Source organism: Rhinolophus sinicus, chromosome 5 (assembly GCF_057876585.1).
Source record: "Rhinolophus sinicus isolate RSI-liver-muscle chromosome 5, RSI-T2T, whole genome shotgun sequence".
Taxonomy (NCBI): domain Eukaryota; kingdom Metazoa; phylum Chordata; class Mammalia; order Chiroptera; family Rhinolophidae; genus Rhinolophus; species Rhinolophus sinicus.
The window spans coordinates 10,907,895-11,189,583 of NC_142505.1; the positions used below are offsets into that span (position 1 = coordinate 10,907,895).

General features: G+C 48.5%; 9 protein-coding genes, 2 long non-coding RNA genes, 1 other non-coding gene and 1 pseudogene across 37 annotated transcripts in view; 5 read left to right on the forward strand and 8 right to left on the reverse strand.

The window, feature by feature from the left end:
* Positions 1-5,761: 5,761 nt before the first annotated feature.
* Positions 5,762-55,702, forward strand: CCDC13 (coiled-coil domain containing 13). 3 transcript variants are annotated; one of them, XM_074312554.2, is made up of 16 exons: positions 5,762-6,107; positions 13,498-13,724; positions 15,658-15,806; positions 19,350-19,492; positions 21,103-21,192; positions 25,146-25,265; positions 26,493-26,597; positions 28,929-29,090; positions 31,705-31,881; positions 33,446-33,652; positions 34,927-35,066; positions 35,566-35,649; positions 37,831-37,953; positions 46,107-46,261; positions 50,361-50,499; positions 51,050-55,702. In XM_074312554.2, exons 2-16 carry the CDS (start codon positions 13,504-13,506, stop codon positions 51,207-51,209), a joined length of 2,175 nt encoding a protein of 724 aa, XP_074168655.2. In that variant the 5' UTR covers positions 5,762-6,107; positions 13,498-13,503; the 3' UTR covers positions 51,210-55,702. The 3 variants fall into 3 exon arrangements, with proteins under 3 accessions (XP_074168655.2, XP_074168656.2, XP_019583071.3); XM_019727512.3 differs by having other exon boundaries at positions 5,767-6,107; positions 50,385-50,499; XM_074312555.2 differs by lacking the exon at positions 50,361-50,499 and having other exon boundaries at positions 5,764-6,107.
* Positions 23,034-25,534, reverse strand: LOC141567172 (uncharacterized). Its single transcript, XR_012489608.2, has 3 exons — positions 25,200-25,534; positions 24,946-25,066; positions 23,034-24,034 (listed from the first exon to the last, which is right to left on the reverse strand). It is a non-coding gene; the product is annotated as an uncharacterized LOC141567172 (long non-coding RNA).
* Positions 55,703-56,956: 1,254 nt separating the features above from the next.
* On the forward strand, positions 56,957-67,287 carry HHATL (hedgehog acyltransferase like). Of its 9 annotated transcripts, none has more exons than XM_074312557.2 (13): positions 56,961-57,227; positions 58,954-59,072; positions 59,406-59,473; positions 60,001-60,114; positions 60,247-60,441; positions 60,800-61,009; positions 61,552-61,723; positions 62,174-62,318; positions 62,443-62,478; positions 64,248-64,361; positions 66,129-66,330; positions 66,730-66,871; positions 67,058-67,287. In XM_074312557.2, exons 2-13 carry the CDS (start codon positions 58,967-58,969, stop codon positions 67,180-67,182), a joined length of 1,629 nt encoding a protein of 542 aa, XP_074168658.2. In that variant the 5' UTR covers positions 56,961-57,227; positions 58,954-58,966; the 3' UTR covers positions 67,183-67,287. The 9 variants fall into 9 exon arrangements, 8 of the variants coding, with proteins under 8 accessions (XP_074168658.2, XP_074168661.1, XP_019583073.3 ...); XM_074312558.2 differs by lacking the exon at positions 56,961-57,227 and adding an exon at positions 58,178-58,290; XM_074312559.2 differs by lacking the exon at positions 56,961-57,227 and adding an exon at positions 58,357-58,375.
* Positions 67,288-67,531: 244 nt separating this feature from the next.
* On the reverse strand, positions 67,532-74,393 carry KLHL40 (kelch like family member 40). Its single transcript, XM_019727513.3, has 6 exons — positions 73,160-74,393; positions 71,698-71,858; positions 71,283-71,390; positions 70,924-71,109; positions 68,945-69,091; positions 67,532-68,068 (listed from the first exon to the last, which is right to left on the reverse strand). The coding sequence occupies exons 1-6, from the start codon at positions 74,312-74,314 to the stop codon at positions 67,957-67,959; spliced, it is 1,869 nt and encodes a 622-aa protein (XP_019583072.3). The 5' UTR covers positions 74,315-74,393; the 3' UTR covers positions 67,532-67,956.
* An 8,279-nt stretch (positions 74,394-82,672) lies between these two features.
* Positions 82,673-96,159, reverse strand: ZBTB47 (zinc finger and BTB domain containing 47). Of its 2 annotated transcripts, none has more exons than XM_074312553.2 (6): positions 95,955-96,159; positions 90,079-91,638; positions 88,251-88,398; positions 86,996-87,111; positions 86,302-86,446; positions 82,673-86,043 (listed from the first exon to the last, which is right to left on the reverse strand). In XM_074312553.2, the coding sequence occupies exons 2-6, from the start codon at positions 91,555-91,557 to the stop codon at positions 85,682-85,684; spliced, it is 2,250 nt and encodes a 749-aa protein (XP_074168654.1). In that variant the 5' UTR covers positions 91,558-91,638; positions 95,955-96,159; the 3' UTR covers positions 82,673-85,681. The 2 variants fall into 2 exon arrangements, with proteins under 2 accessions (XP_074168654.1, XP_074168653.1); XM_074312552.2 differs by lacking the exon at positions 95,955-96,159 and adding an exon at positions 95,166-95,425.
* On the forward strand, positions 95,441-100,821 carry LOC141567171 (uncharacterized). Of its 3 annotated transcripts, none has more exons than XR_012489606.2 (2): positions 95,441-95,844; positions 99,458-100,821. It is a non-coding gene; the product is annotated as an uncharacterized LOC141567171 (long non-coding RNA). The 3 variants fall into 3 exon arrangements; XR_016021268.1 differs by having other exon boundaries at positions 95,715-96,040; XR_012489607.2 differs by having other exon boundaries at positions 95,715-95,844; positions 99,144-100,821.
* A 7-nt stretch (positions 100,822-100,828) lies between these two features.
* On the reverse strand, positions 100,829-148,416 carry NKTR (natural killer cell triggering receptor). Of its 10 annotated transcripts, XM_088798233.1 has the most exons (18): positions 147,514-147,660; positions 147,249-147,329; positions 133,089-133,163; positions 132,220-132,327; positions 131,654-131,698; positions 131,318-131,345; positions 129,838-129,925; positions 121,169-121,198; positions 120,502-120,647; positions 119,347-119,569; positions 118,727-118,882; positions 113,930-114,017; positions 113,301-113,446; positions 109,202-112,075; positions 106,466-106,561; positions 105,668-105,724; positions 105,050-105,154; positions 100,829-103,545 (listed from the first exon to the last, which is right to left on the reverse strand). In XM_088798233.1, the coding sequence occupies exons 7-18, from the start codon at positions 129,879-129,881 to the stop codon at positions 103,458-103,460; spliced, it is 4,053 nt and encodes a 1,350-aa protein (XP_088654359.1). In that variant the 5' UTR covers positions 129,882-129,925; positions 131,318-131,345; positions 131,654-131,698; positions 132,220-132,327; positions 133,089-133,163; positions 147,249-147,329; positions 147,514-147,660; the 3' UTR covers positions 100,829-103,457. The 10 variants fall into 10 exon arrangements, 9 of the variants coding, with proteins under 9 accessions (XP_088654359.1, XP_019583089.3, XP_019583090.3 ...); XM_019727530.3 differs by lacking the exons at positions 131,318-131,345; positions 147,514-147,660 and adding an exon at positions 147,806-148,416; XM_019727531.3 differs by lacking the exons at positions 131,318-131,345; positions 147,514-147,660 and adding an exon at positions 147,667-147,766.
* Positions 141,816-144,113, reverse strand: LOC148758218 (large ribosomal subunit protein eL21 pseudogene; annotated as a pseudogene).
* A 1,257-nt stretch (positions 148,417-149,673) lies between the features above and the next one.
* Positions 149,674-160,560, reverse strand: SS18L2 (SS18 like 2). Its single transcript, XM_019727541.3, has 4 exons — positions 160,422-160,560; positions 156,983-157,476; positions 156,651-156,727; positions 149,674-154,669 (listed from the first exon to the last, which is right to left on the reverse strand). The coding sequence occupies exons 2-4, from the start codon at positions 157,049-157,051 to the stop codon at positions 154,582-154,584; spliced, it is 234 nt and encodes a 77-aa protein (XP_019583100.1). The 5' UTR covers positions 157,052-157,476; positions 160,422-160,560; the 3' UTR covers positions 149,674-154,581.
* On the reverse strand, positions 154,805-154,933 carry LOC141567365 (small nucleolar RNA SNORA8). The gene has a single exon (XR_012489961.1). It is a non-coding gene; the product is annotated as a small nucleolar RNA SNORA8 (small nucleolar RNA).
* On the forward strand, positions 160,403-184,766 carry SEC22C (SEC22 homolog C, vesicle trafficking protein). Of its 2 annotated transcripts, XM_074312564.2 has the most exons (8): positions 160,410-160,539; positions 161,860-161,993; positions 171,354-171,562; positions 173,509-173,672; positions 175,664-175,843; positions 176,857-176,975; positions 178,176-178,241; positions 179,916-184,766. In XM_074312564.2, exons 3-8 carry the CDS (start codon positions 171,381-171,383, stop codon positions 180,114-180,116), a joined length of 912 nt encoding a protein of 303 aa, XP_074168665.2. In that variant the 5' UTR covers positions 160,410-160,539; positions 161,860-161,993; positions 171,354-171,380; the 3' UTR covers positions 180,117-184,766. The 2 variants fall into 2 exon arrangements, with proteins under 2 accessions (XP_019583098.3, XP_074168665.2); XM_019727539.3 differs by lacking the exon at positions 161,860-161,993 and having other exon boundaries at positions 160,403-160,539.
* A 12,664-nt stretch (positions 184,767-197,430) lies between these two features.
* Positions 197,431-230,396, reverse strand: VIPR1 (vasoactive intestinal peptide receptor 1). 2 transcript variants are annotated; one of them, XM_019727542.3, is made up of 13 exons: positions 229,759-230,396; positions 219,014-219,122; positions 214,101-214,199; positions 209,791-209,897; positions 208,479-208,585; positions 207,883-208,015; positions 205,370-205,523; positions 204,774-204,834; positions 204,500-204,569; positions 204,029-204,120; positions 201,475-201,604; positions 201,193-201,234; positions 197,431-200,400 (listed from the first exon to the last, which is right to left on the reverse strand). In XM_019727542.3, exons 1-13 carry the CDS (start codon positions 229,834-229,836, stop codon positions 200,209-200,211), a joined length of 1,374 nt encoding a protein of 457 aa, XP_019583101.3. In that variant the 5' UTR covers positions 229,837-230,396; the 3' UTR covers positions 197,431-200,208. The 2 variants fall into 2 exon arrangements, with proteins under 2 accessions (XP_019583101.3, XP_019583103.3); XM_019727544.3 differs by having other exon boundaries at positions 198,641-200,400; positions 208,479-208,582; positions 229,759-230,388.
* Positions 230,397-265,366: 34,970 nt separating this feature from the next.
* Positions 265,367-281,689, forward strand: part of LYZL4 (lysozyme like 4) — a 22,574-nt gene continuing 6,251 nt past the window's right edge. Inside the window, exons 1-4 of one of the 2 annotated variants that reach the window (XM_088798234.1) lie at positions 265,367-267,152; positions 273,731-273,864; positions 279,903-280,136; positions 280,249-280,398. In XM_088798234.1, coding sequence (XP_088654360.1) covers positions 279,998-280,136; positions 280,249-280,398 — 289 coding nt within the window. In that variant the 5' untranslated portion in view covers positions 265,367-267,152; positions 273,731-273,864; positions 279,903-279,997. Of the gene's footprint in view, positions 267,153-273,730; positions 273,865-275,398; positions 276,986-279,902; positions 280,137-280,248; positions 280,399-281,689 lie in introns of those variants that run through there. The other variant, XM_074312565.2, reaches the window with a different exon arrangement.

Consider the following 281,689-nt stretch of genomic DNA (forward strand, 5'->3'; position numbering starts at 1 on the left):
GTGCATGCTCCGCAATGATAATAATTATGTACAGTGCTTTGCTGTATATAAAAGGCCATAATACTCTTTTCTATTAGTTCCTCAAAAATTCTGAAGCACCTATTATCCTGACTTTTTCCATGAGGAAAGCTGTAATTGGTTCAAGGCCATGCAGTTGAAAAGTGACAGAGCTGGGGCACAAATGCAGAACTTGAGACCCTTGGTCACGTGGAGAGACTGCATCATGGAAGGGAAGGCAGGTACATAAAGTCATGCCTGTTTAAGAAATACCTGTCCTTCCCTTCCCTTCATGCCCGCCGCCCATACACCTGCATGCTCATCCAGGTCCCAAGTCCAGTATCATTCCCAATACACCGGCGCTACTTTATCCTCAGATTGTTTCTTATGTGAAAATCCTCAGGATTTGTTTCGGCCTTTATAAGAAAGGAGATTCCCATATGTACTAATAAATGGCCTTGACTGTTGAGGAGGTGGAAAATTAAAAACTAGAAAGTACACGAGGCATTGGGGAACATAATCAAACTGATTTTCACTGAGACCAGGTAACTTTCATCCAAGAGTTTTGAAAGGTCATGTTATGAACCAAGAGTGGGAATGAGAAATTTGGGAGGAAAATATAAAATATATTGCCAATCCATTGTGCGGAGGGCTTGGCGGAGAGCCAGAGTAGATCTCATCCATCACAGAGGTCCCTAAGAACTCAGGACTAACGAATCTTGGCAGAACATTGCGTTTTCTAATACAGTCAACATGATGAATGAGATCACCATACATACAAACACATCTTAGACAAAATAGCTCCATGGATAAAATAAGACTTCACCGTGGCCAAAATGGTGTTAAACTAAAACACAAAATGTACTGAGGGTAATCCACAAGAGGCTGGTGGCCAATAAAGAAAGCCCAAATCCATGGCGAATCAGAGAGGCAGAACTGGCAGTGTGTATCCAGTACCTTCCAGAGAGAAGGAACTTGAGCCTGGAGAAAAGGAAAAATTTTTATGTGGGGGCTCCTGACTGTGAAGAGGAATACCTAGTAAGGCTTAATTAACCCTTGGTCAAAAATATCTCTGTTTGCTCTGAATCCATGCACAATAGCTTTCTGATGACTCTTGGCTTTGAGGGTGTCTGGAAAGGGAGAGGCTCTGGCTATCAGTCACAATCCTGTAAAGTAAATGGGTGACTTAGTATTCCGGGTTCCATGTCAATCACAATACTTCAACTGGTGTAGGTCTGTAACGGGGTGCAATGCTTCTTTCCCTTGATTCTCCCCTAATTCTAGCCTGTATTTCTATAGATAACACTAATTGACCCGAGCGGTTCTGCCTGAGGCTCGAGTAACTTCTGGTCTGACCAGCTGGGAACAAGGATTTAGAGATTTTCCCACTCTTCCTTGGATCCCATCTCTTGCCGTGCCTCTTCTCCCTTCCCTGGATATATAGGATGCTGAAATTTGGGGTGCTGTTAAGATGGATTTGAGAAAACTAGAAATCTCTCTCCTGCCGCCATTCCGATAAAACCTTTCCTTATTCCAAACTCTGATCTATCAAATAATAAATATTCGATGCGCCAAACACACGGGCCTTGTGACGACAACAGGTCTAGCCCCAAGAGACACTCCTGGTACAATGACCCAATGAGATTTCGGACCTGCAAAGCTGAGGTCCATAGTGGGGAGAACCAAAAGGAGCCTGGGTGTTAAGCTGCAGCAAAGCTTACTTCCATTTTGAGGCAAAACAGCTAAATCTGTAATAATAATGACAACTGAAAAGCATTTCAGTTTACAAAGCACTTTCATGACCTGTTTGATTGTCATGGTAATAAGGGTACTATTGCTATTTTAAGAAGGTTGAGGTTTATGTCTTACATCGCAGAGGTAATACCCCAGGACTCTTACCTCTGACAGTTTATTTAATTCAATTTTGCTTCTCAGTAAGAGTAGGACCACTAACTGTTTATATTTACTTACTTGCGGGAGAGAGTATAATTTCAGTGAAGGGAAATCTATTTGGTGACCTTATCTTTTAAAAGATAAATAAGCATGAATGAAGGCCCCACTTTAAAGCTGGAGCTACGTTGAACTCCGAGAAGGACCTAATTTGGGAATCAGAAAAAAGAGCAGTTAGACCCACACAAATATGCTCAACTAATTTTTTCAACATTTCATTGTAAAATATACGTAACAAAGTTTACCATTTAACCAATTTCAGTGTACAATTCAGTGACACTAAGTACACTTACAATGCAATGCAACCATTACCTCCATCTGCCTCCAGAACCATTTCATCCTCCCAAACAGAAACTTCAGACCCTTTAAACAATCGCTCTCCATTTCCCTTCCCTACCCACGCCCCTGTCAACCTTTATTCTACTTTTTGTCTCTATGAATTTGCCTACTCTGGGTAATTAACATAAATGAAATCATACAATATGTGTCCTTCTGTGTCTGGCTTATTTCACTTAGCATAATGTACTCAAGGTTCATCCATGTTGTACAGTGTATCAGAATTTCGTCCTTTTTATGGCCCAATAATACTCCATTATATGGCTATACCACCTTTGTTTATCCATTCATCTGTTGAGGGACACGAGTTGTTTCCACCTTTTGGCTATTATGAATAATGCTGCTATGAACATTGGTGTACAAGTATTTGAGGCCCTGCTTTAATATTATATTTTGGGCATATACCCAGAAGTGAAATTGCTGGATCATATGATAATTCTATGTTTAACTTTTCGAGGAAGTGCCAAACTTTTCTACAGTGGCTGCACCATTTTACATTTCCACCAGCAATGCCTAGGGTTTTAATTTTTCCACATCCTGGCTAACACTTGTTATTATCCAGTTTTTAAATACTAGCATCCTGATGGGTATGGAGAATTATCACACTGTTGTTTTGACTTGTATTTCCTTAGTGGCTAGTGATATTCAATATCTTTTTATGTGCTTATTGACCATTTGTATATCTTCTTTGGAGAAATGTCTGTTCAAGTCCTTTGCCCATTTTTTAATTGTTTTGTTGTTGTTGTTGTTGAGTATGTTCAACTGATTTTTGACAAAGGTTCAAAAGCAATTCAATGGAGGAAGCATACCTTTCAACCAATGGTGCTGGAGTAATTGGACATCCCATAGGAAAAAACAAAAAAAACTTTGACCTAAACGTCATACAAAAATTATATCAAAGTAAATCATGAACATTAAACTCTAACACTTAAGAAAATCATAGGGGAAAATCTTTAACATCCAGGAATAGGCAAGGAATTCCTACACTTGACACCAAAAGCATGATCCATAAACAAAAGAAATTGATAAACTGGACCTAATCAAAATTTGAAAATTTCATTCTGTGAATGCCCAGGTGAAGAGAACTGAAACACAAGCTAAAGACTCGGAGAAAATATTTGAAAACCACATACCCAGCAAACGACTAGTATCTAGAATATATGAAGAATTCTCAAAACTCAACAGTTAGACATTGGGTAAAAGACATGAACAGACACTTCACCAAAAAGGATATACAGTTGGCAAATAAGCACCTGAAAAACATGTTCAATATCATTACCCATCATGCACATTAGAACCACAATGAGATGTCACTACACACCTATGAGTGGCTAAATAAAAAATAGCGAGTCACTCGTACATCACTGGTAAGAATGTAAAATGGTACAGCCACTCTACAGAACAAGTTGACAGTTTGTTAAAAAACTAAATAGATTACCATACAGCTGTACTCTTAGGTATTTATTCCAGAAAAATGAAAACTTAGGTTCACACAAAAACCTGTACATGAATGTTTACATCGGCTTGATTCGTAATAACCCCAAACTGGAAACAGCTCAGAAGTCCTTCAATGGGTGAATGGTTAAACAAACGCTGGTACGTCCATACCATGAAAAACCCCTCAGCAATAAAAAAGGAGCAAATTATTGAAACACACAACTTGGATCAATCTCCAGAGAATTATTCTGAGTAAAAAAGTCAATCCCCAAAGGTTACACATTATATTATTCCATTTACATAAAATTTTTGAAATGACAAAATTTTAGAAATGGAGAACAGATGAGCAGTTAGGGACTTGGGGGAGGGGAGGGCAAGAGAAAAGTGGGTGTGGTTATAAAAGCCCAACAAGGGGAGCAGTCGTGACAGGCATGTGCAGCTCCATGGAAAGGCCTGCCATGTCTGTTGCTGAGCCCTGACTTGGGGACAGGGGTGCTATTCAGGAAGGCTGCGCCAGCAGTTGGTTCCGTGTGAGGAGCTGATGGGCAGCTAAGGCCGGTGGATAAACAGACTCATGGTTCAGAGGAGAAACCAGGTTTGGGGTTGTCCATTGAGAATAATCAAGACCTGAGGGGCACAGGGAGGGAAGCTGAGATCCCAGCAGGTGGGGGGGGGGGGAGAAAAGGAGGCGTGAAGGGGTGGAGACACGTCTCAGCAGGCCAGAGGAGCAGGAGGAGGGCTGGGGCACCAGGGAGGGAAAAGCTAAGCGGTGCTGGTGTCAGATGCTCTGGGAAGCAAGCAAGAAGGTGGGGGGGGTGGGGGAATGAAGGAGGAGGGCCTATTGGATGGAAGTCAGGGTGTCACGGGGGACTTGGCTGAGGCAGAGCCAGTGGCAGGGCTGGGAGTAAAGCCAGGTGTGAGCAGACTGTGCAGGGAACCAAGTGAGGTGAGAAAGGTGGTTTCCTCACCTTGCCTGATTTTTGGTTCATCAGAATGGAACAAACAAAGCCACCATTTAGAGAAAAACGCCCAGTTATGTGGAGAAAACCTGAAATAGTGAGGGATGGGGTCAGGGCTCACAAAACGGAGAATTTGTTTGAAAGCTTCTTCACAATAGAGGGAGGTGGCAGGGTGGTGGCAACTCGCCACCCCAAGGAGAAGAGGGCTTGCCTGGCCCCACAGCTCTCAGCTGGCACACCACGCCCGCCTGCTTCCCCCCCAACCGGTGTGTGTCATAGTCCCAGGCCTGGGAAGTGATCCCTTAATGAGATAAAGTCTACAAGCATTATAAACATGAAAAAAAAAAAAAAAAAGCCCAACAAGGGGGATCCTTGCGATTTAAGTGTTCAGTGTCTTGACTGTGGTGGTCAAATTAAACATGTGATAAAATTGTATAGAACTAAATACACATACAAAAGTGAATACAAGCAAAACGGGGGAAATGTGAATATGATCCGTGAATTGTGTCAACATCAGTATTCTGGTGGTGATATTGTACTAGAGTTCTACAAAGTGTGTGGTGCCACATCTTCGTGCCTGTCTGTGGGCGAATGCCTCGTGAGGAAAAAGAGAAAGAAAAACAACTATGGGATATGTGAAGCTTTTCAGATTATAAAGGCCTGGATAAATACAGGAAACACTTCCTTGGATCTCGTTTCCTAGAAATTTGTCTCCCACCTGCATATAACCCTGAATACAGTAGTGACTAAAACTGGGGAGTGCCTTAAAAAAAAAAATACAGGTGTTTTCCACTATGAAAATAAACCACGTTCATTATATTTAAAATCCTCTAAAACGCAAAAATACAAACATAGCACTGCAATTCCAGCACCCCAATATAATAACTTTTAATATTTCTATGTATCCCTCCCAGTCTTGTTTCTGTGCCTAGTTTTAAAACACACAACTTTATTTATTTAGCAATTACTATTTTGTCTCCTGCTTTTTTCACTCACCATCACATGACCTTCTCCCACAATGTTTTTTACATTTTTCATAAATATTCTGAACGGCTACGTTAATTTTCGTGGTGGGATCATTGGCTTTTAAACGCCCCTGCAGGCCTGCGGAATGTGCCTCTCTGGGCAGAACGTTTGGTCCACAGAACTTTTAAAACATATGTTCCAGAAGCGGACCGCTGGACCAGCTTTAAATTCTCAGGCACAGGGGACCCCTTACCAGCCCACCGCGCCTATTTCCACACCGCCGCCCTCTGGACCACCTGAGCCTCTGTCACTTTCAGAACTCTCGGCCTCCGTAGACTCGTGATGAGTCGCGGGTGGCCTTGCTGGTTTCCTTGGTGACAGTTGCCGGGGCAGCGCGAGAAGGCGTCCGAAAGCAGTGACAGAGCTGCCGCGGCCCCAGAAAGCAGGAGCCCAGTGACCGCTGTAAGTGCGGGGAAGTGCGGAAGGGCGCGGGCTGGAGCCGGGGTGCCCGCAGCCGCCGGGGGGAAGCTGGGGCCCTGGACCGGAGCCGGAGCCGAGGCCACACGCTCGCCGGAGCGCGCTGCCACCGGCTGGATGCTCACTGCGCGCTGGGCGCAGAGCGCGGACTCGCCTGCTTTCGTTCTGTGAATCTTCACGCACAGCCTCCTCCCCTCTCCAGGCAGACACATATTGTCCGCGGGGTTAGTGAGGGGCAAAGGGTGGGTCACCTGCCCAAAGTGCTGTAGTTGGTAGGTGGCAGTCAGAAGTCCAGCTCAGGTTCGCCCTCTTCTGGTCTCTGCTACCGAGCCCTCTCGCACCACACTGAAGGGTGCAGTGGGAACTACGCCACCTGGTGCCATCTACTCCCCCCATCCTCCCGCCCCAGGGCCAGCTCCAAAGGACCAGGGACACGGACGAGAAAGTTCCCCTTAGAGCGGGACTCCTGCCCGGCGAACCAGTCATGTTCATCCCATCCCCAGCCCAAACCCAACCCTACATTGATGCTGGCCAGGCAGACAGTCGGTGAGCCTTCTCCTGCAGTGCACAGGGCACCCAGCTAGGCTTCTCTGGGCCGTGTCCTCTCCACCTCCAGGACCCCAGGTGGCTGCTGGGAATCCCAAGGGAAGCTCAGGCCTGGATGGGGCCTCAGCCCTTTCTCACTGGTCCCTGTGCACTGCCTCTGGAATCTTCCTTTCACCACAGGAAGTGGTGGCATGGTGAGTGGGTGCCACTCTCCCCATACCATGGCTCTAAGTCCTTCCTGAGCGAGAGTACCTTCCATGCAGCCTTAGCCTTAGTCTTCACTTAAAGAAAAAAAACAAAAGGTTTTATTTCTTAGAGCAGTTTTAGATTTACAGAAACACTAAAGAGAAAGTACAGTCCCCATATATTCCTCCCCCAGTCCCCCTACATTAACATCTTGCATTGGTACATTTATTGCCACTGATAATCCTATATGTTGTTATTAACTTTATAAGTCTATAGTTTACATTAGGGTCCACTTTTTGTATTGTACAATCCTATGGGTTTTGCCAAATGCATAATTTCATGTATCCACCATTAAAGTAGTATACAGAATAGTTTCACTGCCCTAAAATCCCCCCGTGCCCCACTGTTCATCCCCTCTTCTGTCTCCCCAACCCCTGCAACCACTGATTTTTAAAAAATATCTCTGTAGTTTTGCCTTTTCTAGAATGTCATATAGTTGGAATCATACAGCATATAGCAACCGTTTCAGACTGGCTTCTTCACTTAACAATATGTATTTAAGTTTCCTTTATGTTTTGTGGTGGCTTGGAGCTCATTTCTTTTCATCAATGATTAATATTCCCTTGTATGTTTGTTTAGTCACCTGCTGAGGGACATTGTGATTGCTTCTGATTTGGGGTAATTATGAATAAAGCTGCTATAAACATTTGCTCACAGATTTTTGTGTAGGCATAAGTTTTCAACTCATTTGGGTAAATATGATTGCTGAATCATGTGCTAAGACTATGTTTAGCTTTGAAAGAAATATCCAAACTCTTCCAAAATGGCTGTACCATTTTGTATTCCCACCATCAATGAATGAGAGTTCCTGTGGCTTCACATCATTGCCAGCATTTGGTGTTGTCAGTGTTTTGGATTTTAGCCAGTCTGATAGGTATGTAGGGGCATTTCATGGTTGTTTTTATTTGCAATTTCTAATGACATATGATTTTGAACTTTTCATACGCTTATCTGCCATCTGTATATCTTCTTTGGTGAGGTGTGTGTTCAGATCTCTTGCTCACTTTTTAATTGGGTTGTTTTCATATTGTCAAGTTTTAAGAGTTTTTTTGTGTAATTTGAATACAATCCTTTATCAGATACATGTTTTACAGATTTTCCTCCAGTCTGTGGCTTGTCTTTTCATTCTCTTAACAGTGTCTTTTGCAGAGCAGCACTTTTTAATTGTAATGAAATCCAACTTGTCAATTTTTTTCTTTCATGGATCATGCTTTTCCTACTATATCTAAAAACTCATTGCCAAACCCAAGATTATCTAAATTTTCTCCTATATTATTTTCCAGAAGTTTTATAGTTTTGCATTTTAGACTTAGGCTCATGATCCATTTTGAGTTATTTCTTGTGAAGGAAGTAAGGTCTGTGTCTAGATTCACTTTTTTGTATATAGATGTCCAGTTTTCCCAGCACCATTTGTTGAAAGGACTGTTCTTTCTTCATTGGATTGCCTTTGATTCTTTGTGAAAGATCAGTCAACTCTCTTTGTGTGGGTCTATTTATGGGCCCTTTATTCTGTTCTCTTAATCTATTTGTCTGTTCTTTCACAAATACCACACTGTCTTGATTACTATAGCATTATAGTAAGTCTTGAAATTCAATAGCATCAATCTTGCAACTTTGTTCTCCTTCAATATTGCATTGGCCACTCTGGGTCTTTTGCCTCTTGATATAAACTTTAGAATCAAGTTGTCGATATCCACAAAGTAACTTGGTGGGTTTTTTATTGCTATTGCACTGAATCTGTAGATCAAGTTGGGAAGAAATGACATGTTAACAATATTCAGTCTTCCTATCCATGAACTTGAATATCTATTAATTATTCTTTGACTTCTTTTGTCATAGTTTTATAGTTTTCCACATATAGATCTTGTACATATGTTGTTAGATATATAGCTAAGTAGTTCCATTTTTCGTGTGGGTGAATATAAATGGCATTGCATTTTAAATTTCAATTTCCAATTGCTCATTGCTGGCCAGTTTCTTCTGTGCTCAGCTTCAGGCTGACTGAGGTGCCTGCCTCTCTTGCAGGTATCCCCAGCCAGTCTTTCAGAGCACTTACCACCTGTCATTCTCAGTTCTGGCTCAATATGAGACTCACTTGGAAAGCTTTCATAATAGACAGATGCCCAGGCCGCAGCCCAGACCAATGAAATCCAAATCTCCACTGACTGCATGAGCCCTAGGGGCTGGGGTGGAACTGGCAGGTGTCCCGTCAGTGCACGCATGCTGTCTGTCTCCTAGAGGTTATTTCGGCCAAGGACACCCATTTCCTATGATGAGAAAGATAATAGCAAAACTGTCAGGAGTACTTATATGCCAGGCACTGTATTAGACACTTTCCATTCTTTGTCTCATTTAATCCTCACAACCACCCCGTGAAGTATATAATGATTATCATCTCATTTTACAGACGAGGAAGCTGGAGCACAGACAGTAATTTGCCCAGGAAACAGTATTTTTCCAAGAGATACCTGTTTCCCAGTGACTCCAAGAGCATGCTGGGAATAGAAAAGGAAAAAGAAGTTACTGTGTTTATTCATTTACTTTTTCATTTATTCTTTTTCTCATCTTTGAGCACCTGCTACATTCATTCAATGACAATTCTGCAAATATTAATTGAAGGCCTATTCTGGGCAAGATGCTGAGAATTAAAAAGTGACTAAGACGTAAGACCCTTGCCCTTAAGAGGCCTCTTAGTAAAAGGAATACGGATAAAGTTGTAGATAATTATAATACATTGAGGTAAGTTTAGTGATCAAGGGATGCCTGAGGGATTCTAGGCATTCACAGAGTACCTCCAGGGGAATCCTAAAGGCTAAATGGGGGTTCGTAGGAAGGAGAAGGGTGGCAGCGGGAAGCCAGGGGAGGAAGGCACCCCAGGCCGGTAGAGTGGCTGAAGCAAACCTCTGAGATGCCTCTAGGCTTGAGCCCTAACAGGGGTCACAAAACCTCACATCTGCAGGAGCTAGTGGGAAATAAAAGGCGGTGAATCCAGCAGGTGTAAGAGAGAACAGCATTTACTGCAGTGAAACAGGCAGCTGATGTGCCAGCTGCACCATCTGAGAGTGATAGGGCTGCTAGCTGAGTGGAAAGAACACCTCCTGCCCAGAGGGATGTCCCTCTGCCCAGCAGCTGCTGTCCATGTGGGACGATAGGCCCGGCATTGCCAAATCTGTGAACTTTTATGAAAGAAGATGGAAATCTGGATTTCATTGACATCTGCAGATCTTTGAGTGCTGCCAACAAATCCAAACCCTAACATAGCATCTGTGAGAGTCGAACTAAAATGTCTGTGGGATGGATGCAGCCCTGAGCCAGCCTCTGTGAGTCCCAGCAAGGTCTTGCAGAGGCAGGGCCCACTTAGATCTGGTTTTAGAAAGATACCAAGTGGCCTCAGTGTCTTTAAGCTCCTGAGATGGTTCCAGGGTGCAGAGGGGTGGGAACTGCTGCTTTGCATGCTGGTCACAGCCTTCAAGTTAATCTCCTGACTCAGAGGGATTATTAATAGCTCCCGTTTCCCTCACCAAGGTGACCCAATTTGGAAAATGAAGTATATGATCGTCCCTTCTTATAATCTGCAAAAATAGGGAATCACGGGATACATTTAGTTTTTTAAACTCTGTTAGTTACCTTTTCAAATAATAGGCTCAATAGGGTTTTCTTCAATCTCTAGATGGCTTTTCCGGTGAAATTCCTCTATATCGTGTTGGCCAACTGAGGCCCACAGTCGAAATCCAGCTCATTTCCTGTTTTTGTAATAAAGTTTTATTGGAACACAGCCACACCCACTCATTTTACCTTGTCTGTGGCTTCTTTCTGCTGCTATGGCAGAGTACAATAGTTGCAACAGAAACCCTGTGTTCCACAAAGCCTAAAGTGTTTACAGAAAAAGTACATTGGACTCAATGTTTTAAAATTGGCAAATGAGACTTTCCCTGTGAGGTGTAGGAGCAGGGTGACACCAGAACATGGCATTGTGAGGGGGAAGATAGGCTGGAAAGAGGAACTGAGGTGAAATCCCCCAAAGCCTTGATGCCTTTGGGCTTAGCTTGGCGGATAATGGGCATCTCCTGAAGCTTTTGGCGCAGGGACATGTCAGGCTCAGAGCTGTGCTCCAGAGAAAGTTGTCCGTCAGTGAATGCAGGCTAGACTGCAAGGGAAGTGGGAAGAGGGAAGAGGGAGAGAGGCAGCGAGAGGCAGTAGGCAGTAGGACGGACGAGCAGCCCTGGGGACAGAACCATCTGTCATGCCTTCACCAAATACTCATTTCGTGCCCACTACACACCAGGCCCTGGTCTAGGCACTGAAGATGCAGCAGGAACATCACACGGTGCCTGCCATTATGGGGCTGCCAGGGAGGGAGAGAAACAATCCACAAGCAAATAAATATATAACGTGTCAGGTGAAGCTAAACGCAATGGAGAAAGATAAAACAAGGTAAGGGGCATGGGGTGTGAGGGTAGGGATGCTTCCTCCAATGGAAGTCCTCTCTGATAAGGTGACACTTGAGAGACGTGAGCAAGGTGGAAGAAAAGTACATTGGACTCAATGTTTCTGGGGGAAGAGCATTGCAAGGAGAGGGAACAGCTAGGGCAAATGCCCTGCGGTGGCCATGAGCGTGATAATAAGAGTAGTATCAGTGGGAATGGAAATATGGTCACAGATTTGAAGACATTTATGGAGAATCAACAAGATTTATGACTAATTGGGTGGTGAGTGGATGGCGTGACTTGAGTTTGGTTTAAGTCATGGATGCTTAACACTGGCTACACTTTAAAAGCACGTGGGGAGGGTTTAAAAACTCCCATGTTCGTACTATTATTCCATTTATGTGGAGTTCAAAACTTGACAAATATCCAGAATGTATAAGGAGCTCAATAAGAAGACGACACAATTCTTTAAATGGGCAAAAAACACGTGACTAGACGTGTCACAAAAGAAGATACGCAAAGGTCCGGTAAGCACATGAAAAGATGCTCAATATCATTTGTCATCAGGAAAATGCAAATTAAAGCCACATTGAGCTACCACTACATACCCATGTGAAAGCCTGACGTTCAGACTGACCATACTAAGTGTTGGATGTGGAGCAACGGGACCGCTGATGCACTGTGGTGGGAATGTAAGTGGTACAGCCACTCTGGTAAACAATGAAACAGTTTCTTACAAAGCTAACATAAATTTACCACGTAATCCAGCATTTTTACTTCTAGGTATTTACCCAAGAGAAAGAAAAACATATGTTCACAAAAAGACTTTGCTATATATTCATAACAGCTTTATTCATAATAGCCAAAAATGGAAACAGCTCAGAGGTCCAATAACAGGTGAATGTATGAACAAACTCTGGTATAGCTAACCAGCAATAAAAAAGTAATGAAATACTAACCAGCAATAAAAAAGAATGAACTAGTGATGCATGTAACAACATGGATGAAGCTCTAAAAGGTAGAGCTAAGCAAAAAAAAAAAAAAAAAAAAAAAGCCTACATACTGTATGTTTCCAGTTATATGAAATTCTAGAAAAGGCAAAACTGCAGAGACCACAAGAAGATCAGAATTTGCCTGGGACTGGGGCTGGCAGGGAGATGGATTGCAAAAAGATGCAAAGCAGCTTTTGGTGTGATAGAAATGTTCTATCATGATGGTGGTGGTAGTTTCCACAGGTGTATACAGAGAGGGTGCCAAAAAAATGTATACACATTTTAAGAAAGGAAAACTATTAAAATTATAATACTCAGTATATACCGATAGCAAAAGATGAATACAAGTCAGGTTTGACTTCTGCAATTACAAGAGATGCTCAGAGTGGTTACCATCAGCGTCCAGACACTTCTGATAACGGTGAACTACTGCTTGAGCAAAGTGTCCACTTGTATACATTTTTTGGCACCCCTTGTATGTGTGTCAAAAGTCATTTGGATACAAAGATCAGTGTATTTTATTGTGTGCAAATCATACTTCAATGGAGCTGATTAAAAAGGAAATAGACAAAACTCATCTTCAATGGCAGAAGTCAGAATCGTGGTTACCTTGGGGAAGTGGCTTACGGGGAGAGAGCACGAGATAGCCTACTCAGGGACAGGAAGTACCCTACACCTTGATCTGGGGGTCACCACAGATTCTTGAGCTGTACACTCAGGATTTTTGCACTTTACTGTATGTAAATTATACCTCGGTTTAAAAGGTAATGACATCTAAGCCCCATACCTAGAAGTTGGGATTTAATTGGTCTAGGGATGTATCCAAGCACTGTTGTGTTTTAGGAGCTCAGCCAGAGTTGAGAGCCACTGTTTCAGGGACAGGAAGGGGTGAAGTCTTGAGTCCGAGTGATGGGGGAGTATTCTGATGCCATTTGCAGTCTGGTGGCACAGTCAGGACTGGGGAGGATGCTCAGCTCAGCTCTGGCTTTCAGTGGTTTTGAGGTGACGGTGGGTCTTCCAAGCTTCCACATGGACACGGGCAAAGCTAAGCAGGAAACCCCAGGGTTGGGGACTACAGACAGGGCTGACTGTGTGCTGAGCACTCTTGGGAAATGTGTGCTTTGTGGAATTTGCTTCAGCTCAGGTTTCTTTTCCCACTGCTAGGGCAAGATGGCAGCGAAGGAAGGCTCACAGGACACCTTGCGGCTCCAGTTCAAGGCCATGCAGGAGATGCAGCACAAAAGGTTACAGAAGCAGATGGAGAAACGGAAGGAGAAGGAACTGAGCCTCAAAAGCAGAGTCGAGGACCACAAAGAGCCCTTGGAGAGCTACGATGGCCTCAGCCTTCTCCAAGCCGGGGAGCAACACTTGAAAAACAGCTTTGAGCAAAGGTAATACCAAGTCTAAACTACCCCGGGAGCACTGCAGAGAGGTAGGGAGGTAGGGGAGGAATGACTGCAGACAGACGATCAAAAGGTGAGATGCAGAGGTGTTGACACAGGTTGTCATTGAAGACTCGCATCTGATGGAACGTCTGTATTCCTGGGGACGTCATTTTATATGAAATGTATTTAAAGGCCATTTAAAGTTCAATTGAAATTTTCATACTCATCAGAGTGTAGTTTATTCACTTGAATTTTCTTTTCTTAATTTTTTCTTTTTTTCTTTTTCAGTTACCATTGACATACAATATTATATCAGTTTCAGGTGTACAACATTCACTTGAATTTTCTTACGCAGTCTCTCGTGGAAAATGTGTTTGGGTTTCTGAGGAGCTGGTTGACAGACTCCGATGGTTCATAGATGATCATTGCTCCAAATCGCATCCGGGATTATTCTCCGGTGCCAGTGTCCTGACACATAATAACACGTAAACTGCCTGTCCTAAAAAAGCATTTGGGGGGTTCCTTGCTATTGTACAGCTGGTGAAAAAGTTGAACAGGGTCCAGAATCTTCTCATTTTGCTCTAAATTTGACAACATCACGCAGGTGCATGTTGCTCTATACGGCTTTTAGAAGCAGGAATCTGCATAGATACAAAATGCTCTGCTAGTCAAGTTACTAAAAAAAAAAAAAAATCACAATTTACTAAAAAAGAAAATCACAAAATCACATTGACTCTGCTAGTCAATTTACTAAAAAAAAAAAAGAAATCGCAAAGAGCTATCTCTTTGCTTCTGGTTTCATCCAGAATCTATTTTTTCCATTCTCAAATTCTACTTTGTATGGTTTCTCAATTTTCAAAATGTTCTACTAAAAAATTCTAATTGGGAAAAAAACATAAAGATTTCTCAATAATTGATAAAATTCATATGGCTCTTAAATATTACTTCAAAATTAAACCCAAACCTACTTCCAAATGACCTTTCCCCAAATCAGAGAAACTCATTGGTGGAGACTTGAGCCATTGGTGTAATAAGGACAACAACAGTAATACCTGTTACCTGATAATTACTGTTACCTGTAACCTCTATAACTTATTTATTTACTTCCTGAGCAGCTGTCTCTAGGGAGCCTGTTCTATGCAGTAACAATAGAAGTGATTGCAGGCCCATCAGTCACATGTTTCCTGTGTTCTGAAAAAAGCCTGCCAAACAACTTATACAAAGTCAACCACCTGTTCTGTCAGGCTTACCTGAATCCCAGAGACTCAACTTAAGGCTTAGACAATTCCTATGTGGTCTTCTAATATGTATATGTAATAAAGACTATACATTTCCTTCAAGTATCACTTTAGCTGCATTTCAATCTGTTCTAAATGCTTCATAATACATATTATGATTTCTTCTTAACCCATAAATAATTTATGAGTATGTTTTTTGGTTTTTTGTTGTTGTTGTTGTTCTTGTTTTAGTTCCAAACCTATGATGGGTTTGGGGTTTTGTTTTTCATTTATTTTTGCTATATTTTTAGTATTGATTTCTGATTTTAGTCAATTGGAATTTGCTAAGGTTGCCTTTGTAGCTTATGTTAATACATTTTTTATGCATGTTCCATGGATACTTAAAAGGAATATGAATTCTTTGAGTGTAGGTTTTATCTCTCTCTGTTGAATCCATAGCAAACCATGTTATGGAAAACGTCTTTTACCTTTTCCGTGTGTGTGTATGTGTGTGTGCGTGTGTGTGTGCTGAAGCACTGTTTTTGAGAACATTGTGTTAAAATCTGCTCATGTAGCTTCCCTTAATTTCTATTTCCTATTTTGTCCAGACCCGTTCTTATCCCCACTTAGTGCGCAAGTCGGTACAACAAAACCTGGGCCCTGGAGGGCAGACCCCTGCCCACTGATCCCTGTGAAGAGTCATGACTGCCTTTGCCTTGCAGGTTGCTTGAAGATGAGATTGAACAGCTTCGCGACCAGCTCAGGGAAACAGTGGACGAGAACGGGCGATTGTATAAGCTGCTGAAGGAAAGGGACTTTGAAATCAAGCACCTCAAAAAGGAAATAGAAGAGAACAGATTTGCCTTCACAGGTAGCTCCCCCATTGTTGTGGCCATCCCTGCCCTGAACTCCAGGTGCCCTGAGGTCCAGGGCCAGCTGCCAGGGAGCCTCCCTGGCAGGGCAAACAGCAAGTTCCACAGGGCAGGTACCCAGGAGAGGGTGCCAAAGGTCAGATGTGGTCAAGCAGTCCAGAGTCCTGGAAATGAGAGAGAGGACAGAGGAAGAGAGCAGGCCAAGGAGACCCGCACACCAGGAAGTGGGAGCCCACGAGCAGCAGGCAGGCATTCAGTCAGTGCTGGTGACTCAGCGGGGACACTCATGACAGGGGTTCTCTGTGATGCTCACTGCACGTTCAGTGGGCCAGCAAGGTCCGTTTCATCTTGGTGCTCTGGCTCTGATGTTGCAGCGTGGATGTGAAAAGCCCCAGTAGACTCAGGCATTTACTCTATGGCACTTGCTATTGCTGCTCCAGAAAGGTGGGTGAGACAGGGAAGTGAGCTGTTCCCAGGGAGTTTCCTAGGACGCGTGGTGTCTAGAGTGGACTGTGGCTCTGTTTGTGGAGACCTTGGCCCCATGGGTCTGATGGGGACCTTGGCTTTGTGAATTTAAGGATGACCTTTGCCCTGTAGGTGTGGGCTGGGTGTGGGCTCTGCGGTTATGACTAGACCTTGGCCCTGCAGACCTTAGCTTCTGCTCCATGGACACCTGTTGAGCAATTCCTAAGTGGCTGACTAATAAAAGGTCACCAACCACAGAGAGCAACAGGCCTCACCCGACATCTGCCAGAATATCCCTCCCCGTCTTTGATCTTAAATGCCTTGAAGGGTGGGTACACCCAGAGGACCAGTGTGGAATTTATAAGCAAGGGAATTTGGCATCCTGAAGGCCTTTGGTCGCCTATTGTGTGTCCCTCCGTTTGTTTTTAGGCTTTTCTGTCTAAAACAAAAACACCCTGAAAAGAAGACTGTGTTGTGAGGAACAGAAACACGCTTAACCTGGCTCAGGGTTCAGATGTGAAGGGGCAACTCGCCCTTTTGCAAGGCTGTAGAGAAGCTGATTTTGCTTCATGGTGAGGGCAGGAGGTCCTCCCCTCACCAGGAGACCTGGGGCTAGTCCCTCTTGCCCAGCCTGCTCCGAGCCCCTCCCTCCCTCCCTCCCTCCCTCCCTCCCTCCCTCCATCCCTCCATCCCTCCCTCCCTCTCTCCCCACTTGTTCCATCTCGTCTGATTGCCAGCCCCAGCTCTCCCTTAAATCCCCCTCCTCTTAAATCCAGTCCTCACTCTGAAGTCACCATTTCTGATTTCCAACTTCAAGTTCTAAAGAGAAAAGCCTGACTGGCCCAGTTCGTGTTTTTAAACCAGGCCACAGTGACAGGCTGCTGGTGGCTGACAGGCTGGTTCTCCTTTGGCAGGATTTTTAGTAATTGCTATCGTTGAGTGGTTTTTTTAAAACTATATTTCTTTGTACTATTTTTTAGTGATTACTTGAATGATTATGAAATACACACTTAACTGTTCACAGTCTTCTTAGAATTAGTATTTTATCCCTTCAAGTGAAACGAAGAAACTTTATCACCATGTAGTTAGTTCTGTTTACCACCCTCCAATTGCAGCTTTTATATGTATTATTTCCTGTATATTGAAAAATCCCATCAAACAACGTTAGCATATTTGCTTTCAAGCGTTATATATATTTTAAAGACCTGAAGGAGACAAAAATAGTCTGTATTTACTCAAATACTTAGCATTTCTGTGCTTGTCCATTCACTGTTGCCCCCATTATCATGGGGTGACAGCTCAGGAGTGGGGCCTGCCTGTAAGCAGGGCTGGGAGAGGATAGGAAAAAAAACACAGATTTTCCTCATTCTCCCTGAGCTGTCCTTCCTGCCTTTTGGACTAGAGAGGGCTTCTCTTAGGCGTCTTTCGATGTCTAGCTCTAGGGTTTTCACTGTCTTGGAGTTCTGGGAGGAAGAAATAACCCAGAGACCTCACCGCTGGACCATTCGTACTTGGTTTCCTTCCCATGTCCTGAGCCCTTTCTCCTCACGTGTCCTCATCCCCCCCGGCTGACAGGGTTTGGTTACCAAGGGCAGCTACTCCCAGTTGCCCTGCTCAGTGCCTGGCTCAGGCCAGCAGCACAAGCCTGGAAACCATCAAGCAGCTTCGCTCACCTTCCACCAATTGTCGCCCACAGTCTGAGGTGCGTCCCCGTCTAAAATGTAGTCCTGAGAAGGTGTGTCTGCCACTTACCCACTGCTGGACTGTCAGAAGCATCCAGGGAGCTTCCAGACCATCTGACCAAAACTGCTGTTGCACACAGACAGGGAAACTGCCCTCCAGAGAGGGAAAGGGACCGGGGAGGCTACCCAGCCAGTTCCCAGAGCCGGCCTTCTGCACGGCCCCACAGCACGCATTCTCCCTCATTTACGCCCCTCCAGCCACCCCTTCTTTCTTTGGCCTCCTGCCCTTGCTCACTGCCTTCCACCTTCTCCTCAGACACTCCAAGCACTTCCCTGCGTCTGGGCCTTTGTACTGGCTGTTCCCTCCGCTCTTCCTAGTTGAGAACACTCTTCTTCATGGCTGACGCCGTTCGTTCAGGTCTGTCCACACATGACCTCCTCAGAGAGGCTTTCCTGACCACTCCATCTAAAATAGCATCAGCCCACCCCTCTCATCTCCTCGCCCAGCTTCGGTTTATTTCCTAGCACTTATTCCTCCCAGGTGTTAGAATACATATTTATGTGTTTGGTTTTCATTATCTGTCTCCCCTGCTAGAATGTAAACTCCATAAGTCTTTGTTATTCACCATTGAATCCCTAACACTCAGAGTGTTCATCACAATACATATTTACTAAATAGACACATGCATTTGTATGATTAGGTGTTATCAGAAAATTCTGTGTAAGAAACAACAGTTTGATCTCAGCAGCATTCAGCAATAAGCGTTGATGTCACTCAAACGTCTGGGGGTTCGTTGGCGATCGGCTGATCTAGGCCAGGCTTAGCCGGGGTGGTTCAGCTTTGTCCCATGTGTGTCTCTTCCTCTTCCTGGGACCAGCCAGCTAGCCTGGGTGTGTTCTTCTTGTGGAGACAGCGTAAGCGAAAAGTGCTTGTCAAGCCCCTACCTGCACCTTATCAAACATCCCATTGACCAGCACCAGTCATTGGCTGAGCCCAGAGTCAGGCAGGCCGCAAGGGGTCCAGGGGGTACGCCCTTCTCACTGGAGGGCACAGCAAAGTTACAGAGCACAGGGTGTGGAAGTGTGACCCTGTGACCGAGGAGGGCGTGAAGAATTGCACAGTACGCTTACCTCCCATAGAATTAAAACTCTGCTTCCTGATTTTATTTATCATTTTCTGAGAACACACTGACTCTCTTGTGGCTGCATTTCCACTCGCCGGAGCTGGGTTTGGGGGCGCCTAGGTGTGTGGTGACTCCGGAGCCTCTGCCCCTCCACGAGTGTTCATGCCAAGCAGCTTGGGCTTCTCAAAGCCCGGTGTCGTTGGTCCTGGGGCGTGGGTTCAGTGTGTGGGCCTGTGTTTTTCACTGACCACGCCATTTTCCTTCATTTTAGGGACAGCTGGTGTGGCCGGGGATGCGATTGCCACCAAAATCGTCGAGCTGTCCAAAAAGAACCGGGTGCTGATGGCAGAGTCAGAGGGTGCGAAAACCAGAGTGAAGCAGCAGAGCAAACACATCCAGGAGCTGGAGCGGGAAGTGAGGGGCCTTGGTCATTCCTGCCTCTGGAGGGGACTCCCCACTCCCTGGGCCACTCCTCCAGGGAGGGAGCCACACTTAGATGCTTTGGGTCCTTCTGAAGGGCTTGTGGGTCAGTGTCTGCAATGAGTTCCTGAGTCTTTGTCACATCCTGAGAGGGGAATGTGTGTCAGGAAGCCAGGGGGGCACAGGTGATGGAAAGGCAGGCTGGCGTAGTGGTTAGGGCACAGACCTGGAGCCTGCCTGCCTGCCTGCGAATCTCAGCTCCATCCCTGACTGACGTTGTGACTTTGAGAAAATTATAAATGCCCTGTGCCTCAGTTTCCTCCATCTGTCACGTGGCAGTAATGAGAGGACTCACTGACCGTCAGGTTTTCTGAGGATTAAATGACTTAACGTTGTGGATACTTTGTACTGGGCTGAGCATGTAATAGGCACTGGATCAATGTTTGTTAAATACATTAAGAGGGATCCTTGCTCGTGTGGAGCTAGAGCCAGGAGCATTCCACCAGTCGGTCTCACGTTTGGCCGTCTTCCTCTTCCTGCTGCTCCCTGCCCTCCCACAGCTAGTCACAAATCCCTCCAGTGAGCGAGGGCACAGCCCAAGCAGTTCACGCTCCCTTAGGAGCTCGAATGGAATCCATGAACCAGAGAGAAGCCACGCAGCTTCTCCTTATGTGCCTGAAGGAGCCGGGGCCCAAAGAGGTTAAGGGGCTTCTCAAGTCCCACAGTACGAGGTGGTACGGGGTCTCCGGTCTCATTCTGTGCTCTCCCAAATCCTCCTCAGTCATTGTACCTGGCGTGGAATTAGAGTTCCTTTATTCTATGACAACCATCTCGGGCTCTCTGTGCCAAGCCCTGGGGAGACTGTGGGGAGCAAAATCGGCCTGGTCCCTGCCCTCCTGGAAGACAGACCAGTACCCAGGGCATCTTAGAGGAGGGAGCACACACACTGGGTCCCTGGAGGATGAGAAGGGCCAGACTCAGAGAGGTGGGGGAGGGGCCTCTGTGCAGAGGGCCCAGCAGGGACGAAGGCCCCAAGGGGAAGAAAGCCTGAAAGGAGACCAGTGTGGCCAACAGTAGAACAAGACGAGGTCAGAGAGGTGGGAGGGTGGTTCATGCCCGGCCTCGTCAGACAGGATGTGGTGTTTGTGGGAAGAACAATGGAGAAACCAATAAAGGGTCGGCTAGCTGGCTGTCTGTATCTGTGGTGATCTTCGCCACCAGGCCATGAGCCCAGGTAGCAGGTTTCTCGTGTCTCCTCATCTGTAACATGAAGTCCATAATTCCTTGACCCTCCCCTCCCAGCCTGTCTCTAGAACTCCAGGATGCAGACCATGGCTACAGTGTTATTATTTACGCTGTTAGTGAATCCTAGGGCTGCCCTACTATGCGACCGGGGAGTGGGGCCGACCATCCATTAAACCCTCTCCTGTCGCAGAGCAATTTGTAAAGGAGCGTGCGTGCTTTGACTGGTGATCCTACCCTGAGCTGAGAGAAAGGCAGCCACCGAGAGCGGTAACCACACACCCAGCGGCACCAGAGAGCTTCACTCAGGCACCACAACTGCTGAGCAGATTAAATATTAAGTGTGAGGTTTGCTTTTTCAGCTGCAGACGGTCCTAGCCAGGCTGCCAGCCAAGGGGGCCACTGACGCAGGAGCCAAGCCGCCGAGGGCCCAGACGGGAGACAGAGCCTTGGTATGAATGCTCTTCTGTGCTGGAGAGTCACTGAGGCGGCCGCAGCCTGGCCTCCCCTCTTCCATGGGAGTGTAGGTGCCTGTGTTGGGGGTCCACCTCCACCCCGCTGCGGACCCAGGGTCACCATCACAGCATCCGCAGAGCAGCCATCAGGGAGCCGTAACCACGCCAGGAATACCCCCAGTGGAGGCCAGTGAGAGTCTAACTCTGAGGACCAGTCCTCAGGGAGGGAGGTCAGGGAGTCCTGGGAACCCTGGAACCCTAGAATTTCAGGACCAGCAGGGAAGGCCTGGTCCAAGTGGCCGCCCACTCCGAGCCCAGCTATAAAGGATCTCCTTTACCGCGTCCTCACTGGGGAGACACCGGCCTCTACCTTACCCCTGGGACAGGGAGCTCACTGCCACGCAACGGAGCCCTGCCATTTGGTGGGGGGGCAACTCATGTTGTGAGAGGTCTTCCCTTTGTGGAGCTCCAAGTCTACAGACTGAAAATGACTACTGGGAATGGGGGCTGGTTTCCAAGATTCCGTTTTACTAAGCTGGTGAGCAATCGCTGAAACCCAGGATGCAGGAATTGCAGCTCCGTGAAAGGAGGCCGCCTGGCCCAGTGGGCTACCAGGGAGGGGCATGGGGCCCAAGCTAGACAACAACTAGCATCAGAGCCTCAAGAACATCCCAGGAGGCCTCCCCAGGGCTTGCCTTGGGAAGCCAGACCAGTGGGTGACCCAGGGGTCCCAGTCTCAGGACTCCTAGTTCAGTGCTCCTTTTGCTGCCCCACCTCCCCTGTTGCCTGCAGCTCAGGTTCAAGCTGGGTCATGCCTGTCCTAAGGAGAGAGAATTCAGCCCTCAGTGTGCAGTGATGCGTCCCTCGGGTTCCAGGGGTGGATATGTCTCCTGAACGCTAGTCTTGTGTAAACCTGTCTCACTGCTGGGGAGGCAATAGAGGGACTCCCCCCTCAGCAGGAGCTGGACTGAGTGTTCAGGGCCTTTCCTGGGTCCGAGGGACACTGCTCAGCTGCCCCTGGTTTATCCAGAGCATGGAGCACCTCTAGTCCCTGACTGGAGCGGTCCTGGATGGGAAACTGCTTGTCCAGTCACTTGTTGAGCCCGACGGGATTTTCTGAGCCCTGTGACACAGAGAAGCAGACAAGGCCTCTGTCTACAGGGGAGTCCAAGAGAGGAGATGAGTGGCCGTACCGAAGGAAGGAGGGGGACAGAGCCTTCAGAGAGAGGCCCGGGCTCTGAGGTCACCGAGGGAGCACACCCTCACAGAGGCAGCTAGGAGGTGGGATGGGGAGGGGTTCCGAGGTGGGCCTTGATGGAGAAGGGGGGGAGGGGCTGGGGGAGAGGGCCTTCCAGCAGGAACAGCGCAAGCCAAGGCTCAGAGGCCAGGAAGCAGTCACTACTCCTATTTCGTTTGCTAGCTGGGTGTCAGCTGGATAATGTTTGCCTACAGCCCAGGGCCCCTGAGGTGGAAAAGGGGAACGTAAGCCAAAAACAGCTGGCGTGGGGTCACCCATGGAGGGAGGCCTGGAATGGCACCTGGAGTGGGAGCTCCAACTTCCTGCTGTGGCTGCAGGGAGGCTGGCAGTTTTCTGATGGAAGAGTGGGTGATGGGCTCCCAGTCCCCGTTCATCAGCGCCACATGCCTTCCCAGGCATCTTCTGATGAGCGAGAACAAAGGCGACGTTTGCCCTGTCAGGCTGTTCAGGTGGCCCCAGCCACACTCCAAAGGCCTGCAGGCTTAGACCACATGCTGGCCCCAGAGCCCCAGAGCTCACTCCACAGTGGCGCTGCCCTCCCTCCACAAGGGGCCGCAGGAGGCAGTGGTGTGAGTGACGCTGGCATTGTCTGCTCCCCCATGGGCTGTGTTTTGCTTATTCCCTCAAAGAAAACAGCCCATACCCAAGCCCCCCACGAAGCCTATGGAATTTCACTCTGGGCAGAAACAGCTCTGAAATGGCAGGGAGGTAGAGTTGGCCCAGCTGCCTGAGGGGAGGAGCAGAGGGGGTGATGGCTGCTCCTGCACGTGGGCCCAGCCCTGACCAGAACACCATCTGGCCCTCAGCCCCCTTTGCCAGCTGCCCATCCAAGCCAGGCTAGCCCCTCCCTCACCCCCACAATGCCCTCTGTCAGAATCAGCCCCAGACAGCTTCCTTTGCCTGTGTTATCCAATCAATACTCACGGGAACCGGAGGCTGGTGTTATATACCCCCATTTTACAGATGAGGAAATGAGGCTTGGAGAGGGGTGTCAAAGCCTGAGTTCTAGATCCAGGTCCCATCTGTGTGCTCTTCCCAGTGTCTGAGCAGGGTCACAGCAGGCATGCGGGAGGCCAGCGTGCTCACAGCTCCCGCCCCACCACCGGCAGGGCCAGTGGGGCTCATGGCACCAGAGAGCTGACAGGCAGGGGTGTTGCTTCCCACCCCAGGGCAGATTCAGAGCGGCACAGTCGCAGGGGAGAGGACACTACCCAACAGCAATGAGAGGAATGGCAGGCAGCCAGGCGGGGGAAGGACACACAAAATCATGGGTTAAAACAAAAGATGCATTTGGGTTTTATGTAAGTTCCCGTTTTGCAAATTCTGTTCACCTTAGTTATTTTATTTAGCCTCACGGTGCTGTTGAGAGGAAGCAGGACAGGGAAATGTTATACCCACTCCATAGACGAAGAAACCAGACGAGGCCAGGCTTTCTGGACCATGTGTCCAGGTGCAGTTTCCTTGACCTGCGGTTTTTGGTGGCGCTTCCCAGAGCCTTTGGGGTCCATGGGACTTCCCAGACCCAGTTTACTTGGATCTGTCTTTCACGCTGGCATTCGCAGTAGATTTAGTTTGCGCCTGCTAAGGAAAGATCAGAAAGCCACCGTCGTCCCCACCCTGCTTGCAGAAGTCCAGCACACCTGGCCAGTTGGGGCAGGAGCAGACAGTCTCGGCATCACTGCTGATGGACGCTCAGCCCACCAGCCAACGTTTCTGCTGCCCATGCCACCGCTCAGCAACAGCTCAAACTGGGAGAACCAGCCAGGGCAGGGGAAGGAGCAGGCTTCTACTCCCACTGCTGTCACCCCAACCAACTGTGTGCCTGGGGACCCGTTACTTCCCCTCTCTGGGCCTCATTTTCATCACTTATGGAAGGGGTTTCAAGTGGGCTGAGCTTTGAGTCCTTTTCATGCCAAACTTCTGAGTCTCAGGAACTTCTATTGAAGACAGAGAAATGGGCAGCACATTTGAGAAAAATTTACATCCAAGTAGTTTAAAACAAACATAACTAAAGAAAATAAAAAGACATTGCTACGTGTTACAGCAGGCAGAGTATCCTGGTTGCTGCAGTTCTTCTAGCCACAGAAATGGAGCATTTGAGGATTAAGCAGGGTCCCTATTTCTGTTGAGTGAGCTCATTGTCAGGAAAGGGAGCCCAAGGCCCAGGCTGATGATTCCAGGAGAGGGAGGGCCCGAGTTAGGCTGCTCATGACCTTCCTGCCGAGCTGGAGGTAACCTTCTATGACAGAACTAGTTCCTTCTTTATTCTGAGTGAAGATGGATCAGTCGTGACCTCAGCCTCTGAGCACAGCAGAGAATGTCCAACCCCAGGGAGTGTCTGGAAGGTGTGGAGGCCTCCCCTCTGTGGTCACCACCTGACTCCATGTGTGTCTGTGTCGGAGCAAAGGGCTCAGCCCCCAGAGTCAGGCTGCCCGCATTCACATCCACGCTCCCCCTTTCCCAACCAGGTACCCCGAGCCAAGGGGTCTTACCCTCCACCAGCCTCTGCTTTGCATCTTTAAGGGGCTGACAATAGCACGTCCCTTCACAGGGTCTGGGAGGATTAAGTGTACTGCTCCTTCCTAAGCGAGCACTTAGCACAGCACCTTGCACCTGCTGGGAGAAATGGGGGCTGTGGTTGTCATTACTATTCAGGCAACAAGTAACTGCTCTCCCTCCTGTCTCCCCCAAGCCACTGGAGACCCCAGAGGTGAAGGTCTTGCAGGACAGGCTGGCGGCCACGAACCTCAAGATGAGTGACCTCCGCAACCAGATCCAGTCTGTGAAGCAGGAGCTCCGCGTGGCCCAGAAGGTATTTCAGAGCCAGGCTTCGAGTCATCTTGTCTGGCTGGGGCTGACCTTGGGAGGGGGCAGGACAGGGACAATGGGTTCCATTCAGGACCCGTGAGCATCACACTACTTGCTCGGGGTCAGGCTGCAGATCCAATAACTTCCTTCCACTGCCCTTGAGACAGACCCATTTGGTGAGCGGGGTTGCTGGTGGCCCAGGGACCCTGCATACATGCCCTTTCGTGCCCGCCCCACCATGGACCAAGGAGGACAGTGCCGTCCACCCAGGGAGAGTCCTTTAAACCTTCCTTGTGCTATGTGCACCATGGTAGATCCGGGGTCCTTCCTTCATAAGCCACCTTGGGCTTGGAGGCCTGCCAAGACCTGCCTCCTGCCCTCTGCTGCCCATAATATTAGAAAATGAATCGGTTGTTTGTGTATTAAAGGCCCCTTTCAAAGAAAAATACTCAGACTTGGGATGCAGGCCCAGCTAGTTCATTAGTTACTTTTATTTGCACAGTGAATTCTCTGGCGTTTGTCTTCCCTGCTGGAACGACTCTGGCCAGCCAAGATTTCCAAAACAGTGTTCTATTGTGGAAACAAGCTCCAGCGACTTGGTACGCTAGATCAGGTTTCCGTGACAGGCTTCACAGAGACCCAGGGCACAAGCTGAGCATGTTGTTTCCATCTCAAAGCCTTGAGGTGGGGCCTGCACACCTCCCTTCAACAGCCACAAACTCGGGCCCTTCTGGAACCGAACATCCCCAGCTGAAATTCAGAAGCCCTCCTCCTGCTGCACTCAGACACGGCCCCTTGTCAGTGGCTTTTCACAGAGGGCGAGGCCCTGTGGCAGAGTACTTCCTGTGGCCATCCAGGATGATGAGCTCAGTTCTAGATGACCGGTGAACAAATTCAGAAAATAGGTTTTGGTCAACTTTGTGGTTCACTCATCCCTGGATATAGCAAGAGCAGGGGGCCCCTCTGGGCATTGTTGGCAGCTCCTTGTCTACTATAGGCCTTGCCAAGATGTGCTGGGGACGAGGGGTTTACTGCTTTCCCAGGGAGAGCGTCTCTTGGAGCATGGTCAACTCACTGGCCTCTGAGGCAGCAGGAAAGTTGTGCACGCAGAGCCTGGGCCTTCTTGGAGCCCCACGCACCCAGCCCAGCTTCTGAACCAACAGCAGCTCTGGGGTTCTGGTGGGGGGGGGGGCCTCTCTCCCGGCCACACTAACGGTCCCACTCTTGTCAGGCGTTGGCCAGCGAGGTTGGAGAAGAGGTGAATGTTCAACAGCTCTTGTCCTCACCAGGGACCTGGAGGGGTCGGGCTCAACAAATTCTCGTTTTGCAGAGCAAGGTGAGTGAGTCATCAGATCCCTCCTGGCGCTGAACACAGGACTTGAAATGCCCCAGAAAGACCCATACTGACCCACATCAGAGACACAGACCCCTTGCAGGGTTGTTGTTTTGCATTCTTCCCCACCAGCCTGATTTTAATTTATTTAATGAACAAGCATTTATATAACACTTACCACAGGCCAGGCTCTGGCGCTTAACAAATGCCAAAGCCTTTGATTTATTTTATTCAGGCATATTTTTTCCTTAGTTCATGTAAATTTGCGTGACTATTGTACTCGTAGGCTTTTTCCAGTTTCGTCCAGATGCTTGCAGGCTTTTCATTACCCAAGAAAAACGTAGCCCTGTCTCCCTCTTTATGTTTTAAATATTTGGAGCCTCCCCGGAGGCTAAGAGCAGGGGCTCTAGAGCCCAACTGCTTAGATTCAAATTCCAGCTCTCTACTCACCGACTGTGTGACCTCGGTTTCCTCATCTGTATACTGTGGGTGATTTAGTACCTCCCCGACAGGGGTGTGGGGAAGACGGAGCAAGTCAATGCAGAGGGGGCCAAAAAAATGTGTACACATTTTAAGAAAGGAAAACTGTATTAAAATTGTAACTAACACTCAATATATACTGATAACAAAAGATGAACACATTTGAATTCTGCAATGACAAGAGGTGCTCAAAGTGGTTCCCATCAGCATCCAGACACTTGTGATTACAGCAAACTACTGCTTGAGCAACGTTGACCAAAGTGCCCACTTGTATCCATTTTTTTGGCACCCCCAGTATGTGTAAAATGCTCAACACCCTGCTTTGCATGGAGGAAATACTGTACCAAGGTCATCTGTGGTCACTGCCCTCCTTTTTGCCTTCCAACCAAGAATCACACGAGTAGGTGTGTAACTTCCACTGTTTGCCAAGCACTTTGCCTTCACCCCAGGGATTTCAGGATCACCGCTCCTAGGTGGGTTTTATCCTCAGGGTCTCCTGTGGGATCCTTGAAGCCAACATGGAGGAAAGGTCCCCCCAAGACTGTAATCAATGACCAGTGTGTGGCCTTAGGGTTCAAGAGACCTGACTTTGAGTCTGGCCTGAGTCGCTGATGGACAAGGTTTGTGAACCTGGGCAAATCACCTTTCTGTGCCTCATTGTCTCCGCGCCTGTAAAATGGACATAGTACTCTTCTCGTGGGTTAAATGAAATGACATTTGTAAAGCACCCAGCACAGTGCCTGGACAGAATAAACACTGAATACATTGGTTAATGCTGTTGTTAAGTTGTGTAAATAAATGATGAAAAGTCATTCTGCGTTCTTTAATGCTTAAAGGAATTACCACACAGTGCCACACGAGGGCGCTGATATGTGCTTGAGCAGCCATAACTGCTGCCCTTTACCAGTGATCCTGGGGAATTTTGCCCCACCTCAGGTTTCCCCAACTCTGTTCCATCATTTCTGTTGTGCCGACGTGGAAACCAGGGTTAGGAGGACCCTAGGAGCTGTCCACTTCAACCCCAGTGTGGTAAGGCCATCGTTCTGTGCGATGACATCTACCTGCTTCTTGCTGAGCCTGAGTGCTGGACTCTGCTGGGCCATCTTGGGGTTTCTCAAAGTTGCCTAATATACTAAAAATCACCCATAGCCCTGGTTTAAAATGCAGATTCCCAGGTCCTCCCCCTGGAGCTCGGACTTGTTGGTCTGGAGTGGGCCCCAAGATTTGTCACTCCAAGAAGCCTCATGGGGATTCCCAGGTTCAGACTAGTTCAGGCCACTGAATGCTCATAGCAACATTATCAGGGTGTACCCTTAGGCCCAGGGTGTACCCCACAGATGAGGGACCTGAGATTCAGAGATGTTAAGTAATCTGTGCACAGTCCCACAGCCAGCGAGATTTTGAGCTGGTCTCTCAGCCTCCAATCCGCCCTCCCTTTGTAGCATCTCCTGCAAAGCGGCCAGGAACCCGGGGCGTCCTGAGGAGACCACCCACGATGGTCTGTCTGTCCCTCCATCCTGTACTGAGACCCTCCATCCTTACCCTCCTAGGTCTTTGGGGCACACATCAGCTTCTCGGCCTCAAGATCCTCAGAGATGTGGTGATTTTTCCCATGTACTTGGCAGTTTCTCTTTTCCACGCTAACCCTCTCCCATGTCTTCCCTTGTTTTTCTCAAGGTGCCACCGCAGATCCCTTCCCCACCCCCCAGTCCCTCTCCTATGGGGAGTCCACGTCCATCTGGAACTGTGGTGTCCTCTGTCTAGTGGGGTCTCCCATCGCCCCTCAGGGCGGCTCCGCCGAGTGGTCGAGTCTGACTGCAGACCGGTGGTAGAATGAGTTTTTACCATCCTCAGGTTCGAGAGCTTGAGAAACAGTTGGGACAGACCCAGAACCGGTCTGTGGGAACAGCCCGTGACGAGCTGTCTGTCTGTCCAGACCCAAGGAAGCTGTCGGCCCAGGAGAAAAACCTGCTGAGGCTCCGCAACCTGGAAAGGGAAAAGCAGGAAGGCTGGGAGGTAATGCCTGCCCGGGGGGAGGCAGGTGAGCACGAGGGACCCAGAGATCATGAACCCCCTGAAAGGACTTGGAGGCACCTGGGGGTTTGCGTCAGCTCTGTGCGTGTTCCGCACGTCCTGTCGATCCAGCTTGAACCACCTGACTGAGTCCTCACCCCGAGCCCATTTCGTGAACTTTGGGTGGCCCCATCCTGGCTGATTTGGAGATGTTGGGTCTGAAACTTTCATTGTAAAAGGAAAAGGCGAGCGTGACAGCTCCAGAGGTGTGCTGGGGTCACATGGCCTTAAGGAAGGGGCACTCCTGGCTGACGAAAGGTGGACAGGCTGGTACCAGCTCCAGAGCAGCATCTCACTGGCCCAACTGAGAGTGTCAAAAGCCAGACTCAACCAGGCGACGCAACGAAGGGAACGTATTGGCCCTTGTAGCTGGACAACCCAGACGTGGCCTAGCTCTAGGACAGGCGGGCCCAGGATTTGGGAACTGGGTCTCAGGGCCACTTTCTCCTGGCTAGGCTCCACTCTCTCCCATGGGGACTCCTGGTGGGCCCAGCTTCTGTCCTCCAACCCAGCCCCCACGAAGGGCTTCTCTTTCCCAGCAGCTCTGACGAAGCCCCAGGATTTGGGACTAGCTTAGACCCTGTACCCATCCCTGAGCCAGTCGCTGTGGCAGAGGGTACAGGATGCTTTATTTGGCCAAGCTTCAGATACTCACTCCTCGGTCTGAGGAATGAGTCAGCCTCCCCAAACTTGGCCTGACAGTGGGGAGTAGGGGCTTCCTCAAGGAGAGTAGAGGAAGAAGCAGGAGGAGGTGCCGGCAGCCCGAGCGGGCCCACGTCAGTGTCCCCGGCGATGGGCCTTACCTTTCATTGTCAGGTTTCTGTCTGTGAGTGTCCTGTGCTCGGAACGCTGTAACCAGCGCTGTGTAGTACCTCCCAGCGTCCTGGGCCATCAGGTGTAAGGAGGGAACAGTGAGACGGTGGAGCTAGGCAACTCCTGCTGGACCTTATATGCCCCCCAGGGGTTTGAGCTTTTATCTTAAAGGCAGTAGAGAACCAGCAAAGGGTTTTAAGTTGTGGAGGGACATGGCCAGCATGCATTCTGGTCAGGTTGCATGGTCAGGCGTGGGGGATGGATCAAAGGCGCCGTGGGAGGCCGAAGCAGGAATCCACCTGCGACATGACCAAGAACTTGCGCCAAGACGGTAGGACTCGAGCGGAAGGGCCAGATGCCTGGAACATGGAGGGTCGGTTACGTAGGACTCAGTGACTGGATGTGGAAGGGAGAGGAGTAGGAAGAATTGCGGAGGACTTCCAGTGAGTGCAGCGGGTGGGTGGGGGACAGGGGCGTGGGTTCCAGGAAGAGGTGAGTTGAGACTTGAAAATGTGGGGTTTGAGGTGCACCTAGCTCAGACTTACACATTCGCAAAGAACAGAATATGATGGAATCATTGGACCATCCGTCAGCCACAATGTGGGCCATAGGAAATTATTTCCTGTGTGCACTGCCTCTGCCAGGTGCCACCAGAGCCTGGAGTGTGCAGACAGCAGAGCAACAGGGCAACAATGGCTGATGTCCTGCAACGATCTGTGGTTTTATAGCTTCGTCACGTTTTACTACTTTTCATTTCTATAATGCACCTCATCAGGGATCTGAAAACACGTTTCCAGTGATAATTAACCCTCAAGACCAAACCAGATTCTGTCACCTGCTGCGGAAAACCGCTCTTGGTGTCTCAATCTTGGCTCTGAGGGTTTGCCTAATCTGCCCTGTGCCCCTCTGACCTTGCCCCTAACCTGCCCTCTGGCTCACTGAGCTCCAGCCACACGTGTTCCACCCCAGGGCCTTTGCACATACCCTTTGCCTTCGCCTTTAGTCTCTGCTCAGATGTTACAATGAGTGTTTGTCACGATTTGGCATCATCTGTCCCGCCCCCTAGGATGTCAGCTCCTTGAGGACAAGGGCTCTGTTTTTTCCTCAGCTGTATCCCCAGCACCTATAAAAGGCCAAGCATATAGTAGGCCCGCAGGAAACATTTGTGAATGAATGAATGAATGAATGAATGAATGAATGAATGAAAGACCCCAGAGGCACATGCAGTATGTGAGTTTCAGTTTGTAGCTGACCAAAGTGAGGTGCAGTCTAGGGTGATGTGAGAGGATGAGGTGGCAGGGGGCCCCTCCCTTCTCACTCTTCTTCTTGATGGATTGAGGCACTTCAGTTTGAACCCTAGACGTAGCGCTATTTGCTAAAGCATGGTTTTCCTCTTTCTCCCCAGCTCAGGCAGGGATTGAGGGATGGGGACAGCCCCTGGAGGACACACCCAGAGGTGGCCAATGGGTTTCCTGTCATGTCTGACTGGCAGAGCAGGGGCAGCTGCCCAGACAGCTGCATTCTTGGGCTGAGTGAAGGAGTGCTGTCATCCGTTAGTGACATCTGTCGTAGGCTCGGGCAGGGGCTGGAAGCGAGGACCCCAGTTCTACTCACTTGCTCTGTGGCCTCCGACGAATCCCCTTCCCTTCCATTTCGGGGCTCACCAGTGAGTGGGAGTGAGGGACTGGACGTGGCTGAGGGCCCGCTCAGCCCTGCTACCCAGGACTGCACTTTCTGATTCCAGAAACTTGCGGGTGAGCGGGATGCCCTCCAGACAGAGCTCCAAGAGCTGAAAAAGAAGTTTGAGGGCGTGAGGTCTCGGAACAAGGTGCTGTCAAGCGAAGTGAAGACCCTCAGGAGTCAAATGGGGACCCTGACGGACAAGGGCAGACATGATGACGAGCTCATCGACGCCCTCATGGTACGGCCGGCCGCTCCGGCAATGCGCCAGCCAGGCTCTGGGCCCCCAAAGAATGCCCCCCCCCCACCGGAAATGTGTGACTCAGCCTCAGCCACCAAAGGTCTCACTCGCCCCAAATGCCACCTGCATACCCCAAAGCCCATTGCCTCCAGATGGGCCCCCGCCCCAAAGCTCCCCTCACCCACCCACCCCGCCCAGAACAGGGGCGGCTCAGAGGCTTCCTTCCCAGGGACACAAGCCTCTGGGCCTGTGGACTCCAAAGGAGAAAGAAACAGGTGAGGGGGAGGGAGATGGGATTGCACCCTGTGTTATTTCTCATCAAAGAACAGAAGGGAAAACTGAGTGGCCAGTACAAACTCTTGTCTGTGTGATCGCACACACCTCCTCCACTTCTGGGCCCTTGGGGTATGGTTTATAATAGTCAGTCGACAAGACAACTCCTAGGGTCAAATATTATAATTCTATTTCATAGATGGGGAAACTAAGATTCTAATTAGTTAATAAGTCATCCAAAACCTTACAACTGAATTCAAACCAGGTTTATATGACTGTAAAGCCTTCCTTCATTAGCAATGCCACACTACTATCCCGACCCTAGCCTGGCCTTTTCTCTCGGGGGCCCGAGGCACCCCAGCTTTATCCCTGAATTCCAAGTTGTACCCACAGGCTCCTGGGGTAGTCATTCATGGCCTGACTGGGTGCATGGGGAACTGATGCTGGCTTAGGCACCCCCTTAGTCTCTAATAGTTTCACCAGGTAGGGTGGTGGGCAGGGCCCAGGAGACCTGAAATCTGGGCCTGCCTCTGTTGATACCTCACTATGTGACGCCAGTTGCATCCCCTCTCTGAGCCTCAGGTCCCAGTTTTTAAAGAAGGTGCAGGGCTGGATGTCCTCTGAGGTCCCTGGGTACCACCATTCTTTGTCACTGACGATGGCATGAGAGCTGCAAACCAGCCCCAGCCCTGCCATTCGCCAGCAGGGTCCCCTCTTTAAGCCTCAGTTTCCTCCACTATGGGGTGAAGACAACAGCCCACACCTGTTCCAACTCACTGATATGGTCCTTCCTGGCCCCCAGGCAGGAAGCCTCCACTCCAGCAATGCCCTGGGAGAGGGGAGGGGTATCTTCAGGCGAGGAGGCGTCAGGTCAGGTGCTGAAGGATCCCTGGCGAGGGGTCCAGGTACTGCCTTCAAGGGCGGTCTCCCAGCAGAGTGGGATAGGGTTTCTTTTTACCCAAATGTCTCCCCCTCTGGCTGAGGGGTCACCATCAGAGCTGCTTCCTGTTGTCCTGAGAGCCCCTTGGATGTCCTCCTTGGCCCTGGTCTCAGGGAGAAGGAAGGTGAGGACAAGAAGAGGGCAGAGCCCCCACCTGCCTGGCGAACCCCCTGAGAACAGATGAGAAGGCGTCCCTCTGGTTCTCCAGGGAGCGTTCGTGTCTCACTGTCAGGTCCCTGCAGGAGCAGGGACTGGGTGGGTTGCTAGAGGCTGGGGGTGGGGGCTTTCCTTGTCCTTCCTTACCCAGGGGCCTTGGCTGACCCTCGCCTGCCCTCCTACTTGACCTCGCAGGACCAGCTAAAGCAGCTACAGGAGATTCTGGGCAGCATGCATCTGCAGGAGGAAAAGACACGAGCATCCCAGCACCGCCTGGGCCAGCAGCTCAACCATGAGGCTCAGCAGAGCAGCAGCCTCGTCACCCAGCTGCGGGCCATGGTAGCTGAGCGGGAGGCCAGAGTTCAGCAGCTGGAGATGGAGACGGGGCAGCTCAGTGTACAGGTGAGCAGGGCACTGGTGAGCGCAGCATCCATTTCCAGGTCCCAGCAAGTCCATCCAACATCCAGAGAAATCTCAGCCACTTCTGTGTCTTTCCACCTGCCTTTATTCAGGCTGCACCATGTCCTACCTCGTCCCACTTTGGCTCCCTGCTTCCATCTGGCTCCCCAGCCCATTCTGCACACACCTTTCCTCTCTAAGGTACAAAACTGATTGTGTCCCTGCTCTGCCTAAAAGCTGTCTGTGGTTCCCCATCACCGTCGGCCTCACCCCGTCCTCAAGGGTCTGGGCTCCTTCCATCTCACCCTCTCCCTCACCAGCTGTGGCCCTCATCCTCATGACCCAAGATGGTAGCTACACTACCAGCCTTTACATCCACATTCCAGGCAACAGGATGGCAGTGGGGAAACCACATTTCCTCATCCAGCTTGCAGGGCACATTGTGACCAATTCTTGCTGCCACCCCTCCTGCACCCCCCCTTTCCTCCACACTCTGGCCACAGGAATGCCATTTAGCTCCTTACATGGTCCTGCTCTTGCCCCACTCCAGGCCTGTGCACGTGCCGGAAACACACGCCCTTACTTTCCTTCCCCACCGCCTCTGCCTGGCCGGCTGCCCCTCAGACGTTAGGTCTTACCTAGTACGAGCACTTCAGGAAGCTCCAGGCACCACCACCCCCAATTCTGTGTTACAGGCCCCTCCTGGGCACTCCCTAAGCTCCCTGTGCGTCCCCAAGCCAAACTTTTGTCACACTGTGTGACCATTTTCCCATTTTCTCCCCCGAACTCCCCTTGAGGGGACACGAATCACGGCTCCTTGGTGCCAGGCCCTCGCTGAGGCCCTGCTAGCCTCTCTGTCTCCCGGTGTCTGGAAGATCCAAGTGTCTCCAAGTGACAAAGGCAGCTGGCCTCAAGTCACCTGGCATTCATCCACGTGTGGGTGGGGCTGCCCACAGAGGTGGGTCCACTCAAAGACGTCAGTCTCTGATCTGCCGACACCGTAGGCCATGCCCTTCCCTTTGGGACCCGAATGTGGAGCAGCTTCCTTGCCCAGTCACCGTGCTCACACCATGTCGCTCCCTTTCTGAAGAGAGGCATTATTAGAGGTCATTATCATGCAAGGACTGCCTTCACCAAACAGGCCTCGCTTTTCACTCCTGAAAAGAAGCCTCTTTCATATCCCCTGCAAGCCCCGCAATCAAGCCAAGGCCCCCTCCTGCCTTGTCTAGGCCTCTGAGTCAAAGCCCTGAGAATCGAACCCATGTCTGTTCCTGCAGTATCATCAGAATAAAGGAGTGGGCGAGGGGTCCAGTCGGCCTGAAGTCAACCCAGCCCACACCAAGCCCCTGGAGGACCCAGGCCTGACCAAGCCTCCGGCCTCAGCAGGGGATCACGTTGGCAGGCTTGGATCTTCTCGGTAAGAAGAAAATGGGCTGGAGGGGTTGGCATGTGAATAGTAATTATTCAAAAGAAAGGCTGTTTCCTGCTGCCTCCGATGGGAAGCCACGGGTGCGATTTTAAGATGACTGTGTCCTTGCCATCCCACTATGTGGCCCTCTCCTATTTCATTAGCCCTGCATCTGTGTGAAGGAGCGTTGGGCCCAGATATTATTCCTTCCAGAGCACGTGGTTGCAGCTTCCTGTAAAATCGTCTCAGAACTCCCCTGCTTCTCAGATTCACAAACAGACCTGTGTTGAATTGGTGGAGGCTCTGATGTCTCCTGGTTCTGTCTTGTTTTGAGCAAGAGTTCTGGAAGGAAGGGCAGCAAATCCACAGGGCTGCTGCGAGGGCCAGCACTGGCCACCTCCTCAGGCTGCCCGGATCCCTGCTGGCCTCTGCCTCCCTCCCAGCTGGGGAGGCCCAGCAGGGCCCAGCCTGCCTTCCCATGGTGATGAACCCCTCTGCCCTCACACAGCTCTGTGACCAGCCTGGGCCACACACTCGTGGAATCTGCTCTCACGTGGCCTTCCCTGCCCAGTCCTCATGGGGCATCACCCAGGTAAGAACCCAGGACCCCCCACCCTCACCGTCTTTCCCATCCTTGATCACTCCGCTGATATTGCCATGCCATTAAAGGAGGAAAAACCAAGGCCAGGCCAAGTCCAGGGACTCCTCCAAGGCTACAGAAGGACGTGGAGGGTCAGGGACATCAGCGCCTTGTCCAAGGTGGTAGAGCAAATGGCTTCGGAACCAGAGTCGTGGCCTCTGAGTCGCAGGCTAGTATTCCTGCTGCCACAGTTACCACAAGGAATCTTCCACCCCTTGTCTTCACTTGCCACTGAGAATCAGTCTCTAGGAGGAGAATTTCATGTCATATGGGTTCCCAATTTAAGGCACTGATATCCCCTCAGCTCTCCGGTCCCATCTTTGTTGATAGAATCAAGCGTAGGGCTAAAATGGGCCCTTTATTCTTGCTGCCAGCTCACAGACAAAGGGCGGCTTTGTCCTGCCTCTGAGCCCTGTTCTGAGCCCTGCCCACTGTCCACTGGAGCCACGCTCCCACTGTCAGCTCCCCACCCCCTCCCCTCAGGCAGGTCAGCTCAGGTTCCGGTGGGGGCCTCTGAGTGGGACTAGTCCCACCTTTGAGTTGCTGTGTGGCTCTGGGCAAATTGGTCCCCCCTGGGCTTCTATTTCCCAAGAAGTACCTGAGACACTTCTGGCCTGACATTTGGCAGCCCAGGGACCATGGGCCAAGGCCAGCCCTGCAGCTGCCCCACACGTCAGCCTGGAGACATAGGGCACCTGGAGGAGAGTGGGCCGACGCCGAGCTCATGCCACACTTCTCCTCACACCACAGGGGGAATGCACAGGCTCTGTTTCGCTGAGGTTTTAGAAGTAGGAGCAGGGAGATGGACAAGACAACCCCTCACAGTCCCTTCCAGGCCCATGTGGCTATGACCTTTGCGCTCCATGGGGAGTCAGTGTGCTCCTGGGCTGCCCAGAGCGCTGGTTCTCAAGCTTGCTTCTCCCACCACACACACATAGTTACTGAACCCAACCATGTGCGTGCCCTGCCTCATGCAGCTTACAGTCCCCTCCCCTCAGTGACAGGGCAGGCATGCATGGGGTGGGAGTGACCCCAGAGAGTGTGTCTGTCAGGGCTGGCATGGGGACTCTGATGGGGTGCCTGGGAGTAGGGTGGGGGGCAGGGGGATCCCCTCTTGCCTCCTATGGCTCCTCCTCCACAGTGAGATCATGGAGGTGAGTAGAGTAGGGTTTCCCGAACTGCAGGGCATACACAGATTAGCTGGCATCTGCCAGGTTAGATACGGGTTCTGATTCAGCCGATCTGGGCCACAGACTGGGACCCTGCATTTCCAGCGAGCTGGTAGGTGATGCCCCAGCCGCTGACTCACAGACCACACTGAGCAGCAAGGCCTTAGAGTGTATTAGGAGCCAGAACACTAAGGAGGCTGCAGCCCTCAGAGCCCATCCCAACCAGCCCCCATCCTGTGCAGAGAGATGACTGGGGCCCAGAGAGGGGAAGGGACCTGCCCACGACCACAGAGCCAGTCAGCCTCTGGGTGCCTGTGTCCTGTGATGCCAACAGGACCAGGGTCACCAGGGTGTCACTGGGAAAGGTGAGGGCAAAGCAGAGAGAAGCTTGGGACTCACATGTGGGCTTCGGGGGTTGGGAGTGGGTCAGAGCTCAGCTTCTGTCCTGACCCCAGCCAGCAAGTGAGGGGCTGGTAGGCAGGCCCAGTGAGAAGGAGGGAAGCAGTGATGGGCCGGGATCAGGCTAGAGAAAACGGACCCAGTCTCAAAGCCAAGTGTCCAGGCTCCTGGAAAGTGGGCTGGGCTTGGGGCAAAGCCAGGAGGTGTGGGAAGGCTGGGACAGGCTGGTATTGGGCAGGGTAGCCAGGTCCCAGGCCACACAGGTACCCAGGGCACCCCCAGGCCCCCAAAAGCCAACTTTATAGCAGCCAGACTAGTCCCAGGCCCTTACATTGGATGAATAGAGGTGCTGGTGCAACCCCAGCCCTGGTGGGGTCTGGCTTTGGAGCCAGCTACGTGAAGTCTAGAGACTATAGCAGGGCCGGGAGTGGTGAGCTGAGGAGAAGCCAGAGCAGGAGGGCCAGGAGGGCCAGGAGGGACTAGGGGTCTTCAATGTCCTTGCAGTCTCTCCCACCATCTTCAGGGAACCCCTTAAATGACCTCTGCCCCCCACCCTCACCCCCAGGTTCTCGGACTCCCCAGAACAAAAAGGCTGGCATGCCCAGGTAGCAGAATTCAAGGCTCTCTGGCAGGCCACTGAGGTGGAACGCGACCGGCTCACCGAGTTTGTCACTGTCCTGCAGAAACGGTAACACATGGCACCCAAGGACGCACTTTCATGGGCCTACGTGGGCTGCAGGGTGGAAGCCTGGCACAGGGCATCTCTCTTGGACAGGGCCAGGCCTCGTCCATGACTGGGTCCACCTTGCTGGGGCATTTGGCTCCCGGGCATTCCCAGCCATAGCTCATGTCCCCACCCAAATGCCCCACTACCTTGGGGTCCTATTGTCACACTTGTGGTTTGCCCTGTCCTACACGCTCCCAATGGGACTGTGGCCTGCGTGTGGACCTGAGGTAGGAGTCTCAGGGGAGAGACCCTCTGGAGTGGTTAAATCAGTCATATCAACCTACCAATAATGAAAATCTATGATGAGTATGGCACTGTACTCGGCGCCATTGGAAGCTTTGGTGGGAAGAAGACACAGGCCAGACTGATGTCTGGAATTGCAAAGATGAGGAGAACAGCTGATACCTAGTGAGCTGAGACTTCTCTAGGGAGAGGGAGGGACGCGTGAGGCCCAAGGCAGCAGACCAGGAGCTATGGTTTTCTCCAAGGAGTTGTTGACAGATGTCCATTCAGATAAATCAGTGCTCTTCACTCAAGTGACCCTTTTGGCAAGAAATGCAGGTGCCCAGGCCAACACATGGCCTACCCATGTGACCTGCTCAGTGAAAATATAAAGGACACCACTGAGTGTCTGCCCTAACAGGCCATATCACATGTCAGTCAGGGCTCTTTGGTGACAGACAACAGAAACCAATTCTGGCTAAGTGAAGAGAAAGGCAGATTTGTGGAAGGTTCTGGCAGGCGCCAAGGCACAGAGCAGGAGAAAAGCTCAAGAAGGTCCAGGCATCTTGGTAGCAGGAACCCTTGGGTGGTCTCCCCAGTGCCCCTGGAATGGAGCAGGCCCAGTGGGTTCTGGGAGAGAAGGTCTAGCTGGCCTAGGTTGCTCGCAGGTCCCTCCCTGGACACAGGCCAGGCCCCTGCACTGGAAGTGCCTCCAGGTACTCACAGATGGAGGGAGGACAGTTTGCCAAAAAGGAGAAAAGTGTCCTGTTACCAAAGAAGGCATTTGAGGCACTGGAAGTGGTCAACAGATGGCCACTAACTTAGCAGTAAGAGTGACCGGCTTTAATTTTTTCCTGTAGTACACAGAGAAGACCTGAATTTCAGACATACTCAAGTATATGAGAAAAGTAACCATAATTCTTTTTCTGTCGTTGAAATGCAATGGGTAGTACAAGCCTCTAGTCTGGTCTATCAGATGGAAGAAACATATTCCATTCAGGCGTTCTCTCCCATTTCCTTTGAGGTGCACCTGCGTGTTGGGGTGGTCTTATGAACCAAGGTGACCCTCTCATCTATTGCAGCAAAAGAAACCACTCCCAACGCAGTGGACTCAAACACAATGGTTTCTTCTTTCTTATGATTCTGTGGGTTGCTTGTGTGATTCTGCTTCACATGACGCCAGCTGGGATCCCTCGCAGGGCCCCATCCAGCTGGAAGCTCAGCAGGGGTGCTCAGTTCTCCTTCAGGGGGCGTCTCTTTCCAGGTGGTGACGCATCTTCCAGGGCCTCTCCACACAGAGCTGGGGTTAAGGTGAGGCAAGCAAGGCACCTAGGGCTCAGAGTTGAAGGAGGCACTCCGTGTCATGCATGTGTGATTCTCAGCTGACAGCCTTGACCTCTGGGTGTTCATTCTGCCGCTCTGGGTCATTTTTGGATGTGGGGGAGCTCTGTCCCAGGCCCACTGGCCTTTTCTACTCTGGGCCATTGCAGTGTTGCTGAGCTCCAACAAGGAAAGAGGGCCCAGGACCCCCTCTAGATTCCGATCCCCCAAACCTATTTGTACTTCTCACCCCAACGGACAGGACCTTCCTTTCTCAGAGATCCTCAATATCTGTTATTTTCTCTATTTGGAGGGTCTGTCCCGGTCTTGCACAGGGAGAGAGCTTTCTCTGTGCAGCTTCCCCCTGTCTCGGGCTCTGCCTACAAATTCCAGTTGCCTCACACCCTCACCCGTATATCCCCAGTCTCGTGCCCACATCCCAGTGAGACTACTGTGCTCTGCCTGGGATCCACCCCCGTCATCTCCCACAATGCAGACAGGGGCCTCAGGCTGAAAGCCGTGGTAGAGCTCCGGTCATTTGTTCCCCTTCCCTCAAGTCCTGTGTCCAATGTCCCATGTTTGAAGACATCATAATTCTTCTATTTGATCCATCTTTCTACCGTGTTTTCCCGAAAATAAGACCTAACCGGAAAATAAGCCCTAGCATGATTTTTCAGGATGACATCCCCTGAACATAAGCCCTAATGCGTCTTTTGGATCAAAAATTAATATAAGACCCGGTCTTGTTTTCAGGGAAACACGGTAGTTGTTTACAACAGGAGGGGCTAGCCTGGTCAGTCTGCCATGACAGAAAGCCTCTAAATAGGTCTCTTGTAAAAAAGCATATAGTTGGCTGTGTTTTAAAATTCCATCTGAGAATTTGTGTTTGAACAGTGAAGTTTAATCCCTTTTCATTTTTGTAACATTTGGAAATATTTTGATCATCTCAATATTTTCTATTTGCCATGATTTTTCTTAGCTCTTTTCCCCTTTGTTCTTCTCCCTTATAGTATAGGATGGGTCAAGTCTTAGTTCCCTCTCTTCTACACAATTTCAGAAGATATACATTCTATCTCTATTCTTTTAGTGCTTACCCTAAACTTTTAGCATAAAACTCAGCAAGTCTAAAGTCAGTGGGTTTCTTTATTATCATTTTGAGCAATAGAAGAAATTTATGTTATCTCTGATTGCCCTGCTTGTGTCTTTCATGTTACTGTTTTCTAATATTTCTCTTCCACATTCTTAAAAAACAAAACAAAACAAAAAAACTGCCTCTGAAATTAACTCTCCAAATTTGTTCTCTTGGAAAATATTCATTTACTTTTGCGAACATGCTTGAAAAACGTCTTCTCTCACTGTCGGTTCTTGCCTGTCAGTCTTTTTCCTTCTTACTGAAGTGCATCCTTTAGTTCAGTGAGGCCACGTGAATGGCGCAAACTCTGAGTCTTTGTTTATTTATAAGTGTCTTCGTTTTACCTTTCTCTTGAGTGAGAATTTAATTGGGCATAGAATTCCAGAGATGGGTATTTTCTCTCAGCAACTGTAGGCTATGATAGTCCGTTTTCTTTGAGCATCCACTGTTGCTAAAAAAGAAATGTGCTATCAGTTTGATAGTGTTACTTTGTAGGTGTGTGCCTTCTCTCTGACTGCTTTTTCAGATATTCTCTTCACCTTTGAGGTTGTGTCTAGGTACTTTATTTTATCTTCCTTATTTAGGAATTAGTGTGTTTTTCAATCTGAGGACTTTCATCCATATATTGCCTCTCCCCATTATCCCGATTGTTTTCATCTAAAATTTCTAGCAAACATACGTTAGACCTTTTTATTCTTTCCGCCACTCTTAAACTTTCTTAATATTTTGGGCTGATTACTGGGTGATTTCTTTAAATCTATCTTCCGGCTCACTCAATCTCTCTTCAGTTGCACTTCATTCGCCCATGAAGCCCATTTTAATAACAGTATTTTTCATTTCTAGCCATTCTTTTTTGTGTAAACCCTCCTGTTCTCTTTCTTTTCTTTCTTTTTTTTTAAATTTAAGTTTATTGGGGTGACAATTGTTAGTAAAGTTACACAGATTTCAGGTGTACAATTCTGTAATACATCATCTATATATCACATTGTGTGCTCACCATGCAGAGTCAGTTCTCTTTCCATCACCTGTATTTTCCTGATCTCTTTCTTGTAGCATTTGTTCTTTCATTAAGATTTCTTGCCTTTCTCTTTTTACTAATTTTAAACTGACTTAGTCCCTTTCAAGTTGCTCTATCGTCTTCATTACTCGGGGTCCTAAGTAACATCTGGTGACTCCTCCTCATGGTGAATTATCTCCCCATGTGGTTTGTAGTTTTGTGTTGTTTTTGTGAGCTTATCTTGAGTGTATTTTTTTCTTGCGGGTGTTCTTAGGTTATGCAAGTGCTCCTACAGAATGGTTCTGCTTTTGTTTCCATTGGGCTTTGGGGGTTTCAGTGGTTACTGATCGGTATTTTATGCTAATTTATTGGTTTAGGATTTCCTGAACACGTGAGTGCTGGTCTTCTGTTCAGTTTCCTCAGGATTGGTGCTTCCCCCCCCCCCGCCCCCCCTGCTGAGGCCCTGTTAGACTGCAAGCTTCTTTACCACTTCTCTGGCTTATAGATGGATACTGTCTGAGTCCTCTTATCAGAAACAAAGCCCTCTCCTGAGGCTTCCAGAATTGTGCAGAGAGCTCACTTGCAGCTTGTTACCTTATATGACCCCAAGTGTATGTCTTCTGCTCTCATGCTGGCGTTAAAACCCCTGCCTCATGCTTCTGGAAGTTTTATTCGTTTTACTATTACAAACGCATACTTACTTATTACGAAAAGCTTCCTTTTACAACCTCCAGTTCCCCATTCTTCATCAAAAAGAACTGTTAGAACTTCCAAAATGTTTTCTTTGCACATCCAAAAATATGTGTATATATGTGTATGTACATACATATATTATTAAAAGGTGTACTCACACTAAATGCATCTTTACATTTCTGTGGGATTACATCGGTATCATAAATTTCTAATCGTGGAATCACCGAATCCAAGAACATGCACATTTAAAAGGTTCACAAATAATGGCAAATTTCCCCTTTAAAATGAGTCAGTTTACATTCCCACCAATGAGGTGAATGATCAAGCATTTCCCCACACCCTCCCTATGCTAAGTTTTACCAATCTTTAACATTTTTACCAAACTAATAAAGGAACACTAATATCTCAGTGTTATTTTTATCTGCTTTGCGATAACCAAAAGTGGCATGAGTGTATTTTTCACATGTTTATGGCCTTTTACATGTTCTTTTTTGTTAAATACTTATTTATATTATTGCACATTTTTCAGTGAGTTATTTCTACATTTTTCTTTACATGTGTAAGGAGCTATTTACAAAGTATGTATATAGTATTATGTACATAATGTAAAATATTGAGTATGTTTGCCTTCATAAAGATCTTGTATCATTTGTATTAAATTAATTCCTGGGCAGGGGTCCTCCTTATCTGAATGTTCTTTATCAGCATCCCAACAGTCCTCATGAAAGCAAAATTTTAACGTCAAAACATTCCGTAATAACTTCACTGTTTAATATTTGTCACTTCACACTGCCATTGGGTCCATTTGGTCAAATTCTCAAAATAGAATGAAAATCAATTACAAAGTAGGCAAATCTTTAAAAAACATTTGGAATTTCATGCAGTTGATGCACATGGTGTTGGAAAGCTGTTAGAATCACACTGAAAGCCATTGACAAACGAAGATCTAGCTGCATTCATTAGCCCAGTTAATGATTGAAAAAGAAAAAAAAAAAAATGGTGAGAGTGAGGAGTGTCAAAAGAGAATCAGAGTATCAATGTATCTGTGAGGTCTTGAGTAGAAATGGAAATCTGCAGCCGCAGGCAGGGCAGCTCCAGACCGGGCCGCCAGTGATGGAGTGAGAAGGAGCCGGTTTTGCGTGTTTGGAGGAAAAGCTGTAGGGCCTGCTTGATGCACTGGAAGCCGAAAGCAGCGAGGAAGAAAGAAAAGGCAAGAGTGACTCCCAGGTTTTGGGGCCAAGCTACCGCATGAGTGAGGGTGACATTTATCAAGATGAGGAAGGCACATTTTGGGGAGAAGGGGAGACATCCAGTTTGATCATTCTTGAATTTTGTGGGAATTCATAAAGTGTTTTAGCATTTTATCTGCTGTGTGCTGTTAGTTTCTTTTATGATTTCCCCATCACAAATGGAATACACATTTAAACAAAACACACGCATTGCTGAAATACATAGCAGAAAAATGAAAGCCTGTCTCCCACAGTTAACTAGTCAGGATCGGCGGCACATTCCCCTCTTTTAGGTCATCGGCTAGATTACATTAGCTTTAGTATTTATTTGTTTTAAAAATTTTTAACTTGTTAGAAATTTTTAAATTAGATCATATATTATGCCTAATCTCCTGCTACTTGTTTCACTTAGTAATATATCACAGACATCCTCTTCATGTCAGTACATATTCCTTTTATGGATACAGAGTCTTTTATTGTGTTCCTCCACTATGATTTATTTACCAAAGATTTCCATAAGGGTGTTGTATTATGTGTATTCTTGTGGCACTTGCTTTTTTTCACCAGTCCCGTGATGCGGAGAGCCATCCGTGTTTGTATGTATAGATAGCTCTGCCTCACTCTTTTTCGTTGCTAGCACAGTGCTGTCCAGTAGAATTTTCTGTGATGATGAGACGATCTGTGTCCATGCTGGGCGAGGCCGTACCCAGTAGCCACATGTGGCTTTTGAGCCCTTCAGATGTGGCTAGAGCGACTAAGGACCTGAATTTTTTTATTTTATTTCCTTTCCATTCATTTTAATTTAAAAAGCCACTCAGTGGACACGAGGATGGCAGCCACTGTGCTGGACAGCACAACTCGGTCATAGTCTATCATATTCCCGGGTAGGACTACGTTACCACTTATTTCGTCTTTTCCCGGTTGCTGGACCTTTAGGTTGAGTCTGTTTGCTTCTGCAAATAAAGTTTCAAGGAACATACTTGAAAGAGTTGTGTTAGTGGCTGTTGGCTGTGTTAGTGTACAGTTTTGTGTTAGTAGTTGTTAGTGTTCAGAAATGTCACCATTCAGTGCCTTCTTAACTCTTCGCCAATACAGGAAGACCACTTCCGCCAACACTGAATTTCCAGGCGGCCCCTCTGATTTTCATGTGTGTATGTAACCTTTGCCTGGGTTAAATCGTGGGGAGTCTTGGTCTTCTAGCAGAGTCTTTAGTATCTCGGAAGTCTCCAATGCCACACCTGACCACAGGAATGAGCTTAGCCCCAGGCCCCAGCGAGATTCAACAAGTCCTTCATGTGAAATAACTAAATAACAGGGTCTTCAAAGTCCATGAATTCATGACAGGCATGTAGAAAATAATGATAATAAATAATACAACAGAGGGCAGTAACTAACTTCGAAAAAAGCAAACAAGAAAGAAAGGAAATGTAACCCTTACATTTCAATGTCAGCCCTGTGGTAGCCAGGATTGTCGCCCATGCCTGTTTTAGCTGTTGTGCCTGTGAATGTTTTATGTTCTATGGCTAAAGAGACGTGGCAGATGTCATTCTCCTTATGGACCCTAAAGTAGGAAGATGATCCTGGGTTACCAGGTGGGCCCAATCTAATCACTTGAGCCCCTCAAAGCAGAGAAATTTCTCCAGCTGGGGTCAGTCAGGGAGAGGCTGCAGAAGTCACAGAGATTCAAGCATGATAAGGATATCTGGCTGGCTTTGAAGATGGAAGGGGCCAAGTGGCCTCTAATAGATGATAATGACCCAGCCAGCAACTAGTGAGAAATAGGGACCTCAGTCTTTCCTTTGGAACTGAATTCTTCCAACAACCTGGATAAGGTTGGAAATGGATTCTCCCCCCAGAACCTCCAGGTAAGAGCCCAGGTCAGCCAGCACCTTGATTCTGGCATTTGGAACCTGGAGCAGAGAGACCAACAGAACATGCTGAACCTCTGACTTACAGAACTATGAGATAATAAATGTCTGTCGTCTTAAGCTGTTTACGTTTGTGGTAATTTGTTGCAGCAGCAGTAGATAACTAATACACCACCTAATGTTAATTCAGCCAAAAAATGATAACATAACCACATTGGGACGTGGAGAGGCGATTCTATTTGGTAAGGGGAAAGTACTGAAATAAAACTAAATTCTCATATTGCATGGCAGGAAGTCAAAAGATTATATTTAAACCTTTTTTTTAAAAAAAAAAAATAGCAGCATACGCATCTGTGGAAATAAGGCAGTAAATAGTCACAGAAGCAGCTAACAGCGTTAGAAGTGGTTGCTTCTGGCAAGCAGGAATTGGGCGTGAGGAAGAGTGGGGAGAATGCAGATTTTTTTCATTTTAAGCCTTGGAGAGAACGATAGGGTTTTTAAACGCATGTTCCTATGCTATTGCAATAAAAATAGAGAACAAGTCCCACCACCCCAGGATACTACGAGCACACCTCTTTGACAGCCTGAGCAGGTGGGGTGGGGGCTGCCCCGCCTGCCAGGGAAGATGGCAGCCCCTCCTCTCTGATCACCAGGATGGAGGAGAGCAACAGCAAGCTTCTGGAATCAGAGAGAAAGCTGCAGGAGGAGCGGCAACGCACCGTGGTGCTGGAGCAACATCTGCAGAAGATGCGCCTGGAGCCGGGCAGGACGTCAGCCTCTCAGACAGCAGCTTCCAGGAGCAAAACAGGTAGGGGCTGCTCCAGGGGCCCCAGTGGCTGATGGGACGCTGAAGCCTTGTGGCTAATGGAGGAGCTAGTCTGCAGTGCCGTTCAGCCCCATGGGGGAAACGTGGGAAGCAGAGGCTCTGCCTGCCCCCTGCTGCTAAGTGTCGTGCAGGGAGGCCTGCGGGGTCTCTGCTCCCGCTCCCCATACAGGAACGCAGGATATGGTGAGGCCAAAAAGGAACACCCACGGAGCCATAGGTAGGGGAGTCATACCACTACGGTCTCACTGGAGGCTGGGTTCACTGGACGTGCGACCTGCTGTCCGTTTTGTCTGCAACCCACCGATGACTCTCTTTCACTCTCCTCCACTCTCCTCGGCTCTCCTTCGTAGCCGCAGCAGTTATATTAGTGGCTAATGGCTCAATGGCTACAGCTGACGGCCAACCAGCCCCAGCTGATGGCCATCTACTACCCGAGCCAGCACCCCTCCACGTGAGGCCGAGAGCCTGTAAACTACTTTCTGGGGCTCTTCCCCCACATAAGTGTCCCCTTCCCCTGGCCTCCTAGCCAGAACCAGGAGCCCCAGAGCACCATCGGCCCCGGTGGCCCTGGCCCACCTCACCTGGGCGTCCTTAGCATAAGGTGGTAGGGCCCTCACTTAGCCACCACCCCCACCCCAGCCCTCAACCCTCTGTCCTGAGCTGACTTTGTTCAAAGTCGGTCTTCTGGGGCAGCCAGTGCAGCCATGGCTGACCAGGAAAGGAGTCCCTTCCTGCTGCCTGCAGCAGTCGTAAGCAGGGATGCTTGGGGACTCGGGCTCCTAAGTCTTGTGCTCCACCATCCTCCACACCCCCAGCCTCCATCTCCTGGTCTAAGGTGGCTGCTCCAGCCTCCCCACCAGCCGCAGGAAGGCGAGAGGGAAGAGGACAATGTGCTGCTTGCCTTTTAAGGGAAGGACCCTGAGGTTGCTTCTGTCACTTCTGCTTTCATCCCCTTGGCCAGATCCCATCATCTGCCCACACCCAGCTGTAGAGAGAGGTTTCATTGCCCTAAACTATAAAGTCTATTGCTCTAACGCAGTGGTTCTCAAGGCACAGTCCCCAGATCAGCACAGTTAGCGTCCTGTGGGACTGGGCAAGCTGGCGGTACAGGATGCCAGAACCAGGAGCCATTTCTGGGGTGACCACTCCCAGGGAGGAAGCATCTCCAGTGTGGAGGGGCTAGGCCTGCCTCCCTGACACCCCCCTGCCAACCCCCTCAGACTCTGGAGTCCAGGTGCTGCCTCACTGCCCTGCCTCTCAGCACCCCTCCCTCTGTGAGCCAAGGACACTCAGACTTTTGTTTTCAGCCCAGATGAGATCAGAACATTTCAGGAGGATGTTCCAGAAAAGAGACAAAGGGAAAGCTGTGCCCATCTGCCTTCTCTCAGCAGCAGGGCCCAGGGCTCCAGGGGCCTCCAGGCATTGCTGAGAGGCCAGGCTGAGGAAGGTCCTCGGGCACCGGTCCCCTAGGGAGGTGGTGTCTCCAGGCCTTGGGTTCCCCTCCTGCTGAGCAGCCAGGCTCCCAGCCAGGGAGGGCGAAGCCACGGCAGGAAAAACCACTTCGATCCTGCCTGACAGTGAGGGACAACGGCCTGAAAGTGTCCAGGTGGCCTCTGCCACCTGCTCTGGGGAGCATAGCTGTCATGTGGGAGACCCTGCTCGCTGCACCATTTGTCGTGCAGGGAGGCCTGTGGGTTCTCTGCTCCTGCTCCCCATATAAGAATGCAGGATATGGTGAGGCCAAAAAGGAACACCCACGGAGCCATAAGTAGGGGAATCATATCACTATATTCTTGCTGGCGGCATCCTCCTTTCTACAATCCGCTCTTGCTAGCCCAGCCACCATCTTCTTGCTAGCCCCCATTATCTGCTAGCGTAGCCACAGCAGTTATATTAGTGGCCAATGGCTCACTGGTTACAGCTGACGGCCAACTAGCCACAGCTGACGGCCATCCAATCACAGTTGATGGCCATTTACTACCTGAGCCAGCAGCTTTCTATGTGAGGCCGAGAGCCCGGAAACTGCTTTTTGGGGTTCTGTCCCCACAATAGCACATTGCCAATCTGTAAAACCAGGAGACCCGATTCTGGAATTTGGTCCCTCGTGGCAGCTCCACTCCAGTGGGGAAGACAGACAATAAACAAATAAACCAGAAAAAGACGTGCTAGGGTCGCTGGAGGGAGGAGCTAAGGCTAAAGCAGAGGAAGAGGATAGGAGGTCTGAGAGAGCGGCTGTTTCCCATGGGGTGACCACTGCAGACCTCACTGACAAGTTGACATCTGAGCAGAGATGGTAGAAGTGGGGGATGAGGCACCCACACACACAGATACACCTGCGGGAAGAGCAAGTGCAAAGGCACTGCGCTGGGAGCTGACTGGAGGCCGGAAGGCGTAGCAAGGAGGCAGTGAGGCTGGAGCACAGTGAGGGGAGGGGAATATGAGGTGAGGTCAGAGAAGTCGTGAGGTGCTGAGGAGGTGGTCCAGTCACAGGGTCTTGAGGGCCAAGTGTGAATTCACTCAGGCCTCAGAAAGTTCTAGAGGCAAGAACTATTATCCTCATTTTACAGATGAGGAAACCAGCTCAGAGAGGTTGATGGTTTACCTGAGGCCACACAGCAGGGGTGAAAGCGGCGTCTGCTGATGCCAGGTGATTTCCCTTGGGCCATACCACCTCTAAGAGTCCTTTTTAGCACAGAGGTTTTCTGATGCTCTGATCGTGCCCAAGCTGCCCACAAGTTGGGCTTTGATTTCTTTTCCTGAGCACCCTGTGGTCCTCACCCCAGCCACCCTGGATCCCCTGTATGTATGTGACATGCAGGGCGTCAGGCGGGGTCTCTGCTCCCGCTCCCCACATAAGAACGCAGGACATGGTGAGGCCAAAAGGAACACCCACGGAGCCATAGGTAGGGGAGTCATATCACTATAGTCTCGCTGGCGGCTGGGTTGGAGACACAGGAAGCAGGAGCCACACTGTCTGCAACCTGCTGTCCACTTCTCTGCAATCTGCAACCCACACTCCACTGTGCTAACTGCAATCCACGCTTGCTAGCTCAGCCACCATCTTCTCGCTAGCCCCCATTTTCTGCTAGCGTAGCCATGGCAGTTATATTAGTGGCCAATGGCTCACTGGTTACAGCTGACAGCCAACTAGCCACAGCTGATGGCCATCCAATCAGTTGATGGCCATTTACTACCTGAGCCAGCACCTTTCTACGTGAGGCCGAGAGCCTGGAAACCGTACTCCTGGCTCTGTCCCCACAGTATGTCTGGGATAGAGACTAAAGGGAGGGGTGCCCAGTGGTACAAGGCCATCAGATGAAGTGACAGCCAAGACTCAGGCTCAACCTGCAGGCCAGACCTCACTGAGGCCCAGCTACCTTCCAGAAACTTGTAAAGTACAAAGATGGAGAAAGTAACGAGAGGAACCACCTTGGTACAAAGTCAGGGTGTCGTGCGGGGAGACCCTGCTCGCTGCGTCATTTGTCGTGCAGGGAGGCCTGCGGGGTCTCTGCTCCCGCTCCCCTCAAAAGAACGCAGGACATGGTGAGGCCAAAAAGGAACACCCGCGGAGCCATAGGTAGGGGAGTCATACTAGTATATTCTCGCTGGCGGCACTATACTCTCACTGGAGGCTGGATCCACACTGTCCGCAACCAGCCATCCTAACTGCAATCTGCGCTTGCCAGCCCAGCCACCATCTTCTTGCTAGCCCCCATTTTTCTCTTTCTCTGCTAGCATAGCCACAGCAGTTATATTAGTGGCCAATGGCTCACTGGTTACAGCTGACGGCCAACCAGCCACAGCTGATGGCCATTTACTACCTGAGCCAGCACCTTTCTATGTGAGGCTGAGAGCCTGGAAACTACTTTCTGGGGCTCTGCCCCCACACAGGGCTATATCAGAGGCCAAAGCCAGGGTTCCGGGGAATGCAGAGCAGGCATCAGGGAGGGCTTCCAAAGGGAGGCAGCCCTTGCTCTGCACCTGGAAGGAGGTGTAATATTTCAACAAGTGGAAAAGCAGGAAGTGGGCAGTTGGGGGAGGAAAAGGAGAGTGTTAACACAAGGCCATGGTCTCATCACAGAAAGTGGCTGCTACTGCCCCACAGGTCTGCCCGCCTCTAACACCAGGCACAACCCGAATGGGAGCAAGAGGAAGGACCCGTCTTTCACCCAGCTCTCCAACGTGCCCATGGAATCCCAGATGGAGGAGCTGGCCACCAGGTGCTCCCTGCCCCATCTTCCTGCCTGTGGCAGTGTCTGGGAGGAGGTGCTTTGATAGGCAGCAGGATCATGCTCCTCCCCTTTGCCGTCTGTTTGCCCGAAAGGCTGGTCCTGCTGGGTCCTGGGTTGTGGGCCTGCAATGTCACGACTGACCATCAGGGGACAGAGGGACCCAGCCGTGACCCTGATGAGCCCAAAGGTCCAAGAGAAGTTTGATTAACCATGGGTGGCTGAACCCACTTTTCTCACTAAGTGAAGCTTTTCAAGGTCAAAGGCAATGATGGGAAAGGAAGGAGGGGGAATCTTTACAAATTAGTGCCATCCCTGAGGCAGCCAACATTTTGAGGAGCTACCAGGTGCCAGGCCCAGGGCTGTGGGCGGGCCTAGAGAGGAATGTCACAGTATTCCCCCAAGGGTCTGTGGGAGGAGGGGACAGATGAGAGCGAACCCTGAGCCTGGAGAGCGCGCGCACACACACACACACACACACACACACACGTGTGCGAATGCCCACGCAGGCTGCACTGAGCCCTCTCTCCATGTGGTCCAGGCTGGCCATCCAGGTGGAGGAGAATGAGATGCTGAAGGCGGCCCTGGGCAGCGCCTTGCGGGGAAAGGAGGAGGACTTCAGTATGTACCACGAGACCCTGGGCCAGGTGAAAGGGGTCTTCCTGAAAGCCCTGCGGCAGCAGAAGGCACACAAGCACTAGGATGGCGGTCCTGTGTCACCCTAGCCAGACGGGGCAGCCTCCGGCCCTGAAAAGGCAAGGCTCTGTCTGAGGACTGCACCTGCTCCCGGAAGCCAGCTCCGCATGCTTCTCCTGGAAGAGGCAACCCAAGGGGGACAGAGTCAACATGTCAGGCCAGGAGGGCACAGGAGAAGCCCAGCGGGAGCCCTGGAGGAGCCCCGGGCAGGCGTGGCTGCGACAGGGAGGAGGCTCAGCAGCCTGCAGTGCGTCAGCGAGGGCTGTGGGACAACCACTGTGGGCCGATGCTGTGCCCGGGGACATTATCCTTGTCCTAGGGCCCAGCTGGGGGTCCCACACGGCTTCATTTGTACAGGAGGGCAGAGCCTTCGAGCCCCAGCTGGGAGCATCCCCCAGGCCACCCAGCCCCACCCTGCCCCCTCACCAGGGCGTCCCCCTGCCCCTCCACAGCTGCACCTGTGGCCATCCCCACCCTCCCAGACTTGGGGGCACCACACTCCCTCCTCAGGGCCCTTCCTTAGACGCAGACCCTCGGACTTGTAATAATAATGATTATTTTCATAATCGCCGCAGCTCCCAGTGAGTGAGTGGGAACCAGACCCCCATCCAGTCCTCTAGTCACCCAGCAGATTGTCACCTTGTTTTACAGATGAGGAGACTGAGGCTGACAGAAAGAAGCTATGCTAACATTTAACCCTGACCCGCCTGACTCCAAAAGCCAGGTCCTCCAATTGAGCAGAGTCAACGGGGCAGGTGTGCCCACCCCACTGCTGGGCAGCTCCGCCCCCAGCCAGCTGCTCTGAGAGGCACCTCCATTTGCTTCCAAAGGCTGCAGCTGGTGGCAGAGGGCAGAGGTGGGGCTGGGCTGGAGCTCTGGGCAGGAGGATGCTGAGCCAGCAAGCCCAGGAGCAGTCACCATGCACTTCCCTCACCCCAGCACAGGGGTGAGCTGGCAGGGCTGTCCCCAGTCCCCACCGCAGACACCCTGGCCACACCTGTGCACACCGAGGCCCACACACACATGCCGATGCACACATACCCAGACTCGGGAGCACACAACCCTCCGTGTGCACACGCTTACCCACAGACAGTGCCCACTCCACACTCAGCCCCCCTACCCGCCTGTGCACACACGGGCATGTGTGTGTGCACATACCGTCCACACATGAAGACCAGTCCTCGTGTCACTGGTGCAGTGACTTGACTCACAAGTGTGGGTGCACATGTTGTGAGAACACCCCTCCCCAGGGAAGCCAGCTGGGGCTCCTAAGACTCCGTGTGCTCAGGCCCTGACTGTGCACTGGACCCCCAGGCAGGGAACCCCCAGCCTGCATGCGATGACACTGGCCTAGTGTAGTGCAGGCCGTAGGGACAAAGCATGGTTCTGATGGGGTCCGAAGGGTCCCTGGGAAGGAAGAGCTTCTCTCCGATTTCTTGTGCAGGGAAATGTCCGGGCAGAGCGAGACAGTGAGAGGGCCTGTGCTGGGAGGGGATGGTGTGACAGAGAGGAGAGCGCCCGATGCAAAGTTCGAACACCAGGCAGAGTAGTTGGCACCCTCACCTGCAGGCTCTGGGGAGCCCTGAGGGTGATCTGAGTGTGTGGGGGTGCAGGCGCTGGCCCTCAGTGGAGTCCCTAGGAGGGCGACGCAGGCATAGGACTAGCCATCCTTCCTGAGGGATGGACAGAGCCACAGGGGTCAGTCACCTCAGGGAAGGGCAAGATGGCATGACTCACATCCTGACCACTCAAGGGTAGTTTTGCTGCCTTTCCTGGCCCAGGGCTGGGTCTGAGAGAGGAAGGGGCATCCAGTCACTGGGTCTGAACAGGTGGGGATGCTTGGGGCAGATCTCTTTCCCCACTTACCAACTGTGTGGCCCTGGGCAAGTTACTTAACCCCCCTGAGCCTCCATGTCTTCATCTGTAAAATGGGGACAATAATAGAACCCTCCCTCCAGGGCTGCTATCGGTGTCAAAGAATAACTCAAAGGCATTTAGCTGATTAGTAACTTGTTGTTTACTTCTATACAAGGGACATGTACCAATAGATTGATTTCAGTGCACAGAGATAAAGACAGAATTTATGTAAAAGAGAAAGGGGGGAAGTGCAGTCAGGCATAGTAAATCTAGTTTGTACATTTTTGGGGTAAACTGATTAGCTGGCATCTTGCAGAGAGCAGTCTGGGCATTCAGTCTTTGCTTAGGTCCGAGGTGGGTATAAAGACAGTGGTTACAATTTACAGATTATACGGGCAACCTTGAGAGCTTTGCTGTGGAGCTGTGGGCCGGGGTCCCTGTTGCATCTGCTGGCACCTGCCATCAGCACCCCAGCTTAGTTAAGCCAGGTCTGCTCCATTCGCCCATCAGAATCCCTCTTCAGGAGCCACTGACTTAAAAAGTGTCAAGTGCTGGAGCAGGAGCTGGCACACAGTAGGCGCTCAATAAATGTTAGCCCCAGTATCACCTCTATTAGTTCAACAAGTACTGATGGAACAGCTCTTCTGCCTCAGGCATGGGGTGCTGAGTGAGGCAGACACGTCCCTGAGCTCCAGGAAGTCCCAGGCCAGCATCCACTCAGCTGGCTGGCCATCAGGGTCAGTGAGTGCTGACCATACGCCAGCCAAGCTCTTCGGGCTTGTGGGGGTTCCAGCTAAATCCAACTTGCTGCTGCTCTTGGGGAGTTCCTGGTCCAGTCAGGGAGGCCTGGGAAACGGGGTCACAATGGAGCAAGAGGGTACAGTGGAGCGGGGGATCAGGGGGAGACAGAATGTGGCACTTCAGGGCCTCCCACCTTCCCTGCTTCGGCTCCCAGGCTCATTGCCCAGATCTAGGAGGGGAGGGGCTGTCCTATGTCCCTGAGGTGTGAGTGGGGGAGCGTGGAAGGGGAAGGCCCTGGAGAGCCTGGGAGCAGGATTTTTAAGGGAAGGAGGGGTTGTCAAAGGGTCCAAGGACAGGGTCCTGACGGCTCTAACTCAGGTGGGCCAGGTGGGGAGTGGAGCAGCCTGGTCTGTCCAGGTTAGTGCCCACAGCCCCTCCCGAGCAGCACCGTCTGTCCCTGAGACCCTAAGGATGACCTCCCCAGCCTTCAGGCAACTGGGCAGCAGGTGGGCTGGACTTGCTTTTCACAGATGAGAACACCCCGCCCACAGCCACAAGAGGCGGGGGAGGGGCCAGGACAATCAAAGAGGCCTCACGTGAGGACTCACTCTCCCTGGCTGTACCCCAGGCAGGTGCCTGGGGCCTGGGAGCTCAGGTTCCCACACTGACAGGTGAGACCTGGTTGAGCCGTGGGTGTGGCTTGGCCACTGCACCCGTTGGGGCCTCTGGGGCACCACAGCTGAGCTGGATATGGCTGCAGCCTGGCTCAGGCTGATTCAAGCCCCAAACACATTCTACTGCCCCTCCTCTGCGTCCCCACATCCAGTGTCTAGAGCAAGACTCTCCTTTCCCAGCCACCCACTGCCACCCCACAAGGAAGCCTCTGCCTGCCCAGCAGCTCTCCACACGCCACCTCTCCTGTAGTCCCTGCCCGTTACATAGATACACAGTACACACATGACACACATATACACACACACATCACGTGCCATAGGCAACGTACAACACAACCCCCCCACACACACAGCCAACACAAAACACAATTATATGCACACAAACATAGGATACTTTCCCCACATTTTTATTTTGAACAACAAAAATAAAAATTAAACTAAGAGATGAAAAGGATATCTGCCCACCATATCTTTCCCGGTAGCTCTTGCGGCATTTGGGTAGAGATCCCAGGTTCTTGTGCTGGTCTTACCGCAGTCAGCTTCCTGCCCCTCGTTTTGTGGGCTGGCCACAACAGGCACTCCACCCACCACCCGTCACACAGGGTGGAGTTGCCCTCTGTCATCCAGCCCCAGGGCGAAGGGACCTCCCTAGCCCTCCACCCCTCCTGCCATCCAGGGTCCCTACAGACACCACGGTGAAGGGGTCACCCAGTGAACATGTCCTGCTGTGTGAGTCCTGCCTCTCTGGGTCTCTGGAATGAGGGGGTTCCTGCCTCTTTAGCAGCCTCTCTTTAGGAGCAAATCAGTGAGCTGAGCCCTTGTTATGGAGTGAGTTGCCAAGCCCCGCAAGAACCCAATACTGGGCCGCAGTCTGCCCATTGAGAGGTGAGGGGCTGAGGCGCAGAGAAGCGGTCACACGAGCAAGGTGCAGCTCAGGTTCAAGTGAGCTGGCTTGACCTATGCTCTGCACTATGGAGCCAGACCACACTGTGGGGTTCCCTGAGCCATTCTTTGTGAGCCTCGTGAGGGCACCAGCTGGATGGCCGGCCCAGGCTGGTCGCAGCCAGCACCCGGTGTGGGTGAGCTGGGTTCTCAGCCCTGCAGGGCCATCAGCTGACCCCACTACTTAACCTCCTGGGCCATCAGTTTCCTTTTCTATCAACTGGGGATAATGGTAACACCTTCCCTCCAGGTTGTGGTGAAATTAAAGAGTTCATTCATGTCCAGCTTGAGAGCCATGCCTGGCTACTGGGATTAACTTACTCCTCTTCAAACAACCCTTGACTACCTCAGCACTCTGCTCAGGTGTCCCCCCCACCCCAGTCTAGGAAGCCCCCCTTAACTCCCACGGGCACTGCTCCCTGATGCTGGCCTCCTCCAGTGCCCACGATCCCGACTGCAACCCTCACCCAGCCCCTGCACTGGGCAATAATCACTGTTCATGCTTCTCAGGGTCAGGAACCAGCGACGCAGGCCTCCGCCATTCTGTGGGGCGTGTGTGCTGGGGTCTCCTTGCTTCGTCCTCTGGGCCAGCGTGTCTGCATGCTTGGGAGGGAGCTCATCATCCGAAGGCATTGTGGGAGGGTAGGGGTCTCTCTCCCATCCCCAGGCCTTGCTCAGGCCCTGGAGGTGCCCCTGCTGGGGGTCGGGGAGCAGCCCCTTCTTCCCCCAGTTATACCTGAGCCTATGACTCAGGCTGGGATCAACTGTTAGTCACACAGCTCCTTGTAACCCCAGACCCCAGGCCCTGGCTCCCCCCACAGAGTGAACAGTCCCCCCCAATCCCAAAGGGGACTCTCAGAGGTTCCTCTCCTCTCAGAGGTGGCTTCAGGATACCCGTCCCATCAGATAGGCTGGGCTAAGGCCTTGGCTGCCCCTTCCCCGAGTGAGGGCCCTGGTCCCCACCCTCCCCCCTCCCCCAGAGGAGTCCCAGTTGGTTAGGGACACTGCTCTCTGCTTCCACCCGGCCGTTGAGAGGATGCCATTCCAAGTACCTACTCAAACCTGGCCACGTAATGCTGCTAGCACCACTTCACCTGGGCAGCACCCCAGGGGAGAAGGCTGGAATATGTGAGCCCCCTCAGCCACATGTCTCATGCCAGTTCCAAGCCCACTAGGCAAGCCAGCCCTTCTCTAGGCACTGATGAAATGGCAGGGGGCTAGATGGTCTGCCCTGGGATAGCCCTCGGGAGTTCACACGTAAAGCTGCAGGATGGAGTCGATGGAGCTGAGTGTGTGTGTGTGTGAGTGTGTGTGTGTGTGTGTGTGTGGCAGGGGCAGGACTCACAAGCCTAGGGAGACCAGCAGGGACCACCTGGAAGGCTTCCTGGAAGAGGGGAGTCCTGGCTAGCAGTGAAAGGGAGACACAGGCTCTATGGACCAGGGGAGGCAGGTTGGAGTGAGGCCCAGGTGTCCCTGTCCGGCCACTGGCCACCCCTTCCTGCACCCTACCCCACCCCTTCTCCAGGATCCTCCCTGCAGCTCCCTGTGGCCAGCAGCTCTGCAGCACTCAGCTCCGCTCCACTCTGCTCAGCTCCACTCCAGGAAGGCCACCTCCTCCCTGCCCTCCTCCTCCCCCTTCTCCTGCTGTCACCACTCACCGCTCTAGCCTCGAGGGGGTGGGGACCCCAGGGCTGGACACACCCCACCGTGGCCCCAGAACCCAGCTGGTCGGACGGACACACGGTCGGACGCAGGACCCAGGAGCCCCGAGGTGGGCAGTGTGCCAGGGTCCCTCACAGCCTCCTCAAGGTCAGTGCCAGCTGGGGATGCAGCCACTCTGGGGTCCTTGAGACCTTCAGAGCCTGTCCCAGGCCCCTTGTCCCAGACCTCAGGCCCCAAAGCAGACTTTTACCCCAGGTGTATCTGAGGCAGGCAGGACCAGGGGGTAGGGGGAACCCCTGTGTCCGCAAGCTGGCCCAGGTCCGGGGGTCTGTTGAGAGAGGTCCCAGGCTGGGGGCCGGCCCTAGCCCTGCTCACAGAGGCCTCACTGGGGACACCCCGCACCGGCCATGGGGAGCTAAAATTGGAAAGTGGCGAGTGGGAGGCAGCTGACAAAGCTATTTCGCGGGCTCTTCACCGTGCTCCGGTTTCAAGCTCCTGCTCCATTAACCTGATCCTCGGGGCCTCCCTACCCCCACCTCACCAATGAGGAGGTGCCTCAGCCCTCAGGCTGGCCGTGCAAATGTCAGGCCCGGCAGCCCCCTGGTGTTGTCGGGGCAGTGGACGATCTTCTCGTATCTGCGACTCCAGCAAGGCTCACTGAGAACACTCGATCCTGTCCCGGTTTCACTGTGTGACCTTGACAGGTCCCTGCCCCTCTCTGGTCCATGACCCCTCCATCTATGTAATAAGGAGAATGCTGACTGGGGGGGCCCAGGATAGCTGTTTTCAGAGTTGGTGAGGGAGATTTGGGAGAAGATCTAGGGTGGGAGACAGAACCATGCCAACTACCTACCTCTTGGCTCAGCCCAGCCTGAGAGGGAGTCGAGACGTGTCCCTCCCTTTAATTTGGGTCCTGGGTCTGTTACCCATGGGACCCTTGGGAAAGTCCAAGGCCAGGCTAGAGCTAGATGGGAAGGGAATAGGTGCTAGCTGAGGTCGCAGGGATAGCCCAGCAGAACTCCTGGGGCTGAGCTAGGCCCGGTAGGAGGGAGTGGCTAGGCTCGCCCTGAGCCTGATACCGGTCAGCACCTTGGACAGCAGCCAGCACCCTCCCTGGTGCCCTCCTGGCCCCACTCCCGCTACCCCAAGGCACCTCTTCAAATAGCACAGCCTCCAGCCAGCATCCAGGGCTGAATATACAGAGCGCTGAGTGAGTGGGGCGGTGTGGCCGCGGACACAGGCAGGGACCAGGAACGTGGCAGGCTGGGGTACTGGGGCCGGTTGGGGCGATGGGGGTCAGTGTAAGGCTGGAGGCTGAGTGAGAGGGATGGAAGCTTGGTGCTGTGGGCCGGACCTGGGGAGGTCATGGAAAGTAAAGTGGCTCAGAAGGGTGTGGGAATTAGAGAAAGGGGTCAGGGAGGGGTGGGGCTTTGTCAGGAGCTGAGGGAGGCTTACTGAGGGGGATGGGGACCCTGAAGGCCAGAAATGTGATTGAGGTGATACAGATGGGGTTTCTCCACATGAAGGGCATCTGAGGTCCTGGCAGGAGCAATTTAAGCAGGGGGTGGGGACCAGTCTACCCGCAGGGTATGAGGAGTAAATGAAGGTGAGGAAAGCTGGGCTAAGAGTAGAGATTAAGCTTTCAAGAGCTTCAGTGGGAAAGGTGGGAGCTAGAGCAGCAGTTAGGATGGGGCCAGATGTTGGGGGGCCTGGGAGGAGTTGGGGATGAAGGGAGAATGATGACATGAGACCCCAAAGGGGCAACAGGGGCAGTCTCAAGAATGGGGTCCTCACTACCTCAGTGGGAGACCATGAGGTGGGACTAGGCAGAACTGGGAGTCAGCAGTGCCCTCACCCAATGTGTTTTCCCCAGCCCCATCCAGGCTATGGGCATCAAGACAGCGTTGCCCACGGCGGAGCTGGGCCTATACTCCTTGGTGCTGAGTGGGGCCCTGGCCTATGCTGGCCGGGGCCTCCTTGAGGCTTCACAAGGTAACAGCTGGGCCCCTGGGCAGGGGGGTGGGACCCTTCTTCTCCTAGGGGCCTCAGGGTTAACCAACAAGCAAGGCCAGAAACTTAGAGGCTGCAGACCCAGCTCAGGCCCAGGGCCTGGGCTGAGCCAGGTGTCAAAGGGAGGCACAGATGCAGAGCCACAGAGAGAAGAGAGAAACACTCAGACACTTAGGGAGGACTGGCCCCAGACACACAGTGAGACCCAGAGAGTGGCAGAGGGAGAGAGAGACCCAGGGTGGGGGTCAGCCTCATCTAGGGGCAGCATGGGGGTGTGAAGGGGCCCCTCCCCCTGAGGCCACACTCTGTCCTCAGATGGGGTCCACAGGAAGGCCTTCCGGGAGTCTGTGCAACCCGGCTGGGAATACATTGGTCGGAAGATGGTAGGTCCTCCAGGGGTCCCTGACTAGGGTACACGACCCCTGGCATATCTCTCCAAACCAAAGCCCTTCCCGACTCTCCCCTATTCCAGATGTTCCTGTAACAGAGGGCTCACGATAGGGAGGGTCTCAGGCTTGAGCTTTAGCACCTTCAGTTTCTTTACTGGCCCATCCTGTGTGTCCTCCTGGACCTTGTCCCAGACCCTGCTCGTTTAGTAAATAAATCGAGACGTGTCTTAGCAGGGGCCACCAACACCATGCTTTCCTGGGAATAGTGCAGTAATGGTGGAATGTCAGGCAATGTGCTGAGTAGAGGGGGAGCTTGGAGGGGCAGGGCAGCCCACACGGAGCCCCTCATTCCTATCTCCCTCCCTGCTACTTCCCTCAGAGGGGGAGGCAGGGCCCCCCAGCCATGGCTCGCCTCTAATGCATAAGAAGACTATGGGGGCTGGAATGGTGCCGGCACTCTGAGCAGCCCAAGTGCCGGCCCACCTGCCCCCGCCCACCTTAACCTCCTGGGCCTGCCCCAGGATGTGGCTGACTTCGAGTGGGTGATGTGGTTCACCTCCTTCCGCAATGTCATCATCTTCGCCCTCTCCGGACACGTGCTGTTTGCTAAACTCTGCACGATGGTGGCCCCCCAGGTGAGCATGACCTGAGACACCCCAGCCTTCCTGGCCAGTTCTTCCTCGGCTACAGGGGTTGCGGGGAATCCATGCCGGGGTCCCACCTCTGTGTGGGTGGATAGCTAACCGAGGCTTTCTCCTTGTCCACAGCTCCGCTCCTGGATGTATGCTGTGTACGGGGCCCTGGCCGTCATGGGCACGATGGGCCCGTGGTACCTGCTGCTGCTGCTCGGCCACTGTGTCAGCCTCTACGTGGCCTCACTCTTGGGTCAGCCCTGGCTCTGTCTCGGCCTCGGCATGGCCAGCCTTGCCTCCTTCAAGCTGGACCCTCTAATCTCCTGGCAGGTGTGCACTGGGGAGGGGTAAGGGTGGAGGGTGGAGGGTGCAGGGAGAGGACTCCAAACCTCTCATCCCATCCAAAGCCCTTACCTCCCAAGTCTCTCCAAGCATTTCCTTCACTTCCCTAGCTATCTCCAAGCCTTTGACCATGGACTAGGCCTTGCCCACAAGGTGGCCACCTGCATCACAGCAGGGTCACGTCCAGCTCATTCTCTGCTCTATCCCAGCACTTAACACGCATTTGCCCTGAATGGCCAATGTTGACTGGCTCTGGAAGAGATGAAGGGCCCCTGTGGGAGGCTGGGGGATTTCCCAGACACAAGGTTGCACCTGATGAGCCGGTGGCCTGTTCTCTCCCATCCAGAACGGGTTTGTAACAGGCACTTTTGATCTTCAAGAGGTGCTGTTTCAAGGGGGCAGCGGTTTCACGGTGCTGCGTTGCACCAGCTTTGCACTGGAAAACTGTGCCCACCCCGACCGCCGCTACTCCCTAGTTGACCTGCTCAAGTACAACTTCTACCTGCCTTTCTTCTTCTTCGGGCCCATCATGACCTTTGATCGCTTCCACGCCCAGGTGAGGAGACAACCTGTGGGCTCCCAGAGCAAGGCTGGCTTTCCCTCTTCAGACAGGGGCTGCTGTCTCTGATAGGACTCCCAGGGCAGGCCGTGTCCCCATCCTCAGGCACGACCCCTGGATGAAGTCATGATTCCCTTCCTCAGACCCCAGGACATTTCCCCCCTCAGACAGGGATCACAGGACGGAGATGCGTCTCCTCCCTCAGACAGGACTCTCCTCCTGCTCGAATGGGGCCGCAAGATAGGCACCTGTGGGAGGCTGGTGGATTTCCCAGAGACAAGGGGCATCTGGTGAGCTGGCGGCCTGTTCTCTCCCATCCAGAACAGGTTTGTAACAGGCACTTTTGTAGCAGTCTCACCTGGCAGGCTGTGAACCCTCCTCAGACACCAGAGTGGCTTGTGTTTCCCCCCTCAGGCAGGGCTGCCACATGCAACCAGTCTCCCCTCACCCTCAGATCCCCAGGCAGTGGGTGAGTCGCCATTCAGATAGAGCCCCTCTGGCAGAGCTCGCCTCACCCTCAGACACTTGGTACCCACCAGGTGAGCCAGGTGGAGCCGGTGCGACGAGAGGGTGAGCTGTGGAACATCCGGGCGCAGGCGGGCCTCAGCGTGGTGAGCATCGTGGCCGTGGACGTCTTCTTTCACTTCTTCTATATCCTCACCATTCCCAATGACCTCAAGTTCGCCAGCCGCCTCCCAGACAGCGCCCTCGGTGAGCGTGTGGGGCCTAAAGAAGGGACAGGGACTGGGCCACCCCACCCCCCAGAAAGACAGACTTTCTATGTCCCCAAGTCTTCATGGCTGGGGGCGCTGACAGCCCGAGGTGACACAGAACCTATCCAAGGGGGCGGGAGTTGGACTTAGTCTTTGAAAGGCGTGGAACTTGTCCTGTGAGGCCTGAGCCATGTTGGATAGAGCCCTCCCCACTTCACTGGGGCCATGGGCTGCTCTCCACAACCGGCTGGGTCTTCCAGGAGTGGCCAGGGCCTAGGAAATGGGGGCGGGATCTCTGTGGGGGCGGTCCAGGCTCAAGGACCTCCCCCAGGACCTGGGCAGATTGTGAGAAGGGGAGGGCCAGGCTCAGCGCCTCCCCCAGATTGGAGGTCTGGGGAGGGGAGGCCAGCGCAACACCCCCCAGGCAATGACAACAAGCTGTCCCCAGCTGGCCTAGCCTACTCCAACCTGGTGTATGACTGGGTGAAAGCAGCGGTTCTCTTTGGCGTCGTCAACACCGTGGCACGCCTCGACCACTTGGACCCACCCCAGCCTCCCAAGTGCATCACAGCGCTCTACGTCTTTGCGGAAACGTGAGTGGGGGTGGGGAGGCGGAGGACACGACCCTGGGATCCCCGCCTCCCCTCAGCCTCTTCCCCACCATGCGCGGGAGCCCTGTTCCCGCCTGATTCACACCCATCTGCCCTCCTCCCACAGGCACTTTGACCGGGGCATCAATGACTGGCTTTGCAAGTGAGTTGGGGTGAGGTGGGGAGATGGTCACAGCCATATTGCCAGGTGTCTGAGCTGGGCAGTGCAGAGATTGGCCCGCGTTTTAAAAGATCGTTACTGGGGCAGAGGAAGCAAGGAGTGCAGTGAGGAGGTCGTTGCAGAGGTCTAGGTGAAAGACATGTAGGTTTGGACTTGGATGGGGGCCTGGAAGTGAGAGAAATTTTAGTCAGAGTAGAGACACAGAGCAGGCAGCCTGGACAGGACTTGGCCATGGATTGGGGGTATCAGGAAGGAAAGGGAGGTGACTCCCAGATTCCTAGCTACAGCCTGGGAGGATGGAGGGAAGGTGTCCAGAAAGGGGTTTCATTTGAAAAAATGTCTGGTTGGAATCTGGGAGACACCCTTGTGGAGGTTCAGGGAGGTCGTTGGGTCCGAGGGTCTGGGGTTCAGAGAAGCCTGGAGCACTGTGGGTGTGGGTGGTCTTTAGGCCGTGGGAATAGCTGAGTCCCAGGGAGACAGATAGAGTAAGGAGAGAAGAGAAAGGATAGCGAAGATTGGGCCTGGAGGAGCTATGGTTGCGGGGAGGAGTAAGAGCCGGCAGAAAGGACTGAAACGAGTGGTCACAGGAGCAGGAGAAAAGTCAAGGCTCTGTGACATCCTGGAGCTAAGAGAAGACCATCCAGGCAACGGGGTCAGATGCTGCTGGGATCCAGGAAGCTAGAAACTGAGCGTAGGGTTGGTGGAGTGGAGGTGTTCAGCCTTTCACTGCGAGGCAGGGGCAGGTGAGGAGTGGGAGAAAACTGAGGAACAGTGAGGGAATTCCTGTGTGGAAACTGGAGGAAGCCTGGTACTGAAGGGGAAGGCAGAGGCGTGGCTGAAGAAATCGTGGGGCGTTTTACAGACAGGGAATAGTGGAACATGCTTGGGTTCTGAGGGCAATTATTCTCTAGAGAGGAAGAAGTTGGTGGTGCAGGATAGAGGGTTGATTGACGGAGTGCGGTCCCCAAGGAGGGAGGAGGAGAGGGGGACAGGGAGGCCTGGCTTCGGGATGGGGAGGGGGATGAGAAGCCAGTGTGAGGATGGCAGGTTAGGGTGGAGGGTGAGGGATTTCACCTGAAGGCCTCGGTGTTCTCCGCAAAAGAGGAGGCTGAGAGATGCAGGGTTGGGGGCATGGAGGGAGGTGGCATCTATGTAGCCTCCCCCCTCCTGCCTGGATCCCCCTCACACCCACTCATACTTGGCAAGGGGAGATAAGGGTAGAGTAGCCACTACAGAGCATGGGAGAAGCTGACCAGAGGAAACTTGGCATTGAGAGCCCAAGTGGGATTGGAGGTAATGGATTTATGGACTCTAGTAGGTGAAGGTGTGAGATTTTACCCATCAGCGCTTAGCTCCTTGGGTGCAGGTGAGGAGAAAGTGGTTGGTTGGGCTCTCCCAGGTGGGTAAGAAGGAAAAAGGAAGGAATAAAGGGTGTTAGATTATTTATAATGACTCACTGAATATAAACCTGTTAAGGGGGGTGGCAAGGAGAGGAGGGGTCATAAGATGAAGAAGGGTGGGTGTGGGTGTCAAGGAAATTGGAGAACTGGAGCTGGGGGACCAGGTCAGGAGGGGCTGGGTGAAGAATAGAAACTAGGAATGAATGAAATTTCAAGTGGTGACAAAGTTGGGGTGTGGCCAAGGGAGTGTGTGGCGAAGGTGGAGTGGAGAAGAAACCACTGGAAAGGAGGACGTCAAGGACGTGACTCAATGGATCTTCTACTGAATTTATTTAACAAATATTTATTAAGCACCTACTATGTGCCAGGCACTGTTCTAGGCACTGGGGAAACAGCAGTGAACATGGCAAAGACCCTGAACTCATGGAGCTTACAGTCTAGTGGGGAGAAACAGACCATAAACAGGTAAACAAACACATAAATAAGATAATTTTAGAGAGTGGTAAGCGTTATGAAAAAAAATAAAAGAGTACAATAGGATAGGGGCTGGCCACAGGATTGAAGCTTCTTTAGTTGGCATCTGGGCAGCCCTGTGAGATGAGGTTTGGGCTGGAGACTTGAGTGATAAGGGGATGTGGGGAAGAGAATGCGAGCTAGAGGGAACAAGTACAAAGGCTTTGAGGCAGGAACCAGTTCTGTGTGTCTCAGGGACTGAACGGCCAATCAGGCCAGAGCACAGTGAATGAGGGTAAGAATGGTGGGGGACGAGGTCAGGGAGACAGGCAGAAACCAGACAAGAGGGGATCTTCCGGCCATAGTGAGGAAGTTGTGTTTATTCTAATCGTAACAGGGAGATATTGGGGGAGGGTTTGACTGTGGAAATGATGTGATCCAAGTTACACTCTTAAAAGATGCCACTACCATGTTTCCCCGAAAATAAGACCTAGCCGGACAATCAGCTCTAATGCGCCTTTTGGAGCAAAAATTAATATAAGACCTGGTCTTATTTTACTGTAATAAGACCAGGTCTTATATAATATCATATAATGTATATGATATTATTATATATATTTATATATATATATATTTATATTTATATATAATTATATATATATATTTGTTATATATATAATTATATCATATAAAATATATCATCTCATATAGTATCATATAATATATAATATCATATAAGACTTGGTCTTATATTAATATTTTTTTCAGATTTTATTGGGGAAGGGGAACAGGACTTTATTGGGGAACAGTGTGTACTTCCAGGACTTTTTTCCAAGTCAAGTTATTGTCCTTTCAGTCTTAGTTGTGGAGGGCGCAGCTCAGCTCCAGGTCCAGTGGCCACTGTTAGTTGCAGGGGGCACAGCCCACCATCCCTTGCGGGAGTCGAGGAGTTGAACCGGCAACCTTGTGGTTGAGAGCCCACTGGCCCATGTGGGAATCGAACCGGCAGCCCTGTTGCCCAGAGCTCGTGCTCTAACCAAGTGAGCCACCCAACCGCCCCTTATATTCATTTTTGTCCCAAAAGATGCATTAGAGCTGATTGTCCGGCTAGGTCTTATTTTCGGGGAAACACTGTAGCTGCTGTGGAGAACAGAAGGTAGGGGGCAAAGGCAGAGGCAGGGAGATGGCTTAAGGGACTTGTAATAATCTCGGTGCGAGGAGAGGATTGCCTGGGCTAGGATGGTGGTAGTGGAGGTAATGAGCAGTGGTCAGCACCGAGTGGAGCCCACGGGATTTGCTAGATTGGATGTGGGTGGACAGGGGAATTGAGAATCCAAGATGGCGCTAAGGCTTCTGGCCTACAACTGAATGGATGGTAGTATCCATTAACTGAGATGGGGATGAAGTGGGTTTGGGCAGGGATGGGGGAATCAGTCATTCACGTGAGACATCTGGTAACAGTTGGATATATGAGTCGGGAGAGGGGCTGGACTAAAGACACAGATTTGGGGCTTATCAGCACAGAGAGTTTTCAAAGTCTGGGTCTGGATCAGATCACCTGGGAATTGAATGAACACAGCTAGAGAAGATACAGAGCTCCAGGCTGAGCCTCCACAGTTTGCAGTTGGGTAGAGGAAGAGCAGCCTCCTGAGGTCAGGAACGTTGAACAAGCCCGGATGACAGAGTTGAGGGGGGCTGCCCCTGTTGTGTATCTTTTGCCCATTTCCTACCTGCCCTTTCCCACACTGCCACCGGTCCCTTCTCCTGCCTTTCCCACAGGTACGTGTATGACCACATTGGTGGGGAGCACTCCGCGGTGATCCCAGAGCTGGTGGCCACAGTGGCCACATTTGCCGTCACCACTCTGTGGCTTGGGCCTTGTGATATTGTCTACCTGTGGTCAATCCTTAACTGCTTTGGCCTCAACTTTGAGCTCTGGGTACAGAAGCTGGCAGAGTGGGGGCCCCTAGCACGAATTGAGGTGAGCAGGGAAGATCTAGGGCTAGGGGTGGCTGGGTCACTGGAGGGGGTGGCACTGCTGCTCTCTGGAGGCTTCCAGCCACACTTGGCCCCCAGTCCTGAACTTTCTCACCACCACCCTCCTGGGTGTCAGAACAATGGCTCACCCTGTGGATATCTGGCCATCCCGACCTTCTGTGGGGTGTGGGACACCCAGGCTTAGCTGTGTTGGTCAGGCCCTGCCCTCTCTCCAGACCTCAGTTTCCCCATCTTTAACAATGAGAGAGAGCTGACCTGGGACTCTCAGAGACAGGCATAACCCCAGGACCTGCGTGGCCATGTGGGCAAGGCCTGTGACCGACCACGTCCTCTTTCCCCGGGGCCTCTTGCTGCACTGCTAATACTTTCCTGAACTGGGCAGGCCTCTCTGTCGGAGCAGATGTCCCGGAGGGTCCGGGCCGTCTTTGGGGCCATGAACTTCTGGGCTATCATTATGTACAACCTTGTGAGCCTGAACAGCCTTGAGTTCACAGAGCTGGTCGCCCGACGCCTGCTACTCACAGGTAAGGGACAGGAGGGTGGGGACACAGAATATACCAGGCATCCATCTTGAGGACTGTGACCTTCCGAAATGCCCCACCCCACCCCAATTCCCCAGAGACTCAGCCGGGAGGGCCAGTCAAGTGGGAAGAGAAGAGTCACTGAGGGGGGTGTCACTCCCAGCCATCAATGACCTCTTCCCTGTACAGGGTTTCCCCAGACCACATTGGCCGTTCTATTTGTCACCTACTGTGGTGTCCAGCTGGTGAAGGAGCGAGAGCGAACCCTGGCGCTAGAGGAGGAACAGAAGCCGGACAAAGAGAAGCCGGAATAGGTGGGAGGGGGGAGCGGGAGGGGCGCTGCTCAGCTATTTTTGGGCCCCGGCCCAGGCCAGGCCACATGAGGCCCAGCCAATAGAATAAAAGACTTTTCTACCACAGTTTCGCTGTTCCCTGCCCTTTCCCCCAGCAGGTTCCTGGCTCCTTGTCTGTGCTGGGTGAGGAGCTGGAGGTTCTGGGCCTCAGAGAGAGGGGTCAGGCTCTTGGCACACAGAGCGTGCAGGAGACACCCCTGTGGAGGGCAGAGATCACCCTGGGTGACCCAACAGCTGAACATTGAAGCCCCGAATCTTCAAACTAGCTGGTCACTGACTCTCTTGGAGCACCTGATTCCACACCCTGAGCTGCTTGCGTGGAAGGCACTTTATTCTTCTTACAGAAAGAGACTCATCTGTGCTGCAAGGAGCACTTGATGGAGACACTTCCCATCTGACAGGCGAGGACTGAGTCCTGTGGGAAATTTACTGGCACATACAGCCAGGCTGGGGCTGGGCCAGGATGCAGCCAGGAACACCTCCCTGCGGTTCTGCTCACCGACCAAAGAACTTGGGAGATATGGCGACACCGGAGAAGCCCAAAGCTCCTCGTCCCTACCCCAAGGCTAAAACTGGGCCACTGTCACCTTCCCTGACTGGAGCGGCCACGCGGGCATCACAGCAGATCAAGATGGACTCTGGCCTCTCCCAGTCTCCTGCCTGGAGCTCCCAGAAGGCACAGCCTGCGTTGGCCGCAGAATGGGAGGGGTGCTTAGTTCAGGCCCGCTGGTCTGGTCACATCTTGGTCAGGCGCAGCACGTTGAGCCGCACAGGTAGGAAGGTGGCACCTGTGGCGTAGGCAATCTCCCGCAGGACGCCCTCCCACTTCTTCTCATCCTCATTGTATCTGGGGATGGGAGCAGGTGGGACAGCGGCAAGGACCTTGGTCAGCAGAGTTCAGAGTGGGACCCAGCAGGGAGGGTCGGCTGGGTGCACTAAGCCCACCCTTGAGGAGTGCCTCCAACCAGCCCTAGACCCATCTCCAGGAAGGTCTGCTCCTGGAGAATTCCCGTGCTCTGGGAAAGGGGGCCGCTACAAGGCCCACCTCTAGAGAACACCCACCGCCGCACTCCAGAAGGGCCATCTCCCACTAGGAAGGTCCCCCCAACCCCCTTCTCTTGAGAATTTCCCTGCCCAGCACTCCAGGAAGCCCCCCCCCCCCCAGTCCCCACTTTCCCAGCAGCACTGCTCCCTGCAGGCTGCCTGCAGCAGCGGGATAACGGAAGTTTCAGGAGATGTCCTAGGTGGCCCAAACCTCTTCCGTCCATCCCCAGGACAGACCAGCCATGGAGAAAGCAAGAACTCTGCAAAGCTGGGGTCCAGCCACTTCTCAATCCTGGCTCCAGGTCTCCTCCACCCAGAACAAGCATCCAGGAGGGAGGGGAAAGGAAATGCCTGGCTGCCTCTTCAGGGCCCCTCTACTCCTGGGGCCTGTTTCCATGGGTCTGTGCCCTAAACTTGGGGTCAGTTCCTGACTGTGACACTGTTAAGATTCCACAGTGGGGCGTGGTGCCAGGTGTGCAAACCCAGACTTTCCCAACCAAACTGGAGAGAACCAGGGCTGAGCAGGCTTTGTCTGCTGTCCCCTCCCCACAGGACTCCCCGGGACAGGGGCCAGCTCTGCCCTCAGATGAGCCGGCCAGGTGCCTCGGTGCTGGGCCGCAGTGCTGTAGGCCATCAGCCTTTCTCATGATTCCCCTCACCACCCTGGGGCCGGGCTTACCTCCAGATATCGTTGAGCTCTGTGGGGACCAGCTCCCCGGACTCGGTCTCCAGTGTGGCAAAGCCGCCGAGGGCATAGAGGGTGCCTGCCAGGCTGACCAGGCTGAGTGAGCTGCGCTCCTGTGGGAAGGCCTCAAAGGGCGCCCACCTGGGGGGGTTGGGGGTGAGGAGGTGCATCACTAGGGGGCCTCAGCCAGCCCAGTGACGGTCCCACCCCAGTGCCCACAGCTTCAGCTGCACCCGTTTGAAATCCGAATCCCAGGCTCCCAGCACACCTTCGGTTTCCTGACCCTCTCGGGCAGGAATGCCTGCCTGGTGCCCCAGCCTGGATTTGAGTGTCCCAACCCTGTTCCTCTCCCCCTTCCCTCTGGTCTTCAGTTCTTTTCCCATTCTTTTGCACCTCCCACTTCCCTTCATTGTCTGTTTGTCAGTCCATGCAACCTGCCCCTGAAATCCACTGTGGATCTCCCTAGTGTCCCTCCTTCACTCCTGACCTAACTCCTCGCTTGCTCCCTCAGGGACCATTAACCCTGACCTCTTACACTCCTGCCCTGTCCCTCTTTTCCCTTTGTAGTCTAACTACTCTCAAAGTGTCTTCACTCCCCTCCCCTGGCTCCTGAAGTTGGGCCTTCATCCCCACCCTCCAAAACTGCTCTCGGGACCCCAACCACCACAGGGCTTTGAAGTCCAGGCCCGTCGCACACACCTCTGCTGATGTGACTTCCTTCACCCCCCATGCCCCCAGTCTCAGCTCCTCCGACTCCTTCCTGTAAAATGCGCCTGTCCCCACCATCCCTCAGGGCTTGGGCCTCAGCTTCTTCCATTGCACCCTCTCTCCTGAGGGAGCTTGTCCATCTCCTTCCAGCTCAGCCCTCTCTCTCTGCCCTGGTGGCATCCTCCCGGACACCCCCAAGCACCTCAAATCCACGTGTCCTAACGGGATCCTCACTTTTCCTACCTAACCCTAATGGTTCGCCAATAAGTGACTTCACACTCAAGAGCATCCACTTGTCCCCCAGGACAGCCAACAGATTGCTAACTCCTGTTTCTTCTACCTCCTAAACTCTTGCTACTAAAAACGCGTGGACCAACAGTATCAGTAGCACCTCAGGTTGTTAGAAATACACTGAGGCCCCTCCCCAGACCTGCAAACCACAATCTGCATTTTAACATGATCTCCAGGAGATTGGTGTGCACGTTACACTGTGAGAAGCCCTGGCCTAAATCTTTTTCCAGTGCATCCCCTCTGCCTCTCCCTCCCTGTACCCCCATCTCCAGGCCACCGTCACCTCTTGCTATAAAGCTGCACCCCTGCCTCCTGGGAAATTCCTAATGTCTTCTCTATATCAGCTGTCACGAGGGGTCTTAGTAAATCACAGATGTGAGCTTAAAACCCATCAGAGACATTTCAGTGCCCTTGGGATAAAGTCCCTCAGCCCTGCTTCCGGCCTCTCCAGCCCCAATATGCCCCCTCCCCTCCTCCCTTCACCCACCACACTCCATTCAACCTGAGCAATGGCCTTTCCTCCCATGGGCCTGCCTTTTCCTCCTAACTGCCTTGGCACCAACTTTCCTTTGCTGGGGGCCTCATTCCCCACCCCCTCTTTTGCAGGCTGAGTGCAACTGGCCCTCAGTTTGGTCTCTGCTGCGTCCCTAGTACCAGGCCAGGGCCTGGTATGAGTCTCTGAGTGAGGAACCTGGCATCTCCTACCCCACTCCTGGGCACTGTCTCCTGCAGACCACGCTGACCATAAACCTTGTCCCACCTCACTACTGATCAGGGAAGAGGGGCTATTTCTGTGCTGAACAAGCTCAACGATGAAAACCCAAGACAGGGGCTAGGGTTTCTGCAGGGTCAACACAGAGAGGGCTGGCACAGGCCCAAAGCTACACAGCCAGGCAGTGACAGTCACAGTGACGCCCTTGGTCCTGACTGTCCTGCCTGGGGAGGGAGGGGCAAAGGGAGGCAAGCGGCCGTACTTGTTGTCTGTGATGCTGTACACCTCAGCTGAACTGGTCAGCCCTGTGTCTGTGACCCCAGCGGCCACAAAAATGCGACCATCATGGACGGCGGCCCCGAAGAGTGATCGGGCAGTCTGCATGGGGGCCAGCTCCTTCCACTCGAACTTCTTAGGGTCATAGACACACATCTTATTCAGGCACTTCCTGTGGGGTGGGGGGCAGTGAGTGAGAGGGAGGAAAGAGGAACAGAGCCACCCCTCCCTTGGCGCAGCCCCTCCCAAGGCAGCCAAGACAAACCCCTGATAGCCTCCGGGAGATTCTGCTCCAGTTTTAACCAGCAACCCTGCTGTTGCACTTACTCCAGGCCTGAGCCTCACCTGTCGCTGCCTTTGCCGCCAATGACGTAGACAAGGTCCATATGGGAGAGCACCGTGTGGCCGTACACGGCATAAGGCAGTGGGTCCGATTCGCCCCATTTAAACGACCTGGAGGAGAGGGGAGTAGGGCGAACGCCCGGCTCAAGCGCGCGCTCAGTCCAGGTCTCTGATTCCCTCACCCACCCGACACCTATTCGGGGTGGTGCACACGATACATTACCGGAGCACCCCAGCCCTCTCATTTCCTTGCTCCCATCCCACCTGCCCACCCCCCTGCCCCGCCGCTACCCAACCCCGCCTCCGCCCCAATCCCCGGGCTCTAGTTCCCCCGCCGCAGGGGTCAAGGACTAGTCCCCTGCCTCCAGGCCTCCAGGCTCCCGCCCATATCCTCAACCCCGCCCACTCCCAGGCTCACAGCCTGTCGTAGCACATGACTGAGTCCAGGCTGTGCTCGCCTTCCTTCAGCTCCCGGCCGCCGACCACGTAGATGGAGTTGAGAGCCTCTCCCAGGCCGAAGAGGCAGCGCGGCGAGGGCAGCGGCGGCATCCCGAGCCATTCTGAGTCCAGGTGGTCAAACTGTGGGCCGGGCGTCCAGCCAGTCAGCTACTGCCCTCCCACGCCCCCAGCCCTAGCCCCTGCTCAGCCTCGTTTGGTCACCCTAGGTCATAGAGGAGACCGGGCCTCCAGGTAGGGCCAGCGCAGCCTGGAGGCGGTTTCTGAAGACAGTGCCCCTCCTCTCATCAGGCTGGGAACAGCAGAGCGAACCCCCCTTTCCACCCTCCCCCACCCCACACAGGTAGGTGCCCAGAGATCACCATTATAGCCCTTCCCCTGTGCAAGTCCTTGAGGCCCACCTTCCCCTGTCCACCACCCCACCCCACCCCACCCTACCGCACAGGAAACCCAAATACAGCTTTGCTATTCACCCCTTAAAATCTCAGTTTACCTCTGCGGCCCAGTCCACCTGGACAGTCTAATAATAACGATACAAGTGCTCATCTTTTTGGAAAGTTTCTGAGGGTCGAGCACTTTATAACCACCATTTATCCTTCAAAAAAACCTTATCAAGAAGGAAGAATAATATCCCCATTTACAAATGGAGGCCCAGAGAGAATAAACAATGTGCCCACGATGTGCCTGGGCTGGTAATCAGTGACTGCACCCCCACCACCCCCCCAGCTTAACGCTGGCACCAAGCTGCCCCTCACGGCTCTCACTGTGGGTCAGGCCTCACTGAGCACACCACTCACTAGGGTCATTCCCATCTCCGTCCCTTGCTCACCATTTCCCAACCAGATATACCACCACCCTCCCCTTCAAGTCTCCAAATTCCACTCAAGTGGGAAGGCTCCAAGAACCCATCTGTGCCCTTTGAGATCGCACAGTCATGTTACAACTTGGACTGGGCACCCCATTTTACTGGTCCTTCCTGGGCCTCAGTTTCTTCATCTGTACAATGGAAGGACTAGGTAGGACGGTCCTTTTGTCTGGGATACTCTGTTCCACACTCCAGTTCTGGCCTCGTGCAAAGGCCCTGGCTAGGATTCCCTACACTGATCTTGCTCGTTCTTCTCGCCTGACCCCAACCCTAGTGCAGAGCTAGGGCCCCCCAAGGTATCAGACCATCCTGGGGCTAACATCCTTCTGAAACGGAGACAACAAAGTTATGCAGCTCACTGTCCTACGACTGTCCACTGTGGCCTAGGACTGTCTTCAACCTTCAGGCAGTGGCTGTCAAGGCCCCTCCCTGGTCTACATCTCACCCTCGACCTATGACATTCCCCAGCAAGTACACACAGGCCTCTCCTGGGCCCCAAGGCTGACCCCAGTTGCCAGCACCCAGCACTGGCTGCCCCCTCCCAGGGCGAGCCAGGCACCTGCAAGAAGTAAGCGCTCATGGGGTCCTCTTTGTTGTCCTCGTTGAAGAAGAGGCCCCCAGCCACGAAGATCTGGTTCTCCTTGGTCACCAGGCTGACGTGGTTCTTGGGGATCTGGGTGGAGAGGGAGGCACAGTAGCACTCATTGGCGGCGGGATCATAGGCCACCGCGCCCTCCTCACTGATCATGAAGATGAGGTCCTGCAGGAACATGCCAAAGCGCAGAGTGTCGTTGAGGATGCCCGGTAGGACACGCTCGGCCTCCTCGTCCTCCTCTGCCTTGGCTTCGCCTGCGCCCTTGCCCGCCGCCTTGCCGCCGGCTCCCTCCTTCCCCTCTTTCTTCTTCTTGCGCAGCACCGTGAGGCGGCCCTCGTGCGCATCCTTCACCATCTGCACCTTGCGCAGCAACTCGGGCTGGCCCCGCACGAGAGGGTGGCGCTCCACGCGGCTCTCCAGGAAGGCGCGAGGCAGCAGGCGGCAGCGCACGCTCTCGAAGACAGTGGGCAGCGCGCGCTGGCGCTCGGCTTGTGCCTCGGTGTCGCCGCTGCCCGCCCACCGCATCACCGCCTCGAACACCGCCTCCTCCTTCTCCACGTTGAGGCCGTCGCTGGAGATGATGGCGATGAGCTCGTCGGCCGACAGCCCGAGGAAGTCGTCGTCACGCGACACGAGCGAGAAGCGCGCGCAGATGAAGTCGCGGGCGGCCACTGCCAGGCGCGCGCAGTCGAGCAGGAGCCCGAGGCGGAAGATAGCGAGGCAGTTGGAGAGACACAGGCGCTTCTGCAGGAAGGACACGCAGATGGTGAAGATGGATGGGATCTGGAAGCGGTGAGCGGTGGCGAACAAATCCTGCACGGTCGCTTCGTCCAGTGAGATCTCCGATGTATACAGGTAGTGAAGCACCTGGGCCACAACGTCCGGGTTCACCTCCTCCAGGCGCAGCTCGCCCGCGCGCTCTGGCTCAGCCAGGAAGCGGGCCCGGAAGTAGGGGCTGCAGGCGGCCAGCACCAGGCGGTGGCACGGGAACTCGCGCTCGCCCACCCGAACCACACAGTCCAGGAACTTGCCGTGGTCCAGCATGTCCTTGAGCCCCTCCTGCAGGAGCGTCTGCTGGTACAACCGCTGCTCCTCTGCTTGTTCCAAGCCCAGCGCCATGGTGGGGGGCCTAGGGTGCAGCCACAGTGACCGGGGCCTCCTATCCGTACTCCCTGCGCGCTCAGTCTACGCAGCTGTCTTCGTGGGGCTATATATAGAGGTGGACCTGGCCCTGTAAGGCGAGCCGCCTGGCTTCCTGCACATGACGCAGAGGGGACAGCTGGGCAGAGGCCCCTTCCTAGAGCAGCTTTGACTCAGCTCTGGGGTCTCGTGGGACGGGATTGGGGTGTCTGGGCCCCCCCGGAAAGATGAGGGCTTCGCTGCTTCATTTCTAAATGGAGAACGGCATGGCAGTGCCCCTCCGGGAGGGGGTGACCCAAGTTCTGCCCCTTAGTTCAGGGAGGGGCAAGTATTGGAGTCCCACTTCCTGGTCTCCCTTACTTCATACCTTCTGGGCCTTTCTGTCCAGTTGCCTCTATCTTCCTTCCTGGAGTATGTCTTACTCCAGCCACCCTTGGATACAGTGCTTGGGTTTTGTGCTCAGTAAACTTGAGCGTGCCATTCTCTCACTGGGGACCTTGTTGTCCCACCTTTAAAATGGGAAGACCGGCTCCCCGTTCTGCCCCAGCTCTGAGACCCTCCTTGGACTGTGTAAGAAAGCAAGAAGGTGCCTTAGATAAACAAGATCACCAGTCTCTTGTGGAGCCTGGGGCAGTTCAGATCACTCTGCTGAGCCTCAGTTTACCTTCCTACCCAACGAGGTGGTGAAGTTAGACTGAGGGCCTCAGCTCAGTTCGGCTGAGGTTCAGAAGCACTGAGGTTCTATATTCCTGGGAGCACACAGTCACAGGGTTTTAACTTTGCGAGGTGTCAGACATGCTAGAAAATTAATTTCCTAGAATTCGACTCTTCTAGGCTTTTAAACCCCCAGGGTTTTAACATTATGGGGGAGTGACAGTCTGAATTCTAGTGTTCACAAAGTGACACGCTAAGAGCTTAATATTCCAGGACTTAGCTGTCTATATTCATTGGTCTTGGTCTATACTAGGCTTGGTCTGAGCCTGGCTGGTCTTGGGGCCCCTGCACCCCGTCTACCATCTAAGGGGTCAGGGTAGAGGCCCAGGACAGCCAGTCTCGATGCCCACTCTCTTCTGGACTCCTGACCACCCCGACTGCCCTTCACACACAAACATCAGCCTCAGCCATCAAGATGAACTTGTTCCCAAAGTGCAGCTGTGGGTTAAATTTAGCCCCCGGACACTGGTGTGAACTATTATGGGGCATTCTCCCATCATTCCTCTGAGTCACTTGTTTATAACCTCAGGCTCGGGGGGTGGGGGGATTGGAGAGGCAACTTCAGGCTGGGCCAGAACTGAGTCACCTCCCCTTTTGTGATCTCGGCGATGTCACTGCCTGTCCCTCCTGAGCCATGAAGGTATTTGACCATCACTTGCTCACCCCACCAGCAGGTCCCAGAGGGCACAGCATGTGGGAATATTCTGGAGGTGGTCCTGTCGGTCTTTTGTAAAGGATGAGGGCAAGTGGTGGGTTTCCAACCCAGCCCTGGACTGCAGGGCACTTCCAACAGGTACAGTCAGTGAGGAGACCTGAGAGGCTAGCAACTCGGCCAAGTCACACAGCTGGCAAGTGACCAAGCCAGGATGCAGAGCCTATCTGCCCACCTCCAAAGACTGGGAATCCCTTCTTACCTTGCTGTTCCCACAGATTAACCAAAAAAAATGTCCATTAAACGTAGTCTCATTTTCCGAAGACCAGGACAGAGCGTATTGAAGGAACAATTCACTTATATTTATCAAGTGACTCCATGATGTATTTTTAGTTTATGATGGATCCCATAGGGCTCACTCCCTACCAGGCATTCCACTAGAATATTTATACGTGACTCATTCATTCATCGAGATTCTACTGTGCACTGTTGTAAATGCTGAGGATTCAGCAGTGAACATATCAGCCAAGAATTCCTGTCTTAATGGAGCTTACATTCAGCCGGGGTTCAGGAAAGACAGCAACCAATAAATAGTTATATGGCATGTCAGATGATGATAAGTGCTATAGTGACAAATAGCAGGAAAGAGGGTATGGGGAGTGGCAGGTGGAGGCGGTACAAATTTTAAATGAGTGGTCAGGATAGACTCACTGAAAGAACTACATTTGAGCAGGTTCAAGCCTGCTCAAGGGAGAGGAAGATTTCAGGCTTTTGCAACTTGAGCAAAAGCCCTGAGGCAGGAGAGCACCGACCGTGTTCCAAGAACAGCACGGAGGCCAGTGGGACCGCAGCCATGAAAGAGGAGGTGAGTCGTCGGAGATGAAGGCAGAGAGGTAAGGGTGGGGGAACATGCAGGACCATGTTCAAAGTGTACAACATTGGTTTTTCCCCCAGTGAAATGGGGAGCCACTGTTTATTTTTAAATTATAATTATAAAAAATGCAAACATATACAAAAGTAGAGAGAATAGTATACTGACATCCCACGTACCCATCACCTCACTTTAACAACTATGAAGTCACAGCCAGGACTGTGTCATCTCTGCCACACCCACTCTGTTAATCACCCAGGGAGATGCCCAAGTGATGGAGGTGAGTATAGAAGAGAGTGGGAGAAAGCGTGACTCCACCACTTTTCGTTGAATCCAAGGAAAATGTCATCTCACTTCATCCCTTTACGTTTTACTCATTTCATCTTCACACTAAAATTATGAGGTCGCGGTAATTTTCTCCAGTTTACAAAAACTGAAATGTAGATGGCCAGCACATAGGGATCAGTCTCACGTTGTTTTTTATACAACTTTGTTGAGGCATAAGTGACATCCAATAAATGGCATATATGTAAAGTGTACAATTTCATAACTTTCGTCGTTTGTATATACACCTGTGAAACCGTCACCACAGTCAAGACAGAGGACATACCCATCAACACACGTCTCCTCTTCCCCTTTTATAATCCCTCCCTCATCCCCAACCTAGACAATCACTCATCTTTTTGTCACTATAATTCATTTGCATTTTCTAAAGTTTTATGTAAATGGAATCATACAGGATATTTTCATTTTCTCTCTCTTTCTCTTTCTCTCTCTCTCTTTCTCTCTCTGTCTGACTTTTCACTCAGATAATTATTTTGAGCTTTAACCAGGTTGTCTATTCATGTTCTGCCTTCTTTAGGAATCTTAGCACATCACAAAGGTTATTTAAGAGAAATACCAAGTGAAAATTTTCAGAAAAGTTCTGCTCATTTTGCTAAGGTCAGAGAACCCCTTGCAAGTGTGCCAAGAAACCTAACAAAGTCTGCAACCCTGCTTGTGTAAGCAGGCCCCTCCCAGATGTAGGTTCTGGGCTGTGATTTGGCTGTTGAGGATTTGCTTGAGTAGCTACCCTCTATGTCCATATGTGGCAGACATTGTCACACTGGGTGGTCTCCCATCTCCTAAATAGTCTTCCTGTGTTTGGGACAGGTCCCACATTGGTAGTCTTTCCCTCAGATAGAAACCAGAACTTGCTTTCCCAGCTTCCCTAGCATCTGACAGCCCAAGAGGGGGGAAAAAAAAGACATCAATACCAAAGGGACCTCCAAGAAACAACCCAGCCACATCACTGTACAGTGAAGCCCTCCACTTAACACATCCCTTCACACGTGCTGAGTTTCCAACAGGCTTTTTGGTGCTCCACTTTTAAACATGACTAAAAGACAACTTCTGGCCTAGACAACACGGGACTCATTTCTCCCTGTTCCTCCCTGTTAAGTAAAACTATACCTCATGGAAATAAACAAGAGACCATCAAAAGATAAATCTGAAAGGTAGGAAAAGAATGACAAATTTGTGGGAGACCCTAAGAATGAAGGAACAACTCAGCATGGGGGTGTCTGACACCCTCACACCCGACAGAAGATGATCCAGGCCCGGAATTTCCTGACCTCAACTTAGCAACAGAATATATCTCAGGTAGGCTCATCCATCTGGGAGGCTGAACAGTCGTCCCTCCAACACCATCAGGCAAATACAGCCTCACCAACAAGGTGGGTTCATCACGACAGGCCAGAGGAAGCACTCTCCTTCCACATCTGGCCTGAGACTCACCTGCCCTGCAAGAGCCACTGGGCAGCTGGCCTAGGGCAACCCCTTCTGTTCTCTCAGGCAGCAGAAGCAGGAACAAGTGAGAAATTAAATTGTCATTGGAACCTCTGCCCACGAAAGTAGAACTGGACCTGTGTGCTAAAACTAAACAGGACAACTGCTTGTTACAGACAAAGAACCAGTTAGAACGCAGAGTCTTCTAACAGAATAGCCAGAATGTCCAGGATACAGTAAAAAAAAAAAATCACCCGTCATAATAATAACCAGAAAAACCACAACTTGAATGTGGAAAGAATCAACTGATGGCAGCACTGAGACAAATCCGATGTTGGGATGACCTGGCAAGAGTTTTACAGCAGCTATCATAAAAATGCTTCCACAATAAATTACAAAGTCTCCTGAAATGAATTTAAAAATTGGAACATTGCAGCAAAGAAACAAGTTATACAGAAGAACCAAGTGGAAATTATAGAACTGAAAAATAGAATAACAGAAACAAAAAGTTGCTGGATGGCCTCAGTAGGAGAGGGGAGATGACAGAGGATAAAATCAGTGCACTTGAGGACAGATTAATAGAATATGCCCAATCTGAAGAACAGAGAGAGTGGGAAAAAAAAAAAAGAATGGCATCTTAGGTCCATGAGATAAGAACAAAAAATCCAACATTTGTATCAATATAGTCCTAGAAGGAGAACAGAGAGTTGTTGAAAACTTCCAAAATTTGGTGAAAGACACAAGTTCAAAGAGCTGAGCAAACCCCAAACAGGATAAACCCAAAGAAATCCATGCCAAGACACATCATAACTAAACTTCAGAAAACTAAAGACAAAGAAAAATATCTTGAAAGCAGCCAGAGAGAAATAACACATTACCTATAGGGAAACAGCAATTCAAATTGTGGTGGATTTCTCATCAGAAACCATGGAGGCCAAAAGGATGTGGCACATTTTTCAGCAGCTGAAAACTGAAAATGGTAAATCTTATATCTGACGAAACTATCTTTTAGGAATGACGAGGAAATCATCCCAGAGAATCAATCAATCAAATAAATAAAACCCAACCCTCCAGGAACTAATAAATGAATTCAGCAAGGTCAGAGATATAAGAAAAATACAGGTGATGAAAATGTTTGGAACTAGATAGAGGTGATGGTTATAAAATATTGTGAATGCACTAAAGGTCACTAAAGTTTATTTTGATGTCATTAACATTCATTTTAATATGGTTAATTTGATGTAATGTGGATTTCACCTCAAAAGAAAATTGAAAGAAAAGTAAGTGGGTGACTAGAGCAACTTCAGGACCACCAGGGGGTCCTATCCTTCAAGACTGCAGATAAGGAGCACGTGGCAGGTGAGTTCCTGTGATCTTCCTGGGTGCTGGTTGAGGGCAGGGGAACATCAAAGGGAAGCAGGAAGCCAGCACCACCTCGGCCCTTCCGCCGGTGGCTGAATAGCGATGGGAACCCCTGCCTGTCTTCTCCCTTGCTGGGTGAGATATATGCACACATTCTCACTAGTTTTGTTTCCCCCTCCCCTTCCCCTTCTGTTTTGGAAAGGGTCTAGTTGGTGATGGTTACACTTACGGTGCAGTCCGTGTATGTCAGAATACAAAAAGGGATTATAGCTGAACTGGAAGAGAGTATCACTGCAGATCCTGGATTGGGGGCTGTATTCAGTCTGTGATGAGAAATGATACTGTCCCCTTTGGGAAGTGGGTGAACACATTTTTAGCTGTATGAGGCAGGTTGTCAAGAGGATTTTTGTTGTGCTTGTTGTATGGAAGAGGGTACATGTTGCTATTGGGCAGTGAAGGGCTAGACTGGCATGTGTATTGGTTAGTTAACACTTTGCAGCCACCCAGCACATTTGGATAGCCTTTTTCTGCTTGAGAATCCCACCTGCCCAAAGTAGACAATATAACTCACTTTCCCAGCTTCCTTTGCACCTAAGGTATAAATATGTGACCTGGATCTGACAATCAGACACACCCATGCAAGACTGATTCAGAGGAGAGAAAGCAAGAAAGCAGGTGCCATTGTAGACTCCAGCATTTTGTGAGGGTGGTAGAGAGAGTGATTAGCTTTTATGGGGGGTGGGGGTGGAGAGACAGCCCTCAGTATGATTAGTTCCCAGCTGGGGTGGTAGTCACACCTCCCCTGGGGCAAGTCTCGCAGGGTGGTTTGGGTTTGTTCCCTGAGTCACTCCAGAGACTGAGTCTCTGGTTCTCCAGGAGATTTAATTAACACCTTTTCATTAAATTGTTTTCTGCTTAAATTAGCTAGAGGGGCCTCTGCTGTTTGCAACCAATAGCCATGGTTCAGCATTCATGGCCATGCTCTCCTGAACACCGCTGTGTGCCCAGCTCTGCTGGTGGAGGGGACACAGAGGAGTTGAATGTGGGGAAGTGGCTTTGGAATCAGACTGACTTGAATTCGAATCCTGCCTCCAACACTCTCTGGCTATGTACGAATTACATTACCTCTCTGAACTGCCATTTCCTTAGGTCCTCAGCCCCTCACAAGGTTGTCGAGTGAGGAGTGACTGTCAAGCATTCCCAGCCCGAGAGCTGTGGTAAGAATCTTTGTCAATATAGAGATGCCAGAAGACCAAAGCAGCCTGGACTTCTGAACTACCACATGCGGAATGGCTGCCCTGGAGCTTCACTCAGAGCCACTGAGGTTGGGAGGTGGTCTGTTACTGCAGCAGAACACATCTTATCCTGACGTATTCACCAGTCATGGCTCTAGAAAGCCACATAATCAGGGGGCAGGTCCAAGGGCACTGCCAAGCCGAGGGTGCATCACTTCCTCATGTCACTGACCCCTACTGTGTGTTAGAAGGAAGGAAAGTCCAGCTTTCTCCAGCAGGCCAGCCGTGCTCCAGGTTGCGAGGTGTTAGTGAGCGGTTTGATCCCAAAGAGCAAAACTGGGGAGAGTGAGTGCTCCAGAGATGCCAACCATGGTGCCCGCCATCCATGGCCCACAGCCACCCAGCGGCCTCTGCCTCCTAGCCTACCGTGGCACATGCCCAAGACTCTCTGGAAGGTGAACTTGGAAACACAGGTGACCCCTGAATAACGCAGGTTGAACTGTGCAGGTCCACTTCTATGCAGATTTTTTTCAGTAAATACATACAGTACTATACATGTATTTTCTCTTCTTTATAATTTTCTTAATTTTTTTCCCTTTTGTAGCTTATTTTATTGTAAGAACACTGTATATAATGCATATAAAAATATGGCAATTGACTACATTAGCCGTAAGAGCTTCCTGTCAACAGAAGGCTACTGGAAGTTAAGTTTGGGGGGATTTTCAACTGCTTGGGGTTCAGCATCCCTAACCCCCACGTTGTTCAAGGGTCAACGATACCTTGAGAATGAGGGAGGTCGGGTGAAGGGAAAGGAGGTGTAGAAAGGTGTCACGCAAGCACAGGGGTAGCGGGAGGGAAGAGAGCAGAAACAGAGAAGCAGAATCCTCACAAGGAGGGAGCAGGCAGGCCCTTGGGTCTGTCAGCCAGCCTTTTTCTTAGGGTGACCTGAGTGAGTCCCCGTTCCTTTCAGTCAAGGAAGTGGGCTGTGTGGAAAGGCAATGGCCACATCCTGGGAACCTGCACTTCCTCTCTGGCTGGTTAATGAATCCACCACCAGCCTCCTGGCCCCCTCCCCTCAGCAGACCCTTCCCCCTATGTCCAGAACTAAGTGCCACAAACACAGGAACCTCGTTAACCACGTATCCCCCAGGCCTAGAGTTCCACTTGGCACAGAGCTAGTGCTCCATATGTTACCTGTGAGCGCTACCTGCGTCTTCCTCAGAGGCCACTACCTGTCTTCCATCTGAGCTTTTGTCCTCCCAGGCCCCCGGTCAGCATCTCTGATATCTGGCTCCTTCACCTTCCCTGCCTGCCAAGGGATGAGTCCACACTGCATCGCCGCACCCGTGCTGAGCGTATGCACGGGGGACGCTCCTGTGGCAATACACCTGGTGCTCACAGAAAACCATACCTGCAAGGGACCTGGCCACCTGTGACGCTGCCTTTGGGGGTTCAGCCTCAGTCGCCCCAGGACCTCTCCTCTTGAAAGCCCCTCTGCACTCCGCCCAGGACCCAGCACCAGTTTGAGGGTGTATCTGTTTTTGCCTTGACTCATGACCCTGGGTGTTCCCTGAAGCCCGGCACATCCTTAAGAGAGGGAGGTGGGGGTCCACCGATGCCCCAGGACACACTGTCCACGTGGTCTGCGGCCAAGCTGTCGGGTTCCTTGCTCTGGTCCAAGTCTTACCAGCCACTAGTCAGGGCAGGCACCGTGGAAAGAAGAGGCTGGGCCAAGGAACAGTTGTACTGACTTTATTCCCCTCACTCTTCTCTCTCACCCGCCTGCTGTCCCCCACACACTCTGCAGCTGTGGGGTGGGCACGTAGGACCAGACATCAGGGGTCCACAGGCCTGGGCATAGCCACTCTGCCATCGCTGTGAGGGGCACTGTGGCAGCACACTCCAGCGTCGGAAGCTCAGGCTCAGCCCAGCCCAGGCTCCCAAAGCTGTGGCCATGGGGCTTCAGCCCCACCTCATCTCTCTGGCCACTTATCCCCAGCTGGTCCAAGACCAGGGAGCCCAAGGAGAGCTGGCTCAGGTTCCGGACCTGAGGTCTGGCCAAATGGGTGAAGTCCAGCGAGACAGGGACCCCCCTGTAGCCGGACTCTGGCAGGAGGTGACGATCCTGAGCCCCCTACCCACCAATACCGCCAGCCCTGGGAAGTGGGTGCGATGCCCCAGCCCCCTCACTCCAATATCCAGGTGCTTGTTAATAATTTGTTTTTAAAATAAAAAGGAAATGGAAAAGCTGGTAAAACAAGAACCCCATCTATACTGGCACTGCTGAGGTTCCATTATTGCTTCAGACCCTCGTGGTCTGGCTGGAAAGGAGCTCCCACCCACAGTGGCCCAAGGGGAGGAGAGCACTTAGCACCAGGGACACGGGGCTCCTGTCCCCACTGGGATGGGGTCTCCCAGGAAAGGGCTTGGCTGTGGCCACCTAAAGCTACCAGACCATTTTGACCAGCACCCAGCCTACTGTCAGGACCCTTCTCCTGCTGTCAGAGGAGAGGTGTAAAAGAACAGGAAACCCAGGTCCTGGGACAGGGTTTTATCACCAGCTCCCTCACACTCCTCTCCAGCCTCTGCTTGTTGAAGTCTGGCCTGACAGACCAAGGGCCCAACCTGGCCAGGGCTCCCAGGCTTACTAAGGCGGCAGCGGGGCTAGCAGGTGACAAGGCTACCAGCCCCTATGGGAGACCCTGGTATCAATAACGGGGTTGGGGAACCCATGGGGGTCCCGACCCACAGACCATTGGGGGAGATCAACTTTTTTGGGGGAAAGGTGAGCCAGCTGTGAAGAGCTGCCAGGCACTGGGACCAGAGGTTAGAAATAGCAAGGGGAGGGGGGACCCTGAGGACATCATGGAAGCCCAGAAATAAGGGGTGCAGGAAAGGGAAAGAGCTATAGTAAAGCAGGGGCCTGGGAGGACCAGCCTTGGGATGGGGAGCCACAGAGCCGGGAGCCAGACAGGAAGCCTTCCTCTCTCCGGGAGGGGCCCACCTTCTCTGCCCAGAGAACAGCAAGGGCACCTGAGGCTGCGTCTGTAGGCTCTGGCTCGTACTGCTCCTGCTGCAGCCCCCCACTCAGCTGGGCCGGGGAACTGCCCCCTATGCCCAGAGAGTGATCAAGCTGTGTGGCTTGGATTATACACCCTCAAATCACTCGGGCTCCTTGGGCCTGCCCACATCTGTACAGAATAAAGTGCTTCGTTTATTGATGATTAAAATGTGCCCAGCCCCCTGTCCCAGTGCCATGGGCCTACAAGGAGATCAGAGGAGTTCTGACCCCCTCAGCCCTTGGGCTGATGGGGCCCAGTCCCCTCATTGGCCCCCTTGGGCTCAGGCCTCTACCCATTCCAGCCATGCTGGGAAGGTGACGGTGTGGGGGTGGTCGCAGGGGTTTAAGGTGCAACGAGTATAACAAACAAAACCATATAAACACAACAGGAAAGAGCTTAACTAGGAAACATGTAGCTTATGGAACCTTCCTCCCCTTTTTAAAGGTAGGAATCAAGATGTTAAATGACAACAGAAAAGGGTGTCCTATTAGTGCTGTGCTGGCCTCATGGGGGCAAGCATTGGGCACAGGCTGGGGCTCCCCCAGGATCCCGCCCTGGCCCCCAGGGCCTGAACATGCAGGCTTCTCTCACTGACAACGCTACGGGCACCCCACTGCCAGTGCAGAGGCCCAGGAGACAAGGATGCTGGACACCAGCCAGGGGCAGGCTGTGGCGCGGCCTAGGGAGAGAATGAGGCCTGGCACTGCCTTCGGGGAGCAGACAGACATACACATCTCCTCTAGCGTGGGAGAGGCGGCCAGGGCAGCTGGTGAGGGGCAGCCCTGCCCCCTGCCCCCTGATAGCACCTTGAAACCTTAAAACATTGGCCCAAGCCTCCTCTTTCGGGCCCTGCTCCTGGGGTCCACCCACTTACAAGGGCCCCTGGGAGCTGGTGGTGCGGGAGCCCTTCAGTCTGCCCACCCAGGGCCTGCCCACAGCACCGAGGCCCAGGGACCTCAGTGTAGCCTGGGGCAGGTTGGGAATCCCTGTAAATGCTGGCAGGGCTATGGGTGGGGAAAGCAAATGCCTGGGGTCCAGCCCCTGCCTGCCCCACTCCACATGGTGCAGAGCTGGGTCTGCAGTCTTCACACCTTGCCACTCCCCATCAACACGCTCATGGGCATCTGGTCTCAAGCCCCTGCCTCAGTGACCACAGCCCTCAGGCTGGGTCCACAACTCCTCCAAAGGGGACTGGCATCTCAACTTCTCCCCAGACCCTGCAGGATGAGGGGGCAAGTTAGGGAGCCCAGGGGCGATGGGGATGAGCCGCTGAGGGTGACCCAGGCTCGGCCTGGACAGCCCCTCCGGCTCAAGCCTCAGCAGAGTGACCAGTCACACCTGCTATGCAGGCTCCTCTTCCACTGTACTCGCTGCCTCCAGCACCCCCCTCACCTGGAGGGGGGTGCTGCAAATAGTTTCCTCTTTTCTTTTTCCTTCACTTCCAAAAAAAAAAAAAAAAGTAAAGGCTTCAAGGAGTCACTGAAAGGGGGGCACTTGGGAGTGAGGTGTCCTCCACCAGCTCCGGGGAGCTGCCAGCCCGCATCCCCATCAGGGGCAGGGGTCTGAAGCAGAGCGTGTCCAGCGGCCTCTGGATGTGGGGGCGGCGATGCCAGGCCGGTGTTGTCAGCGGGGTCGCCCCCAGAGTGGGCCCGGGGCTCCAGGTCCTGCGTGTGCACTTGGGGGTCAGTTGTTGGCGGTCATCCTCCCGCCGCTGTTGGCAGTGGTAGGGAAGAGCGGGGGCGGGGGCGGCAGGTGGGGCGGGGGCGGCATGGTCTGGGGCAGCCCTGGGAGCAGTGGCAGTGCGGGAGCCTGAGGCTGGGCAGGGGGCAGGCCTGGGGCAGAGGGGGCGCCGTCGCTAGCCAGAGGGTGGCTGACACGGAAGCATTTCTCCTTGTGGGCCTTGAGCATGTTGGAGAAGCGGAAGCGCTGGCCGCAGACGTCGCAAGGGTAAGGCTTCTCGCCGGTGTGCGTGCGCCGGTGCCGCTTCATGTTGGGCCGGCTGGTGAAGCTCTTCCCGCAGATCTCACAGATGTACGGCTTCTCCCCTGGGGGTTGGCGGTGGGCAGCAGTGTCACTGGGGCACTGCCACACTCCCGCCCAGGGCCAGCCTCCCTGCGCCCATGGAACCAGTGGGGCTCAGCCCTGGCATTCTCCGGTCCTCCTCACCCTGGGCCACTTTGGGACCCTGGGAGGCAGGGAGGAGGGCCCCGAGCCTCAGAGAAGGGGAGCAGCCATCCCAGGCATCCTGAGCAGGGGGGAGGGGTCCCGGACCTGGCGTGGAGCTCCTCCCGGGGCCGCCGTACCTGTGTGGGTCTTCATGTGCTCATCGAAGTACTGCTTCATATTGAAGTCCTTGCCACACCACTGGCACATGAACTGCTTATGGCCAATGTGGATGCTCATGTGTGACCGCAGCTGGTACTTGTACTGGAAGCGCTCATTGCAGTTCTGGGGGTGGGGGGGGAGGGAGGAAGCAGCCTTCAGGGAGGGAAGAGCTTACCCATGACCGTGACTGCAGGGGCTCCTGGGGTGGGGCACAGGTGAGGAGCCATGGGCATGCAGGGCCCAGGCAGGAATGGGATCCAGGAAGTGGGGAGAGGTGACAGAGGGGAGGAAGGCCTCAGGCTTAAAGCCAAGGCCCTCCCCATCCTTCTCTATAGGAAGGCCCCGTTATCTCCACCTAAAGCTCCATCTCTCATCTCTGCCTGAGATGCAACTCTCTCCACCTCTCCAGAAAGCCTGCACCATGGTTCCAGCCCAGGCAGCCTTCCCACCCTGAATGTGTGTGGATTGGGTTAGGGGTGGGGTGGCAGAGCAGGGTGGTGGGGGACAGGCCGGTGGGCAAGCAGGTGAGGATAGAGCGGGAGGCAAGGGCCACAGATATCAGAGGTTGGGCCCCTCTCCGAGCCCTGTATTCCACTGGTTTTTAAGCAGCTGCTGCCCCTGATCCTGCCCCATCCTGGGTGGCCCCTGGGGCAGGGGGACATGGGAACTCACCTCACATCGGAAGGGCTTCTCCCCGGAGTGCTGCAGCGAGTGCACCTTGAGAGACATGCTGCGTTTGAAGGACTTCCCACAGGTCTCGCAGGTGAAGGGCATGTCCTTGGTGTGGGCTACGAGGTGGGCACCATGGCCGTCACAGCTCTGGGGGACCCCACCTGCCCTGGGGCCTGCCTCACAGCCTCTGTCCCAGGACTTGGGGCTGCCGCCCAGGAATACCCCCTTCCCTGTGGGCTAGATAGGTTTCTGTCTGCTCTGAAGTCTGGTCAGACAAGTGTGGAGGCCCTTCTTTAGCCTCTGGCCAAGGGAAATAGCCAAGGCCACCTCACCCCCAAAGCTTTGGGGGAAAATGGAAGTATCCCAATGGGACTGGCATCAGCTCAAATCCTGGTCCAGCTACCGGCTCCCTGCACAGCCTCTGTGGGCGTCAGCATCCTCTTCTATAAAAGGAGGCTAGGAGTAGTACTGCACCCCAGTAGTGCTGCTGGGGCTTTACAGGGGATGACACTGTAACAGTTAGCTATAGCCCCCCCACAGAACCCACGGACAGGTGAGGTGGAAGACCTGGGAAGAAGCAATTGGAGACGGGGAGGGCCCCACGGAGCTCAGGGCTGGGGAAACTGAGCCCAGAAGGCCCACCAATCCTGGGTTACCCAGCATCTCCTCTCCCAGTCAGTTCCTGCTGGAGGACCCTAGCACTGTCTGGTGGAGAAAGGGGTTAAAGGCCCACCTTAGCCACCTGTCCCTTGAGTCCCAGTCACTGAGCAGGCAAGGAAGGGAGGGCTGCAGAGATATCAAACTCGCACTGCTGCCCACCCCCCCCCCAGCCCACCTAGAGGGGAGAGACAGCCACGCCCAAGGCAGAGGTGTAGTCGAACACACTCTGGTGGGACCACTTTACTGTGTTGAGGTGTGACCCTGGGAGGGAGGGGTTGTATTCAGAGAAGCCTGAAGCCCTCTGAGGGTGGTCAAAGAATCAGAGACACAGCTGACCTCAAACTGAGACACAACCTGTGTCAGCTGGATTCTAGCTCCTACCTGACATCTTGTCCAGGAGCCCTTGTGCCGTGTGCAACCTGCCCAACTGAATATAGCAGCCCTGGCCCCAGAGCCTGTGCAGGCCAAACCTGCCACTGCAACCAGCCTCCCCAGGCCTCCCCACTGAGAGGGGCCTTCTCACGCCTTCACATTGCCCTTAGATGTGAGGCCCAGTTCTGTGCTCAGGCTCCATCCCTCACTGGCCGAGACTTACCAACCATGTGCTTGCGCACATGGGCCATGGTGTAGAACTTCTTCTCGCAGATCTCACACGAGAACTTCTTCTCTGCATAGCCATGCACAATCTTGTTATGCTCGTGCAGGGACCAGAGCTTCTTAAAAGCTTTGCCGCATGTCACACACTGTGGGGTGAGAGGACTTCAGGCTCTGGGTACTGAGTCAGGACTATGTGACAAAGGACAAGTCACTTCCCGTCTCTGGGCCTCAGTTTCCTCACCTGAATTATGCTGGAGAGAGAGCCGGTGGTGACCAAGGACCAGCCAGATCTGATGTTCTGGGAGTTGGGGATGGTACCTCCCCTAACATATCCACCCACCGCCCAGGGCTATAGCCTGGGCCCTCCTTCATCCTTGAGCTTAACTAGGGCCAGGGGTCACCTCTTCAAGGAAGCCCCTCCTCTGTACTGATTTGAACAAGGCATCTGCCTATAGAGAGGAGACTCTTCACTGGCTGAAGGGCCACAGCGCACAGTGGGCATGAATAAGCCCCTCTCAGATAACAGGTCAGGACAGAGCTGGAGCATTATCTCTGCTGCCTCCCCCTGCTGGGTCTCATGCCCTGACACCATGGAGATCCCCAAAGAGATAGGTCCCAAAGGGCAGTCGGGAGGTACCCGGTCCCATTAGGTAGTGCAGGGTGGTGAGAGCCCTGGGGCCACACTCCCCTCCTCCTTTTCCTCTGGCCCTTGTCCTGCCCATCCCTGCAGGACACCCTCAGAGGTCTGGAGGCAAGGCCAGAACTCAGGCAGAAATTGGGTCAGGTTGCTCAGGTCAGAAGGGACACAAGTGTCTTCCCCTTCAGGAGGGAGGCTCCGGTGTGTGGCAGGTGGAGAGTCAAAGGGCAGCCCAGCAGGCAGGCAAGTGGGAACAAGTACACAAGGGTGGAGCAGACCAGGTAACCAACCCCCAGGTAACACTTTCTCCACAGGGCACTGCAATTAGCAATTAGCTCAGACAATTAGCATCCGCCTACTGCTGCCCACCCCCTCCATCCCTGCCAGAACATTAAAACCAGCCTGGCTGGCTGTGTGCTGCCCATGCCCTGAGAGGCCACGCTGGCACAGAATCAAGCTGGCCCGAGGCCTGGCAGCCAGCCCAGCTTCCCCGCTTGGCCCCAGCAGCCCCGGCTCTTCCCAGATTTCTCATCCAGCCCCTCTACCCCAAACCCAGGCCAGCTGGCATCTCCAAAAAGCTGAATGCAAGGGCTTCTTCCTGCCCAGCTGCCCCTTGCTCTCCTCAGTCTTTGTGGCAAGCAGAAAATGGCGCCCCCGTCTGGGCGAACCCCTCCTCCCTTCATCTGTGCTTCTGTGCACTGCGTCATCTGTGAAGCTATACGTGGGGGCCCTGCTGGCCTTCCCACAGCCCTAAGGATTTGCTAAAACACTGACCCATCTCTCCTCAGAGCCGGTTGTCCCCCACTGTCATAAGCTCCTATGCTCAGTCAACTCTGTCATCTCTTCCCTCCAGGTCTTACTCCCTCGCCCCACTGGCCAAGGTTACGGTTTGTCCCAATCCTATCTGCACATCCACGTGTCAAAAGCCAGTGCTATCTGCCTCCTCCACGAAGTTCTCCGTGACGTCCTCACCAACCTGCGCCCTACCTTCTTGGCTCACCCTGGGCCTGGGCTGGTCCCACTGTTCAGGGGGCTAAGTCTGGTCTTCCCAGACTGTCTGGACAACACAGGCAGCAGGACCCTGGGAGCCCAGGGCCCACTTCTGGCCTGTCCCAGCTCGGCTGTGTGGCCTCAGCTGGCCTTCTGCCTTGTCCCGCCCGCCCACGTCATGAAGCCACGTGAGGCCCACCTGGATGTTGCGCTCACAGTCCGTCTGCCGGTGCAACAGCAGCTCACTCTCCAGCAGGAAGCGCTTGCCACACTGGTCGCAGATCTGCATGCGGCTGTGGGTCACATTCATGTGTTTCTCCAGGTACCAGCGGTTGTTGAAAACACGCGGGCACTTCTGGCACGGGTGGTGCTGCTTCTCCTCCAGCTTCACCTTGGCCCCCAACCCATCAGTGGCCTGTGGCCCTCGGGCCGGTGCCGATGCCGGGGCCACTCCTGGGGATGGCTTTGACCGCTTCCCACCACGCTGCCCGGCCTCCTCAGGCTCAGGGGGGGCCCGGCGCCGGGACCGCGTGGCCATGCGGCTGTGGGGAGGGGGGTCTGCCCGGCTGCCCTGCCGCCCCGCCGGGCCCTGCCTCCCCGCCACCTCCCCCTCCCCCTCCTCCTCTTCCTCCTCCTCCTCCTCTTCCTCCTCGGAGCTCTCCTGCTCCGGCTCGCTGTGTCCTTCCTCCTCCTCCTCTTCCTCCTCCTCCTCCTGCTCGCTGTGCCCTTCCTCCTCCTCGTCCTCTTCCTCTGCCTGACTGCCGCCCTCCTCCTCCTCCTCCTCCCCCCCACTGCCCCCACCCTCCTCCTCTTCTTCGTCCTCCTCCTCCTCCTCGTCCTCCGTGTGCCTTTGTAGCCCGTCCTCCCGGCCCAGCACCATGGTGGCCGGGCCTGTGGGCGCGCCCGGCTTCCCCTCAGGCCCCGTGGACACGTGCAGCGTCTGGTTGTTGAGGTTCACCTCCACGATGATCTGGGACTGCTCCCGGCGGCTGTAGGTGCCAGAACCCCCAAGCTCTTCCTCCAGCTCCTCCCCACCCTCCAGCTTGCACAGGCCGGCCGGGGGCCCGCCCGCCTCCTCGACACCACCCTCCTTCTCCTCCTTGAAGAAGGGCTGAGCTGGCCCAAGGGCGGCAGGCACCGGACCACCTGCAGTCCCTGCCCCATCCTCCACGCGCACGGAGTAGGGGTCGGGGCCCTCGCGGGCGTAGATCTTGGGCAGGCCCGGGGCGTCGGCCTCCTGCTTGATGTCGCAGTAGTACGGTGGCGCGGCCGGTGGTGTGCAGCTGGCGGCCGGCTGGGCCAGGGCCACCGCGCTGCCGGTGGGGCCCGAGGGGCCGAGGGAGCGGGCGTCCAGCAGCTCCTGGCAGGACGCGGCGATGTCAGCCATCTGTAGCAGCAGGGCAGCACTCAGCACCTCGTGGACGTTGGCCGCGTTGACCAGCAGCTTGGACGTGTAGATGAAGTTAAGGATCTGCTGCAGGCCGCCGGGCGCCAGCGCCTCCAGGGACAGCTCCACGCGCTGCAGCTGCTTGTTCTGGGTGAAGAGCGAGTGGAAGAACTGGCTGTAGGCGGCCAGCACGCCCTTGTGAGCCGGGAAGACGCTGCGCTGGGGCACCAGCACCAGGTCCACGTCGCAGAGGTCAGGCTGGAAGAGGCGCTGCTCGTTCAGACGGCCCATCAAGCAGGCGAAGTGCAGCGCCACGTCCTCCACCAGCGAGAACTCGGCCGCCGGTGAGTCGGTGGTCTTTTCAACCAGCAACTGCGGAGCACAGGACACAGGTCAGGTGAAGGCCAGCGTGGTCCCAGCAGCACCCACCATCCTGGAGGCAGTCTACCCATCACTCTCGGTTCCACGTCACAGACAAGGAGCCGAAGCTCAAGCCAAGACGAGGAGGAACTGGGATTCAAGCCCAAGTCAGCTTGCCCCTCAGAATTCAGACTCTGATCATGACCTCCTGAGGCCAAAGATCAGTTAAACTTTCTGGGCCTCCAGTTCTTCTGCTGTGAAACAGGAAGTTATTTGGGGAACGAAAAGGGAAGAGGGGAAAAGGGACTAAGATGACCAACTGTCTAGGTGTGTTAGGGACCTAGGGGTTTCCTGGGATGCAGAATTTTCAGCGCTAAAACTAGAGCCACCGTGGGCAAACCGTGTCGAGGTGGTCACCCCAGCAGGGACACAGCCATTCCTTCAGTATTTCCCACAGATTCTCTCCCCACACTCACTCACACAAATAAAACCAAGCCTGCCTAACCCCAGAAACTTCAAGAACAGAAGTCAGACTCACTCACGGCCTGGCCTCTGGCTTCTGCAGCCCTGGGGGCAGCACTTGAGGGAAGCCCTCACCTCACCAGCAGTGGACCTTAAGGCCTGGGCCTGCGGGCTGCAGAGGTAGAAACTTCTCTGAAGAAGTCCAGGGCCTGGGACTTCTCCTCACCTGGTCCTGCCTCCCTGCTAGAGGAAGCTGGTGAGATCCAGCTAGCCCCTCATTATTCAGCTAGAGCTTGGACCAGGCCACTGCACATGGCCTCCAGACTGGCCACCAGCAACTTCCTTTCACACAGGGGTTCTGTGTGTGGTGGGGGAGGACACAGGAGGCCCCCAAGTCCCTTTACCCTCTAAGCCCCCAGACCCCAGGTCAAGTATGGTCCAGGCCCCGGGGCTCTGAGATGGCTGCATCTTGGAGGCCACACCATCTGGGGACTCTGCAGCCTGAGGAAGGCCCTTGAAGTCTGATGGGTCAAATTATCAGGCCCTTAGGCCACATCCAGTACCTTAAATTGCCCACAGTAGGGACCAGCTTAATTTTTCCTGGCTCCAGCATAGCGGTCTCCCCAAAAGGTGGGCAGCACAGACAGACAGGCTGCCCAGTCCCTTGTATGGGTTCAGCGCACAGCAGATGCTCAATTAATATCTGCCGACTACCTGCCTGACTGCACCAAGCCCACAGGTTCCAGGTTCTGGTCCCCCTCAGACCCTGTCCAGCTGAATCAGAGCAGCCTACATTTGAAGACCTTGCCCCACTGCCACAAAGCCATCAGCTTCCCTGCCCCAAGCAACTCCCTGGAGGCCCTGGGATGAAACCCCGGTCCTGTCTATCCACAGCCCACCCCGGTATCCCGCATGCCAGCCCTTCCACTGGTGGAGCAGCTGTGGGTGGGTGTGGGGAGGTGTCTATTCTCGACTTCTCAAGTTACCTGAATTAGAAATCTGCCCTGGGCCTCAAGGAGCCACCAGGGACAACCTGCTCTGGGCCCCACCCTCCACACCTAGCAGCCCAGGGCAGCACCCACCCAACGCTCTCTCAGATTCCAGTCTAGCCAGGCTCTTGGCCATGGACACCATCTTCCTAGAGTTCTCCCACCACAACTCCTATCCCCCCACCCCTCCACCCGCCAAAAAGCCACCCATCTCCTGTCTCAGGGCTGCTGGCCTGTCAAGGCCTAGCCAATCTAACCAGGATATGGTGCTAAGCCCCTCCCATCTCCCTCCCCTGACTCAGTCTGATTCATCTTCTGGGACCAACCCCTATTGCATAGATGAGGAAACTGAGGCTCAGAATGGGAAGGTCCCATAGTGAGCAGCAGTAATAGGGCCCTGGCCTCCCAGCTCTGCTAAGGCCACCCTTCCCTGCTGGGCTGGACACATAGATAGATTTCTTGGCCTTTCATGACTTATAAAGCAAGAAGAGGCATCTGGGGAACCCTCCCGCCCCCAGGGGACAAACTGCTTCCTCAGACTCTCTCCCCCAACCACCTCCCAAGAGCTGCTGCCACCTGCAGGTCAGTGAGGGGTCAAGATGCAACTTGGGTAGTAACCGGGCTCCTTAGGGCCTCCAGGGGCCAGCTAGTGGCAGTGGAAGTGGCTTGCATAAGGACTTGTCAAAGCCGGGCCTGTTGAGGGGCGCCCACTCCAGGCCTCGGTCCACCCTGCTCCCCCTTCCCAGAATACCCTCCAGTGCCTGTCTGTCATGGGGAAAGGGAAGTGCCCAACCTTCCCATGGGCAGGTCCAGACCCAGAGCCCAGACAAGGCCTGGCCAGGGCCTTCTGGCTTCAGCAGGGGAAGAGGGGGTTAGCCTGGGGGTTAGTGCTGCCCCAAAGACTCCATTCACTAGGCAATACCCTGAGCTAAGCCAGCACCATCCGTGGCTCTTGAGGGGCTGAGAACCTCACGACCTAGCACCATGACTGGACTTCTTTGAGAAGGCACACAGATGCTGCCTGAGTCCATAACTGGCAGCCCATCAGCAGGGCACAGCTGCCCCCTAGCCCGGCACCTTCCATGCAGGGCCCACCAGCTGTGCCCGCTTCCCCAGCCAGATGTGCCAGTTCCCTGAAGCTGCAGATGCCCCTCCCCATCTGTCTGTGCCAGCTGCAACCACATACCCTACCCCCAAGTCCAGGCCAGGCCATTCTGGATAAGATGCAAGACCAGGGGAGTGGTCAGGCACTCCTGTTGCCAGGGGGTTTCATGCCCTCAAACCCTCCCTCCAAGCCAGGCTGGGGGGAGATCAGGTGCCAGGGACACCTGCCCAGGCAGCTCACCTGAGTCAGAGCTTCCACACCATGGCCACCAAGTCATTGGCTCCGTACCCTGCCTCAGGGCCTCACTGGAAGTCCCAGAACCAAACCTGGGCATCCATCTGCACCCTCCACCCCCACGCCAATACTTCCATCTCCAGGCAGCAGTGGGTGGGCCCAGTCTGAGCAAGGGGCACAGGCTCATGACTTTCAGGCTCCTCTTTTTGGGGAGAGGGTGTCTATGCCAGTCTTCTCTGTGCTGATGTCCCCCTCCTTCCCCGGGAAACAGGACCAGAGAGGGCGGGGGACCGGCCCAAGGTCACACAGGAGTTTGGACCCGAGCTGCGGGCGTCCCCCCACACACCCTGCTTGGCCCAAGCGCCCCCGCATCCCCAGGCAGGGCGGCTCCAGCGCCCACGTGGCCCAAGGCCCAGGCGGGAATCCGACCTCCCCCCTCCCCCCCATCACCCAGTCCGAGGGCGGCGCCGTCAGGACTCAGGGAAGCGCCCCCCTCCACCAGTGCCCAGCAAGACCTCAGCCTCTCGTGCTCAGGCACCCACCCCAGGAATTTAACCCACTACCCGCCGAAGGCCGCGCCAGAGATCCGCATTCCAGGCCTGCGGGGACCCGGAGAAGGAGGTCGGGAAGACGCGGCGAGGGGCAAGATCCCTCCAGCCCCTCCATCCCGAGCCAGCGGGCGGTGCGCTCGGAAGGGCAGAGCGGGCAGGTGGGCGGATAAGCGGGGGGACAGGCAGGGCCTTGCGTACCATGGTGCCGTGGCGCTGGGGGCTCACAGGGCCCCGCGGGATCGCGCTGCCCCCGGCGGCCGGGCCGGGGCCGCTCCATGAAGCGCCGCGCTGGGGGCCGCCCCCGCGCAGGGCCCAGCGACCATGGCCCCCGGGGGCGCGGCCGGGCGGGCGGAGGCGCTGGGCCGCGGCGAGTCCAGCCGCTGAGCAGCTGCGGCCCCAGAGCCTCGGGCGCGACGGGCGGGGGGCGCGGGGCGCCGATTGGAGCCCGCGCGTCAGCTGGGGCCGCCGTCTGGACGCTTAAAGGGCCAGGCCGCCCAACGTGCCGGCGGGGGGCGCGGACACGTGTGGTGTGCGCCGTCCCGGAGCCGCCCGCTCTGCCTCCGGCCGCCGGGGCCAGGCCCCGCTGCTCCCAACCAAGCGGATGGACCCTGGCCTCACTCTGCTGCACCGAGCCCCCCGTCTGCCGCCGGGAAGTTCGTCCCAGGGTCTAACCTCGGTGCCCTCCAGCTGCGCGACAGAGGCGGGGTCGGAGTAGGAGGCAGCCCTGAGATCGAGAAGCTGGGTGCATTCGCGCTCCAACCAGCTTCAGAAAAGGCTTCCACCTGCTCCCCTGAGTGACCCCACATTGAAGAACCGAACGGCACCCTAGCCGCACTCACCACCCCCACACTCTGGCTTGGGCTTCTCTGACCTGAGGGTGAGTGTTGGATCTCCAACTAGCCGGGCCCCGCACTCCTACCCCAGGGCAGCCCAAGGCTCATTTTGCTCTATGCTTGCAGGACTTGGTTCTGGTAGACCCATACCCACCTGGTGGCTTCTCTGGCTGCACAGGTCCACCCAGGGCAGAAGGTACAAGAACCCAGACCACAGCTGCAGTGATCCCAACCTTTAAGGTGATTGGTCCAGTCCCAGAGGCAAGACAAGGAATGGGGGCCAGAGGCCCAGGCCCCACTGTGCCCCCAGCCGCGTGACCTGACGGCTCCTGACGGCTGCTCAGTAGCCTCCCCACTCAGTCTCTGCTGGGAAGATGCAGCCAGGCCTGCGGAATGCTGCTCTGGCATGGACACCAGTGGGGGCAGGGGGCTGGCTGTGCTGGCAGGAGGCTACAAAGGAACACTGCCAGGCTAAGCAGGCAGCAGAGTGGGGGCCCACTGTGTGCTGGGCCTGGCAGGACCCAGGTGGTGGATGGACCACCTCTGTGGAGAGGGGGCCTCTGTGGGTCTCTCATACGGTCATGTCATCATTCACCCCACCCCAACCCCACCCCCCAAACTGACCGCTGCCCTGTATTGGGTCACTGTCCCATTGCCCTCGTCCTAGCAGTACCACAGAGTACACCTCATCCCTCCCCACACACGTATTCGTTCATGCTTACACACCAGCCATGCCTAGCTGTAGCAGTATCCCCTGGGTATGCCACCTTACTTGTGAGTGGGCAGGAACTCTGGGGCCTGTTCAGAGCGACTTGGTCTGGGTGCCAGGGGGAGAATGGAGCAGAGGCCAAGATCCCAGGCAGGTACCATCCTATAGTCTGATGGTCTGACCTGTAAGATTGTAAAGGCCTCCCCTGAGGCCAGGATGGGGAGGCCCTCATGCCAAGGCCATCCTAAGCCAGGGGGAAAACACCTCAGGGGCAAAGAAGGGGGTGACTAAAGAGTGCTAGAGGAAGGGGGGGAATGCACACAGCCAGATGGAGGGTGAGGAGAGACCCTGGTGGAAAAAGATGGGAAGAGAGGAAGGGGCACAGATGGGGCAAGCTCCCAGAGATCCTGCACTTCTGTGGCCATGGTGGGTTTGTGGACAGCTGGCTCAGCTCCCGGAAGTCTCAGGCTGAGGCCAGGCCGGAGTGGCCTACTTGCCTCACTAGCCAATCACTTCAAGACTGCCTTCTGTATCTTCCTCCCAACCCACTTCCTCATCTGACTCAGTGGATCCCTGCACCAGCCTGGGAGGTGGCAAGGGAGGGATTGTGTACCCTTTGGTTGGATAAGGTCCCGAGCAGGACAAATCACACATCCAGGCACCAGCGTTAGGAGCCAGAGAAAGGGGAGGCTGGGAGCGAGTGGCCTCCCCCATAGGCTGGGAGGAGCCTGGCAGACAGGACTTCAGGGACACTTCTGGGCCCACTTCCCAGCCAAGGCTTGGTGGGGGGCTGTGGCTAGCGTGACTAAGGTAGGGCTGCTGGCCCCTTTGGGACTGGCCTTGACTGCAGTAATCAAGCCAAAGGAGGTGCTGAAGGGTGGGTGAGAAGGGGGGAATGGGGGGCTCAGTCTCCATGAAGAGCCCAGCTGTTCCCCTCTTACTTATCTGGCCTAGAGCCCATCTGCTGGGGGAGCCCCAGGCAGAGCCTGAGCTCTGTGAGGCTGTTGGCACTTGGGTCCCACTAGAACTGGCAGGAAGGGGCTGTTTGAAGAGCTCAGGCTGGTGGGCTCAAATGGGGCTGCTCAGAGCTGAAGCCCATCAGCTAGGGCAGAAGGGCACTCTAGGCAGAGAGAATAGCACGTGCCAGGGCCAGGAGGCAGGAGGCAGTTTAACATCTGTAGGGAACTAGAGGCATTTGACATAGTGGAGTCCAGATTCTTGGGTGGGAGTGCCCAGCCGGATGGAGATTGGTAGAATTGCTCTCTCTGGGCCTTGGCGAGAGCCATGCCATGGGACTTTCACCTCAAGCTTGATCATGGCAGGCTTCTGGGGGTGGGGGGTGGGGGGAGAGGGAAGGGTGGGACTGGGTTACTGGAGAGGGGGAATCCTAGACCAGAATGGCACGTCCCAGTGGGGAGCCAGGAGTTGGTGGAGACCAGCGCAGAGCTTGAAGATCCTTCAGACACTAGGGGCTGAGTGCTGGAAAGTCAGCAGCCATGCGCCTGCCTCTAGAGGCCAGCTCACAGGTTTTTTCACAACTTCCCTAAGCATCTGGCCCCAAGTTTCTCTCTCATGTCAGGGAGGAGGAACAGACCCAAACAAGCAGTCCACAGGCTTGGGTGGGGAACCCAGACTCGTCCCTACTGAACCTGGAAAGACCAGCCCAGGCCAGGGGTGAGGGAGTGGGGGACAGTGCAAGGCTCAGCCTCTGCGGGGCATGGAGCTATGCAAATACTGTAGCTGAGATGGAGGAAGGAGGGAGACCGCAGGGCCAGTGCCAGAAAATAGGTGACAACACAGCATGGGGCCGTTGGGGTGGCAGGGAAATTCACCCCCCCCCCACTAGGTGCTGACCCAGGGCCCTGCAGCATAGATCTCTGGGTGTGGGGTTGGGTGGGCGGGGGGGGGAGGGGGGGCTGTTGCTTCTGTTCTCCTTCCACTGAGCTCAGCATTAATAGGCTACAGCTGCTGAGGGGTGGCGGCCTAATTCAAACCAGCAGGTTGCCTGGTTCCCTCCCGAAGCCCAAACGTCATGGCCTTGGCATTCGAGGCCTCCCTGTCCAGGATCCTCTCCCACCCTGTTGGTTCAAGGGACCCCAGGCCTCTCATTTGTGATTGAGCCCAGCCCTCCACGTGAAACTCCGGGGGGGGGGGGGGGGGGCAATGGCCCTTAACTACTTTGATACGTGCGTGCTTGGTTCAAAGCATTTACTCCTCACCAGTTTTTGGAAGGAGGAGGCCTCAGTATCCCAGTTCTTCAGATGAAGAGAATTACAAAGGCCAAGAAATTTATCCAGAGTTACCCAACTTTCGGAAGTGGCAGAGCAGAACTTGAACCCAGGCATTCTGGCTCTGGCCCCAAACCCTTAAGGACACAGAATAGTTGCTCATAGAGGTCCTTTATTCAAAATAAAATCAAATTAGGCCAGAGGCATGAAGGCCAGTGAGATCCTTTCTCTTTCTTCGGGAATCTGGCATGGTGGTACATGTCAGTGGCAGGAGGGCCCGGGTGACCAGCCGCCTGTCTCCTGTGGGCCGCCTGGGTGGCTGACTCATCCCTGGGCTGGTCTGAGAAGGGATGAGCACCCCTGGTTCTCATGCCCGGTTGCACCAGGTGTATGCACCCTCTTTCAGGGCTTCTGAACTGAGATGACCATTCCAAGGACCGTTAGCCTCGGATTACAGATGAGCAGTCAGAGGCCCAAGGTCAGGCGTCCAGATGCAGAATGCGAGTGTCTGTCCTAAGGCCTCAGGTCACTCCTTTTTCACCCCGAGGTCCTCAGCACTCGAGGCTGGCGGGAGACACAACCCTCCCCAGGCTGGCCTGGGTCCTGCCAGCAGTGCAACTTGGCTCAGTCTGTGGAGCTGGAGCTTGATGGCTACACATTGAGTGGTGGGTCTGAGGTCTCCAAGAGGCAGAGCCCTACACAAGGCTTTCTGATTCGCAGGGAGAGGCAGGGACAAGGGCGCACTGCCTCTGTCTACTGAAACCTTTAAAGAACCGACGGGTAAAGCCACCTGCCCCTTCATGAACACCTCGCCTGGCCTCGCCCTCAGCAGGCACTGACTGCAGCTGCTCAGGCCACCTGTCCTTCAGAGCACCGGTCCTCTCCTGACACCTCTGCAGTCCTGAGGCTGCCACCTGTAAGCACCCAAGTTCTCCCTGCCGAGCGCGTCCTGCGGCACTGCCCAGCCCCTTCCATCAAGTTCCTCGTGGGACTTCAGGCTCTCCCCTCACTATGGGCAACAGCAGGGTTATGTCCTCTTCTAAAAACCTGCCCCTTGAGCCCAGGCCGTTCCAGCTTGTGAGGCCTGGCGTCCAGGTCTTTCACTTGTCACTCAGACTAACGTGCAGGCCTTCTCACTACACCCAGTGGAGTTTCCTGTCCCTGCCGGTGATGTCCGGCCAGTGTTCCCAATCGCTTGAGAGAGGGGCATTTCCCTTGAATTCTTACCTCCTAATCAATGCCCAGCTAATTCAGAACAAGTCAAGACTGTAGGAAAGCCCTTGACACGAGTCCCCCAGTACCGCCCAGCCGACAAAGCTTATGTCAGAGGGGAATAAAGACCCTGGAGCTCATGAAAACAAGACCCAGAAGAAAGTCCAATTAGGGATTTCCCCACAGCAAATAGACCTGAGTTTTCCTTCACTTTTAAAGGAACGCATTGATTGGACTACTTCTAGGAACTGCCTGACTGTGGGGGTCTACTGATTACTAAATTTTGAAAACTGAATCTCTGCAAGCCTTACTGTGGGAGGTTATGTTGTATTCACTGAGCAAATACAAACCCCTTTGAGTTCTAAGGAGAAAAAAGTTAATTGTACTTGCCTGGCAAATTCTCCTGAGGATGCTAAAAATATCACCATGACTGTTTCCTTCAGGAGTGAGTGCCATGTGCCTGCCTGGTGAGCCACTGGTAGGAGGGACCAGACCTGTGGAGGCTGTTGGTGGGTTAGCAGGTAAATGTGCTGTCCCCTCGGCAGCAACTCACGGACAGACTGAGACCCAGTCCTTCCTCAGCCAAGACATAGTATGCGGTCACAGCGGATGACCACGGCAAAGCCTGGAGGAGGGCGGAGTAGGCAGGGGCCACTCCATCAGTGCTTCTGTGGGTAGGAGCCCAGCTCTGCCTGAAGCTCTCTCGAGCGCCACCTCGGGCCCACCACTAATCCTCAGCTAGGAGATGAAAATGAGCCCCAGCGAGATGAAGTCTCTTTACTGGCTGGGTCAGCAGAGACTCAGTTTCCTCTTCCACTTCAGAAAGACGGCTTGAAGTCTGGATGAATAAAGAAAGCTGAAATATACACAGACTCCGACTTAGACTAAGTATATATTTTAATTTCTACAAGGTCCCCTGTTCAACTTTTAGGGGAATTTAAATGAAGTATACAAATTAGACGCTTGCCGATATGTACAAAAGTATTTTCTAGTTTTTAATCAACACCAGCTATGTCATGTTTCATTTGCAGTAAACAGGACGTTACAAAACCAGTCTAATAATGCATTTTCTATTAAGAAGCACAATACACAACATAATTCAATTTTATTAAAAAATAACTTAAAATACAGAACAATCCCCTTAGGAAGAAAAGCTATCTCTGCAGTTCATTCAGAAAACACATTAGTTGAACGCTGCAGCCCAAGGCTGTTCTTTTCCAATGGGAAAACAAACCAGGCTTCCAGGGCCCACCTTTTCAGGAAAAATTCCACCCACCAGGGCAGTGGGCAGTGACAGGCAGAATTCTAAAATGCCCCGACCCGGGAACCTGGGCATATGGTATCCCTCCTGTGATGATGTTATGTTCTATGGCACAGCTGACCTGAAAACAGGGAGACGATCTCAGTGGCCTTGATCTAATCACTTGAGCCTTAAACAGAGGAGGCAGAGAGATCTGAAGCACGAGAAGGACTCACGGGTCAGGGCTGGTTTGAGGACGGGGACAGCACAAAGAAGGGACTCGAGCAGCCTAAGGAGCTGAGAGTAAGGCCCCCGGCGGGAACGGAATACTGCCAACCACCTGAAAGAACTTGGAAGCAGGCTCTTCCCCAGAGCCTCCATAAAAGAACGCTGCCCTGCTGACGGGGTTTCAGCCTTCTAAGACCCTGAGCAGAGAATCCAGCCAGACCGTGCCGGATTCACAAGCTACAGAACTGTGAGCTAAGAAATGGGTGTTGTTTTAAGCTGCTAGGTATGGGGTAATTATTTACAAAGCAACAGAAAACTAACACACTGCCCAAGGGTAACTTTTCTTAACCTAATTAGATTTGGCAGTTTTTGTTTGGGTTCTGAATGCAGTTTTTTTCCACTGAGTATTATTAAAGCAATATTCTCCACTGCAGGCAACTTTTGAAAACCCTTCATATGAATCACACATTGTTTTGTATTCACTAGCGAGTACATTTGTTTGACTTAGGCCCTGTTTTTAATGTACTCTCGTCTATCAAATTGGCAAACAACTGACCACTTAACCCTGTTTATGAACCTTTTATGGGTAATGGTTTGAATATATCCAAGGTCATCCCTCCATCCATCCAGGGTTGTCAGATCCTCCAAGAGGGCTCTTTCCCACTTCCCAAGTACACCAGGCAAGGCCTGGGCTAGGTTGGCACAGAGTTCTACATCAACATCCAATATGAATTTCTTCTGCGTAACTGGATTAAACTGGCACTAAGGTGATTAAGTACACTTGGGGAAAAAGCTCCAACTAGATTTAAAAAAAAAAAAATCACACCAGTTTTTTACAGGTCAAATCATTTTTGGGGGAACCACCCAAAACTGAAAATGCGTAATGTATGCAGTGCCATACACTTTTCTTTCCCTGTCTGCTGTCCTGGGTTCACTCCTGTCAAGGCTTCACTGAGTCACTGTTTGGTCACAGCAGAAACAGGAAAAACATGCTGGTGCTCAGAACTGCTCAACTACTTTTGTGGTCTGTCTCTTACTTGAAAGACTTAAAAACCCGGCAAAGTGTCCAGGATGGTGGCAGTTAGATTTTGGTGTCACTTTTGAAGCCTGTCCTTCAACCCACTCTCCCAGAGGCACACATGTCAGTTATGTGCAGCCACACAACTCCCTGTGCCAATCCTGCCTGGTCCAGGAGACCCCCAGCCCACACCTGTGGCTTGAGAAAAAAATCTCCAAATATTCAAAGTGAATACAGCTATGTCTCGTGACATTGGAACATACAGAAGAACAATGCTTAAAGAGGCACCAGCAGGTACCAAGCACCAAAGCATGAACTGGAATAGAATTGTTTGTTATAGTAAACGTTAGGGCCTTAGAGACAGTGCAGGTATTTGTAGTTAAGGCTGATTTCTTCTTCTTAACCTCACCTGCCAGCCTGAAGTAATACAGACAGTGGCTGTACGATGACCACTTTCCTGATCCTCTGAGACAACAAAGAAGTAAAGAATGAATTAAGAACCGCCCCCAAAGCCACTACCTTATACTCCTGGCCACCATCAGTATCAATTCTGGGTGGTGTGTTTTTAAGAGCACATATGTATAAGACTCTGTAATTGGTATATAAATATTTGGTCACCTTTAACAGTTCTCCCTCACAGACCTATGCTTGGCAGCATATATGCTAAAACCTGAAAAACGGGGAAAAAGAACCTGTATTCAAAAGAATACACGAGATGGAGAGGGATAGTCTATCTAAAATGATATTGCAAATTATATTAAAATATCATGGTTTCTTGTTTTAAGAAAATGAAATTCACTTCCATAGTTGTAAAATGTGGCATAAAAATATTTTTAGGAGACATATCTGTATTTTAAATCCTGCGCACGCGTAAATAAACAAGTAACAATTAAGAAGTGCCTGTTTTTGACATTCATCTCTAATATTGAAATAGAACAAACGGCCATTAAGTTTTTTAAACTTTTAAGTTACCAGATATTTACAAATATGATATAATTCATATCAAAAAAAGGGGGACATTTTCAACTGTATCTGCTGCTTTCGCTGGGACTCCGGTGATGAGAGTAACTTCGGTCACTTTCACTGTCAGAGCCGTAAGACCTACAACTCCTGCACAACAAAACAAAACAAACACACAAACACCTTTTAGCTGTCAACCCTCTGAATCCCTCTGGTAGCTTCTTTCTTGGTCTGAATGGCTTCAAAGCAATACAGATGTGGCCCGGCACAGCGGGTGGACCACTGGGGCACTGACTATGGCAACTGTGTGGACTTGTCAGAGTGGTTTTAAATGACAGATAGTAATATCGAGGCTGAGACAAAAATGAAGAAACACATCTTGGGAAATTACTTGAAATCCACTCAAGCAAATGAGCAGAATAATTTTCCATGTTACCCACAATGAACATCAATATTTAATTAGACTGGGGAAATAAGGGGAAAAGGTACATGAAGAGAGTTTCATTAAAGATGTGGAAATCAACACTGCAGCCCAACGAGGGTGAGGGTGGGGCGGGGCATGGACAGGACCACGACTGGGATGGTGAGTCAGGAGGACATGGTTATGGTCACCATTCAGTTACCCTGAAAAACACTCCCTGATAGCCAGTCACTTTGCTAGATACTAGGCACACACACGCGGACCTAGTTCCTGGGGCGCAAGGATAGTACAGAACAGTGGGCAAGAGTAATAAGGCACACTGAGGTGGGTTGGGGTGGGGATGGCACATCTCAGGGCTGGCAGGCAGAGAGGGCTTCCCAGGGGCAGGGGATGGCAGTGAGGACCTGCAGGGTTACGTGGGAACTGGCCATTTCAAGAGGCAGGAGGGGAGACGGCGATGTAGGTATCCCCAGGCAAAAGCAAAGGTTCTAGCACATTAAAGAAGGGAAGACAGAAGAGTCCAAGCTGGAGCTGGTAGGTAGAGGGGGCTTCTGTGCAATGCGAAGGAGTCCGCACCTGCCCGCGGCCAGTGAGGAGCCTGGAAGAGTTTCAACAAGGGAGTGTCCAGATCACACTGATACTCTACCAGGCTCATTGGCTGCAGCAGTGGGCGGGGGAATGAGGGTAAGACCGGAAGCTACCAGGAAGGGATTTGACAAAGTCACCATAAAACTTTTTCAGTACTAGCCAAAATATGTTGCATAAAACATATTACAAATATATATATATATATATATATAATATACAAAAACACATTTTTTTTTACTAAATAACTGACCAGATATAAACCTCAATCCTGTGGAAGCAAATAACTATGACATTTTATTATTTAAAAAATTGACAAATTGGCACTGCTATTTCTAGCAAGAAGCCCTATTTAAAGAAGTGGGCCATGGTTTGGGTGGCCTTCTTTCTTTACTCCTTCCAAGAGAAATGTTTGTCCAAGGATATGTGAATATTTAAAAATCCGTTTTAGATTCAAACACTAACAATAACCAACGAAAATGACCCAGCAGCTCTTAGTAGCTGCCTGTGGGTTGCTGAGATTCAAGAAGAGAAAGCGGTATTCTGTCCTGAGAAGATTATGCTTTCTGCTCTCCCACAAAGAAGTCTGTCACCTCACACACCAGGTGCCCACAGGAGGGTGCAGCGCTTTAAGAGACAGAGACCCACCTGGACCGCCTCGTGTAACTTCTGCCTCGGTGGTAACTGTCACTCCTCTGGCTTCGACTCCGACTCCTGCTCCTGCTGTAGTAGCTATCGTAAGTGTAGGATCTGCTTTAACAGCAAAAACAAACACTAAATTGACCTCTCATGTATTCCTGTTTGTTTTTAGGTGCTTAAGTGTTCTCCTAGAACACAGGCACTATAGGACGTGTGGCAGTGTGAGGACACATTTGCATAACACCTACCGGAAACGTTTAACAGTTGCCCCAAGCGAGACTTACTGTATTAAACCAAAAAATGTTAATTTTTTTCGACATTGAAAAATATCACAAAGTCAACACTCAGTGACTTTTGATCAAATCTGGCGGATATTAGGCAATTGTATTCAACAGATACCTGCCACTACAATTTGACATCAATTGCTACTTCTGCACTGGAGTACAATGGGCCAACAGAAAAAACTGTCAAAAAGACCTAAATTAGAAAGGGTGTGATTTCAAGAGACAAATACATGTGTTTTAGATTCTCAATAAAATACCACACTTTTTAAAGGGAATTTAGAGTTTTACGAAACCAAGCCGTTCAGGGCGGTGCCCGCAGGGGTCGCCCACCTCCTGGCCATACCTGGACCGGCTGTGGGGGTCGTACGAGCTGCTCCGGGATCTGCTCCTGCTGGACGTCCTAGTAGTAAGCACATGAGGAACCGTCATCTTGTGGGTCGGGACGGGCTACCTCAAAACTCTACACATTTATTTGCCCACCAAGGAGAAAACACAATGAAATCCAGCAGCTGTATGGATTTTGTATCAAACGTATATTGGATTTCTTTTAAAAAGCATGTTGGATTTCAGAAGAAAGGTTACGTTTTATGCTTTCTTCTATGAAGTGCGCCTAAAGGAAGTCACTGGGGAGGCCTCTGTCTGGGTGGGGAGGAGGGAAGGTCTGCCCAGGTAGGACGTAGGACGCATGTATGTAAAATGAATCTGCAGCAGTGGAAAATACCCGAGAGCCAGAGGGTTTGAAGAAGCTGGGAGAACTAGAAACCAGGGTCACTCCCCGCCCGCTTCTTCCTTCGGGCCCCTTTTAACAACCCTCCCATCCCAAGTTCTAACCCAAGTCAAGGGGTGACTGCAGATGTGAACTTAAGGTTAAGGAAGCTGTGCTGGGGGTGGGGAGGAGGCGGAGGCGGTGGTCAGGGCCACTTAAATATTTCTACTGTTTCTTTCCTCACTCTGGGAAGACCGCAGCCTGAGAATAGCCGCTAAGAATCTGACAGCTCTTTGAAAGAGCTAGATGAGATAGGACGCCTGACTGGTACTTATCCACGACAGGCTTCTTCTCAAGAGCTCCCCACTCTGCCTGTGCAGGCCTCGGAAAGCAGACAGGAGGGCGCCCCCACGGCAGGGGGACTCCCAGGCTCACCTGTGACTTTTGTAACTGCGGTAGGAACTGCTCCGGCTTCTCGTGCGGCCTCTGCTGTACCATCCTCTGCTCCGACTTCTAGAGTAGCTTCGCGATCTACAAGTAAGAGTGGGAAACTATAATTAACTCACCATGCTGTTAAAATTAATTACTTGTAGGGCAGGAAGGGGAAAACACAGTAAGAGGAAAGGTCTCTCACGAACTCCTCACAGTGGGTATGACAGTGATAGCTAATGAGGGCTTAGATGGAACAGAAGGAAATAAAGACACTCCAGGAAAGGCTGGTACCGGTATGTTTACAGGAGCCCTACGTGTACTATAAGAAGAGGAAATAATCCCATCTCCATTAACGGCAGAATGGGCTGAAATCATTAATGCACAGAAATATACTGAAACACTCTAAAGTAGGAAAGGGAATGAACGACAGCTACTTGTAGCAACACAGGTATCTCTAGTGTTGAGTGAAAAGGCAAATGTAGAATCTACACATAGAAAAGGATTTCATTTGAAAACATGCAAAAGCAACACTGTATGAGGACAGAAACATTTGTGGTAAAACTAAGAAGGAAAACTATAAAATTATGACAAAAGTTTCGAATGATGTTTAGGAGAGAAGAGTGAAAGCAGGGATGCAGTGGGCAGGGCTAGATCAGGTATGTCGAAGCTCTGTTTTCTTAAAGCTAGGTGACATTTTAAATTTTTTTTATGTCTTAATCATTTATTTTATTTTAATATCTATTTAACATTGAATAAAATAAACAAAAAACTTCAGTAATACAAGTCTGCCCCTATGCACTCACTTGGCTTCCCTGCCCTTCCCCCCCTACTTTGCATCTGTCATTCAGGTACACGACAGTAACCCTATGTGTAGTGAGTATCTTCACAGGTTTTATTAGTTTTGAACACATTATGTTCTAATAAGATTCTAGTCATTTACTCAGCAAACAATTAAAAGCAGACCCTGTGAGGTGACTGAAAGATGAGCAGGCAAATCTCTGGATTAGCAGACATCTGGTCCTACCAAAAACGTCCATGGAGACATTTAGTCTATGCCAAAAGGTCCTTGAAATTTGATCCTATCAAAAACACCCAGAAGCACATTGGTCCCACGCCAAATGGTCCTTGATATTTGGTCCTGTCAAAAACATCCACACTTAGAAAACATGTCTGGGTGAGATCGATCATAATATTTATTTATACTTTTGGTTACATACGTAAAAAATTCTATCATGTTTTATTGGTCCAATAATTGTGGTATGGTTGTGCTGCCAATAATAACCCCTCTCGCCTCGGTCGCCTAGCACGTGGGGTTAGGCAGATGGGCGGCCTGGCCCACACGCTTCCGCGCACGTGTTGGACAGGACAAAGAGGTTCTGCAGGACAGTCCCCGACTTCACCAAGTCCACAGCCTAGTATGGGAGTCAGGCCCAGGGAGGTAACCAAACAGGGAAGCAGAGGTTAGCTCCCTCAGTCTACGACCCTGAGCTGCATCGCTTAGAGCAAATTCCTTAGCCTTTCTATGCCTCACTGTCTTCAATTATAAAACGAAACACCACCCACCCCACAAGGCAGTGGTAGGAAGGTACGAAATGACAGTGGCCAGCATCAAAAACAGCTCAGCGCTATTAAATGCTGAGTGGCCAGGAGGCTGAAGCTGCTCACCAGGTAACTGCACCTAGGACCATGACCCTGGAGAGAAACGGCCAGGATCCACCAGCTCTCTGGGCTGGGCCTGCTGGGAGTCCGGGCAGGAGGAAGCAGGGGAGTCCACAACACAAGAATGAGATGGTCTGAGAGGGAAGAGAGTTGGCAGAGGGCTTCCAGAAGGTAAGGACTGAAGACGTGCCCTGCACTGGTCATGTGGAGGTGTCTGAAACCTCAGTCAGTCTAGTGAGACAGGGGAGGGAAGGCAAGCAGTGGAGGGGTAAACGGGAGACAGTTATTACAGGGGAAAAGTGTTGGCTCCTGTCTTTAACAGAAACCCGGGAAGGGCAGAAAAAGGCTGACAAGTAACTAGAAAGGAAAAAAACGGTCAAACACTATTATTGTATCTGAAGTTCAGGTGCTGCAGTCAAGCGCAGTAGAGATGAGTATTAAGAGACAGTGAGGTAAGAACAAAAACATTTACAACAACAACAAAATGCAAGGTACTTATTAACTTCCTATCACCATCACCAACTTTTTTCAGTTTTAAAAAAATTTCATCCCATCTATGCCGATGACAAAAGTCAGATGCAACTTGAAGCAAAAAAATAAAGATGATCATTTTTACCATCCCCCCACCTCTCTCAGATAAAGGTCAACTAGATGCTTGTTTTCAGCAGGAAACTCTGCCTCTCTGGCCCTCACCTCCCACTGGTGTAAAATGGAGTCACATTAACCATCTCCAAATCCCATACCGTCTGTAAAATCAGGATTCCCGCCTGACAGGCCAGCGTGCAGCCTCACTCACACCTTTTAAGATGGAGAACTTGCCACCTATCACGGCCACTCATTCATTTCTACTGCTAGACAGCTTTAACTGACAGCGCCAGTGTTCTACATTGAGCCCAGTTTCTTCCCTGAAATCTACTCCCTGTGTCCTCAATTTGCTCTCTGAGTCACACAGCACAAGAATTCAATTCTCCTTATTACTGTCCAGATATTTGGAAATAGTGATCCTGTCCCCAATTCTGATGTTCTTCCAAGTGAAACAATACCACTCTCTTTGGGAGAAAGAAAGAGAATATTGCTCACCGATAAGACGATGTGGAACTTCGCGACGGACTCCTTGAGTGACTGTAGGAGACAGACCTCGTTCTGTGTCTTGATTTGGTTTCAGATTTACTTCGCGATCGGCTGGGACTCCTGGACTGGCTGTCACCATCCCGGCTCGGTGTCTGCTCATCACTTGAACTCTCCTGGTTTCTTGGCCTCCGGTTTAAGCGTGCTGTCTTTCTTACCTCATCAAAGAGAGACCCAGGCCGAACTTTATTTTTGCTTTTAATTTCTATTCTCAAGCCTTGTGGTTTGGGTTCAGGCACAGCAGTCAATGCCTTAACTTCCACGGCACTGGATGTGGTCGCAGCCGGTGCTGCCAGGTTCCCCACGCCTTGCAGGGGCTTCCATTTATTATCCAGGAGGCTGAGCTGACTCTGTCCAGCCACCTCCCTCCTCACAGCGCTTTCTGCAGCACTGGCCGAGCTGGCTGAGCTGCTGTCCGGTTTCCCCACCTCATCCACCACTGGGCTTTCAGATACGCTGCTTTCCTGTTTTACCACCTCTGCCTCAGCATGCTCTGTCTGCATTTCCTGCTTCACAACAATGCCTATATCCGGGGTGTCAAGCCTTGAATTTCCTAGAGGGGATGCCCCCTCCACCTTTGCTGGGGAACTCCTATCAGGAGTGCAAATCTCCATGTTGTCATCTGCTTGAAACACGTCCTCCACTCTGCTTGGGACACTTTCTTCAATATGCTGAACGTTTGGGGGAGAACTAGCTACATTTTCCTCAGTATTTAAAGCTGTGGGAGAAATGCTGAGTTTATTATCATCTTTAGCAGGCTGCTCAGTGTCTGACGAAATCATTATTGTATTCTGTTTACCTGAAAGGTTGCCCTCTTCACAGGGCTTCTCAGTTTCGGGGATATTTTCTTTTGCGGTTTCACTGTTTTCAGAAACTTGTTTTTTCTCTTTTGATTCCTGAGTCACTTGCTTTTCATTAATCTCCTCCTCCTCTTCTTCACCAAATTCTAGTGGAGGCTGCCAGTGAAATGCTTGTTTTCGTTTTGGAGCCTTGTGTTTTTTGTCTTTTTTCCCTTTCAATTTCTCTTTCACCTTTTTGGTGTGTTCCCGTTTAAGATTTTCCTTTGACCCATGTTTGTGCTTCCGTGGCTTTCCTCTAGGGTTTTCTGAATTGCAATAGGACCCCTCAGAATCGGAGGTCGATGACCGCTGCTTACTGGACTTCCGAGTACCACTACCGTCAGGCTTTGCTGTGGGTTTGGCTTTGATGTGGATTTCATCAAACTCTGATTCAGAATCTGATGTGGCCTCACCTTCCTCCTTATCAGAAGACAGCCGGGATTTATTTTTACTGTTTTTAGTTACATCTCGTTCAGAATTTGACTCAGAGTCCCATTTACTCCCAGCATAACTCTTCCTTTTGGGCTTACTGCCATTTCTAAAGTGATCAGAAAGGTTCTCTTTTAAAGTTCTTCTTTTTGAACGAGGGCATTCCCGTTCGGGCTTGGATTTCTCTTCATCTTGGTTTCTCTCTTGTTTGTTATTCATTTCCACGTGGATTTGCTTCTCTTTCTCCTGGGCTGACTGTGTAACCTGAACACTTGACTGTTCACTGTCTGAAGAATAATCTAAAGATGACCTGCTTTCGCTATACTTTCTCTGACATGAAGACTTGTCTCTGCCTTTGGCATATTTACTGCAAAGTGTCTTTTCAGAGCTGCTGCTGTGCCTTTTATTTGAAGTGTTATTTTTTTTCCCACTGGATCTACATTTTCTCTTGGCTCGTCTTCCATCATCACTGCTAACAGAAGAATATGAAGATGATCTACTTCGCTGTGAGCGATCACTGTATTTATTTCGTGAATGAGATCTAGATGAGGGAGACCTCGACCTTGAACGTGAACTAGCTAGACTTCGCGACCTTGTGTAAGATCTGGAATAAGATCTACTCCTAGAAGATCTGCTCCTTGACCTTGGTGAAGTTTCTGAACTTCGATCACTGTATTTTGAATAAGCACTCCGATCACTTTCTGAACTTTTTTCTCTTTTATGATAGGATGATGAACTACCAGTCTCTTTAATATTTGCTAAACTATAAGTGCTTTGGATGGGCAGCAAATGGGTTGTTTTCGCTTTCATTTCCTGAATTCGCTCATAAGAGGGCTTCCAGGGCTTCTGTCCAGGCTTCCACCTTGAAGGAGGGGGGCTGTCGCTCAGTGGTATTACAGGAATATTTTCCGCCACCACTGGCTGCTGGACTATGACGTTTTCATTTTGTGGCACTGGTGCTCTTAAAGGTTCTGTTTTAGCTGGTTTACTTTCACTTAACTGGGAGGCTGTTCTTCTTGGTGATTTTGATGCGGTCCTTTGGTGTCCTGACTTGGAACTAGATCTGGACTTGGATCTACTTTGAGAATGTGATGAGGATTTTGATGGAGTCCTTGATCTTGAGCTTCCTCTAGAATAAGACTGTGAGTGAGACTTTGATCTGTAGGAGTCTCTGCTGGAGTGGGTTGAAGAGCTCTGGTCATCCTTATCGGATTTAGACCAGTCCCTCTTTGATGAGTGATGGGATGATAACGAGGAGGAATGAGATCTCCTTTCTCTATCACAAGAGGATTTGGTTCGTCGGGTAAAAGATTTTGAAGATTCTATATTAGATGGTACAATAACCCTTCTCTTCTTAGTCTGTTTGTGTCTTCTGCAATGTTTTTGCTTTTTGGCTTTCTTTTTATGCTTAACCTTTTTCTCTTTTCTGCGTTTTTTATGGTGACCATCAGAGTGTCTTGCTGTACTAAGGTCTGAGTAATATCCATTATAAGACCACGATCTGGATCTCTGGGACAAGCTTCTTTCATCCCATCGGCTTGAACAGGGGTCACTTAACCTATAGAAAAAGACATAACATGCATGATTTGCAAGCATATTTTGTACTATCTAAAATTAACACGTTGTCAATACAAATGCATTGACCAAGCCTAGTTAACAAAGTACCGATTCCATCAACACTTTAAACATGTTAAAAACGATAAGTAAAAGAGTGACTGGCCTTGTCTTGATCTTACAATTTCAGAGACACACAGACAACAGCTAACAGATCCACTTACAAAAGAATTTTTTTCATAGCTACGGAAAGACTTTAAAATTTGACAGGAAAATGGTTTTTAAAACCAAATCCACTAATTCCAAGAGCACTGCTGACATACTGGGTTCCTGGCTGTGACTGGCCCATAACCCGCCTCCAGGAACAACATCAGGCCAAGTTCCCAAACAATTTTGTTGATTCTCTGCAGATACAGCATAGCTGCCTGAACTAGAAGAAAAACAAATTTTGCTTAAGAAGCTATCAAGAATATTATTTTATCTCAGCCTCATAAAGGTAATCGAGACTTTCCCCTAAGGTTTAAACTACTAACTATGGAAACTGAGGAAAAAGTACATAAAAATAGATGCAGGCTTTACAATTTCAGTGGTAATGTCAGGGCGCAAAGTAGAGATTCTCAGTACCACTTCCACACAGCAGATACACACTTTTTCTTCCCTTTTCCAATTTCAAACATGATACAGGACACCCACAGCGAAAGAGAATTTTACCATAGACAATTATAGAGGGTCCCATTGGTATATTATCACTAGCTATTCAAGGCCAGCCCCATGTCTAAAATAGATGTTCCACTGTGGGGTGTCACTGAGGGTAAGAGATGGGTAAACTTCAGTAGAAGCAACAGTCACTGGAGTCAGAAGTTAACACACACACGAGTACAGATTTTCTTAACTACCAATTCATGCATCAGTGACTGAGACCTGGCTATGAAAGTACCTGCTATGTCATTTTAAGTCCTGATGATTTCTATAATTGAACAAGGAATCTTTAAGAGATTCAGTAGGTTTATAGTCTTGTGAGAGAAAACAGAATTTTGATTTAAAAGCACCCCAAAGCCAATCAGCCCTCCTCGTTAACAGCACTATTTTGGCCAAGAGTTCCCAAATGTATTCTCTGGTCACAGTCTAATTTTAAATTGAAATCTTTAATGAAAAGTCCAGAAGTCTCTATCCCCTTAACACGTGAAATACATCAGACACTGAATTGGGGGTATACGCAAAGCTCTTACTTATCTCCTTTGCTCCATTTTTCTCCACTAGGTGGTCTGTACGTTCTTAATCTCTGCATTTCCTCTTTCCAGTGAGGAGGAGTTTCACTGCTATCATCATCATCTGATTCGGAACAGGACCTTGATCTTGGAGGTGTGTGATAGCGCTTTCAAAACAAAGATAGGAGTAACTATTTTTAAAATACCTCTCAATTAGTCTTCCCCAAGCTCAAACCCCATTCCAAGGTAATAATGACTGAAGAACCAAAAGGATCATATGAAGTTATGTCAAACATAAGTATAATACTAAAAGAAATGGGAAAGGCTGAGATTTACCTGTAAACACACAGGAAAATTTTCTCTTCAAAGTCCTAATGGTTTACATTCATCAGCCTAGATTAGTCAACATACTAAGATTTCTCAATGTACTGACTGTTCCACATGTTCACTTCATAGGTGAACCCATTCAAACACAGCAGTAAACTTTGATCTAACAGCAGTACCTTCCCTCAGTTACGAAGAACACTACTAGCTCCTTCAACAGATTTTGGATTACACCTAAAATTAAAGCTAGGATTTGGCCTATAAGTAAGAACATTTTACTGCTTAGGTAAGTAATTTGTCTTAACAAAAAGTCTTAACAAACATACAATTGTGCCCCTTCCTTTAATCTTCCGTCCAGACTTTGATACAGATGGTTTTTGATCACTCACAATGGGTGTAACATCAGGAATCTTCCTGGAAAAGATTGAAAAGCAAATGTAGATGGTTTTCTCAATGTTTAAATACAGAATTGATGCTCCTATAATACAAGAACACTTCATTTAGATCCAAAACTTTGGTAGAATGAGGCATTTCACATAACTTCATTTTCTAAGCAAACCTTTAAATGCCAAAACTTAAAAAAAAAAAAAAAAAAAGTAACACAATTGGGTAGAAATACACAATACTAGTATCTATCTTTTTAAGCACAGTACTATTTTTAAACAAAATCCTTTTTTAGATGTCTTTTGTCAAACAGTGATGTTCTAAGGGAATCCTGAGTTATTCCTGACTCTGATGCTTAATTGTGCTTTTTTAAGTAGTTTTTCATTTTACTTTCTATTTTTTATAGTTCATTTGTCTCCACTTCTCTACTATAAACTGCCCCTCCTTTCAAAGCTCTGGATCTGCTGCCTCATCTTATGTAAAGCAATTCTAGAAGGGTGATTTTTATGATGGTTACAGTTCTCCACATATGAGAAGTATTTTTTACACTTCAGTTTGTTTTGTATCTGTTATTACTAATATAATGGCTAGCTTTTATTGAGTACTTCCTATGTATCAGGCATTATTATGTTAGTGAGCAGTTTAAAAATATTTTTTAAGGGTAAAATATATATAACATAAAATTGACCATTTTAAACATTTTTAAGTGCACAATTCAGTGGTATTAATCACATTCACAATGTTGTGCAACCGTCACTACTATCTTTCCAAAACTTTTTCTTCACCCCAAACCAAAACTCTACCCATTAAGCATTAACTCTCTCTCCATTATCCCCATTCCCTCAGCCTCTAGTAACCTATGATTTATGGCCACATAACATTCCATTTTATGTATATACCACATTTGGTTTATCCATTTATCTACTGGTGGACACCTGGGTTGTTTCTATATTTTTCCTATAGTAAATAACGTTGCAATGAACATTGGCGTAAAAATTTGTTTGAGTCTCTATTTTCAATTCTTTTGGATATACTCGTATACCTAGCAGTGAAATTGCTGGGTTACATGGTAAATCTGTTTAATTTTTTGAGGAAGCACTAAGCTGTTTCTTCATAGCAACTGTATCATTTTATACTCCTACCAGCGATGAAAGAGGATTCCAATTTCTCCATATCTTTGCAGACACTAGTTTTGTTTGTTTGTTTTTTTAATTCTAGCCATTCTAGTAGGTGAGATGTGGTTATCTCATTTTGGGTTTGATTTGTATTCCCCTAATGACTAATCACATTAGGCATCTTTCCACAGGCTCATTGGCCATTTGTGTATCTTTGAAGAAATGTGTATTAAAGTCCTTTGCCCATTCTTAAGTTGAGTTGTCTTGGTGTTGCTGCTTATGCTTTTGGTGTCAAATGTAAGAATCATTGCCAAATCCAACGTCATGAAGATTTACCCCTACGTTTTCCTCTAAGAGTTTTACGGGTTTAGCTCTTATATTTGGATTGTTGACCCACTTTGGGTTAATTTTTGTGTATGATGTGAGGTAGGGATTCAACCTCATTCTTTTGCATTTGGAAATCCAGTTGTCCCAGTACCGTTTATTAAACAGGCTATTCTTTCTCCACGTAATGGGGTGGCACCCTTGTCTAACATCAATTGGCCACAGATGTATGGCTTTATTTCTGGACTCTCAATTGCATTCCACTGGTCTCTCTGGCGAGCCTTACACCAGTGCTACATTATTTTGATGACTGTAAGCTTTGTAGTAAGTTTTGAAAGCAGGACGTATGAGTCTTCCAACTTTGTCCTTCTTTTTCAAGATTGTTTGGCTATTCAGGGCCCTTGCAATTCATATGAATTGGGGTATTGACTATTCCAGTTCTACAAGAACGTTGTTGGAATTTGATAGAAATTGCACTGAATTCATAGTTCACTTTCAGTAGTACTGATCTCTTAACAACATGAAGTCTTCCAGTCCATAAACACGAAATGTGTCTCCATTTACTTAGGGTCTTCTTCAATTTCTTTCAGCAATATTCTATAGTTTTCATTGTACTCGTTTTTCTCCTCCTTGATTAAATTTATTACTAAGTATTTTATTCTTTTAGATGTTATTTTAAATGGAAGTGCTTTCTTAATTTTCTTTTCAAATTGTTCATTGCTGGTTGTTAATAAGCATTTTAAAGGCATTAGTTCATTTAATACTTGGAACAACACTATGGGGTAGGTACTATTCTCAAATCTCCATTTTGAAGAATTTTATTAAGAAGTTAAAAGTCTTGTCCAAGGTCACAGAAAGAAATGAAACGTAACTCTTATAACCATTATACAGAGTTTTTGAAGGTTCCAGGAATATGGCTCCACATAAACATAACGTTACTGTATTTTTTAAAATGTTAACTATAAAGTGTATTAAGTTTTTCCAGTCATTTCCCATCGTGACATCACTTGAGTCTCAGAAGGAGATAACTAGGTAGTCTTGGTAGGCACCTGGTAGCCCCATTTTCCTCATTTAGAAAAAAAGCACTGAACGCCAAATGACTTACGAACAGGTGTCCAGCAAGAATTAATGTTCACCTGGGAAAATTTCAGATACTGCTCCAACACTGACACCCTCGTCCCTCCTCCCCATAACTTTCTGATTTGAATTGCTGTATGGCTCAGAAATTGGTATTTTTAAAAGCTTGCTAAAAGTACAGCTGCGGCTGAGAACAAATGAACTCAAGCAAGTGCGGAACCCAGCTTCTGCTAAGCAAATTATATGTGATCATGAGCTTAACTGCTAGTAAACCAGTAAGGTAGGAACCTCACTATGGCTGGCAGTCCATTTCTTATCCTTGCATATGTTGAGTTCTTGAAGCACACTGAATTTCAGCTGCCAAACAACTCATCAAAATCTCAAAGATCCTAATAAAATAGATCAATCTGTTATCTTTGTATAACACAACTATCAGTCAATTACGATTTACAACAATTCTGCACAAAATACTTTCCAGAGATGTTATGTGACCAAAGATTGACAACCAAATAAATTTATCAGCAGTATTCAACCACAAAATCAAGAGAGTGGTATAAACTACTTTAACAATACCAGATAACAGAGGTTGGCAGACTTTGTCTGTAAAGAGTCCATGAGTAGTTTAGGACTTGTAAGCCAAGAAAATAATGAAGGCTATTATGTAAGTACTTATATAACAAGAAAGAAAATACATTTTCACAAATATTTTATTAATGAAATTCAAAATATATTATCTGAGTATCATTTTTTTGTAATACAGATCTAATAATGAGAGGAGTGAAATTCTTTTTTGAGGGGATAACGTTTCACTTAATTATTAGGGTTCATAATTAGTGTTCTTGATGAAAACAGACGATGTTAATGCTGTTCACTGGTAATGCTGATCTGTAACGAGATGTTACGTATATTTCATCTTTGAAAAGATCTGCGCCTATATGGGTTATCTGTGCAGCCTTGAAATACTGCAGACTTGTAACTGCATCACTGTGGCGTGTAGTGCGTCGAGCAGCAACGTACAGCAAAGAGAGCACCACATACAAACTCAAATACAACTACTTGTTCACAAGAACATTGTGACCAAGTGGATGTGGCTGTGTTCCAGTAAAATTTTACTTATGAACTCCGAAATTTGAATTTCACATAATTTGTACATATCACAAAACATTATTCTTCTTTTGATTTTTTTCCACAAACATTTAAAAGCATAAAAACCGTTTTCAACTCATGGCCTATACAAAAAAACCCCCCAAACGAAAAAACAAACAGGCAGGAGGCCAAATTTGGTCCATAGACCAGTTTGCTGACCCCTGCCCGACGACTCTGAAACTGACCTTTCAAGTTTCCTACCTTCTGAAAGCCAAATAAATTTGATCAATGAACTTGATGTGTTGTATTTTAAGAAGGGTCCCACTAAAATTGATTCACAAGCCAGAATTTTTAAAAATGAAAATATCAGACCATGTTAAGCTATTAATTCAAAGACACATCTCATTTTGTAATAGCTTTTTAAAATGAGACAATATCAGGTTTTAAAATTATTGAATGAATCACGTGACAGAGACCTGACTGTCAACAGGGACATTTGCTTCACTTCTCAGTCTTTAATGTAACTCTTCACAGGAAACTTATCAATTTCACCAGCAATATTATTATATTTCAGTTCACTGTACATACATTTCTTTGAATAATTCTAAACTTGAGTCCAATATACAAACTATCAAATACTATTTTTGGAGAACAAATCAAAAGGTACACATTAGGTTTTCCAATGTAAAGAAGTAATCACTGAGGAAGTTAATGACATTAACATATCTACGAGTATGATACTGAATTACATCGCCAACTGCCATGCAATTGATTTTGTACTATTCAAATTGGAACACACGTTTTATCACTCGATTGGATCCAAAGAGTTCAACTGACCCTGTTCTGACAACCAAAATCTCACTTCTAATGAAAAGCCAAGGAAATAAGACCAATAATGAAATCTTTCCAAACCTCCAATAAGAACTTGTCCCCTGACCAACTTGCCCAGCCCACTCTCCTACTAGTAGAATGTGAATTCTGTAAGGTGGGGTGCATGCCATTCATTTATCTGGTGTCTTCCACAGTATCTTTTAAGTGCTTTAACTATGAGTCATGCTCAATAAATGTGGAACTGCAATGAGCTTATGGAACCATCAATCAAAAATGAAAACATAACAGGTTAACCATCCTACTTACGGTTCAGGTTCCACCGTGATAAGAGGCATATCTCTTCTCAGTAAAAATCGGTTCTCAGGCACTGGAGGAATCTCTTCGGGGCGGACCACAGGCTTTTCCCTTTTAGCATTTGAATCGACTGACCTTTTTTCACTGGTATCACTCCTCTCAGAGTGACTTAGAGAGAACAAACCAAGTCACCAATTAAGATGTGTAATGTTTATTACTTATTTCATAGTAATAAGAGCACATAAAATTAGACAGTAAACTGCAAAACTACTGATACCTTACAAGGCTCACTCAAGAGGTTTATACAATTTTCTCAAAGAGAACATATAAAACATCAACAAGCCAAATGAAAACCCACAGTACTAAAATTCTGAAATGAAAATTGTCAAATGAATCCTAACTTTTTTTCTTTTAAGAGTTTCAGGGATTATTTTCACTTGCAAACACATAAATCTTTGCTATGAAATGTGTGTGCTACCCCTAGATTAGCCAGATTTAAACTTAAAGTAAAAAAAAACGCTATCCTTTTTTCATAATAGGTGGTAAAGCTAAGTTTACAGAATTACACACACTTTCCCATTCCAGGGAGTTTGGTTTTTTTAGGTGAGAGTACTCTAGGGTTTCACACTTACCCTTTGGGGCTTGCTGTATGTTTACTTCTTGGCTCTTCTGAACTGCTTGCTTCCTTTCGTCTCTTTTTAGAATGTTTAACTTTTGGCCTCCTCTTGTGTTTCCTTCTTCTGCTTCTCTCATGTTCAATTTCACTTTCTGAAGATGACTCAGAAGAGGAAGAGGAATTGGAAGAGGAATCCGAGTCTTCTGAATGAGTTGGTTTCTTCCTTTTTTTCTCAAAAACTTCGAAGACATATGAACAAAAATATTAGTACTGCATTTCGGTGCCTACCTTTCAGAGTAAAAAATGTGATACCCAAGTGTTGTAAAACATGCTTCATGTACAGCAAACTGAAAACAAAACTTAAACTTTTCTCAAGTTGATAATACAATTTACTGGTGAGATTGTAAGGTAACAAAGCCCCTGACTTCATGGAGACTATATTCTAGAGGGGTCAGATAAGAAAATAAGTACCTGCATAGTATGACAAATGAGAAGTACTAAAAAGAGAAGAAGAAAAAGGGCAGTGTAAGGGAACAGGGAGAGTCAAAGGTAATGTAAGATAACACTTAAGCAGAGACCTGGAGGGAGTGAAGGAGGGGGTCAGGCAGGTATCTGAATGAAGAGGGTTCCGGACAGAAGGAACAGCCAGCACGAAGTCCCTGAGTGCTTGCATGTCTGAGTAAAAGTCGGCATGGCTAGAAGACAATGAATGCGGGGGAAGAAGTCAGGAACAGCAGAGCCAGGCAGCCTCACAGACCTGTGAAGACTTCAGCTATGGCTGATTGAGAGGGGAGCCCCACAAGATCACGCTGGTTGCTGTTAAGGCAGACTGCAGAGGGCCATATAAACAAGTTAGGAGAGGCTACTGCTGCTGAGAGGAGACTACAGAGGAGCAAGGATAGAAGCGAAGTGAACAGTCAGGAGGCTAAGCCGCATAAGAGATACTGGTGGTCTGGACCAGGTTGGTGGCAGGAGAAGTAAAAAGAAGAGAGAGGTAAGATTTGATGAAATTTGCTGAATTGGATACAGGGTATGACAGAGGCCTCAGGGCTATTACTATACCACTCGTATGAGTTTTTCCACTACTGAAATCCAGGAGGTACCTTTAAGTTACAGTGTTCACCGTGCGTTACCTGTATCCTAGCTCCCTTTACAGCAAAAACCCTCTTACCATCTTTTGTAGACTTTGCGGCCAGCACCCCACAGTCAATGACGCGCACATCTGCGTAGGGTCTGCTTGCAGCGTCAGTTTTCAGATTTTCAATCTGTTCGATTACTTCAAACCCGGAAATAACTAGTCCAAAGACAACATGCACCCTGTCACAACACAAATTCAAGAGAGAATTGCTTCGCTGAAAATTAAGCCATGAGCAGTCATCAAGACAATTGTTATAAATGACATGTCCACAGACCTGGAAATAAAAGCAGTGTTTGATGCATGAAGCAACTAGAAGGGAATTCGAACTTGAAATAAAAACAAAAACAACCAATTATTCAAACTGGGTCTTAGTTTTCTGCCTTTAAAACAACGGTTCTAACCATTTTATGGTAGAGTCCTGTAACAGTCAGATTGCACTTGATACTCAGAAACCATCCTTACAGGGTCACTCAAGACTACATGGCTGAGAAGCCCGTCCATGGGCCCCGGTAAAGACCCCTTCAGTGACATGAGAGCCATGGGTCTCAAGGCTACTGTATCGTGTGATCCTTAAGGAAGAGTTTGGCTATGAGAGATGGGCCCGGAGATCAAGAGTGCCCCCTTGAGGGTTCACCCATGGTCCAATCTGTCCTGGACTGGCCACCCAAACACCTCCCCAAGGTAAGAACCTAACGCTTACCCATCCAGGTGCGGAGCAGGTTTTGTGGTACTGTGTGATAAACATCAACATGAAGAAGACGGCCAAAACCAGGTGTTCAGGTGAACAGAGTGGGTTTAAAGCACAGCATGTGAAGAACAAAAAGGTAAAGATAAAAAGACAGAGGAAAAAGTTAAACATGATATACATCTCAACTTAACAAACCTTAAGAACAGCAATACTATCCATTTTACTGATTAAAAACCCTCAAGATTATAATGAATTACAAAATCGTATCTATTTCTCCAATATGAAGACTATATGCATACATATAAACTAGGCTTGAAACATCGACATTAAAATTCAAGTTACTCTCAAATCCAAAACCACCACCAAAAACTCAAAATTTATCAAGATAATTAAAACAGAATAAAAAGTATCTATCATTTGCCCTACAGAAAGAAAAGTTAAATAGATGAGTGCTTCTATTTGTCTACATGCTGCCGAAGCGAGCATGGGTTCTTTTATTACTCCTCACACTGAGTCAGTCTGCATCCTTTGGGCAGGCAGACGAGAGGTTAAGACCTCAGGAATCCTGTTTCCAGAACTTCCTGGCCCTCTTCCTTCACCTAAGGTGAATCTCTGCCACTCACAGCAACTCTGAAAATGCAATAGGAAGCCAACCCTTCAATCTGCCAACACTTCTGACAGCAAAGTAAATAATGGTGGATAACACTATAGACATTTCAAGTTTCCACGGCCCAGAGAACACCCAACCAGCCTCTTTCACAGTCACAAACTGGCAGACAGTCACTCTTGGGAAGCCTATGGGGTACATTTGGTTAAGATATTTTGAACCCAAGCTGGTTTTCCCATAGCATTTTCCCAAATCTTCACACTTGTGAATTGCAGTGGAAAAAAAGGCAAAAGCAGATATAACTAGACTCAGAAGTATACACCACAAACATCTTAGTTTATAAGAATGAGAAATAGATTTGAGAGAAAGCTCACTGGATATCAGGCCAAGTTAAAGCAGTTAATTGTATTAGAAGCTCCCATATCAATTTTTACATTCATTTTTAAGGCAAATCTAAGACACGTAAGTACACAAAATACAATTTAACCTTCATAATGCTAAAAATCATTACTCTACAAAGAAGTGTTACACTTATACTTACATTAAGAAAATTCAATTTTGTAAGATCCACCACATAATTAATTTTTAAAAATTAAAATGTCAACTTAAGAAGTTCCAGAATATTAAAGGAAATCTTGAGTTTTAACACCACTAGTCTCAAATATTCCTTAGAAGACTGAGAAGTGGTAATTCAAGCCAATGTAATAGTAAAAATGAATAAGAACAGACAGTAAAAAGAAAGAAGAAAAAAGAAAATCTAGCAAACTGGTGAGGCACTAATGCTTAAATTATTCAACTAGTATCCAGAAACTATCTTGGACAATAACTTTAGGGTAGAAATGTGCTTTCCACAATAAAACTTTACCAAAGCACACTAAAGATGGAAAGAAATCAGTCCATACGCTAGACAGTAATTCCACTGTATGAAAGATGTAAAGAGAGAAAAAATTTAAATGTTCCACAATGTAAGGGATCAATCTTAAATATGTAGCAGTGAAAACAATGGATAGTTTATTGATTAAATGTATTCATCTTCCTTCCTTGATCCTTTCACAACTCTCAGTCTTCTGGTATTAGGGGAAAGCCTACATACAGATTTTTCTAACACACACAGAGCCCAATTCAATTTGCCACCTTGGCTAACAGGAGTGCTGTAAAAACCATCTTGTGGCAACCGTTGGAGCAAATGGTAAGATTAAAACTTTCTAGCTAATTGCAGTGATGTAGCTACACACTACTTGAGACTCAACTGGAGGATAGAACAGCTACCTCTATGACAGATTCCTGTTTTGTTTTTAATTCAAATGAAAATTGAAGACAAATGAACTTGGTCCTTTATTGAGACAGTAAAGAAAACAACTGAAGACAGCAACAATTCTTTCAAGGACAAATCTCAGCTGGCCCACGGTGCCTAAACTGGTATAAATAATTAGTCCAGTAATCATAGCTGCAATTCAGAATGCAAAAATACAAATGTATACCTTAACTGGGTTAGACAATATATTAAGAATACTGAAAGGATCTTAACCAAAAAAATCCCTCTGGAGTTCTCAGGATTTCTACGTTCCAGGAGTAGAAATCACATGGTAAAGCCAGCTTACTGGCACTGGGCTGACACGAGACATGGACAAACAGAGGATGTTGCCAAATGGGGTTACAAAAAGGCAGGGGGACATTCAGTTCTACAAAAATGGACAGAGACCTCATCCCAACAACTCTTAACTACATTGATCTTTTAAAACTATACAGTTGTCAACACCCCTGCAGTGGTGACATATGCTCAGTAAATTAAGACCTTAAGAAGGCCACAGGCTATAATGAATATGTCGATGCTTACGAAAACACACCTGAAGGAGAAACAACCACACAGAACATTTCAAATTATAAAAGCTTTCAATATTTTCACATTTCCATTTTCTCCTGTCACTTACACACTGATTTTCCAGGTTCTCCCAACCCTTGGGTTTATTTTAAACATATACGTGCAAGGGTTCATTTAAACCTTGTAAATCCCAGAAATTGAAAAGTGTCACTGTTACTCGGTACGTTTTTATACCATTATCAAAGAAGCTTTGGCCTTATACAGAAATTAATAGTTCTGTATTGAAATGAGATCTAAAACCATTATATACAATACAACACTCCCACCCGGAAGATGTGTGGAAACTTGGTAGAAATAAGCCACTGAAATTAAAACATACTTCCCAGGATTAACCATGAACAATAAAACACACTTGTTTTACATACATGTATTGCTGCCATTCAGATCAAGCAGAGTTTTTTTTTCTTAAAATTGTTCAATGCACATAACAATAGGATTAAAGAGATAAAGGCAAAGAAAGAAAAAGAGAGAGCCTTAGAGTAATGAGACATTACCTTTGGAGCGCACGGTGTAACACTCTTTCTGTAAATTTTACACAAAAATGGCAAGAAATAAATTGTAATACACTTTTAAGACAAGACTGAATCTATGTTTTAATATCAATATAACTTTGAAATTAAATATTTTCAAGTTTTATGCAAAGCAAGAAAGCTTTTCAAAATGGAGGGCTCTAAATTTTCTTTCACATAAGTACGTATGTAGAGATGAATTATGCTTAAGCAAAGCGTTGTGGTTGAAGCTGGAGTCTGCACAGATCCTTAACACTGTAATACCAGAGTGTGAGTAACAGCTATTAACAAAACAGGACATTTCACTTCACAAATCCTAGAAACTAGCTAAGTCAACTAACATCTTTCTCAAAAAGAGAATAATGTACCCTGACTACACACATGAGCATAAAACCTGAATGGCCACGAGCAGTTAACACCAGTGGAAAGCAAAGATTTCATTGGAAAGAACTGAGTTAAGAGAATTCAAAACAAACAAAGTTTCAGGGAACTTTTAATTAATTCACTGCAAGTAGTTAAAGAACCTTTCATGCTTCTATGTTGGAAACCTTTCTTCAGTCACGCATCATAACAGACCACCATCGGAAGGTAATGAGCAAATGGCTGACTATAGTTACTGTTCAATGCTCTTGTATATACACTTTGAAGTTGTTAATCACTGAAAATAATAATAATAAAATAATAAAGCAGCGTAACGAGAATTTTAATAACCTTCTCAAAACAGAAAAAAGGAAGAGAGATGAAGGCATCAATCTTGATGATATGCTGTCAATCTTGGCCACAGCACTTCCTTTTCCTGTCTATTCTCTGATTTTCCCCATTATATAATTTTTTTCAAAGAATATACACTGTCTGACCAATTTTAACTCTATTACTTTAAACAAATCTACTACTACTCAGACCAAAAACCTTATTATATACAGTGGACAAATTATTTATAGGGGTTTTGGACATATTAAATATTGAAATACTTAAAAACAAGCTTTAATTTCTTATAGTTGCATTGATACTGAATTACTGTAAAAAAAAACATAATGTTTCAAATAATGTGGCATTTTCGATGAATGTGAAAAAAGAGTGACTGGCTGTAAAGTCGTATGGGAGAAGGAAACACAGAGAACCTATTTCTGTCTAACATAGCCTTCAACATGCAATTGTTTTCCTTCCATGCCTGAAACTATCACACCATCATGGAAGAGGCACCAAACTGTACAGAGAGACAAAGCTTCTGCAAGAACAAAAGAAACTAACCAAGCCACGTTCCAGTGCTCTACGTGTGTGTTCCACGTCACCAACAGAAGAGCTTTCAAAACTTCCGGGCTGATGCTAACATAATACACACCAGTACATGTCACATAAACACTCAGTAGTATTAAGACTGAATGTTACGGATGACACTTGATATTCAGAGAACTTGGTTTATGGCTAAGTTTCATGAACATCTTTGTTCATGGAAAATCTTGAAATTAACATATGAAGGTATTACCCCAAAAAATGGAAGGAGAAAGCTAGAACTTCTTGGGTTATTAACACTTACTAGTATTTTTCTCACACTAATTCATGAGTATATACAGGGAAAAGGCATTTCTACCCCAAACTACTTTTGCTACCCAACATGTCGACACAGCTTTATAACCCCCTTAAAACCAAACCACCCACTACTCTGAAATGATCAGCGTTTCTCTCCCACTCAGGTAAGTAGCCTCTTGGAAAGTCTGATTCTTAAACAACAGAACACATTCTTTTGTTTTCCTCCCATACTCCTATTTATGACTTAGAATATAACAAACACTTTTTGTTTAAAGTCAAGTTTGACTTTCCTGTGTTATCTTGGGTTTTCTTATCTTTTTATAATTATCATGACCACTGACAGTGGCCAATCACAGAGCCAGCTCTCCAGAGCTTGGGAGGTCTTTCTACTTACTCCACGGCTGTGATACAAGGGCTGCACAGACTAAGGGAAACTGCCACACACTGTGTTCTCACAGCAGCGGATAGACAGACTGCTGCTCCTGTCCTGATTTAGGCAAGATGAGCCCAAAGCGTCTTTGCAGCACCTTTCACACTGATGAAAATCAGACAATTACAACTATTTCCTTTTGGCAAGACAATGTTTCCATATAAATCATTCCGCATGTTCAGAAACTTAGGATCAACCTACAAAACTTTCTTATTTGTGTGTCTACATTTTCACAACAAAATATGTACCTTATCTTAGAAACTGGGGTGGATACTTTATAAATAGAAAAGGAAACACAAAAATAACCCAAGGTACATAGTAAACAAAACTAGAACCAATGCTTCCTGATGTCTAGGTTAGTGCTTTAAACCAGGAGAATAGTTAATATAAAACTATAAACCACCTACCTAATCTTTTTCATAACTACTTTATGCAATATCTTCTTTATCTTTTCTATGTATACAAAGACAATGGAAATTAGGGCCAAGATTACTAGACAGTTATTACTAACAGCCAAAGGAAAAGAAAAATGTTTTCCTGTGGTGTCATTTTATTTTCCAGTAATGCTTGATGCTTCTAATACCTAACTAAAATAAAATCAGAGCAGAGTGGTCAATAGATGACGTAGCTTACAGTATGCATCATTCTCTTTCTATCAATTTCTTCTAGATTATGAATAAAATGTCTATAACCTGTACTTGATACGTTTTTTTCCTTTTTATTTAACATGATATATAGAATGAAAAGGGTTGACTAGATGATCTCAATCCTTTCCACTCTATGACTTTTTAATTCTAAAGCTTTTATTGTGGTTTCTTTCTAGTCTTTGGCTTAAACCATGAATAACAAAAAGAACAAAATGACTAAATACTGACTTAACTTGGTTACTATCTTGGTCTCAGGCCTTTGAATTCCTTCAAAAAAACCTTAATATGAGCCATTATTTCCTCAGTGATTCATAGGGATAGTGCTATGTATCACTTCTTTCATGTTTCTTGAGCAGTACTATTCCAAAAAGAAATCAGTTTTCTTCTATTTAGGCCCCCCCTAACAAATCATTATAACTAATATAGTAGATATAAGCAGTTATTGCAAAAATTTCAAATAGCTTCATAGAAGAAACCCTGCTTTTCATCACCTACGCAAAATCATGTATAATAAAAATGATGTATGCACAGGAAGGGAGGCTCTAAACGTATCAGTAATGAAGACAATAGTCATTGCACAAAGCACAAGAATCCTTGAGGAACGTTTTGAAAATACCCACACTAACAGCACCAAATTTACTCCTTAGGAATTGCAAAGTAACAGATTTAGAACATAAACTACAAATACAATTTGCAAGGATACATTAAAAGTCCTCATTAAGCCTATAAAACAGGAACTATAAAGGCAGCTATCCATTCTTATACAATCCTTTCTTTTTCAGATTGCAGAACTGCTGCTCACTGAGGTGCCACAGGGTTGAGGGAAGAGGTTACAAGGCAGGGGAGCCACCAGATAGCTCTGTGACCACCAACCCTCGAAACCTCAACTTCTAGATCTATCACCTGCGATCACGTACACAACTTGAAGGCAGTACATTATACTTTTTTATTACTTACGACTCCAAACGGATTTGGGCTTGTAAGACATGGATTTTCAAACATTTTTCTTTTATGGGAAAAACCACCTCCATTTTACCTATCCTTTCTATAAAAGCAAGGAAATGTTTTGTTTAAAAAAGTGAACGTTTGATTTTTACACTGCAACCCACGGGGAACTGGAACTGTGAGTGAGTATTGAAAAAGTACAGTCATAAAACCTTCTCAAAAAAAAAAAAAAAAGAGATAAGGATTTCCTTGGTGCAAAAACACTCTGTTACTTCCCAAATTACTTTTAACTGGAAACTCATTTCCAGAAGTAAATTTCAAACTAAAAGTAGAAAATTTTCTTTCAATCACAGGTTCACAGTGATACTAATGCCATCTATAGTTAATTATGAAAACAAGATTTAAAATTTTAATCTTAATTTAATGATGTTAAAATTTTGATTTGGCATTCCTTATCAAAAACAGCAGTCTGCTGTAAAATTAAGCAACGGCCTTAATTTTGTTTTAATAGTAAACATTCTTAAGAAAGACTTAAGCAAGTACTAAGTGACACAAAAACAAGACACTAAGTTTTCTGAAGGAGGAATCTCATATACTGTATTTTAATTAATGTATGTAGGTACACCAGTTTTAACTCTAACATTTTATAAACAAACTGATCGGTAAGCAACAAAAAGAAGCAGCTGCTGCTACCTGATAAATCAAATTTTACATGTACTAGTATAAAACAAGGAAATCTAAAAGAAACTTTAGAGCCCTCAGATGGTAGCTTCTTGACCAATGAATCATTAGTTTATCATGTTCAGTTCAGATAAGCTTAAAAATGGAAATGGGAAAACTCAAACAAAGAGTAAACAGCTTCTATATTTAATTACCATATAAGAAGCTTTTCAAAATATTCCCCACTACTTTTTTTGGCCCTGAAGAAGGTTAAGAACAGAAAATACTCTATAAAGAAGTATAGTCACTAATACTTTCTGGGATCAAAACAAGCTATAGGAATAACTGTTTAAGGTCTTCCTTTTTCTCCTGTACAACTCCAAGCATTATCATCTTCTACCAGCTTTCCATTTTTAGGACATTCTTTGGAGCAGAATGCCCCTTATCTGAACTTTATCAGATCATGTTGGACATCTATTTTTCAGACAAATTTAAAATGTCAGATTTATTGTATATGAACTCCTTTAAAGACAGGGAAGCGCCATTCATACTCATCCATTCAGAAAGATGACCAAAAACATTTTTTTTCTGATAAACCATAAATAAAATACTTCTCCAATATACATGGCACAACTGTAGAGATTTACTTCCAATCTAAAGCCTTAAACTTCATGCTAGACAATTATCTTTCATATTTTATATCATGGGATTATAATATAGGTTTTAGAGTAGCTGTAGACAAGAATATAATTAAAAGTATGCCACAGGTGTTTCAGATGAGAAATAAGTAAAGTTTTGGTTGTGCATGCACATACATATAAAGGCATTTATTTTTTAAAAAGCAAATTTAGCATTCTTAAGTTTCCTGAGTGATAATCTCATAAATTTTGATGGAAATGACAGCAACATTGGGTTAATTCAATTATGCACAGAGAGATATCTCATATAGTTTGAGGTTTTTACTGGCTCGACAGCAAATCACATATTTCTATATAGTATCAGGAAATAATGGTCTCTCTCTCAAATTGGCTCAAGAGCAACAGTAAGAAAAAGCAACCATACAATGGTTTATTCAAACCAACTGCTTTCCATGCCAAAGGTACAGCTAATCCTAGTGTAGGTACAACTTTTAAATGTTTATCAATAACTTATGTTCCAATCCAGCTTTGGTAAACTGAGCCCCAAATTGGTTAAAAATCAAAGCCAATTCTTTTTTGTAAGATGACAACATATTTTAAAAATAACGTACATCTTCAAGTTACGTCTTTTAAGTACCATTCTTTAAATCCAGAATATATACTAAACACTGAGGTGGTTGCTAGAGCTTATCAGTCACTGTAACATTAGAAATTAAAAATACAACCCAAGTTGACAGAATTCTAGCATTAAACTTGGTTTAACTATACCATCTTTCTCATGAACAGCGCTTCTCTGTTTAAGAAAAGCTCATCTCTGAATTATGCCTACTCACATGAAAAACTGGGAACCATTGGTATGTTTCCCTCGATTTGCCATTGACAAAAGGAACGCTCTGTCATGTTTGAGAATAAAGTTTTCATCTGTTTGAAGAAAACACAAATTCGTCAGTCTCCAAGTACAAGTCACTTTTAAGGTGTAACGTTCACAGAAATAAATAGAAAGCATAGGATGAAATTCCTCTTCTGGTCAGTACAGAAACTTGACTGAGTATTTAGAAAAAACATTTTAACTAACCAAATAACAAAAGAATAAAAAGACCAAAACAATACTACTTAAAGCCTTGAGGAAAAGAACATATATTTAATACTTTATACAAACAGCCTTAGAACAGTCACTTTTAGTAGTAACATACTTTAGCTAAATAATATTTAAACTATAACTTTCAGGGAAAACCAGTAAGGAAATTTTAGAAAAATCTTTAGTAAAGCTCATTTCCTCCAAATTTCCAATTATCCTGCCTAATGTACTATACATGGGAGAAACTTAATAATCCTCTTATGTGCTTCATTTCTATATGGCAAATTTACTTAGCTGAACTGAAGCTAGACTATGAGAGCAAAAAACCAAAAAATTACATAAATTAAGTTGTAGGGACATGACTAAATTAAGTATATGGATTCCTTCTAATCAATAGGATCACAATATTATCTAAGAAAGAACTTAAAAGGCAAAATACAATTTTAAGATACACAAGTATCTGCCAAAGGGAACCACCACAGTAGAGTGGCCTGCTAGCATTAGTTCCAAAGCTACACGCTAATAGAAGCAGCTAAAGAGCTGTTTCTTACTAGTTCAAAGGAAAAACTCTGTCATAAAGATCACTTAGAGGTTATTTTAATTCCAGCAAAAATATCTTGAGAATTTAAATCTCCTTTTAACATTCATACAAACAAATCTTTCTTTAGAACAAACAGAAACATAGAAAACTTTAAAAAAAGATTACCTTGGGAACAGGCTTCTGAAAAAGAGTAGTAATCCATTTTTCCCCAAAAGAAATATAAAAGACTATTATAACACTGCAGCTATCATGGCATTAAAACCTAGTAATGTTGGATCCCATTATAAATCTCTGCAACTGACTTTTCTAAGGCTTTTTGGGGCAAGTGCAATAGTTAGATTTATGCAAATACTACTACTGTAGGAATAATACACAATCATATAGTCTAGTATACAAAAGAAAACATACAAACCTTGGAGAGAGGAAGAAATACCAACTTTTATTCAAAGAAATTGCTTGGTTTAGGGAAAAAAAACAAAACACAACCAGATTCTTTTCCCTGATGCGGAACTAATAACCCACCAGGAAAAGAAAAAAGATACAGATGCATGTATGAAACAGTATACAAAATTTTCCAAGTCTTCAAGCAATATTGAAATCCAGCCACAACCTGACCCGGACTGTCCATAAATTTATTAGGAAGGGTGCAAGGGAACAGAATTGGAGTTTGTGTTACTGAGCTTCGTTCTCTTACCTTTTCATTTTGCAAAAGACCACATTCTCTATAAACAAAAGAATATGTTGACAGTTTTAGGCAGGAAGATAGGAGTTTTCATGTATATAGTTGCCTAACCTCCATGCTGAAAGTCTTGTTTAACCATAACGTTAGCCTTAATTAATCTTGTCAATTAAAAGTTATATATTACAATATAATTTATCCCCAAGTTCATGCAAATAAAGTATTTTCATGCAGCATTAGTTTCATGCAAAAAGTGAACTATAAGTAAACCTCTTCTCATTAAAAGTACATGATCAAACTTGCTTTAAACATCAGAACTGAAACAAGAGACCATAATATATTAAGGCTTACCTTTAAAATATCCACCATATATTGATTCTCCACCTTTTCCATTACCTGCAAATAATGAGCTACATTAAACTACAATGCAAATTTAAAAATACACTAATACATATAAATTATTTATGGTTTCAATTTGCTGAAGGAGGTAACACTTTGTAATTAATTGTTGCAGATAAATCAAAATTCTAACAATCCTCAATTAACCTCATCTTTAAAATATAAGTACAACCCTATTACAATAAATACTACTAAAATAATTATCTCCACAACCCATATATTTCAAACAGTAAATCATTCCAATAAAATTCTAGAAGAATAAAACCAATCAAACAGTATTTTGGCATTGTCATAAGGTAACTCACCAAGTAATTATAATATTATCAAAACTGCATAAAAACAAAATAAAAATGTCTTAGTATTTTGTTTTCATACATTCTAGGTCTACAACATTCATTCATCCAACAAATATTCACTGACCACCTAATATTTGCATCATACTGCAAGTGATACAATATTTACAATTAACATTAGAAACTGGTAGATGGAGTTATTAGGAGCATAACTTTTAGCTTTACCTTCACTGAAGTCCCCACCCTGAATCATAAAGTTTTTAACAACACGATGGAATGTAGAACCTTTATAACATAACTTCTTCCCAGTTGTTTTCCCAAGGCCTTTCTCCCCTGGAAAAAAAAAAGAAGTTTAGCTACAAAACATCCTTCCATGGAAAGTATCATCCAATTAATCCTTTGTGTCAAATCCCTCCTGTGTGTTGGGCACTGTAAGAGATACAAGTACGGTGTGACAACACACACACACACTTCAAAATAATAATACAAAACAGCATATAAATGTTAAATTGTGTGGTACAGACTCTACATGCTATAGGAGAAAAGATTAGAAATGGTTATCACTCCAATAAAAGAATGTAATTAGGGAATTGGTGCAAAGATTGTTATGCGTGTTGTGTATCCAAATATGGATTTTAAAATTTAATTTACTATTTCTATTTTGAAAGTAACATTACAGATGACTTTTCCTCCCCATTTTTCTTTTTTTTAGAAACATAAATCCAATCATATATAACAAAGAATAACTTCATTATGTTTTGCCTATCTTCTAATCCTAAATTTCTTGTGAAATCTGGAGAGCTAAATGTGTTCAGAGTACTGAAATTTGTAAAATTCTACCAAAACAAGAGTTTTAAAAATGTATACAGAAGATTTAATTACCTACGGTACTTTACTTTTCATTTTTGAGAACATTTCTTTCTTCTCTCTTTCCTTTAAGAATTGCTTTCCTGATTTCATATGGATAAAAATATCTTTTATTTGCTAAACTCATTTCACAGTCCATTAGTTTTTAGGAAAATATCTACTCTGTTAAGCAAGGTAAAACTGTAAGCCATGACTTATCGTTAGAAATAATTTAATAATTCATTTACCTGAGCATAGGCAAAGGAAGTTTTTGCATGTTTTTGGACATATGTCTGAGAAGAGCTGAAACATAATGCGACCAACTGAAACAAAACACATGAGGAAAAAAGGTAAGCAAGTTGATTAAATATACCACGTTTTATATGAGAGAAATGAAATTAATAGAATTAACAAACTGGAAAATCTATTTTTGTAATTCATTTAAAGTTTTTAAGAGATTGAACAGGAAAGTATTTAACTGGGTGATATGAACTAACAAGAACTCCACCATAGTACATTTGTTAGGGTTAGAATTCACATGCAACCAAAGTGGTTTCAGCCTGAAAAATGCAGGATTTTAAGTATCTTTTAAATGGGCTTATATTATTAGGTCCCTTTTAGTACAGTCCCCTACCTGACTAGCGATATTCTTTAAAAATACTCTTGATAATAGTTGTCCAATCTATGCTTGGACCTGTCTAGTAATGAGAGCACGTTGTTAAGTCATTCTGGCCAGTACTATTAGAAGAAAGTTCTTCTGTTCTCTATATTCAGCTTTCTACCTTTACGTAAGAACTGTTTAGAGACAATTTCTGGAAATGCCACTCACAACTATTCTATTTCCTGAGAAAGCAGAAAAGGGAATAGGTTATGGTTCCTTAAAAACAAAAACACCCTTACAATAAACAGGAAATGAGAAGAAGCCAATCTGTAAATTCCATTGAACTGTGCCATCCATTAGTTGAACTAAGTCCTCCATCAACTTTTTGGTCTCAGGATTCCTTCAAACTCTTCAAAATTACTATACTTTTAAAATGTGGGTTATATTTATTGCTATTTATGTTATAAACTAAAACCCAGGCATTTTTAAAACACAAGAATACACAAACACATGTTCCATTAGCTGTCAGAGTGGTGACATCATTACACATTGTCTTCTGAGTGGACAAATTCTGCTGATGCCTCTTGGGAAACTAATGCTGCTTCTGAATGAATGATAAGATCTCAGGAATATTGGTCACTCAGCACTTCTTACACTTTAGTGGGATTTAATAATCTTTTAGAATCAGTCATTACTATCTGATTTTTATATATACTAATATTTCTTCCGAAGAATTGCAGCTATGCTAATAAATACACTGCTCTATAAGGGTAAGACTAAAATGTGAAGCTGGTTAGCATAAGCCATTCGCATGGTGTTTTTAAGGTAAAAAATACGTGGCTAAGGACAAAAACAACACAGAGCAGGAATGGCTTCTGACCTTAATCCCAGCATACCAACAGCATTCAGATCCTTAAAATAACAGACGAGGAACAATACTGAGATGAATCAGGTACTATCACACATTTAAACGCTGGTTACAGTCAGGAAAAGCCAAGACACGCCCATGTCAGGGTGTAATCCTGATTTGGCCAGTAGGTGGCAGGAAGAAAATCAGCAAGTACCCAGAATCTGGATAAAATCAAACATCACCTTTCAATAATGTTACTGTTCCCTGTGCTGGAATTGCGGGTGCCATGGTGAGAAAGGAGACATATATTGTGGACATAAAAGATATATCCACAATTGTAAAAATGAGCACTGGCTGGAAAAAATATTGCAGGAGACAATACACTATAGAAAGCAAAGAATATCACATACACAATTACAAGTAAGGGATAGGATAAGAACAAAGCACAAAGGTAGGAACAGACATACTGGGGAGGCAGAGAGCAAAATCTAAGAGGAAATTAACGGATTGAGCATTTCAACAAAATCAGGCCATTTACGCAAACATTATTTACTAATATCCTCCCCTTGAATCAGGTTGCCCAACAATATATAAGCCACAGTGCCCTTTTGGGGAGCTCATATCTTAGCTGGGAATGACAGCTACAAACTGCTACACAATGCCAAGGGCTATCAGTGGTACGAATGAAGCGCACTTATGTCCAACCTGGGCCTGACTGATGTGTGTGAGGGCAGGAGAATAGGAACCAAGTCTGTTTGACTCAGCACTCTATCCCCACTGATTTGTACAGTGTCTGATACAGAATAAGTGCTCAATAAATATTTGAATAATAATAATTAAAAACACTTGAAACAAAATTATTCAAAGACATTAACAAAATATAAATGAGTACCTAAATATACAGATCAAAGGTATTTATATTACCAGCAAAAATCATTACAAATGGAAAACATCAAGACATATTACAGCTTAATAAAATCTATTTATTTTCAAAGATATGAAGGAAAAGAATCTTTCTAGCATCCAGGCAATAGAATTATGTCATCCACAAAGAAAAAGAAATCACAGTATAAATAAAAAACAAAAAGGGGTATAGTTGGTAAGAGAAGGTACATTTCCTCATATTTCATAGGAGGAGGAGTCAACAGACTAATACTTAAATGTAATCATCAGTAGAACTAAAAATATATTAAATGTCTTTCAAGTGACTGTGGTGGAGCCACCCACGTAAAAAGGTACAAAACAAAGGAAGTGGTAAGAAAACATAAATAAGATAGAAGACCAAAACAGCTCTATAATTATTTAGGCACACAAAACCTTTACATAACATGTCAGTCAACATCCAGCTAAAGGTATCCTGCAGATAGTACTAGTAAAAATTAAAAAGAGAATGTATTGTCTCATGTAGTTTGTTGACAGGGATATTGGTGCAGATTCCAAGAACTGTTAAGAACCAGGATGTTGGGGAATAACGTCAGATCTCAGAGCTGCCACGTCTCACAAGGCAAAGTGTCGAATGCCACCACTTCTTTGTCCCAATTGATACATACAGTCCTAAATATTTTCATTAATGAATCAGACCAAAGATAAATCAATCACTCAACTCAGGGAGATAAAAATAAAAAAACTAAGAAAAATGTAAAGATTTTAATAAAAGTAAAAGCAAAATTTAATGAATTAAAAAAGCAGAAAGATATTAGACTTGATAAGTAAATCCCAAAGCTGACTCTTTTAAGGGGAAAATAAAATAAAAGAGGAATACCAAAATTTAGAAAAAAGAATTGTAAGAAAATATGGATTACAACTCCATGCTGATACAGACTGAAAAACAGATCCAAGAAAGAAACTAAAGTGCTGTTAAGTAACTATCCAAAAGAGTGCTGTTAAATAATTCTTCAGATATGGGTAAATTACTTCTAATCTTCAAGTAACATTGAAGTGTAATGTCATCTCAGCAGCTTCAGAGCACAGCAAAAGATGAAAAGCTTAAGTTTTATGAAGCAAATTAAATTGAAGGCCTGAGAAAAGTGATATAAAACAAATTTTAAAAACCCATATATCAATCTCATTTTTAAAAGGACACTATTAAATATTAGAAGTCTGTTAATATTAATTTATTGAAATGAAGGAAAAACTATAAACATCCTGTGATGGAAACCAAAATGAGCGTTTGATGAAATTCCACATTTGTGCATTAACATAAACAGAAACATTCTCACACACCCTTCAAACCAGCAGCCAGCATCATGTTTATAGTGGAACACTAGTATAGCATTCATTCCATGAAAAAGAAATAATCAAAAGTGCTTGTTAGCATCACTATTGTTTAATGTTGTTCTAGAAATTCTAGCCAATGCAGTAGACAAGAGAATATGAGAGGTATGTACATCAATTAAAAAAAACCAATTTGTCAATTTTTAAAGACATAACTGCACACCTAGAAAACCTAAAAAAGAACCAACTGAAATATTAACGGAGACATTAAAATTGTTGATATTTATCGTATGATCAACAAGAACTGTAGAAAAAATAATAAAACTCATATTCTCAACAGCAACAAAAAACATTCTAGCTACTTAGCCAAAAAGAGTGTGGGACCTAAAAAAACAAAACTACAAAACTCTGAGAGGCCTAAAGACAATGGGAACAAAAGGAGAGACATACCTTGTTCTTAGACAGGAAGATTCAACATTGCAAATGTGTCAAATTTTCCCTAAAGTAACCTGTATTTATTGCAAGCCCCAAAGCCCTAACGAGATTTCTAGAGGAACTTGACAAAATGAATCTAAAAGTCATCAGAATGAAGATGCAATCCACCCCCTACCCTGCAAACTCTATTTTGAAATTTTTTAATCTATAAAGATGTTTTGCTATATTAACTTCATGGTTCCCTCTCTACACAGGCAATTCTTTTCTGGAACAAACTGGAAGTTAAAGGCATTGTGATGCACAATCATTTCAGACTCCTAAAAAAGGATATGTGCCTACTTAACCCCTATCACTATCACACCCAAGAAACACAATGATGATTAACAATACAGTCTAATATTAGGTTGGTGCAAAAGTAATTGCGGTTTAAAAGGTTAAAAACAATTGCAAAAACCACAATTACTTTTGCACCAACCTAATACTTAGTCCATATTCAAATTTACCCGACTGCCTCCACAATGCCTACGAATCTAACCAAGGATATGTATTAATTTGTTTGTCATGCCTTGGTGTCTTTTAATAGAAAACAGTCCCTATCTCTCTCCCTGTTTTTCACATCCTATCAGGACGCATACATCAGCTTGACCCATTATTATGATGGGTCAAGTGATGCTCAAGTACAGGATTAGCCAGATCTCTCAGCTGTAAAGCTTTCCTCATTTTTAAATTAATAACCTGTAGATGAGCCTTTGAAACTATGTGCATATCATGTTCTATAACAACCTTTTACCCAAAGGTTTGGCCATTGATGATCCTTTCCTGATCCAATTATTATACTGAGAGTTGCAAAATGATTCTTCTAATTCCATCATCTCTTCTGTATTTATCCAGCTTAAATTTTTCTGTTAAGAACTCCACCCACCCACCTCAGGTCAAGACTGATGAAACAAGGCAATGATGGTCCGCCCTCATCTGCTGACTCTCAGGAGGCTGAGAGAGAAAAGTAAAACTTGGGTTTTATTTCAGTCACTGTTAGGCTTTAGATCTGCAAACAATACTACCATATATTCTAACTAATATACTTTCATTCAATATAGAGCCACTAAAAGTGATTATATAAAGCTTAATTTATTGAAGTGGAAAAAGGTCCAGAATATGCTGTCTAATAGAAAAAGACAAGTCACAATACAGCATGCAGCATGGTAATGTTTTTTAAAAATGTGTATGTACATAGAATTCAGATTAGATATTCAGAAAAGGTTAGTTATGAATATCTCTGCATGGCAGGACTTCAAGGCAGATTTACTTTTTAAAAAACATGATTGGAATTTTTATAATGATCATGTACTATTTTTACTAACAGAGAAAAACAATGAAGCCCTTTTCAGCTTAAAATGAGCCAAACAGATGCACCAAAGGTCAAGTCACACACTTTAGAATTTGGAAATTAGCTTTACTGATTATGATACGCCTTTCTTTGCCTAATGTGTCATTCTTCCACAGTAGCAGTCTCCATCCTAAATCTTTCCTATTTAAAAAATCATCTTTAAATGGATGGTGTGGAATTCAGAAAGCATTTTCCAACAAAAACAATGTTATAAATGGTGACTAACTTCTGAGGACAGCCAAGAAAGCCTACCTGATTCATAATACCAAGCTAATTAAGCAAATGACTAACAGTATTAGCTTAAATTCTAGGAAGGGAGGAAGAAGTAAAATGGGAGAAGTTTTTCATCCCCTCCAGTACACAGTGGAAGATACATTGAGGAAACAAGGTTTTGGTTTTTACTGCCATGTCTATCCTTTTTCCTATCTTAGGTGCTCCTCTCTACAGCCAACAAGCATCCTATTGCTGCCCTACTCAGCACTCCCCTCAAAACCTGGTCTTCTCTTCAAGGAGCTCCACCATACTAAACCCTAGGTTTTGCACACAGCCATGATATCATGGATAAGAGAGAAAACCTAGACTAGAGCTCTGGCTTTGACAATTACTAGCTATGTGACCTTGGATCAGTCAATTACCCCTCTGAGAATCTCTTCTGTTAAATGGCTTTAAATCTTACATCACAATGTTGTGTGGATTAAGGTCCCTTGCAAACATGTGGTATATTATCAGAGCCAAGAGTGTGGTTTCAAACACACTCAGCTATTAATGTAACTGACAAAGGCTACCATGTGGAAACGAGCAGGGCCAGAACCAGAGCCCAGCCTTCTGCGTCCTCATCCAGTGTTCTTTTCCAATATACTCGGCTCCCTTGCCAGGTTCTAACATTACTGACTTTCCCTGGTCCCAAACACAACCCCAGAGTGACTCTCTCATCAAGCCTTGCTGCAAGAGTTCAGGTCATGTACGAAAACGAACCTTCCCAAAGGTGACAGCATTCTTAAAAATAGGAGACTTATTTACCCAAATGGATCTCATTTATTTCAATGCAACAGACCTGCAGGTTAGTATAGATAAGTCATGTGGAAACTTCCAGGCTCTCTGGAAAAGATGATTATTTGGGGGCAGAAGCTAGCTACCCTGGGGTTATTTCTGCTTTCCACAGTCTCCTTCTTCTACTCCTGGAATCAGATTTTTTTTTTTTTAATCATATTTTTTAAAAAGCACCAAGTTTTTCAGGTGGTGACTCTAGGTGTGCAAGATAAGGGAGGCAGACAGAGCAGAGGTAGCAGTTGACACTATGGATGGTCTGTCTGTTCAGGCAATTTCCAAATTCCTTGTGTTACTGCAGTTTAGTGGTGAAAACGTCAGAGTCCTCGCATTAAATATATTACTTATGAGGGTCCCTGCCTGTAGTTTAATTTCGGAACATAACTCTTCCCTGTCTTCCTCCGTACTGGGTACCCAATCTGAGTACAGAGAATTTACCCTTTATAGCCCCCCTGCTCACATGTTGCCTAATTAAGAATCAGGCATCAGTGGCCTGTGTAAGTGGGAGGGTTGGAAGCAGGAATTCAGGATTTCAGTCTATGACATCCTACTTAAGACACAGCCTCTTGGAACACAGTGAGACTAAAATCAGGCACTACCTGTAGCAAGGCTTACGCAGTACAGGCATTTACAGCTTGGGGTTTTGAATGCAATTTTTGAGATAATCTTGAAATCATTGCTCAGTGTTAGGTAACTTTGTCAGTCACCCAGTCTTGCCCTTTCTAGCCTGAGGTTTTTTCTGCTTACCTAAAGAAATCTTTTTAGTTCCCACCTGCTTTTAATCCGAGTAAGATAAGTACTTGCTAAATGCCTGACCATCTGTGTAAGAGCTATGTTCTACCAAGAATTCAGGCTGAACTATGTACACTTTGGAAAGCTTTAAGACTCTCCAGTGCCAGAGATGAAGTAAACGATGTGCAAAGCAGACTGAAGGAAATCATAGCAGGCAGCTTGTTTGTACCACCACCGTCAGGATTCCCTTTGCAACACCACTGACAGGTGAATACCAACAAAGGTAAAAAAAAAAAAATAATGGAAAGGCACAGGGACTCAAAGGGGGTAGGAGGTGGGAATTAGACAAGCAGCAGCCATCTTATGTTAAAGGTTAAAAAGGAGAAAAATCTTTGTACATTTCACTTGGAGTTTTGAAGGAAAGAAAGTGCTAAGAAGTGAACTTTCTCCTCATAAAGTCCTCGTAAAAATCCATGTGAGTTTGCCTTGAAGACCGTCCAATCAGACCTGATATTATTGGGATTCTCCAGGCCCAATTTTAAAAAAATAAAGAGACAAAGTGTGTGTGTAGGGGTTGGCGGGGGGGGGGGACGACACTTTTGCTTACAGAAACCTGAAACAAGCCTTTTTCCTAAAATGTGAACAAAAAAGTTTAATGTCTGCATACTGTGTTTCCTCAAAAATAAGACCTAGACAGACCATCAGCTCTAATGTGTCTTTTGGAGCAAAAATTAACATAAAACCCTGTCTTATATTATGTTATGTTAGATAAGACCTGGTCTTATATTACATATTAATTTTTGCTCCAGAAGACCCATTAAAGCTGACTGTCCGGCTAGGTCTTATTTTCGGGAAAACATGGTACTACTTTAATATGAAAGCCCCTTACTTGACTCAGCACTAGTGCTCATGCTCATGTAACAATTAAAGCAACTTTAAAACCAAATGTGGCAGATACTGTGCTGGGTTTTTCACAAATAGTCTGCTCCGCAATAACAGGATAGAATTTAAAGAAACATTGCATTTCAAAATCACATACAAAAACAACTGTTTCCACGGGAAAATGGGAGTTGGGGGACAAGGGAATTTCAGGTTGCAGTAAAACTGCTTTTTTCTTTAGGAGTATCAATAATAAAGGCATGTTTTAGCTATAAGGGGATGTTATAAAACCTACACATCATCAAGGAAACCCTACAATTGATCACCTCACTATGGCCTCCTTTCTCAGCACTATTGGCATAGTCCTTCTGTGGTCTTTCAAATTACTGTGAGGACAGACAAGAGCAAGTCAGAATAGGAGTGCTGCTCAACCGGGCTCCCCTCCCACACCACTAGTTCCCCAACGTGTTATCTGATTGTGTGATAACACAAACGGTAATTAAAACTGTGCTCCTATTCAACCCATCCCATTAGAATAAATTCGTATTACAAAAACACAATCTGTAAGACAGGTGGTTGTATTAGTTAATTACTCTTCCCAACAACCTTATTATGTAAGCGCTATTACACTGGAATCCTATTTATGAGTATATAAGTGTGTAGACCACTGCATCTATTACTCTATTCATGCATAACTTTATGACCTAGTGTGAGACTGTGATGGGGGATGCACTTCTCCTGTCCCTCAGTACAAATTAGATCCCTCGTCCTCTCTTAAAGTATGAGCTACCCTGAGTGTGAGTCTAAAGTCTAAAGAGTAATTGTGAATACTAGCAAACTTTGCCATACTGCACATTCACAAAGCGGTCAAGTGTCCTGCTGAAAGCCACAAGTAGTACTCAAACTTTTGTCTGCCTCTTTACTTAAATTTCTTGGTATCACTTCCAAATACTTTACAGTGCTTATTAAGGATACATTTTCAATTCAGTTTCCTGGATCCATGTGAATCTTAAGCAGCGAAGTAAGAATACCCATTTCACTTGTATCCCCATTTCTATCTATTTTGATAAATTGCCAGGGTTTTATGATTTTGCTCTGAGGACCACATAAAGAAAAATTCCAAAGTCAAGGATTCCTTTAAAGAAACACTCTGGTTGTCACTTTTGAAAACCAACTTCAAGCCTCCAATTAAAAAAATGAGTAATGTTCTCAAACTTTTTGGTCTCAAAACCAGTAAATACTCCTATTTCATGAAGGAAAAGACAATCAAAGACAGCAACTCCATGATGATACAATGTTGGAATTATTATAGACTTTAAAGCAGCGATTATAACCATACTTTATAAGTAAGGACAAACACTCAAAATGAACGAAAAAACAGAAAGCTTTAAGCAAAACCAAAAGGAAACTCTAAAATGGAAAAATAATCAAAATTAAAAATTCACTGGGTAGAGTCACCAGCAGAATGGAGATGCGAGGGGAAAAAGTCAGTGAACTTGAAGATAAATTAATAGAAATTACCTAATCTGAAAAAAAAGATGAACAGAACCTAAGAGACCCGTGAGGTAATATCAAAAGATCTAGTATTTGTGTTGTCAAAGTCCCAGAGAGGAAAATGAGTATTGAAAAGAAAACAGATTTGAAGAAATATAGCTAAAAACTTCCTAAATGTGGCAAAAGACAGATTCGCGATCAGCAAACCCCAAAGAGAATAAACAAAACGAAACTGAAATCCAGACACAGCAAAATCAAACTGCTGAAAACTAAAGACAAAGTAAAAATCTTGCAAGCAGCCAGACAAGGACACATTACATACGGTGTAACAACAACTTGAATGACTATGGATTTCTTATCAGAAACCATATATGGTCCCAGAAAGCAATTGAACATTTTCAAATGTTAAAAGAAAATAAGTGTCAACCTAGAATTCTACATCTAGTAAAAATATCTTTCAAGAATAACAGTACAGAGGTTTTTTTTTTTCTTTTAAGCTTATCTGCCATGAATTCATAGGGAATGGGTTCCAGCAGCTCAGGCTCCTTCCCATTGGTTCTCACAAAATGTGCTTCTCTGGGTGGAGCAGGCTGGTGCTTCAGTTGAACCCAGGTACATTTCTCTTTGGCTTCCTTCTTTTTCTGATTATTTCCTTTCACACGTTTCAGGAAGCTATCTTGGCTCTTAAGAGTGCTCAATACGTTCAATACATAAATTCTCTTGGCAAGCATTTGCCTTTAACTTGTTTACAACCATGCCCACCACATGCTGGGTAACACAGTAGACCCTTCCAGTTTTGCCGTGGTAACATTTGTGGAGCATTCCTTTTTGAACAGTGCCCATTCCCTCGATGTCTACAATATCACCTTTCCTGTAGATTCACATGTACTTGGCCAAAGGAAAAACTCCGTTTTCTAAAAGGCCTAGAGAGCATATAGCAGGTGCATCTCCCCTTTCCTTTGCGTAGGATATTTTGGCAAATTACTGGAAGATGGCAGTTCCCACCAAAAGGAACTATTTGTTTTTCCTTTTATGCCCTTGAAAGTATGTGTGACATTTGAAAGCAAAAGTTTTCAGTGTAGATGTAATACATATAACAAAGACAAAAAGATGAGAGAGGTAAAGGAATGTTATATGGTGGGATGGTTTCAACATTTCATTTGAAGTGATAAAATATTAATTCTAAGTTCTCTGTGAAAAGTCAAGAATATATATTGTAATCTCTAGAGTAACTACCAAAAAAACTATAGAGAAAACATCAAAAATTCAATATAAAAATTAAAAGTACTAAAAGATGTTCAAATAATCCAAAAGGCAAGAAAAGAGATGAGACTAAAAGCAGAGGAAGCAAAAACAAGCATTACATAGACAAATCCAAATGTAACAATTACATTAAATGTAACTAGTCTAAATATACCAATTAAAAGACAGATTGAGAAGATACATAAAAGACAAGACCCATCTATTTGCTATCTACAAAAAAGCCACTTTAAATATGATGTAAGTAAGTTGAAAGTAAAAGGACAGGAAACAATATACTATATAAACACTAATAAAAAGAAAGCTGGAGTAGCGGTATTCATATCAAAGTAGACTTAAGAGCAAGGAAAATTACCAGGAATAAAAATGGTCATTACGTAATAATAAAAGGGTCAACTCACTAAGACATAACAATCCTAAATGTGCATGCATCCACCTAACAAAAGAGCCTTCAAGTAAATGGAGCAGAATAATGGAACTGAAAGGAAAAATAAACAAATCCACAATTATAGTTGGAGACTTCAATACTCCTCTTGGTAATCAGTAGAACAAACAGAAAAATCTGCCAGGAGGATGTAGAAGAATTTAACAACACTATTAGCCAACTGGATCTGACTGACATGTATAGAACACTCTACACAGAAACAGCAGAATATGCATTCTTTTCAAGTGCACATGAAAAATTCACCAAAAAAGAACACAGCAAACCTTAATATAAAGCAACTGAGATCATACAAAGTATGTTCTCTGACCATAATGGAATTAAACTAAAAATCATTAACAGAAAGACAACTGCAAAAGTCCAAGTACTTGGAAATTAAAACACTTCTAAATCATTCATGAGTCAAAGACTAAGTCTCAAGGGAAATTAGAAAGTATTTTGAACTGAAAGAAAATGAGCAATACATCAAAATTCACGGGGTACACAAAACATGTAGGGTCCTTTGTATAGAGGTAAATTTACAGCATTAAGTGTTTCTTAGACAAGAAAGGTCTCAAGTCAACAATACAAGTTTCCACCTTAAGAAACTAGAAAAAGAGCCAAATAAAGACAAAGCAAGCATCAGGAAGGAAATAAAGGGCAGAAATCAATGAAACTGAAAACAGAAAATAAGGAAAAATGAAATCAAAATCTTGTTCTCTGAAACGATAATTAAGAAACTTTTAGTCAAACTGACCAAAGAAAAAAGACAAAGGGCACAAATTATTACTATTAGGAATGAAGGACACATCACTACAGATCCCACAGATATTAAATTAAGGGATTATGTCAACTCTATGCACATAAAATTGACAACCTAAAAAAATGGACCAATTTCTTAAAAGCCAAGAACTACAAAAACTCATCAAAGGAGAAATAACATGAATAGTTCTTTACTTAAAAAATGAAAATCTAGTTTAAAATCTAGATTCCGAAAAAAATTTCTAAGGAACAATCCTGGAATTATTTCAAACAGGAATCATCTTATTGGATTCACAGAGAAAAACTCATACATAATTTAAAAACTTTTCTTCTTTTAACATACACTTGCATTCATTTGGTCTTTACAATTCAAAAGTCTAGTTAACTTGATTGCTATAAAATATACACACTTCCATTGGTGGTAATAGAAAAGCATAACGTGCTGTATTCAACTGAATTTTTATCAATACTTCTTGATCTCATTAATGCGGACAGTGTGGCTACTCTTAAAAGATCTTTGCTTATCAAAGTAAATCAAACATATTACTTTGCATTTCCATCAAGTGAATTATTAACTATATAAGAAATCAAAAGTATTACTTGAATAAGTACTCAAAAGACAAACGTACAAATGGTTAAATCCTACAAAGCAGGATTCTCAAACAACTGAAGTGATCCTTTAAAGTTGTGCAAAAATCAAGTATCTACTACTTACATAATATAAAGTGCTAAGACGTATTACATGAGATTGAACCATATGAAATTACCTATTACCAACTGATTCAACCTAGAACAATGTAAGCATTCCCTGCCTTATATCTGGTTCAGTCTTCTCAAGAGTTCTAGTCACTTCTACCAGGATGGTATTATAGTGAATTACCTTGGATGTTGGGGACTGAAGTTCATTCAACATTTACCAAACATATTGTGAGATTTTTCACAAGAACGGTTATTTGCAAATCTAGGATAGGAACACGTACTAGGAAAGGAGTACTTTACATGGCTACAGACCTTTGTTTTACTTCTACTTCTCTGGAGTCTGCTACTTTTAATTAAAAAAAAACAAAAAACATAGCCCTGTTATCTGAAGCATGGATTCACTATAAAGGATTAAGGTCCATCAAGGCTGAAAATATAAGCGAGGATGCAACAAAGTTTTCTAAGATCACATCGTTCCTTTACTCAAATCTCTTCAATCACTTCTTATCTCATTGAGTCCAAATCCTTACTGTGGCCTATAGCCATTTTCTGCTTCTCTCTCCCCTCCTCTGTTCCAGCCACCCTAAACTTCCTGAGGTTCTTTAAACATGTACTCCCTCCTCAGGACCTTTGGACTAACTGTTCTGTCTACCAGGAATGCTCTTCTCAAAGATACCCACATGGCTCACTTCCCCACCTCCTTCAGAGGTCCACTTAAATGTCATCTCCTCAAAACGGCCTTTTCTGACCAACCTATTAAAATAGTACCCCAACTACAGGCGACTTTTCCCCTTTGACTTATTGTCTGTATTTCCCCCAATAGAATATAAACTACAAGGAAGACAGGCCTTTGTTTTATTCATTGCTGTATCCCCAGAGTCTAGAACTGGAGGCACTCAATAAGAATCTGCTGAACAAGAACATGCACAAAGATTGTATATATGCCTCTAACTAAAAGTTCTGTTATAGATACTAAAAAAAAACGTAAGAAAACAGTTTGGAACCCTGCACACTGATTCAGAAGGAAACAACTACCCTTTGGAGGAAAATATTTTATTTTCAACAAAATATGAAGACAAAACGTTAAACCTGAGTGCATACATACTCCAAGTCTCCTGGTACAGAATGCTTTGGTTTATCACACAAGACTTTTGCTAGGTCATTTTCCCAAGAACCAAGAAATTCTGGCTAACAGATAAGTAAGGAATAAATAGAGGCGGATTTCACCCATTAATGATATTCAAGAATTAGGAACTAAAGAACATACGAGTCCAAACCTCACAGTACATAGCCAAGATAACTGAAATCAGAATTGGGAGTGGTTGACCTCTGCAGACACTGAGAGAAAAAGTCCTAAAAGGATTGCACCCCTTTTCTGGGCGTCAGTCTAGGGATGCAAGGGGGCATGGAGTTCGGGAGGGCGAGGCCCGGGCTCCAAGTAGGGTGGGAGTGGTGTGCCTGAGCCACCCTCTTCTCTCTCGGTAGATTTTTTAACTCTGGAGAAAAGGGAGTGCTGCCTGCGCCTACCCGCTCCCCAAAAGCCCCGGGGAAGAGTTGCAGAGAGTAAGCCCCGCCCCTTCCCCGAGGCCAGCCTTGCCCCAGCAGGGCGCCCCAGTCTCCCGCTCACCCGGCTCCCGGTTGATCTCGATGTCGAAGTGGCACTGCGGCCGGTCCTGCGCCCCCATCGCTACCGAGGCGGCGGCGAGAGCTGGGAGAGAGGGGGAGGAAGGTGGTCAGGTCGGGAGCCGGGGCGGGGGCTGGGGCGGAGCCCAAACCGCGGGCGCCTCGCGCCGGCCTGTCGGGACAGCGCGGAAGGGTGAGACGGGGTCCCCTCCGCCCCCGATCTCCCGGCTCCCTTGTGGCATGCACACGCATGCGGGCGAGCTCTTCACCTGGCGGGCCTCCAGCCTTAACAGCTCCCCGTGCGCAGCGGAGAAACCGCGGCCACTGCGGCCGAAGCCCAATGCTGCTAACGGACCACCACCCCCTTCCCTGGGCCCGGCCTCCCAGTGCCACGTAAACCTCGCGAGAGTCGGAACAAATACCGCGAGAGCACAGTCTCGAAGCGGGTGGTTAACCGAAAGGAAGCACACGTAGGCGTTGTTTGGGAGCTCTTGTGAAACCCTCAGCCGGGTGCTCCTATACCTGAGCTTGTCCTTTTTGCCCCGCCCCTTCCCTCCTTACCATTGGAGTCAGTCGCCCAATCTGAGAGCCCTGGAAGCGCCTGCGCTCTCTACATTCTCGTCCCCCTCCAAGGTCCGTGAGCTTCAGCTCATCTCCCGATATCGCGAGACTTTGCTGTTGACACCTGAGAGTCAGCTGTATGAATGAAGTCATTGAGGTTTAGTAAACCAACAGAACTTTGGCTGGTTTTCTTTTTCGCAAGAGGTAGTTATGACGCTATGCTACTGTTAGACCGTTCGTCTCATTTCAAAGACCTTTTAAGCTGAGGTGTGCATTCGTTCCTGCTTTGGCGCTCGCGTCATTGGGATAGTTGTTCATGGCAATTCTTCATCTTTTATGATGAGTCAGTTCAAGTCCTTTGCCCATTTTTAATCGTTCTTCATTTAATTGACTGCGAGAGTTCTGGACACAAATGTTTGTTACGTAGATGATATATGTAATTTCTGAGTCCAAATCTTTGTTGATAGATGATTGCGAATATTTTCTCAGTCTGGGTCTTGTCTTTTGTCTTGATAGTGGCTCCGCAAAGCAGTGTTTAATCAGAAGGCATTTGATCAATTTTATCTTTTATGTTCTTTGATTTCTCTGGAGTTCAGTGTCTTCACCTGTAAAATAAACAGGACGAAATACCTTCTAAATAATTCCCTCCTTGATCAAAATTCTTTTATGCTGTCCTGTGAGTTGAAATTATATTTCAGATGATGCGATTTGGTCTGTGGTTAAGGAGAAGAAACTGCTAGGACAAGGCAGGCCTAGCAGCGGCCACCAAAAGGGCTGATACCGCCTCTTCATCCTCAAGAGTGGTAGAAAATTGGTATGCAAGGAGTTTCCAAACCCAGGCTTAATTTGGCTGTGATTACCAGGACGGAGAACCCTTGGCAGGAATTTTCAGGAATGATTCTGGGTATTTAGCCTTTTGGAGTGGGATCACACCAGCAATTGGAACTTCAATGGCGAGGACGTTGTCAAAACTAATCAGGAGTGCTAGTGGGGAAACTTAGATGGAATAATTTTCTAGAAAAGAGAAATTACCATATTTGACTCAAAAGAAATAGAAGGCCTGAATAAACCAGTAACCATTGAAGAAATTGAGTTAGTAATCCTACATCTCCCTCCAAACAACTGTGAAAAACATTCTGACATAGCCAAATGGGAAATTTGATTATGGTCTAGATTTTAGATAAAACCAAAGAAATATATTTAATTTTGTTAGCTATATTAATGAAATATTGGTTATGTAAGAAAATGTCCTTGGTTTTTTTAGAGATGCGTATTGAAGTACACAGGGATGAAAACACATGATGTCTGTCTGCGATTTGCTTTATAATGCTTCATCAAAGGAAAAAGAAAATACATTTTTAAATGGCTAACGACTGAAACAAATGTGGCAAAATCCTGATAATTGTTTCATCTAGGTGATAGGTGTATGGGGATTTTTGAGCTATGTTTTCTACTTTTGCATATCTTTGAAATTATTCATAATAAAACCATTAAGAACAAAAATAGTCTTTCTTTCCAAAAACACAAGGTCCAAATTGCTTCATAGGCAAATTTTACCAGACCCTCAAGGATCAATAATCCCTTTCTTATCAAAATATTTCAGAAAATCGTAAAGAGAGAGCTACCTAACTTATCTTGTGATACCAACACCAGACAAAGACAGAGCAAGAAAGTTATAGACCAATCTCATTATAAACATGAATTTAAAAATCCAAATATTAGGAAATGCAATTTAACAGTATTTAAACCCCAAATGTTCATGACCAAATTGGTTTTAACTCAGGAATGCAAAGGTGGTTCAACATCAGAAAATCTATTCCTATAATTCACCACATTAACAGATTAAAGAAAGGACACGACTATCCTAGTGGTATATTGGTTATCAATTTATTGCCTCAGCTCGTTCAGTATATCCTGTGATACACAATTCAACCTCAAGCAGGGATCCCTGCTCTAACCTCCCCCCAAAGTAACTTTTACATTTTTATAACTTAAGGGAGAAAAGAGGTGAACAAAAGAGAAGAAAAGGAATCCAATGAGAAGGTACATACACAATTCTACCTTATTTCCTTATAGCATTTTTTAAAGTACAAGGATATTCTAGATCTTAAATGGGGAATTGTGCAGAAAAAAATGAACATAATAGGCCTGACACTGCTATCTTTAGAAAGTCCTGACTTACAAGTTTGGCATTTGGATGGAATTTGGGAACTGGAATGGTAGTTTCCTACACCTACAGAAAACTTTCATTATATGATAAGAATGCCTCACTATGTCTAAACTATTTGAACAAACAATATGGTTTATGCTGAACACCTGTTTTCCTTTTGGGACTCTGGAATTTTGGTATGTGCTAGGCAGAGAATGCATATGTGACCAGCCTCTAATAAAAATTTGGGGCACTAAGCCTGTAATGAACTTCCCTAGTGGACATTTCTCATATGTCACAATTTATCCCTGGAGGAATAAGTTTGTCCTGTGTGACTCCACTGGGAAAAGGAAGTTTGAACCTGGTTTCCTCGGCTTCACCTCATTTGCCTTTTCCCTTTGCTGATTTTGCTTTGAATTCTTTTGCTACAATAAATCATAGCTGTGAGTGTGACTATGTGCTGAGTCCTGTGAGTCCGCCTAGCCAATCATCAAACCTGGGGGTAATCTTGGGACCCACGAAGCAGAAACAGAGATACTACCAGAATTTGGTTAAAAAAAATTTTTTGAAAATTTGCAAACACGTTTTGAAATCCTAGATTTATTTTTTGTGGGGGAAAAAAGGGGGTCAACGATTTCATGGAGTACATAAAAATGTGTATTTTGATAAAATAGCATCCTCGTGATATTAGTCAAGATCATGGGCTTTTTCCATGAGGGACGAGGGGAGCAAGGAACATGGCAATGGCAGCTTCAAGCACACAACTTTATAGCCTGACAATCTGATGGGAAACCTTTTTACCTGCCAGCACCAGTGAGCAAAATCCTGGGGAGAGATTCTGATTGGCTTGATAAGGTTCATATGCCCATCTCTAGTTTAGTCTTGATGACCTTGGCAATGGGCAGATACTATGATTGATCAGCTTAGGATGGAGCCAGTCCAGGAGAAAGGAATGGGGTTGTGGCAATACAGAGACAGCCACTGGGGCAGTGGCTACAAACTGTCACCTTAACTGTGGATACTACACCCATCTTTTTGCCTTTTAGGTAAGTGGCTTTTTAGCCACAAAGTTGTTTTACAGCATGGCTGTGTTTTCACAAATGTCTGCTGCTTCATCGTTTTTGTGGGGGGAGGGTGGGTTGGATCCCATCAAATTCATGTGAAAAACCCACTACAACAAACACTACTTGTCAGATAGGGTCCCTACTCATTTTTTGTTGATCCTACTGATATCATTCTCTAAATTCTGCTTCGAGTCCTTGGCTCTGACACTTTTTCTAGACATTAGTTTTTGCAAATAGATTGGTTTTTGGTAAAAAAAAAAATTTGCATTTGCCCTGGTGCTGACAGAAGCTATACTTGCTGAGCAGCCCATCTGGGTCTGCCTACCAAGAGTAAGGCATTAGACAACTGGAATCTTGGTTGTTTCCCTCAGAAATCAAAGACCCTGAGACTGGTTTCGGTGCAAGTTGCTTATTTGAGAAGTGATCCCAGGAAACTCCATTTGGCGGGGATGGGGAAGGGGGCCAATATAGTGTGTGCTATTAAGCCAGCTACCACAGCAGGTGATTAGCGTTTGGCAAGCAGTACAAACATCTCAGAATTGTCCATCTGGAGGGGTGAGGGAGCTGGGATATTCATCTTCTATCTCCCGAGAGTCATTAGTTGAGAGCTGCTCCCTGGGTAATAATCCCAAGGTGGTTCTGGCCTTCTCTGCCTGGGGAAAGCAGACTTCGTTTTAGGAAAAAGTCCTCAGGAAAAGAGACATATATGTGGACCGCTGGGAGTCAGCTGGACACAAAGGAATCAAGTTCAGTGAAGTTGAAGTTCAAGGAATGAGAGTGGGATGCTAATAGCTTCTGCTCCAACGGGCAATTTTTTGTTCGCAGACAAGAGTGCTCAGGGATTCAACAGCATAGACTTTTTCTATGACATAGGATTTGATCATTTCCTCATTGGAGTTCCTGCAGCCTCAACATCTGAACAATTTCGTAGCCACTTCAGGACTGCCCTCAGCCTTCTACTTTCTACTTCTGACACAAGGCGCCCACTTGGCCACAAAGGCTGATTGTCAGTGTAGGGAGACCTAACTCCCCTGCAGGGAACCCCCAACCGGTGTCTCTCAGTGGACATTTCCGGGACATTCTGCAGGCTTCGCAGAGGTCCCTGCAGAACTGAGCCGCTACTGCCTATAGCGGGTGACCTCTCAGTGGCTTTTCGTTGTTCTGTCTCCTTGTCCTCACCGCCTGCCTTGTGCTTCCCGAGATCATCTCCCAAATAAACAACCTGCACCCAAGGCCTTGTCTCAGGCTCTGCTTCAGGGGACGTCTAAATTGAAACATCAGCTGGTGCTCCCATTCCAGCCAGAACCAGGTCCTATGAATACAAGCCAGGCTGCCTAGTAAAGAGGGGCAGCTGCCATCTCATTCCAGCTGCCGGCTGCTATGTGGATCTAGAAGACCAGCACTGCTAGAAATCCAGGCTTTAGTGGGGAACCCTCCTATTTTCAAATGTTAGCAACTAATTCAAAACTGAAAACATTGTACAGCGCCCACCATATCAGGCCCTTGAGCAGCCCACTTGGTAGAGTATGGACACCAACCCCATGACCAGTAGGGGAAGGGGACCACTCATGGGCTAGAACCCTAAAGATGGCAGAATGGGTGGGGAAGCAAAGAGCAGTCACCCTCCCAGACCTGAGAAGGCCTAGAAAGGGCCAGAACCCTCAGATAACACATCGGAGCTAACACACATATTCTGTGTTTACCATGTGCCCAGCTCTTAACTGCATTCTCTCAATCTGGCAAGCTCAGCAGGCAGGTGCTACTTTCATCACCCCCATTTTAGAGGCGAGGAAACAGCTTTCAGAGGTTAAGTGATAGATCTGGGATTCAAAATTAGCTCTCTTCACCATTTACACATCACAGCCCCTCTGGATTGCAACCCTCCAGTCCAACAAAAGGAGCCAGGAACTTGATAGTCTAAGTTTGGGTTCAAAACAAAGCCTGCCTTGCTCACTTCAGCAGCACATATATACTAGAACAAAGCCAACAGAGGCAGAAGGAAGGATAAGATAGAAGTGTTTTACCCTAATAAAATAATAGATCAAAGATGGATAGATCATAATTTAAGTGAAAGGCTACTGGGAACTTGATAATAAATCAAATCAGGTCACTTTCTGTTGTGATGCAAAAGCATGTACCTGTCACTTCCTATGATGTATTCTTGCCAAAAATATTAGAACCTGAGTCTGAAAGAGCCTCTAGATATACCAGTTTATAGGAAAAGTGGGCGAGTGTTTAATGACACAACAGGGATATAACTAGGCAAATCCAGAATATGAGAAGTTTGAGGGTAGATGGCATTTTTCAAGAAATGGCAAAGAAAAAAAGAAGTGTTAACTATTTTTAAAGAGACGTAAGGGACATCAACAAAGTGCCATGTGTGAATCTAGTTTGAATCCAGATTCAGACAAAAGGACATTTTGTGGTAATAGAAGAAAATTGAAACTCAGCGTTCAGGACACGCTACTCCAAAATACGGCACCTTGGCATATTAAATATTTTAAGCTGAAGAAATCTGAGAAATGCCCTATGATGGAAGGACTCCTTGACCTCCTCTGAAGCAGGTCATGAGACCCTCATACGTGAGGTGCCCTCCCTATACCCAGAAGAAAAGCATCCTTATCTCTGAAGACTGAGGGACACGCAGAATTTGAACGAGCAGGCCTTGCTACGTTTCCCCCAGCTCACTACACTTAGCTCACACCCTTTTGTCCTATTACATTTTCCCCAGACTTCCATTCTTCATCAAACCTAGTATAAAAATGCTCACATTCAACTGCTTCTTTGGTTAATTTCCTTATGAAGTCTCACATGTCACGTAAAACTTAAATTTATATGCTTTTCTTTTGTTAATCTGTCTTTTGCTATAGAGCCCTGGCCAAGAACTTTAAAAGGAGGGACGGAAAAAGATATTTTTCCTCCTGTATATCATCTATTATTAGATATTAGTTAATAATTATGAATTACTATTAATTTTGTTAGCCATGATAAGTGTTGTTACATGTATTTTTAAGTCCTTACAGTTTTTCTGAAAAAACCAAAGGAGACACTTATTGCATGAAAAATTCTGTATCTCAATATTCGTGTTTTGTGGAAAGGCAAGCTTTACTTCAAAGCAATCTGAAAAGAGCAGTCGGGGGGTCCCCACAACTACAAACTGGCAGAAGGGAGAACACAGTTACATGTCTGTCTGGCAGGGACTCAGGAGGGAGTCACACCAATTCCTGCCAATCACCAAACACTTGCTCAATTTCCTGTTCAGGTTGAAACTATAGAGGTAGACTTGAAGATACCAGTGATATGTCTTTGTTATCCAAACACATCTATTGCAGGAAAGAGGACAACTGGAGGCAACTTACTTGAGGGAATCTGCTTAATTATTAAAATAAATATTTACATTGAAATACAGTTTAACTTAGTAGCTTTCCTCACATTTTCACAGTTTTACAACAGCCACAGAGGTCTCATTCATGTTTTTAGCAGTTGAGTTGGTAAAGATCCTGTCTCCATTTCACAGGAAATGGATTACATTCAATTACTCCTCACAACCACCAACTGGAAGATTATTCCATTACTTTGGAAGGACTGGTTGGGTTGGCATCAGCGATGGTAGCCAAATAAATGAGATTTCTATGTAACACATGTTGGTACCTATGGGTGAAAAACAGGCATAAATTAGAGGCTTGTTTTTACTGAACATGAACAAAAAACTGGATATTTACCTAGGAATGGTTCATCCATTAATTGGCTGCTTCAGTGTTATCAACCTTTTATTATTTTTTTTAATACTGTATCAATAAAAATACCAGGTTTAACGTGCACAGACAAGAAAATCAATGATGCCACATACTGAATTTATATTGCACTGTCCTTTGAACACCCAGCAGGAAGAAACTGCAGATACCATGCAGTGCAATCAATCTTGTTGTTTAACACATTCAAGAAAAATATATCCAGAATCTTACCTGTTTTTCACTAATCACTTCTAGAGCTGGACCTCTCTAGGCCAAGCCATTATCACTTCTTGCTTAGACGATGGTATTGGACCGGTCTCCTAACCGGACTCCCTGCTCTATCTTTGTACTTCTACTCTATTCTCCATACAGCTGAGTGATCGCCATAGTATTTAAGATCATATCTTATCTCTGTTTAAATCCTTCTAAAGGCTCCCATCTCATTCTGAATAAAGCTGAACCCTTCTCGTGGCCTACAAGACCCTATATGATATATGACTGGGACCTCTAGGTACCTCTCTGATCTCACCTCCTATCATTTTCCCTTTGCTCACTGAGTTCTGGCCACAGTGGTCTCCTTGCTGCCACTTGAAGATATCCAGCACTCTCCAGCCTGGGGTTTTTTCCACATGATGCTCTCTCTGCCTAACATGTCTGCATAGCTAGTTCTCTTACCTCAGGTTATCTACTCAAACGTCACATCAGAGATACCATGTATAAAACAGTACCCTTTTCTACACTTACCTGGCTTTATTCTTACTCAAAGAGCTTATTAGCACGTGCCTAATTATATGATTTCCTCCCCTTACAGTCTAGAGTCTATAACGTAAGCTCCATGACAGCGCAGCTAGTTATCTGTTTTGGTACTGATTCCCCAGTAGCTTAAACAGTGCCTGGTACTTAGTTGTACTTATAAAATATCTGTTGAACCAACTTAAAGAAGGGATGGGATACTTCCATGATCAATGTGAGCTTTCTATAGTAGGTATTTTCAATCACGGGGTAGAGCTCCCTACCCAGGAAGACAAATTAGACTAGGGGGCAGGAAGAATGGCCTGTGCAATGTGAAAAAGCCCACCAGAAGGTTTGGATAACTTTCTTACCCACAGGTTGAGAATCACTGCACCAAGTAGAATATTTTGCAACTATTTTCCATGTGGATAAATGAGAAAGTGTTTACTGTAAACTGTAAGAAAGCAAATTACCAAATGCCAAAGTCAAATGTAAAGACTTACCCAAAGATGGGTATCTCTACCATTCCACTGAGCTGTTTAGTGAGGGACTATGGGTGGTTTTTTACGGGATGGGAAAAGCATGGCTTTCTTAAACATGTCTTCAGTAACAATAAAATAATATTTTTCTATAATAAATGGGGCGTAATTCCTGAACAACATTTAGAAAAGAGATTATTTTCTCTCGTTTTGGTATATGGCTAGAGAGCACATTAAATTACTGTGCAGGATTTACCTTGGGTTAACTTGGAAATCTTTTATTGGTCTTTGGGTGTGTTACAAAGTTAGAAATGGGAAGGAACTTAGCAAATGGTGTGACCCCCTCACTTAACAGAAAAAAAGATGAGCCAGGACTCCATGATGAGAAAGCCAGCTCCTAAGACTAGTTTTCTGAGTGCTTCCACCCCCATCTCTGTTGTCATGAGCTGACATGGCTTCACTTGAAGGCGTCTTTGCAATGAGCGTAATTCAAGTTTTGAAGAGGGTGCTACGTCTAACTCCAGGCTTCACAATGTATTGTCTCTATGGTCTCCAGCAGGTAAATAACCTCTCTGACCATCTGCGTTCAATCTCCCAAGACTCCTAGTTCAGAACAGGTGCTGTAACACCACACTGGCCCTCCCCCACCCCCAACTCAGAAGTCAGGGGAGGCAGTTGGGGACTTACTGGACGCACTCATTCGCCCGGCCTTTGTTCTGATACTCCACGATACAGCGGATCAGCTGGTCATTCTCCTCCAGGAGCTGAAAGATCAGAGGAAGTGTCAGTGCAGCGCGACATCAAGGCGTTAACTAACCTGCCCAAGGTCTCACAGCCCAGTGCCAGGTTGTCCTGCCTGGCGCCTGTGCTGAATTTGTTCCCATGTCACTTGTACCCCTAAAAGTCAATACCCAAGGCACACGAGTCTCTGATGGGATGCCGCTCACTCCAGGAAGCTTCCGGCAGCCGGCAGCCCTTCCGGTTCTCGGCTAAGAAACCCGTTGTCTCCTAGCGCTCACCTGCTGGATGGTCTCCTGATTGACTTGCGCCTTGCCTCTCAGCCAGTCTGGTACGAATGCCACCGACATTCCGGGAAGCCAGGTTGGAAGCCAGTCTGAGACCCGGGCGCACCTAGACCACGGCCAACCACATCAGTTCCATACGACCTACGACCGCAGCAGGACAGACGCAACGTCGTTTGTGATTGGGCGCGCAAGAGTGACGCTCAGCGTCCCTCTCGGGCCCCGCCTCTGGGGCTCAGGAGGTGTTTGCTGATCCTTTGCGTTTGCGCAGTCTGGAAAGCTAATCGGGGGGCGGGCCCCGGCATCCGCTCCTAGCCTTTTAGGCACTGTTTGCAGTCTATCTGCGGGAGCACCGTGCCGGGCTCACACGAGAATCGTGGCTGGACCTCAGATCTCCGGCTCCAAGTCCACTGCTTTAGACATCACTCTTGTGCCTCCAGCTTTGCTTCTGCAGCGGGAACCCTAGGCATTGCCTCCTGCCAAGCCAAACCCTGCAGGGCCAAGAAAAACACTGGTGTGAGCTTTACGTTTTGCTGAGGGAGAAACTCGCATATATGCCTATCTTTCCTTTGGGCAACAGTAATGCTTATCAGGTTTACAACCCTAGAAAGCACTAGTATTTTCTCCATTTTACAGATGAGAAAACAGAAGTTAAGTTACTTACCCAAGGTCTCATAGCTACTAAGGGCAAAGTCAGTATCCGAATACGGGCAGTCTGGCTTTAGAATCCTCACTCTTAACCAGTATCCCATACTGTAGATGTGGTTTGCTGCAAGGCATGGAGAAAGCTGGGCCTGCCCTCCTGGGCCACACAGTTACTGTTGGCAACCACTAAAGCTCTGAAGTGGTTGTCTTCTCTTGTCCAGCCCATCCATGTTGGACATAGGAACAAGGCTGGTTTTCCCTGCAGCAAGGAGTGAGCAGCAGCCACATCATTTAGGAGGGAGATCTTGGAAGGCTTTACTCCTCAAAAGGGGTCTAGGTGCAATTTTGCCTCCTACAGCTTCATTTCCCTGAGAGGTGGCCCAGATCCAGAAAAGGCTCATCTGCTTCTGCTGGGCTTTCCCTCCACAAGCCTTTTTTTATTCAACCCTGTGAGGCAGTTTTCATCCCCTTTCACAGAAGGGTAAACTCAGTGAGAGCAGTGGGGCAACATGCCTGAGCTAGGCCAGGACTCAGCGCTTTCTGGTGCTCAAGCCTGTACTGTTATCCCCAAACCAGGCTCCTTGCTCAGGAAAAGTCCCCAGAGGTTCTGCAGAAAACAGAGTGGGTAGAGGAGGAGCCATCAGGGGCAGGGTGCAGGCTTTGATTAGTCCTACTCAGCCCTATTTCTGTTTAGACAAACGAGGAGTGACAATACATGAGATGGTGTTAAGCTAGGACAGGCACAGCAGACCAACCTGGTCCAGCATACAGAGAAAGCCCTCCAGGATGATAGATGTCTCAGTATGAAGAGGAAATGGAGAATACACAAGTGATAGGTGTCTAGAGTCTGGACTTTCTCCTAGGAGCCATGGATGGTTTCAGGTAGAGGTGTGAGACGTTAGAGATACATTTTACAGTTTTCCTGGTGAAAGGTGAAAGGCAGATAAGCCAGCCAGACAAGAAGCAAAAAGAACAGTGAGAAGGAGGTTGCAGGTGTGCAAGCCAGAAATGGTGGGAGCAATGGAAAAAGAAGTGTGTGCATTTGAAAGATATTAGGTGCAAATTTGACAGGACTTAGTGACTTAATGGGGGGGTGAAGAGGGAAGAATTAGGGAGGACTTCTGGGTTCTGGCTTGGGCAACTGAGAGACTGGTGATGCCGTTCATGGAGGTAGGGTAGAGTGGAGGTAGGGAGTGTACCGGAAGTGAGAGTGACAGATTCAGCTGTGGACATGTATAGTTGCAGGTGATGGCCAATGGAGATGTTGAAGTCTGTGGCTGGCTCTCCAGGTCTGGGAACTCAGGGCCAAGGACTAGGCTGGCAATATGAGGTTTGAAAAGTATCACTTGTTGGAACTGACTGCGACCATGCAGTGGATGAGACTGCCCAGGGAGAGTGTTGTTGGTTTTTTTTTTTTCGTGGCAGAGGAAAAGAAGCTGCAAAGGAGAATGAAAGCTAAAAGGAGACTAGAGATATAAGCGGAAATCCAGGAGCGTGTGAAATAGGACAGCAACGACAAATGCTGTGGAAAGGTCAAAGCAAGATAGAAAGTAGGTCTTCATGAGGAAAATTTTGGTAATACGGCGAGGCAGCAGTCAGAATTGCAGGAGACTGAGACATTAAGGGAAAAGTGAAGCAATGGAGTCTTCATACACAGGCCACTTTCCCCAAAAAGTTTGGCTGGAAAAGGGAAAAGGAAAAGAAGATGGTAGTTGGAGGGACACAAGGTGGTATCAGCTGAGGGGCATTTACTACATTTACATTGTTGTGCAGCCATCGTCACCATCCTTTGGTAGAACTTTTTCGCCTTCCCCAGCTGAAATTCTGTGCCTATTAAATACGAACTCCATATCCCCCTCCATTTCTTTTCATCCCGCACAGGAGGCCTGCTGCCTTCCACACAGAATTCTTTATACATACTGTTCCCTCTGTTGAAACACTCTTCTTCTCCACTTTGCTGCTACTCGGCCAGTGCCATGTCCTCAGGGAAGCCTCCTTGGAGCCCAAAGTCCAGGCCAGAAGCTCCTGTAAATTATCTCAGAAACCTCGCTCCTCTCTGAAGGCCACATATCTCAGTTTGTATTTAAACATGTGTTGTGTAAATGTTTGATGGGTGCTCTCACTCTGCCCTCCTCTCTTTAACACAGTTTTTAGTGTCAGGAGTTTCTCGCTATGTCTCTACTGCCTGGCATAGTGCTTGGCACATAAGAGGTGCTCAAAATTCGTTGAATGAATGAATGGACGAACACTGCTTCTGCATCTCCCTTGACCCGGGCATTCACCTGTGAGTGCCTCCGATCCCAGACTGGGATGTGTCCTTAGACTTCGGCACCTGATCCAGGCTGGCAGGAGGCTGTGCTCTTTGGTTTGCCTATCTCGTGCCTTCCGCCTAGCCCCGCTGACAGGGGAATCCACGCCCTGGGCGTGTCGCTCCATTACGCTGAAAACTCCTTGCCTCCACACGTCAGTCCAGTTCGCTACCCCTGCAGGAATCGAGCTGATACCGCGCATCCCCAGACGTGGGAATTACAGGCTTGGACCTCAAACCCACGTGGGTGAGAACCCTGAGATGGGAAGAAAGTTGGGAGTCGCGCACCCCAGCCACGCCCCCGTCTGCATTTGGGTCTCTGCCCTTTAAGAGCCACTTCATTCACGACTCCTCCGGGACAGACGGTGGAGACACGCCAGGATTGGTCAGTTTGGGTGAGGGTGTCGCTTAGCAGCAACGAATGGAGCGGGGAAGGGGGGGGTGTTGTGTGTTCAAAGCTCGCGCATGCGTATCGTAGCCTACCTGCGCCTGGGCCGCCAGTGACTTGGTCCGGGTCCGCCGGGTGGGCTAAGGTTGCAGAGGAGGCGGCGGGTGGCGCGGAGGGAGGCCGCTGACTCCCGGAGGCCGCCGTCCGGCCGAGGTGAGGGATGGCGGGCGGAGGCGGGCGTCGCGGCCCGTTAGCCGAGAGCAAGCGGGGTCGGGTGTGGCGCAGGGCGGGCCTGGAACTGGAGGCGACCCCAGGGCCGCCCCTCCCTCAGGCCCAGCCTAGAACCACCGGGCTTCGTGGGGCTTCATCGTCCCCCTTTCTATGGTCGGCTGCTCTCCAGATTCTGGGACGACCCAAGGCGCGCGCCTGCAGGAACCCTTAGCTGACAGATGCGCGTAGAGCGCTGCTCCCTGTGGGAGGAGGCGGGCTGTGCCTACAAGAGCGAGCGAGCGATTATTTCCTTAATTATTCACGAAGCTCACATCAGAGTATTGTTTAATTTTAATAGCAAACTTCCGGTAGAGTGCCGATATTATAATATTGGGCTTACCAGATATTGGACGCGCTGGACCAGCTTTTCTGAACGTCAGGTGTAGAACGTGGTGTCCATTTGTGTCCGTTGTAGGCTTACATCTAGACCTCCAGAGCCAGAAGGATAAAGCACTCCGGGCAAAATTAGGATTGTAGAAATCAAAGCCACAAAAGAATATTACCAGAGGTGAAAAGTAATTGGTGAAATTTGTCACGTGGTCAGGAAAAAAAAATAAAGCGCAGACCTATGGCATAGAATACATTGTCATTAAATTTGACAAGGAAAGGAATTAATCCTGTTAAAGGTAATTTTAGTGAAATGAAAATATAAATAATTGAAAGTGGTTTAATATTGTTAAATAGAATTAAATTGACCTAATAGCGTTTGCTCTGGAAAATACATTTTAAACAATACTGTTAGAGCTCTAAGTGTTTGTGTTTACAACACAGAGGACATTTTGGGGTCCCAAAGTTTTTATTCTCAGAAGGAGCCTCAAAGATCAACTGCATTCTAAAAAGTGACGGATGGTCACAGAGAAAAACGGACTTATTCAAAGTAATACACTGAGTAAGGAGCAATTGTAATAAGTGAAACCTTAGGCCTACGCTCCTTCTATTAACAGGTCTCTGATTAGTTTTGTGTCAGTACTCTAGGAGAAGGAATTGTTTTAGAGAAATAGGGTAGCTGCAATCCCAAAGATTGGATTTAGAGAAGCAAGTGTGTAGTGGAAAGATCATAGGCTTTCAGATATTTCGGGTAATAAAGTTTGGGTTTTTGTCCTGGCTCTACCATTTGAGCCTTGCAGCTACAATTTTCCCACCTGCCCAGTGTAGATTATGCCTACCTCATAGTTATGAGTGTTAAATAATTAAATAATATTATCAGTGTAAAAGTTCCTAGCACAGTGCCTGACATAGAATAATCGCTGCTATCAATTTCAGTCCCCTGTCCTTAGCTCTTAACAAATGACAGTGTTGACTTCTACCCTCCTTCGCACCCCATCCCCAAGCAAGGAGGAACAAAGCCTACAGGATCTACAAATTAAGTGACCAGTTCTCAAGTCCTGTGACTGAAGGTGAATTCAGTAAGGGGGACATGACTCAATTTTGTCTTCTGTATTGTATATTTGAGGAGTGGGCAATAAGTCTTATGGTGAAAACCTGTGTTTGAATATTCGTGTGCCAAATGAAACTTGTTTTGCTTGTTTAAATTACTATTTTGCAGGGCCTGGTCATTTAATGCTGTGTTTCTCCCCTTTTCTTTCTCTATTTTAGAAGGAGGAGGTGTTTGTGGTAGGGATTTGAAAGAGGTTAAGGGTAAAGGGCAAAGAAAAAAAACCACGAATGGGAGCAAGGGTAGCCTCCAGCTAGGCACAAAGCCTTTGCTAATAGAAAAGGGATAATCGATGACATGAGCAGTTTATAAATAGAGCTGAGAAGAGGATTTAGGAAATGGGGGAGGCAGATTAAAATATTTTTGTCCAACCTAGTAGTGCCTTGGATGAGGTGTATTTGATTACTACTTCAGTTTCTGCTTTGAAGAAATTCCATCTATGCAAACTTTCTCTTTTTCTCTCCAAGTAGAGATTTATTGTGAAAAAATGTTCAACATATAGATCAGACTATGGCAAGATCTGCAACCCCACGTTTTTCTTGTTTTATTGAGCAAAAATAAGGCAGCCCTCTAGGTCATTCAGTCATTTGCTTAGTTTTTATTGAAGGCTTTCTAGGATGTGGCAGGCGTGGTGCCAGGTTACAAGGTCCACTGGTCTGTGGAAGGAACTGGTAAGACCTGGAAGTGTCTCTGTGTGAGCAGCGCTGAGGTTGCTTTTGTCCTTGTGTCATTGATAATATTTTTTCTATAATTGTAGCATGATTTTCCAGATTTATTCCACAGCTTTCCTGTTTTAGTTACCTGCAAGCAGCTTTTATTTTAATGAATCCTGAGTATAGTACCTCCCAGTTTGGAAATGTCATGTAGTTATGGAGCTGCTCACTATAAAACATGCCCTTCAACCTTCACGCATAAATCATCAGAACTACAGTTAGTTAGCAGAAAATATTATTCTACTAGTAGAGATATTTACACATGACATTTGAATTAAGAAGTATGAGCATAATTTAAGTAAGCTGTATAAAGACCTTAAGTGAATGCTTTTTACTTTCACCTTTTATTTTAAAATAATTCTAGTCACAGGAAGTTGCAAAGATAGTACAGAGAGGTCCCGTATACCCATCACCTAGTTTCCCCCTTTGATTACATCTTATATAACTATAATATAATATCAAATCCAGGAAATTAACACTGATATAAAGTGCAGACAGTTCTGTCATTTTATCACATGTGGATTCCTGCAACCACCATCACAATCAAAATACAGAATCATTCCATCACCACAATGATTTTCCTCTTACTGTCCTTTTATAGTCATACCCATTCCCCTTCTCCTCACCATCCCTAACCATAATTATTTCTCCATCTCTATAATTTTGTCACTTTTGGTAATGTTACATAAAAGGATATAATGTATATGTGTGTGTGTGTGTGTGTGTGTATACGTATACAATTGTATATATAGATATATATATATATCTCTCTCTCTATATATATACATATATACATATATATGTATATATGTATATACATACACACACACATACATATATAGCCTTCTGAGATTGGCTTTTTTCACTCAACCCAATGCTCTTGGGATCCATGCAAGTTGTTCTGTGTTTCAATAAGTCATTCCTTTTTAGTGCTGAGTAGTATTACGTGGTATGAATGTACTATGTTTTGTTTAACCATTCACTATTTGCAGGACATTTTGGTTGTTTCTGGTTTGGAGCTGTTACAAATAAACTGTTATGAACAATTGTACACAGGTTTTGGTGTGGACATAAATGTTCATTTCTCAGGGATAAATGCCCATTAAGGTATGAGAGATCTAGTTTCTGCGTGCTTGCCAGCATTTGGTATTGTCACTTTTAAACATTTTAGCTGTTCTGACAGATATGTAGTATTATCTCATTGTGATCTTCAGTTGCATTTCCCTTAATAGCTAGTGATGCTGAACATCTTTTCATGTGCTTATTTGCTGTCTGTATATCCTCTTTGGTGAAATGTCTCTTCATGGACTTTATGCGTTTTCTAACTGGATTGGTTTTTTGTTTTGTTTTTACTGTTGTGTTTTGAGAGTTCTTTATAAATTCTAGATTATTAGACATGTGGTACAAATACTTTCTCCAAGTCTCTAGCTTTTCATCCTCTTCATATGGGCTTTTGCAAAACAAAAATTTTAATTTTGATGAAATTCAATATACTGATTTTTCTTTTATAGATTGTGCTTTTGGACCTTATCTAAGAACTCTTACCCAGGTCCTGAAGATTTTCTCCTATGTTTTCTTCCACTTTTATGGTTTTACTTTTTACATTTAAATGTATGATACATTTTGAGTTAATTTTTATGTAAGAAATGAGGTTAGGTCAAGATTCTCCCCCCTCCCTTTTTTTTTGGCCTGTAGATATCCATTGCTCCAGGACCATTTGTTGAAAAGACTATCCTTCCTCCAATGAATTGCTTTCACACCATTGTCAAAATCATTTGGCTATACTTGTGTAGGTTTCTTTCTGGGCTCTCTATTCTGTTCCACTGATGTATGTGTCTGTTCCTCTGCCAATACCACATATCTTGGTTACTGTAGCTGTATAATAAGTCTTGAAACAGGGTGGCATGGTTCCTTCTACTTTGCTCTTTTCAAAATCGTTTTAGTTATTTTAGTTTCTTTGCCTTTCCATATAAATTTTAGAATAACTTTTTCTGTATGTACAAACTATCTTGTTGATGTTTTTACAGGAATTGCATTGAACCTGTATATCAATTTGGGGGAGAATTGACTTCTTTACTATGTTGAGTCTTCCAATCCATGAACATGGTATAGCTCTTCATTTATTTAGGGCTTCTTTGATTTTTTTTCAGCAGTGTTTTGTAGTTTTCAGCATTCAAGTCCTATACATGTTTTGTTAGATTTATATTTAAATATTTCATTTAAAAAATAGCTTTATTGAGATCATTTTGAAGAGATTATAAATGGTATTTGGTTTATACATGTTCATTGCTAGTATGTAAAATTGAGTTTTGTATGTTGGTCCTATATCCTGCCATCTTATTGAATTAGTTCTAGGAGGTTTTGTTAGTAGGCTCTTTGGGATTTTCTATGTAGACAATTATGTCATCTGCAAATAGGAATAGTTTTGTTTCTTCCTTTACTATCTATATATATATATTTTTTGCTTGTTTGTTTTTCGTTTTTGTTGTTTCTTGCCTTATTACACTGGATAGAACTTCCAGTACTATGTTTAATAGTATTGGTGAGAGCAGACATCCTTGTTCTGATTTTAGAGGGAAAGCTTTCACCATTAAGTATGATGTTAGCTGTGGGCTTTCTGTAGATCCTCTTTATCAAGTTTAAGAAGTTCCCCTCTATTCTTGTTTTGCAGAGAATTTTAGATTGAATGAGTGTTGAATTTTGTCAAAAGCCCTTTTTTATGTTAATTGATATTATTGTGTGACTTTCTTTTTTAGCTTGTTTATGTGATGGATTATATTGTTTGATTTTAGAAGATTAAGCCTGCCTTGTATCCTGGAGTAAATCCCACTTGGTTATGGTGTCTAATTCTTTTTATTATATTGCTGAATTCTACTTGCTAATATTTTGTTAAAGATTTTTGTATAAAAGTTCATGAGGAATACTGATCTGTAGTTTTCTGTATTTCTGTTATTTCTGGTTTTGATATCAGGGTAATACTAGCTTTATAAAATGAATTTGGAATTATTCCCGCCTCTTCTATTTTTTTGGAAGAGATTGTGTAGAATTGATGTTAATTCTTTTTTAAACATTTGGTAGAATTCTCCAGTGAAACCATCTGGGCCTGGAGAGTTCCTTTTCAGAAGTTTTAAAATTACAAATGAAATTTTCTTAATAGGAAATTTAGTTATAGGACTGTTTAAATCACCTATTTTCTAATGGGTGAATTGTGGTAGTTTGTGCTTTTCAAGGAATCAAGCCATTTCATTTATGTTGTCAAATTTATATATGTAGAGTTGTTTGTAATATTGCCTATTCTTTTGATGTCTGTGTTGTCTGTAGTGATATCCTGTTTGATGATTGATATTGGTAATTTCTTTTCTCGTTTTTTCTTTGTTAGTTTTGTTAGAGGTTTGTCAATTTTATTGATCTTTTCAAAGAACCAACATTTTGATTCATTGATTTATTTTTCTCTTCTTCCTGTCTGCTTTGTTTTTTTTTTTTATTTCTTCTCTTTTCTTTTTTCAGTTCCTTGACATGTGAGTTTAAATTATTGTTTGAGATTTTCTCTCTTTTCTAATGTTAGCATTTAGTGTTATACATTTCCCTCTCAGTACTATGTTAGTGGTGTAGCAAATTTTTATATACTTTTATTTTCATTCATTTTAGTGTATTTTTTAGATTTCCCTTGAGACTTTGTGTTTGACCCAGGGATTATTTAAAAGTGTGTTGCTTAATTTTTTATATGTTTGGACATTTTCTTTACCTTCTATTATTAATTTCTAGTTTGATTATATTGGTGTAATAGAACACACTCTATATGAATTTTTATACATTTATTAAGGTTTGTTTTATGGCCTAGGGTATGGTCTGTCTTGCTATATGTTCTGTGGATGCTTGAAAGGAATTCTGTTGTTGGACAGAGTATTCTGTAAATGTTGATTACATATTGGGTTGATAGTATTTTTGAGATCTTCTGTATCTTTGCTGATTTTCTCTGTAGTTGTTCTATCAATTGTTGAGAAGTCATCAACTGTAACTGGATTTTTCTGTTTTTCCTTTCACTTCATTAGTTTTGCTTCACATATTTTGCATCTCTGTTGTTTGGTACATATACATTTAGCTTTATGTCTTCTAGATAGATTTATTCTTTTGTTATTATACAATATTCTTCTCATTCCATAGAGATTTTCTTGCTCTGAAGGCTGCTTTATCTGATAGTAATATAACTTACTCCTTATTTTGATTAATGTTTGCATGGTATATTTTTCCCATTTGTTTACTTTCTACCTACCTATGTTGTTATATTTGAAGTGAATTTCTTGTAGAAATTATATAATTACGTCATGTCTTTTATCCACTCTGTCAAGCTCTCTTTAATTGTATATTTAGGCCATTTGCATTTAATGTAATCATTTATATATTAGGGCTTAAGCTGGCTCTTTTATTTTTTGTTTTCTGGTTACTGCTTTTTTTTTTTTTTTATTGTTTTCTTTGTCCTGCATTCCTGTGAGTAATTCAAACATTTTTTAGAATTCCATTTTTATTTATGTACAGTGTTTTTGAATGTATCTCTTTGTATAGCTTTTTCAGTGGTTGCTCTAGTATATAGATATATATGTATTGTGTATGTGCCTCTGTGTGTATGTGTGTGACTAACATAGTCTCCTGGTGTTAACATTTTACCATTTCAAGTGAGGCGTAGAAACTTAAACTCTCTTTACATCTTTGTACTTTCCTTCACTTATAATTGTCTTAAATACTTCCTGTATATCCGAGTATATTGAGAACATTAGACATGTTATAATTATTGCTTCAATCATCAAACATAATTTAGAAAACTCACGAGAAGGATAGTAATCTGTTGTATTTTTCCATGATTTTACTCTTTCTGTTGTTTCTTCCTTCTTGATGTTCCTTGATGTTCCAAGATTCCTTTTTTTTTTTTTTTCAATCATTTTCTTTCTGTTTAGAGGAGTTCCTTTAACCATTATCTTGGAGCAGGTGTGTTAGCAATAAATTCTTTTAGTGTTCCCTTATCTGAGTATATTTTAATTTTCTCTTCACTCTTGAAAGATATTTTGTTGAAAATACAGAATTCTGGCTTGGCATTTTTCTTTTAGCACTTGAAAAATGTACTTCCTTTTGGCTTCTGTGATTTCTATGAGTTTGCTGTTATTTGAATTGTTTCCCCCCTACAAAGGTAAGGTGTTGTTTCTTGCTTCTTTCAAGATTCTTACTGCATTTAGTTTTCTTATGTTTGACTGTGTTTTGGCGTGGATTCCTTTGGATTCATTCTTTCTGGAACTTATTCTGCTTTTTGAATCTGTTGGCTTATGTCTTTTGCCAAGATTGGGAGGTTTTCAGACATTATTCCTTTGAACACTTTTGCAGTCCCACTCTCTTTCAAACTTTCCTCCAGCATCTAGACTTGGATATATGAGTCAAAAAGAAAATGGAGTAAACTCACAGCTCTGTCATTTCTCAGGTCCCAAGGTCCCTTGCCAGTCTGCCTTCTTTTCTCCACCTCTCAGAATCTTCTTATGTTCGTTTTATATATGAGGTCCATGAGTTTTAGTTGTATTTAGTGGGAGTAGAAAACAGTGCTTGAACTCCACCTTTCCAGAAGCAGAAGTACCCCATTCATTCTTTTTTGAGCAGTGGTCAGATCTCTTCTTCAAGTACAGACTGTCTCATAATAACTCATAACCTGGATTCACAAACATCAAATGCCTACAGTGTGCAAAGCTCTTACCAGGCAGTGTGGAAAACACAAAGGTGAGCCGTGAGCCTCTCCCTATTTGTATTATTCCCCCCCCCCCCCGCCCCATCTTTGGGAATACAAAGTGCATTTTCACAAAGGAAAAGTATTGATTCTGTTCTAGACTCACAGCAGCGTGTAAAATGCCTCCACCCCTCAGGCAGCTCCTTCCTGTGCACGGACATCCTCACACATACACAAAAACACAAGTAGCAGTCGACATCATACTGTCACCTTCATATAAGCATCGTACATGTTTTAAAATATTTAAAAATGGATGTGGGTTTCTCTAGTTTGCAGTACTAATAACTCGATAGACCTGAAATACAGTTTTTATTTATCTTGAATGCTGTTGTTGGAGGAGAAACAGGTTCAATCACCTAGACCAGGGGTGTCCAAACTTTTTTCAACGTTTTTCACCAAGGGCCATATGTGGTAAAATACACAAACAGCCGGGCCGCTCACTCGAGGTGAAGTACGTATTGCCTCACCTGGTTTAAGTAAACTAAATATATTTTTGGAATTTGCTGCGGGCCAATTAACAGTGGATCGTGGGCCGCAGTTGGCCCGCGGGCTGCAGTTTGGACTCCCCTGACCCAGAGGATACAATGGATGAAGTAGAGCCTGGATGGGCCTTTTGGGCCCTCTAAAGAGTGGTAGAACTGGTTCTCATGATTATTATCTCTTGGAATGTCACTGTTTTTCTTTTTATTGGTTTAACATGCTACCTGGCACATAGTAGATGCTCCATGAAGACGGCACTAGGGAGGATGTTTTAGGGTCGGCAGTTGGAAAAAGTGCACACTGCTTTCCCGTAGAAGGACATACAATTCACTCCGCCTCCAAAAAAAGTATCTCATTTTGCCTTGGGAGTGTGTCTGTCCTGTCTGTGACTCTTGGTATTTCATTGATTTATTATCTTTTTTTTTTTTTGGTGGCAAGTACTGTTCTTAGAAACCTCTTTATTATAAGAGTTCTTCTGCATGGCACAATGGCTGTAGCTGATATAACACTGTTCTCAAGGTAGCAAGCAAGTTGAAGTTCTTGTTTAGACCCTGAGCTCTGGTCTCAAGTGGACCTTATAGTCTTCCCTTCTGTCTGTCAGGGCTTTGTGCCCTGTAACTCTTAAAAATTTTTTTCTAAATTAAATACTTCAAACATTCATGAAAGTATCGAATATAATGCTATTAACCTCCATGTATCCCTCCCCCGATGTCCTTTGTGGTGCTAGAGGTCTCAGCATTGGCCAAGCAGCCCACAGGATCTGCTGGCAGTGGGCCTGGCTCTGCCAAGGGTGCTGGGAACAGCGGTGCAGTTGTAGCTTTCCTGGGCTTTCACACTTGAACTCTTCAATGGAAAGTTTGGGGGAAATGGGAGAAAGGGACTGTGTAGGGTCTGTTGGCTAATTCATTTGGACTAATTAATTTTGCTTTTTGCCTTCTCTGTGTTTTTTTTTACCACTGCAATTTCTCCATGTGTAAAATGGGAATAATCATTCATTCATCCATTCAGGATATGGTCTTTATTCTTAGAAGGTGCATTTAGGTAGTGGAAATGATACATCAGTAAAATAGAGAACAAAGACGTAGATTTTCTGGGAATTTAGAGGAGGGAGAAGTACTTCCAGCTGGGCGGGCCCAGGAAGGTCTTGTGGAAAGGGCGGATTGGAGACGGACCTGGATGTGGATTTGGATATGGGGAGATCAGAAGGGTGGCAGATACAGGCGAAGAATGCACAGAGGCCCAGAGGGGACGAGAGTAGTGTGTATCCTGGAGGCTCCCCTTTCCTACTGCACACAGGAACTGAGATGCCTAATAAGGTTACACCCCTAGAGGTTTTTGGAAGAAAAGTCCACAAGTGTATGCACCTATTAATGTCCTATCAAGCAGAGGAACTGATAAAAAGGATCTGAGAAATGAGATGTGTGTGGGTGTAGGGTATGGAAAGACCCAATAAAGTTAGAATGGCCACCTCACTCAGCCCAGGTTGCAGGCTGCTACGTGCAGATGTGCACGTCATGCCCTGTACAGCACTTGGGGGGTTAACAGAGGGGGACTAAAACCCAGCCAGGCGCTGCCAGCAGAACGGGTCCAGGCAGTTTTTACCCACAGGAGCACCGTGTTCTCATTTGCCAAAAGTACCATAAAGGCTCAGAATCTGTTTCCTTTTGTTTCTCAACGGTGCTCACATATCAAGGCCGAACATTTAGTGTCTTACTGTAATATAATTTGATAAATGACTTCCTTTAGCCATCTGTAGGAGCTCAGTCAGCATTTTGAAGACTGGCTCTGGATCAAAAATTCAGGGGGGCATACTGTATACTCTCTCAGTTCCATTTTTGCCTTCTGTTCTCCTTGCTACCGGCTTTAGGTTAGATACTTAGAATCCCTCCGCTGCAGGACATGGCGGTGAACTGCTCAGCCCCTACCTTCCTGAGTGACCTGAAATGCACAGGTCACTGGACCCATCCCTGCTGCTTCAGTGTCAGGCGCTTCCTGTCGTTTGGGGCTATCTTGCTACCTGTGTCCTGCTACCTGCTGTCCTTGCCGTTGCTCCTGAGCCCTTCTGGTCCTGCTTCTTTGCTTCTCTATTCCTTTCTCCCTCATCCTGGTTGGTTTAATTTTGGAGAAGGAGAGATTCATTAGAGAGAAGGAAAAGGAAGATTGCAGGTAAAGAAGAGACAGGATAACGAAGGGAGGAACGTTGGGAGTGACATAGCCCTAGAGGGAAGGGAAATAATAATAAAAGCAACATTTGCGATTATAATGGGGGTGAGGATGAAACAACCCCGAGTGCACATTTCGCGGGCAGGGCATCTCTGCCACCATCATCTGGCCCTCAGTAACAAGGTGACCTTGCTTCCTTCAGGTGTCCTCATGACTTCTCTTGCGGACCATGTCCATGATCCTTTTTGCCTGTGTGGTAAGGGTGAGGGATGGACTGCCCCTCTCGGCCTCCACTGATTTTTACCACACCCAAGATTTTCTGGAATGCAGGAGACGGCTCAAGACTTTAGCCTTGCGACTGGCCCAGTATCCAGGCCGCGGATCCGCACAAGGAGGTGACTTCGATATACAGTAAGCAAGCCTGGTCACTTTTCCAGAACATCAGCAAGAGTAGGGTGATTTTTACCACATGGTAAAGTAACGTTATGCTGTTCCCATTGTGTGTTAAAAGCAGATCGAACATCAGCCAGCGGTCTGAGGTGACGTGTATTTACAGTAGAGTCAAGGGGGCCCCAAGCATCGCTGCTCGGGCTCTTGTATTTGTTAGTGGGGTGTCCGTGAGCATCGGGAGGCCGGTTTCAACTAGTTTTCATGCCTTTAGTTTGGTAGTTTTTTCTGCACTACATGGACGGGTGGAAAAAATGGTGCGGAGGGGAGAGATACCAAATTTAAATGGTGTGGAAGGAAAAGGACGAGAGTGAGAAAGCCAAGAAAAATAAGAAAAAAGACTTGACTTACAGTTACTGCCTTCAGGTTTAGCTTTTCAAAATTTTTTCACTTTAAAAAAATATTTTTAATTAAAAAAATTTTGTCATGTGACAGGAGCAGGGCAGTAAAAAATGAGCACACGTAGGTCCCTCTTCTCAAGAAATTTAAAGTCTAAGGAGGGAACAAGAGAAATATATAACTATATATAATACCGTGGGGAAAATGCTCCAGTGAAAGTGAGAGTCAAGTGGTTACAATAATCACAGTAATAATAGCAACTATTATTGTTTTCTGTGTGCCAGCCGCTATTCTGTGCTGTCTGAGGTGTAGGAGGCAGTCAGTAGTATTATACTTACTGTACAGAGGAGGAAACGGAGGTTAAATGACTTACCCAAGGTTATAGTTAGTCAGTGGGAGAGTCTGGATTTGAATGCAGGCAACCAGGCACCAAGGTCTGTCCTTCACGGTTCATCGTTTCTTATTCTAGGGCTTAGAGCAAACAGCTCTTCTGTGGAGGGATCAGGTGCAAGGCAGGTTTTGAAATACCAAAATGGCTTGCTGTAGATTTTACATCATTGTTTTCCAGTATTTAGGCCTTCACTCACCGAGTTCCTTTTGCTCCCCTTGAATAGTAAATTTTTAGCTCACCTAATAAAGTGGGGTCTTTTTTGGGGAATTCAGTCTTAGAATCAGAAAAATGAAAGGAAAAGTCCAGGCCTGACTCTGGGCTCCGTGGTAGTGTTAGGCGAATAGAGACATGGCCTGAGGAGGGTGCCATATGGCAGCACATGCAGCTGTCACCCTGTGGTGTGGGCTGTGGGTGCTCAGGAGCAAAAACTGAGCTGCATCTGCCTGTGTCTGCGACTCCTTTCTCTGGGTGCCTGAAACCACCTTCCTTGTTAGCTGTGATTAGCTAACATTCTATGGGAACTTGGCACTGTACCTCAAATAGGAAGCCTTTTCTCTGTTAAGAAGAAAAGAAAGTCTATGACTTCGAATGAATTTCTGGGTACTTCAGTTTTTTGATAAGTGGAATTAAAATGTTCTACTCATTTGTATTTTGAATACAGTATTCATTATTTTCACAGAGGAAACAGGCTTTTTCCCCCTTACAGGCGAGCACCATAGCTTACTTTATAGTTGAGAGTTGAATTATTTTCCTAGGGTTGCCATAACAAATTACCATAAACTGCCTTAAAACAACAGAAATGTATTCCTGCCACAGTTCTGGAGGCCAGAAATCTGAGATGAGGGTGTCAACAGGGTCATGCTCTCCGAGGCTCTGGAAGAATCTTTCCATGCTTCTCTGCTGCCTCCTGGTGGTTTCCCACGGTCCTCATGCCTGAGTAAATATGAGTGATCTATCTATCACACACCGTCACTGGCAAATGCCGCTTTACACGTTAGAGGACGTATAAGAAAGGCACAGTCCCAGGGAGGTCTCGCTGAAGAGACAATATATACGCAGCAAACAGCTCCAAGACTGTTCAAGGCCAAGCAGGTCCAGCGTTGAGTGAGGCAAGGTTGTATGTGGATGGCAATCCATAGGTCTGTTCCCTGGTAATGTAGCTGTCACCCTTTTGTTTCAGCTTTTCTTCTTCGGGGAATGTGGCCTGCATGGCTATCTGCTCCCGCCAGTGTCCAGCAGCCATGGCCTTCTGCTTCCTGGAGACCCTGTGGTGGGAATTCACAACTTCCTACGACACCACCTGCGTAGGCCTAGCCTCCAGGCCATATGCCTTTCTCGAGTTTGGTTTGTAACCCTCTTTGTATTTACGGTTCCCTCTTATGGCATTGCATGTGTAGAATTATAGTTTAGATTTGGCTTTGACCATCAGGGAAAATCATCGGAGGCGCAATAACATGTCACTGGAGAACAGCCTTGTATCATGAGATTTCACAGTGATGGGTATGGCCTGGAAAGCGTCGGGGTTTAACACTCTGGCTTGTCATGTCTCCAGAGCCTGGGGACAGAGTGGAGCAATGGTGAAAACTGGATAGGTTACCTCTGGAGCAGGGGTCAGCCACTGTGGCCCACGGCCAGTACCTGTCTTTGTAAATAGAGGTTCACAGCCTTGTTCATTCTTCTGCGTGTTGCCTGTGGCTGCTTTTGCCCAGCAGAGTTAAGTAGTTGTGGCAGAGACCATTTGGGGCCCGTCAGCCTGAAACACTGACTACCTGGCCTTTTAAGAAGATTTTGAAAGAAAGAAAAAAAATATTTGCCAACCCCTGCTCTAGAGCTGTACTCCTCAAAGGATGGTATGTGGACTTGTTCTTCCATCATGAGGTCAGTACAGAAAGTGAGAATAAGTGTTTAGAAATTCTTACAGTCAGTTGACATCCCTGCGGTATTTTTCGTATTGTATTTTATCAAAGTATCAGTCTGCAGGAGTTTAGAAATAAGAAGAAACTGGCTCTTCCCTGAGAGGTCTGAGAAGCTCTGCTCTGGAAGAGGAAGGACACTGCTCTTCTAGTGCTGCCAGAGCGACCTCGTAGAGAGAGGCTCGGGCTTTGGGACCCAGCACGATCATTCGAGGGGAGACACTGTCTTCCTCAGGTGTGATCCAACTCCTTTGGAGCTCTTGGGAGAACGGGAGTACAGGTGGACCTGGAGGACATTCTGTGGGCTCTTTGTAAACAACCGCTGTCCCTGTGATGCTTTTGAACCAGCTGCTGGCAGCATTTGTTACTAAGGCTCAGGTGCAGGGCCAGCTCCTGGAAGTGTTGCCTGCCGCTTATGCTTTCTGGCAACTATTGCCATAGCCCTCCCGGTCCCTTGTGTGGTCTACTGGCCAGCTCCTCAGGGAGTATGGGGTCAGCACCCACTTTTGGTGTCACCTGAAGGTGCTGGGCAACTCCCTGGTATGCAGGTCCCAGCCTGGTAGATCTGTGACATAGACCGAGAGTTCTGCCTCCGACTCTCCCTGTGGGGCCCCAGTCAAACTGCTGCTCTCAGCCCCACTTCCTCCTGTGAAGGGCGTGCTATCCCCAGACAGGTCCCAGCTGCAGCATCCCATGGCTGTCATTGGATTTGTAACTGGTGGACCTGTGTTCTTCTCTCCTCATCAGTCATGTGCCTTCCTTCTAAAGCGGTGCGCTTGACCTTACAGGAGACCCTTCCCCAGCAGCCTGTTTCCTCATTATTGATTAAGAGTAGAATGTGAGTAAAAGTACACTGATACTAGAATGATATGATTTTGCTTTGCCCACGTGTGTGAAACTTCACGTGAAATACTTATTAAAACTTGGCAATGGATTAATACTAACATACGTAAAAGAATTAAAACCGGCACCTTTCAAGTATATAATCCCAGTTTGCACAACATACTCACGTTCATTTGTGATTATTTTCTCACATGCCTTTTCTTGAGATAAACAGGTCAGGAATAACTGTCCCCATGTTTTAGGCTTGGAAGTATTCTGTGAGTTGCCCGGGATTATGCTATCACAGTGGCTGAGCTAAGAATCAAGCCCTCAGCCCCTCACTCCCTCGTCACTGAGGTTCTGGAAGGTGTTAGCGCCTTCTCTGTGGACAGACTATCAGATTTTAATTATTCTGCTTTGGAGAGATCGATGAGGCTAGTAACGACATGCTGTAATCATTTGACCTGTATGCACAGCTTGACACTCTCGAGAACCTGGCTGACATTAGCTTGCTTAGAAATAGAAACTTCATTCTGTACATATTGTCTTACCACAGCCATTGTGAAGAAAATGCTCAACTTGGGTTGCGCTCTTTTGCAGATAGCATCATTCAGAAAGTGAAGTGGCATTTTAACTACGTCACTTCCACTCAGGTGGAGAGCAGCTTAGAAAAGATTCAGGAGGAGCTCGAGTTCCAGCCTCCCACGGTCCTCACCCTGGAGGACACAGATGTGGCAAACGGGGTGATGAACGGTCACACACAGATGCACTTGGAACCTGGTGAGTAGCCTGCTGTTCTCTGATGTTGGTGAAGATGAGGGGATATTGTATATTGCAAAGGGACATGGATTTCTTTTACTAGGAAGGTGGTTGTTTTTGGGGGTGTGTGTATAAAATATGTGGGGGAAATATGGACTAGTCATGTTTCCAGGTGGCTGTTATAGAAAACTTGACCATTATGATACTGAGTTGACCTGAGGGAAGGTGACTCTTATGACAGAATTCAGGAGAAGAGTGACTTGGCAGGTTGTTTTCTTAACCAGAACGAAGTCTACAGGTTGAAGTGTTGTACAGGAGGTTCATTCTCTTGCTGTATGTCACTTATACAGATCTGTACATTATCTATATCCATCTATCATCTTCTATCTTTTTTCCTTTGACAATGAAGCCTTATCTTATCGCATTACTTAGTGAAACTTTGTGACTCTCCACTGAGAGACCCCTGCCCTCCTTGATGCAGGGGGTTAGGGCTGTGGGGATGTGTGGGCAGGGCCCAGAGCCAGGGCTGCCAGTGCACCCTCTGTCAGGTTCTCTGTGACACCTGGGGACAGCCCTCTATCCCTATGGATTTCCACATCCTTATCTGAAGAGTGAGGTGTTAATGAATTTGATCACAGTGCCCTCGCATTCGGTGACTTAATCTGGCCTTAGCCACTCAATGCCTAGCATATAACAAAGCATGATTTTTGGCATTCCTTGTTTACTATTATGCACAATTAAACCAATTTTTAATTAAAATGGAGATTTACATTGTAGGAATTTTGTAATGGTGTAGAGCTGAATTCTGCTCTGAAAGATAGACCGCTTTCTGGAAGGAACTCACCTCAAATTCCCAGATCCATTCTTTTCTTCCTGTCTTGCCTTTTCACTCTCTAACTACAGCTGCTTTTTAAATCAATATGTTTGTGTGTTTAGCATAATCTATTTTTAGTGGAGGTCTAGTTAATGTCTTTGTTTTTCTTTCATATAGACATTATTTTCATTGGATACTTACTATTTTTTTTATTGTGAAGCTCCCAATTTCCGAATGGAACCAGTGACAGCCCTGGGTGTCCTGTCCCTTATTCTCAATATCATGTGTGCTGCTCTGAATCTCATTCGTGGAATCCACCTCGCAGAACATTCTTTACAGGTAACCTCTTCTTTACAGTTTAGATTGAAGGACACATGGTGGAAGCAACATTTTATTCTGACGTTATTATGCGCGAAGGTCTTCAAATCCAAAGAAAGTGTGTAGTTCTCACTTTATTCTTCGTAGTCAGTTGAACAAATAGGAAACTTGCTCTTTTGTATCTATTTTCCTAAGAAGCCAAAGGGGTCCGCTGGGATATTGGTGAGAAATGGACAATTGCTACATGGACATCTGGCTACCCCGAGGCCCTGCGGCCCCCAGGAGTCACTGCAGGGGCTGGGTTATTCACCCAGGGCACAAGCTGGATTGCAGGCTTTCAGATTCAGGCTCTTGTTTCCCTGGGAAAAGTTGCCTCATAGTCTGATTTGTGTCATGCAGCTAGATTCCACCTTCCCTGTGTCTTTGTCAAAAACTGTATCACGAGGAAGTTGATTTTCCAGCCTGCTCCTCTCAAAGCATCTTTCTATTTCAATGCTTTTTAAATATTGTTGTTTTTTTAATTTCGAAGTATTTCAATCACTTTAAAAAAAAATACAGAACCATCATGAGCATAAACAGGTAGATACTACGTTTAAAGACAGCCGTAACGCTCACGCCCAGGGACGTGGTGACGGATCTGCAGCGTGCCTGGTCCTGAATCTCAGGCAACTAGCGTAGGTGGTCCTGTTGGAGGAGAGCAGCAGTGGCTGGGGCTCCAAGACGGTGACTGCCTGTTACCACATCCCGTCTTTGGCCAGTGTGTGGTGTGGCTTCTACTCGTGTTGTTTACGATCACTCATAACCCGGTACTTACCAAGTGTCTGTATACACACAGGTGCCTGGCCAACAAGACCTTAAGACATAGTCCCTGCCTTTGGGGCACAAGGCAGAGAGTGGCATCACTAAGGAGGTGACAGTACCTGGGGTGGGAGGAACTGGGGAAAGCTTAGCATTAACCAATGTGTAGGATTTCGAGAGGTCGCTGGGTTGTGAGGGCGTTCCAGATGGAGGGCTCAGCACAGATGCGTGGGGACAGGAGGGTGCCTGGTGGATCTGGGCATTGAAAGTAATTTCATGTCAACCCCTGTGCTGCTATATAAACGGCGACTTGTGTCTCACCCAGCGGGGGATGTTGTACTGTCCACCATACCAGACTCAATGAGGCGTGTCATAGTGTTTCATCTAAGTATTCTCTTTCTTCTGTTCCTCATATCGTTTTAGGTTGCCCATGAGGAAATTGGAAATATTCTGGCTTTTCTTATTCCTTTTGTAGCCTGCATTTTCCAGGTAGGTGAAAACGTTGACATTTTGGTGAGTGGATGAAACCCGTGGCCTTTTTTTGTTCTTTGGTTAGAACCAGCAACAAGTTTCTAGATCCTGGTTTTGTGCTACCAAAGGCCTTGATTCAGATCGTGGACAGTGCCAAGCCCTTAGTGGAAGGACCTAGGCCCGTCCTGCCCAGTCCTCTCATTTCTGGGACTCAGAAAGGGAAAGCCGCCAGCCCTAGGCTGCAGTGCCTGTGACAGTGGCAGAACAGAAACCAGGAATTGGGACTTGACTCCCCAGAAGGGCGGGGGGTTTGCAGTGGGGATCGGGTTGGACCTGACTGATGAGGCAGGGTCTTGCCTCGTGCTTAGCGTTGGGAAATCCAAGTACAGGAAAGTCCTTCTGCAGAAGTCACATCTGTGTACATGTGTTTTTTAAACACAGGATTAGGTCAAGAATTGTTTTTAGTAGTAATACCATCTGACTCAAATCTGTCCTTAGGAAATGAAACAAAAATTATAACAGTAGCTAGAGGGCTTTGATTCTTATTTAGTTATTGTAATATAAGCTGCAGACGTAAGGGGTAGAGTAAAAAGGAGCTTCTGAATCCTCCATAGGCAGAGTTAACTCTAGCCAAAGCCTGACTGATTCTCTTTCCTCGCCCTCCACATGGGCTAGGATGGCAGTACTTTCTCTGCATGTGTAACTAATTCTTAATTAAAATTTCTGTTCTCAAAGCACATTCTCTCCCTTCCACATACATTTTACAATGGTCTGTTTTTAAGAATTACATGATTGTGCAAAAAGAAAGTTTCAACCCAAGATTGAAGAAAATGTACTCATTTTTTAGGAACAAGTCTCCCGAAACCTTGGGTGTTGCCAGTGGAAGTTTCCTAGAGCCACATTTCAGGGCTGCAGGGGTCTCCCAGTTCCACCTGCATTCCCTCGAGTGCTTTCCTACTGGGATAGCTCTTTTGATGCGGAACTCTCTCCCCAGCACTGTAGCTGAGCCTTTGCTGGATTGCTCTGTGTTTCGAGAATGTGCTTTTTGATTTTTTAGACATTGAATCAAAAAGGTGTTTCTACCTTTTGCAGAACAAGAATGGCCTCTTTTCTGTGTGAGAGCCTCGCACAAAATATCAGTGACTCTCCCCGCCGTGAGACCTTTCCCTGTCTCTGTCTCCGAGATGCTTTTGAAGACACGAGAAGGGAGGTGTCTAAGGAACCGTGGTCTCCTATGCCATTTAACTCTGGAAAACTAAAATAGTAAAAGCACAGCTTCTCTCACTGGCTTTCTCCCCTGTCATGACCCCCTGAAGGAAGACTTCATTTGGAGGCCAGTCAGTCTTGTTAGGGTGTCCCGGCCTGGCTTTCTGCCCCTTACCTGCATCTCTTCTTTATCTGCCGCCCGCAGCCTGGGCATTTCTGTCTGTATTTCCTAAACTTCTTTCAAAAGGACCATGTTCTCATTTCTCCCGTGGCATCTCTTTCACTCTCCTTCTCTCTCCCAAATCTCCACATCCAGCCAGTGACTAACAGCACCTTAACCCGTAAGTCCAAGCGGCACTGACTTCCGTGTGATCAGCTGATATGCACGGAATGACGTGCACGGCAGGTGTGAGAAGCGAATCTTGCATCTGCCCTGGCGGCCATTGGCTACCTCTGATGGGGCTTCCCCTTCTGGTGTCATTTCAGTGTTACCTGTACCTGTTCTACAGCCCAGCCAGGACGACAAAGGTGGTGCTGATGCTGCTCTTCATTTGCCTGGGCAACGTGTACCTGCATGGGCTGAGGAACCTCTGGCAGATCCTTTTCCACGTCGGCGTGGCTTTTCTGTCTTCACATCAGATACTGACACGGCAGCTTCAGGAGAAGCAGTCTGACTGTGGAGTGTGACGGGGACTTTGTGCAAGGAATGGGTGCTTGGGTCTCCTTGTGAGGGTCGTCTGTGCTTCCCTTTTGGCTTCTCGACTTCACCTCAGGTTTCCACGCTTGAAGTTCATTTCGACCAAACCGGACTGAAAGCCAGATTTGGGGACTTTGAACAGGTGCGGATGAGGGTATAAGGTCACTTGGTACCCGGGCCCTGTTTTGTGCTGAGCGTTACCGCGAGATCTCCAGTTTGGCACGTTTGCTTAGGATGGCAGGCGATGGGGGCTCCTTCAGAAAGGCATTATTGGCAGATCAGAATTATTTTGGTCTTTTAAATTAAATGATGCAATAAACCACTAGATTCAATAATACTAGTTTTAGTAATTGGCAGTTGACTGGAACCACTTTGAAATCCATATCAGCTTTTCAGTAGAAATGTGACTTGGTTTGTTTTTTTAAAGAGTCAGTACAGGGTGAATTGAAAACTTCAAAATACGGTTCATAAATATAAGCCAGATCAATTTTGTTTACATTTTTTGATAACTTAGGCTCAATATGATACCTTTAGAATATTTAAATATATTTTGGATATGAATTGAACTTATCTTCATTTAGGGTAAGGACAGACTTAAGCTGAGAAAATGGCTAAGAAAGCTGAATTTATTTAATTTATATGTAAGCTTTTGCGGTAGTGGGACTCTATGGGTACAGAAATGTTTTGTACTTATTTGCAGGGTATATCTGAATATTTTAAAAATTGAGTGACCAATTCTATTGGATCATAAAGTTATAAGCATGAGCAGAAATGAGACTTTCGGGATTCCTTGCATTGGGCCACAGTCTGGAGTAGTTGAGTCACACGGACTCACACAGTGGCACTTTCCAGACGCAGGTGGGAGAGGCTGCTGTCATCGTGGCAGCTGAGTGCCTGTCATTTTAATGAGAGTGAATACGTGACTCTGTGTGCCTGTTGCCAGAAGACCTCCCGAATTAATCATTCCTCTACACCTTTCCCAATCTTAATTATATCAAGGGCCTCGGTTTTTATGAACAAGAGTTAAGTAGGTGTTACCTTTTTTAAAGCTTTATAAACATATAATTAACCCTGTGCCCTGAAAAGTTACTTTTCTTTCTCTCATTGTCAAAATATTGATCGATCATAGTTTCCCAAAATGTGGACGTGAATCAGATCCCTTAGGTCTCTGGAAATTGCAGCCTAGGTCGTCTGGTATCATTCAGGAGGTCATTTTGAGGAGCTTACCCTTGGGTTGTTCTGGAATCTGAATAGCTAGAAGTTTTAGAAGTCTGGAATCCGAATACCTCAGTCACAACTGCATGGAATACTTGGGGTTGAATTATGTAGTCTGGAAAAATGAACAAGTCCTGGTTTGCTAGTTTGTAAATGTTGGAAACCATTGATTTCAAGAGTTTTTGAGCATGTGGGGGAAGCAAGAAGATTGTTGCGGGGAATTCAGTTGTTCTTGGTTATTTCTGGTGGTGTATTTGTTACTGGGCTACCTTGGTGTCACTTTAAGGAAAACAAGTTGATGTGACTGGGAACTGGTGGGTAAATGTTGCCACAGTGATTTTATTTTCTTATAATAGACTTTTCTATTTTTAATCAAGTAGAATATCTGAATATGAAAGTTCTATTGGCAACATCCTCAGACGGAAACCTTCAGAATTGTCTATTGACTTTGTATCTGTGTAGTTTTCTGTATACGCAACAGGTGAATGTTCAGGCTTTCTGGGAGGTAATTTTGAAGAGATGGTAAAATAGAATGAGAAGCCAAAGGGAGAGACAAGTCCTTTTATGGCAGAAGCACAAAAAAAGCTTTAAAAGTTGGTAAGAACAGCTTACAAATGAATTGTTTTCTTTTCGAGCCCATGTGCTATTGGTGTTGTCAGGTAGCTATGTACCCCAGGTGCTCTAGAGGTCTGAGCTTGTGACCCACATTCAGCAAGAAGTAAAGAACAATCCTTGAAGAGGACCCCATCCTGGGGAATGCTTTCTGTGCTAGCGGAGATGTTATCCACACTTGGTTGAATGTGGTCTCAATCGCTTACCATCTACTTGGGGTTTGAGATTTACTTTTGTAAACAAAAGAGGAAAGATGCACTAGGCAAGCATTACAAAATAACGGCCACATAAACAGTGTTTAACTGAAATCCAGCTGAAAGAGAGCTCAGCTCACTGAAGGAAGAAACTAATGATACGAATAGGAAAGGAGTTCTGGAGATTTCTTCCGAGGAGAATCCCAGGCTCAGGGTTGACTTGGTCCAGGCCTGGAGGTTTGTGGCCCCCTACTATCACCCTCAGTGCCAGAAAGCTGGCTCCACGTCACAGTAGTTACCCCCACCCCACCACGGTCATTGCTGATCTAGCACCTTTGTTTTCCCAGTGCTTAAATGCTCCCTGCCAACCCACCTCACAGGGCTAGATCTGGGAATAGATAAAATCATGCTGAAAACAAAACCTTAAAAGTGCCTTCTGGTACCAGCTGCTGCGAGAGCTGGAGCATTGGAGCGTGTCAGGTCCCATCTCGTGTACCAGTGCTCTTGAGCGGGGTTCCCCTCCCCCGAGGAAGCTATGAAGGAAGCACGCAGACTCGGGTTTCCTAGTCTCCAGGCTAGCCATAAGTGACAAGGACCTTTCTGGGGTTCTTTGACCTGCGGGGGAACAGCTAGAGCATATTTAGTGTGGTGTCCCTCTCAGTACTAGAAGCCCACCGCCTGCAGCAGGAGGGATGTGACCGTCGTCTCCGGCTTTGCTTCCCAGGCTTGCACCCCGTTACCTGTGAACTCTGTTGTCAGGCCTTGGGTCAGGCCTTACAGGGTGGGAAATGGGGTGGGAAAAGCAGTGTCACCAGGAGTGCTGAAATAAAAACATGCAGTGGATGATTCTGTCAACGTCACCATGGGCTCCCTGTTCTTTTCCTAGATGTCCCCGTTCTCCAGGTCTCCCCTGCCTCTTTCCACCTCTGCTCCCCACACTCCAGCCCTGGGGACAGAGGCTGGCACTGCAACGTCTGGGGGGATGGGAAAGCCACCTTTAACTGTGTCGATAGTGTGGGTAGGAGCTTCAGAGAGGGAGCAGGTTGCACTGAGACTCAGCCCTCTCCCCCTGTGCCAGGAGCTTCAGCACACAACTGGCGTGGTCAGCACGGCTCAGCGTCAAAGACGACAGCCAGCAGGGTGCGCTGTTTGGGGCGCCTGAATAGGTAGGGAGCAGAGCTGGGGGCTCCCTGTCTGCTGGAAGACAGCAGCTGCCTCTTGGCATGGGGACTGCCATTTACTGTTCCTTGAAGGAGTCAGCTGCTCATGTAATGTGCGGGACAGCTGGCCCCCAGAGACCCTGCTGCTCGCACAGTGCCGCGCAGGTGAGGGCCGGCAAGGACTGGAGTGTCTACAGCGACCAGGTGGTGCCCCCGCTCTGACATTACCCACCTTCCGATTGTTCCTACGGAGAGTCCTGCCCAGGTACAGGGACGCTCCACCTGTGCACGGGGAGTGTTCATATGATGGAAGAGAAAGCAGATGTGTCCTTGGGGGGGGGGGGGGCAGCGCACTGCTCAGCTGGCCTGGAGGCCCGGCTCGGCTCTTACACTCGGCCTCGCACCACCGGCTTTGCACCACCATGGGCAACAGCTGAGAAATGGTGACAACATCAGCCTGCTCCCTGGCCTGCTGGCATGAGGACAGACGCCTGGTGGGGGGGCATACTGGGTGAATGTGTTGTTCAGGTGCAGGGGGAAAGCTGTGAGCGTGCCCACAAAGCGAGGTTGTGCGTGCGTCACGCTGCACCGCCGGCCGCGTCTTCTGGCCATTACAAGAAAGGGCATCTTACACGACTGCAGTGTAAACGGCCTCATCCTTTCACTCCAGAAAGGTAGCGCCTCTCTGCCTCCTGCCTCCGGGCACAGAGCCCTCGGGACCTTCGGCGTTCGGTCCTCACGGACCCAGGAGGCCAGTTGTACTGGTTGTTAGAGGCCTGTCCTAGGGAGCCAGGGACCAAACCTCAAGGTCTGTCTCCAACCCGAGCTCTGCTTCTCCCTTCTTGGAGCAGTGACGTCAAACTCTGTTGTTGGGGAAATGTCATTGGCAGGGAACCTGTGGAAAATGGCTTGTTAGTAGAATCTGGGAATGGCCGGATATGGAAACATCTGGCTGTGTGTACTGATGGCAGAGCTGTTCCCCTCAAGCGCCTTTTATTTAAGGTAAAATTATCAACTCCATTCTGTTCCTCTAATCTGTGCTTGGTACAGATGACCTTGTTTTAACCTTTATACGTATTCCATTCGGGGGTTGCTCCAGAAGCAGTAGTTAACGAGTTATTCGTATAATCCCCAGGATTCTGTTTTGTTTAATGGACTTTCCTCCTAAGAGGACCAGATTGGGGCTGAGTTAGCCAGGGCAAAACCATTTATTTCACATATTCATTTTGAATGCTCGCTGTCGGTGTTATACAAGCTTCTTACTGTTTTTATGTATTAACAAAGATCTATTTTGAGTAAATGATGTGTACGTTTTAACAAACGTCCACACAGTGGTAAAGCCTAAACTTGTATTGATGTTTGTGAGGAGTGTTGCCTAGCCATTTATATACTGTGTATATGTAAATTAAATGGGGTGGCTTCAGAAGTGGGAGGAGAATAAATCTAAGGTGCTTATTAACTTGTGTGTTTTTAATTGTGTGAAAAATTCTGAGTTAGGGGTCCATCTTTCGGGGTCTGGCATAATGGAGGGCGGTGTGTTGTGAGAAGTGAAATTCATGTCCTCTTGTCCAATGAGGTCTAGACAGGTACAAGTCTCAAATGGTCTTCAGTACTAATTCCCAGACTCTGGAATGCAATCCTGGGTCCAGGAAGGACCTTGGGAAAACCAAAGTCACAGTCTCAGGGCTGCCGTGCGAGCTGGGAGGCCTGCCTTCCATGCAGGTTTTGTTCTTACCGGCTGTGTGCCCCTGGGCAGGCACTTGCCTTGGTCTGGGCTCTAGGCCCCTGTCTGTCCTCGGGGTGATGAAGGTACCTCCCAGGACCAGCCCCATCACGAGATGGCCACCAGGAGGCGCAGCTGCCAGCCACTGTCATCGGGACGGGGCCCTTTTGCAGAGGTCATTCCTGTAGCAGCTGATAAAATTCCCAGAAAGGAAACAAATGCACTGATCTCTCCGGATCATGCTCTAAACACACTGGAGAATGCACATGCCAAGCTTCTCTCCACCATCTGTCCCGCATGAAATCTTTTGCAGGAGGGCAAAGATTTGCAAAATAAACACCTGAGTTATTGAGTTCTGGGGTTTAGGAGTTGGCAGAGCCTTTAGGTACCATCTGGTTCAGCCCCCTTGTTGCTCAGGTTGGGGAAGCTGAGGCCTGCCCTGGGAGCTGGTGACAGTATAGCCCAGAGCTCCTCCCTCTGGGCTGGGAACAAGGTGCTGTCCGCCACTTGGCAGTACCCACAAATAATAAAGGGATCTTGGCCTATGAAGAGTGCCCTTTCTGTGCCGGGAGGGCTGGATATCTATTAGTTCAGGTTGGTGAATTGCCTTCCTTTTTCCTGGGCTCTAACTCCTGATGGGGTCAGGTAGCAGAAATGCTGCCTGATAGCTACCAAGCATCCTTGGCAGTGCCAGTAGGAGAAAGGCTCCGAGAGGAAGGCGTCCCACCTGAGTGCACCTGGCAGGGGCTGCTGCCCAGCTGTGCTATGTCAGCTCTGAGATGCCACTGGGTCCGATGTGCAAGGCAAAACCTATAGTTCATTGAAGAACATGAAGGAGACTGTCTTTGGGATCTGGGATGGAAAAGGGCTTCTTAAGTAAAACAATGTCACCAGGCCCAACCCTTAAGGGACAGTGATTGATGAATTTGATTACATACAAATAAGGATTTCATGGGCTAAGTTAAATAATAGAAGATAATTACACTGACTTAAACCAATAAGGGGTGAATATATAAGCAATTCCTGTATATCAGCAAGAAAGACAGCAATCTCAGTAGAAAATGAGCAGACCATTTGCAGAAGAGAAAACCCCAGAACCTAAGAAACATACGAAGATATTTAAAATCATTAGAAATAGAAAAAGATAACAACAGTAAGATAGCACCTTACATCTATCAGCCTGACAAAACTTAGAAAGCTGGATGGCACCAAGTTGGAGGGAGTATGTAGGTAAAGGACTCGTGCACAACCAATCTGAACAGCAAAGCCACTGTATGGGCTGAGTTGTGCCCCCCATTCATATGTTGAACCCCAGTACCTCAAAATGTGACTGTATTTGGAGATAGGGTCTTTAAAGGGGTAACTAAGGCCAAATGAGGTAATATGGATGGGCCCAAATCCATTATGACTTGTGTCTTTATGAGAAGAGATTAGGACACAGACACACGCAGAGAGGAGACTCTTGGAAAGCCTGGGGAGAAGATGGCCGTCTGCAAGCCCCAAAAAGAGAGGCCTCGGAAAAACCCCACCTTGCCGACACTTTGATCTCCGACCTCCAGCCTCCAGAACTATGAGAAAATAAATTTCTATTCATGAATCCACCCAGTCGGTGGTACTCTGTTATGACAACCCTAGCCAACTGATACAGCTACCTACCCAGATTGTGTGCAGGCACCTCATGGTGTGGAAATTTCATTCCCGGTTTTCTGTCCCCAGGAAATTCTTACACAGATCCTTAAGGGGACATGTCAGAAAATAAGTGTTTACTGAAGCAGCATGCGTGTTGGCAGAAAGCAATCTGTGTGTCCATCATGGGCGCACAAAGTGTGCAGGCTCCACGGGCACCACACAGCAGGCAGAAGTTCCAGGTTTACATTAACATGGCGCGTGGGTGGCTCTTCAAACCATAGCACTGAGGGAAAAATAACATTCATATGATTAAAAATATATGCACACGAAATGCTAACATTTTAAAAGATATTTAAAACGATCCATTTGAATGGTTGCCTACAAGGGGCCAGCAGCATGGGAGTTAGTTAGCTCTAGAGAAAATGAGGAATTAAAAAAGGGTCAGCCGTCGGGTCTGAGAGCCCTGGGAGAATCGGGGGGCCTGCACTGCCCCTGGAGGTCTTGCCCTGGGTGTGCCCAGCCCTCACTGGACTTGATGAGGCCGAGAAGGCCTACCTTTAGGGGCTCTACACCCCACATGCTGCCAGAGTGAGCCTCCAGGGCTTCTCCAGTAGGCAAGGGGGGTGGGAACTGCAGGCAGGGCCAAGGGCTAAGATGGTCAGGGAGGGCTTCTGGAACCCATGGGGTGGGGCAAGCAGAGAAGGGGACTCCAGAGGGAAAAGCGAGTGGGTGGGAGCTGGCTCTGGCCACCGGGGACTCTCTCTCCTTGCAAGATTCAGGCTGTCGGACCAGCAGTTTCCAGGCGGAAACTCTTTCCCCCATGAGGCACTCAGCTGTCCTTGTCTCGCAGGGACAAGGAACACAGCTGTGGGGGACAGAGATGCCCCCAATTCAAGGCCTCACTCTGCCCAAGAAATAGCTTGTTCTGGCCCCAGAGTGGGAGTGTGAGCCTGGGGAAGTGAAGCCGAAAGGGGGCTGGTGGTGGGAGGGGTGAAGATACCTGGACCACCGTTGTCCTGAGGGGTTGTTCCAGGCACATTTTCTGAGGCCCCAGGGATCAGAGCAGGGGCCAGGGACAAGGAACACAGGCCCAACTTGGGGATGAACTTCCTTACAGAGCTGTCTGCAGAGTGTGGGAGGGAGCTAGCACTATGCCCCGAAGGTATACAAGCAGAGCAACGATGTGTTGGATGGGACCTTGGAACATGCTGTCCCCATCTTAAAGACATTGTCTCCTCCTGGATGCTGATGTCCGCAGGGACATCTGCCTATCTCCCCGAGTGCCTCACGTCGTGTCCATCCTCCGGGGCAGGCCAGACGCCAGTCGCAGGAAACAGCCTGTGCCAGCTCCCATTTGAAGAGTAAATATTAGTCTTTTCAAGAGCTGCCTGTTCTCTGTCACTCGGCACCAGGACACTGAGCCGAGGGGTTGGGGGGGAACCTTTTGGTTCCCACACCCAGATAGTCAGTGGGCGCGGGTCACTGCTGGAACAGAGGACCCGAGAAACAGGCCCACCATGTCCAGGCAGGCATCCCCTCCCTGAGCACTGGAATCCCTCCCAGGGGAGACGCCGATGGCACGGGGGTCCCAAACCCTGTGTGTGGCTCTTCTCACATGCTGTGAGGCTACTGCTGCAGAGGCAGGGGACTGCATGTTTAACCTGGCTCTCAAGGTCTCTGACATCTATGGTGTAAAATCCTCTGATTATCGGGAAGGGGGAATGACCTGCTCCTGTCCCACTGTCACCCCTTAGGGGAGGCCTCCTTTGACCACCCTTGGTCTAGCTCCTCGTCCTGCTTGCTTGCTTCTATAATTTCTCCCATCGATTATCTGGCTCCTGCATTAGAGGGTCAGCTCCACGAGGGCAGGGCCTCTGTCACTGCAGGGCGAGTCGCTGCTGTGTCCTCAGTGCCAGGTACTGTGCACACTAAGGGCTCAGTAATTTTTTGCTGAATGAATGTAATGGTGTTAATAATTTGTAAATACTAAGCCAATATAATGCTCATCCCCTCATTCCTGAAATTATGTTCCTCTGAAGCCACTCCACCATCATGACCCTGGGGAAGGGCGGGTGAATGCCATCTCAGGCAGAGGAAGGGAAGAGGAGAGAGGAAAGCTCACTGTCAGCTGGTGAGTGGTGAGAAAAAGGGGACGAATCTTTCAGACATGTGTCCTGGTCTCATTCTCTGGGATGAAATCTTGAGAAGAAGAAAACCAAAAGCTGAAAATAGGGGGAGCATGTGTCCTGCTCTGCATGTGTGGAAGGCTGTCTCCCAGGCAGCCTGTGCCCTTTAGGTGGCCCTGCTGGATAAAAACAGTGACACTCCAGGTGTGATGGCAAGAAGGTCCGACCAAGCCTTCCTCAGCTCCCAGAGGCCTGCAAAGGTTCTAGGAGTTCCTGCATGTTCCACACGGTGTGAGGAGGGTGGCGGAGTTGGAACTGGCGGGCCTGTCACAGCGCTGCCATGGCCAGTGGTGAAGTGAGCCTATCAGAGAGGTCATGTCAAGGGCGGCTCACAGCCAAGGCTGCATGGAGGTGTGGTGAGACTGGAGGGGTCTGAGGGCCAGAGCGAACCGAAGTGGGGCTGGGTCAGCTCTTCAGCCGCAGGGGCCCGCGTGTGCCCAGGAAAACTCTGTCGCCACAGGCAGCATAAGGACCTATGTGTGAGGCTCCTTTTCTCTGTCACCAGGAAGCCACCTGTGTTGGACCCTCTGCCTTATATCCTATTGACCTACCTTTGCCAGTTCCTACTGGAATGACTGGCAGTCCCTCGCCTCAGCTATACCACACAACTGTCACTCATTGCCTCTGAGTTCTCTGAAGCCATGGTGTGGGACACCTGAAAGAACCAGCTTGTCATGCACGCCATGCCTGGAAGTATGCGGCGTTGGCAGGGGCAGACCTTGAGCAACAGACGGTAGGAACCGGTGGTTAACGCTGTCCTATCCCCTGAGAGGTTGATTCTGAGTGTTCTGCCCACTCCACAGAGGGTCCCAGAGGAAGTGAGTTCCCGTTGCCACAGCAGTGACCAACTCAATAACCCACCTTTATTTTGGCTTTCCCCTCTTCCCTGCTTCACACTTCTCCATTCCTATTTCCTGGTTGCAGGCCTTTGTCTCAGGTTCTGCTTTCTGGGGACTCAGGTTACCAGGCCACCCGAGCCTCCATGCTACAAATTATCTGTGGTACTCGGCATCCCTCGCTGGTCCCTTCCACAGACCCCTGTGTTACTGGGGCTAAAGCCTCTTTCCCAGAAGCCCCTGCTGCTGGGGATCGGGATACATCCTAGGCTCTGCCAGAGGGAAGCACTGCGGGAGAGAGTTGGAAGGCAGAAGGGAGGTGGGGGCCCTTCTTCCTGCACAGTGGTGGCTGACGGGTGGGATCGGGCAGACAGGAGTTTGCAGCAGCAGGACGCTGTGTTCCTTCCACTTTATTGTCACCAGCATAATAAATGTGCAGCTAAGACGTGGGCAGTAATATCCTGCAAGGTGGCAGCTGGGGTGGTGTGACCATGAAGTGTAGAAGTATGTCCTAATTTCCATTCTTCCAGGTCTTTCTACATCTAATTTCCTACATTACGTGTACATTTCTTTCCGCACAAAATACTTCAACTGTTTTCTCTTTCCTGCACTGAACTGTGGCTTATTCTGCTTCCTTACCCTCTCAGGTGGAGGGAATCTGCAAGGCCAACCATTTACCCAAAGAGACATCAAAAAACAAAACAAAAATGGGAGTCAGACACTGTTGATTGCCTACTCAATAGCCACTCCCCTTTCATCCTTATCAGATCAACTTCCCTTCAGGAAGCCTGGTTTCTCTTGCAGCCAGGGCGTGGGGTATGTGACCTATTCCTGGCCAAGGAGCCTGAGGAGAACGCGCAGAAGGTGGGTTCTGGGATAGCTTATCTTCCCTGGTAAAAGGAGACACACAGGAAACATTCTCCTCCCTGACAGTGGATGGGGTTCTGTGAGAACGTGATGGGTGGGGCAGCAACAGCCATCTTGCAATCATGAGGGGATAAGTACGTGGGCAAAATTCAACATACTGAGTATGGCAGAGTGGACATATAAAAAAAAAAAAACCTGCGTGTTGTGCAGGGCGGCCTATGGGGTCTCTGCTCCCGCTCCCTGCACAAGAACACAGGTGTCGTGCGGGGTGTCATGCAGGAGACCCTGCTCGATGTGCCATGTGTCTTGCGGGGTGTCAGGTGGGACAGCCTGCGGGGTCTCTGCTCCCGCTCCCCACATAAGAACACAGGACATGGTGAGGCCAAAAAGGAACACCCACGGAGCCATAGGTAGGGGAGTCATACCACTATATTCTTGCTGGCAGCATCCGCCTCTCAGCAATCCGCACTTGCTAGCTCAGCCACCATCTTCTCGCTAGCTCCCATTTTTCTGCTAGGGTAGCCACAGCAGTTATATTAGTGGCCAAAGGCTCACTGGTTACAGCTGACGGCCAACTAGCCACAGCTGATGGCCATGCAATCACAGTTTATGGCCATTTACTACCTGAGCCAGCACCTTTCCAGGTGAGGCCGAGGAAACTGCTTTCTGGGGCTCTGTCCCCACACTGCGTCTACAACGACACCACTGAGCTGCTGAATTAACCCTGGAGCTGCCTACTTCTAGTAGGTGTCACCCTGGCAGGACCCTTTTCTGAGCCACATAGAAGCCAGTTCAGCTCTTCAGAGTTCTTTCCATGTTGACATGTTGGGACTCAGAGATGCTGGGACTTCTGGGAGCTGGGCTGGGACGAGGGTGAGGCAAGTGAGGCACTCGCCTGGGGTGTAAAATTTAAGGAGGTGGCAAAACACTCAGTAATCAGGATAAATGATATTTTTTAAAAAATCAAAACTGACGCAAAAACACACAATTAACAAAATATCAAGGTTTTTACAGAGAGTAAAGAATCAGTGTTGCCAACTAGGTCTGCTCTACTTGTGTTTCCACAAGGGGCACACCCAATGACGCTCACCTATGCCATCCAGATAATAAAGGAGAGCTCTGGGATTTTGAGAACTGGGTTCAAGGTTGGGCTCTACCAACGACTTCCCTTCTTTGGACTTTGGTTCCCCCATCTGTCCTGCACAGGGGCTGGGGCATTGCCAGGATGGCCTTCTGACACGTCCTCCTCAGCCCCATGGCTTGCCGAGTTACTGTCCCTGTTCCTGGGAGGCTGTGTCTCCAGGGCCATCGACTCCTGGCTATTAATACCTCAGCCATCCCTGGCCTGATTAGGGTGTTTAATGACTGCCAGCTGTGGCTCCGGCCCCCTCCCCTGGGAGAGATAAGAACAGTTCCTGTTCCCACATGGGGGGAGGTAGGGGGAGGCAGGGTCATTGCTCATTAAAAGAGGCACTGGGTGAGTGGTGGGAATGGAGGAGCTGACACGACACCCCATCCCGTCCCACCCTGGCCCAGCACACCAGATGGAGGGGCCTGGAGATACAGACTCCCTGTGTACCGCTCCCCGACAGGGGCTGCCCTGGTCTCCCCACCCTCAGGGCCTGGGCTTTAGGTTCTGATTCCAACGACCTTGGGACTTTTCCACAGATGTCCTACAGACATTACATCCAGCATGTCCCCAACCGGGTCATCGTCTACCCAATCCCACCCCCCCCACCTGGATGATGGGCTGGCAGCTTTTCCCAGCCCTGCCTCTGAGGCCCTTCTCAGCAGCCAGAGTGGGGGGCTTGCCCCAAACCCACCCTCATTCCCTTGGCCTTATTTAAGAAAGACTACCCCGTTGCCACCTCAGCTAGGAAGCTGCTCCCTATTCATTCTGCTGGCAGACTGGCCACCCTCCCTGGGCAGCCTGTACCCTGGAGTGGCAGGAATCGTCCACATGGTGGCTTCTGTCATCGACACAACGGTGGCCCTCTGTGCTAGGATGGTGGGGGTCTCCTTGCCCTGGTCTTCCCAGGAGGTGACCACTTGAGTTAATTAGCCTTTGCCCTCAGGGACTGGGGTCAGAGCTCGGTCAAAGGCCAGTGCCTGTAGCCAATCAGCCGGCTCTACCTGGGGCCACAGCTGGGTCTGGGGCAGGGATCACTGCATGCCACAGAGGTCAGGGGTCTAGGTCTGAGGGCCAGCTGCTGGGCCTCCTTAATCCCTGGGGTCACCAGTCCTGTGGCCTCACCACCTCCCCCCTCTGAAATGGAGCTGAGGAGAGGGGCCTGCCCTCTGTGTCACCAGGCCTCCTGAGGTGGGGATGGGGGCCTGCACCCAGGTGTTTGAGGCCCAAAGGCCAACCTTGGTGAAGTCCTTGCGGGACCCACCAGGTGGCGATAGAGATGAGCTGATCTGGCCTCACAAGTGCCCTGCAAGGCAGGAGGGAGGGACCCTGAAGCAGGAGGGATGAGGGGGTGCAGGAAAAATTCATTTTGTGGTCTCCCCCTGTCGTGCAGGGTGACAGGCGGGGTCTCTGCTCCCACTCCCCACACAAGAACGCAGGATATGGCTAGGCCAAAAAGGAACACCCACGGAGCCATAGGTAGGGCAGTCATACCACTATAGTCTCACTGGCGGCTGGGTTGGAGACACAGGAAGCAGGAGCCGCACAATTCTCAACCCTCACTGTGCCGCTTGCAGGCTCAACCACCATCTTCTTGCTAGCCCCCATTTTCCACTAGCGAGGCCATGGCAGTTATATTAGTGCCCAATGGCTCACTGGTTATAGCTGATGGCCAACTAGCCACAGCTGATGGCCAGCCAATCACAGTTGATGGCCATTTACTACCTGAGCCAGCACCTTTCCTTGTGAGGCTGAGAGCCTGGAAACTGCTTTCTGGGGCTCTCTCCCAACACCACCCCTACAGGCTCTCGCCTCACAATCTACGTACGCGACAAGCGTCTTCCGCGAGGGGCCCTGTGCGAGGAGCCTGGAGGTGAATGCAATATCTTGGACACAGCCAAGCTCTCTGGGCCCAGCCAGGGTTTCTCAGGGCACCACCAGTGCTTCTGGGCACAGCAAGACTTCCTGGGCTTCTTAGGGTACCACCAGTCTCCCCAGACACAGCCAGGGTTTCTCAGGGCACTGCCACTCTCTCTGGGCACAGCCAGACTTCCTGGGCTCAGCCAGGGCTCTCAGGGCACTGCCACTCTCTCTGGGCACAGCCAGACTTCCTGAACTCAGCCAGGGCTCTCAGGGCACTGCCACTCTCTCTGGGCCTCTCAGGGTACCGTGCTGGAACAACAGTGGCTCACAGTCAAGGTGCTTACATATTCTCAATGGAGGCTGGTCAAACCACAAGAGCAAACATCTGCCAGTTCCACTACATGGTGTACGTTCCCAAGCAAACAGTCAAGAGGTCCATTAAATTAGGGATGGAAGGCAATTCCCCATTATCCATAGTCATTTGCCAGGGCTGCCCTGGGGGTGAGGGATGACCTTGACCTCACCCTCAGCTCCCATGGAGGACTCAGCAAGCGTTTCCTCCTGGGACTACAAGTCCTGTATCCGGGCTGCCTCAGCAAGCACTTCCCAGCCCACAGGGCCGCAATGTCCTTCGCTTTCTCCGGCCTCTGCTGGTTGGGGAACCGTCCACGTCTTCCCACCCCTCCACGGGGGTCCAGCTCTCTGGCAGCTGCTCCTCCTGGTCTTCCTGAGACTGAGTGTTTATACACACAAACTGCTCCACCACCCTTCGGAGAGCTTTGGCCGGCACCGTACCCTGCTCGCTGTGCCATTTGTCGTGCAGGGTGACAGGCGGGGTCTTTGTTCCCGCTCCCCACACAAGAACGCAGGATATGGATAGGCCAAAAAGGAACACCCATGGGGCCATAGATGGGGGAGTTATACCACTATACTCTCGCTGGCGGCTGGGTTGGAGAAATAGGAAACAGGAGCCACACAATTCGCAACCCTCACTGCACCGCTTGCAGGCTCAACCACCATCTTCTTGCTAGCCCCCATTTTTTCTGCTAGCGTAGCCACAGCTGTTATATTAGTGGCCAATGGCTCACTGGTTACAGCTGACGGCCAACTAGCCACAGCTGATGGCTATGCAATCACAGTTGATGGCCATTTACTACCTGAGCCAGGCACCTTTCTATGTGAGGCCGAGAGCCTGGAAACTGCTTTTTGGGGTTCTGTCCCCACACTCCACCCCTACAGGCTCTCGCCTCACAATCTACGCGACAAGCATCTTCCGCGAGGGGCCCTGTGCGAGGAGCCTGGAGGTGAATGCAATATCCTAGACACAGTCAGGCTCTCTGGACACAGCCAGGGTTTCTCAGGGCACCACCAGTACTTCTGGGCACAGCCAGACTTCCTGGGCTTCTTAGGGTACCACCAGTCTCCCCGGACATAGCCAGGGTTTCTCAGGGCATTGCCACTCTCTCTGGGAACAGCCCGACTTCCTAGGCACAGCCAGGGCATCTCAGGGCACAGCCAGACTTCCTGGACTCAACCAGGTCTCTTAAGGCACTGCCACTCTCTCTGGGCACAGCCAGACTTCCTGGACTCAGCCAGGGCTCTCAGGGCACGGCCACTCTCTCTGGGCCGCTCAGGGTACCGTGGTGGAACAACAGCGGCTCACAGTCAAGGTGCTTACATAGTCTCGATGGCGGCCAGTCAAGACACAAAAGCAAATATCCCCCAGTTCCACTACATGGTGGTGTGTTCCCAAGCAAACAGTCAAGAGGTCCATTAAATTAGGGATGGAAGGCAATTCCCCATAGTCCATAGTCATTCGCCAGGGCTGTCCTGGGGGTGAGGGACGACCTGGACCTCACCCTCATTTCGCATGGAGGACTCAGCAAGTGTTTCCTCCTGGGACTACAAGTCCTGCATCCGGGCTGCCTGAGCAGGAACTTCCCCGGCCCACAGGGCTGCAACCACCTTCGCTTTCTCCGGCCTCTGCTGGTTGGGGAACCGTCCACGTCTTCCCACCCCTCCACAGGGGTCCATCTCTCCAGCAGCTGCATGGCTTTTCCTGTGCTGGTGGGAGAACCGTCCATGTCCTACCACCCCTCCACGGGGGTCCAGCTCTCCGGCAGCTGCTCCTCCTGGTCTGCCTGAGACTGAGTGTTCATACGCACAAACTGCTCCACCGTCCTTCGGAGAGCCTTGTCCGGCACCATATCCTGCTCGCTGCGCCATGTGTCGTGCAGGGAGTCATGCGGGGTCTCTGCGACCGCTCCCCACATGAGAACGCAGGACATGGTGAGGCCAAAAAGGAACACCCACGGAGCCATAGGTAGGGGAGTCACACCACTATAGTCTCGCTGGCGGCTGGGTTGGAGACACAGGAAACAAGAGCCACACAATTCTCAACCCTCACTGCGCCGCTTGCAGGCTCAGCCACCATCTTCTTGCTAGGCCCCATTTACTGCTAGCGTAGCCACAGCAGTTATATTAGTGGCCAATGGCTCACTGGTTACAGCTGACGGCCAACTAGCCACAGCTGATGGCCAGTCAATCACAGTTGATGGCCATTTACTACCTGAGCCAGCACTTTTCTATGTGAGGCCGAGAGCCTGGAAACTGCTTTCTGGGGCTCTGTCCCCACACCCCCCACTCCACCGTTACTTCGTTGGAAGCCTGGGATGTCTGCCTATGGCCTCTGCCATCCTGAGACAGTGTTTCAGCTTCTCCCTATTCCTGAATACCCACCACTGGGCTTCTTACCTCCTGCCACCTCTCAGGGCAGGGTCTCACCTGTGTCTTCCCTTTTCTTGCCTCTATCTCGGGTCTGTGTTTCATTCACTTTCCACCCTCCTGGCTGCTGCTCTCCCCAGGGCTCTGCCCTTGCCCTGAAACAATGACTCACCAATGGTGGGATTTCAGGCCCTGTGGGATGCACTGGCTCCAGCTTAGTCTGGGGGCCCCTCCTGGTCTCTGCACCCTACAGGCAGCCTGTGGGATTCCTGATCTGGAGGGCGGGGTGCTGCCCTTTCCTCTGCAAACACTTTGCTTCTAGGATGTGTTGGCTCCTCCCATTGTTTTCCCTCCTCTTCCTCCAGCCTGAGCTCACCCCTCAGTTCTCTGACCTTGGTCTCCGCACAGCCCCCTCCTCTGTGTATCCCTTGGCCCCCAGACTGCTTGGAGCACCCCCTTTAGCTGCTCTCTTCCCCCTGAGCCCAGAGGACAGAGCAAGTGGCAGAGAGCTCTCTCTGGTCAGCCTCCCACGCCTTAGCCAGGAGTTAAGCTAAACCATTCAACACCCTCCCCTACTGTGCAAGTGGAGAAACTGAGGCCCAGAGAGGGGCAGGGACCTTTCTCCAAGAAAGTCTGAAGCGGAATTAAGACTAAAAGACTAGGGCTAGGTCTTCCCGATTTTACTGAGAAGTGTGGGGGTGGACAAGGTCTCTGGAGCCCGTGCAGGGGGACACGGCAGTAGGGAGAGGGAGTTAAGAAACCAAATGAGGGACGTGCTCCAGCTGAGTGAGAGGAGCCTGTCCCCCCTCTCTCATCCCCCAAGCCTTGTAGTAGAGACGTGAGAGTCTCAGGGAAGAACGGTGCTCCAAACGCCCAGTCCGGCTCTCCCCTACACAGCACTTCATTGGTGGTCACCCCCGTTGGCCAAGGCAGGGGAAGAGGAGAAAGGCTGCAGAGAATTCTCTACCCAGCAGGCCAGGAGTACCTGACGTCAAAGCTCAGGGCACTACCTCCTCGGCTGTCCTACAACTGACCATGCACAGGGCAGGCATGGAGCGTGAATCTAGATGGAGGGAGGTTGCCCCTCCTGGAGATGCTGGACCACTGACCAAAGGGTACTTGCCTGGGGCTGCCCCAGCTCTAGGTTCACAGTCACTCTTTCTATCTTTCTTTCTTTTTTTTTTTAATTGGGGAATATTGGGAAACAGTGTGTTCCTCCAGGGCCCATCAGTTCCAAATTGTTATTCTTCAATCTAGTTGTGGAGGGCACAGCTCAGTTCCAAGCCCAGTTGCCGTTTTCAATCTTTAGTTGCAGGGTGCACAGCCCACCATCCCATGCGGGAATTGGGAATTGAACCGGCAACCTCGTGGTTAAGAGCTTGCGCTCTAACCAACTGAGCCATCTGGGCTTAGCGGCAGCTCGTTGTCTTCAATCTAGTTGTGGAGGGCGCAGCTCACTGGCCCATGGGGGAATCGAACCAGCAACCCTGTCGTTCAGAGCGTGTGCCCTAACCAACTGAGCCATCTGGACACCCTGACAGTCACTCCTATCCTGGCCTGACCACACCTGACTTGGGCCTCTGCAGGGTGCTGGGTTGGGCTCTCCTTGATGGGTCCTGGCGTGGTACTGAGTAGCACAAAGCTTTGAAGGAGCCTTGCAGGCAGGTCTGAGCCTTTGCCAGCCAATTCTGGCCTCTCTTTAGCAGTTTGGCACCCCTCTCCCACTCCTGCAGCAAGACTGCCTCCTTGCAAATTTGCAGGAAGTAGAAGCCAAAGAGGTCCGCTCAGGCAATGGCTTTGGAGACATCTCTTGCTGACTGATGTCATCTACTTCACCGTACTTACTGCTTCTGTGTCTAAACCTATTAGTTGTATTGTCTTTGCTCGCTCACTTGTTTTGGTGACATTTGTTCTGCCCTTGATCGTCCTCCTCTTGGCTGAGCCCTGGCAATGGCAACACGTTCTCATCCCCATGTTCTCCTTGTCTGCAGGAATGACTGCGGCTTGTGAAATCCTTACACTTAACCATTTTTGGGACCGAGGGCAGCTCTGTCTGTTGTTTGTCTATTGATGCAAGAATAGAACTGTCTCTTCTTGGATGGATTTCGAGGGGGGGGGGCACAATAAGGACCTTGTGTAACTTCTTCACTCAGAAGAGAGAGGATACCCTTCAATGAGATGTCAGTTGAAGGCCTTTAGAATTGTGTGCTCGCCACATGGAAATGTAGGATTCCCACCCAAACCCAGAAGGGTGGTGGCATCTGGCTTCAGTGATAGTTTTGACCACCCCTCCTCCACATGGGAGGAGATGGCCGCAAGTGGGAAGCCAGTCTCCATTTTACGACATGTGGGACCGTCAACCATTATGAAAATGAAGCCATTCCCACCCAACATTTATTGTTGCACACATGTGTTTGTAGTCTTGAGGGGAACTTCTGGCTGCAGTGTGGGCAGGAAGCCATATGGCCACAGGGGCGCAGGGCACACACAGGATGCCACAATGAGCAGGTTCTTGTCCAGACGACACATGGGCCAGATGACTCCTCAGCCACACTCCAGGGAGGGCCAGGTGGGAATGGTGGTGGTGGTGATAACAATATTAGTGGTGATACAAATAACCAGCATGTTACAAAATACAAAAGGCAGCAGTTAAGAGTCTGTGCTTTCCCTTCCCCATCAGTCAGACCTGAGTTCAAATCCTGCTGTGCAACAAGGCAAGGTGTTAGGTCTCTGAATGCTAGGTCTCAGAGACCTTGACAGACAGAGCCATGTATGCAAGAAAACAAAATGTCTGTTGGCCTGCACCTGCAGACAGAGCCAAACTTGCGATAACAGAAAACACCACAAAACAGCTACTGGCTTGCAGACAGTAGCAACATTTTCTGTTCAAACAATGCTATCCCGTCAGCTCCTATAAAACCCTCCTCACCTCTTCTTCAGGGCTGCAAGTCTCCTTTAGGCGTGTAGCCCAGACTGTACTGGTCTTTGCTCAGTCTGATATACTTTTCTCTCTTACAATAAAAACTTTCTTAACTTGCCTGACTATGCGTGTTCCTATACCGGCTGACCTATCACAAGGTACCTACTCTCAGTTTCCTTATCTGTGAAATAGGCACAGGAGTTCCCACCTTGCTGGGTTGATGAGTGTACATCTCATCATGAGTGTACATCTCTGAGCCTGTGGTTCTAACAGTTGGCACATAGGCGGGCAGCCAAGGGCAGCTCCCATAGCCCACAGGTGGGTGGGTAGGGCTGGTGGCAGTCTCCATTGAATTGCTCCAGCCATCCTGGGACCACTGCACTTCAGTGGGGACTATGACATAGCTGTGCTCCCCAGACTAGAACTCCATCTCACAAACGCATCTGCCTGAGGCAGACACTTATTCACCTTGAGGAGCTGGCAACTAAGAGGCAGATACTGGGGGAGGGGACTGCATCTTTAGAGAGATGCTTGAATGGCAATGCTTAACCCAAAGGATTTGACAGCAAGGGTGGGCCTTGAGGCACTGTCGAGGAGGTGGTGGCGGCGGGTGACCTTTCGGGGCATGACTTGTCAGTCAAGTTCCCAAAAGCTTTGCTGGGGGGGTGGGCGGTTACCTTCCTGATAGGTCACGAGAGGGGGCGGAGTCACTTGAAAGTAGGCGAATTCCTTGCCTTTGATTGGCGAAGGGGGCCTTTGGAGGAGGAGTCTGACGCCTGAACTCCACCCCGCACCTTCCAGGGTATGAGCTCTCAGGGGCTCCTTCTTGAGAAGCAGTGCCCGTCGGTCTATGCACGCTCCTCTCCCCACGCAGGCTCTAGAGCAGCGCTCTCCAGCGGGCGGGGAGCCCGAACAGCCTCTGAGCCCAGGGCCCGCGCTGGCCTCGCCCGGGCAGGCGTCTGCCCCCGGTGCCGCCCCGGCTGGGTGGGTGTGGACGGATGGGGCCGCCCTGGGTCCCTGGCAGTCAGACCAGGGAGTCTTCGGCCTGGAAGCTGGAGGAGCGACGCCCACTGGGGCTGCCGCGGGTCAGCATGGAGACCTGTGTGCTGTATGTGGCCCCGATGCTGCCTCCTGACGGGTTCTGGTATTTGCGGCCCCGGCCCAAGATGCCCTTCAGGTTCCAGCGCCGCCACTTCCGCCGCAGCTCTGCCTGCACCTGGGAGAAGGGAGTGTGGTCAAGCCTCCTCCATTGCTTATTGGGCTGCTCTCGATTTAGGGTGCTGAGCCTCGAGTCATATCCTGTTGAAGAGTCTAAATTGAGAGACTGGGATGCTCCCTTGGGGGGTGCAGAGTTGGGTGGGCACATGGGCCAGGGTCAAACCAAGGCCTTGGAGTAAGGGGAGGTGAGTGGCAGAGAGGATCTGAGAATGCAGTCCAGGGATGGGCAGGGATACCGCCGAGGGGTGGCTGTAGTCCCATTTTTCTGATCCTTGCTCTCCAGCTCACTTGAACTCATCCAAGTGGATTTCTGTGCTTTGTCACCAGGCGTTCGCCATCACTCAACCTTCACTCGCTACCCCAGGCATCTGCACTCACTCTGCACACAGACACTTAACACAGGCTCTTCCCAAACTGATGGCCACATGAATCCTCTGTGGGGATTCTACGTCAGCAGCTTTGGGGTGGGCCCAGAAATCAGCATTTTTAACAAGGTCCTAGGTGCCACCACCAATTTACTAGTCTGAGGAGTAGAAAGGTATAACCCATCTTTTTTTTTTTTAATTTATTGGGGTGACAATTGTTAGTAAAATTACATAGATTTCAGGGGTACAATTGTGCATTACATCATCTATAAATCCCATTGTGCGTTCACCACCCAGAGTCAGTTCTCCTTCCATCACCAGGTTTAACCCATCCTTAATCTGCACATATCCCATCAGTGTTTCTGGATCCTGGGCCTACCATGTTCTGTTCCCTGGCCCCCATGGTCTGGGAGGGGCTTACCTACCTCACCATTGAGAAAGCAGTAGAGGATGGCCACCACAAAACCCTGGGGAGAAAGGGAGCAGGAGAGGTGAGGTAGACAGACCCCAGGAGCCCCCAGCCTTGTCCCACCCCTGGCCCGGGCACCTGTGTACCCCTGGTTAAGCAAAGGGCAAAGCACACAACACGTGCTTAATCAATACTTATTACAGTAAAAGGACTGGAATCCAGTGGCAAGGGGCTAAGGCCCAAGGTTGAATTCCCTTAAATCCCAAAGAAGAATGCAGCTTAAGTCAAGAGTTCGTACCTGGAAAGACCCCACGACGAGCTCAAAGACGATTTTCACGTCATCCTTGAAGTTGTTGGGGAAGAAGGCAAACATGGTGTAGTGTATTCCAAACAGGGGGATCAGCAGAAGGGTGGACTTGGTCAGCCTCCTGGAGACAGGGAGGGGCAGGCCGTGGGTAGGTGTGTCTACATATGAGGACACAATAGGGCCTGGTACAGGGACGGCTGGGGCACAAAAGACGGGGATGATGACCAAGACGTGTTAGTATGGACTGACTGTTGGCTCCTGCAACCAGATATTGCATCCATATCTGGTCCTGTTCCACGTCTGCAGTGCTTAGGCCCTCATGCCTCCTGCCCCTCCCAGAATAGAGGCCTCTCTATTCTCTCCCTTCTGGAGTAGAGAGTATAAAGGAGGCCAGTGCTAAAACCTGAGGATGATGCATAATCATGGTATTTCAGGCTCTGTGGCAGCTAATGGGAGATCTTCTCAGGCTGGTTCCCCTCTCCTGGTCTCAGTTTCCCCAATCTGTACAATGGGAGTAAATGTATATTCTACATGGTCAAATTACAGAAATTGGGCCCACTGTAAACTTAGAAATGCTTTGGGTGCTACAAAGTGCAATGCATCCATGAGAGATGCGGGGAATCTCTGCGGGGAATGAGGACATTTGGGAAGGAAGTCTTTGTAATTGGGGTCCTGACCACATATGCCCAAAGGCACTTGGGAGGATGGTGGGCACTCAAGTTTGTGCCTGGTCATCAGGGATGACCCAGGGTCAACTAGTACAACCCTCTGTCTTTGGCTTCTCTGCAGCACTCACTTCTTCAGGAGTTGCTACCTTTTCGGGGATTTCATCCCTCTGTCCCCACCAGCTCCCCACACCAATACACACACTTCCAGCATGCTCCTCCATCAGCAGCCAGCCTTGTGTGCAGGGTCCACATTTACTCTGAACGCCTGGCCCTTTTCCTATGGAGCAGGGCTCATTCTGGTTCAGGCCTCCCAGCCACCTGACCTCATAGGTGGTCAAGGCAGTGTGAGCCCATGGTTCCCTGGCTGAGGGAGGTTGGAGGGGTGAGCGGGGGGTGTCTCTGCCTTTATCAGTCCTGCTTTGGCAGTCAGTCCAGGGAAGCCTAGCCCTGGGCCTGAGGTCCCACAGCAAACTGGGGGCAGGGAAACTGGACTTGCCCCACCCATTCCTTCCTGGACCTGGTTCCCCACCATGCTAAGATCCTGAGAACTGCCCACCCCTCCTTGGCTGCAAACCTATTCCACGTGCCCGAGGCTGACAGATGGAAGCTTTCTTTAAATTGAAGGCTTATCGGGAGGTGGAGAGTGGGAGCTGACAGCCCCTCCTCGGGGAGCTCCATCTCCGACTCCCTACCCTCCACCCCTCTGCCTGCTGACAGCTGTTCAGTTTCCATCTCACCCACATGGACCTGGCAATGACCAGTTTTGTTTGCCTCAGATTCAAGCCCTTTTAAGCAGTCGTATGTTGGGAAAAATAAGGCCCCACAGGTAAAGTAGGGGGTCAGGGTGCAGAGGCCTGATGTGCTCCCCCTTGGCAGACCGCGGACCCTTGCAGGGACTTCCCTTCTGAAATTGGAAGGAAAGCTCTGCCTATACACCCAGCAGGAGAGAATGCCCTCATAACAGGAATGTGAGTCTTACTCCCATCAGAGGATCACAGGATTCTAGAATAGAATCCTAAATCCAGCAGCTCGTGACATTCTAGCCAGGAACCTTAAAACTGGAGAAGCTAGGCCAAGTAGAACATTCTAGAATCCCAGGACTAGAAGGCCCTTGTGGGATGCCCCAGGCTTGTCTTGTGCAGCAGTACTAATCTCCAGTTCTTACATTCCCACAGCCACCTTTTTCCTGTTTCTTTTGTTCTATCTTCAAGCCTGCTATTCTCATGAGAACCTGTTTCTCCAGACCTCCCAAACACAGGAAACAGCCCTCACACCTTCCTAAGCCAGGAGCATGACTGCTGTCCCATGGACACTGTGCCCTCCTCATGCCACAGTGCCTTCCCTTGGAGGAAGGGAATGCATGTCAGTTTCATCACCTGTAAAATGGGGACAATGTATAGGGGACCGTGTGGATGAAATGAGATGATGCACGGAAACCCCTTAGCACATACCTGGCACATAAACTGCAGATGCTGTTATTATTATTGGGGTTTCCTAAATCCTGAACATGGCTGTCTTTTGGTAGACTAGGGGTTCCCTCAGGGCATTCATCTACTTTTCTGTGCCAGGCACATGCCAGGAACTGGGAACATGGTGTGAACACATTCTCTACTGTCTTCTCAAGCTCCCTGGCTTGGCAACAGGTGTGGACCTGGATCATTTACCCGGTAGGTAAGTAACCGCAGGAGAAGCAAACGTGGGACTCACGAGCCTGGGAAGGAGGGGCTGGGGCAGGGGACACTCTTGGACTGAGCCAGGCCATGAGGTGGAGGTGGGCAAGAACAAGACTGCTTTTCGGGAACTGGAGCGGGGCTTCCAGAGCATGTAGAATGACATGCGGTCCGGGGATAGGGTCAGGGCACTGGGCCCACACTCACGAATATGGGCTGCTGTTACTCTTCCCAACATCTGGGGGGCGCAGTTTCTGAACCAGGATTCGGATGATGCGAATAAACAGGACGAAGTTCACCTGGCAGGTGGGGGCCAAGGTCAGGCGGTCAGAGAGGGGAGGCCAGGGTGTCCAGCCCCCTGGGCTGATGGCCTGTCTTTTTCTCTAGGGCCCTGATGCTCCTCTATCTTACCCCCCCCCCCCCCCAGCTCTTCCCCCTTTGGGCAAGTCATCCGGGAATTCTACTTCATAGCCCTAACGACGAGGCCTCCCAATCCATCTTCCGGACTCTAGAGGAAGAACTGGTGGGGGAAGGGAGTGGGACGATCCCACGTTAGGCACTGGGAAACCGAGATTTCAGATCTGACCTACATACGCATTTCCTGTGTGACCTGAGATAAGTTGACTACCCAGTGTCGGCCTCAGTTTCCTCATCTCTAGTGGTGGGAGGAGGCCTTACCAAGATGGAGGTGAGGATGGGGGCCCTGAGGATCCACCACAGTAGTGAGGAGTTGATGATGTCCCAGCATCTGGGTAGGGTACGGTAGGGGAGAGAGAGAGGTTGCCCTCAGCCACAGAGAGTCAGCACTTCTCTAGTTGTCCCCAGCTCTGCCCCCAAGCCCTTTTAGAGAGCATGGGTCCCGAGTCTGTTGCTCCCAGACCCCCCTCATCCCACTCAGGGGATCTGCCCCAAGTGATGGCAGCCAGGAGGAGGGGGCAGGGTGACGGCTCACCCATGATCCTCAAAATAGATCCTGATGATGGTCCACGCCATAATGAATATGCTGGGCAACCCTGTCAGGGCCAAAGGAGAGAAGAATAGAGGAGAGGGCATGGGAGGCAAGGAGAGAGGGCATGAGGGAGAGATTAAGGAGAAAGAATCAGACAGAGGGAGGGAGAGAGAAAAGGGCGGGTTACCAGGGCTGCCCCAAATGGTGGCATAGGTTGTTCATCGCTCCACTGAAGGGGTGAAACTATGCCTAAGGGGCTGTGTCCCCCAAAAGGGAGAGTTTTTTTCTAATTTTGGCAGAGGCAGTTTATAGACTAGCAGTGGCCCTGTGTGTTTCAAGGGCTGAAGGGGAAATACAAGGATGTTCATAGAATCTGTCGGTCCCACAGCTCAGCCCTGGTGCAGCTGCAGCCTGAGGGCACCTGTCCTGGGCCACACATTTGGGGGACTTTTATCAACCTTTGGCCGGGAAGCTTGCAGGCAAGACCTACAGCCCAGCAAGACCTAAGGCTACAGGCTGGGTTGGCATCCGCCCCCTGGTGAGCTCTCTGGGCCTTACTCCCTCTGTCCCCAGCCTAGTGGCCCTCCCAGGTACCATACCCCAGCCGATGAGTATGTACCCCCAGAAGTACTTCCGCTCGGAGAAGAAGGAGACCACCAGCAGGGTGTGCAGGTAGAGGCCTTCCACCAGCAACCAGAAGAAGTTGGCCATGACACAGTACTGGAATAAGACCACGGCTGCCTTACAGCCCACCTGCAGGGGGAGGACGAGAGAGGGGGCTCACTGGGGCTAGCAGGGGTCCCTGCCCACCCACTTCTCTGTATGGGGTGACAAACACAGCAGCTGTACAGCCAGCTTAATCTGTGTTACTTTTGCATTATCTCCTTAAAAATGTATTCAGTGGGTTTTCAATTATCCCTGATTTTAGATCATCTAATGTTTTGGAATAAGCTTGTGATTTTAATTATCCATCCATCAATTTATCATTTATTCATCTTCCTGTATACATATCTATCCACCCACCTACCCATCCAACCATCCACCTACCTACCTACCCATTTATCCATTTATTTACCCATCCACCCACTAGACATCTATCCATATCATCCATCATCTATTCATCTTCCCATCTATCAATCCACACACTTACCTATCTGTCTCTCCACTCATCTATCTGTCCACCTACTAGACATCCACTAGCGACCCACACACCTAGCCATCTATCCATCCATTCATCGACCTGTCCATCCATCCATATACTTATCCATCCATCCACCCCCTACCCATTATCTATCCAATTTTTCTTACTTTATCCATCTATCCTTCCATGTACTCAGCCATCCATCTACCTACCCATCTACTTAAACCACCACCCCACTCCCACCACCTATTTATTCATCTTCTTCCAACTAGGATTGAAGGTGTCTGGAAGAGGTATGAGGCAGAAGTCTTGCTTGCATTTGCAAGAGTCCCTTTAATGTGTGGGCTGTGGGCTGTGGGCTGTGGACTGTGGAGTGGGGCCCAGATGGACGCGTTGAGGGGAGATGGGGACTGAGAAGAGGGAAGTAGGTGGGGAAAGGAGAAATGAAGAAAAAGAGGAGAGGGGAGGGATGGCCATTCCTCCTGGGGGCCAGAGGAGCTAGTGGAAGAATGGGTTCCCCAGGCAGGTGAGGACAAAGGAGGAGTCAAGGAGACCCCTGAGTAGGACAATCAGGGGCTATGGGTGGCCCACCTGGCATGATTAGGTCTTCTGGGATCTCTAGGTCCTCACTCAGAAACAGTGTCCCATTTCAAATCAAGCAGAGCTTAAAGCCACTTCCTCCAGGAAGCCCTCTAGCTTCCACTCCGCCCAGTACCCAGTTCCCACCCCTCTTTCCTGCATCCTTGGCTTTGAGACATCCTCAGAGAGCAGCCTATGGTTGAAAAGTTCTTCTTTAGGTCACTCTTCAGTCCCTCCTGCTCCAGGCTTGCCTGTTTCCCCCACCCTCCCACATTTGCTTTACAAGGAGAATAACTCAGCTATTTAATAGGACAATTATCTGTGCTTCTCCTAGCCTTCCAAAAGCTTCCCAGGGCTGGTAATGAACCGGGAAGCCAGTCTCCACAATTATCCTTAACGAGTGCTCTGGAGGCTGCAGGCTGCTCCCCAAGTTCTGCCACTCATCCTGCGTGTGTCTGCATCCTCTGAGGAGCTCTGGGAATGGCCGGGCTGGCTCCCTGGGTGTTCCCTTCTCCGTGTTGAGATTCCTGAGATTCTACCATTCTAAGTTCACTCTTCGGGGAGAAAGTACTACTGGCCCCTGAAATCATGCACTATCTCCACCATCACTCATGAAGCAATGAGGTACTGACCCCCAGGAATGGGTGGGAGCCAGGGCTAGCCTGGAGCTCTCTGTCCTAGCTCGGGGACACTCAGGGAAGGGGTCCTGAGCTCAGCATCACCTGGAGATGGACCCCTGAGTGACAGCAATGAATTCTTAGAGGCTTTCTTAATTTCCCTTCCTGAGGAAGTCCCAGAACTTACTGGTGGCTGGGGAACAGGAGGGCTGTGTGTGTTTGGACTGGCTCCAGATGGCAAGGGGGGAATAGGAAGGGTGACATGGTGAGCAGAGCCCTGGGTCTGCAGATGGCAGACAGCAGAGTTGCAAGGAAGCTTGGAAGTCCTTGCATAGCTGGGGAAACTGCGGCAGGGAATTTCCTAGGGTCACATGGGGACTTAGCAACAGAGGTGGGACGGGGGGCTGTCGGCTCTGGGCATGAAATGTCCCATTTCCCACCAAGGAGAGGCATTTCTCATTGGCAGGAGCAGGTGTGTGAACTCCCAGATGGCCAAGCACCATCTCCTGTTGTGGGGAGAGGAGTAGGATTCCAGGATCTGCCAGGCGGGGTCAGTTCGGGGGAGGGGGCTGGCCATCCTTGGAGAGAAGAAGAGAGAAAAGAGAGGGAGAGAAGAGGAGGGAAGGGGGAAGGAGGGAGAGTGGGGGAGAGAGAGGATGCGGAGGAGAAAAGAAGAAGAGGAGGAAAGTGGAGGGCATGGGGGGGCCAGAAGGAGAGGAGATTCGGTGAGAGAAGATGGAGAGCAGAGGGAGGTGGGCCTAGGCAGGGTCCTCACAGAGCCTTCAGAGCAGTTGTCCGACTCCGTGTCGTTAAAGAGGATCAAATCCTTGATGAAGACGGAGACAGCCCTCAGGATGAAGGACACGAAGAGGTGCATGTGGATGTAGTTCCGCGTGCAGTGCAGCTTCCTGTGTGAAGTGGGCAGAGCTAGGAGGTCAAAGGGGCCTCGGAGCCCCACCCCAACCAACAATGCCCAGTGCACTGAGTGAGCCCCAGGCAGACGGGCAGACGGGGCATGTGGCCTCTGAGGGCAGGCCCTGTCCCAAAGGGGGGCCCTGTCCCAGGTATCCCATCCCCAGGGGCAGCCTGGCCACCAAGTGCCTCAGCTTCCAGGTACACAGGCCCCACCCTCTGGTACCCCATCCCCAGGTGCAAGGCCATCTTGTGGGGGACTAGGCTATGGCAGGTGGAACACAGAGCCACCTACTGTCTCTAGGGGAGGCTGGCCTGGTAGGGGGGCTGGAGCAGGGACTGCACTCCCAGGGGGTGACAGAGCAGGTGGGCAGAGCATGCCTCAGTCAGACTGGGCTCAAGCATGGGAGTGACCTAGCTAGGTTTTCTCTGAGGCTTATTGCTGGGCCTGGACCTTACCTGAACAGGCTCAAGATGGCCATGGCGACCAGAAGGGTGGCGAGGGACAAACTGTAGCCAGTGGTGTAGCCCATCTTCACAGAACTGTAGAACATTTTCAGCTGCTGCTAGAGGGAGGTGGGTGAGGATGTTGGGTGGGTGTGGGGGGAACTCACCTACGGGTAGTGGCGGGGTGGGGTGCCCTACACACCTGCTTGCCCATCCCTGCCTTGGCAGATGAGGAGGCCGGGCTGCCGCCTTCAGGCCCCAGGCCCCCTGCCCCCCTAGTTTTTAAGACGAGACAGAACTGCTTCCCAGGATGGGGTTGAATCCCTTCCCTCTCTCTGCTCCTTCAGGGGAAATGTCAGTGAGGGAAAAGCAAAGACCTCACACGTTCCATTTGTCCATTCATTCTTCAATCATGTGTTTGTGGGGAGGGAGAAGGTAAAGAAGACACTGTGGGGTGCTTTCCCATTTTGGGGGATCTCGGGGCTGAGTCAGCAGCATAAGGGCAGGACAAGCTGGATCCCAAAGGCTTCTTGTTGGCACCCTCTTGATGCCCTCCCCAGGGAACACCATACACACACACACACACACACACGCAGAGCCATAGTCACTGCACAGGCCCCTCCTTCCTCTTTGCCTGCCCTGCCCCCAACCCCCAGCAGAGGCAAGTGGTTAAGAGGGATTTAGGGGTTCAAATCCTGCCTGATGACCTGGTGAGCCTTGAAGGCCTCTGAGGAAATTGCTGCTCTCTTGGGAGGAGTGAAGGGTGCCTGGGGTGGGACAGGTATCATCACAGACAGATACACACATACACACACATGCGTTCACATACCAAAGCAGCGAGGGCTCCTCGCTGAGGACTCCACTACACTCTAGCCTCCCCATCAGGGTCCCTGCCTGGCTCCTGGCCCCACATCCTTCCAGTGACCACCTGTGCATCACCTGCTCGGGGCACATCCCTGTCCTGGGCCTGAGAATGGTGGTTCTCTTCTGTCCCCGTTCCTGACTGGCTGGTGGGGATCTGAGGTGGGTTCCTTCCAGGATCTGCACCTCGGTTTCCCCTATGCACATGATAGGGGGGTGGTATCTGCCTGCCTTGCCATCTCCAGGGCTGGAGCCAGGCTCCCATGAGGCAGTGGGGTGGCCTGGCTGGGGATGAGTCCCCAGAAATACAGGCCTGGAGAGGGAAGAGGAATGTGGAGGGCAGAATCCAGGAGTCCTGGCTCCCACACAGATGGCAGCCTCACCCCTGGGTGGGAGAGAGTGGAAGGAGTCTAGCAAGCCAAGGCACTCGGGTGGGGTGTGTGGGGGGTGCACTGAGGCCCACCTCATCCAAACCTGACTCCTTATCATCGAAGCCACAGGCGTCAGGGTAGGGGCCAGGCTCCAGGTGTGTCCAGCCTTCCTCAGTGCAGCTTCGGCTCACGTTGCGGTCTGGGTGGAGGGCAAGGGTGAAGTGGGGAGGTTGAGGCATGGAGTCTGGCTGTCTAGGCTCAGTCTGACACCCACCAACTCTGTTGTGTCAGGCTCCAGCTGCCCAACCTACACCCCGGGGGAACCTGGGGCAGGGAAAAGCCCCTCCAGGACTTCCAGGGGACCCTCTGACACAGGTGACAGTCACAGCAAACATTCCTGGGCTCAGCCCCCCGTCCCTCGTCATGTCTGAACCTGAACCTGGGTGCCATGTAAACTCTGATCCTTGTCACAGATAGCTTGGATCCTTGGCTCAGAATGAACCCTGACCCTTTCCATGAGCTAAATGTGGGCCCTTGTCATGGCCACAGGAGCTGGTGTGGCAGATGGTTTCTTTGTCCTGAGGGTAAAGGCAGCAGTCCTCTGGCTGGGGTGAGGGGACCAGGCCTGCCCAGTCCTCCTGGGCCAGCCTGCCTGGGCCTCCCAGCCCGGGTTCTCTCCTACACCTGGTGGGGCTCAGATGTGCTGCTGGACAGGGACCAAAGGTGAGGCAGGAGGAGCATGGGGCTTGGAGGACACCTGAGTGCAGGTCTGTAATCCTCGTAAATGGAGAAGCAGGGAATTCCTGGCAGAGAAACCTGCCCAGGCAAAGGCATGTACAAGGGGACTCAAGCAGCACAGCGTTACAGGCTCTTGGGGCTGAACCACACTGAGGCTGGGGCTCCAGGGCACAGGACCATTGAGGGGGCATGTGAGGTCAGGGGTACCAGTGGGACTGCCCACTATGCAGCCCGGGGGAGGTGTCCTCTTCCCTGAGAGAGAGAGGTGGAGTTGAATAGAAAATGGGTGAGCCAGAGTAGACCTCCCCACCCCTACCATCCCGGGGATGCATGAAAGAGGCACTGAGCCCAGGGAAAAGCTGGCCTGTCAGGCTCTTGGGATGAGAGGAAGGTGGGAGGGAGGAGAAGAAGAACAGAGGAGGGGAAGCAGGAGGGGGAGGGAAGGAGAATAGGTAGGACGGGGAGTGAGGGGATAGCGGAATAAGGAGGGGGAAGGAGAGAAAAGTAGGGGAAAAGCTGAGGCGATGAGGAAGATCTGAGGAAGAAGATGGGTCCTAATATCCTAGCCCTCTAGTTTCTTTCTCAGCAGCACCACCAGCACCACCAGCACCACCAGCAGCATCACTATCATCACCATCACCACCAGGACCATCGTCGCCACCATCAGCAGCATAATCAGCACCAGCATCATCGCCATTATCAGCTTCGTCACACGTTTTGAGAACTTTTCACATGTCAGTGCTGTATACAGCACTTTAGGCCCCGTATCTTACTGAATCCCCTCAACCGTCTGATAAGGAAGGGTCATCTTTAGGGCTGGGCGGCCTCTTTGAAGAGCCCTGGGACTGTGGCCCAAGCCTCAAAGGGAAGTGCTCTTCAAGAGCTCTCAAAGGCAGTCACCATGGGAGCCCAAGAAGCAGCCAGGAGTCTCTCCCGATTCTCGATTCTCGGCCTGGGAACCAGCAGACCTCATGCGGGCAGGGAAGATATGGAGGGTGTGCGCCAGGGAGGGGTGAGGGACTTGAACCCCACATTCTACCAACCTTCTCCCGCTCACCATGGCTGAAAAAGAAGTCATGGCCACACCCTCCCCCCACCACCCCATTCTCCATGTGAAAAGCACCACTCAGGGACCAGAGGTAGAAATCGGGGAACCATATTCTCCCCACTCTCCCCTCTCTCCCCCTCTGGTCACCAGTCCTGTCCCAGTCTTTCTGTCCTCATCACCACCACCATCTCATCTCCCCTGATTTTAGGTAGGAACTTTCTGATGGGTCTCCCTGCTCTCCTGTCTCCTCCAACCTGCTCCCCACCCTGAGGTAGCTGGAGGGATTGTTCCAAAACCTGGACCTGACCATGGCGCTCTCCTGCTGAAATCCTGTCAGTGGCACCCCGTCCCGGCCTGCCAGGGCAGACGTCTTAGGCTGGCATCAAGATCTTCTATCTGGCTTCAGATGCAGGGGGCAGGGTGAGGGGAAGAGATGTCCTATAGACCCAGTTAACATAGACTGTTGAGTCTTCTCAACCAGAATAACTATCCTGTTTCTTGTTCTAAAAAAAGTCTCTTCAACTATTTGAAGGTAAAAACAGCGCAGATGAAAGACATGCAGACCACGAATCAAAAGACTAGGCCCTGCGAACCTTTTGGGGACTTGATGAGCAATCCCTCGTCAAGCTAACCCTGACCCCAGGTATTCTGACCCAGCCTGGGCAAACGACTTCTTTCAAACAGGTCACACAATCCTTACCTTCTACAAGGTTTCTTCAGCTTTCCCTGTAGAACCAGGTCCCTTCCAACCTTTCCAGGGAGAACACTCGTTCCCTAGCCCTGGTATCCAAGGAGCCGGGATTGGTATCACCTCTCCCCTGCACTTTCTTTGCTCGCAAACTTCCCTCTTTGGAGTTTAATGTCAGTTGCTCACACTTCATCTAGTTGCCCAGGAAAACACACCCTCTTTACATTTTCAGCCCCTAACCCAGTATCTTATTTCTCGCCATCATTTCCAGAGAGTAGGACCGCCAAGTAGAGTTGTGCAGGCTGTTCACTGCACAAGGGGATCTGGCTGATTGATGATGGGGGCTAAATTTTATTTCATATTCAGCTTGCCACTAGTTGGGTCCTGGTGAGAGGCTGACTCCGCCTGAGGAAGGGCTGGCTGCCGGTTTCTTATCTACACAGAGACACTGTGTGGGCCCCATTGAGGCTGATCTCCTCAGGATTAGGCAGATGGTAGGCTGGAGTCCAGGTTCTCAAGTAAAGGAGCGGCCTTGACAATTCCAGCAGGACCAGAAGGAAGAGCCAGCGGGAGGAATGTAATTAGCAGAGCATCAGGGAGGGATGCAATTAGCAAGCACTTCAGGGATCCAAGAGAAGACTGGTTGCTAGGTTCTGCTGGTGGGACTCTATGAGACCCAGCGGAGTAACTCATCTCCTACCTGCCCAGGTGCTGGGTTCCCCTGGAGGAGTCCTGGGCTAGGTGGGCTCTAGACTGGAAAATGACACACCTGTGACTGCTCCCAGATTCCTCAGGCAGGGCATCAGGGTCTCTCCTTCACAGCTGAGCTCACAACAACCGAACACTGGGGGGCAACACTGGCCTGCCCCAAAGAAACCGTTTGGTCTACCTCCCGTGCCGTGCCCACTTTACAAACAGGGAAACTGAGGTCCAGAGAGGAAAAGGCCACCTGGAGTGCGAGATGCCCAAGAGTCGTTCTGCTCTCCCTCTGAATCCTCGTCTAGGTCCTGCCCTTCCCCCAGTCGTCCCCATTCCAGCTCTCCCCCTCCCCAGGATTCCCCATCCCAGCCTTGTTTCCACCTCAACCCTCCTCATCCCACAAGTGTTGATTGTCTCTTTCAATGATCCTCCGCCCCCACTCAGGATCTTTCGCAGTGGCTCTTTCCCCCACTCCAGGTTTCCAGCTGCCCATCTGTGAACACCTGCCTTACACTGCACCTCCCCACCCCTTCTCCCTCCCAGCACTGCTGACCATTTAGGACACGTGTGTCTGTTGTCTTGCTAAATGTCTCTCCAACTAGAATGTTAGCTCCCTGTGGGCAGACAGTGTGGCTGTTTTATCCCCCACCCCTGCTACCTGTGTTTGTCTAGCCCAGTGCCTGTCACACTAGTATGTATTGAATAAACATTCACTGAAAGAAAGAATGGCTGACCACATCGTGCTGTAAGCCTCTTTAATCACTCAATAGCAAGAAAGCCCACTTCCTCAAGCGGCTCCCCCTTTACTTTTCCTTCTTGCCTTATATATGAACATTCATTTAAGCAGACATGACAAGGTGTGTAAGCAAAGCCATGCGGTGGCTTCCTGGAGCCCGAGATGTCACCAGCCCTAGGCAGGGAAAGACTGAATCATGAGCAGGCCAAAACAACAAGAACAAGGGAACCATAATTTAATCAAGTATCTGTCAATCTATTATTAATTGCTAAGCAAATATTTAGTGAGCCCTTCCCACTTGCTTATCTTTATGTGAAGAGCTAACCAAATCCCACGAGTCCTTCAATGCTAGTGCATCCTCTTCCAGGAAGCCTCCCTGGTTCCCCTTTGACGACTTTTCTTTGCCTTTTCACTTTCTTGAGAGATGAATCCCCACTCTAGGTGGGGTGCCACTTGTGCCACCCAGCCCCCTCATTTCAAGCCAGGCTCTTACCTTGAATGGGGGAGAGGTTGAAGGGACAGGCCAAGATGACCACCTGGCCCCGAGGGGTGGCCGGCCAGCAGGTGAGGTTGTCCCACATCTTGCTGCAGCCTGTGGGGTAAAGGCAGAGGACACATGGGTCAGCATGGTGCCTCCAGCCTCGGGGCCTGAGCTTCCAGGCATCCACTCTCTCCCTCCTCTGCGAGGGGAGGCATAGCCCTGCCCAGACTATACAGGGGCTGTCCTGACTGGGAGTGGGAAGAGGCCTAACTACAGCTCCAGGGTCCTCAGTGAGGACGGCGCACCCCCAGAAGTGTTTGAACAGCAGTGGGGGGTTCATTTGTTGGAGACTGGGGGCCTCACCCTGCATTTGACCAGCAGCAGGGGTCAGGTCCTGCATGGTCCCACACATTGATGAATTGTGCAGCTTCTGCAAGACTTTCAAATCAGCCAATGGCCTTTGTGTTGGTGAAAACCTTTGGTAACAACCAGAGCCTGGACTCTCACTCCATTTCATTTATAAACACAGGGCACTTATGGTACAGGTTTAACATCATACACAGAGTTTTCCCGGAGTGTAGCTACTGAGTAAAGGGAAAGAAGGCTGGGCTTTGTTCTGTTCTAAACTTTACCAAGAGTTGTTTAATGTTCCGGAAAATCACATAACCTACAGCAGTGCTGCCCGTGATATGCGAGTCAGTGATGCAACGTGTAGACCAATCTATATTTACAGCTCTCCATCCCCTGAATTTGTGACTATATCAACCTTCATATTATGTCTTCTTATCTTTTAGTGTGTTCGGGCCTGAGTAGGTAAAGAGTATTTTATTATAAATCACTTTCTTTTCCATTACAACTAGAACGTCGTTTTAAAAACAATGAATGCGTGTGTCCTGAATGCATGTTCATTTTATGACAGTAAAGGAGGTACTAGAAACTATATTTTATAAAAAGGAAGTGTTTACAGTGGGGTGGTGGATACACTGGGGTTCAGCTAGTTCTTGAAGAGTCTTCATAAAACTCACAAGGCAACACGCAAGCCCCCAACTCAGCCGAACTGTGAACTGTGATGGGCACGGTAGAGGTCAGGGGGTGAGTTTAAGAAAACCCTGCATCACTGGCTGTGTTCTCCATCACGTACCTACTAACCTGAGGGCCTGGTGGGTGAAGGGTGCACAGTGGGTCTCTAGGGGTCTGCTTTAATAAGCAGATGCATAGGCCGTGGTTTTGTCAGTTCAGGATCTGGGTGCCCCTCAGGGACTAGGGTTCCTCTGGGTCCCCTCCCCTGAGGGAGGTTTAATTGTCTCTTTGCAACACTGCCAGTCCCATAGATTTGCTCGGAAAATCCAACCCCTGAGCCAAAGTCAACGACAGCTCTGCCAAGCCCAGCCCAGCCCAGGTCCGAAGGTTCATGAGTTCCCAAGAAGGGGGCCTGGGAAGCGGAGGTGGAAGATGTCCCCACTTGAGGAAGAGCTTCAGGACTCTGAATGCTGGAGGGGTCAGGCAGTGAGGAGGGGTACCTTCCATGACTGCAGCAGCCAGGTGGTACCTGCTGCTGAAGGCCAAGAACACCTGGATCCCTAGGGCTTGGCCGAAGAGCACAGCCCGCCTTCCTTGGGGATCCCTCACCCTGTCCTGAGGCTTCTGTAGCCTCGCTCTGGCTCCCTGTCCCTCCTCCATTTCTGTGCCAGCCTCTCTGGAGGCCACGGAAGGGCCCTTCAGGCCAGTCAAATCCTGCTAGTGGTTCAAGACTGTTAATAATACCAGCCAACACTTACATAGCTTTTTATGTGGGAGGCACTGTTCCACCCTCTTTCCGCAAATAACTTATTGAACACTTCCATTTTATAGATGCATTCCTGAGCCATAGAGCAACTAGGTCACTAGTGCAGGGGTGAATGGTGCAGTCTGTTCACATGCCCCCTTTCCAGCAAAGCCAGCACTCCTGTTCTGAAGTGCTCAGTGCTGATTCCCTGGGGAGTTTGCTTTGCTGGGCTTTGTTTAGCCCTCTCTGACAGCCTTGGACACACCCTGCTTTGCAGGCCGGTAGTTGTGTCTGGGTCCTCGCCAGACTTTAGCTCTCTGGGTCTTTAGCTGCGACACAGGTCAGGGAGTAGATTTGGAGCTGGGTCTCTGGCCCTGAACTCAGCTTCTGAGCACAAAGGAGAGAGAGACCGAGCCCTGCCCTTGGGGAGGCCACACTTGGCCTCAAGGAATCACCAGGGCTGGACTGTGACCTGTGCCGGGGTACAGCGGGTAGGGCAGGGGAGTCAGGGAAGAGAGGCCAGCAGGGAATGTGGTCAGAGGAGCTTCCTGCAGGGGGCAGCGGGGTTGGGAAGTCAAGAAGGAGGTGACAGCCAAGAAATTGCTGGGCACCCGGAGGGCCTCTTGTCCTGGGCTGTGCCCTGGGAGTATTCTCCATGTGCCTGCCCCATGGAGACCTCACAGGTCCCACCACATGTGTCATCAGGCCCACGGAGACAAGGGCCCAGGCTGGCTGTGTGTGCCCCCGGGGGCTGCCCCCTCAACAGGAAAGAAAGCTCCACCTGGAGCCTGGGTGGGGGTAGTGAAGCAGAGTGGAAGCCTCTGCTGGGTCATTTTTATAGACGTGTGTGTCCAGAGAGAGACACACTCTGACAACCCTCCCAGGCAAACAGAACCCCAGACACACATGCAAACATACATACATGTATGCTAACTTGGACACGGAAAGACCAGACACAAGCAAATACAGGCACAGACAGATACACACACAACTCATAGACACACATGCAGAGATATGACTGGGTGTATTGTAGATATTCACACTGACACACACACACACACACACACACACACACACACACACACCCCAAAACACAGAGACACAGCCTACCAGGCAGACCTATCCAGGCATGTTCGGGCTTACACAGACACACATCCCGACACACAGACAGTCAGACATGGAGCTGCGGACCCCAGGGGTACAGACACGGAACCAGACAGACATGGTGGGGCCAGGATCACCCACCTGGAAGTGCACAGAGCCCCACACAAGTCCTGAGCAGACGGACTCACTGCCCCTGACTCATGCCTGCCCTCCTCTGGATCTCAGGCCAGCTGCCTGGTGACAAAGTGTTGGCACCTGACAGACAGCCTGTGCCAGCAATAACCTCATTGGGATCACGAGGGTGGCCTGCCCTGGGGTCCAGGGAGCGATGCAGTGCGGCCTAGAGTCTGGGGTTGGGGCCTCTCTGAGCAGCCTATGATCCCGGATGCCCCTGTTGGGACCTGTGGAGGCCTGTCTGCAGCCGGGTCCGCCTCCCTGCCCTGGTGGGGTGGGGCGGGGTGCATAGGCAGTGGGCAGGTCCAGCTACCCTTCGACCCAGGCCTCAGCCTCAGTGCCCCAGGAGACAGGAGGCTGTCCCTCCTTGAGAGCTGGGGGAGGCAAGGCTACACACTCAGGTGCAGGAGGCAGAGAGCTGGGCACCAGAGCCAAGAAGGAAGGACCCAGGAGGGTTACATAACTCAGCCTCAGAGGTGGCAGGGGCCTGGAGAGCCAGGAAGACGTTAAAGATGCTCCTTGCTCTTGAGCAAGGTTGTTATGTAACTTGAAGCTCGGCCTCAGGGAGGTGGCCTGGGAGGGAGCCCCAGAGCAGGCACCTCACTCTCCAGCCCTCCCCCTCCCTCTCAGTGATCCTGGAACCCCATACCCACCCCCCACTCCCCAGGGCAGTCTGTCTCTGTGCCTCCCACCTTCCCAGCTCTCTGCTTCTCCAAATCCTGCCCACCCTTCCCAATCTGGCTCGAGTGTCTCCTTTTGAAGGAAGCCCTTTGTATGTCCTCCCTTCTCAGCCCAGGGTGGCTGAGCCGAGTGCAGCGCATTGGGGGGGCGGGGGGGAGGAGAGGGCGGAGTGAAGGGTAGAGGGTGCTGTCATCTGATCCAATGGCCCTGCTGGGTGCTGGGTCTGGGCAGCTGCACAGTGTCAACCTGAAGGTGCCCTTGGCACCACCCTTCACACTGCCAGGCTGGAGCTCCCTCAGACCCCCTGAGGAGGAGTAGCGGGGGCCCCATGTGTTCAGCCTCTGAGTCTGACCTTGACTCGCCTAATCAGCCAAATAATGAGCTGATGGTTCCTCTGACCTGCTGAGGGTGGGTTGGGATAGAGAAATCCATGTGTGTGCCTAAGGGCCCGTGTGTGTGGTGTCACCTCTGGGTGTCAGAGCCTAGGGTTGAGAGGAAGAAGCTGGGCCTCAGTCCCCCCCAGCCCTGTGGTGAGTATTCCAAACCTGGGCAAACTAGCCTACTGCCCCTTCTTGCCCCAGACTGCCGAGGTGGCTTGGAGCCTCCATGTGGTCCCCAAATGTCTTCTGCTCTCCCTCTGAGATGCTAACAGTACAATGGCTTAATCCCAGAGTACGGTGTGCTGGGGCCACTTGTCCCCATCTCAGCTGCAACTAAGTCAGGGGCTGAGAAGCCTGACCTAGGAGCGCTCCCAGCAGAGCTACCCCAACCCTTCTTTGGGCTGGGCCAGGAGGCCTCACTGTCAGAGGCCCCCACCATGTGCCCTGGGCCTCCGACCTTGGGTGGGCTGGCAGCCATGGACATCAACCCCCCCTTTCCTGGAGAAGAGGGGTAGGGACCCCCAAAGACAGACTTGGCTCCACTAAGTTTTGAGAACCCCAATTTAGAATGCCCTCCTCAGCTAACAGCTGGGAGCCCTCCAGACCTGGGGTGGACGATGGGAACGTGGATGGGAGCGCCTTCCTTCTTCCATCTGGCTCCCCAACTTCTCCCAGCATCCTCTCCTCACCACCCAGAAGCAGCTTGGTGCTACCCCTCTCCAACAATGTGGACTGGATAGGATGTGGATGTGGGCTCACGACATGAGTGGTGGGACTCCTTGGGGGTCTGCAGCGCCCGTCTTCCCACCAGGGGGCCTCACCTTCTATCCCGTCCTCCAGCTGGGCATCCTCCAGGCACTGCTTACGCTCCGCCTCAATCATCCGCATGAAGTCGCACACCTCCCACTGCAGCTCGTACGCCCAGCCGCTCTGGGGACAGACAGGGAGGGGACCCATCAGCTTCGTCCATGACCCACCTCGTGTCCATAAACTCCAGGAACATGGGCCAAGCAAGGCCCGGTCGCTGGACTGCTCCAAGTTCCAGACTGAACCCCAATCGCAATCGCAAACTGAATCCCGAGCCTCACTCCAGACTGAAGTCTGACCTTGACCTGGATATGTCCCCCAAATGGGTCCACCACCCCCAAAGCTTGATCTGCTTGAGGATCCTGTCACGGCTTCTTGGTGGCTCCCCCAACCACGGCTGTAACAACTGCGGCTGTAACAACTTGGACTCTGTGGGTCACACGACCTGGACAGAGGAGAGAGGGTCTGTCTTGGAGCCCCGAGCTATCCATGGAGACTCTGACATTCTCCAGCTGGGTGGGAGGGCTGGGAGTCCTCTGTCCCTGCTTTAGTCTCCATGGACGGGTGGGGCCCAGATATTGCTACCTCGTTACGGGAGGTGGACCCTGGCCTCCAGTGGCTAGGGCCAGGCCTGGGTGGAATACTGGAGTCCGGCTGCATCTTCCAGCCTCTGTCCCCTCTCTAGGTGCCTATGCTCCCTCCCCTGGGTCACCAGCTGGGAAGAGCACACCGGCCCTCCTTGCCCAGACCTCAACGGTCTCCTTCTTAGCTTCTAAATAATTCAAGCTAAGTCAGATCTATTGAGGGGGGACATTTAAGGAAGTAAGAAAAGCCCTGCTAGGAATGGCTTGCCATCACGCTAGGCCTCTGTTTCTGGGAGGTGGGGAGAAGGGATGGGAAAACTCAAGCTTCTCCCCTCACCTCTCCTGCACCCATCAATGGTGGGGCAGACCTGTGTGTCAGGGGGACACTGGCTCTGGGGCCAACATGTGAGTGATGGATGAATGCCCAGTAGTGATCGATGCCCAGGAATAGCCAGAAAATTCATGTTTTGGGAGCCGTTGGGTGGGGAAGGGCAGGTGAAGGCCTCCATGGAGGGACTGCTGGGCTGGTGGCAGCTTCTGACTGTCACGTTGGTTTTAGGGAAATGGCTGTCACCCTTAGAAACTCCGTATCAGTTTCCTCATCTCTGCCTAGGGAGGAGAATGTCACAGTCCCCAACACGGCTGTGGGGAAGAGTCCAGCAAGATTACACCAGAATCAGAGATTCTCAGTGTCTCTTCCAATTTGTCCTTCCCACCATGGGACCTCACCTTTCCTGGACCTCAGTTTCCCTGTAGGCTAAATGGGTCTTAGTCACCTTCCCTGTTGACTTAATGGGTTTTAGCAGTGGGGGTGTGGGGAGACGTAGGTGGTCTAGTTTTCCCTCAGTTCCTTCCTTTGGGGGGGGCGGTCCCTCTCTGGCCTGTAGGCACCAAGGTGTGAGTCTGACCATTGTTCTCAGTGAGTTGACCCCACTGAGAAATAAGTGCCCAGGTACCAGTGAACTCTCCATTGCTATAGAGGGAGTTGGGGTGGGAGGTCCAAGCTGAAGCCGGACAACTCAGTGCCCGAGAAGCCACAGAGCTGAGTCCCTTTGTTGCAGGCTTTGATGGAGCCTCATTGTCACAGAGGTCCCCAGCTTTCCCAGCTAAGCACCACAGCTGACCAAGCCCAGGTCTGAGAGAAGGCCTCCTTGTCCAAAATGTCTTTCAGACTCTCCAGCACCCAGACCTCACTCACCTATGTGCCACGGGCCTGGAAGTCACTCAGTGAATGTGGTTTCCATCTTGGACCGTTAATTTTACCAGCCAATTGGGGTAAAGACATTAGCTGGCAAATCATGTAAAACTTGGCAGTAACATGGATCTATTTGGAGCAGGATGCAGTTATTTGTGTAACTGTTTAAAAGACAAGCTATAAGACTTCAAGGAAATGTGCTGTGGGCCCTCTTTGGGTCATGTCCTTCCTCTCTTGCCCATAAGGGTTCCCAAGAATGAAACACTTGACATCTCGGTCTTAAGGGACGTGGCCAGCTCTTTCTGCTCAGGCATGAGAAGAGGGGTGACCAGATGGGTCCCAGATGTGGCCTCTGGAAGAGGAACCTGGGGACTGGCCATGCCGGCTTGTGTCCCACCACCTCGCTTGCTTGGAGCCTGCTTCTCTCCGAGGTACCTTCTCAGCCCCGCTGTCCTTCAGCAACAGGGTTCAGTCAGCCTTCTGGCCCCGTCCCAGCCTCGCCTGCCTCTCCTGCCCATTCTAACCTCTTATCATCCCACAACACGAAAGCAGGATGGATGGCAGTGGACATTGGTTGTTGCTCCTTTCTACCATCCATTACCCTCCTCCAGTGCCACGTCCTCATCTCTACCTGGGAAACCACCTCCTTCCCCACTCCTAGTCCATGAGTCCTGACAAACCCTCTTCTAGGGGATCAACATGTGACAGGCCTGAGCCAGTCAGAGCATCCCTGGCCATAGTGTGTGTTGGCACATGGCCCAAGTCAGGCTATTCAGAGCCAGGAGGCTCATTCCTGGGACTCTGGATTAAGCAATTAGGCAAGTGGATCTGTTCTTTCCCACTGGCCTCGAAATCTTAAGGGATTCAGGGGTTGGAGCTACTGCCGCCATCTTGTTGCCGAGTGGAACATAATGATAAGACCGCATAACTGACGGCAGAATAGAGAGATGGAAAATCTCTTGACATTATCTGAGCCCTGGCATGCAGCCATGCCTGACACCAGTCCTTCTTCCAGCAACATGACTCAATAGCTTTCTCTGTGGCTTGAGCTAGGTGAGTTTTCTGTCCCTGTAACCAGAAGAGTCCAGGCTTGTGCTCTGAGGACAGGACAACGGATGTCCTCACTGGCTGGGCCCTCTTACCCCAGGGCTGTGGCCATGCTATTTGCCCAGAGGTATGTCTTTTCCAATCACGGAAGGCATCGCATGATTCATGACAACTTCTGCCTGCCACTCTTTGAGGGTGGAAGGGTGTTGGGTCAACTTCTCTTGCCGGCTCTGCTCCCCCAGCAGCACAGCCATGGAGCCCTTCCCGAGAGGCAGTTTGCAGAGCTGGGAGCAAGAGTCCCCAGGATAACCCAGGATCCGGGGATATCTCTGAATCAAGTGGGGGTGGTATGGAAGATGAGCTCTGTCTTCACCACAATTTAGCTGAGTGCTGGGCCCCATCTGGAGAAGGGTAGAGGACATAGAAACCCAAAGAGAGGCCTGAGGTCATCCAGCAAATGCACATTCCCAGAACAAACTGAAGTCTCTGACTGCTAGTCTGGACACCATCAATCCTGCGCCACTGCCTTGCCTAGGGCCATCTGGTCAACCATTGCCCTTTGGGGGACGGGGCCAGGGCAGCTCCCTGTAGCCTTATCACTGAGGAATTCAGGCAGACTTCGGACTTCCTCTTCCACTTATTTCTCTGTTCTAAACATCCTCATTATCCCTCTGGACTCCAGACACACAAAGTTGGAAAACTCCCAGCCGGATACAGGCAAGCCTTCTGATCCATGGAAGGGTTCCAGGGTAGGATATAGCTGGGGTGTGGACTTCATAGAGAATGGATAGTAGAGGTGGGTGGACCTCGGAGGATGTGTAAGAGTTGGAAATTAGAGGTGGAGGAAGAGCATTCCAGAAAGCAGCGGTGTGTACAGAAGCATGGAGGCATGAAAATGCCTAATACAGTCAAGGTTGCAGGAAGTCTGGTATGGCTGCAGCCTGGGGCCCTGGAGCATCAGGAAACGAGCTGGGAGATACAGACAAGGGCCAGGCCTCATCAGTTCCTGGACTGGTGCAGCAGCTTTCAGCCCCACCACCTTCAGCTTGAGGGACCTTTGCACAGTGTGATCCCCACTCTCGTTCTCCTGCTTCAAATCTCTCAGGGTCCCCACGGCCTAGGAATCAAAGCCCACACTTCAAAATCAGCATTCAAGACCCTTCCTAATCTCACCACTGCTCACCGTCTCTCAACTTGTCTCCTGACGCCCCATGTGGAGAGGAAAAAGCAGGGCTTTCTTCCAAGGCCTCACCAATTTCTGTGCTGAGCTGAGCTCCAAGCGAGCCTAAAGTCAGCCTGAACTTCCAGTTGGTTTGAGGCTAGAGTTTCAGGACATACTGGGTCCCCAACACCTTCTGTATGACAGGAGATCTGAATCCAGTAGAAGGGACCTAGGCAAGAGTGAAGATGTCTGCAGCATCTCTTTAATCCTGGTCCTCTGTGTCCCCTGCCGTGGTATTTGCCGGAGCAGGGAGGTGACCAGAAAGTGAGGTGGCAGGAGAATCCTGAGTTTCTGATTGGGGGCAGGGATTAACCAAAATTTGTTAATTCCACCTGCTCAGCTATGATCCCCAGTGTGAGGGGCTTGGGAGAAAGCCCTGCATTCTCCTCTCCACATGGGGCTCCTGAGATTTGGGGCAAAGGCTGGGGTTGTGGGTGGGGAGAGTGAAGATGCTGGAACTTGAAGCGGTTAGATGTTAGGGTCTCGGAAATACAGGGTGGGCCCACGTCATGTGTTGTGGGCCATACCCAATCCCCTCAAGGGGAGCCTGAGACCACAGCTACTGGCCTCAAAGCAGAACCCCCAGCCTCATCCAGGGCCAGAGAACTCTGGCAGGTGGAACAGAGGGAGACAGAGCAGTGTGCTGGGGGCACAGGAGTCCCTCCCAGGGGCAGCTGGTCTCAGAGGCATCGAAAATGCAGCAGGCTGGATTAGGTGAGATAGGAGAAAGAACTCCCTGCCTGAAAATCACCAAGCACTGGGAGCCACCATAGGGGATTGGGCTTTTGAGGTTTGTCCAAAGAGAGCTCTTTTTTCCTGCCCAGGATGGTTGGAGGAGGCCAGGGATTGGGGAATAAAGGGAAGGGGGCTGAGAAGTAGTCCCACGCACCATTCCCCCATTACCATCTCATAGCTTATGATTTATCTAAGCCCTCCTCAATTGAAATCATGGGGCTGTGAAGAGTCACTGGGGGAAACTGAGGACCCAGAGAGAAAGCAGTGTGATCAAAGGCACACAGAACCACAACCCGGCTTCCCAGGCTCCCCCCTCACTTTGGTTTTTGTGTTGCAATTGGCAAGGACATGGAGAGCCTGCCTCAGAGGAGGCAGAGGGGAGAGGAGAGAAGGAGTAAGAGAAAAGGGCAGGGGACCAGGAAGGTAAGGTAGATCATGGAATCCAGAAGTCTCAGAAAAGAGGAGAAACATGCTTTGCAAAGGACAGGGAACCAAGTGGAAATGAGACCTCATCCTACTGGGAAGGGGCATAGGCAACACTTTGTGGGGGGAGGTCATCGGAATGTGTAATCGCTTGATCTAGGTAGTAGCTACATGGGTGTCGACATGTGTGACCATTTCCTGAGCTGTCACTTCATATTTATGGATTTAACTAGTTAAAAATTATCTCTAAATTCTCAGGGCAGCATGTGGCATGCCATAGCCACTTTGGAAGAAGCAGCTCTTCTTAGTGAGATGGCAGAGCCTAGTTAAGTCCACAGATTCTGGACGCAGACTGCCACTTCCTGAACGGGTGACCTTGGGCAAGTCACCCCACCTCATCTATAAAACAGGGACAATGACAGGAGCACCTACTTCTAGGGTTGTATCGAGGCTAACATGTAAAGCATACTAGGGGACTAGTAAGAAGTGTCAGCAGTAACTGCCAAAGCCAGCCCAACCCCTCATGCAGGCTGATCTAACTTTCACCACCGGACCAGCCCCAGCCTTAATACCCAGGCAGCTGTGCCCACCAGAGGAGAGGTCTCGAGACTCACAGTTCCCCTCGCCCCCTCCTACAGTCATTTCTCTGCACCGCCCTGTAGTTTTACATCCTGTCACCAATAATCCGAATCTTCCCGTCTGCAAATCCATATTTTGCCAACCACGCCATCCCTTGGGGAAGGCTGAGCTCTGGGAAGGAGAAGGGTGGAATGAGAATTTGTGTGTGTGGGGAGGGGGGCAGTGAGGCAGAGGGGGAGACAGGGAGGCAGGTATGGGTTTGGGGCAAGACAGAACTTTCCACAGCTCAGAGTGGTACCAGGACACGGGCTCCTGGTACTTGAAAACACAAGCAAAGAGACGTTCAGCTTGGGGTGGAGTCGGGTCTCATCTAAGGGCCCTTCTTGCAAGGTTTACTTAGGGACACAGAGTCTTTCAGGGTTTCTTTGCAGAGGCTCACGGTGGGAATGGCCAGTGAAGTGGGGACACCAGGGATTCAGGTTTAAATCCTGTCCCTTGATAGTCATCCTGGGCACCCCTGGGGAAAGAGGACTCAGGTTACAAACACGATGTCTGTGGGTGACGTTGGTGTTGGGGTCACCTATGGAGGCTGGGCGCCAGTACAGGGAACCATAAGACTGGGAGTCCTCCAGACACAGGGGTTGGTTGGTGACCACGTTCCTTTCTCTGGGAACCCATTGTGCAGGAAGAACTTGTTTTTAAGATAGCAAGAGGCACTTCCTGAGAGATATGGACCCTCATATCGTGAGCCACATCAGAGGGGGTGCATATAAATCCTGTCCAGGGCAGCTCAGCTCGATGCTCACGCACACTGCCCAAGGTCCCCGCGCTTCTCACCCAGCTAGCTCTACCGTCCCTTCACGACAGGCAGGAAAGTTCCTTGCAGTGAAACCAAAACCCCTGAAAATATCACCACGTGTCTTGTGATGCTTGATTCAAGGCTGCTTGGGGAGATTTGAATGCTAGATATTAAGGAACCTATTAATTTTGTTAGTTATCATAGTTATATAGGAAAATGTCCGTTGGTTTTAGAGATGCACCTTAAAATGATTTGGGATAAGAGGTCATGATGTCTGTAATTTATCTTAAAATACTTCAGCCAATAAAAGCAAATGAGGCAAATATTAATTGTTAAAGGCTGGTAAGTGTCAAACCGAGGAATTGGGAGGGATGAGTGCTAGAAATTCCTGTACTGTCATTTTGCTAATGTCACTCCAAGGAGTGGGTATTTCCATGTTCATTATACTAATCTCTACTTTGTTTTGCATGTCTGAAAAGTTTCAAAATAAAAGTTAAAAAAAAAAAGCAACCATCATGTGGTGGAGAGGTTAAACTGTGTCTCTTTTTCTGAAATATGCCTAAAATATGTGAGGGTTTGCATGCACTGCACACCTTCCCAGGTGCAGTGAGAACTGCTTTGTGTTGGGATGTCACACAAGGGAGGGTGGAGTCTGGGAGGTTGAGCAGAAGGAGCAAAGAGAAACGGAGGGGGCTTTGTCTGTCGCCTGGCCCCATTCCTGCATCCACAGCCAGAAGGGCCACAGTGAGGGGCCCGGGCGAGTGGCAGGCTCGGCCCAGGTTGGGTCGCCACTGACGCTGCCCGCTGTGACAGGGGGCACATTACCTCCCACCGGCCCTCCCTGAGTGGACCCATCGCCTACCTGGGCCTGGAGGCTCACCTACCCCCCAAGTTATCTGGCCACCTCATGAGGACAGCCCCTATCCCCAGGACTCCTGCCTGCCCCGGGGAGCCCTGGGCAGGTGGGGGCAAGAAAGGGCTGAGAAGGAGACCATGAGGCTCCCAAGCTGGGGATCAAGAGGAAGGAATGACCTGTCACACAGTTCACTCAGCAGTTTCATCTCTCAGGTCTCACAGAAGTCCTGACAGGCCACCAAGTCCGGTGCAGAGTTGTGAGGCTCAGGGGCAGATTAGGCCCCACTCGGTGTGGAGCTGCCTCTGGCCCAGGCCTCTTCCCGTTTCTCCCGCACATTGGGCCAAGGGGTTTCACCCTCCCTTTTGTGATGAGAAACTGAGGCCCTTCCAAAGAAATTAAACATGTTCTCAAGGTCAACTGGCCGTTGCTGTGGAGTGGGGTGAGGACGAGGTCTCCTGGCTCCAGTTCAGGCTCCTCATGGAAGCTCCAGAAACATCAGGGAAGGCTGAGATTCAAACCACCAGGGTGGGAGGGTGGAAACCTCCAATGGGAGCTCGCTCTTCCAGAATAGTCCCCTAGAAGCCGTGCTCGGGCTTTACTGAGGTTGTCACTTCACTGGAGGAGGCCTGACCCAGCTGCAGCCATGTTTCCTAAAGCTCACAGGGTGGCCTGCTGGGGGCCAAGAGGGCCTGGGCAACTGGACAGACAGTCTCCGGAGAGGCTGGAAGGAGATGGCTGAGGCAGGATGCCTATGGCAAGGTGAGGCCTTCAGGGGCAGGTGGCCAGCAACCCACTTCACAGAGGAGTTAGAGGAGCCATGCCTCCCCCACCCCCGGGCCACTAGGCAGGGAGCTGGGGCTTCCTCTTCCTTCTGAGGTCAGGCCCATTGGTCCTACCAACAGAGGCTGTTTTATGGTCTCAGCTAGAAGGTTGCCCATTTGGTCAAATTCTTCAGGGCATTGCCCTGCCTCCTCCAAGGAGCCTTCCCTGACTGCTCCTCTCAGTGACTCAGTTCTGGGAGGCCACACCCCACAACCACCTGGGTTCTTCTTCCTGGGTAACTGGCTCTGCTCTTCCCCACCAGGCTGAGAAACTTCCCAGGGCAGGGCTTGGGTCTGTTCCTCCTCTGTGATACCCTTCCCCCCACCGTTAGGTTGGGCATTCTCCTAATCAGTTTTGCTACCAGTGAGGAGCCTGTGCCTGCTGTCCAGGGGGTACAGGCAGTGGAGGGCTGGACGGGTGGCCTTGGGGAGGACTTCCTCTTTTGAGACACTAGAGGTTTTCTTTCCTTTTTTTTGCTTCCGTGTTCAGAGATTTCCCCTTCCCAGGCTGAGGTCAGGGCACCATAAACAGGAGTGATAAGGCCTTGGGCCTTCAAACTGAACTTTGCAGCTGCTATTTTATGGTTCTGATAACGTCCGCCCCCCCACCCCCTTCAAGTCCGGCTGGAGCAGGATTGCCTGATGTCCATTCAGTGCAGGAGCAAGTGGCTGGTGAGAAATAGAGAGGGAACTTGGGTCCTTCATTCCAACCTGCCCTCACCCAGTCCTTGCTGAGTCCCTTCTCCCTCTGTGAACTGGGCTATGGGGCACACAGGAGGGGAAGAGACCTCAGCCCTTGATCCCATGGGATGGTCAGAAAAGCCCAGGCTCGGAGGTGAGTAGGGCTGAAGGGTGGGGTCAGAGGTGGGAGGGCCAAGGGGAAAAGAACAATCAGGGAAGGCTGCCTGCAGGAGGAGCTAGAATTGGTTACAAAGTGAATTAGATGCATTTGGAGGAGCCAGACTTGGACTGTTGCAGAAGGTGAGGCAGATGTGACCTAGCATGAAGGGAAGCCTCACCAAAACCACTCCTCACCCGGGCTAGAGGCCTCCAGGGATGGGGGAATGGGGTGCCAGTGATGGTCCCAAGATCCCTGGCACATCCAAGGAGAATTTGAGAGGTCGGAAAGTAGGGTTGGGAGAGCCAGAGGATTGTTGTTGAGGCCTGGAAGCTCCATGACACTCAGGGCTGTAAGTGGTGCCAGAGCTGTGGCCTCAGGGCCCGAACTTCGTGAGGCTTTGAGTGCTCCCGAGGTGGGTCTCCTGGCTAGCAGTGGGACGAGGGGGAGCTCTTGTCAACTGACATAAGGTCTGCTCCCAGGACAGGCAATGAGTTCCCCATCCTCAAGGTGTGTATGACATTAGGTACATGGAAACCTGCCCTGGTGGAAGTGACAGTAAGGGAGGTAACATGGGACAGCCAATCTGGAGCTGGTGCTGGATCTGGTACCCACTTGGGTTTTAGAACCCGCCGAAGCAGCAACCCCAGATTCCTTAAGTCCTGGGGTCAGGGCAGAGAGAAGAGCAACCTCAGTCCAAGTCTGATTGGTAGGAGACAGGAGTGGCTCTGGTGTCGTTAGGCCTCACTTTGCCCATCAGAAAATGGGCTTGGGTAGATTCAGTGTCTTGAGGTCTTCCCTGATCTTAGAGGGAGATGATCCACATGTCTCCTGCCTCAACCATGATTTGCCCTGTAGCCCAGGTGAGCCACCCACAGACACACACACACCCACACATGGGGCACACTGGCCCAGGTCTGGGGCATACACATACCCACGTGGGAATGAAGCAGAAGTGGGAGGAAGAGGGAGGACACTGCTTGTTGGCTGTTTGATCCCTGCTCAGCTTTCCCCATGCACATGGCTGGCTCTTGCTGATAAACACCACCCCCAACCCCTCACTGCCCACCACCTTCCACCTTGGGCTCCCTACCTTTCACCTCTGCTCCGTGAGAGGGCACAGGAAGGGTCTGCTTGTCACCCACCTAATCCCCAATATCCCTTTCCAAGTCCCGGGTCCCCAGCGCTGGATCTTTGGCTGAGCCGTCACTCCCCACGTAACACACAACGCCCCACAGACACCTCCAAACCGGCACAGCACGCAACGACGACCCACACAGGCTCCCTCCCACTGTCTGCCAGACCTTCCATTTCATTCGATCACAGTTCCCGACCCTGCATCCACTAATCTCCCCACCCCACGCACACCCGCAACCACAACATGGAAGGCAAGTGTGGAGCCCGCTCGCAACCGCAGCCCTTCCACCGGTGTCCTAGATCACAGCGCCGAGCGGGCTCCGAGCTGTTCAGGGAGGGACTACGCGCAACCGAGACCCCTCCCCTAGGGTCTATATCCGGTCCCAGGCGGAGCCCGGAGGCAAGACCCGGTGCTCCGTGCTCTTATTCCCCTCACGTAGACGTGCGCACAGACGGCTGAGCTCTCGCCGCCCCCACTCCACCCCCAGCAGCCGGGACTCTGGGTGGCCCGGCGGACACTCACCGCGGGGCGGAGGGCGCAGGCAAGGGCGCCGGCCAGCAGGCAGAGCCAGCGGGCAGGCGGCGGGCTCTGCGGGCTCATGGTCCGCCCTGAGCCCGCGCCGGCTGGTACCACGCCGGTAGTGGGCGGGCAGGCGGCACACTGCACGGTCGAAGGCGGGAAGCCTGGCAGAGTGGCGCTGTCGCGGTGGCCCCAGAGCTAAGAGGCGCCGTTCGGGGCTGGGGGCGGGCCCCGGGGGCTCGTCTGATCGACGGCGGGCACAGCCAATGGGTCTTCAGAGGCGGGGCCACAGCGCAGGTGTAGGCGGGGCTGGGGGGGCACCCGGTGAGTGGGGAGTCCCTGGGTTCCCTCCGCCCATCCCATGCGTCAGTCCTCAGCCTCCAGGCATTGAGAAGCCTTCGCGCCCTCGGACCGCATCCCGGGAGTCTCGACACCCTAACACGTCTCTTTCCTCCCTGCTTGGCTCACGACATTTCCAAGCGCCTGGCTTCCGTCTTCCACTCCCGCACGCCCCCTCAGCTCTGCCCCAGGGCGCTCTGCACGTCCACCTTCAGAGCCACCGTCTTCAGGAGGCCTCCCGGCCAGCCTTCCGATTTTTCACTTGTGCGCCTTGGAGGGCTGGTGAGGCCGGGCAGGACCACGAGACAGGATATGACACTTATCCCCCAGGCGGCGGGCTGCGGGCTAAGCCACCTGCATAGTGTCCTAGGCTGCAAGCGACCCGGACTAGGTGGGGCCCGTGTGCGCTCCATTTTCAGTCATCCCAACTAATCCCTCGTGCTGGACAGGCCGGGCGAGGGCAAGCAAGGGCGCGCGTGGGTCCCAACTCTAGGTTCCTCGGTGCCTCACCTGGGCCCAGGAACGTGGCGTGGCGCCCTCGGCACCGGCTGGGCTCCCTGATCCTTCACGACCTGGAGGGTCATGCTCCAGGGAGGATTTGAGTCCGCGCCCTGTCGCATCTCTGCTGGGGCACCTCCGGGAGGGAGGCTGGGCCGAAGTTCCAGCGCCCTCACGCGGAGAGGGGAGGTCTGTTCTCAGCGCGCCGGCCAAGCTCCGCGTTCCACCTAAAACCAGGGCCCTCCCGCCTGCCCTATTTTACAGCCCGGGAAAATTGAGGTCCAGAGAAAGGTCCGGACCCGGGCCGCCTCTGATGCCCCGCTTCCAAGGCTTGGCGGGTCGGCCGCCGGGTGACATCGGGCATAGGCCTTTCCCCAGATATGGGAACTGTGAGATGCCTCTGCCCTGGCCATTCTGAGGTTTGGACCCAATCCCCCAGGGAGGAAGTGTTTGAAGAATCACCAGCCACCTCCTCAGCTATCCCCACTGCTGGGGGCTAGGTTAGGCTCAGGAGCCGGGGTCCTGGCTTCCCCTTGTGACTCTGACAATACTCCTCAGGCATCCATTCTCCAGCAGAGCAGTGGAATCATTCGGGAGTCACCTCTGCTGGCGCAGTATCCCAGCCGTCCTACATGTGAATGGCAGCTCCGTGGGCTTTGGCTCTCAAACTCCTGCTCCTCTCCTCCTGCGTGCACTTGAGTGCACACACACACACACACACACACACACACACACACACACACACAGTACCTAGCCCCTTGCAGAATGCTGATGTCCCACCATTAGTACTTGTCCCCCTGTCCTGTAGAAGTTCTGCTCTCTCTGAGGACTGCGATCTGGGGTACTCGAGAGCTGGGGTGGGGGTGAGGACTGAGGAATAGGAGGGAGCCAGATCCCACTTTGCCACGTGACCCTCTGGGAGGGGAGGGAATCTTAAGTCTCTCAGTGGGGGATGGGCTGCCTCTCCCCTTGTTACGGAGGGTGGTCCACAAGAAACCCCCTCCTTAGCTCAGGGCTGCATGGGTGGGCTGGAGGTACTGAGAATGACTGGCAGGGCCTCTTGATGCCCTTGCAGTCCCCAGGCTCCCAGGAAGGAAGTCGTGACCAAGGGAGAAGAGTTTTGGTGCAGATTCTTTGCAATGAAAATTGCTTCTTTGTTCTCCCAGAATTGTTCTCCTGGGGGACCCACCCTTCCTTACCTAGCAAAAGCCACAAAACAAATTCAGAAGTGAAAGGAGAGAAAAAAGAAAACAGCAAAAACAAACAAAACCCTACCAAAATTTAACCAAGGCTAAACTGGACCATGTTTCAACTAAGTGTCCAGTCCTGTGTTCGGAGGCGCTGGGGGGTCAGCCATGGCGCCCTCTCGGGGGGTCCTGTGGGATCTGAGGAGGAAGCCGTCCTCTCACCTGTCTGAGGAGCTGGGAAGGCTTCTTGTGGGGGGAGGAATATAAGAAGCAGGACTTGGGGGAGCAGGCTGCCGAGGGGGTGGGCTGGGCTCTCTGTTCGCCACCCCTCCACCCTGTCCAAAGCCCGAGTCCTTCTGCTCTTGATTCCCTGTGTCCTCTTGCATGGATTCCCCCCAGAGCTATTCCGTTCTGAGGTCTCTCCTCCTGGATCCCTGGAACCTGTCTCTCGTCTCTGGCTCAAGCCCACCTCACTTCCGGATGCAGGAATCACAAGGGTGCAGAAGGTGGGGGGAAAGAGAGAGAGGCAGAGTCACTTGCCGTCCCCCATGAGGACAGGCACGACAAGCACAGTGGGGAGAGCATCTGTAGTTACTCATTTGGAGCCTGCCTGGCTTGCTGGCTGCCTGCCTCATTCCTGCAGTGGGTGCCACCCTTGCCTCCCCCAGTCTTTCACGCACCTCCCTGAGTCATGCACTCATTGCTTCAAGGCTCCCAGCTCAAGAACTCAATGGTGGCAGCCAGGTTCTTCGGGAGAGTAGGAAGAGTGTCTGGAGACCACAGTGTGGTCTTTGCCTACATGGCGGGGGCCAGGCAACGGCACAGCTCCGGGATTTCCCTTCCAGATCTATGCACATTGCTGGGTGGAGGCAGACAAGCTTTGCCCTCTGGGCCTCTGAGTTGAAGGGACCTACACCGTTAGGTTTTTATCCATCGAGTAGGGATGACAGCTCCAGGAATAGGAACTGCTCCCCGTCTCCCCAAACTGCTTCTTCTTGGGAGCCAGTTTTTCCTGTGAGGAGACACATCTCAACTCCAAGCTTAGCGCCAAGGTTTGGTGGAGGACAAGAGAGGCCCAGGCAGGTAGTTTAAGAAGAAATGTTCCTTTCATCCCTCTGTAACAGCATGCAGTGAATAGCATTCCTTCATTCCTCATGTGTCACCACCTACACTGGCCTGGCCCTGTGATGGGTACTGGGGATGTCACAGTGACTTAGACATGGGCTACCCCTCCAGGGGAACCTCATACTGCTGGAGTGAGGGGGGCACTTGAGAGGGAGAATATCTTCTGGTCGTGCTGCAGCTGCTCCTAGGAAGAAAACAGATGGGGAAAATAGGCCAAGGGACCAGCTCTGAAATGGCCTACACTATCCCTTGGTTCTGGAGGCTATAAGTTAGAGCTCTGGAGGGTGGGGGAGAAGGAGGGGGCAGTGCCAAGTCTAGGTGTGTCAGCTCAGGTCCACCAGTGAGCAGATGCTATGATAGAGTTAAGATTGCGGAAGTTTATCGGATGTTATGGGAGCCCTGTGAAAGATGAAGGAGGAGAAAGCAGGATGGGGCAGGGAGAACTCAGATTTGATGCAGCTCTGACAGAGCCTCTGCCAACTTGACAGTGAGCTCCAGACCCAAGATGGCACATAGAAGCTTTAGGAAGCCTTTTGCGCTGTCAGTGGCTGGGGCTGTCGGACAGAGCAGGGCCTCGGCTCAAATGCTGTGTGGGTCCTGAAGGTGTTCCCACTAGAGGCTGTCAGCTCACTGCATTCCTCACTGCAGAGTGGCAAGTTCTTTCCTGAGGGGTGGTCCACGTGACGCATGCCTATGGCTACCACAGAGGGGAAACTGAGGCACGGAAAGTAAAGGGAGTGGGGGAGCTCCTGCTCCAGGAGACAGGAAGAAGAGACTAAGGTCCCGCCCTTGGGGAGCGCCAATTCTGGGCACAGCGAGAGATGACTTGATAAGGAACTCCTTTCCTCAAAAGTCCAGGACTCAGTTCTGTCCTGGGGGTCAGAAGTCTGTCATTGTGCAGCTTGGTATAGGGGTCACGGTGCAGTGAGTCCTGGAGACTCTAGAGGGGAGGACCCTTCCCCCATTTATGCTCCAACAGCAGCCACAGTCTCTTGGTCAAGTGCTTATGGCAGCCTCTCTCTTTCTCTCTCTCTCTCTCTCTCTCTCTCTCTGTATAAGGGCATGTGGGTGTGTGTCCTTGTGTATGAGCATAAGTCAGTACAGACACATCTGCTTCCAGCTGGGGTCTGAGAGCCGGGCTTGGCCAATATGTGTTGGGAGGAAGTGAGTTAGGGGCAAGGTGCTGGGTGACCAGGGCCAGAGACAGGCTGCGTCTCAGAGAGGGTGGCCAGGACCACAGACAACACCAGCCATCTCTCAGAGCTCATTCCTGGGGCACTGGACTCCCGGGGGTTGGGGGGGAGGGTTGTGGGGCACTTCCCACCCAGGGAGAGCTCACACTAATGCCCTAGGAGATCTAAGTTCAAAAGCTCACCTCCTCAGCTCCCAGTCCTGGGTTTCTGTGCATCAGTGTGTACCTGACCCTGGGGAGAGATTCTGGCAAAGGACAATAATGGGGTGGGACAAAACAGACACAGAATTTAGGTAACATAATTGACGCCATCAGAGATTAGTATGTGTATTAAAAATGTAAGGCTATTAACAAAAAAAAAAGAAAGTCCCTATGTAACTCCCAAAAAACTAGAAGAAGGAAAAGTAAAACAAAAAAAAACTCCAGCAATCCAATAAAAGACTGTATGTATGGGGGGTGAGGGCGTTAGAGACAACAATACATGATAAATAGAAACATAAAATCAGACATCAGGAACAATTACAAACATTAATCATTAAAGTCAATGTAAATGAAGGAGAATTTAAGGTGGGAAATTTAAGAGCAGTAGTTCATATATTAGAACATTCATTCTGTCAAGAAGATGTAATAATCCCAAACATCTATGCATCTAATGAGATAGCCTCAAGATATTTAAAAAGGATATATATATATATATATATATATATATATATATATATATAGAGAGAGAGAGAGAGAGAGAGAGAGAGAGAGAGAGAGACAGAGACAGAGAGAGAGACAGAGAGAGAGACAGAGAGAGAGACAGAGAGAGAGAGAGAGAGAGAGAGACAGAGACAGAGACAGAGACAGAGACAGAGACAGAGAGACAGAGAGAGAGGAATTGTCAAATCTACAGTCACAGTGGAAGACTTGAACACCCTTCCCTCCGGAATTCCATTCAGCCATCAAAATAAACTAGAGTGACATCTCCCAGCAGCGATATTTATCTCAACATATGGTATTGAGCAACCAAAGCAGGTTGCAAAATGATATGTAGAGTACACGTCTACCTATACGGAACTTAAAATCTGCAAACAATTTATGTATCTGATGGATACATAAATGTGTAGCAAAGTCTAAAAAATGTCCAGGAAGGATAAACACCCAAATCATGTTTTTTCTTCTGCAGAGAGTGAAGATGGAATAAGGGAAGTGTATTTGTTTTTTATTGCCATGTAAGAAATCACCACAAACACAGTGGCTTAAAACAACAACCATTTATCATCTCACACTTTCTGTAGGTCAAAAGTCCAGACATGGGTTTGCCGGGTCCTCTGCTGAAATCAAGGTGTTGGCTGGGGCTGGGATCTCTTCTAAGTTCATCCAAATTATTGGTAGGATTCAATTCTTTGCAGCTGTAGGACTGAAGTCCCCATTTTTTCGCTGGCAATCGGCTGAGAGGTCACTCAGTTTCTAGAGCTGTCCTCAGGTCCTAGCCACATGAATATCTCCATGGGCAGTTCACAACATAGATGTTTGCTTTATTTATTTAGTTATTTTGGCCAGGCCATCAAGAGAGCATCTGCTGCGGCTTTGGACTTCTCTGACTTCTGTCTCTGAACTATAGACCCTTTTGAAAAAGGGCTCACCTGATTAGGTCGGGCCCACCCGCACTCAATGAGAGGGATTCTACAGAGTTATACAGGGTGTGCACACAAGAGGCCAGGAATCTTGGGTGCCATTTTAGAATTCTGCCAACTGCAGGAGGGCCCTCAATTGCACTGAATATTTTATTTCTGTAAAAAAGTCTACAGGAAATATGGCATTATGTTAAGGTCTAATAAAACTGGGTGAGGTATAGATTGGGTTTGATTTTCTTATTCTTTTCTCCTGTATGTTTGGAAATATTTCACACACAATATACAATTAATAACAACCAAAAGCACCAAAAAGCACTCTTGTAAGTAACTGTTGTACTAAAGACATCACAATTGAAATTATAAATTATTCAGAAACAAACAATGAATACTAACACCTGAGGGTTATAGACATTATGGTAATTAGATGAAACTTTGTAGCTTTAGTTACATACAGTATGAACAAGAAAGACTGAAAATTAGTGAAATATATTTACAATTAAATATACTAGAAAAGAAACAACAAAATAAATCTAAAGAAAAAAGTAAGAAATTAGTAGAGATAAAAGCAGAAAGTAATGAACTAGAAATAAAATATTGAATTAGTGAATGAAATAAATAAACTTTCCCTCGAGCAGTAAATAAACAAAGGTTTAGCAAGCCTGATCAAGAATAGTGGAAACATATAAGACAAAGGACATAGTTCCAAGACTAGAGAATATTAAAAACTAAGATAATACTATATACCAATAAAGGTAATGATCTAGGTGAAATAGATGCTTTCCTAGAGAAATATAAATTACTATATTTATCCCTAATAAAAGATACCAGGCCTGGATAGTTTTACAGGAGAATGCTATTAATATAACCTTTAAGGGACAGAGAATTCCTATATAATCCAACTGCTCTAGAGTAGCAAAGACGGAATGTTTCCCAAGATATTCTATGAAGTATCATAATACTGATATTAAAACAAGGCAGGGAGAGAGCACAGGTAAAGAAAACTGTCATTCCATTTTATAATTCCATGGATATTAATAAATAAGTAATTTTAGGAAGTAATTTAATACACAATTTAATTTAATGTTTAATTCATGTTCATACACAAACATAGAAGGAAGAATTGAGACAAGGAAGACAAACCATGGCTGCTGTGGTGGGGAGGTTTGGGGCAGGTCTGTTATCAGCTGATTTGCCTCAGACAGGACGCCGCCAGCCACTGCCTGGTCACTTGAGCCCAGGAGATGTGTCTGCAGAGGCAGGTCTCACCTGCCAGGTGGGAGTTGAGACTGAAAGAGAGGACCCTGGCTGGTAACATGGAGGTTGCTCTTGATAAATCAGATATCCCAGAAAGGGACAGGCCCCAAATCTGGGCTGCCACTGGCAGAGAAGGTGGAGGCCTGCCCAGCCCTGCAAAATGCCAGGTACAGCCATTATCCTCGTCTTTACAGGGCAGGGCTGAGAGCATCCAGATGACTTCATTTTCCATATCAGCAGGACCTAAGATCTAATCTGGGGCCTTCGTAGTGGCCACTGTGTGACTTTCCAGAGTGGAAGATGGGCTCTAGGACTGACCTGGGCTTATGGCTTGAAGATTGGACAGAGAGCAAGAGACCTGGGCAAGACCCCTTCTAAGGGGACAGCCTATCTTTGGTCCATCTTCTGATCCCTACCCCAGGCCTCTGGAGTCCTCTGGCCTGACTATCCACAGGCAGACAGCCACACTCCTTAAATGCTTTATCACCTTTATTACTCTGTTTCTCAGAGTCCGTGCCCAGGCTCTGCTCGCTGATCTCTCTGAGCATGTGTCCACCTTCCCTGTGGAGACAGGTTAGTTCAGGGTCCTGAGGCCCTCCTGAGAGTGGCACAGACCCTGATGGCAGCCGTCTGCTGCAAAGCAGGCTGGTGTACCCCGACTGGCCAGGGACTGTGGTCTGTAATCTGGGGTTTGGTGCAGCCAGCCTCTGCCTCACTGGACCAGAAGCCCTCGGCTTCCTTCCCAGCCTTCCCTTTCACTTGGGTGGGAACCTTAGTTCCCAAACTCTCAGGTTCAAGAGATGTGGCTTGTCTTATCTTCTAGAATTAAAATTAATATTGACTTTACACCGTCATTACACCAGATGGGCAGAAAATATAACTTCTGCCTTTCTTGGGTTCCTGGGTAGTTTGTGCTAGGAAAGTCTTAAGGACCCCCTTCCTTCTGTCCTCCCCTTGGTCTTTGGACCATATTGGTTGGTGCCAAGACCTTCATGAGCTCAGTCTGCACGGTGCTGAGAATGTTGGGGGCACTGGGGGCCTCATGTCCAGGGTCCTCCCAGTGTCTAGTCTATGAGACGGGGAACAGTTGGGAGCAGGCAAAGAATCTAACGCTGCTCAAGGAAGTCCTCCCTTCTCCCCCTGCAGGGTCAGCTGCCAGGCTTGACACTTAAAAACAAAGGCCTGAACAAGACAGTGGGGCCACTTCCGCTTCCCTCCTCGCTGCTACCCTCTGTGGTGAGAAATCACTGCCCAAGAGAGACATCATGTCCTGGGAGAAGAACAGCAAAGACCATCTCATGCTCTCATTGCCAACGTAGGCCCTACCAGCCACCCCACGGCCCACGCCCACCCCTCCTCCCTAGCTGGGGCAGAACCGCCTTAGGCTGAGGTGGTACCTGCTCTGAGGAGGAAGGGTAGCCCCCATAACACCTCTTTTTTGCCTTTGGAGGAAACTGGTACATGGAGGGGAGGGGGGGTTGCTCTCAGCAAGGAGAGAGCAGGCCCAGGAGGCTGGGGGTGGGGGTGGGGGTGGGGAGCGGCGACTGGAGGAATCAAACTGGAGCTGCCTGGCAACCCAGTTGCAGAGAAAACCAGCTGGGTGGGACCACCTGCGCAGGGCTGGGAATCAGACCAGGAAGATGCCGGCTCTAAAGAAGAGAGGCGGGGGAAGACTGCTGAGGAAGGAGAGATGGAGGAGGAGGGACGAGGAAGGAAGGGAGGGTGGGGAGGGTGGGTGGAAGAAGGAGAGTTGGGAGGGAGGAAAGGAACAAGCGAGACAGAAGGGGAAGGGACTGGAGGCAGGAGGAAACCAAATGCTGGGGCAAGGAGGGAGTCTTCTCTTGCAGGCCCACCCCATGCCCTCCCCCCACCCCTTCTTCATCTCAGGTCATCTTGAGCTTGTCCTTTACTGCTCACCTGCTCACCCCAGGGCTTCCTCATAAGCTCTGATTTCTCCCTGGCCCTGCAGTCTCCAATCTCAGCAGCTAGGTTGTGTACTAGTATTGTTTTTTAATGTATTAAGAAGAGCTTCAAGACATATAAAGTGGATAAAATAATACAATAAACTCCCATGTACCCATTGTTTAGTTTGTTTCCTGTGCCCCCACCCAACCGTGATCATTTTCAATCAAATCACAGATCTATCATTTTTATCTCTCTATTTCAGTAGGTATCTCGAAGGCAGGGGTGTCCAAACTTTTTTCAACGGTTTTCACCAAGGGCCATATGCGGTAAAATACACAAACATCCAGGCCACTCACTCGTGGTGAAGTCGTATTGCCTCACCTGGGTTATTTAAGTAAACTAAATATATTTTTGGAATTTGCTGCGGGCCAATTAACAATGGATTGCAGACGGTATTTGGCCCGCGGGCCGCAGTTTTGACACCCCTGCTCTAAAGAATAAGGACTCAATAAAAATCCCCCACAATACTGTAATCGCGCATACCTTTTCTATACCTAAAAACGCCCCCAAATTCCTCAATAGCATTAGTCAGTCATTATTTAATTCTCATTCTTTGCCTTATAGATGCTTTTATTTTATTTTTTACCAATTGTTTGTTTAAATAAGGTTCACACATTACAATTTAACATAGAGGCCTCCTCCCAGGCTTTTCCTTGCAAGTTCTCTTTTGAAGAAACTGAGTTGGTCCTGGCCACTAGCTTCCCACAGAGTTTACTGATTGCTCCCATGTAGTGTTATTTAACCTCTTTTTCCGAGACTGATTATTTTAAAACACATTAAAAGCATAAGTGAGATCCTGTGGTTCCTTAGTTGGAGTGCCTGCAGACCTGCGCAAGTCCCCATTGCCTTCCTTTGACCTCTCCTCTTGGCTTATCCGCCTCTTATCTCCAGCCCCACTGACCCCTCAGCTCTTCCAAGAACTCATTCCTAGCCCCTTCTTGCTTGCAGGTCTTTGCACTGGCTGCTCCCTCTGCTTGGAAGACTCTTCCTCAGCTCTCCCCACCGTTCCTTCCCTCTTTCTCCAATGCCCATTCTCCTACTTGACCTTGCAAACTCCTCACTCCTCTCCCCTCACTCTGTCTACACTTCTTCCTTATTGCACGTGTCACCTAAGATACCATGCACTGCTCCTTTAATTCGTTGTGAATGTACTTTGCTGCATGTATTATCTATCTCCCCTGCTAGAATGGAAGCCCCACGGGGGCTTTTCAGGTGTTTTGTTCCCAGCGCATCTCAGATCCTTCAAACGGTGCCGGCACAGGGTAAGTCCTCTTTTACATTTATTGAATGAACACAGGAATGACTGATTCTTCCTAAAACCCAGAGCTGATGCTGCCCGCCCTGGGTACCCAGGTTTCTCATGCCGTCCCCTCAGCTGCCCTGTGGGAAAACCCTCCTGGCCCCTCTGTAACCTGACCTGGGAGGCTTCTCCCGCTCCCACCCAAGCCTGGGCTCTGCCTCACTGAACACCAGCTCTTTCTGCCCCCGTGCCTTTGTCTGGGCTGTTCCCACTGCCAGGAATGCCTGCTCCACACATCTCTCAGGGGACACTTTGAATCCTGCCTCTGGGGAGATTCTGAGGGTCTCTGCTAGGGATGATAGGCCCAGCGCAGGTGTCAGGGAAGGGTGGATAAACAAGAGAAATGGAGTTGCTCCAGGAGGCCTTTCCCTCTCTGACTCGAGGCTAAGTCTGACCCTAGACCAAAGGCTCGTCCCTAACCATGGTCCCTGGACTCTATCCAGGGTTACCCATGACCACAGGCGGATCCCTGACCCCTAACTCTGATCACGGGCCACATCCAGAGTAACCTCTGCTGCTGGTCATGGGCCTCAGCCCAGAGTGACCTGTGATCCCAGATGACACCTACCTCTGATCACAGACTGCAGCCCAGTCTGACGTCTGACCCCAGACTGACCCCTGGTCCTGGTTCCAGCCCCAATACGCACTGCCTGCCATGGGGAGTGAGACAGTGTGTGGCTGGCTCCTGGCAGGCAGTCCGAGTCTCTTGAGGGAGCCAGGGCCTCAAGGCTGGGAGCCTCTGGGGCACCTGGAGGCACTTCTCACATCTGCCCTTCCTCTACCCATTTCTCCTTTCTGGCTCCCAACCCAGTGGGTGCTGCCAACCTGGTAAGAGACTTCGTGGCCAGGCACCAGGGGAGGAGAAGAACTGGCCAGACCAGCCCACGCCTCTGTTTGCATAGGCCTGGGTAAAAATAGCCTCAGCTCTGCAAGCCTCTCTCACATCCTTCCTATCCTGGATCCTGCTCAGGCTAGAGTCACTTGCCAACTGTTCTTGCCCCTAGGCTCCTTCTGGCCTGAGATGGGACGGGGCCCAGCAAGATGGGGGCAGGGGCCCAGACAGCTTCACCAGCACTGCTGCTGCCCATGTGACTCCTGACCCTTGCTGCCGCCTCTGGGAAGCCATCCTGGATTTGCTGCTGGCTCTCTTGCCTCGGGGTGGCTCTAGTTATCTGCCGTTCCTGTGCTCAGGAATTTGGAAGCAACTTGGCAGGACAGTTCTGCCTTGAGATCTCTCCTGAGTTTGCAGTCAGATGTCAGCTGCAGTCAATGGAAGGCTTGGTTGGGGCTGGAGGATCCGTTTTCAAGGTGACTCACTTGAACATGAGTGGCGATTGGCAGGAGCCCTCAGTTGCTCTCCACCTAGACCCCTCCAAAAAGCTGCCTGAGTGTTCTTATAGCATGGTGCCTGGCTTCCCCCAGAGTAAGGGATCTAAGAGGCCAAGGTGGAAGTGTGATAAAACAAAATCTGACTGAGTAAATTTGGAGATCTAATTGGCTTTGTTAAGAGATTCACGAATTGGGCAACAATCCTACCTAGCAACTAGGAGGGTGGCTGTAAGGGGTTGTACAAAATGGAAGGTTTTTATAGGAAAAAGGGTGGGGCAAGGGAGCTATAACTAAAGAAAAGAGAGAATTATTTTTAGACCAGGCCATCTTTTTTGGGGGAAGGAAATGGCAAGAGTTTTTATAATGCAGATTGCCTCTTCTTTCTATGGGAGATGGAGAGGGCCTGCGTGACAGATTACCTTACTGATGGTGCTTGACCAGAAAATTCCAGATCAGTTGATTAAGATTATATTTCTAGGGAAGGTGGAAATAGCAATTAGGTTAGGTATTGCATCTAGGTTTAGTATCATGGGTTTTAGCACAAGTGACGCCATTTTGGGCCTGTGGTTTTTTCTTTAACAGAAACTACAGTGTCTTTTCTGACTAGTCTTGGAACTCACACACTGTCACTTTTCCCACTTATTGGACATACAGTCTCCTAACTCAGTGAGGGAGGAGGCTACACAATGGCGTGAATATGAGGAGGGGAAGATCTTTGTCCCCATGGCCCAACCACTTCTGCTTTCCAGTCAGTGGAAAGGGTAAAGGGGAAGGAGAAGGCACACTCCTTCCTGGTAATTAGGAAGTGCCTTGGAAGTTGCACAGTCACCTCTTTTCACATCCCACTTGCCAAAACTTAGTCACATGGCCATGCACAGCTAAATGTGCAGCTGGGAAATGCAGCCCATACCAGGGGTGATCAGGTGCCCCACTTAAACATTCTATTACTCTGTGTCTTTGTTTGGGTCCCCCTGAGAAGAAGCTGGGAGAGGAACTTGGGTGCAGACAGTTTATTTGGGAGGTGATCCTAGTGGGTTGGAGGAAGGGGGCAGGGAGTGTGCTGTCAAAGTCTCTGCTTTAGGGGAGGAGGCTCAACTCAGCAAAGGCCTCCCGGAGTGGCCCTTGCTGGGGGTGGGAAGCTGGGGCATTTAGCCACAGGTCTCACCCTGGGAAATGAACTCCCATGCACTTCCTGTCTGCACCCCCACACCCCACCCGGCTCCTTAGGCAATGGGCTCAATCTAGTGCCTGCCCTGGGGTCCACTTCTCAACCCTATCTCACCAGCCCTTAGTGGCAGCCAACACGGGCCATCTCTAGGAAATCCCTGGAACTTGGTCTATATCACTCTCAGATCCCTAGCTGGGAAACTGAGGCCTGCCTGGTGGGCTGCTGATCACCACCTAGGAGCCCAGACCAGGAGGCCACAGGCCGGTGCCCCTCAGGCCTGCACTTGCCATCCCATCCTGCCAGGAACCCTCTCTGCCAAGTTCCATGCTGGGCGCAATGGAAATGTTCAGAAGTTGAAACATAAGTACAAATTAAAAAAAAAAAAAAGTAGAAAGAAGAGAAGAGATGGCTGCCCAGACCTGGCCCCAGCACACTCATTTCTGGGACTTCCTGGCCCAACTCTGCCAGGGGTTGACTGAGGACCCCTCCTGACTCGAGGTCACTCCTTTCCTCTTCTCTGGAGGTCTCTCCTTGGCAGAGGTTTGGACCTTTTTGCTTCCATGGACCTTCTGGTAAAGCCTGTGGATTCTGGTTAGGATGATGTTTTTAAATGCATAAAAAATACAGTGTAAAGGATTACCAAGGAAATCAATTGAAATACAGCTTTCAAAACGTTAAAACAAATTTGTGTCATTGTGATGCACATACCTCTTAATTCATGTATCAAATAACAAGATCGAGTGGCAGTCTGAATAACTAGGGTGACTTTAAAGAAGTGATAAGAATAAATGACATTTTGAGACATCTCTACCAATGGGAATGTGAGATGAAACTAGCTAGGATTTCTGTTGGTGACAAAGTCACAGCTTCTGCTGACACCACTGTGTTTTGTTGCCTACTTTCATAGTGGAAGAAAACGCTAAACTTCAGTTAAAAGTTAATGGGAATAGGGACAGCTGGATGGCTCAGTTGGTTAGAGCGCAGGCTCTCAACTACAAGGTTGCTGGTTCAATTCCCACATGGGATGGTGGGCTGCACCCCCTGCAACTAAAGATTGAAAACGGCAACTGGACTTGGAGCTGAGCTGTGCCCTCCAAAACTGGATCGAGGGAACAATGACTTGGAACTGATGGGCCCTGGAGAAATACACTGTTCCCCAATAAAATTAAAAATAATAATAATACAAAAAACCTCATCCATCCTTCTTTCACATACTCCCCAGCTTCTAAGTTTCCCCACAGTCTGGCTCTCCACCCTACTGCCTTGTTGGAGAGGGAGGGCTTTCCAAAACACACAATGGATTGTGCCACTCCCCTGCCCCCCACCTTCAAGGGCTCCCATTGCCTGAAGAAGTTCCTTACACTGACATCCCAGTCACCGAGCACTTGAAGATGCAGCAAAATACTTTAAAATGGCAGCAACACAATCTGGCTTCTTGGCTTGAGTTCCAGCTCTACCTTTGAGTAGCTGTGTGACTTTGGGAAAGGTTCCTAACTTCTCTGCATCTCAACTTCCTCATCTGAAAAATAGGGATAATAACAGTCCCCCAATTCTGGGGTTTGTGGGAATCAAATGAGGTAGCACATGTAAAACACTTAGCAGAGTGCTTGGCACATAGTAAGTGCTCAATAAAACATGCCCATTAGTATCTGCTTCACCCCCCTCCACACACACACATCTACTGCTGCCCAATATTTTGTCATCTGACAGCCACTCTCAGCTATCTTAATGACCCAAATTTCTAGCAAGACTTCCCAGTACAGCCCTCTAATTAGTTACCTGTTGATGTAGAACAAATGATCACATACTTAGCAGCTTATAACAATGAACCTTTCATATCTTACAGTTCCTGTGCGTCAGGAATCTGAGCAAGGGTTGGCTGGGTCTCTACTTCAGGGTCTCATGAAGTGCCAGCAAGTTGTCAGACAAGGCTGCGGTCTTTTCTGAGGCTCAAGGAGGGAAGGGTCTGCTCCAAACTCACCTAACAACCCAATTGTTGACAGAATTAAGTTCCTTGTAGCTGTTAAGGCTAAGGACCTCATTTTCTTGCTCACAGCTGGAGGCCCTTCGTGCTATTAGCTGGAGGCTGCCTGGTTCCTTGCTGTGTGGAGTTCTCCAACATGGCGGCTTGCTCCCTCAAAGTCAAGAAGGGAGAGCGACTGTAGCAAGACAGGCGCTACTACGGTGTTTCCCCGAAAATAAGACCTAGCCAGACCATCAGCTCTAATGTGTCTTTTGGAGCCAAAAGTAATATAAGACCAGGTCTTTAATTATATAGTATAATATAATATAATATTGGGTCTTTCATTAATTTTTGCTCCAAAAGACGCATTAGAGCTGATTGTCTGGCTAGGTCTTATTTTTGGGGAAACACGGCATCTTATGTAACATGTGTACATAATCATGTGTACATAGTCACACGTATCCCATCACCTTTGCCATATTCCGCTGGTTAGAAGCAAGTCACAGGTCCCACTCAATGGGAGGGAATCATACAGGTGTCAACACCAGGAGGCAGGAATGTTGGGGACCACCTGTCCACCATAGGCCCCAAATCTCTGTCTCTGCTCATGCTTCTCCTTCTGTCTGGAAGGCTCTCTTTCTATGTCAAGGTCCAGCTTGTTCCCACCCTCCCCACGGTGTTTCCTGAGCACCCCTCCATGCCAGCCCCGGGCTGGGTTCTGAGGCCACCAGATTGAATAGGACAGTCCTGCTCATGGGGTCTTCCCTTTCAAGAAGCTCCCCCTCACCACCCATACTTCTCAGCTCATACATGTGACGCTCGTTCCATTGTCGTGTATCATGTTGTAATTACACATTATTCATGTAAACACTCTGTCTTGCTGGGTTCGGATTTCTTCTGGGGTCTTGGCGTCTACAAGGTCAGGGCAGAGTCTGGGTTGGGATCAGGGCTTGGTCTCAGGCCAGGCATGAGAAGAGAGCTCTGAGGACGTGCCAGAAAGGGGTTGGGCTTTGTTTTTTCCCCTCAGGTTGATCAACAAGAACTGATCGATTTGTTTTCAGAAACTAGTACAGATCTTTTCAGAGGCAGTAGTGCGTCTAAAGCTGTTGAGACCAGGTTCTGTTCATGAGATACAATGATGGCTAACTGTGCTGGGCACTGGAGATAACTGACAGCAGGAGCTTATTTTTCATACTTAGCAAAGCCTCTCTGCTTAGCTGGGGAATTGCTAGTTATCGGGGGCTGCTCAATCCCACTCTCTTTTTGGTTTACAAAAAGGAGTGCATGATTCCTGCTGGACCAGGCCTGCAGAGGTGAGGGCTGTGTCTGAGCATGAGTATCACTCCTTAAGATGGAATTCCAGGAACTCCCTGTGAGAAGGGGGCAGCTGGCCCAGTTTCCGCATGGCATGAGAATAAGTAGAGTGTGACTATGGCAGCTACACTCCAGGGCAGGGAGCAGAATAGAATAGGTGTTAAGGAGAGCCTGGGCCAGGTGTATGCATGTGTGTGCCCATTATATTGATGAGAAAGTTGAGGCCAGGACAGAGGAAGGGACCTGGGGAAGGTCACATAGTGAGTCAGGGCCCTGCCTTCACTGCTGCTCTGTGTTGTCACGGTCCTTAGACGTTATGTGTGCACTTTGCTTTTTAGCACGTTCCTGGGGAAGTGAGATGTGGCTGAGAGATCCAGGTGGCCCCAGGACTGAGGAGCTCAGTTACCTTCTGGAAGTTTCAGAAGGCTTGGGGGAGGGCAGGAGGCTTTAGGCTCCAGGAAGCCACCTGGTGGTTTGGAATAGGGTTTGACCCCCTAACCCCTGCTCTATGGTGACACAGGACAGAGCAGTAGATACTCAGGGAGCCAACAAATGACAGAGCTGTTAGAGCCAAGAGGCAGTTCCAGAGCTGGACAGCCCAAGAAATGGTCTGCCCACCTTGGAGGAAGCTAGAACACAGAAAGGACACAGAAGATCCCCAGGCTACACAGAGTGCAGCTGGGTTGAAATTGGGGTTCTTTTCCCACTTCTGGTGATCTCTCTGGAGGCCCAGGGACCCAGGACACATCCAGAAGCCCCTGACTCCCACAGGAAGGCATTCCCTGGTGGCTGCTGAAGTTCTGGGTCATCGAATGTTTCAGTTAACAGAGAGCTATTGCTTACACCATAGGTGGATTTGAGCCCCACGAAATCCTGTTGCCCTGGAGGAGAGCTAAACCCTTTCCATGGAGGTGGCCAGGCCCCCCAGCACCTGGAGCACCACCGTCTCCTGCCCTGGTGAGGCGTGGCAGGGCGCTGACGTGTTGGGAGTCACCAGCTCCTGTCCTCTTAGGGCTATGGATATTGGCCTGGAGTGTCCACGGTGAGCAAAAGGCACCGCCTCAGGGGGCGGTGGTGACCAGTCCCATCCACTTCACACCCACAGGAAACCTAAAGGTGCATAACTGCTTTTTTTTTTGTGGAGCCAGAGGGAGCTGGCTGGAAGCAGCAGGAGTGATTTATGTGTATCACGGGGTGATGTGTAATTTTTGCTGCCACAGACCCATCCGGAAGGGATGAGAGGCAAACCCACCTCCCAGGAACCTGGTTCCAAGGCCTAGGTGCTACTCACTGCCAGGGAAGAATCAAGAGTCTCTTTGTCTTCCAGAGTGGGAGGTGCCTGCAAGGGAGGGGTTACCCTTCAGGTCCCTCTAACCAGACTGGGGAGGGGGAGGGGCGGAAACTGGGTGAGACCATTCTTCAGGAACAGGGAGACTTTGCTTTGAGGGTCAGAGTGAGGTGGGGGAACGAAGTGTTGAATTCCTGGGGTCTGAGAACGGGTTGAGGAAGTGGGTTGGCCCCGGGGCACAAGGCCAGTGGGTATATGTGAAGATCAGAAGAGAACACCTCAGGCTTCAACTTTTCCCTCATCCATGGAATTTGGGGGTCCCAGGGATTTGGTGATTCAAGGGGGAGGGACCTTGGAAATCGCTGACTAGTGCCCACCCAGATCACCTTCATCCGGTGGAGCAGCCGTGTCAGCGGCGGTAAGTGTGGTTCTGAGAGCTCACAGCTTCCCCCTTCCCTGGAGAATTACCTTCCACCAGTGGGAGCCACATCACTCAGGGGGTTACAGCCCCCACCCCAGGACCAACCACACAGGGCTAAAACAAGCCTGGTTCCTTGCATTCAAGTGGGACTGAATGCAAGTGGCAATTTCTGCTCCCGAGCTCCCGTGGGATCAAGCTGAGCTGGGTGCCCCCGCCCCCCTGCTCACCCCACAAGATCCCATCCTTACGTAGCTCCTCCCTTGCCCATCCGCCCCGCCCCCTTCTCCTGAGTCCCTCTCGCAGTAAGCCTCAGGCTCTGCTTCCGGGGAATCTCACCTGACACTGACCAGTATAAAACTTCTCAACCATCTTAGTGGGTGAGTTTGAGTCAGAAAACTAGTGAGTGTGAATTTAAAAAAAAAAAAAAAAAAAGCTGTGAAATTGTCAGCATGTCATGGAGCAATTTATGGCTGTATCGAATGGTAGGGGGAGTGCCAGAGGCTACTTTCCAACCCGAGGGCAGTCTGGTTGATCATGGAGATGGTGACTAGTTCTTGGGGTAGGGGAGTTGAGATCCTTAAAAAGGAGGCTTTCCAGTGTGTTCTTCACCCCTGGGCATAGAGTGGGGCACTGCAGGTCACAGGCTGCAGGGGACCACAGGCCATGCCCCATGGATGACCATGCAAAATAGCCCAGATGTTAACTCCCAGAACTGGGAAGTGGTCACACCGAGGCTCACTTTGCTGGAATTGACATTTCAACAGGCAAAAATAAGGAGATATTTGCCCTTCTACTCACAACATGGATATTCCAAATATCAAGAGACGTGATTACCAAACACAGTAAACAAAAACAAAGACAAAAATCCCTCACAAATTACAAGGTGAATAAAGGTAACCTTTTGGGATCTTTCTCATGCAGAATAATTCCCTGGAGATTCGTCCAAATTGTTGAGTGTACCAAGGTTCTTTTTTTTTTTTTTTTTAAATCGCTGAGTAGTATTTGAAAGTATGTATGTGCCCCTGTTTATTTATTTATTTGTTGAAGAATATTAGGATTGTTTCCAGTTTGGGGCAATTATGAATAAAGCATTTATGTACAAGCTTTTCTGTGAACATAAAATTTCATTTCTGTGGGGTAAATGTCCAATGCTGCAATTGCTGGGTCTTCCAATAGTTGAAGGTTTAGTGTCATAGGAAGCTGCCAAACTGTTTCCCAGTGTGACCATGCCCTTTTGCATCCCCACCAGCAATGTAGGAGTGATCCAGTTTCTCTGTATTTGGTGTTGTGACATTTATTATTTCAGTCCCTTTCTTGCCTGTGGATGTCCAATTGCTCCAGCATCATTTGTTGAAATGATTTGTTTGTTCCTTTTCTCTGTTGAATTGCTTTTGCACCTTTGTCAAAAATTGGTTGGACATAAGTGTGTGTGTCTATTTCTGGATTCTCTGTTCTGTTGCTTTGATCTATGTGGCCATCCGTCTCAATGCCACACTGTCTTGATTACTGTACTAAGCCTTGCCATTGGGTAGAGTGATTCCTTCCCCATATAGTCTTCTTTTTCAAAATTATTTTAGCTATTCTAGGTCCTGTACCTTTCTATATGAATTTTAGAATAAGCTTGTCTATGTCTTATGATAAAACACTTGCTGGGAATTTTGATAGGAATTACATGAAACCTATTTTTATTACGTTGAATTTTCCATTTCTGAACTCCATATGTCTCTCCATTTATTTTGGTTTTCTTTAATGTCTTTCATCAGCATTTACAAAATTTTCAGGATACATCCAGTGCATGTTTTGTTAGAGCTATACCTACATATTTTGTTTTCTTTGGAATGACTCTAAACGGTATTGTAATTTTAATTTCAGTTTCTACATGCTCATTGTTAGGATATAGAAATACAATTGGTGTTTTTTTTTAAATTTATCTCATGTCCTATGATCCTGCTTAACTCACTTGTTAGTTCAAGGAGTTTTATTGCAGATTGCTTGGGATTTTATACTTACCGTGTTTCCCCGAAAATAAGACCTAACCGGAAAATAAGCCCTACCATGATTTTTCAGGACACTCGTAATATGAAATAAGCCCTGCTGTATTTCCCCGAAAATAAGACCGGGTCTTATATTAATTTTTGCTCCAAAAGATGCTTTAGAGCTTATTTTATATTACGAGCATCCTGAAAAATCATGCTAGGGCTTATTTTCTGGTTAGGTCTTATTTTCGGGGAAACATGGTAGATAATGCCATTTCATTGTAAACAGGGGCAGTTTTATTTCTTTCTTTCCAATCAATATACTTTTATTTGTTATTCTTCCCTTACTGCAATGGCTAGAGACATCCTTATCTAGGTCCTAATCTTAGAGAGGAAGCATTCAGTCTTTCACCTTTAAGTCTAAAGTTAGTTTTTTGTGGGCATTCTTTATCAAGTTGAGAAAGTTCTCCTTGATTTCTAGTTTTCAGCAAGTTTTATCATGATTGGGTATTGGATTTTGTCAAAAACCTTTTCTGTGTCAATTGTTATATGATTTTTTTTCTTTAGCTGATTAATCTGATGGATTACATTGTTTATGAATGTGGAAACCATTTTGCATACTTGGGATAAATCACAGTTGATCTTGGTGCATAATGATTTCTGTGCATTGCTGAATTAAATTTGCTAATATTTTGTTGAGGATTTTTATGCTTATGAGAGACATCGGTTTGTAATTTTCTTTTCTCATGATATCTTTTCTAATAAGGTAATACCAGCTTCACAAGATGAATTGGAAAGTATTCCCTCCTCTTCTGTATTCTGGAGAGATTGCGTAAAATTGGTGTTAATTAAAAAAAGTACTTGGTAGAATTCTCCAGTGAAATCATGTGGGCCTGGATGTTTCTTTTTCAGGAGCTCATAAATTACAAATTCAATTTCTTTAATGGTTAGGGCTATTTGAATTATCCACTTCATCTTGGTTGGGTTTTGGTAATTTGTGGTTTTTAAGGAATTTGTCCATTTCTTCTAAGTAATTGAATTTAAGAGGATAAAGTTGTTTTTAATATTTCATTTCTGGTACTTGTGATTTGTGTCTTCTCTCTTTTTATCTTTGTCAGTTTTGTTAGAGGTTTATCTTAAAATGTTTTTTTCAGACAACCAGCTTTTTGTTTGATTTTTCTCCAGTTTTCTTTCCTTCAATTGATTTCTGTTCTTACCTTTATTATTCCCTCCTGCTTGCTTTGAGTTTATCTTGCTTTTTTTCTTCTTTTTTTTAAAGTTTCTTCAAATGGGGGCTTAGATTACTGAATTGAGACTTTTTCTTTTTTTCTAACGTAAGCATTTAGTATTATGCTTCCCTCTCATTTCTGTTTTAGCTGAATCCTACATATTTTGTTAATTGTATTTTCAGTGTAATTCAGTTCTCTCTCTATATATTGAAAATCGTCCTTTGAAATATCCTATTTGACCCATGGACTGTTTAGAAGTGTGTTGTTTACTTTCCAAGTGTTTGGAGAGTTTCCTGTTATCTTTCTGCTATTGATTTCTAGTTTGATTTTATTATGATCAGCAAACATGATTGCTAGGATTGTAATTCTTTTAAATTTGTTAAGGTTTGTTCTATGGCCCAGGATATCATCATCCTTCTTGGTGAAGGTACCACGGGTGCTTACGAATAATGTATATTCTGCTATTAAGTAGGGTGTTCTGTGTATGTCAATTAGATTCTGTTGGTTGTTTGTGTTGTTCATTTCTTTTATATCCTTGCTGATTTTCTGCTGAGTAGTTTTATCAATTGCTGCGACTGGGTTGCTGAATCTCCTAACTCTGCTTATGGATTTTTCCATTTCTCATTTCAGCTATCTCAGTTTTTCTGTATTTTGAAGCTCTGTTATTTGGTGTGTATACATTCAGGATTGTTATGTATCCCTGATGGATTGACCCTCTTATCATTACATAATGTCCCTCTTTATCTTTAGTAATTTTTTTGCCTTGAAGTCTACCTTATCTGATATTAATGTAGCCACTCCTGATGTTTTTGGATCAATGTTTGTGCTGTGTATCTTTTTCTACCTGTATACTTTTAACCTACCCGTGTCTTTGTATCTGAAGTGAGTTTCTTGCAGATAGCATATTTTTGTATCATCTTTTTAATCTACTCTGTCAGTCTCTCTCTTTTTATTTCTGTATTTGTATTCATCAATGATTTACTATTTTATTATGTTTTCTTTATTTCTCATTATTTTTTTCTTAGCTTCTTATGGGTTATTTGAACATTTTTAAGGATCCCATCTTTATTTATTTACCATGTTTTTGAATATATTGCTTTGCCTAGTTTTCTTAGTGGTTACTCTAGATACAATTTTCTTTCAGTACTTGAAAAATGTTATGCTACTTCCACCGTATAGCTGTGGTTCCAAATGAGAAGTCTGCTGTCATTTGATTTGGTGTTCTTCCAAAAGTAATGTATTGTTTCTCTCTGGCTCCTTTTAAGATTTTTCTTTTGTCTTCAGCTTTCAGAGGATTAATTGTAATGTATCTTGGCATAGATTTGTTTGGATTGATCCCAGTTAGAGTATGTTGACTCTGTAAGTTTACATCTTTCACTAACTTTGGGAAGTCTTCAGCCATTATTTATTCAAATACTTTTTCAGTCCCCCTGTCCCCCACTCAATATTATGAATGTTATGCCTTTTGTTATTGTCCCATAGGTACCTTTCTTTCCTCTAGTCTGTGCTTTCTGTCTTGTTAGGATTGGGTAAATTCTACTGATCTATCCTCCATTTCACTCATTCTGTTTTCTTTCATCCACTCCACTATTGAGCCCCTTCAGCAAATGTTTCCAGTTGTTGTATTTTTTTCAGTTCTATAATTTTCAGTTGTTTAAAAAATTAACTTCTATTTCTTTGAGGAGATTTTTACTTTTTCTTTTGTTTCAAGAGAATTCACAATAACAAATTGAAGCATTATTTTTAATGATGGCTACACTAAAATCCTTGCTAGATAATTCTGATTTGTCTCAATGTTGGCATGTTTATTGTGTTTCTCATTCATGTGATTTTCTTGGTTGCTAGTATGATGATTGATTTTCAATTGTATCTTGGATATTTTGGAGATTATATCATGAGACTCTGGATTTTTAAAAAAATTAAAAATAAAAATTTTATTTTTTCAGCAGTTCCTCTGTTTAGTTGTAGCACAAGGGAGAGCTGGGTGTTATGTTCTGTTTCCTACTAGGCCTGGACAACATCATCCTGGCAAAAGTGGGGTACCAACTCGCTGCTGATAGATGGGGTGGAAGTTCAGTTTCCCCTCAGCCCCACTGACATCTAAGTAAAAGTGAGGCACCAACTCGTACTGCCTTGTTGCCTCTGAGTAGGGGTTTAGATAGACTCCAGCTCCCCACGGGGCCTCACTGTTACTAGGGATTGGGGAAGAGGGGTCTGACCTGCACCACTTTATTGCCGCAAGGTGGCTGTGGAAGCTCAGCTCCCCACTGGGCCCTGATGGCACCTGGGATGGTGGTGCAGGAGTGCTGACTGCATTGCACTGACTCATCCAGTCTCATTGCTGCTGGGTGCAGGTGGGGTTCAGCTCCTACCAGGCCTCAATGACACCAGAAATAGAGGGAAAGTGGAGTGATGACCAACCTCAACTTGCAGTGCCTTGTTGGGTTTCACTGATTCCGGGGGGGAGGGGGGCGGGCGGGGGGGGGCGGTGGACGCTGAGTTCAGTGCTGGACCTGGCTGACACCACCTTTTGGTGGGGAGGATTGGGGTACTGCCTGCGTCTGCCAGGCATGAAATGGAACTCACCAACGCTACTGGCAGGAAAATGTGTTTCGCTTACTTGAGTGAGGGCGGTGGGTAGATCACTTCCCCCCACCCACCCCACATGGCTTTGCTCAAATTTCCAGGGATGGGATATGGTTTTCCCTTTGGTATTTGGCTGCAGTAGGAAAAGCATTACCCAAGGTTTCTGTTGTGAGACCACCCTTTTTTCGGTCTTTTGGCTGGAGAGAATAGGTTTTTCTTGGAGCTTTTATGTCTGTGCCTATTCGTAGTCTGGGTTGGAACCATTGGCAATACCCCGTCCAGGATACGTGGGAGGCCAGGAGGAACCCAGGGGGCTCACCGGGGTTTCCCTCAAGTCCAGACGTCTCCAGGCCATCTGTGCTCTTCTTTCCACCTTTCAGAATCTTCTTAGGCTCTTAGGCTGGTCGGTTGTATTATGTCCTGGGATTTTCAGTCGTAAGGCAGAGGACCAGGGAGAATAGGGCAAGTCCATCTTGGTGAAACTGGAAAACTGCATGGTTGTCTGGTTAGTGCAAATGAGCTCAGTCTTAGACACTTCTCCAAAGTAACTTCTTATTGCTTGCTAAAATAATCTGTGAGGGATGTCAGCGTCACTTGAGCAAAACTGGAAAAACACACACTTCTCTCAACTACACTGATGGCTCTCAGCAGTATATGTGAGAACAGGCTCTGAGTCATACATTACTCTGAAAAGGAACCTCTTATTTAGAGTTAGAACAAGATAAAGCCACGTAGTGTTTGTGAAAACTAGAACCAAGTCACACAGTGTTCTCAAAAGCATTCAAATTCTTACCCTATCATCTACCTCCGCTTCTTCAGCTTTAAAGTGGGGATGACAACAGCAGCTTCTCCTGGCATTGTTGAAATGTATTCATTTAATTACAAATAGTTTTTTTGAGTACTTGCTCTATGCCAGGGACTGTTCTAGGAGCTGAGTAATAGAGTAGTGAACAGAATGGATGACACCTCCTCTACACAGGAGACAATGAAAGGAAAACCCATCACAGAGTCCAGTTCACCGTTACTATGAGAAGTAAAACCAGAGATCCCGACATTCTGTTAAAGGATAATTTCCAAAGACTGGTAAAATCATGACTCTCCTACAGATATAAAAATGATTCTATTTTAAAGATTAAAGATTTTAAAGCTCGTTAATAAGAAAACTGGTACAAATGTCACAACTAGCTGAAAGGAGAATCCAAAGAACAGACCCATTTATAGATAGGTTAGGAATATTGAAATAAATGTACAAATGGATGCAAAACTGACTTTTCCAATAGAGAGAGGAAGGTCTGTACAGCGTTTCCTTAAATGTCCCTAGGCCAGAATGAGTTTGCATTGTTATCAGTTGGCGACAGTTTACAGAGTTGCAAATTAGTTCCCAATAAAATCAGGATTAGGTAACTGGAAACTAGTAGGCTGTAAACAATGCCTAGTTTTTCACTGACACTCAAATTGTTCAGTGTTAGTGGCCGAGAGGATTTCCCATATAAAGTCAAAGGACTTCTTTCACTGTAAACCAAAAGATGCGTGACGGGAAGGAGCAGGAGTCAGCAAGGAGGTGGCCTGACCCAGGACTGGTGGAGGGCCTTTTGGGAAGTAAGTCCACTGCAAAGTGTGTACCTCATGGCTGTTGTCTGGTGGAGGGGGACTCTCTGTGGCCACAGGTGACTTCCCAGAGAAGAGGTAGCTTTGGAATGTTAGCAGCCCACAGGGCACTGGGGGTTGGGTGCACCCACCCTGACCAAGGGAATCTGGCCAGGGCACCGTAGCATGCATCTGAGGCTGCCACATACACTTTTCTTTGTAGATATCCCAGCCAATGTGAGTTTGGAATCTTTTATATCAGTTTCATATTTTGAGAGTGGGAGCTGCCTGATTCATGCTATTGGATTTTGGAGCCCACACCAGACCAATCAACTACGGCCTGGAGGCCAGGTCAGGGTCACAAGATGGCTGAGTCCATTATACTTATGCAGATGGTAGTGGGAGTGGCAAGCATTCTGCCAAGTTGCACAAGCCCTCAGAGGCACCATTCATGTTCTAATCCACGGAGTTGTGCCCCAGAGATGCCATTCGCACAGAATACAACGTGTAAGGTACTCGTGGAGTATGTGTTGCTGAGGCTTTAGTGTGAGGGAGTGGAGGGGTTCCAGAACCTGCCATCCCAAAATATGCCTCTTTGGCATATGGATTATTTTGAGCTAAAGGCCATTGAGAACCAGCAGATGCAGGAAAAACTCTAGGAACAGGGCATAAGTTCTCCTTTTGTAAAGGAAATTTACATTTATTGTTAAGGGAATTTCCATTTGTAGAGATGTCTCCCCCTCCCCTACCAGGAAGTGGACTCTTAATAAGTCTTATCAATGAGAAGGTACAACTTCAATCTGCATAGCAACCCTTGTTACCAGACTCTTCCTGGTCCCCTACCCATAAGGTGCCTCCTCCACCCAGAAGCCCCCAGCCTTTAGCCTTTAGCCTAAGGTGGTACATAAGCCTGAGTTCTAAACACCCCTTGAGTTACTCATCTCTGGCTGCTCCCATGTGCTCCATGCTCCATGCACATGTGAATACACTTCTGTTCATTTTCCTGTTGTTAATCTGTCACTTGTTACATAGCCCCAGCTGAAGATCCAGAAGGGTAGAGGGAAAAAGACTTTTTTCTTCCCCTATGGAGATGAAGGGCATTTCCCAGAAAGTGGGTCTGTGGGGAGCAGCTGAAGGGATAACTATCCACCCAAAGCGTGGACCTGCCCAAGGGTGTGCAGTGGGGCCGGGGACAGAAGGCTGGACTCGTCACAGAATCCAGGGCACAGAGGGCTTTGTAGTTCTCATTCAGAATTTTCACCCACCTACTTTCATCCAAGTGGAGGAGTTGGCAAGGAAAAGCGAAATGGGGACACAATGATAAAGGGGCTCTTACTTCAGTGCCTCCACCCAAATCTGACCTCTCGGGTGAGGCCCATTCTTCAAGTCCTTCTGAATTACGTCTTCCCCCTCAAAACTTGCCTGTCCTGTGTCCCACTCTTTTGACTCTTCTGTCTTCTGCACAAGAGCTGGCTACCTTGGTAAAGAATCAACACAGTGATTTTTTAATAATGCGTGGAAACCTTGGCAAGCATTTGTCTCAAAGTGCCTTTTCTAGAAGGAAAGATTCTAATCGTGAGTCCCGAGCGCTTTGGGGACAAGGTTTCCAGAGAGACTTTGGGAACCTGTTGCTTTTTCCATTGGTTGGGCTGCCGGGGTGATCCTCTGTTTTGAGGATGGCTCCTTCATCCTTGTCAGTTGTCTTTAGTGGAAACCCCAGTCGTGTGTCATGTGGCAGCATCACCAGCAGGTGGCAGTAGCACCATGTTCCTATGACCTCAGGACATTTACACCCCCTCAGCCCAGTCAGTTTACTCACCGTAAATAAAAGGAGGGGTGTATAAGGCATGGAACCAGGGCTTTGGAGCCATCCAGATAAAAATGGGAATTACTGCTCTGCCACCTAGCAGCTTCAGACCTTGGGGAAGGGGCTGGATTTGTGCTTCAGTTTACTCCCTGGGAGAACTAATTGTGTCACTGAAACAGCTTTTAAACAAAGCCCCAAATCTTCCAGAATTATAATTTATTAAAGGCTTATTACGTTTCAGGCATGCTTTAAGATCTTTACATAAATTAACTAGTTTACTCTTTAGAAAAGCCTATGGAGCACATGCTGTTATTGTCCTCATATTCTGAATGAGAAAACTGAGGCACAGAGAAGTTTAGTAACTTGTCTAATGTCACACAGCACCGCTAGGACTTGAACCCAGGTAGACTGGCTTCAGAGCCCTAACTACTATACTATACCACCTCTAACACCAACATGCATTATCATCAACTTCCGTGTTACTGTCAGTAGCCACAGCTTGTGGCAGAGACTAAGTGTTGGGAAGGCAGTAAAATTAGAAGGAATACAAACAGAGATGCTTCTTGATCAGGTCACCAAAATCTTTATCAATTTTTCGAGTTCGTTTCCTATGGACTAAGTAAGACTGTTGGGAAAGTCTTCCACAGACATTAATGTATATTGCATCTGGGAGAAACAGCTCTTACCGCCCTCTGCAAATTCCTCCTACACTGAATAGAGGGGTCCCTGCATCCTGGCTTCTTAGAGTGTGTGGAGATTATGCAAGGAAGACATTGCTGGTTCTCTTCTGGGTCCATTACTCCCTTTGGTGCCCATCCCGAGTGTCTAAAACTCATCTCCTAATCCCACCTGCCAGCCAGCTGACTCTGGGATACTCACCTACCTTCTTTGTCTCTCTTCCCTCATCAGGAAAATGGAGATAAAAGTGCCTGCTTCATGAGGCTGTTGCAACGATTAGAGGAGTTGACAAACGAAAGTGTAATGCATTTAGGAAGTGTTAAGCATAAAGTTCTGTGAACAGTTCCTGATCCATAGCAAGGGCTTGATAAGAGTGGGCTTTTATTGTTTTTGTGCAGAGCACACTGTGTGTGTGTAATCTGGTCTGGGTGACACCATCAGTGCTTTCTGAGGAGAATGCTCCCTGCAGGTGGCAGCGGTGTCCTCCTCATCTGACTTCTGAAACCTTAGCCAGAGGCGGTCTCTAAGCTTCCCTCGGATGCCCAGCAAACGTTTTCCTTCTGCTGCCACTGACTGCAGGGTGGCAATGCTCCCCCGCTGTCCCAGGCTCTGGGGCCGGTAGCCTTCCTTGCTTCTGTCTTCCCTGTCAGGCTCACAGCCTTTTGTTTCACCCCCAGGAAGTGAGGTGCAATTAGGGCTGCCAGATTTAAGAAATAAAAATACAGGACACCTAGTTAAATTTGAATTTCGGGTAAACGATGAGCGGTTGTTAGTATAAATATGGCCTGAGTATTGTATTTTATCTCCCTTGGGCCCCCACGCCTGTCTGAGATCTCTGTCATATTCCTCACCTCCCTGCAGGTTCCACTGGTGGGTGGGTCGAGGAGCAGGGCCATTTCCAGGGAACCCCCAGGGGCCACCTCTCTTGCTGTCCATGTGACTTCCAGAGGTTCTCCCTTCCTCTGTCCTGGGAACTTCCTCTCCTTTGGAGCAGGGAAAGCTGGCTCTGACCTATCGCAGGTCTGTGAAGTTTCCAGGTTATCTGTAAATTTTATACCAAGTCCTTCAGTTTCTTACAACTCAAAATTGACTTTTGACATTTGAAAGCTAAGCCGAGGTTTTGACTGTCATGTCCTTCCATTCCGTCCCCACGGGAGGTCGTAGCCGTTGGGGCTGAGAAAGTAACAGGACGCGTGAGGAAACGCAGCCCACATTTCCTCCTATTCCCCGGCAACATCCCGAAGGTTTCATTGAAATCTCCCCACCGTCTTGTCGCTATTCCTGTCCCTAACCCTGTTCTTTGTTTCCATGGCCACTGGCCGGAGGTGCGGTCATTGTACCAGTTGTCAAGCTCTTCAGGGACAGGTGTACCTGGTCCATTCCTATCCTCCTACTTGTCACCTGTCAGGAAATACAGCTATCAGCTATTGGTGCTGCTTCCCAGAGGGGACTGTCATTGTATCTGTTCTGTCAGCCGATGCCACATGCATCGCATCAGAGAATCTCAGCCCATCTCTGCTGTGTGCTTGGGACCAAGATGCGAAGACGGGAAGAGGCTGCAGAGATATTTGTAAACCGAGAAATGCTTCACTGCACCTTCTGGCAGATACAGTTCCATGTCCCCGAGTCGGCCCAACCGAGCACCGCTGCTGAGGAAGCTGGGACCGCGCATAGCCTGGTCTCTCCAGATGTGTTCAGGAGACAGAAGGGACCTGACCTGAGGTTACCTGCATGGCACAAGGAACCTGCAAGACAGCGGCAAATGGGAATTTAATTCTGGCAAGTGTTTTTCCTCAGCCGTCAAGCTAAAAATGTACCCATTTGTGTAAGACACAGGCCTTAGTCACCGAAGAAAATGTGACGAAGAGAAGTGTCCTATACTTGCCAAACTTGCTTCGAATTCACACTTCCTGAATCAAAGCCACTGACATTTTCGGAAGAGCCAAATTTAATCAAGGCGTTTTTTAAAGATCTAAACTGAATCAGAAAGACATGAGGCCCGATTGGCAGCATGAATCTTGATGACTAGTTGGAATTGCATTTGCTGCAAAGCATCGTTTTCACTGAAAATGATGCAAAATTCAATTTTGTAAGAATTGAAGAAAGAAGGCCTATTTTCTTTCATTTGCATTATTAGGATCCAATCTGGAAAGAACACGTGCTTCTGAGATGCCACGTTTGCCCCAAGATGGAGCTTGGAATGTCTTGGGAATAACGTGGGTCAAAGTTTGGCCCTCTTGAGGATTGTAGCATTCTTAGCCTTGAGGACCGTGGTTCAAAGGAAACCTCATTTAAAGGCCAATTGCAAAACCTGAAAGTGAGCTGCTCTGAGGAGGCAGCCGGGAGGCCCCTGTCATCCGTCCCTATCTGAGACTTGTCATGTCTGTTTGTTTCTCATTATTTCTTCCCTCACTAGGGTGTGAGTCCACAAGAGCCGGATGTGTGTGTGTGTGTGACTTGTTCACTACGATGTCTGCCATGTCTTGAACATTGTCAGACCAGGGTAGCCCTCGGCAAGGATTCATTCAATGAATGAACGAATGAATGAAAAGACCCCTGAGGTGATGCAAGACAAATCCCTTATTACTTTTATTAATGTTACTATTAGCATCCATTTACTGAATGTGCTCTATCCTGTGTTCTAATAGCGTAGTAAGCAGGCCATACACAGGTCTTGTTCAATCCTCACAGTAAGCCTGTAGGATGGTAGTTTTATGACTAAGGAAATTGAAGGTTCCAGAGGTTTAAATAGCTCAGCAAAGCCACACGGCCGGTAAGTGGTGAAGCTGGTATTCAACACAGGCCTGCTTGGCTCAATGACTCTGCAGGACTGCACTGATTCTCTCTCTGTCTCTCTCTGTCTCTCTCTGTCTCTCTCTCTCTCTCTCTCTCATTTTTATTTATTTATTTAAATATTTTCTTTTTCAATTATAGCTGACATACGATATTATATTACTTTCAGGTGTACAACACAGTGATTAGACATTTATAGAACTTACGAAGTGACCACCCTGATAAATCCAGTCCCCATCTGACACCATACAGGGTTATTACAATGCTACTGACTATACTCCCCCCATGGTGTACTCTACATCCCCATGACTATTTTGTAACTACCAGTTAGTACCTCTTAATTCCCTCCTCCTTTCACCCATTCTCCCCAACTCCCCCAATCTGACCGCCATCAAAATGTTCTCTGTATCTATAAGCTTCTGTTTTGTTTGTTCGTGTATTTTGTCCTTAGATTCCACATATCAGTGAAATCATATGACATTTGCCTTTGTCTGATTTACTCCACTCAGATACCCTATCCAGGTCTATCCTGGTTGTTGCTGATGGCAAGGTTTCATTCTTTTTATGGCTGAGTAATATTCCATTGTAGATATGAACCACTTCTTCTTTATCCATTCTTCCATCGACAGACACCCAGGCGGCCTCCACATCTTGACCGTTGCAAACAGTGCTGCAGTGAACATACGGATGCACATGTCCCTTCAAAGTAGTGTTTGGGTTTCTTTGGATAAACACCCAGACGTGGGATTACTGGGTCCTTCTTTGTGTCTTGTTATAGCCTTTGTTTTAAAGTCTGTTTTGGCTGGTGTAAGTATTGCTATCCCAGCCTTTTCATTTATTTGTTTCTATTTTCATGAAATTTGTTTTTCCATCCCTTTACTTTCAGTCTGTATGTGTCTTCTAATCTGAAGTGAGTCTCTTGTAGGCAGCATATGTAAGGGTCTTGTTTTCTTATCCATTCAACCATCCAGCACTTGACAATCACTAATCTACTTTCTGTCTCTCTACATTTGCCTATTCCGGGCATTTTACGTAAACGAAATGATACAATATGAGGCCTAGGTGACTGCTTCTTTTACTTAACATGATGTTTTCAAGGTTCATCCATGTCGTAGCACTTCTTCCTGCTGTATCAGTACTTCCTCCCTTTTTATGGCTGAATAATATTCCATTGGATTCCATCTAATATGCATGGATAGAGTACATTGTGTTTATCCATTCCTCAGTTGATGGACATTTGGGCTGATTCTGCCTTGTGGCTATTATGATTCTACCTTGTGCTGCTATGAACATTCATGTAACAGATTGTTGTGGACGTATGTTTTCTTTCTCTTGGCTATGTATGTACCTAGGAGTGGATTTTCTCACCATGGTGAGCCTTTTGAGAAACTGCCAGACTGTTTTCCAAAGTACTTGCCCCTCACCAGGATGCGTCTTTGTCTTTCAGGGCTTTCTGGAATCCTTCTTCACACTTCCAGTGACAACGCCAGGCAAAAATAACGTCTGCTCTCAGATTTGACTGCTTTTATTTTTCTCAAAATATTCAGGTTGAACAGGCAGCACAGTGATCAGGCAGAGGAAGAAAGGGGACACCGGAGCAAGAGTCTTCATTATCCCACTGAGGGTGGGAGATGGTTATGGGCTCTGGATTGGTTGGTTTGCACATGAAAGGTGTTTTCTCATTCAATTCTAAGAACTCATCAGCCCGTGAGGGATAATCCTCCCAGAGTTAGCAAGGCCTCAAGATATCAAAGCACCAAAACTACAGAATAAAAAGACATGATTAATACATCACTCTTAGGTAAGACTTCTTTTTATGCGATAGCCTGAGGGCCTGTGGTTGGCAGCTGTCTCCCTCAGAGAAGGAGGAGTGGCTTCTGCTTTCCGCTCACCCATCTCTCTATCCCTTTGCAAGGTATTTGCGAGGCCTCTGAGGTTAGGTGGATGGAGCTAGGATAGTAGGAGTGGACTTGGAGTGCCACCAGCAGTGTGCCCAGTTTCACAGCGTTCACCCCGGGAGGCCCTGTGCCCTCCCAACTGTCCCCTTCAGCAGGACTTAACATGGCCCACATCTGGTCCACAGGTGACACCCACACATCCTTGATTTCCTGGGCAGGAGTATGACTCTAAGCCATCGTGCCCCCCAACTGCAGAGAACCCAAAAGAAGCCCTGCGGATGTTCCCACTGAAGCCCCCCATCTCTTGATGGTTAGTAATTGAGGCCAGGAGTTCTGTTTTCACATCCTACTACACAGGCACCGAGACCATACAACTGCTCAGGGTTTCCTTTCTTCCTACTGCCTCTGTATTGGGAGCTTCCTGATTTATGGAGCAGAGTTCCACTTTAGAGCAGAGCAGAATCACAAGTAGCAAGATGCTATTTTCCATGAATTTATGGAGAGATGTTACTTTCAGAGCCTGTTAACACTCTGGTCTGAATAGAACTACCTGGAGAGGGGCCAGAGCTGCTCAGGTGATGATTCCCTCTTCCTCTTCCCTTAATGTATTTACTAAAAAAAACTTACACTCAAGGAAAGCCCCAGAGGGATGGCGGTGCTGGCCAGGTGGAGGGCCGATGGTTGGACAGATCTCTGGGATCATGAATCTTAGATGGAACTGAGGATTTTTACTCTGAGATTGTATCTATTTATCCCCAAGAATCACTAACATCCATTTGGTTTCTCGGTTGGAAGTCTGCATTTAAACTCCCGAAAGCAGAGCTTCCTGTGTCTTTCTACCCAAGAGTTGTAGGGAGGAAAAATGAGCAGGGATTTGGAATAGGTGTTTCAAAGACTGGTTGTCCTTGATAAGATGTATTCCCAAATAGTCAGTTCTCTACTTTCCCAAACATTTTATGACTTTTCCTACACACACACACACACACACACACACACACACACACACACAGAGGCATTTGATGTTTCTGAAGCCCAGCCCAGAGCAGAACCTTAAACACATCTCAAGTTGTGATCACAGTAGCAGCGGGCTCCCACTGGGGTTGAGGTTGTGCAGGGCATTTCATGATAAATGTATCAAAGCCACAGGAGCCAGATCTTTATAAATAATTCTGGCTCCTTCATTACGCATTATTTGCCGTCAGCCCATCGGGAGCAATTAGTTTCCATAGAAAGGAAAGGCTTCCCATTTAGATAGTTGCATTCACAGCACTTTCGTTTTTATGAACCCTTCATTTCCTCAATCTCCAGATTAATTTTTGCAATGTTGGAGATATTTTATTTATGAAAACCCTGTAAACCAGCTGTGCTTGCCGCTGAAACTGCGAATACAGCCATCCATTTTGGGGTCATCGCCTAACAAATGGTTCCCCCACTGTTTGCTGGGCACTGTGCCAGGAAGGGAATGCAAACCCTAAGCAGACATGTCCCTGGACGTGAACTGGAGACATTCAAAGAGGTGAAAACAAACAGAGTTCAGTGGGAAAAATGCTGTCACACAGGCCATGGAAGGCAGATACAAGTAGGGGATGGATACCAAGAAGGCCTTTCAGAAAGAGTGTTTCAAGAGTCAGGAACCTGTTCCCTGGGCCACCATATGAGAAGCCCAAACACCCTGAGTCCCCTGTCAAAATAAAAAACAAATGGAGACCAGTCTTGAAAATTCCCTGAACAGACAAAACCAGCTGAGTCATACAAACAGAGCTTAGTGTAGGCCTGGCCCAGCTATAGAGAGAAAGTCACAGTGTGACTTCTGCTGTAATATATTGTTGAAAGCAGTCATAAAGCCTGCCCACATGCAAGAGGTGGGAATATAAATCTTATCTTTTAAGGGGAGGAATGTCAAAGAATTTGTAGCCATTTTTATCGGCCAGGGAGGGGCTCTGTGCCTTGCTCCCTTCCCGGGCCAAGCCCCAGTGAGAAAGGACATAGGAATCCCCAAATAGGTTTGTAGGATCAGTAGATTGGTACTACTTCTGGGTTTGAGATTGGGGCAATAGCAAGATCCTGAAAAGAGATGGCTGTGGTATGCACCGAAAGATGGTGCTTCAGAGAGAATTCCGAGTCCCAGCATGGTGTGGAAGCAGAAGAATGTTTGCCATATGTCCAGGAGCATGGAAGACAGTGATAAAAGAGTTGGCCCCAAAAGGTTGACAGAGACCACTGGGGGTTGACTCAGCAATGACTAGTGCGAAAGGACCTCTGAGGACCATATGGGATGTTGGGCATCTCGTTTGGTACCATGTAGATAGATGATAATGAAAAATGGTATCATCCCTTTTCCTACTCTCACCTTGATGCCTTGGGTTTATGCTGACCCCTAGAAATTAGGCATAGCCCAAAGATAGCAAAACGGGGCCGTTCACAGGTTGGGTTCCCCAGGCAGAAGATTCTGGGATGGAGATTAGCTTAGCCTGCAGGATGTTTATTAGGGTGTGCTGTCAAGATCAACTCCTGTAGATGAGGGGATGGAGACAGGGCTGGGCAAAGGGAGAAGCTGGGTTGCAATGTGGACTCATTAGAGACCTCAGCCAACTCTACGGCAGCTCCAGAGCTGGGGTGGACTTTTAAAGTTATCCTGAGTTGGGGTCAGAGGGCTGGACCTGTACACCCCTGCATTGACCAGGCATTGGATGCAATCATAGGGAAAGGGGACACAACCTTGGGTGAGGTGGCTCCCTTTGGCTGAGCCAATCCCCACAGGGGCTGACAGCTGAGGGCTGTCTGCTGGTACTTCTGCCAGCAGCTCAGCAAGAAGCTGGGGAAATAATTTCTTTAGTCCTGAAGGTCAATCTGGAAAGCACATCCCAGGGTCCACCATAGGACTTACCATAGAAATTATAATGAGTCATAAAATGATGAAGAAAATAACATGTCTTGCCACCTGCATTTGTGTGATTCATGCCCCCAACATCTGAATTCTATGATTTCAAGGACAAGGAACTTCCGAGGTGTTACTCTGACATGATGGATGGTCTTCTGTGTGCCTTTTAGAAAGAGGGAAGGGCCTCTCATCTCCCTTCCCCAGAAACAAGAACATAAAAACTAGGACCCACATAACTGTTGGCCTATACACTGTCATGTACAAGCCAGGGGTGATACTTATTTTATTTTCCCTATTGAAAGGCTAGAGAAGCCCTTAAGACAAGAACTCCTTATTTCTTGTTTTTTTAAGAACCATGAATCAATTAGGGGAAGGGCAGAGCCCTTGACGATGGCCATGGCCTTAGCCTGGGCAGTAAATGAGCCCTTGGCCCTATTGTTGCCGAGCGTGAGGTGTTTATCTAAGGCCAGTGTCCACTTAGAATTAAACAGTATGTGGTGTCTTGGACTTCTTCAGATTTTCAACATGGGGGACACTGATTGTGGGCAGCCAAGACTGAAAAGGAGCTGAGCATGAAGGTTGGACCTGCTGAACCCAACATAGTGTGGAAACGAAAACTCCTGGATCCACAGGCAGAAACTTCGGGTGATCTCTGACCAGCAAGGAAGAGAAAGGATGGCTTCATGAGGAGGGCGCAGGTCTCTCATTGCTGCTCCATAGAGTGTTCTGTGATGATGAAATTGTTCTGTTCTGCTCTGTGCAGGATGGTGGCTACTGGGCACTTGAAAGGTGGCTAGTGTGACAGAGAAAGTGAATTTCGAATTGTATTGGCTTTGGCCAGTGGCTATGGTACTGGACAATCAGGTCCAAAGTCTTGCTCTTGAAGTGTGGTCTGGGGAACAGCAGCATTGACCCCACCTGGGAGCTTGAGAAAGAATTCAGACTTTCAGGTCCCACTGCAGACCTGTGCCCAGAATCTGCACTTTGGCAAGATTTCCCCAGGCGATTTGTGTGTCCACTGAAGATGACTTTTAAATTACTCCCCTCCTCCCCCAAAGCCTCCCGTTCATTATTCTAGGATTCAATGGAGGAGACTGAACAGAGGATTGGAAAAGAATGGCAAGATCCTCGACTTCAGAGTGAAAGAACGGGTTAGACACAGGCGAGTTTCCCAACAGGCTGAGCGTGACGGGAGGAGTGTCCTACGAAGCTGGAGATTTTGCTGACAGCACCCAGGACAGCAGAGAATCTATCACAAGATCTGTTTTGCTTGCTTACAGGACAGCACGTCCTGAGGGGCATTTCAGATGGCTGGGACAGCCTGAAAATACGTGTCTTCCCATCTTGCCAAATTCAGAATCCTCCCAGCTGTTTGGAAAAAATCTCTTCTGTGCTCTTTTGGATCAAACACATTTTATTGTATCCTTTGGGACTCAAGATGACTTCTTTTCTTTTTTCCACTTCCCCTCCTTATTTCTACTTTAGTCCTAGCTGTCAAGGCTGTTATTTCAACCCATTCCTACTTGTTTTAATTGCCACATCCATTTTTTGAGAAAACTGAAAGCTACTGAGAATTCTGTCCTCCTCCCCCCGATCTCCCCACTAGGTTTGAAATCTGTCTTTTTTAGCAAGCATTTCTCGCTTTTGTTCTTTCCCTTCGGGTTTTGTGGTTGTTTCTCTCATTTCTACTCTCCCTATGTTCTTGTTATTTATCTGCAAGAGCTATTGACTCTATGATAATAACACTTGCCCACAATGGAAGGAATGCTCGGCCTCATTGCACTCTTGTGTTCTCCTTCAGGCTGTCAGAGATGTTTGAAGAGAAGCTCATGAACGTGTCTCGTTTCTCTAGGATCTCTCCATTAGCAAAACAGCAAGGCTTTTTGCAGCCCAAGCTGGGAGCTGGGAACAGGAGAAATCGCTGGTGGCAGTCGCTGAGGGCCACCAAGTGTACAGTACAGAGCTCTTGATAAGACGTCAAATACCATCCTGTCTGTTTAGTAAGTGCCCATTCATTTCTTCAACACGCACTCCTTCATCTCCCACTGGAGGCCACAAAGAGGCCTAAACCACAGTCTGGATCCCAGAAGCTCACAAACAACGGCACTACCTCCCGGGGTGTAGGCGTGGGAGTTGTGGGGAGGGGCTGGGGTGCCAAACAGCAGTGTCACCCAGGCCCTGGGAGCCCAGTGGAGGGGTGGTGGATTCCTGCTGTTTTCACAGGAAGAGAGGAATAGTGGAGTAAACCCTGCCCTTGCCTCTAATCTGAAAATTGAGGAGAAGTCATTGGCTAGAGTACTCTCCATTCTGGCGTAGATGTTTGTGGTTTGGGGCTCACTGCTGGAAGATGGGGTAAAGAGAACCAAGTATTTCTGTAGGAAGGACTGGTAGGAGGGCAGAGGGAAAAGAAGAGGTTAGGGAAGGAATAAAGGAACCAGGTGATAGGAAATCAATGGGGAAAAGGGGCAAATTACTCAACAGGGGAGGTCCACATAGGACCCCAAAGACCTCGGGTGTATCTCTATGGGAAACCCTAGGAGGCTTAACCTCTAGGGGACAAAGTGTCCAGGTGGCTGCGGAATAAATGCACATCCTTTCCAGTGGAAAACTGTTCAGGCTTTCATTAGGAACTGGGGGGTGTTCATTTTAGGGAAAGATAGTTAAGGGGGGATTGAAAGCAAAGTCCCTGGAAATTGCTGAATACAATGATCAGTCTCTGAAAGCTCATTGGTCAAAATAATATGAATAATAACAACTCTTTACCGATGCATCTCTGGTGCCAGCACTTTTCTAAGTATCCTGTTAACTCATTTTGTCCTCACAGCACTGCAAGTTGAGAGACACTCAATTATTTAGTAATTACAGAGTTTCTAACATGGATCAGGCAGCCTTCCAAGTGTTGGGGATACAACAGTGAGCAACACAGAGAAAAAAAATCACCATTCTTCTGGAGATTACATTCTAGTGGGGACTTTGAAGGAAATCATAATCAAATGGAAGAAAAACACATAATATATTAGTAAAAAGTGCTATGGAGAAAAGTAAAGGTGGAAAGAAAGAGAAGCTGAGGAAGAAGGAGTGAGGGAGACCTAAGAAGTAAGTGACTATTACCATCACTATTTTACAGACGAGGAAAAAGCGAAACACCCATGAATTCTCCAAAACACTATCCATTAAATGCTTTAGATTAAGTATAGGGCAGTTCTGGGGAGCTGTTTTTCCACAGAGTCCAAGATAGGGTCTGTGCTTTATTTTAAACTAATTACAAATGTTTGGAAAAAAGAAACATTCACCCTTGTTTATGCTAATTCTTGACGTCTAAGACAATGCTACGCGTGCAACGTCCTCCTCCCCTGCTCTCCAGAGCAATGAGTCTCCTGATTCATCTTCAAGATGGAGAAAAGGTGGGGCTGGGTGGCGGGAGAGACAGACAGAGGCAGAGACAAACAGCATGTACTTTTACAAAGCTCCTGGATGATTCTGCCACTGCAAGACTAGACCACAGGAAGAATAGCCACCATTTGCTGAATATCCATGGCAGCCAGGCCTTGGATGTGCCTGCGGGATGAATGGAGGCTCCCCCACCCGGCCCCGCCGCCAACGGGCCAGGGCAGGGGGGAGAAACACTAGGGGTTGTTGCTGGGCTGCATGGAAAGTTCTGGATTTGCTGAGTGGGGCAAAGAAGCTCAGAGGAGGAGTGGAGTCCACTGGGCCACAGAGGGAGACAGAGGAGGTGGGTTTGGGGAGGGGTTAGAGGAAGGACAGATATGGCAAAAAGATGGGGAGGAGACTTGAGTGAGGCAGGGGTGTCTGCTGGGAGCAGTTAAATACATTCTGCAATCGCACCCCAACTCTCCATCCTGTTCCCAAACTTTCAAAATGATCTGTATTCGTCAGCAACGCTTGAGAAATTTTTCAACTTTAAAACATAGGCAATTACGAACATATATAAAAATCGGGAATATAAGTATTATGAACCCACAAGTACCACACATGTTGACTATGTTCAACAATGGCCAATATCAGTATCTTCCCCTCCCCACTCCCAGATTTTTTTGGAGCAAATCCCAGAAATTTAAAATTTTTACGCATAAACATTTCAATGTCTATCTAAAATAGATGAAGATTTCTCTTAGAAAACATAACCACAATACCACTGTTGCATCTTAAAGTTAACAATTCCCTATTATCCACAGTCAGTATTCAGATTTCTCTGATTGCCTCAGATTTATTTTAGAGTTGGCTCATTTCCGTCAAGATCCAAATAAGGGCCATGCATTCCCATCGATTGACACTTGTCTCTAATCAGTCGATTCCCCTTCAATTGCTGTCTTTAATTTCTTGCAATTTATGTGTTGAAGAAACTAGGTTGTTCACCTGTAGAATTTCTCATGCTCTGGATTGTGTTGATTGTGTTTCCATAGTGACATATAACAAGTTCCTCTGTCCCTTGCATTTCTTGAAAATTGGTGGTTTGATAGAGGCTTGACCAGATTTTGGTTCAGTGTTTTTGGCCAGAACACTTCACGTGGTGCTGTTTCCTTTCTGGACACACACTGTAGGGTCTCTCTGTTTTTGAAATGTGAGCAGCTATTGATGATTAACACTCAAATCCATTAGTTCATTAGGGGTTGCAAACTGGCGAGGTTCTAGCTCTATATCCCTCCTTCATTTATGAGCTAAAATTCTCCTATGATTCTTCCTCTCAACTTTCCGGTTCCCCTGAGTTAGACTGTGCACAGGAGAAGCATGATGCATGCTTGATTCTTTCCTTTTAGTAATTTTTCAAAACAATGAATCAGTGCCCTAGTACTTTGGGAGGTATCTTTGTGGCTGCCAAAGAGTTGAACCTGACTTCTGCAGGGGGAACCCTCAGATTCTCTTAGTAGCTTTGCAGGAGCGGTGTTACACGTCCATTTTTATAAATGGGGAACTGGAGACTCAGAGGTGGCATGAGTTAGTAAGTGGAGGAGCCAAGATTTTATCTCAGGTCTGCCTGGCTGCAGAGATCAAACTCTATCGCAAGGCACAACCCTTTTCATGGGTCTAAAGGGAATTCACGTAAACCTGGGATCTGGCTGCTAGAAGCCTCTTCTTGCCCTGGCTTGCTAGAAATCAACATTCTGTAATCTGAAAAACATGACATGTGTATCCTTGAGGCTTAAGAATAATCTTACCTCAAGTTGCAGTTAGTCACAATTATAGCAATGCATTGTTTGATTTCAGAATACTTATGTTGTTAAATAGTTTCCTGAAAGTGGGACCTCAGGCTAGGCTGCTTTAATCGGATTGATATAATTCACTTATTGCAATAGGATATGATATGACATTACAATTTATAAGTCTGTGGTACATGATAAACATCATTGGTACATGTAAGTGAAGGAATCCTGTATCAGAAAGGGTTATTTATAACGAAGTCTGGGAGAAGCTGAGGATAAACTGTAGGAACAAAGAGATTTACTGAAACAAAAAGGCCAACATTAGGTCATAAAGAACATTTGTATAGTGACATTACTTGTTTAGTTGGTAGCTGCATGAAGAGCCATCAGAATATCCAATGAATTAATGAAGATTGTGTATCAGAGTTGCAGGTGAGTCACACTGGCTTAACCATGGGCTTATGGGGTTTGTTTGCTAAACCGTCCAGGGATTGATATGACTCAGGGCTCAAATGCTGTGTCTGGGACCCGGTTTCTCTCTTTACATCTGGGCTTTGCTTACTTTGTGTTGGGTTCATTCTCACAAAGACTCTTCCCTGTGGTCCCAAGATGGCAACTGCCAGCTTCCCACTGCTGTGGCTCCAGCCTTCCCGTTTCACACCAATGGGAAGAGTCTTATTGGTCCCGGATGGGTCCAGTGCGTATCCCTGAACCAATCACTGGCGCCAAGGGAATGGATGCACTTTGTGGCTCAGCTGTAGGTCAACGCTCCAGCCTTGAGCACAGGGGATGGAAGTGGGTAGATCCTGAAAGAATAAATGTGGCATTTTCAGGGAAAGCTTGAATGATGAAAAGCAAAACCAGCAGAATCCCACTTCCGTCTTATCCAGGACACTCTGGCAAGTGGTTCAGGGGCCTGTGGATTACCTGAAGCTGTAGGTACGAGTTTGTGTTTATGTCCATTTTTCAGGGAGAGAGTCCGTAGCTTTGATTCGATTAGCAAAGGCCAACCAAAGAGTTGGTGATTCTGAGATAATGGTGGTTAGTGAACCACACCGAAAATGTCTCGGATTTGTACTGTCTTCTTGCATGCTTTCAATAGAAGATGTACGATCTGTTTTTAGCTGACTTTTAACAAAAGATGGTGAATTCATTGGGATTATCAGAGATAGTAAATACTGATTAGAATTTAGTTTATATGATTCCTTCAGGTTCTAGAAGGACACCCCTTTTTTTCTCCAAAGAAAGCCCTAGTCTGGGGTCACAACAGAGGTTGCTCCAAGCTCTGTCACAGAGGACAAGCTCACGTTCCTGTTGGGCACCCAGCCACCACCTGCTCTCCACAGAGCCTGCCCCAGAGGCCCTGAATACCCAGGGGTGGAGAGCCGCTCATTCTGGGTGAGGAAAATCCCGCTAGGGATTGCTTCCCTATGAGGAGTCCCAGGCCTCAGGCAGGCTGATGTTGTTCTGCTAAACCCAGGCCAGGGCCCAGCATGTGTGCTGTTGACACCAGATAATGTTAGTCCTCCGGCTGAGAGAGTGGCGGATGAGCAAACATCGGGCTGCTGGCAGAATCCCGGGCTTCCTGCGCAGCCACAAGCAGATTCAGTGAAGTTTAAACAGAGCGTGCCCTTTGCGTTTGCCCGGAGATGGGATTATTGGTGTAAATAGCCGCCCCTCATTCCCCCCATCACACTAGCACTTTGAATGTTAATGAGGTTCAAAGCCTGGCTGGCATTTTGCTTCTTTTCCCATCTGTAGGCCCCACAGGCCAGCCCAGGGGTGCTGAGGCCTTAATGTGCGTATGAATCGCCCAGGGGTCCTTTTCAAATGCGGTTCCGATTTGGCAGGTCTGGGAGGGGCCTGAGAGCCGCGTGTCTAACCAGCTCCCCATGGTCCGGAAGTTCCTCCAAGGTCCACACGAGTAAAAACAAAGGGACTAATACCCACAAGATCCATCCACCGCGGGTATTATGCTCAGTGCAATAAATCAGACTAAAAAGAACAATTACTGCATGATTTCACTCATGTGGGATATAAAGCACCACCGACAAAAAGAACCAACAAAACAAAACAAAGACTAACTCATAGATAGAGACAACAGAGTGCTGCTTACCAGAGGAGGAGGGGCTTGCGGGGAGGGCGAATTGGGTAAAGGAGGTGAAATACACCGTAATGGAAGGAGGACAGACTTTTGGGAGTGAACACCCCATAGAGGATACAGATAGAGAATTATAATGCTGTACTCCTGGAATTTATATAATGTTATTAACCAAAGTTACCCAAATAAATTTAATTTAAGAAATTACAAATGAATAACTAGAGAAATAAATTAAAGCTACCGCCAGGCCAATGGCTTTGGCCCCGGCTGCACATCTGTCACCTGGGTTGCTGCAGAAATACTGAGGCCTGGGTCCCACTTTCAGATGTTGGGGGTTATGGGGTTGGGATGGGACTCCCCAGGTGATTCTGAGGTGCAGCCAGGGTTAGAACCGCTGGGCTGACCCCCCAGCCGTCAGCCTGTCTGCTGGCCCCTTCTCACTGCCCATCTCACCTGCTCGTGCCACCGCTGCACTGCGCTCCTGGACAATCCTCTCTCGTCCTTGGCATTCACAGAGAGTTTACCATGGACTAGAACTTTCCACACAACCCGATGAGGTCAGCACTACTTCTATGCCCATTTCTCAGGCAGAGAAGCTGAGGTGTAGAGAATGAAGTAATTTGTCCTAGGTGATGCAGCTAGCGAGCAGTAGCGCCAGGACTTACCCAGGCCTTCCGTCTCTGGAGCACAAAAGCAGCAGCGCATGGGCTGAAGAAGATGGCCTGTGGAGTCAGACAGCTGTGAGACCGACCGCTGATTATCCACGTGACCTTAGCAGCTCACCTAGATCCTACAAGTATTAACTCCCCCATTGTAAGGTGGAGGTGAGAAGAGTACCCCCTACTCAGGGCTATCAGGAGCACACAATGAGATGACCTGTATGAGCCATGCCCCCAGAGCCTGCGCCACAGGAAAGGTCATCGCCATCTCAACCCCATGTGCTGTCTCCACAGCACTTCCCATGGGCCCCTCTTCTTTGGCACTGGGCACAGGCTTCTCGATTGTAACTCATCTTTTCTGTGCTCACAACTCTTCCAGTGGAAAGCAAATTCCTTCAAGGCAGAACGGTACAAGTATGAAATGCACGTGAATGTGATGTGTTTGATTCCTGGCTTCAGATGGATTTCCTTTGCCCCACGGGGCCCAGTAGTGGAAGGTGGTGCATTCACCGGTGTTTGTCAATTGATGAAACTTATATGTTAGACAATGGAAAATAATCACGTTGGAAACAGAACTGTCATATAAATATAATTACTCTGTTGGAGTCATTCATTCATTCATTCCTTCCTTCATTCATTGCCTTCTGTTCACACAGACCCTATGGAGTGACCGAAGACAACTCAGCCTGAATCTGCCAGACCACAGAGCGGGCTGCCTCTGCTGCTTATTTCACCTGTGGGAGGGTTGAGGCGGTGTGGGCTCCATCTCATGTGTAACTTATATATTCAGGTAACTACTTTGAGTGGCTCCACCACCAGAACTTCCCCAGTTTGAATGCAGAAAGTCCCGCATCCCTTGAAACCCCTCAGTCCCAGACAAATGGGGATGGTTGGTCACCCTACCACAAACACAGAAGTCTGCGGTGATATCCTTTCCTTTCACAAACCTGATGGCTCCCAGCCTTTCAGCCTCCCTTCTTTGTGGAGGGTCCTTGGTGTGAGGTAGTTCCTGCAGGTTTTTCTCATCCCCTTTGTGATGTGGGCTTACAAGCCCCCTGGACCGGGAAGCTGATGGGCCTCCCACCACGCCTGGACTTGTAGGTCGTGATGAGTCCCTGCCTGCTCCCTGCTCTGCATTTCTCTCAGCACAGCCTGACATCTTTCTCCTTCCATTTCGGTGCGTTGTGGGTCTCCGAGGGAGGCTTTGTCCTGATGCAGGTAACAAGAAGAGTGCTCATAAAAGAAAACACCGCCACTTCCCTCCCCCTTTCTCAAGGCTGCGAGCACACGTTGCCTCAGACCAGTACTCAGTGAGTACACAAAGGTGGGGCTGTTTTCTTTCTGATGAAATTGAATATTTTTAAACAAGGCAAGCAACACCACAGCTAAAAATGCTTGGATTTGAAAATAAATGTGTGGCAGATTTACACCAATCCCTTGAATCAGTTAGTGGTGCTTTCAGCAGCAAGTACAATTCGTGACTAAAGGGGGGTCACGCAACAGAGCTTTGTGCTTCTTGCATAAGACGTCTGGAGGTGGGCAGCTGCTGCTATTGATTCAGGGATCAGTGGTGTCTGGCTTGAAACTGGCATCAATGCCTTTCTCTAGGTCCCTGCATGTCAAAAATATGGCAGCAGCAACTCCAAACATCATACCTTGAGCAGCTGATTTCAAGGGGCAGCACAGGCCTTCTTTGCCTCTCGCCTGGAGGAAAATCATCCTCAGAAGTCCCCTCTCCCCAGTGCACCTCCCCTTACATCCTACAGGCCAGAACTGGATCATACACCCACCCATAGGCCAGGGGCAGGTCCCACCTTCTTTGTAATCCAGGGGTCTCTGCCCCAAACACGATCAGAGCTCTTTTGGGAGGGGTGGCTTTGGTTGGATGACCAAAAATGTATTCCCAGCCCTCTTTCTGTGGGTCTCAGAAGCTCTGAGTCTGGTCCTGGTCTCGTTTCTGTCTTGAACTGGAGGCTTTATCCTCAAGCCCTGATATGGAAGCGAGGAAGGTGAGCCAGCATGAGGGCTTCTGTGTGAGTTTGCTTTTCATCAGGGGCTCCATGGCAAGAAACAATTTTGAACAGAGGTAAACTAGATCATTTCAGAGGGAATGTCCGCCTCGGATGTTTCTGAGTTTCTGGCCAGCATCTGGTCGCGTCTCCAGGCATTTTTTGCAGACACTGATATAGAGGTAGATATTGACACAGATATAAATGTAATTATAGATTGTGTTATCCAGTCATGTCTGCAGAGCAGATGGAGATCCATCTGTTGGGGAAGACTCCAGCTGGGGCCAAAGGCTGGGGCCAACTGAGGGGCACGTGAGTCTCGGGTTCAGGGCTAGCTCCCCATGCCTGAGTCAGAAGTGGCTGAGCCAGGCCCCTCTTTGGGGCTCCTGGCTCCTCTAAGGGACTTAGGACTTGAACCAGCCAGATCTATCTCATTGTTGGATTATAGTTGACAAATGAGCCTGTAAAAAACCCAAACTGCAGTAGAACACTTGGCAAGGTCTCCTTATTACACATGTCTACATCTTGGAGCTGAAGGCAGCCTTCATGTATATTTAGGTGTTCTCCACTTGTGGGAGGAGAGATCCAAGCAGCTTTGCTGGAAGACTTGGGACCAAGTTGGTGAATGATTGATGTTTTTGTCTGGGTCACCAGGCCTGGGGAATGGCAGATGAGCAGCCAGGGGTCCTGAGGCTGACACTGGTCTACTCTGGTATTTCCCAGGAAAGCTTGGGTTGGGCGATCAGTGTGGCGGTAGGTAAGCAGCCTGCATTTTTGGCTTTGTTAAATGCTTAGGTTTTATAACTCAGGATATTAGTCAACTTAGCCTGCGAGCTCTGAGACAAAACCTTTCCCTGAATCTAGACTGTCCCACCTAGGGGAGACTTTGCCTTCCTCTCCTGGCAGCATCCTCTCTCCTTTTTGTTCTCGTCTTCATCAAACAGTGTGATAGGAATTGGTGTTCTGGCGGGAGAAGGGCAGGGAAGCCATTTCTCTCCCTCCCCCTTTTCTCTCTTGCATCTTCCCCTTTACTTCCTCCTCCTCCTCATTTTAATGTTAAAAGCACTGCTTATTGAACACCTACTATGTGCCAGGCCCTGTGTTAAGCATTTTACATATATTTATCTCAGTTCTCCCAACAAGCCTAGGAGGTAGAGTTTGCTATTATCCCCATTTTATAGTGAAGAATTAAGCTAAAGAAAATAAATGATGTTCTCAAGGTCACATAGCCAAAAAGTAGTAGAACCAGGACTGACTTTAGAGCCCCAGTTGTTTTGTTTTTTTTAAATTCTTCAAAAATTAGCTTATTTTCCAAGTTACAGGGGGTAGTGAACACCTGGAGGCCCCTCTGGCTATGGGCATCCTGTCACTCCTGCTCCACGCTTCTCCCTCAATACATATATACACACGCTTCCGTTTTGCCAAACTGTCTGAAAGGTGACCGCAAGCATCATGAGGTTTTACCCCCCACGCCCCCCAAGGAGTATGGCTCTGCCAACACCTTGATTTTCAACCCATAGTCTGATGTCAGACTGCAGACCTACAGAAGACAATACATTTGTATTGATTAAGCTGCTAAGTGTGAGGTAACTTGTTACAGTAGCAATAGAAAATGGACACACATGTGATGGTGACAGAATATTCAGAATATTCTGGTGCATAGCAACTGATGTCATAGAAAGGATTCTAGAAAAGCAGGCCACGGAGGGTTTCTGGTTTAGAAGTTCTTGGGTGAAGGCAAACAGGTTATCAAGGAAGTGGCATCTGAAGAATTCAGGGATCTGAGTGGAGGGAGAGCAGCCTTCCTGTAACGAACATTGAAGCTGCTGCAGTGGCTGTTCTTCCCCCCCCGCCCCCCAGGAGGTTCCAAGACCTGCAAAGGACTGGCGCACTGACAAGCAGGTATGTGGTGGGCAGGAAACAGGACAGGTGTGACGACAGCCAGCTGCAGGAGACTCTGCTCAGCAAACTCACTTATTGCTCATCTGATGACAGTTCTCTTTGGAAGAGTAGATTTTTGTCCATTCTTTCACTCAGCAGAGACTCATTGAGCACCTACTGTGCACCAAGCTCTGTTCTAAGTTCTGGGGATAAAGCAGAGAACAAAACAGATCAGCTTTCTGTATCTCTTGTGCTTACACTCGGGTATGGGAGACAGACAAGTGAATAACTACATGATCAAGGTAATTTCTGAAATTGGCATATTAGGAAGAAAATAAAAACTATGTTCTGTGATGGGGCAGTGGTCAGGGAACCCTATATGAGGTGGTGAGCTCATCTGAGCTGGGACCATGACCAGAAAGTGCAAGCTATGTGGTGGTTGGGGGAATCGTGTTCCAGGCAGAAGAAAGAGCATGTGCAAAGGACCTGTGGTAGGAAGGAGATTGGCACGTTCAGAGAAAAATGTACAAGGGTGAACGAGGGGAGAGGTGTGAAATGAAACTGGATGGGTGCTCGGGCTAGATCAGGTATTGTCGGCCAGGATGAGGAGTTGGGATCTTATTTAAAGTACAAGAGGAATCCACTGGTGGTGTGATGTGATGGGATATGTGTTTTTTAAGAGGTGGATAGGTTTTGGAAGGACCGGCGACAGGGTTCCGGATGAACTGGCTGCTGGGGAAGAGGAAGGAAGAGAGGACTCTGCATGCTTTTTATGAGTTGAGGCGGGGCCTGCCCTCTGGGAGACAGACATTGCCTGAATATTGTTTGCTCTGTTGGGCAATGTAAACATGGACATCTCTCATATACATTGAAATGCAGTTATTAAGCTATAGTTATGGAGTGCACCAGGACTCAGCAAAGGGGGTGTCTACAGGAGATTGGGTGCTTTGCATATTGAGCTCATTTACTCTTTAAATCAACACAATTAGGTGATCGTTACTTTCACTTCGGTTATAGGCGAGGAAACTGAGGCACAGAGAGGCTGAGTAACTATCTTAGATCACTCTTGGGACCACTAAGATCCCAGCTACTGAGGGGGTTGGACCCAGGCAACTTGACTCCCAAGTCTGAGCACTTCAATGGTGGGCCGTCCTTGACAATGAATTTGGTTTACTGGTCACGTCGGTAGCTAATGATGCAACTTGAGAGTTTAAGCAAATGTTTGAAAGTGCATTTCTTCTTATTCATGAATATACTCATTTATTTCCAACTTTTGCCCAAGTTAGACATTTAGATCATTGGTTTTCAACAGGGGGACAAGTTTGTCTCAGGAGACAGTTGACAATATCTGGAGACATTTTGTCAATCACAACTAAGGGGGTGGACGTACTGGCATCTAGAGGTCAGCTGTGCTTCTCAACCATCTCCAATGCACCAGAGAGCCCCCGGAATAAAGAATTTTCCAGCCCAACTGCCAAGGTCGAGAACCCCTGGTGGAGGTGAATATAGGCTGGAGGATATGCAAACACCTGTGAATGATGACAAGCAGGAGGGTGGAATTAATTGTCCAGTTGATATATATTTATGCACTGTTAGGGGCTGCAGGGCATGCCAGGAAGAAGATATATTGTAATTTCCAATTGCACATTCTGGTCTGAGGGATGGGCCATAGCACAGAAAGGGACAATCACCGGTGAAGAGTTCTGGAAATGATTCTGAGGGCAGTTGGGGCTCAGAGAGGGAATGTTCTTGAAGGATTGCATCGGGCTTCAAGCAGGTGGCATCTGGGGTGGAGACCTGAAGGTGGAGAAACATTTGGGTGGGGGGAGGCATGGTAGGGCCCTGTGTACTGGTAAGACCCATGCGTGAAGACACCAAGGGAAGAATTAACCGGAGCATGGGCGTTGAGGGTGTGGGGTGGGGAGGTGCAGAGAGGGTCAGAGAGGGAGCAACATGGGAACTCAGAGGGCTGGGTGAGGCAAGACCTTGGCGGGCTCAGAAAACCAAGTGTGGGTTTGCCATGTAAGGACTAGGGAACTAGCAGCAGCCTCAAAGTACTGCTTTGTTCATGCTTTGGGGACACTTCTCAGTCGTGGTAGAAAACGCTGCTGGGAGGAGTTGGTGCAGAGGAGTGGAGCCCGGGAGCTGGGCTATGACTTAACTAGCAGAGATCAGGTGGGTGAGGCGATGGTGATGAGGTGAGTTTAGGTGGCGACAGCAGGAACAGGCAAGGAGAAGCTCAAGAGCCAATTCTCAGAGCGCCCCACACATTATCCCCCGCTTTTTACAGACGAGAAAGCAGAGGTATGACGAGGCTCAGTGACTTGTCTGCTGTAGCTGATGACGGCTCAGCGACTAAGGGGCAGGTCTGGGCTGGACCAGCGCTTGTCTCCTGTGTGGACAGTGGAGTTTGGTTTGCGGAAACTCTGAGGACTGGTGTGTGTAAAGGCGGAGGCCACAACTCAGAATACAGTCCAGGATAAAAGGCAGTGGAGGAAGTCACTCAATGTGACAGTGGTGATTGTGCTCCAATGGTGGGACCGTGATGCATTTGTTTTCTTCTCTCTCTTTTTCTGTTTTCCAAAATGTGTTTAACGAACATGTTCTACTTCCACAATAAAGGGGAAGAGAGGATTTGAGCATCTGCATCTAATGTGAAAGAGAAAGGAGTGAGGACAAAACCAAGTAGAAGCCATTGGGTTTTGCTGAAGGGAAAGAATGGGTGTGTGTGGGAGGGAGATCTTCAAAGGAGCAATTTCCTTAGAAAAATAGGTCAAGAAGGGGAGGCGAGGTGGGCCTCCGGGATCCTGGGTTTGCAGTAACTCAAAACAGAGAAAGGATGGGAAGAAGTGTCATGGTTGAGCCGGGCGGGACTCCCATTTTTCTGAATACACTAAATTGCATCCCTCACCCCCATAGTGCCCTTCTCTCCCTTCAGAGGACCCAGTGTGCCGGGATCTTGGTAGAAATTATCTGTGACTCCACCCGCTCACCTGGCTGCTTCCGCCCTGAGCTGTCCGGAGTCTGGAGAAGATGAAGGCGTCTGTGGTTCTCGCCCTTCTTGGCTACCTGATGGTTCCAAGTGGTGCTGCTGTGCTGGGACGCTGTGTGGTGGCTAAGAGGCTTCAGGAAGGAGGCCTGAGTGGTTATGAGGGCTATAGCCTGGAAAACTGTGAGTAGGCCCCTCTCAGCCCCCCTCTCCTCACCCTATTTCCCTCCATCCCCTGCTGAGGTACCGCCACTCCAACCTTCTTCTGAGCCACACACCTCCTGTTCTGTCTTAGGGGTGTGCCTGGCTTATTTTGAGAGCAAATTCAACCCCGAGGCTGTCTACGAGAATGTGCGTGATGCCTACGTGGGCTTCGGCCTCTTTCAGATTCGCAACACCAACTGGTGTGACAATGGCAAGAACCTGTGCCACGTGTCCTGTTCCGGTAGGTCCCTCACCCGCCCACCCCCACCCCGTTCCACACTGGGGCACTGGGGGCCACAGCACTGAGCTCAGAGGTCTACCTTCCTAATGACCAGAGTTGACAAGTTTGATGCCGGGAGGGGCTGGCAGGGGCTGGGCTGAGCCAAATCCAAGGCAGGGTCCCGGAGAGGCTGAGTGCTGCACGGCCAGGGTCCACAGGGAGAAAGGGAGGCGGTGAGCCCGGCCCAGCGGCCTGGGTCGGAGCCATGGAGACCCACATCCAGATGGGCAGAGAAAGCATCTGGTGATGCGGAAAGGCAGGGAGGAGAAATCAGACATCAGAACCCATCTGAGCGTGAAGGGTGAGCGTAGAGGGTTCCAGTTGGGTCTGATTTTACCCACACATGGCCAGCACACTCTTCTCCAAGGGGTACAGAAGCTGCCACTTTGACAGGCAGAAGTGGTCCCTGGAACGAGACAGGAGGGGCCCAATCCAGAGGGAGCTTGCCCACCACTTTTAGGAGGTTCCATATACCTGTGGTCAAGAGGAGGCGGTTGCCCAAGGTTTACTCATCCCATGAGCGTTTACTGAGCACCCACTGAGGGCCAGATGAACTGCCTATGATCCCCAAGCTGTGGAGCACCCACCATCAGGGTAGCACTGTCTTTGTCTCCTGCCTCTTACGTCTTCCATAGCAGGGTTGTGGAGGACAGAAGTGGAAGGTAAGGGTGTAGAAGCGGAAAGGCATGTTCGGCAAAGTTGGACTAAGCCAAGGACTGGGGTTCTGTTTTACAGGCAACTAGGGGGCACTGAAGTAACGTTTTAGGGAAAAGCAGTCGGACTAGATTGGGGCGGGGGGAGGCTGTAGTGCAGGCAGGAAGAGGGTATTGCCGTAGGACCAGGTGGGAGGTCTTGGTTTCCATCATCCAAGGAGGGAACAGAAGGATGAATGCGTAGACATGTTGGTTCCTTAGAGGCACCTGCGGGCCCTCTCATACGCTGTTCCTTCTGCCTGGAACAGTTTTCCTTCTGTGACTCTCTGAACCCCCTTTCCTTAGAGGTCAGTTCGCCGGATAACCCTTCCCTGAGCTGTCAAGTCTGAATTAGTTACCCCCATTCAATGCGCCCCCATCCAGCTGCATTGCCCACCATTCCAGGTATCCTTTGTATTATAATTGCCTGTAATCTTTAATACCCCTTTCCAGACTGCAGGCTCTGTGAGGGCAATGATTTATCAAGTTTGCCATTCTATCTCCACTACTTCTTACATTGCCTAGCACAGAGAATTCACTATACATATATAGACTGTTAA

What these genes read in the sequence shown, in the direction of transcription:
- CCDC13 (XM_074312554.2), top strand. Translation starts at nt 13,504, where the DNA reads ATGGCAGCGAAGGAAGGCTCACAGGACACCTTGCGGCTCCAGTTCAAG. An exon ending in TCCAGGAGCTGGAGCGGGAA is followed by an intron (nt 19,493 to 21,102) that starts GTGAGGGGCCTT and finishes TTGCTTTTTCAG; the next exon opens with CTGCAGACGGTCCTAGCCAG. An exon ending in AGCTCCGCGTGGCCCAGAAG is followed by an intron (nt 25,266 to 26,492) that starts GTATTTCAGAGC and finishes CACTCTTGTCAG; the next exon opens with GCGTTGGCCAGCGAGGTTGG.
- SEC22C (XM_019727539.3), top strand. Translation starts at nt 171,381, where the DNA reads ATGTCCATGATCCTTTTTGCCTGTGTGGTAAGGGTGAGGGATGGACTG. An exon ending in TCGCAGAACATTCTTTACAG is followed by an intron (nt 176,976 to 178,175) that starts GTAACCTCTTCT and finishes ATATCGTTTTAG; the next exon opens with GTTGCCCATGAGGAAATTGG. An exon ending in TTGTAGCCTGCATTTTCCAG is followed by an intron (nt 178,242 to 179,915) that starts GTAGGTGAAAAC and finishes GTGTCATTTCAG; the next exon opens with TGTTACCTGTACCTGTTCTA.
- HHATL (XM_074312557.2), top strand. Translation starts at nt 58,967, where the DNA reads ATGGGCATCAAGACAGCGTTGCCCACGGCGGAGCTGGGCCTATACTCC. An exon ending in AATACATTGGTCGGAAGATG is followed by an intron (nt 59,474 to 60,000) that starts GTAGGTCCTCCA and finishes GGCCTGCCCCAG; the next exon opens with GATGTGGCTGACTTCGAGTG. An exon ending in CCTCCCAGACAGCGCCCTCG is followed by an intron (nt 61,724 to 62,173) that starts GTGAGCGTGTGG and finishes AGCTGTCCCCAG; the next exon opens with CTGGCCTAGCCTACTCCAAC.
- VIPR1 (XM_019727542.3), bottom strand. Translation starts at nt 229,836, where the DNA reads ATGAGCCCGCAGAGCCCGCCGCCTGCCCGCTGGCTCTGCCTGCTGGCC. An exon ending in ACAACTGCTCTGAAGGCTCT is followed by an intron (nt 205,524 to 207,882) that starts GTGAGGACCCTG and finishes CTCCCCCTGCAG; the next exon opens with GTGGGCTGTAAGGCAGCCGT. An exon ending in TCGTCGTGGGGTCTTTCCAG is followed by an intron (nt 201,235 to 201,474) that starts GTACGAACTCTT and finishes CTTTCTCCCCAG; the next exon opens with GGTTTTGTGGTGGCCATCCT.
- SS18L2 (XM_019727541.3), bottom strand. Translation starts at nt 157,051, where the DNA reads ATGTCGGTGGCATTCGTACCAGACTGGCTGAGAGGCAAGGCGCAAGTC. An exon ending in ATCAGGAGACCATCCAGCAG is followed by an intron (nt 156,728 to 156,982) that starts GTGAGCGCTAGG and finishes CTGATCTTTCAG; the next exon opens with CTCCTGGAGGAGAATGACCA. An exon ending in CGGGCGAATGAGTGCGTCCA is followed by an intron (nt 154,670 to 156,650) that starts GTAAGTCCCCAA and finishes TTTCACCCATAG; the next exon opens with GTACCAACATGTGTTACATA.
- ZBTB47 (XM_074312552.2), bottom strand. An exon ending in ACTGTGAGCGCAACATCCAG is followed by an intron (nt 88,399 to 90,078) that starts GTGGGCCTCACG and finishes CTCACCCCACAG; the next exon opens with TGTGTGACATGCGGCAAAGC. An exon ending in TGTGCGCAAGCACATGGTTG is followed by an intron (nt 87,112 to 88,250) that starts GTAAGTCTCGGC and finishes CCCACCTCGTAG; the next exon opens with CCCACACCAAGGACATGCCC.
- NKTR (XM_019727530.3), bottom strand. Translation starts at nt 147,306, where the DNA reads ATGGGGGCGCAGGACCGGCCGCAGTGCCACTTCGACATCGAGATCAAC. An exon ending in ATATGGTGGATATTTTAAAG is followed by an intron (nt 129,926 to 131,653) that starts GTAAGCCTTAAT and finishes TTCTTCAAACAG; the next exon opens with ATGAAAACTTTATTCTCAAA. An exon ending in GACCCCCACAGCCGGTCCAG is followed by an intron (nt 105,155 to 105,667) that starts GTATGGCCAGGA and finishes TTGCTGTTAAAG; the next exon opens with CAGATCCTACACTTACGATA.
- KLHL40 (XM_019727513.3), bottom strand. Translation starts at nt 74,314, where the DNA reads ATGGCGCTGGGCTTGGAACAAGCAGAGGAGCAGCGGTTGTACCAGCAG. An exon ending in GTCATGTGCTACGACAGGCT is followed by an intron (nt 71,391 to 71,697) that starts GTGAGCCTGGGA and finishes CCTCTCCTCCAG; the next exon opens with GTCGTTTAAATGGGGCGAAT. An exon ending in GAGCTCAACGATATCTGGAG is followed by an intron (nt 68,069 to 68,944) that starts GTAAGCCCGGCC and finishes TCCCATCCCCAG; the next exon opens with ATACAATGAGGATGAGAAGA.